The sequence below is a fragment of the Cnephaeus nilssonii genome (genome assembly GCF_951640355.1).
Source record: "Cnephaeus nilssonii genome assembly, chromosome: 10".
NCBI classification, from domain to species: domain Eukaryota; kingdom Metazoa; phylum Chordata; class Mammalia; order Chiroptera; family Vespertilionidae; genus Cnephaeus; species Cnephaeus nilssonii.
The window spans coordinates 8,991,646-9,214,376 of NC_137081.1; the positions used below are offsets into that span (position 1 = coordinate 8,991,646).

General features: G+C 44.1%; 5 protein-coding genes and 2 pseudogenes across 9 annotated transcripts; 3 read left to right on the top strand and 4 right to left on the bottom strand.

Annotated features, from left to right (window-relative positions):
* Window positions 1-4,303: 4,303 nt before the first annotated feature.
* KCTD18 (potassium channel tetramerization domain containing 18) lies at window positions 4,304-19,156 on the bottom strand. The gene is made up of 7 exons (XM_079783155.1): window positions 19,050-19,156; window positions 16,138-16,356; window positions 13,897-14,108; window positions 11,527-11,720; window positions 9,849-9,943; window positions 7,565-7,667; window positions 4,304-6,172 (listed from the first exon to the last, which is right to left on the bottom strand). The coding sequence occupies exons 2-7, from the start codon at window positions 16,292-16,294 to the stop codon at window positions 5,719-5,721; spliced, it is 1,215 nt and encodes a 404-aa protein (XP_079639281.1). The 5' UTR covers window positions 16,295-16,356; window positions 19,050-19,156; the 3' UTR covers window positions 4,304-5,718.
* Window positions 19,157-25,707: 6,551 nt separating this feature from the next.
* Window positions 25,708-44,710, top strand: SGO2 (shugoshin 2). Of its 2 annotated transcripts, XM_079782102.1 has the most exons (9): window positions 25,708-25,831; window positions 28,073-28,207; window positions 29,980-30,155; window positions 30,996-31,073; window positions 33,421-33,506; window positions 35,408-35,634; window positions 36,618-39,764; window positions 41,693-41,840; window positions 44,377-44,707. In XM_079782102.1, the coding sequence occupies exons 2-9, from the start codon at window positions 28,075-28,077 to the stop codon at window positions 44,390-44,392; spliced, it is 4,011 nt and encodes a 1,336-aa protein (XP_079638228.1). In that variant the 5' UTR covers window positions 25,708-25,831; window positions 28,073-28,074; the 3' UTR covers window positions 44,393-44,707. The 2 variants fall into 2 exon arrangements, with proteins under 2 accessions (XP_079638228.1, XP_079638229.1); XM_079782103.1 differs by lacking the exons at window positions 25,708-25,831; window positions 29,980-30,155 and having other exon boundaries at window positions 28,096-28,207; window positions 44,377-44,710.
* Window positions 44,711-50,052: 5,342 nt separating this feature from the next.
* Window positions 50,053-116,312, top strand: AOX1 (aldehyde oxidase 1). Of its 2 annotated transcripts, XM_079782164.1 has the most exons (35): window positions 50,053-50,355; window positions 56,266-56,323; window positions 58,411-58,507; window positions 60,402-60,510; window positions 62,531-62,657; window positions 62,987-63,048; window positions 64,000-64,089; window positions 64,930-65,010; window positions 65,616-65,760; window positions 66,395-66,487; window positions 67,669-67,820; window positions 68,009-68,102; window positions 69,451-69,560; window positions 71,217-71,401; window positions 72,383-72,545; window positions 74,468-74,560; window positions 77,143-77,312; window positions 77,650-77,776; window positions 81,949-82,071; window positions 85,538-85,634; window positions 91,820-91,944; window positions 94,391-94,524; window positions 95,398-95,485; window positions 96,321-96,407; window positions 97,222-97,413; window positions 99,639-99,866; window positions 104,514-104,609; window positions 106,683-106,811; window positions 107,471-107,545; window positions 109,430-109,482; window positions 111,046-111,160; window positions 112,852-112,917; window positions 113,940-114,128; window positions 114,622-114,789; window positions 115,800-116,312. In XM_079782164.1, the coding sequence occupies exons 1-35, from the start codon at window positions 50,311-50,313 to the stop codon at window positions 115,848-115,850; spliced, it is 4,017 nt and encodes a 1,338-aa protein (XP_079638290.1). In that variant the 5' UTR covers window positions 50,053-50,310; the 3' UTR covers window positions 115,851-116,312. The 2 variants fall into 2 exon arrangements, with proteins under 2 accessions (XP_079638290.1, XP_079638291.1); XM_079782165.1 differs by lacking the exons at window positions 112,852-112,917; window positions 113,940-114,128; window positions 114,622-114,789; window positions 115,800-116,312 and having other exon boundaries at window positions 110,955-111,047.
* Window positions 116,313-148,007: 31,695 nt separating this feature from the next.
* Window positions 148,008-148,481, bottom strand: LOC307106096 (protein tyrosine phosphatase type IVA 1-like; annotated as a pseudogene). Its single transcript has one exon. The product of its transcript is annotated as a protein tyrosine phosphatase type IVA 1-like (transcript).
* A 248-nt stretch (window positions 148,482-148,729) lies between these two features.
* Window positions 148,730-149,987, bottom strand: LOC307106524 (neurofilament light polypeptide-like; annotated as a pseudogene). The gene has a single exon. The product of its transcript is annotated as a neurofilament light polypeptide-like (transcript).
* A 437-nt stretch (window positions 149,988-150,424) lies between these two features.
* Window positions 150,425-150,808, bottom strand: LOC307106525 (uncharacterized protein; the record flags this gene model as incomplete). The annotated part of the gene is made up of 2 exons (XM_079783091.1): window positions 150,425-150,476; window positions 150,630-150,808. The coding sequence occupies 2 exons, from the start codon at window positions 150,806-150,808 to the stop codon at window positions 150,425-150,427; spliced, it is 231 nt and encodes a 76-aa protein (XP_079639217.1).
* A 1,828-nt stretch (window positions 150,809-152,636) lies between these two features.
* LOC307106091 (aldehyde oxidase 4-like) lies at window positions 152,637-219,560 on the top strand (the record flags this gene model as incomplete). Its single annotated transcript, XM_079782166.1, has 35 exons — window positions 152,637-152,690; window positions 156,304-156,361; window positions 159,902-159,998; window positions 160,611-160,719; window positions 168,012-168,138; window positions 169,790-169,851; window positions 171,536-171,619; window positions 172,190-172,270; window positions 173,575-173,719; window positions 173,944-174,036; window positions 176,647-176,798; window positions 178,262-178,355; window positions 179,270-179,379; window positions 181,112-181,296; window positions 182,650-182,812; window positions 184,975-185,067; window positions 186,475-186,644; window positions 186,953-187,067; window positions 187,571-187,693; window positions 189,869-189,965; window positions 194,513-194,637; window positions 197,359-197,492; window positions 199,054-199,141; window positions 199,456-199,542; window positions 199,727-199,918; window positions 201,140-201,367; window positions 204,536-204,631; window positions 206,353-206,481; window positions 211,241-211,315; window positions 212,184-212,236; window positions 212,655-212,769; window positions 212,952-213,017; window positions 215,150-215,335; window positions 217,600-217,767; window positions 219,507-219,560. The coding sequence occupies 35 exons, from the start codon at window positions 152,637-152,639 to the stop codon at window positions 219,558-219,560; spliced, it is 4,008 nt and encodes a 1,335-aa protein (XP_079638292.1).
* Between the last annotated feature and the right edge of the window lie 3,171 nt (window positions 219,561-222,731).

Sequence of the window (222,731 nt, forward strand, 5' to 3'; positions counted from 1 at the left end):
CTGAAACCAGCAATGTAAGTGGGAGCTAACAGGATAGACTGTTTGAGTGGCAGGCGGGAGGCAGCCTTCCTTTGGTGTCATCCTCCGTCAATTCCCGTGGCTCCGTTCCCGCTGGGATGGACAGCTCCGATGTGTTCGTCTTCATCCACCGCCCCAATTAGGAGAGGCAGTGATGTTGCTCAGATTAAATCACCCAGTAAAGCAATGGTTCTTGGCTGAGGGTAATAGATTTTGTGCCCACCCCTCACCCCCCGGTGACATTTGGAAAAGTCTGGAAACATTTTGATTGTCACAACTGGGGCGGGAGGTACTAGCCAGGGATGCTGCTCAACCTCCTCCAGTGCACAGCACAGCCGCCCGAAATAAGGAACTATCCAGGCCCAAATGTTAGTGGTGTCGCCGCTGAAAATCCTGACTGCAGGGAGCAAGGGGCGTGGAGAAAGAGAGCAGAGGGTGGATGAACAAGGACACGTGGCCTTTCCCCCCACGACGCTGGCTTCTTGGTGGGTTCAGCTCAGGTTACCAGATCCAGGCAGTCCAACCCCAGCACGGTCTAAACCAAGGTGGGGAACCTTCTTCCTGCCAGGGCCATTTGGATATGTACTGGTATCACACCATTTTCAGGCCGTACAGAATTATCAGCTTAGAAATCAGCCTCTGTGTTCGGTCAAACATTTCATTCACTCACCCGAAAGCCCTGGCAGGCCCAGACCCGTGACTTCTCGGGCCTCGGAGGGCCCGCGGGCAGGACGGTCCCCACGGCTGCTCTAAGGGACAGTCTCTCCTGTCCTTGGGCTCTTCGTACCATTCCCACAGAGGCCGAGTCCCCACACCTCCCCACCTGAGGAATTGGGGCCGAGTTCCTGAGAGGGCTGCTCTGGAAACAGAATGTCCAACGTTTGAAGAAACCTGGGCAGAAGGAAGCAATGTGTGCCTTTTTCCCACACTGGCAAACACACTACCTTTTCCTTCCCGTAATGTGCTCTCTGTTCAAAATGCGTTTCCCTTCTAAGCATCAGGCCCCCAAATCCATTCCCGTAACTGAGCACCATGTTTCTAAGGGAAGGAGGGCTTTGGGGTGAAAGAAGGAAAAGTGTGAGAAGCAACGTAAGATGAAAAGTTGTTCAGTAAACAAGCAGGGCAGAATGCTGCTCCACTCGCTTTGTCTCAGCCGCAGCCAGCAGGCAGGGTGCACGTGGCTTGGTAACCATTTCTCATGCGCTGCAAATGAAGTGCCACACTTGTGTTATTTCACTGTGGTGTTTTACTTCTTGGCTGTACCGAAGTTGTGCATTTAGTATGATCAGGTTCTTTTTAGTATCATTACTAGAGGCCTGTTGCACGAAGAGATTTGTGCAATAGGCCTTCCTTCCCTTGTCTTCCAGCACCGGTTTTCCTCCAGCACCTGGGACCCAGGCCTTCGCTCCGGCCAAGTCTGCCATCTTCGTCTTCGCTGCAGACTCCAGCTGGAGTCTGCAGTCTTGTCTTCGCAGCAGCACTCTACTCCTATAGATCCCTTCTCCCCTCACACCCCCTGCCCTCCCTCTCATAGCAGGGGTCCTGCCCCGCCTGGCCACTCTGCACCTGGAGCAGCGGGGCAGCCACCATCTTTGGCCTTCTAATTTGCATACTCACTCTGATTGGCTGTGGGCGTAGCGGAGGTACGGTCAATTTACATGTTTGTCTATTATTGGGTAAGATTATTTTTTAAAGAGTACGGCTACCTGGGGCCGCAACATGGGAACAAAGGGAAAGCGGTTTTTCTGTAACAAAGCGAACCACGTGTCTCCCTCATGACACTGACGAGACTCAGGTGAAACCGGCCCCGCCGAGCTGCCCTCCCAACCAGATGTCGTGAAGATGAAATTCCGAAAACAGCTGGACACCAGTTCCTTTCTGTTAGCTCTTGGTGACGCTTCCTTCTTTGGCTGCGCTACACGCTTCCGACCCTGCACACTCACTTGGCCCTCCACAGAGATCTGCTCAGCCGCCCTGCATTGACTAGTCAGCGACTTGTTGGCCGTTTTCAGGGCAAGTTCTGGCATCTGGAGAAATGACCTTCTTTTCCACAGTTAGAAAGCTCCTCGTTCACGTGGGAAAACACACATGTGAATCGTGTGAAAAAACTTTCCATTTGCCGTAGGAGAAGCTCTTTCCCTTCCCTTTGTTGGTTCCTACTTTCTATTTGGTATCTGACCAGCCTCCCACCAACGGCAGACTGAAGTTACTCAAAGGATTGCAGGCATTACCATCCTTTGCAAGGCAACCTTACAGTCATATGAATGCCAGCCATTCTTCCCTTTACGGGACAATCTGCACATTCACCACAGTACTCAAATAAAATGTTTTCTATGAACAACTTCTCCGGTAAGGCCAAATGGGACTGTATGTTCACAGTCAAGGTATCGTTGGGTAATAATTGTACTGTGTTGAACCAGAGACTGGAAAGTGATTCAACCATTTTTTTCAATGTTAGCGCTTGCTGAGAAAGCAATAGGTTTCAGTCTGTGAATGGAAAAAAAAAAATTGTTTTGCATCAGCAATCCCGGCAGGAGCCTATGGCGGGAAGAGGCCAGGCTGCTGCTTCCTTCTGGGAAGTCAGGGAGTATCCGCCAGCGACCTCTCTGGGATCTGGTGATCCACTCTCTGACTTCCTTTCAATAACTTCACAAGCCATGTAACGGCTGTAGCCACTGCTAATGGTGACTGTGGTCATGAGCCATGATCACAGTGCTAAGGAGGCCCACTTGGTTCTGAGTATAAACTCTGCCAGGTGGGAAGTCAGTTTCCATGCCCTGAAGACTGCTACCAGATACATTTGGGGGGGTGGGTAGCTGTTCAGAAGTTTTCTGAAGGCCTACTGTATACCAGGAACAGGGAGACAGAGTCCCTGTCGAGTTGGAGACAGACATGTCATCCAATACTTAATACTTTTTGCTCAAAAACTTTAAATATTAAACAAATTCACATTTTACCTCCACTTCTTCCCTTTAGCTTATCCTATTGTCAGTGATGCTGTGTCATCCTGCAGAAATCAGATTATGAGGCTAAAATGTGGGGAAGGGGGGCTCAGGTGGAGGGTGGAGGCTGTCGTTATTGTACAGCCTTAACTTTGCTAAAGCTCGTTGTCTTGATCTTTAAGGACTTGAAAGGAGAGCTGCAGTATGTTGTTGTCTGAAACTAAAAAGCATAATGAACACGAGGAAATGAAATATATTAAACTACTTTACAAACTGCAACATAAGGCAATACTGAAACAAAACCGCTTAAAAATATACACAAAACGAATCCTTCAGTAGGTCCCTATGGCCAGTAATAGGCTCTCCGTGATATAACTAACCAGTTTTAAGTGGGGCAAACCAGTGTTCAACAGAGATTACCTGGAAGAGCATCATCAATGATCTTTTTTTATATGAGCAATCCCTAATATCCTACTTACCATTAAGAATTTCTATTGTGTCCCCTGACTCAACTACTATATAAACTTACCCCCCCCCATAAAGTAATGATACTGAATCATTCTTTATAAAGCATGCTTTCCTATTATTAATCTTTATTTTTTCCAGGAAGAACAATGGGTTATGATGAGTTACCAACTCTTTCGTGTTTGTAGGGTCTGGTATTAGGAAAAATGTGTTTTCATGTGAAATTACCCTAAACCCCAGGGAACCATGTCCAAATAACGTATGGTTCATGTTTCTCCAACAGTCTGAATTTGACTTTGACTCCTGATGCACATGATGAAATAAAAAATATGAAAATACTTTATAAACTGCAACATAAGGCGATATCAAAACAAAAACACTTAAAAATCAGCTGCACCACAGCCCAGTAGTTATTCCAAAAGCTCTCTTCCTAGAGAGGCTAGATGTGCTAAATAGCCTATCCCTGGAACCACCTGATACCAAGAAATGAAGGCTGTTGACTGAATCACCCATGATTAATCTTCAAGATGTTTCCTTTCCAGATAAATGTTTATTAGGTATAAAGTAAGCATCACACATTTATTAGTAGTATCATATTTTCTTATATGAATCAGCAATTCAGAATGTCCCCTAGCTCAAGCAGTACTAATAATGCCCTCATTGGAAGTTCTCAAAAGTCACTGTGGTCTTTGATTTTCGGGATGCCTGGATTCTCTATAATAGTATTTTTCAAAAGGAACTGTGCATTTTATATATTCTACAAGGGAATGTCACCCATGACTCTTCAGTTAAATATTGTTTTTAGCCAAATAAAGCACCTGTTTTAAAAGGCTGCCTGTAATTGGCTTCATTATTTCATACATTACCTACACAGGAAAGCAATTTTGTAAGCAGAAATAGATAACCCACACAAACTGGCAAGCTTTCAAATACTAAAGGGCGCCAAGGCTTGAGAATAAGTACAGTAATAGAAAATGTCACTTTTTATGGAAAAGTTTTACTTTATTTTGTAAAAAGTAATGTTTTGAATAGTTACTTTACTCTCTCCAAACAATGCAACTACAAGGAGAAGCACTGAGGAGAAAGCACCCCGCTTTGTGAGCTTGTTAACACCCTGACGGCAGGCACACTGCTCACGGAAGCAGCCATCTGCGACGCAATTGCAAAACACAACATGGATGAGTAAACGCACACGACTGAACAGCTGTGAAAAAGAGGATTAATCCAAAGATTCTGCTTAAAAACATTAAATTCAAGTTATGTGGATCTTTTATGCATAAAGATCATATTGTATAATCAGAATGACTCTTCAATGGTCAGTTCTGGAAAACAAAACTTAACTTCAGTTAGAAAGTTAAACTGTTAACTTCTCTTTTTCAAAGCATTTTCCAAAAAATATGCTATACAGTTCTTATTCCAAGAAGCCTTCTTGTGATGTACAAATACATCTGCTAATGGAAAAAAGTGAAAAAAGCCAACCTAGATCCTGGCTGGGTGGCTAGATTGGTTAGAGCGTTGTCCTGATACACCAAGGTTGCGGGTTTGAACCATCAGGGCACATACAGGATAACCAATGAAAGCGTAAATAAGTGGAACAACAAATGGACGTGTGTGTGTGTGTGTGTGTGTGTGTGTGTGTGTGTGTGTGTGTGTCTAAATTTTAAAAAGTAAATAAATAAAAAGAAAAGCCAATCTGGAAAAGAAAACAGTTTAATTAAGTGAACGTCAAAGTGTGGTCTCTATCTTTTGCCCCTCCCCATCTTTCTTCTCCTGTTGCCTTTGAGACTGAGAGTAACTTGGGGCGAGTCCCCCTGATCTGCGTTCTCTCCGCCCCTCTGGGCTGTGCCACCACCAGGGGGCCCTGCAGCACCCTCTGGTCCAAGGCAGGAGATAGCCAGACTCACTCCTCCCCCTGGGCTGCTATGACACACATTACAAAGTGCCTACAGCCCACAGTTATTTCAGCAACAACGTAAACTTCTCTAGTGATGATGCTGCTGTACTGGTTTGTCGCCCTAATACCAACCAACCATTAAAAAAAAAATTAAAAACCGGAAATTCAAACTGTCTGTAGACAAGTAATCATTTAAAAGTTGGGAAAATGAGAAGTAACTGTAGTCCCAACCACCTAAAGTCTCCCCTCCTCCACTCTTACGTCACAGGTTCTTTTCCCCGAAATTATCCTGAACGCCAACATGACGCTGTCAGCTCTAGAGCATCGACAGTGTCACTGTGTCTCACCGGGTTGGCAGCCCTGGGAGGCCAACAGGGCGTCTGGAGCCCAGCGCTCCCTTCAATCGGTCTTGCCCTGCCTGTTCTCAGTCCGCACATCCAAGGTGGGTGCTTGGGGTGGTGGCGGGGACCCCGCGGGGCTGGCTGCTGGGCAGGTGGGCGGGGGAGGCCCCGTGGCACACAGTGGAGTCCGCTTCAGCTTTATCACCCGGGGTGGGGTGGCCTTCTTGTCGCACAGCAGAACCTTGGCTGGAGGGGGGGTTGTGGCCCCATTTTCAGGACCCCCGGGCCCATGGGATGGGGAGTGCCCAGGCACCTCAGTGCCCACCAGGGACAGGGCCTTAGACAGTGCAGAGTGCTGAGCTGGCATTCCGCCTGGAGACGGGGACACCCGGACTGAAGCCGAGTTCTTGACCTTGATTTGGGTGCTGGTGGAAGGGCCCGAAAACCTGACAGGTTTGGGACCAGCCTTACAGTTCACGCCTTCCTCCCCTTCATCCAACGCCATCAGCCTCCTGCGAACACAGAAGCATGCCCGTCAGCACGTACACGGTCAGGAGCTAATGAAACCAGCTCCAAAATTCGCCTCTAAGGTGAACACAAAGGTTTCCGTCAAGAATGTGAGCCAAGAGGTGGATGCGTATCAATCTGCCTCATTGCTCATGGTCAGTAAGTACATCGGCAAGTTTATAAGAGATTGTTTCAACTTGAATAGGAACCCCTTTAAATCACATATAATACGAACAAGTCACAATGTGGACATGAGATGTTATGTGAGAATTACACAACGTATCACTCTGTTCCCTAGAACCCTGGCTCGATCCAGGGGACAGCCAGACACATCCCGAGTGTTGTTCCCAGGCTTCCTGCGGAAGAAGAGCGTTTCCAGCCCACCAGACTCCAGACCGGTTTCTCAGTCCTGGCACCTTTGTCACTTCGGGTCGGCTAGTTCTTTGCTATGGGGGCTGCCCCGTGCATTCTCGAACATTTATGCCAATCCTGGCTTCTACCCATTCAATGACAGTAGCATTCCCCGCTCCACAATGTGACAACCCAAAATGTCTCCACACCTTGCTTAACACCCCGGGGGACAAAATCACCCCCAGCCGAGAACCGCTGCTCACACCGAAATGATGTTTGCTAACTATAGGTTCAATGGGCAAAATAAATAATGATAACAAAATGAGAGCTTTAGGAAAATAATCTATTTTAACAAGAGATAACTAATTACTAAACCCTGAATAAACGCAGCATTTCTGAGAAAGATCCAGAGGGCACAAGTAAGAGAGCATTCTAGAATTCCACAGAGGCTTTGAATCAAGTTCTAGAGCAGAAATCCAGAAATCAGAACACCTGCAAGCCATGAATAATTCCCAGAAGTAACAAAGATGATTTTTAAATGTATTTAAAGCACAGCGAACAGATGTGGAATGAGTTTAATGCTAATAATTTTAAAGAACACAAGAAAATAACATTAACTTAAAATGCTATTTGTGGCATTGAGAAGGAGAAAAAAGTTCAGAATAAGTCACAGGAAATTTCAAATATTAAATCTAATAAATAGTTTTTGACTATTACCAATAAAGCCTGGATTTCATTTCTATGCGGAAAACTACTTTACCGCAGCATTCCCACTGTCTCCACTGGTATTATTAAAATCACACTCTCCCCAAAAGAACATACTCGAACTCCGTTTTAGAGAATTATTTGTACCTTTTACATAGTTTGGGTAAATTTGCATTTGTCGAGATTTATATTTCGGTGGTAAGGCAGAATAGTCATCTATGTGATTAACAGGCTTTTAGTAAGGTCAAGAACTGCTATTCATTTCCCCCAATAAAGTCAGAAAAAATATAGGTCACAGGTTAAAAAGCAAACATCAAAACCATCCACAGAGCAGAGGTCACCTCTTCCGGATCGGGGCCATGTGGCGCAGGCTCCCCAGCAACGGCCGCTCCTCCAGGGTCCAGCACTCGATCAGCTCGTGCGGCACCCGCCAGTAGCTGACGCCTGGGAGAGAAGGGCATCGTTAGGAGAGCCTCTGTCCACTGCACACGGTGCAGGAACACTGTCTCCCAGAAGAAGAGCCAGGGAGAGCGTCCGAGCTTCATGCCTCATCTCTTTCCCTCCTAAGAAATCGATTATTGGCTTAAATTTCCTTTTAGTTTACTATAGTTTCATTTTTCATTCATAAATCTCCCTGGGCTAATTTTGATAAATGATGTGAGGTCAAAGATGTTTTTCACTCAAACAAACTTCTCAATTACATAGTAAATAGCCTATCATTTTTTTCACTGATATTTAGTCAATCAACTCTGTGCCTTTCTTATTACATCATGTTTTTATTCTTATAACTTTATTGGGGTTTACTCTTGCTCTCTGCATCTATTCTTATACCAGGAACACATGGTTTTTATTATTATCTACATCATGTTTTGTTTTTGTTTTTTTAAATATGTTTTTATTGATTTCTGAGAGAAGAAGGGAGAGGGAGAGATAGAAACATCAATGATGAGAGAGAATCATCGATTGGTTGCCTCCTGCACGCCCCCCCCCCCCCCCCCCGGGGATTGAGCCCACAACCCGGAATCAAACTGGGGACCTCTTGGTTCATGGGTCAACACTCAACCGCTGAGCCATGCCGGCCGGGCTACAGCTTGTTTTATTATCAAACAGTTAGACTCATCCCTCTAATAACCTCTACTTCCCAAAATGTTCTTGGTTATTTTTCGTTTATTCTTTCAAAGGAATTTTAGAATCATTTTAAGATTCCCAAAGAGTTCTATTGATATTTTTGGTAGGAATTGTTTTAAACTTACAATATAACCTCAGAAGAACTGACATCTTTATAATATTCATATTTTCCTTTCAGGACCATGGCATGTCTCACCATAGCCTTCATGTCTTCATTTCATATGGATGGATGGGTGGCTAAATACATTCTAGCAGTTTTCTTCATAAAACACTCAAGCATTTCTTGGTAGGGCAGTCCTAGTTATTTTTGTTTTATTTATGCTATCGTGAATGGGATTTCCCCTATACTTTCTAGTTAATTTATCATAAATAAGCTGCTCTTTGTTTACATATATTATATACAGCTAATTTAGTCTACTAAACGCATCACTTAAAATACCATTAGTAGATTCTTCTGAGTTTTCTAGAAATACATATTGTTCACAAATAATAATAAATGTCTTCTTCCTTCCAACTGGCCTTTCTCTTACTTCTGCTTCCTGACTTAGGGCTTTCCACAGACCTTCCTTTCATTCTACTTGATCCTGTCTGCTAGAGGGCTATGAAAAGAAAAGAAAAAGGAGGAAAAGTGAGGGAAGCAAAGATGAGGAAAGAAGAGGTTGGTACTGGCACCCCACCTAAAGGAGGAACAGCTGATGTAGTTGTTAAAAGCCTCTTCCACTCTTTTTATTCCATTTTATAATGACTTGCAATCTCTGTTTCTATCTGCTTTCACGATTATTTGAGGACTAAGATGTGTGCTATTTATCTTTGGGCCCATTTTTAGGATTTAGTATAATGGTTGTACTTCACACTCAATAAATGCTTACTAATTAGGGGGGAGGGACATCTTGGGCATAGAACAGTTAATCATCTGTGATCCTTAAGCAAGTGGCATGGCCTCTCTGAGACTCAGTTTCCTTCCCAATAAAATGGTAAAGAGCATAGGAAGTTGTTTTAGGATTAAATAGCATTATTATTAACAATTCTCATATCAGCAGCTTGGTAAAAATGGCCAAATTTCAAAGTGTGTATTTAAAGATTATTTTAATTGTTTTATAAGAGTTCTTTAGGCATTTACCAGTGTTATTTTCATTTCCTCTGGCTCTTTTTATTTTTTTATGCTTATACATTTTATGCTTAACTTAGAGATACACTTCCTAGGACAGTGCTAGGTACATAGTAGGTGCTAAGTAACCTCTTGTTTAATTGAACTAAATAAGCATAATTAATAGAAGCATATTTTCAGTTACTGAATTATAAACTATTAACCATATCTAGCAACTCACAAGGTTTAAAGATTTGGAAGTAAATTATCTCATTGTTACCAGGAAATGACAAATACCTAGGCCCACCCAAAAAAATACTTTCTCAAAAAAAGAAATGCATAACTAAGCTTACTTTGTCTTACTAAGGGTCCGTCTACTTCTGCTATGAAATAAAAGAACTGGACAGTACCTTTTCCTTCCCAGGCATCAAAGGCATCCATCATTTTCTTCAGTTCTGCCGCTGAATAATAGCTCCAAATGTACTGAACATTATTTCCCGCCTCTCTAGAAAGATTGCAAAAGGTAATGAAAATATACCACCTAGGTATGAATGGGTGTTTGTGTGTGTATGTGTGTGTGTGTGTGTGTATAGCTAACAGACAGTAAGTACTTGTTCATTAAGGAAAAAGTTTGTTCTGTGACCATTAAGCACATATGTAATTCTATATATTATATGAGTATTATATACTATATGAATATACTAACCCACCTTTGATCTCTTTTTCAGTAGTAAAATATTAGTTAATTTTACTATATATAGACCATGCAGACAAATCAACAAGTCTTTAAAATAACTTTTCTAAAAATCACCTAATTCCAATAACGTTAGAAAAGACTCAACTCTGACTAAAACTTCATTAAATAACAGTGAAGCTCCACTACATGCTTTCTAAAAAGTTAAAAGCAGTCGCACGCTTTGGACTTTCCTAGCACTTTGCCAGGCAGTTATATATCTCATATAGAAACATCTCTGCCTGTAAAGAATTCAGAAAATGGTGACATATTTAACCATCTAAAAACAAACTCATGTGGTCATGCATTTGTCACTAATATGTGCCCTAATTCAATATCCCAGAGAACTTTTTTTAAAAATTGCTAAGTGAGTTGACCAGTGTAAGTGAGATTACAGGGAAAATATTGAGAGAATAACCCTTAAGAATTGAACATGTTCAAGTCATGGAGTTTTAAGGCTGGGAGGGACCAGGAAGTCTCTCATCATTTCTCAGGGCGGGACACCAAGGCACAGGCCAGTCGGGGGTCACTCAGTGGGCCGCTGGCTCCTTGGCCAGGGCTCTGCCCCGAGGCTATGGTTGAGACACCCACGCATCTGGCTTTGCTTTTCCTTCTGCCTTTTCTTTTTTTATAAAGTCGCACAGGGAATTCTGCGTCCATGTCCAGCTGAGAACCACAGTACTAGACCACATAGACAGCCCACAGCTTATTTGTGAAATGGTCTTAATTACAACTTCTGTCTCGACAGCCCGACAGGCTCACTCTGTGTGTTGAGAGCTGCTGATGGTCTTTTCTGGTCAACCACATATTCCATTCTGTTGAGGGCCCCCTGGGAAGGCACACGGACATTCTTTAAACTGTTGTCAGCTGAGTCTGAGGTGACTGGCAGAGCCGTCTCGGATACACATTCCCCAAGAAGGTGGAAAGTGTTATTCAGTACTGGCTTTTACCTTTGTCCAGGTGTTGGGAGGGGGTCTAGATATGTAAATCCAGTCAAGCACCAGGAATGCTCAGGCCTACTCAAGAATGCAAATAAGCTCCTTTGATCCTAAGTTTTGGTGATACTTCCTGGTATTGGGGGTATAAAATAAATGCGCTGCGTGGGCTCAGGGTCCTGTCCCTCCATCAGAGTGGCAGCGTCCCACCCGGCTCCCAGCTTATTTCTATTTCTGCGTCTTGCTTTCTTTCTTTCTTTTATTTCTAAATCCCCAGCTCCTCCACTCAGGAACCAGACTCGTTCCTTTTCTGTGCTGGACTCGGAAAAGAGAGAAACACCTCTATACCATTCAGTAACACTTCTTAGAAAAGATCAAGACTTAATTTTGTTCCTTTTTTATTTTTAAATATGGACATACCTTTTAAAAATGCTTTTACTGTGAATTCTTCCTCCTAGCTGCTTATCAATAGCATCTGTTCCGTCCATTTTTGTGGCATATACTCCAATAATCCTACTCTCACAGCTTGCACCAGATGTGTTAAGATAGTGGAGAACCCAAACTGTTGGTTTGGTGCAAACTAAACCATACGAATCACAGAAGTCTGTTAAAGCCTGGAGCAAAAAATATATATATACATCAATTTGAATTTAATTCTGGAGAGTAATTTTTTAATTAAAAAAATAATTTGCTGTTACTTTCTAGTAAAGCTGCAATTTCAGTTGGTCATAACACCAAAAAAAAAGCAAAAAAAAAAAAAGATTATTCCTAGTCTTTATGCCTTTAAGAACCAAACATGCATGTGTTGAACTTGGGGTGAGGGGCAAATCACAAAAAAAGCATCACCTAAAAACCCAACAGCTTCTCATCTAGAGAACCCTTTTCCTGATGGAAATTCCATTTTATTCCTCCTTCTTTAACTTCACTACCAGCATCACTTTTCATTTTTAAATCTTCACATAATAACTAAAAGTAGACCTTTTTACTTCTCCCTTTAATTTCCCCCAAATTTCCCACTTGGCTCAATCTTCTTTTTATCTCCTACTGACCCTCCCATGATTGATGCTTAATTTTAAATCCAAATTCAATCATGGATTAATCGGATTTTAACTTGCTCTTTTGCACTGAAAGGTATGAATATATGAACTCAATACAGACTGTCTGAACTCACTCGGCACTTACCCACCTGTTCATTCATTCACTTGAATATTAAGTAGCTACTATGTGCTGAGCACTGTCTAAAGTCCTGAAGATATAATGTTAAGCAAGACAGGGTCCTGGCCCTCCTAGAGTTTACGGCTGATGCAGAAGACAGACATTAAATAATCCAGCAGCACACAATGTTGTAAGTGCCACCAGGTGAGCCTGCGAGGTGCTGAGGGGCACAGAGCAGGAAGGCTTTGCCCAGCAGGGCCCTCACGGGGAGAAATGGCACCATTATTGCTGTGAGCGCCTGAGGACAAGCACTTTTATCTGTTATAGCCCAAGTGCCTGGCAGACAGCCTGAAACACTGCCTGACACAAAGGAGATGCTTAATATGTACTAACTCAGTGAGTGAAAATAGGACCCTGCCATGTCTTGCATTGCCATTTAATACTGCTATCAACTCCTGTACTGGTTTTTAACTTTACTTGCACATCTGTGAGAATTCCCAACTATGTTATAAACTGTTCAAGGGCAAGAACCATGTTGTATTTCTTTCTGTCCCACACAATCTCTAGAACAGTGCTCCCTATGCCTAAAACATTTGAAATAAATGTGTTGGTGAGCAGAATGAATGTATGCATGCTATGTCCTTTTTGCATACAAACCAGGAACAAAAGACTACAGAGTTGGGACTTCAAAAGATGAATGTTAACCCACCCAACCTTCTAGTCAAGTTTTTTTAGGCTCATTCTGCAAATGTGGCAAAAAGCATCAAAAGACTAACTAACAACTCAGTTGATAAAGAACTTCAGTAGCAGAACCCATACAATCATGCAAAATCCTGAAGGGGATCTGGAACCAAGTGAACTTTCTCTGCGCTGCTCTCCCAACAGCCATGCATCAGATTGCTGTCCTACACACTGATATCCAAATCAAAGAATTCATAGTAATTCAGATCTGCTTTCACTGTTAACAATTATCTAGGTAAAAGACCTTCCTTAGATGTCCAAATGTGCTCATTAATAGAAACATAATATTTATCAATAAAGCAAAAAGCAGATAATTAAGTAATAAAGATCTTTAAAATGTGATTTAAAATAGAAGCATCTTTTAAAAAATTTACTGATCTCAAAGTGAATTAATCAAACTGATTTTCTAACTTATTAACAAACTTTATACTCACTAATTCGGGTAAGAAATTTTATACAATCTTTTATATACTATGACCACTCTTTAAAAACAACATTTCAGTAAACAAAGTAATACCACCATACCCTCACTACTACAGTATTGCTCTTAATTCAAAAAGACCTTCGAGAGAAGAAGAGTTCTATAAAATAGCCATTAAAAAGTGTTAAATCTTCAATGAAAAATAAAAGCTCCATAAACCTCCGAGTGATGTAATGCATTTTCCCAAAATAGAATTTTGGTCTTAAAAAGTGACTAGTAGTCATTAAAAAAATGTGTCTTCAAAATTATAAAAAAGTAAAACTGCCTCGTGTTGGGTTTATGTGACAGCACAGGCTATGCAAAATAACACACATTGCTTTGTACAGAATAAATAAATATATGTATATATATATATATATATATATATGTGTGTGTACATATATATTTTTTAAAACTTAAGAAAATGCCAAGACCTTTTTAAGTTCTATATTTGACCTTAAAGAATATGTCTCCATTTCATTGGCCAAGTGGTCAGACAGGCTGTACGGATAAGGGATGCCAAAGTAATCGGCCTCTTCCTGTAGAGCGACTCGGGTTTGCTCCTCTGTGGGAATGTGAACTTCTCCATGGAGATAATCCAAAAGGTATTTAAACAGGTGTCCATCACGGTCAATAACACAAGCCCCTAGAAAAGATTCGGTTCCAAAGTCATTGCCCAGATACATATGACCACTGACAACATTTCCGCCTGTCAAACTAAGGTCAGACGGAGGTAGGAATGTCTCTCACAAGAAAGTTCACATCTAGTTTCAGATAGGTTTAGCCAAATGTGGTGAGCCTCTGCACTCCCACCCTCCATGTAGGAAAATGCATGCTCTGAGCTCCATTTGGAATTTTGGGTGCAATGACCAGAACCCCACTAAAGCCCCTGCAGAAGCTGTGGAGACCTCAGACTGCTGGCAGAAATGGAGTTACCCCTAACTTCAGGCCAGCTGGGCCGGAAAGGCCTGTGCGTTTCTCTCCAAGGAGGGCTTGCAGGGGCCTGTTACTATGTCCAGTGTTTGTGTTGATCTGCAGCGCTGACATATAAACCCAGGGTTCCCAGCTCCAGCCTTCCATGTGTTTGGACTTATCAGATTGAAGCATCCATCTTATATAAAAACTGCTGTTTGAAATTTTAACACTGCTATTCCGGCTTCTGTAAACGCTTGCTTGCTTAAATAATAAGGAAAATAAGACTACTCCCATTCCAGAGAGGCCATGGACTATGCCCCAGACAGAGTTGTCAGTGCTGACACCAGGCCAGGCCTTGAGATAGGGTCTCATGGCCCCTTCCCAGCACGTAGGCCTTCTTTCTCAGAAGGCCCAGAAGTCCCATTCCAAATTTGGGAGACGAAAGAGCTAGAAAATATATAAATAGAAAAAGTTTCCTCCACGTGGGGGGCCCCAGAATTTGAAAGGCACATTTTTCTCTGGCCCTGCCCTTAATAAAATGTAACTCCCTTTCTCTAAGCATGGCTTGGTTTTTTTCTGGTCTTCTGTAACAAGATTAGTCGCTTTGTACTGTGAAAATCTGAACTTAAAAAAGCAAATGCGCCTGCTGGCGTGGCTCAGGAGTTGAAGGTCAACCTATGAACCAGGAGATCACAGATGGATTCCCCATCAGGGCACATGCCCAGGTTGCGGGCTCAATCCCCAGTAGGAGGCATGCAGGAGGCAGCCCATCAATGATTCTCTCTCATCATTGATGATTCTCTCTCTCTCTCTCTCTCTCTCTCTCTCTCTCTCTCTCTCATGATGCTCTCTCTCCCTCTCCCTTCCTCTCTCTGAAATCAATAAAATAAAATAAAAAAATTTTTAAATGCTCTGCTGGTATTACTTTATGATAAAAGGCTTTTCTTGGGCAATTTAGCAGAATTTTTAAAAAAACAACAGTTCTGTGTGAGTTACTCAGTAATTCTCCCTTGATTAGTTTAGAAAAGAAGGGATTAAGAAGGTAAAACTTGGGGGCAGAAAAAAACCTCAATCTCTGCTTATCATCTTCCACCAGCAACCTTTCTGTCCAGATGGACATTGAGCCCTGGGCACCAGCCATCGGTGACTCTCCCATGCTTTCCACTGCCATTCCGCTGGCAAAGCCATCTCTCCGACCCAGGGATGACTAACAGCCCCTCATGCCCAAGACCCCACAAGCCGTCTCTTCTAGCACAGAAGCAAGAATGGGTACCAGGAGCCCCGGGACCTCTCAGACACGCAAATTCCAGCTGCACCAGGTGACAAGTTTAACACTAACTCTACACTCACAATGACGGCCCTGTCAGCTATGAGGGCAACTGCTTTTTCCAGAAATACGTATTTTTTAACTTGAAAAACACAGAGAGAAGCTAATATTTTTAATCGGCCTCAATACCTTTACCCAGGGAGTTTCATGAACGCAACAACTTTCAAAATATAATCCCCGTAAATCAAGTCATGATGGGCCTTCACACACTCTCAGTGTTTTGTCAACTTTCAGCGAAAGCATCACAGGTTCTAGGAACTGGTGTTTAATTTCTCCGTGGATTTAATAAATCGCCATACAGTCCTAATGATCTCACTAATTAGTAAGCTAAGCTAATCTATTTCATTGTAATTAGGAAGATCAAAGGGAATTTAAACTAGACTCCTATGTTAGTGAATATGCATGATCATGCTTACAGATGGTAGGTATTTACCTGACTCATCTGTTTTTAGAGGAAAACGACCACTGAACATGGAAGCCAACATGGAGTCTTTAAACCGGCACAGGGACTCGCGCCTGGCCGTGTAAACACAGCCTCCCACGTTCAGTCGCAGAATATCTAACACCTCTTCCTCCTTGTGATCTTCCATTTTTCCCGCGGACACCTTGAAATGCTTTCAGAAACTGCAAACAATGGTGGTCCCGGTTCCCTCTGTAAAAACAAAAGACAATCACCACTGACATCTTCAACAATAGATAATAAAATAAATACATTTTACTGTGATTTCAAATAAATCCCTCAGCATTGGCAATACTGAATTGAAGGACTTTATACAATATGAAAGAAGTCTGAGATAAGCTGAGAATCTGGAAAACTCTGGCTCAGAGGACTTGTAAATAATAATAAACTATTACCAATGAAATCACAGCTGTGGAGGTGACTGTTTAAAGAATTAAACAACATAATGCATTGTCTGTCATATAAAAAGCAAGGGTGAGGTATGCTTCTGATTCTCAATATTCATGTATCTTTTTAAAATACAGTAAGTCTGGCCATAGCTGGTTTGGCTCAATGGATAGAGTGTCAGCCTGGGGACTGAAGGGTCCCAGGTTCGATTCCGGCCAAGGGCACATGCCCGGGGTTGCGGGCTCGATCCCCAGTAGGGGGCGTGCAGGAGGCAGCCAATCAATGATTCCCTCTCATCATTGATGTTTCTATCACTCCTTCTCCCTTCCTCTCTGAAATCAATAAAAATGTATTAAAAAATAATAAAATACAGTAAGTCTGAGGGGGCTGTCTAGACTGCAGAGGACACGGTGGGCATGGGATGAGGCTGCGAGGCTCTACCGCGCGCTAGCTCGGGGCCTCAGGCAATACTGGTCTCCCCTGCCTGTGTCCTCCTCTATAGAATGGAGGTAGGGACGGTGCCTACCTCCAAGGATTAGCAGAGGAATAAATGACAAGCATGTGAAAAGCATATAGAACAGTCTCTGGCTCAATGTTAGTACTTAATAAATGATAAATATTACCTATAATGACATACATTTTACCATAAGGTGTATACTAGGGACTTGATATTGGCTCTGCAGATTTAAGGAAACAAAAGGACAGAAATGATTAACAATAGTAATTGTAATTCTTAAATTGTGTAACTAAGGAAGAAATAATGTATCAACTGGGATCAGAATTCCATGTCTGCCAGTAGCTAGACTGGTCCAGAAGAACAAATAGCATCTCTAAATCATCTGACTTCTGCCTGGCCGGCATGGCTCAGCGGTTGAGCATCAACCTATGAACCAGGAGGTCACAGTTCGATCCCGGGTTGCAGGCTCCATCCCCAGTGCATGCAGGAGGCAACCGATCAATGAGTCTCTCTCATCCTTGATGTTTCTATCTCTCCCTCGTCCTTCCTCTCTGAAATCAATAAAAAATATATTTTAAAAAATAAAAAATAAATCACCTAACTTCTGCACTCTGAAATGGCTGAAGCTTTCTGCACATGCCATAGCAAGGGTAACATGGCTGCCAAGAGGCTTGACTCCATCCATGGCAATTCACTTTACCGAGTGACCAATTACGATCCTTTCGTAGATATTCCCATGTATCCACTCTCCAATGAAAGGGGGCAGGAGACAACCACGTGTGTCAAACGCCGTCAGTGGACAGAAACCATCACGGACCAATGGTCCAGCCTTCAAAAACCACCTATGGGTGTGACTTCCTGCACTGCCTGTAGGTCCTGGGAGCAGCCCCCGTGATGCAGGTGAGAGAGCCACCTGGGAGGCCTGGGATGGCGCTGGTTCACGCGGCCTGTTACCAGCTCCCTGGAAGCCCATCTGTTCTTCAAAGCCCCAGGCAAACCTCACAGCCTTCACAACCTTCCCAATCACCCCCGAGTTAGAACCGGGGCACCGTTCTCCAAATAACCTGTGCACCCCTGTCTACATTTTACCTCACTGGCTTGATCCCTAGTTTGGGGGACTACACGCCCCTAGAAGGCAGGGCCTGTGTCCCTCTTAATAATTCCCATTTACTGAGTGCTTGCTGGGTGCCAGCCACGGCGGGAGGCACCCACCGGCCTTCCCTAACTCACAGGAAAGCCCTGCGGATGGGGCTCACTGTGCCTACGGACGGACAGGGCCCTGGGGAAAGCGGTGGAGGGGTGTGTGCAGGGTCCACGCTAAGGCTGCCCTGGGTGTGGAAAGGGGTGGGGACGGCCCCCATCCCGGTCACAGGGCCAGCCCCCCAGTTCTGCCTGCTGCACCCACACGGCCTCCCCAGCACAGCTTCGCCCCAAGGCTGCGGGCCCGGGCCCTGCGCTCCGTGCACCCCGGGAGCACAGCAGCACCCTGAGTGCTGGGAGGAGACACCCCGGCCTCAGTCAGGCTCTCCCCAGGCAGAGGGCCCGGCACCCTGTCCAGTCCAGCCACGGGCCCGTCCTCAAATGCACCCGCGAGGCTGCCTGCTGCGGCGGAAGTGCCCTGCCCTCCGGAGAGTGTCCCCCGAGTGCGGTCCTGGGACCACCTGTATCAAACCATCGGCATCGCCGGCTGAGATGCGGGATCCCGGGCCGCGGCACAGAGTGCGGACCCGAAAGTCGGAGGAGCGGGTGGGAGTCGGCCCGCGGACCCACTTGGAGAAGCGCTGCTCGAGGGACCCGCACTCCTCCCACCGGGTGGGAAGGACGGACGGGGCCGGGGCCCCAGGAGGCCCGCCGGAGCCTCCCCGCGGCCCGGCGCTCACGGATTCAACTCCGAGCCTGAGCCCGCGGCCCAGGCCTCCCGTGTGATCGGCGCGGCCCGGGCCCTTTCTCGGGGCGCCCCGCCGCCTCCCGGGCCCGCGGCCCACCCGGGGCCCAGATCCTCCGCACGGGCGAGGCCGGGTAGGCGGCCGCCCCGACTGACCTGCGGCCCGCGCGGCCCTCGGCGCGGCCGCGGGACACTGCGGGGCCCCACTCGGAAGGGAGAGCCTCCTCCGATGCTCGGCAACTCCAGGAGCAGCGCGGCCCTAGTGGCGCCCCCGTGCGGCCCCGCCCGGCAGCGGCGCCCGGGACACCCCACCCCGCCCCGCCCCGCCCCCGGACTGGTCCCGCCCAGACAGCGCCCGCCCCCGGACTGGTCCCGCCCAGACAGCGCCCCGCCCCCGGATTGGTCCCGCCCAGACAGCGCCCCGCCCCCGGATTGGTCCCGCCCAGCAAGCGCCCCGCCCCCGAGCTGGTCCCGCCCAGCCAGCGCCCGCCCCCGGATTGGTCCCGCCCAGCCTGCGCCCCGCCCCCGAGCTGGTCCCGCCCAGCCAGCGCCCGCCCCCGGATTGGTCCCGCCGCTGGCTGTGGGCGAGGGGAAGGCGTGAGTCAGGGGTCTTCAGGCCCCAGCCCTCTGAGTGACGTCCTTCAGGGAAAGGAAAGGCCGGCGGAGACACGGGCTGGGCGTCGGGGGACGGTCTTGTCCGTCAGCGGCTGCTTTTAAATAGGAAGAAAACACCGAAAGTGTTACTAGTTACAATGCATTAGGTTTTCGCACCCCTGGGTGAGGGCGTGTCCTCCAAACTGGGCTGCTCAGTGCCGAGATGTATTAACATATTGCACTTAGATACGCCCATTCGGATAGTAGTTGGAGTTTGCAAAGCTTTTTCACACGGAGCATTCTTGTGTCATATGGGAGACAGCCCGATGTTTTTATTCCCGTTAGAGCAAGCAAAATTGAGGCAGGAGCAACATTTATTGAGCATTTCTGTACACCTGACATTCTTCCAAGCCTTTGTGTACTACATTTTCTCTTTCATTTTCCAGCTTCACCGTGCATTCTGCAAAAGACTGCTAGGTATTTCAAGAAGAAAAACACACAGTCCTGTTTTCAAGGTACTTTCCCCGAGTCCATAATAATTGGTTCCTAATTCCTCTGGATCTTAGAAGGGAATAAGACAATGAGAGGTAAACCCACCTACCCCTTCAGATATTAATAGTTGGGTGAGAGAAGGAAGGTTTATCCAACCTATAATTATTGACCACTAGCTATGGACTAAGCACTGGGAGTGAAGGACTGAATATGACAATGTCCCTGACCCATGACATAGTTTAATATTACAATTCACAATGATTATATAATAGTTATAAATTCTGTTCACCAAATAATTCAGCAAGACGTGTATAAAGCAAAAAAAAATCATAGGATATTTAAAGACACATTGATAGAAATACACTAGTAGTAGGAAAGTTTAATATGTCACTTTTAGTACAACAGAGTGGTTAATAAGATAGATCTTATGGATATACATACTTTATACCCAGAAAATAGAGAATACAATAGTAACAACGAAGATAAAATGTTGTTTCAGATTGAGAAAAACTTGAAAGTACAAAAATGGGCTTGAACAAATGGAAAAATATTCCATAACATAAATATATCCATTTTCTCTAAGGTAATTTATAAATTTAACAAATACCAATAAAAATACCAACAAGATTTTTATGGAGCTAGACAAGTTGACATTAAAATTCATATGGAAAAATAAAAATGCAAAAATAGCCAGGAAAACAGGAAAAAGAAAAGTTTATGAGGGGAAGCTAGTCCTACCCGTCATTAAAATACACTATAAATCGGGTTTGTTTATCTACTCATGGCAACTGGTGAGCGAATAGACCAATAGACCAGTGGAATAAAATAGAAAGTCTCAGAAATATGTCTAAACGCATATGAAAATATAATATGTGATAAACATAGTATCTCAAATTACTTGGGAAAAGATGGGCAATTTAATAAGTATTGGTAAGGCAACTGGCTTATATTTGGAGAAAGATAAAATTAGAACCAAGTTCCACACTATAATCAGGAATAAACTCCAAATGGGCCATGGATAAAAATGTCAAAGATGAAACCATGTAAGTACTAGAAGAAAGTATGTATGATTTTCTCTTTCGTCCGATATAGGAAAAGACTTTCTAACTATGACTCAAAATTCAGATCCAATAAGAAATAAAATTTGTTGAATTTGACCATGTCTTAAAAAAAAAAAACCACACTTTTGAACAACAAAAAATAAGCAAAGATCAATTACTAACCAGAAAATACTTTCCCCTTCACACACACACATTTCTCACACATTTCTCAAAAATATGAAAAGATGTTCAAATTCACTTACAAGTGAAATTCACACTAAATCTACTCTGATAGCGCACCTCCAAAAGTATGACAAAGTTAGACATTGTGTTGTGGGTGGAAGTGGAGTGCTTGGGGTGCTGTGGGGAAAACAATTTCCTGAGGTCCCCACGGGTGGACGTGTTTTTGTGGAAAGCTTTATTGATTATGTAAAATTAAGGGGGTTCCCCTTCAAGGTCCCATCTCTGTCCATCCCGCCAGGGAAAAAGTCCAATATTGTCTGCAGTGGGGCCAAAACAAAAACCAGTATCAATCCCTAGCCGGTGTGGCTCCGTGGATAGAGCCTTGGCCTGCGGACTGAAGGGTCCCAGGCTCCGTTCCCACCGAGGGCACAGGCCTGGGTTGTAGGCTTGATCCCCAGTAGGGGGCGTGCAGGAGGCAGCAAATAAATCATTTTTATCATTGAAGTTTCTATCTCTCTCTCCCTCTCCCTTCCTCTCTGAAATCAATAAAAATACATTTTAAAAAAATAAAAACCAGTATCCAGAGTTTCTGCTCCATTTTACAGTATCGTCCAGCCCAGCATCCTGCCTGTGGAGTCCACAGGGCCATGGCCCACGCAGTGCTTAAGGCCACAAGGCGGGCAAGTGCGGGTCATGGAGCAAGAGAGCTTAAGAGCAAGCAGGCAGGCAAGGGAGACCGAACTCTTTACTTGGAGATTTTAACTTTCCAAGATTTCATGCTCTTGCCAATGATCTTTTCCCCAGGCTAGACTGACAGCCAAGCACCATCCCTCCTTCCCCCAGCTTCGCTGCTCATGTGTCCATCTCCCCCTGGGTGCCGTCCCCTCCCCAGTGATCTGCAGGGAGTGGGCTGTAGTTACCTGGAGTGTGAGCTGTGGCTTCCTGGTGAAGCTGCCCCCATGGCCATGCTTATAACGTCTGGCCTCCCCTTTGCTCTCTTCCCATTGTTAATATTGATAAACTAGCTAATTGCCATGATAACGATTAGGGTCGCTGAAGGAGGAACACACGAGGCCAAAAGGGGTAAGTAAAGAATGATACATTTATTAGGTAATCTGGGAAACCAAATGGGCTGAGCCCCGAAATGGTGCCAGCACCCAGGAATGGGGAGGCAGAGGTTTTAAAGGACTCTGGGTGGGCTTTTTCTGGCCTGAGAATTCTCTGGGTGGGTCCGGATCCTGGGAAGGTCCAGAGGGGAAGGATAATGAATGGTCTTAGCAAGCGGAAAGTGGTCTAAGCAAAAGGGAATGTCGATTGTGAAGTGGTGTAAAGGACAGTTCCCAGGGGAGGGAGTATCGATGTAGTATTGTTTGCAAATGCAAAATATCAGAGGGGGAAAAAATACATTTCTATAAATAGGAGAGTATGTGAATAAACGGTGACACATACATACAACGGAGTACAATGAATCTGTAAAAAAGAATGAGGTCATTTTCTATGAATTAATGTAAAGTGATTCCTAGGATATTTTTTAAATGACCAGCAGGAAGTTTCTGTCACGGGTGCATCTGGGGATGGAGAGGTGGTGTCAGCTTCAAGCCAGGCAGCGCCAGGGGCGGCCTGAGTCGGATGGAGTGGAGGTCCTGTTGGACTCGGGGCATGACCCAGGCCAACAGCCACGCTCCAGGGTCGGACTGTCCGATCTCTGCGTTCTTAGGGCCCAAGACAGACGGCGGCCCCACTCATGTGGGTGCCCAGACTTGTGGTTTGGGGCATTCCGGGCCCCTCCCAAGGGCATTCCCATTACCCTCATCAGCTCGGCCTGGGGCATATTGCCACTTAGCATACTGGTGAATGTCATGGCTGACGGTGACTCCCTATCGGATTGTCACAAGGTGTTGGAAAAGTCTGCTCTCCTCTTGCTCTGTACACCGGCCGTACTGGAAGCATGACTGTGGCTCAGTCCTTCTCTGCTGCCAAGGCCCCCTCATTCTCGCTTGTTTTAGAGCCTATATTTCTATCCTCTCCAGCAATGCTTTAAACTAGCCATCGTCCTTTTCTGTGTCTATCGGCCTGGGTTACTCGGTGAAACTCAACTTGCCAGACCAATACAGATGATCAGATCAGATGGTTTCATGAAATGTAAGTCCACTATTTCTGTTTTGTTCTATTAGTTTATTGATTTGCAGTGTGTCTTCTATTTGGCTCCTATTCAGGGGAGACATTTCCTGGATGATTTTTGTTTTAGTAATGCTGAGATGTTAAAGGAGATTGTTGCTGTTGTGCTGTTTGGCCGTTAGCCTTCCTCTTTCCTTCCCTCTACTCCTTTATTAGTGTGGGGAGTGTGGGTCAGGATAATCAAATTTTAATACACCAGACGCTACCTTTAGATAGAGGAAACCAGGCAACTAATGAGTGTAAGAATAAAGGAAAATGAAGGGAGAAAAGCAAAATCAGTTCTTTGTGTCAGAGAGTATCACAACAGAACTGTCAGTTCATTTAATTTAATTGGTTTATTTTATAGGTAAGGAGTTTGCAACTAAGAACATATCGATAATGTGTATTCAAGATACAAATAACTGCATCTTCACCCCTAGTCCAGGGCTCTTGCCTCTATCCATTATACCAAGACCCAAATGAAAGCAAGCTGAGATTAGGTTAAATTAAATAGCCCAATTAATTATACTTTTGAAGTTTATGGTTGTATACGATAAGAATTTACATTTTCAAGAGTTTTTGTAATTTAAAAAGCCCTTGGTTCATGAAATTCTCTCAACTTCTTTGAGATAAGATAATCAGCACTTTTTTAAAAATAAGTTTTTATTGATTTCAGAGGGGAAGGGAGATGGAGAGAGAGAAACATCAATGATGGGAGAGAATCACCGATGGGCTGCCTGCCGCATGTCCCCCCTTGGGGATCGAGCCCACAACCCGGGCATGTGCCCTGACCAGGAATCAAACCGTGACCTCCTGGTTCACAAGTCGACGCTCAACCACTGAGCCACAGCGGCCAGGTGATAATCAGCACTTTTTAAAAAAGAGATGTTGGTATTCATGTCTTGATAAAAATTTTAACAACTCTCCTACCTCTGACTGCCCTGTCTCCCTTTTTCTATTTGTTTTGCTAATGGAGTTGTAGCCACAAAATGAGTCAGGAAGAAAGCAATATTAATATATTTGAACAAAAGGGTCTGTTGGCCAGGCTGCTGTGGCTTGGTGGTTGAACATCAACCTATGAACCAGGAGGTCAAGGTTCAATTCCCGTTCAGGGGTCCCCAGTAGGGGGCGTGCAGGAGGCAGCTGATCAATGACTCTTTCTCATCATTGATGTTTCTATCTCCCTCTCCCTTCCTCTCTGAAATCAATAAAAATATTTATTTTTTAAAAGGGTCTGTTGATTAGAACCATCATAATTGTATATTAGATGCTATTATTAACCTCCATTTTACAGATGAGGAAACCTCATCCTATCTAATAAAGAGGGAATATGCTAATTGACCCTCACACTGTTGCAAAGATGGCAGCACCCACAGCCAATAAGGAGGGAATATGCTAATTGACTGCCATGCCCTTAAAGATGGTGGCGCCCAGTCCCCTCAGCTGCCCAGGGCCGGCCCGAGGTGCAGGCAAGCCTTGGATGGAGGCTTTCCAGCCGCCCAGGGCTGCCCGAGGCTCAGGTAACCAGGGCCGGCTGAGGCTTGTGCTGCCAGCAGTGGCAGCAGCAGAGGTGTGATGGGGCATCGCCCTCCCCTGATCGTGGGGTCGCCTCCCGCCCCTGAGGGCTCCCGGACTGTGAGAGGGGGCAGGCTGGGCTGAGAGAACCAACCCCCTTACACTGAATTTTCATGCACCAGGCCTATATATGTTTTATATATAGTATATATATAAAAAACATACTATATATATAGTATATATATAAAACATATAACATATGCAATATATAACAGATAGAATATGTTATATTCATATATTATGCATATATAATATTTGTGACATATATTACAAATATATGTAGTTTGAGTATAATGGCAAATGCCATTCTTGAATATTTAGCTAAAACAGACCATTAGTACAAGAACTAAATATTGATGAGATCCAGGATTTACAACGAAATGTCACTGCCGCTTTTCCTCAGAAAGTTAAAGGGAAAATGGGGGAGCTTTTCAATGAAAAGGAACAGTGCGGGCATCACAGGGCAAAGCAGCACAAGCGATGCTAAGAGGTGGGCGGGCAGTCTCCCAGCAGCAGCGTCAGGGACAACAACACTTCCCGGCGGGCTGGAGGCGGCGGCCAAGCCTTTGGGACATCCGGCTGGTGGAGGTAATTTTGTCGAAGGATTACCTCCTTCTTCCCCCGCCGGACGCCCGCGCCAGGACCCGGATCCAGCCCGCGGGGCGTCCCTTCCCCGAGGCTGGGTCCGCAGGCGCGCCCGACCACGCCCCCTCCCGGCCCGCGCGAGGCCCCGCCCCTTCCGCCTCCCACTTCCGGGTCCGGCGCTCTTTCGCGTCGGCTTCTCGGGACCTGGTTGGCTGAGGTGGCAACCGCCAACGGCCGCGGGGTTTAAACCGGAGCCTCGGCCGCGGCGCGCAGCTCCGGGATCGGGGTGGTGCCCCTCACTCTGAGGCAGCGGTAAGTCGGCGGCCGATGGCTTTCGGCACGGCCGTCCCTGATGGCGGCGGGATCCGCGTCCTTCCCGGGCGGAACCTCCCGGCATCGTCCTCCGGCGTCTTCGGTCCGCCCAGCCCCGCGACCCGCGCTCATCTCGCCCACCCTCCGCCTTGGCTTTCAGAACCGCGGCCCCTGCACCCCTTCGTCCGGCTGGTGGTTAGGGGGGCACCTAGTTTGCATCTAAATCGCTGCCTTTGGTCCCCGGGATTTGAACGCCCGGCTGGGGCGGGGCGGGGGGGCGAGCCGCCAGGTGGAAGGTCCGCTCCCTGCAGGAGGGATCTGTTTCTCTCTTGGCGCCTGCTCTGCTCGGTGATGGTGGGAGTGTGTAGAGCGATGACCCCTCTGCTGAGGGAGCGCTAGAGGCTGCCCACCTGAGTTCTCTAAGGAGCCCGCTCCTTGGGGCCCGTGGAGAAGGGAGGCTAGCTGCAGGGGGAGGGATGGACCCTGGGAAGACCGAGAACTTGAACTGGGGCTTGAGGGACAGGTAGTGTTTCCGCAGGGAACTGGGACGATGACTTCTGTGGATAAGGGGTCCCATTCAGGAACACTGGGCGTGGAAAGGAGTGTTTGTGATGTAGAGATCAGCTGAGATCTGTACATCAGAGACAGGGGCCACAGAGGAATAATAACGAGGTAATGTTCAGGGAAGAGATTGAGGCTAACAGGGGTCCTCAAACTTTTTAAACGGGGCCAGTTCACTGTCCCCCAGACCGTTGGAGGGCCGGACTATAGTTTTAAAAAAACTATGAACAAATTCCTATGCACACTGCACATATCTTATTTTGAAGTAAAAAAACAAAACAGCACAAACACCCGCATGTGGCCCGCGGGCCGTAGTTTGAGGACGCCTGGAGGTTTCGATGGGCTGTGAGTTGCAGAGGACTCTGCAGGTTGGACAAGGGTGAGACAGGGAGACCGTTATTCATTCCCCGGGGCTGCTGTAACACGTGACCACCCGCTGGGAAGCTTAAGACAACAGGGATGTCTGTTCTCACCGTTCCGGAGGCCAGGAGGCCAAGCCGAGCGTCCTGGGGCTGGAATCCAGCTGTCTGCAGGGCTGCCCTCCTCGGGCGGCCCTAAGGGAGCGTTCATCCCTCACGGCTTTCGGGGTCTGGTGTATGCCTGCCAGCCTTGGCTTCTGGCCACAGCACTCCAGCCTCTGCCCCTCTCCTGGGAGGATGCTAATGATGGCATCCGGAGGGCTACCTGGATAATCCAGGGTCATCTCCCATCACAAGATCCTCAGTCACAACTGTAAAGACCCCTTTTCCACATCATGTTTAGAATGACACAGATTATCTTTGGGGGACCGTTTTTCACCCTCCTGCAGGACCAAATGAGGGATGTGCAGAACTGGAGGGGGACTGGGGTGAGGGTGATGAGAGTGGCCTGGGAGTGTGGGGATTCTTGTGGTGATTGGCCTACGGAGCATAGTGAGATTAGTCCTGTGGCCTCCATAGGTAGGTAGTGGTGGAGAGGCTGAGTATTGGGGGTTAGGAAGGTCGGGGTGGCAGGGTTTCTTCTAGATCCTGCAGGTGGAGACAAGGAGGCTTGGGGAAGGGGAGGGGGACTTGGGAGGTTGGTCTTGTCCAAGTAGATGGCTCGATATCAACTGTATTTTCTAAATAAAACCTTTTCAGGTCCTTTTCCCTTGGACCAGGCAGAGTTAATCACTTTCTGTGCCATTGTGTGTTATATCTATCATTCTTGACATGATGTGAATATCTTCTAGTTAATCAAATAGACCATAACTCTAATAGACAAATAGACAAGTTTAAATTCCCTGCCTACTCCTCCAACACCTCCTCCCCCAACACCCCCTCTCTTCTGTGCACATCTCTAAGGTTACACTTCGTATATTGTATCAAAAAGTGCCTATACCCACATGAGATTATGCATTCCATATTATACATTCTTATATAGCCATATCCTGTTTTCTGTCTCCAGCTTAGCCTAGCTACTGGCATGAAGATAAAATAATACAGATTTAAATGAAAAACAGTCACTTATCTTTTTTTTGGATTCTACTTTAAACCATTTTTAATTACATTCATACTCTCCGGTTTTATACAAGGGGTTTTATAGATATGTATGTACAGACAAATTATATCATTTGTCATGATTGTTACTTTTTAGAATGTATCACTCTTTTTCTTTTATTAATCAATACTATGATTTCCTTCCCTTTTTTTTTTTTTTCAGTGATGGATTATCAAGTAACGGAAATGGGATCACTTTTCCCCTCAGGAATTAAGAGGCATGTGAAAGACAGAAGAATGTCAAAGACCGCTAAGTTGAATGTTTCTCTTGCCTCCAAAATCAAAACAAAAATAATAAGTAAGTGCCATTGGTTTTACATATACTCACATTTTTACTTTTCCCTGGAGAATTGATACTTTTTTTTCCTTTCAGTCCTTTCTATTTCCTTTAACTCCTACTAGTTGAATGGTTATGATGATTTTCCCCCAGTGGTGACAGCTGAATTTTCAGCAGTAAGCTTGGTGCAGCCTAAGGCAGCTACCTCCTACATGGCAAGGAAAATACCAATGTGCCATTCCTGGAAAATATTTTAAAAAGTGGTAGATCGTTATGGTATGCTGTAGCAATTGGCTGATGGGTAATCTAGAGGGGTTGGCCCACATAGGCTGCTGTAGTGGGTGATCTTACATAGCCAAAGCTCATTAGGAGGGCACTGAGCCCTTTGGAGATGGGTCTCATGGATTCTGGAATTAGGATGTCAGAAGGGCAAAAAAGAAAAAGAAAGAAATGGGGAAAACTCCCCAAGATAAATTTTTAATGCTTTTGAAAATTGTCTCAGTGGGTCATACCCACCTTAGCAGGAGTGGGGAAGGCACCTGCCAAGGGTAACTGTGTGCCTGGGAAACAGCCAAACCTTCTGAGTATCTTTAAGTCATAATGTTGCTCCTGCCCAGGTGTCCTGGGCCGTGTGTTGTGTTAGACCACCTCCTGTAGAGGTTATTTCCTGTTCTCTGGCAGGACCTTTGCACACCCGCTGCTGAGAAGGAGTGTGCTGACTTTGAGGCCTGCAACAGGAAAAGGTATTCTCCTTTAGCTGTGGAGTCCTGCTGGTGCTAGTGTGTTTCCGTTTGCTATGTCAGAGGTGGCTGTTGGAAACTGCTTTCTCGGTGCCAAAGATAAAGTACTTTTTTGGACTCTGTTTTTTAGATTCCCAGACTTTCCCTGAGTATTTAAAAAATATTATTATTTATTAACAAACATTTTTACATATATACACTTTTATTCAGTGGCATGTAAATCAAAATTATGAAGATATGATTATCCTCCAAGTGTACACAGGGAACACACTATATTTAAGGTGAGATTTACCAAGGAATTCACAATTAAATTTCTTTCCTAACAACGGAAAGCATTTCTGACTTAAATTATGTTTACATAGTGCTTGTAAAGAGAGGGGTCCGGTTTAGATTGTAGTAGATGCCCGCATATACGAGGGAGGATACTTGGGATGGAGGTAGAGTATCCCAGGGTTTAGGTGATCTATCCAACGTGGTAGTAAGTATCCCACAGGGTGTAGCTGATTATCCAACATTGTAGTAAGTATGCTCCCTTTCACTCAAGGTTTTGAAAAATGGACTCTGGGAGCATTAACTAATGTGTTCCATTCTGGAGCCATAGAAACTGGCTTTAAATTTTTGGCAGACTGGCCACCCTAATTTCTATGGGACACCTCCAGTTCGAGCTGCAGGATCAGCTTCTCCATTCTACCTCCTCGTCAGAGGCAAAAAGGAAGGTAGGGCAGCAGGGATCACCATTTAGTGTTTGTGGCTGATCTAATTATCTAAAAGGCTGTGTCTGTAGAAGAGTCCTCTGATTCCTAACTCTGTATCCACAGACATTCTGACTTTCTCATTATGCCTTTTATTCATCACCTAGATGGCTTTTATTTCTTCAGTTCCAAACTCTAAGTACTTTTTTCAAAACTACATCTGCATTGTCATTCTCTTCTTTTCCAACCTTCAGTTAAAACTTATAAAGTGAAATGCCTTTTGTCTAAAAGAGTTTTACTAAGGAATAGGAAAACTTGTTAAGGTATATGTTCAATATTAATTATTAAAATTTTTTTACAGATAATTCTTCTATTTTCAAAATATCTTTAAAGCACAACAACAGGGCATTAGCTCAGGCTCTTAGTAGAGAAAAAGAGAATTCTCGAAGAATGGCAACTGAAAAGATGTTATTGCAAAAAGAAGTGGAAAAATTGAATTTTGAGAACACATTTCTTCGCCTAAAGCTAAATAATTTGGTATGAAAACTATTATGTTTGAATTCTAAATTATAACTAAAAATCTTAACTATATTACTATAGAAGCTCTAGATGTTTTTCAAACCTCCAATTATGAAAAATTATTGAAAGAGCATGCATTGCTCATGGGCAAACTGTAATAAAATAGGTGTCTTAAGTCTACATTCTAAATATTTACTTGTGGCTCTGCACACAAGCATAACACCTTGATTAACCTTTGATTGCTTATCATAAGCAAAGCTTTGTGCATTACTACATTCCTCCAGTGAGTGGAAAGGAGTTCCTAGAGTATTAGTATTCTCCTCTAGCCCCAGTGTTTCACTGACTTTAAGCCAAATAGAATGAATATTGTAGACTTTGCTTTTCCTTCCAATTTGCAACTCTGTCCATAGACAGGGTAGTAAGTTCTAATGATTAGCTAGGCTGAAACTATAGATCTAACTATAAAATAAGTAGCAATAAATTTAAAAATGGAAAAATGACCTACTACAATTGAAGGTTAAATTCCTGTGACTGACAAACTATGTTTACTTGCCATATAATGTATCATTATAAGAAGATAGAAAAATGTTTGTAGAAAAATTTATGACTGATAGTTCAAAAGCATTCAAAATGTGTGCCTATTTGAACTATACAGTATAGTAACCTTTCTACCTCAATATAATCTCAATTTTTAGTCCAATGTTATCTCTGTTATTTGTTTTAAGTCTTCTCAGCTTAAATTGTATTCATAAATGTATGATTTAATAAACTTACATTGTATTCATAAATGTATGATTTAATAAACTCCAAATCTTAATTGTTTAAAAGGGGTCTTTTTTTTTTTTTTTACTTATACAGAATAAGAAGCTTATAGAAATAAAAGCACAATTGAACAATAGTTTGATAACCACAATTGAAATGAGCAATTTTTCTGAGGTAAGTAGAATTGTGTGTAAGTAGTGCAGTTTTTTTAGCATTACTGAGAATTGTTGAGGTTAGTTAAGTAGCATCAAGATTAGAGATTCATATCTTAAACTTTGTGCAAAGGAATGATAATATTAATTTTAATGGGCTAATAGAATATCATTTAGTATAATTGGTTATTGTAATTTTTACGTAAAATTTAATTTTGATTAAAAGTAACACAGGATTAGACAGCTCAGTGGAACCTGATAGCCCTGATGGCATGGCTGATGACAGGTTGCAGGCTCCGAGGCGCCCAGGGCGAGCTCCCCTCGCCCATGCCAAGCTGCGGAGGCTGGGGGCGGGGGATGTGGGGGGGGTTGGGCTGCGTTGGGGGAACATCCCAGAGGTGGGGGCAGCTGGGCCCACAGAGGGTCACGGCCAGGTCAGGGCAGCCGTGGTGCGGAGCATGGATGCCAGACGCCTTCCCTGCGCGAACTGCACGTTGTCTCTGCTGCTGGAACAGCTGCCGGGACCTCAGCATGTTTCTGAGTGGCTGAGCCCACAGCCCAGGCACCCAATACCCACCCCACCCGCTCCCACTCCCCCAAGCCAACCTCCGGAGCCTCACGTCAGACTCTTGCAGCCAGTCCGGGCAAAGGCACGCCCTTAGCTGTCTCCCCCTAACCCCCGCGCCCCAACTCCCTGCATCCTCCTCGCACCCACAGTTCAGAGGCTCTGGGGAGTCCACTGCAGATCCCCCAGCCAGCGCCTCCCGGGCGCCCACCAGTGCCTGTAAGCGCACCCCTTTCTGCACCCACCAGTTCCAGCATCCCGTTTCCCCAAGCTCCCTACGGCCTCTGGCTCTCACTCGCGTCCCTGCCGGCTCCCGAGACCCCCCACTCTCCCCTGCACCCCCACTCTCTCCTGCACTTCATTCCTTTCTGCGCTGCTTTTGCCTCCTGCATTTAGCTCCCTCCTGCACCCCCATTCCCCTGTTTCCCCGTCTATGTCCAGTGCCCAGACTTCCAGCCGGGAGCCTGCGCTCCCTTTCGCAGAGAGGGAACCTCAGTGTTCTCTAAGCACCCGAGAGCTTTGGACAGCCTGTCCACCAGGGTTGGAGGAGTTTGGCTGAGAGATTGTTCCTCAGGTCGGGCAGCCTAGCAGAGTGAGTGTAAAACCCTTTCCCCTCTAGCGGGGACCCAGCCAGCCTGCGCCCTGCCAGCCCTGGGGATTGAAAGTGGGTGTTCGTGGTTAGAGGAACCTTTCCAGCCCAGTGCCTGGCTGAAGCACACCGCGCATCTGTCCGGAATGCTCTCTGGGCGCTGTTCTTGCCAGGAGCTTGCATTCCACTGCAGTAGATGCAGCAAGGAAGCAGTGGTTAGTGCAGCTGACAGCTAACACTGAGGACCAGTAGGAAAAACACACACTCCCCAGTCCCAGCTGGCGAATCTGAGTAGGATGCAACCATGTGTGCCTGTAAGACAGAGAGGCTTAAGGAAATGCAAACGTTTAAGCGTAGAGTAAATGACACTGCCACCAAGAAAGAGCACACTTAATTACTCTTTGGACTTGTCACAGTCAGTAAGGACACCTGTATTTTGTGCTTTATAATTCACATGATCTGATCATTTGAGCTGGGCCAATACAAACAAAAGGGCACTGTTGGTTTTGGTTGAGGTAATGAACTGAGATTTCAGATTTCTTGGTTGTTTTCTCCTTTGCCCAAGTTCCCAGATTCTCAAAACTCTAGGATTAGTTTTGGGAGGGATGAGAGAAGAAAATATGTAAATACTCAGGAGGATTAAAATAAGATAGCAGTTGAGATTATAGTCGTGGTTTTTGAGTTGGCAAATGAATCAGTTTGAAATTTGTGAGCCTTGCACACCTGCCCCCCTGTGCATGAATTTTGTGCACCCGGCCTCTAGTATATTATAAAATCCAATATGTAGACATAAGCATATTTCATATACAGGTGACCTCTGAACAATGTGGAGTTAAGGGTGCCAACCCCCACACAGTCAAAATCCACGTATCAGTTAAGTTGGCTCTTTATCCAACCATGAATCCAAAACACTGTATATGTAGAGATATCATATATGTGTGGCTATACACTGTGTATCTATTCGTATGCATAGAAGAAGGTTTGGAAAGTTATATGCCAAAATGTTAGTAGTGATTCTCTTTGGATTACATGATTAAAGATGAACTATGTTTAACCTAATCACATTATTCTCATTGAACTATTAAAGACTAATGCAAGAATTGTTCCATTACTATTGGTATTCTTATATAATTTGGTGCTTTAATAACAAACATGATTTAATGAGATTAGAAATTTTGTTCTTTTTTATTTTCTGTATTTTTTTCCCCAAAATAGTTCCATCAGAGTCCCTTTCCACTCCCAGCCAGCCTGAATAAACGGGTTAGTAAACAGTGCATGTCGATGCGTCTTCCATTTGCAAGGTAATTCCTTCAAAACTTGGTTAAATATTAGCCTGCACACCTCTAAGTGGACTTTGAAAGTTTTTATTTGGTTCACTTCCTTGAAACATAGAAAACAATTTAAAAATTAATAATGAAATACTTGTTAAAATTGTACCAGCAAAAGAAATTGAAGACATAATATAATAAAATTTAGTTTTATATTTTGAAATAATAATTCAGCTTTTCCATAGATTCTAGAGAAGAAAGAGGCACAGATGGACCTTTAGTTACATGAGTTTCAATTACATTGATTCAGAGTACTTAGATTTGTATATAACACAATAATTTTGTATGTGTTATATAATGTTTGGGTTTTATCAACCTATAGTTGCCTACTAAGGTAGGAAAGAGATGGTTTGTAGAGTCTTGCTCAGATTGTATCTTAAGGGCTCTGAAGAAACTTACCCTCATTCAATAACTAAGTTGTATTTATTAATCCCCCTTTCCCTATGGTTACTACTTTCCGTGTCCTTTTAAGAAACTCTTTACTAATTGGAAGGCCATGATGTGTTGTTTTTTAAGCTCTATTATTTTCCCTTTCACATTTAGATCTTCAGTCTACCTAGAATTTGGGGTATAATTAAGGAAGACTCATAATTTCTTTCTTTCATATGGAGATTATACTAACCTGCACCATTTATTTAGTAAAGACCATCTTTTTTCCACCTCATTGCAGTCTATCATCTGTTTCATAAGTCAGGTGACCTGATGTGTATGTATCTGTTTCTGAACTCACTGTTCTAAGCCTTGGTTATTTGAAGGTGTGAATCTCCATTGCATTTATATATGTTTTTGATCATGAATATTCTCTTGGCTGTTCTTGGCCCTCGGCATTTCCATGTGCATTTTAGAGTCAACTTGTCAATTTACATAAGGCATGTGTACACATAGATATTTGATTGGGATTAAAAAATTCATCACATTAATAGGAAAAAAAGAGAGAATAGTATCTTTTCAATAGTGACAGAAAAGGCATTTGATAAAATTCAACAGCCATTTACGAAAAACCTTTCAGCAAACTAGGAGTACAAGGGAACTTCTTATTAACTTCTTTAATCTGATAAGGAAAATCTACAAAACTCAAGAGCAAGCATGTTAAATAATGGGAACACAATAAGAATGTTGTAACTTTCTCCTAAAGCCACAAACTGTATGTAAACCCAGGGCTTCTACTAGGTACATACCCAATAGAAATGTGTGTATACATTTCAAAAGGCATATAAAGAGCAGCACTATTTATAATAGACCCAAACTAGGTAATATCACTTACTTGGGTTAATTTGCTGGCTCCCCCTCCCACTTCCTTTGATGTTACTCTTCGTTCGTTGAATTCAAAAAGGTCAGTTTAACAATATATTTCTGTGGATTTCTGTGTCCCTCCCACTCCCATAGATTTAAGTACTGTAGGAATATGGCTTCAGTTTACATGGATGTTTTTGGAAATAGCTAACTTCATCTCACACATAACTTTTTATACAATTGTACTTGTCTGAAACCAGAGGAAGAGTTTTGGGTATTCCATATAATTAATTTAAGGAAAACTATAAATATTATCTACAGGTGTTTAAAAGTATGTCTGGACTTTATTTATTTCATTATTATTACCCTAATAGCCCAACCAGTGATTATATCAGTTATCTCTTTTTGGTGCCACTAGGGTTAAGAAGATAAGCATTCTTGTTTACTTCAAGTTCTATACTATTAGATACTACCTACTTCCTACCTATACTTATCTTCATTGAACACAAAAAGGTGCCCAGAGGGATGGGGGAGGGGTTGTGGTTGGTTCTTAAATAAATAGATTATAGAAAGAACTGTCTATGTAATTTTTTAATTTTTGTAAAATGCAAAACTTTTCATTCATTCCCACTTGCTTTTAGGGTTCCAGTAACTTCAAATGATGATGATGATGATGAAGATAGAGAGAAAATACAATGTGAAAACAATTTTATATCAAAGACATCATCTGATGTTCCTACTTCGGTATCAACAAGACAATCTTTATCAGCTCAGTATAATTTGGAGTTACGTCTTAAAGAAAACAATCAAAATGTGTGCGGTTTACATGACTCAGAACAGATTTCTTCTATTTGTATACTTCCTAAAGGTGAGATTTTTTTAAAATTCATTTTGAGTATCAGTATTAAATAGTTATACTCATCACATTTTCTTCTTGATATTCATGGTATATAAACTGTTAAGTTAAATCTCTTATGTTACAGACTTGCTAACTTCTACTATTTTAAAATGCCGATGAAAATTTTCATTTAAAAGTCAGTATGCTGACAAATGTCAGCTCCACAGTGGCCTGATACTGTTACTCTGGAAGCAGTATTTAGAAATGAGCCAGCCTAAAGAGCTTTCCTTGGCATCTTAGCTTATGAATAGAAAGATACCATATTAGATTCACATATTGTTTTCATTTTCTCCTGTTCATAAATATGAAAATTGGGGGCCTAGATGGGTGTAGTGACTTTTACAAGATCATAACCAATTAATAGTAAAGCAAAAACTTGAGCGTGCATAATGGTTGAGGAAGAGAAAATGATGACATTTTATTTAGATGGTATTTCAAAATAATTGTGTGGTGTAATCTGGCTTATGTATTTGCCATAGATTTTCCAATTGATATATTGAATTTAGACCTTAGAATTATTTTTCCCTTCTAAAAATTTATATGTGTACATTCCATATATAATTTATAGGAACTAGCTGTCTGCTGATAGTCTTCTGATAGTAGTTCTCATCAGAGTTATCACTGTTATTTGGGGTCATTTGCTGGCCCCCTCCACTTTAGAAATATATATTAATGACTCTACTGTTGGCTATACTCCACTCAACTGTTGGAGTCAAGGCAGAGTGAATTCTCAGTATATATTCTCCATTGATACATATGTAAAATGTGACTTAGGACTATTCTCATCATTTCTACTTTATTTTTTTTATCAGCATAGATACTGTATAAGTAGTTGAACAGAACACATGGTTAGAAATCCTCTCTGTAAAACAGCTTGATTTCTAATCTAATTTGTTTAAAATTATAAACCTGTCATTACTTATTTCTGAATTTTGTTTCCCATTATTCTATAGAAAACTATTCCCACTATGAACAAAGTTCCAAGAGTTCTCTGATGAGTGAGATGGAAAATTCCCAGCCTATCAGTCACAAAAAGGAGATACCATCTTTTAATAATGTAACTAAAAGGAAAAAGCTTGCATCATTTCTGGAATCAAATAATCCTTGTCCAGACAATCCTTGTGTGACAGATGTAAATCAAGAAGGGATTTCAAGCCCAGAATTAAATGGGAATAATAACATAAATGATCAGACTAATGAAAAGAATATTAAAATGCAAAGAAACATACAGTGCCTTCCTGACTCATCTGAGTCTGCAAGTGAACCTACTGCAGAGTGCATGAATCAAGTTCAGGGTAATGATGACATTCAGGGGCAGAAAACTGTGTATGATACTGACATGGATTTAACTGCTACTGAAGTAGTAAGCCAAATTGTTACAGTTTCAAAAGGCACTAAAAATAAAAGAAATAATAAACCAAATGACTGTGGAATCAAAACTTTCAGGAAAGTGAAAGATTCAAGCTCTGAAAAAAAGAGAGAAAGATCAAAGAGACAAATTAAAAATAGTTCAGAAATGAATGTTGAGGAAAAGATTGAAAGTGAACCAGAAAAAAGAGCTGTTGGCCTGAATGACAGTGGGAATTCAGAAGATCCAAATTCTATCTTCAGTACTGAACAGCTGACTCAGTTGAACAAACGGAAGACCATAACTCTTCATAATGACTTTGATCAAGATGACAGACAAAGTACAGAGAATGGGAAGAAGAAGAAGAAAAGACTACATGTTACAAATGAGGAAGAAGAAACATACTCTTCCCAAAATTCAGATAAATTCCAGCAGGAGAGTAAACTTGACATATGTCTGACATCTCTAGCTTATGATAAAAATAAAGCTTCTAGGCAGACATTTGTGACTCATAAGTTAGAAAAAGGTCACTTACTCCTAAATCAAAAGGATCAAGAAACCATTTCTGAAAACCTAGAAATCACAAATGAATTTCAAACAGCTGACCTTGCCACCCAACATAATGGAAATTTATGTGATTATGAGACACAAAATATGTTGGATTTGAAAAAGCATGTGACTGATGCACAATCTGCTCAGGAACATGAATCAAAAATAATTAAGAAGCTTAGGCAGAAAGTAAATCGGAAGACAGAAATAATTTCTGAAATGAACCAAATATATGGGGATAATCAAGATGTGCATTGCCTAGAAAAGGGCAACTTTTCCATCCACACCCAAGCAGATAAAGAAATCATCTCTGGAAACCTAGAAGTTTCAAATGAGTTTCAAAAACCTGCTCTTCACACCAACAATGAACCCCAGAATGTGTTGGATTTACAAAAGCTGGTCACCGAAGCATTTCCTGTCCAGCAAAATAAATCAAAAGCTAATAATCTCAGGCAGAGAGTAAACCGGAAGACAGTAATGATATCAGAATTGAATCATTTATGTAAGGACAAAAATGTGTATTGCCCAGAAAATGGTAATCATTTTTGCCTAACCCAGAAGGATAAAGAAATCATCCCTGAAAACCTAGACGACCCAAGTGATTTTCAAACACCTGCCCTTTCTACCAAAGTTGATAGAAACCTGTCTAATTATGAGACTCAGAATATTTTGGAGGTGAAAAAGCATGCCAATGATATGCAAACTGCTTGTCAAAATGAATCAAAAATAGACAAGCTTAGGAAAAAGGTATGTCGGAAGACAGAAATAATTTCAGAAAACCTAGTACATGAGAATGATAACAAAGTTACGCATGACCCAGAAAAGGATAACCTATTTTCTCTACCCCAAAAATATAAAATCACTCCTTTAAACCTGGAGGACTCAAATGATTTTCAGATAGTTGATGCTTCTCCCAGAGGTTATCGGAACCTCTGTTATGAGACTGGAAACCTTTGCTGGGAGAAAAAGCAGGCTACTGAGATGCCACCTGCAAAGCCAAATGGATCCAAAATAAATAAGAGGCTTAAAGATAAAGGAAGTCGGAAGACAGAAATAATTTTAGAAGCGAACCAAATAAGTGAGTTTAATAACAAAGGTGTGCATGACTCAGAAAATGGTAACTTCTTTTCCCCAACCCGAAAGGATAAAGAAACTATTTCTGTAAGCCCAGAAGTCACAAATGAATTTCAAGCAGCTTATCTTTCTACCAAAGATAATGGAAATTTATATGATTATGACACTCTGAATATGTTGGATTTGCAAAGGTATGTGACTGATATACAACCTGCTCAACAAAATGTTTCAAAAATAAAAAGGCAGAAAGTGAATCGGAAGACAGAAATCATTTCTGAAGTGCACCAGTTATATATGGGTAATGATGAAGATGTGCATGGCCAAGAAAGCTGTACAAAAGATCTCAACTTTAAAGTAAATGAATCTAAACAGAGACTGGAATGCCAGGATATTATCAGTGGATATTGTATGGAAATCAATAGTAATGAAAAGGAAAATTGTGAGCAAACTTCAAATCCTTACAAACAAGTTAAAAAGCCCGGAAAAGAATCATCAGGCAAGACGAACATTTTGGCAAAAAGTAAAAACAAATCTATTTTTCAGTTAACAGATTCTTCACAGACAACTCTCTCCCTAGAATCAGATTTAAAACATGTTGCTAATGAAGCAGATTCTGATTCTGGTAACCAAATGGGACCACATAAGAATCCGAAGCAAAGCACAACTTTTAATAAAAAAAGTGATATCCCCTTTGCAGAAGTGATGAAAGGAGAGTGCCTGGTCAAGAGAAGAAGTAAAATGACATCCAAATCAAAGAAAAGGAAGACTTTAATAGATCCTTCTCCGGATAGCCATGAAGTAATGCACGTCATATCTGACACCAGTCAGAGACTGCCAGTTGGGTCTGAACAAGCTGATGAACAAAATTTGGAAAATGGGAAAACTAAGCCAGACTTTTATACAAAGATGTTTAATTCTTTATCTCAGATATATTCACCTAACGTACAAGATCCTTCCCATAACAGTGTTCATGAGGGTGCAAGACATTTGTGTATTTCTTCTAGTAAAAATTTGATTAAAAGAAATGTCCTGGAGAGCTCACCAGTCTGTGCAGTAAGTGATGATGTGCAGGAGGAGATGACAGGGACGACGGTTCAAGTCCCCCAGAGAACACAGAAATCAGGAGCAGGTAGGTCGGTGCCGGAAGTGACCAAGTTTTAACGTCTATTTTTTCCCACTTAACTGTTAAAGTATTTTTATGGAATTTAAAAACTAGATTGCTCCAAGAATTTAAAGAAAGCTTAGTACTTTGGAAAGATATTGGTGAGAATGTCTTGGACATTTATGACCTGAAAAACAGATTGGCCTTTCACACAGAGTTGTCTGGTAATACCATTAGGCAGATAATTTCCTGTTTCATACGTTTGAAGGAAATTGTGTGTTTTACATATATACTACAAGGAATTGTGCTGGATTGATTTTATCAATAACAATTGCAAGATTGTTTAGCATGGGATTTTGATAACATATTTAGTGTGATTAAAGCATTATTCTATGTGTTTTAGAGAAATAAAAATAGTACCAACTTTCCTCAGAATACATATATGTAAAAGTTACAAATGCAGTGGTAACTGCTTTACTAGAAGCACACATATTATGCTAAGGGATATAATGGGGAGTACTTTTGACTAAAGGAACTGGCAAAGGCATGAAATAGGTGGCATTTGAGGCCCTAAAGGATAGATAGGATTTTTACCTTAAGATTTACTTTTAATTTTCTCCCAGTTATTAAAGTAACAGTTACTGCAGAAAATTGAAAGTAGAGAATCAGAAAATAGTAGGAAAAACAATCACCCAGAACTACAGTCAACATTCTGGCATATGCATGCAGACTTGAATCTATGGGTTTTTTTTCTTAAAATCATACTCTATAAAACATTACTTACCTCACATTTCTCCCTTAACATTGAATTCTATGGATGTTCCTTTATTATTAGAATTTTGTAACATTAGACATTCCCATATCAATTAAAATTTTCTACTGGGAGCCTAACATTTTACTTCATGTGTGTGGAGCATAGGGATTTTTTTTCTAGTTTTATTAAGGAATAATTGACATATATCACTGTATAAGTTTAAAGTATACAGCATGATGGTTTGATTTATACATATTGTGAAATGATTACCACAGATGCAACTAACATCCATCTTCTCATAGAGATACATTGAAAAGAAAGGAGAGAAAAGGAATTTTTCTCCGTGTTATGAGAACTCTAAGGGTTTACTCACTTAACAACTGTCGTACATATCACACAGCAGTGTTAACTCTATCACATTGTACATTACATCCCTAGCACTTGCTTACCTGATAACTAGACGTTTGACCACCTGCTGCCTATTTCCCACCCTCCCTACCTCTCCGCTGGCTCCTAACCACCAGTCTGACCTCTTGCTATGAGTCTGGGTTTTGTTTTTAAGATTCCACATAAGTGAGATCATACAATATTTGTTTTTCTCTGTTTGACTTATTCCACTTAGCATTATGTCTTTAAGGCCCATCTGTGTGTCACCAATGGTAGGCTTTCCTATTTTTTTATCTGGCTGAATAATATTCCATTTTATTTATGGACCACAATTCTATCCATTCATCTATCCGTGGACACTGAGGTTGTTTCCATGGCTATTGTAAACAATGCTGTTAGGAGGGTGAGGACCCAGGCTTTGATGGGTGAGGCTATTCCAGGTAAAAGGAACACTGAAGCGAAGGTGCAGAGTTACAGACATGTCAGAGGCCGTGAGCCATCTTTCATCTCTCTTCTTCATGGTGCCTTGCACAGAGCGGCCAATGAAAGGCAAATGTGAATGAGTGTAGTAATTTGTGTGATTCTGTGAACAGAGCTGAACCATGAAGAATTTTTCTCAGCCTATAAGTGATTTCTGAATTAAAACTGATTTACGAATAATTGTGGTGCTACTATTATAATTAAAATTACAACTTGATTATTGTTAAGTTTAAAAATTTGCTATCAGTGATTCTTTGCAAACCACTAAATAGCCCATCTCTATTTTCATATTTCTAAGTGTTATAAATATTTGTGAAAATAATATTCTTTTCAGGTGGCAGAACACTACAGGACTTGACAAATACCAACTTTGTTTCAAATAACACTGCTACATCTGAAAACAAGTCAGAAGATCTTACTTTAGAGCTGCCAAAACGAAGAAGGTGCACTCCTCTCAATTTGAAAGAGCCAAGTCTCAGAGAGTAAGTATTTCAGTGAAGTTAACATGATTTTAGTGTGATACTATAAAATATATACTCTTTCAAAAATCCCTTCCTGAATTAGTATTTGAACACTTCTGAATATCAATAAAGTATATATTATTGACATTTAACAATCACAGTATAATCTGAGTAAGATTTGAAGAAATGTCTTCTTTTATTCTTTGAACAGTTTTTATAAAATGTTGCCTATAATTTACAAACCACTGTTTACATATTTGTTACTCCCCTTAATTTATTTTCTACCTTCTTCCCTAGAAGTGGTTTTCAAAGTGGTTTATGTGTCCTTTGGCCTCAAAGAATAATACTCTTTTTTTAAACTTCAAACATATCTCAGTGAAGAGAAATAGTTACTTCCCCATTTACCCATCCCTGAGGTTCACCAGTTATTAATACTTTACCATATTTACTTCATCTGTCTTTTTTTGTTACTGTATTTTTCAAGCAAATAAAGATATATACACTTCTGTGTATATCTCTAAAAAGTAAGAACTTCTTAAAATTTTTAACAAAACTAGACAAAAATGATCACATCTAACAAAATTATCAATAATTCCTGTTATCTCAGAGCCAATTTTTTGATTATCTCAAAAAGGTTCAAACGTCTTTAATATGTGTTTTATTCACAATTTCATTTTCAAAAAAGATTAATGAAGTAGCCTATTTTATAGAACCTGATGATATTTAGGATATATTCTTAAATTTTTCTTTACACTGTTTTATTTTTATGTATTCTTATTTATTTCGGAGAGGAAGGGAGAGGGAGAGAGTGATAGAAACATCAACAATGAGAGAGAATCATTGATCGGCTGCCTCCTGCATTCCCCACACTGGGGATTAAACTTACAACTTGGGCATGTGCCCTGACTGGGAATTGAGCCCTGACTGGGAATTGATCCCTGACCTCCTGGTTCATAGGTCGACACTCAACCACTGAGCCATTTGGGCCAGGCTCTTTACACTCTTAGTGCTTGCTTCTTTTATGAAATGAAACACATGATGGCTTTGACAGGTATTTTAAAACAGTAACCAGCACATGGTCAATAGAACATCCCCATGGCAGTTCTTTTGAAAGAATTAATTAGGTTCTATCTAATTACCCCAAATAAGGGTATCTTATTGGCTCTGAAGAGGGGTACAGAGGAGGGAAAGAAACCTTCTACCCCTTATACCTTCTAATTTGGGACCATGTGTTACATATTTCATCTAAAAATCATATAAATAAATAATATAACTCCACTTCTTGCAACATTATATACTAGGTTAATAGATCAACCCTCTAAAGTAGAATTACTGGACAAAATATTAAAACAAAACAGACAAACAAAATACTCCTTGAATGTATCTATTAGAGAAGTGAGAAAGCTCGGATTAGGGACGAAGCCAGAAATGTTAGTGGAGCCAGAAACTGGCTTTTGCCTGAAGGCGTTTTGCCTAAGCATTGGATTCACAGCTTTATGGGGCTGGGGACAGAAGGCAGATTCTAGGATTTAGCTAAAATGAAGAGTCTAATAGTGGATCTCCCTTAGTAAAGTTGAGCTACTTTCAAATAAAAGAACAAACTAAAAATAACCTTCCCACCAGCCTTTTTTAAGCTCCAGGAAATAATTCTGGTACTGAATTGAGGAGCAAAAAATGTTCTAAGAATTCATAACCAAAACCAGACCCTCATGTATAGCAGCTATAATTCACAATATCTGGAAGTCACACAAAGCATCAAGCTGAGGATTTAGTATTAGCCCCTGCCTTGTAGTGCCCCCTGTTGTCTATTAGAAGTAAATGCAAATATTTTTTAGAGGAGCCCTCCTTCATCTCAGTGCACAGGACATTTTCCACAGATAAAGCTGCAAGGGAAATGAAACAGCAGCTCACAGCAAAGAACACGGCACTCACAAGGGAACAAGAGACTAGCAAAAGCAACTGATAGCAGAATCAGATAGAGAATATCCAATAAGAATGTTTAATGCTTCAATAAAGGAGACGCTTGAAAATAAGTCAAGGTATTTAGTGATAAAGGTTATAGAAAAGCACCTACAGAATGACATAAAGATCACACATAGATTAAAGCCAAACAATATACATTTTAGGAGTGTAATATACAGCTGGTTAAAACTGTAAAGAAAAGCAAGGGAGTGATTAACACAATGTAGGAGAATGGTGACTTTGTGGGGGATTAGCGGGCTGTGATCAGAAATGGGCGCACTGGAGGAGTCTGGGTGTGGTAATATTTAACAGGTGGTACGTACATCAGCATGTGTTTAATTGTTTTAAAGTTATACATTTTCATATATGCTAAAGTTTGTAGTTAAAAGGAGCTTAGAGTAAAACATGTAATGTATAAAATCTGTTAATTAATATTTCTTACATTTTATTTATAATTCCCACTCTCGCAGAGAGTTTCAGGTATATGGCAAATCTTAACATGCCACCAGTATGATACAGCAATTTTCTCCATACTTCACAGCAAAAGCATTTGTTTTGTGTTGTTATTAATTTTCCCTTTTTTTCTACTTTGCAGCAAAATGAGAAGATAAGGTGAATTTATGAATTCTGGTTTTTCTGAATTCTGAAACCATAATGAGTCAAACCAGGGATATAATTAGAAGAGGAAATACATGAAGTTTTTTTCATTTTCTGCCTTTTCATGGAGTATTGATTTATCCATTTTTGTTTATATATGTGCATAATACAGCTATTTTGTAGTATTAAATTGTATTATAAAATTTAAAATCTTTTTTGTTATTCTATAACTTATATTCCTGCTCATTCACCTTTTTCAACGTAATAGATTTAACTAAACAATAGCTGTTAACCTTTTAACCAATAAAATCCTATCTAATAAAAGAGTAATATGCAAATTGACCATCACTCCAACACACAAGATGGCTGCCCCTATGTGGTCAAAGATCCTGCCCCCATGTGGACACAAGATGGACTCCACAAGATGGCCAGCAGGGGAGGGCAGTTGGGAGGGACCAGGCCTGCAGGGGAGGGCAGTTAGGGGTGACCAGGCTGGCAGAGGAGGGAAGTTGGGGGAACCAGGCCTGCAGGGAAGGGCAGTTGGGAGGGACCCAGGCCTGCAGGGGAGGGCAGTTGCGGGGGTGCCAGGCCTGCAGGGGAGGGCAGTTAGGGGCAAACAGGCTGGCCGGGGAGCAGTTAGGCATCAATCAGGCTGGCAGGGGAGTGGTTAGGGGGTGATCAGGCTGGCAGGCAGAAGTGGTTAGGGGGAATCAGGAAGGTAGGCAGGCGAGCAGTTGGGAGCCAGCAGTCCTGGATTGTGAGAGGGATGTCTAACTGCCCATTTAGGCCCGATCCTACTGGGATTGGGCCTAAATGGGCAGTCAGACATCCCTTGAGGGGTCCCAGATTGGAGAGGGTGCAGGCTGGGCTGAGGGACACACACCCCTGTGCACGAATTTCGTGCACTGGGCCTCTAGTGTATAATAAATACTTTTGCAGTGGTTATCTTGTTGTATATCAAGCTAACTTGTTTAGTTTTGTTTTCAAATCATTTAATATATGTGAACACCTTTAAGATTGTAGAAGTCTCCTGCGCTGGCCAGTTTTCTCACCCTTCATTCTTTCATACTTTCAGAATACTTGGTCCGTAATTACTTAGGTGTCAGGTTCTGTATTACTTCTGTTTTGTGTAATCAGATGACTTGGCTGAGGGGTTAGGTTAACCTTTCAGGCTCTCTTGAATTTGGTTTTTATAACTGTATTTTAAAGATCACTTAGTAGTGTAGTAAGAGTAATAATTCTTACTCATTTGAGACCAATGAACATAGCTTATTGTATATTCAAATCACTAGTCCAATTCTATTCTGCCTAGATGGGAAAGCAGAGTATCTGACAACTGACAGGGTAGGCCCAGAAGTCTGCATTTTTAACAAATGTTTTAGGTAATTCTGGGGCAGATGTCCTAGTACCAAACTTTGAGAAAAACTGCTATAGGAGTGCAGAGTCCCACAGAACTTACTCATTATGTCAACAATGTGGGTTGTATTGGGGGCCAGCGGCTTTTTTAAAGGAACCTTTGGCACAGTGGTTAAGAGCTGGTACTCTGGCAATCTTTGTTCCCTTTCCTGTACTCCTGTTACTTATTACTCAGTCTTTGGACCTCCCAGTCATTCTCTGGGATTATATTTTTGTGCCTATTCCTTTTTTTAATTCTTTATTGTTTAAGGTATTACATATGTCTCCTTTTTCCCCCATTGACCTCTCCCCAGCCGTTCCCACCCCACCAGCACATGGCCTCACCGCCCCCCCACCACTGTCTGTGTCCATTGGTTATGCTCATATGCATGCATACAAGTCCTTTGGTTGATCTCTTATCTCCTCACCCCCTCCCTTCCCTCATAGGTTGGACAGTCTGTTCGATGCTTCTATGTCTCTGGTTCTATTTTTGTTCATCAGTTTATGTTGTTGATTATATTCCACAAATGGGTGAGATCATGTGATACTTATCTTTCTCCGACTGGCTTATTTCGCTTAGCATAATGCTCTCCATGTCCATCCATGCTGTTGCAAATGGTAAGAGTTCTTTCTTTTTGATAGCAGCGTAGTATTCCATTGTGTAGATGTGCCACCATTTTCTAATCCACTCATCTGCTGATGGCCACTTAGGCTGTTTCCAAATCTTAGCTATGGTGCATTGTGCTGCTATGAACATAGGGGTGCATATATTCTTTCTGATTTCTTGGGATATATTCCTAGAAGTGGGATCACTGGGTCAAATGGGAGTTCCATTTTTAATTTTTTGAGGAAACTCCATACTGTTTTCCACAGTGGCTGCACCAGTCTGCATTCCCACCAGCAGGGCACGAGGGTTCCTTTTTCTCTACATCTTTGCCAGCACTTGTCCTTTGTTTATGATAGCCATTCTGACAGGTGTGAGATGGTACCTCATTGTCTTTTTTTATTTGCGCCTCTCGGATGATTAGTGACTTGGAGCATATTTTCATATATCTCTTGGCCTTCTGTCCTCTTTCGAAAAGTGTCTATTTAGGTCCTTTGCCCATTTTTTGATGGGATTGTTTATCTTCCTTTTGTTAACACATTGTGGACCAGTAGTTTTATTGCTAGCTTTACCCAGTGGCCAGATAAGTTTCTATTGAACGAGTACAAAAAAACGTTTTACATAAATGTTAAAGGCATGCTTTAAAATTAAATACCCATTGCATTTTGAAGTTATTTATTGCATGTTCTTACAAGCTAATATCTTTTTAAAGTATAAAGATACTTTATAAAACACTGTGTAATATGAAGCAAGAATTGTGAACCATCCGCAATGTGTTAAGATATATGAATTCCCTATAAATGTTGGAGATTAAACCCTTATCAGATATAACATTGGCAAATACGTTCTCCCATGCTGTGGGCTCTCTTGTTGTTTTGTTGAGGGTTTCTTTTGCTGGGCAGAAGCTTCTTATTTTGATGTAGTCCCATTTGTTTATTTTCTCCTTAGTTTCCATTGTCCTATGAGCTATATCAGTAAATTTATTACTACGACATATGTATATCTGATATTTTGCTGCCTATGGAGTCTTCTAAGATTTTTATGGTTTCCCGTCTTATGTTTAAGTCCTTTATCCATTTTGAGTTTATTTTTGTGTATGGTGTAAGTTGGTGGTCTAGTTTCATTTTTTTTTTCATGTATCTGTCCAGTTTTCCCGACACCATTTATTGAAGAGACTGTCTTGACTTCATTGTATGCTCTTGCCTCCTTTGTCAAATATTAATTGAGCATAATGGCTTGGGTTGATTTCTGGGTTCTCTGTTCTGTTCCATTGGTCTGTATATCTGTTCTTGTGCCAGTAGCAGGCAGTTTTGAGAACAGTGGCTTTGTAGTATAACTTGATATCTGGTATTGAGATCCCTCCTACTTTGTTCTTCTTTCTCAGGATTGTTGCACCTATTCAGGGTCTTTTTTTATTCCATATGAATTTTTGGAGAGTTTGTTCTAGGTCTGTGAAATATACCATTGGTATTTTAATGGGGATTGCATTGAATCTATAGATTGCTTTGAGTAGTATGGACATTTTAATGATGTTGATTCTACCAATCCTTGAACATGGTATATTCTTCCATTTGTTTATGTCTTCCTCTATCTCTTTCAACATCCTGTAGTTTTCTGAGTACGGGTCATTTACCTCCTTAGTTAAGTTTATTCCTAGGTATCTTAATTTTTTTGTTGCAGTGGTAAATGGAATTATTTTTTTAGTTTCTCTTTCTGTGAGTTCATTATTGGTGTATAAAAAGGCCATAGATTTCTGGGTGTAAATTTTGTATCCTGCTACATGGCCGAATTCATTTATTAAGTCTAGTAGTTTTGTTTTTTTTTATGGAGTCTTTAGGGTTTTCTATGTGCAATATCATCCTATTCCACATTTTTATTTTTCCTCTTTCTGTGAGTTTGTCTTCTTTTCTCTTCCTATGCAAATTATTTTCCATCTTATGTAGTCAGATTTATCAACCTTTATTTTGTTGCCGGTGGAATTTGGTCATAGTAAGGAACAATTTTCTTGTTCCCAGATTATAAACACATTTCCCTATGTTTCGTTTTGTTTTTACATTTACATTCATGATTCACATGTATTTTGTTGTATGGTATGAAGTATAATGGTATGGTCTGCATTATAAATGCAGTTTTTATCTTTTTCCAACTGACTTCCCATTAATTAAAAAGTCCATGTTCTCCACTACTGATTTGAAATGCCACCTTTTTAAATGTTGTATTCCCATGTGCACTTAAATTTATTTCTCAGTTTTCTGTCTAGTCTGTCTTTCTGTGCCCCACTACCATCTCTTTAAATTATAGAGACTTTAGGGGAATTTCAAAGTTCCCCTCATAGAGGTTTTATACATTTGAAGGTAGATTTATGCCTATGTATTTTACCTTTTTTCTTGCTAATATATATGGGATCTTCTCTTTGATTCTCTCTTCTAATTGATTATTGTTTTCATATATGAAAACTGTTGATTTCTGCACGTTAATTATTACGTATAGTCTGTAGTATTCTCCAGACATGTCTCCTGAAACCCAAGTTAGCTTTTCCTCTTCTTTTCCCTCAATTCTTATGCTGCTCTTTGCATTCTCTTGTCTGATTGGGTAGCTGTTTCCTTGAGTAAATATTAAATAGTAGGAATAGTGGTTTACATGTCCACTGTTGTTCCTGATTTTCATGGGAATGCCTCTGGTTTTACCCCATTGAATAAAATGCCGGGTTTTGAGCTGATGTATATTTACAATCACAGTGAAGTATTTATCATTGTTACCTTATTGAGTACTGTTTAAAAATCATGAATAATTGTTGAATTTTGTCAAGTGACTTTTGGCCTTGATGGAGATTGTATTAGTTGGGGTCCATCCAAGGGAAGAAACCACAATCCTTTTATAAATTGTTAACCAAATACTAGAGAACTGACAAGAGCTGAAGAGGCAAAAGGGACCGAAAGAATATCGAGGAGCAAGAGAAACGGGTGTGACGGAAACGGAAAGGCTTGGAGGCAGAGTTCGGGGACTCGGAAGGTGTGCCCCTGGCCGGTGCTGTCTCCCTGAAGGGCTATAGCCAGTCTGGGGGAGAATGGGAGAAGGCTGCGAACTGGAGCCCCCGGTTGCTACTGAGGCAGGAATAGGAAGCCATGGAGGTTGGAAATTTCTCCCTCCTCCAGCTTCCAGGGTGCAGTACGTAAAACTAGCCTGGAAAATACCGAGTTCTGCTTGATTTGAATTTTTAAGAGGTGCTATAACACAGATTTCAAAAATGTAGAGAGAGACCCACAAAGTTAAGCGGTAAATTCAAAGTTGTGGGCAGGCCTATGGGTGATTTTTATTTTTATGCTTTTCAGCACTTTCCACGTTTTTAAAAAGTTTTCCAAGATGTTTTGCACCTCTTGATATTTAGTAGATGAACTTTGTGGTTATTTAGTAACTAGATAAACCATGAATAGTGATAAAACTTTTAAAAAGTTTGTCTCCATATTAAGGTAGCTCAAGTTGCAAAACCATTCATTGGTTGTCCTTCAATAACTCCCGTAGGGCTGGAACAAATGGGATTGTTTATTAACTGGAGGGCGCAGGCTGCCGCGGCGGCGGGAGGGGAGTCCGGAGAAAACCTGCTGTTCCCGGCCGGGCGGGGGGTGGCAGCCGCCGAGACCGTCCTCGCCCGGGAGGACCTGCGGGAGGGAGGACCTGCGGGAGGGAGCAGGAGGGGCGCCGAGGCGGGACGGGCTCCGCCAATTCCAGGCCAGGGAGCCCGCTCGGTGAGTCCCGGCATCTCGGGGAGTCAATCTGGAAGGCGCTCGCAGAACTTCTGGATCCTGATCGGGGCTTTGTGCGTCCGTCTTGGCCGGACTGCCCGCTGCAGCTGCCCCGGCTCGCTGTCCCGGTCGGTGTCGCAGGGTCCCAGGTGCCAGCGACCCCGCTCGGAGCCTCAGACCGGCCTCCGCCATGGACGGGGCGGCCGCGCTGCTCTTCTACGTGAACGGCCGCCAGGTGAGCGCGCCCGGGCCCTGGGAACCGCAGGGAGGGCTCCTGCCGGGCGCCCCGGGCTCAGGGCACCCGCTCCTGCCCGCAGGGGAGCCCCGGCGTGCCCCAGCCTGGGGGTGGCCAGCGGATTTGCCCCAGCGCCCCCACTCAGCCCCGGGGGCAGGAAAAGCCCGAGTGGGGACACTCAGGCCATGACCACCTCACCTCACCCCGTAAACAAGGAGAGAAGTCGCTCTTCTTACTCATCAAGGTCAGCACCCCCAACTCTCCCTCCCCCAACCCCCTCGGAAAAATGTCTCTCAATAGACTGAAAACATCTATCAGGGCTGAGCCTAGCTGGGGAGTTGGGGGAGTTGAGGGGGGCGGGGAGGGAGAGAGAGGTGGATGAGCAGGAGCAATTCAGAGTTGGGACAGGGCCATGGGGGTGAACTAGCTCAGACCACTCCCTCGTTCCTCAGATAAGGAAATTCTAAGTCACAGACGTTCCTGGCAGAGCCGAGTCCCTGCTGGGCTCTGGGGCTTGGTCTTCAGGGGCTTCGCAGCTGGTGTGGCGTCTGTCCCCTGTGCCATTTGCCGGCCAGGGGCACACCTTCCGAGTCCCGAACTCTGCCTCCAAGCCTTTCCCTTCCAATCCCACCCGTTCCTCTCGTTCCTCGATATTCTCCCGGTCCCTTCTGCCTCTTCAGCTCTTGTCAGTTCTCTAGCATTGGGTTAACAATTTATAAAACGATGGCGGTTTCTTCCCTTGGATGGACCCCGACTGATACAATCTCCATCAAGGCCAAAAGTCACTTGACAGAATTCAACAGTCATTCAGGATTTTTTAAAAAAGTACTCAATGAGGTAACAACGATAAATACTTCAATGTGATTGTAAATATACATCAGCTCATCTGGCATCTGTGGCGGCATTCGAAACTAGCTGGTCATGGGTTTGAATCTGCAGAACCCCGGGGCGGTTCCAGGCCGGGTCGAGGCCCCAGGGCACCCTTCAAGACACTTTCCCCGCCCCCTCCAAGCTCCGGCACGCATGCCATGGCCTGTCACTCTGAATGTTATCCCAGCATGTTGGCATCATTTTGCAAGGGGGAAACTGAGGCAGGAAGGTAAGGGGCTTCCTGAAGAGCTGACCACCAAGCCGTGCTACTTGCATTCCCACGTGCCAGCGCCTTCGGAGCCACCTGCCACCCCTGCTCCTGGTCACAGAAGCCACAGCGCTTCCCCGGCTGGTGCGAGGGTCTCCCCAGGAAGCTGGGGGAGGTCAGCCACCAGGGCCCTGGGCCTCTGTGGTTCTGTGTTACTTTCCTTAAAGGGGACTGCTCCCCACGCGCAAACCGCACAGGTTGCAGCTCCCATAAAGCCGGCCTCCGCCCCTGCTGTCTGGCTTCCCACTGGGTAAGACGAGCTTGTTGTTCCCAATCTGCAGAGTAACACGTGGCAATGGGGGGAAGTATTATGTCGCTTTTTCTTCTTTGGCATAACTGAATGGCATATTAAACAAATAAGGGTTCGCCCTAGCTGGTTTGGCTCAGTGGATAGAGCATCGGCCTTCGGACGGAAGGGCCCCGGGTTTGATTCTGGTCAAGGGCACATGCCTGGGTTGCTGGCCTGATCCCCAGTAGGAGGCGTGCAGGAGGCAGCCGATGATTCTCTCATCATTGGTGTTTCTATCTCTCTCTCCCTCTCCCTTCCGCTCTGACATCAATAAAAAAATATTTTAAAAACAAAAACAAACTTGCCCTTGAAAGGAAGCTTAGAGGCCAATTAGGAGACTCTCAGTGATGTGATTGGCCTGTAGTCTGTGGTTTTTGAGAAATCCCCCCCAAGATTCCAAAAGGTGTGGCTGAGCAGGGTCTGAGACCATTGACCACTGGTCAGAGATTTAGTTGCAGAGAGATGTCTGAGGACCGCCTTGCTCTACCAGGGGCCCCCAGAACAGGCGTCCCAGTTAACATGGAGTTTAAGGGGCAAGAGCCCCTGAGTGGATCATACCCCAGATGCCAGTCTCTAATACAACTCTGGAACCAAAGCACGTCCCTCTACGTGGCAGTGAGGTGTAGTGATCACAGGTGTGGGCTTTGAAACTAGCTGGTCATGGGTTTGACTCCTGCCCTCTCTGCTCTGCCACTCAGCGGCTCTGGCGCCTCGAAAAACTGTTAAATATCTCCGAGTCTCAGTTTTTTTTCTCTGCAAAATGAACCTAATAGCAATACATTCTTGCTTGGAATTGGGATGAAAGATTAAATTCCATGGAGAGTGGTTAGCAAGGTACTTGGCACACAGTAAGGATTCCATAATGATTTCTAAGACCTGGACTGGAAAATCGTTTGTCTCATGCATAGAGCCGGAACCTGCCCAGAAGTACCAAGGGGGCCGAAAGGTAGTCGAGCATAATTTGCTCAACAAAATGTACGGGCTTGATGTCAAGATAAGAATCTGGACAGAGCTGTCCTGGGGTTTCGGTTTACAGGGCTGGGAGAGGACATTTTGGGGCTGCTGGGATGGCTGTGATAATTCAAAGGAAATTGGAGGGGCTGGAGGTGGCTAGGGCAGGAAGAACCACAAAGTAAAATGAACTTTAGAGCAACCTGAAGCTCAGGCAGAAGTGTCCTCCCTGGCTGTCCCCTCGAACCCCTGCCCTAATGCTGCTGTGAGTTATTGTTCTTCTCTGCAAACAGTGTCCCTCCATACACACCTCGTTCTCCCCCTTCTACCTGTCCGCCTGGTCCTTTCACACGTGGCCCTCTCCCTTCCGTATTCCATTCTTTCACCTCCTTTCTCTCTCCCCCTAATCTCCCTTCTCTTTCTTCTTTCTGCCTCTGCCTTGGACCTGGCAAGGCCCCTCAGCCCGGCCCAGAGGAACGTGGTTTCTCATCCTTGTGCAACGTGAACTTGAAATCTCCCAGAGGGCTGGTGGAGAAAAAGAGGGACACACTGTTCTTGCAACACCCAAGGCTGTCCTGAGACGGGAATATGTAATGACTCTGACCCCGTCAGTGAGGGAATGTGCCTCATTCCCTCCCCACCCCTAGCCACTATCTTGGTCCTGACCTCCCTGTTTCACGCCAAGACCCGCCAGGACAGGGTGTTCACTGGATCCTTTCTCCCACTCCCCTCCTCCAAATATGCCATCTACCAAATCAAGAAAAAGAAACCTGTTTAACCAGCAGACTTTGAGCCAAACTCTAATCTCTTGAGACATCCGGAACAAACACGGCCTGCTGCTTCCATTAACTCCTTCCAAAAACTACAATGTGTCTCCAGCCTTAAACACTATTCTTTGCTCTCTGGGCTTCCCACATCCTGTCTCTCCATTCAAATTGGGCTTCTGTGGATTTGCCATCATATGTATTAATTAGGATTCGTTTCAGCTACAAATGGCAACAAATTCCAAATTAACAGTGGTTCAAACAAGGTAAGTTATTTTTATTTTTTTATTTGTAAAGAAATGATCTCTGGGGATAGACACTGTGGAACTGGTCCAGAAGCTTTAGTGTTATCTGGGACCCAGGTTCCTTCTTTCTTTTTCCTCTGCTGCTCTTAATATGTTGCCTCATGGCCTTAAAGGGCTGCTGGAATTCTAGCCATTTCATCCCTATTCCAGGCAGCAGGAGGGAAGAGAGGGAGAATGCATGCTGTGTTCTCCTAGCAAATTGTATATATCGTGTTCAAGTGACTCATTTAAATTAATTAGCATTTATCATGTCCCTATGATATATCACCAGCACCTAGCTTGGTGTTTGGCACAAAGAAGAATAGCAGAAGGTGGTTCCTCTCAGGGATCAAGAAAGACTTATACATCACAAGTAATTGTGACGCAGGTAAAACATTCTGTGAGAGGTGTGTGGACATTGGGAGCACAAAAGAGGATGAGCAGAGTGGGAGGGGATCGTAGAGTATTTGAGCAGGGCTTTGAATGGCACACAGAATTCTGTCAAGTTAGAAGAATCGGAGGGCTTCCGGGACAGAAGGGATTCTATCAGCACATGTAGTGAAGGATAAAGGTTCGTGCACTACTGGGATTGGCCGGTTCTTCAAGATACTTCCAGATGGGTTGAGTGGCTGGAGATGATGGTCAGTGTATCACAGAGGCCTTGTGGGCTATTCCGAGAAGTTTGAATCTCTTCTTGTATTCCAGGTATTTTTTAAAAATACGTTTTTATTGACTTAAGAGAGGAAGGGAGAGGGAGAGAGAGAGAGAAACATCAGTGATGAGAGAGAATCATTGATCGGCTGCCTCCTGCATGGGCCACACTGGGGATCGAGCCTGAAACCCAGGCATGTGCCCTGATTGGGAATTGAACTGTGACCTCCTGGTTTATAGGTCGATGCTCAACCACTGAGCCACGCCAGCCAGGCATATCCAGGTACTCTTGAATGTAAATTCACTCAATACCCACTCAGTGTGCTCATTATAGATGCACATTTTCTGGTTCCCTCCCCCAGAAGTTCTGATTCCATAGGGTTTCATTTTAACAAGTACGCTGAGTGATTGGGAATTCACAGCATGGCAGTTTGGCAGCCGGGGGTGTGTGTTGAATTTAGGTGGATACAGGAGATGATCGGACTTGGATTTTAGGGAGATCACTCTGGCAGTGGTATAGAGGGTGGCATCGCGGGTGCCAAGAATGGAGACAGGAGGCCTGTTAGGGAGGTGTTATAATTGTTCAGGCGGGCGGTAATAAGGGCTGATTTCAGGGAATGGCTATAGAAATGAAGGGTGTTTAGAGAATCATTGTGGAAGTATACATGGCAGGACTTGGCAACCCTGATTATGGCAGATCGAAAGAAAGGAAAAGTTTAAAATAGCTAAGAATTCTAATCTTAGATGACCTAGCAGATGGTGAAGCCATAAATGAATTGGGGAAAATAGATAAAATAAAGTTTTCCATTTGAGGGTCATTTTAGTTTGGCTTGCCTAGGGAGCTCCTCTGTATTACAGTATGTGTACACACACAGACACACACACACACACACACACACACACACACACACACCACATCTTTCTTACTGTATTACAGACTCTCTAGGGCATATATCTGACCTTGGTAATTGGCACATATCTTTCTTTGCTGGGTGTATGGCCACTTAAAATTAAGGGTAAGGAGGCATCCATAGAGTAAGCGTTGTCCTTTCCTCATCTACTTCCCAGAAGGGAACATTAGTGAGACAAGATGAAAGGGGACTCTACTTCTGAACTTGTGAAGTAAGCCATGCTTTTATTTGTGAATCTAAGAGAAATCCAAATCTTTAATCAAAAGAGAGAGAACTTGATCACTTTGGAAAACATAACCAATTGTGACATTTCGATCAGGCCACATCTGTGTGCTCTGTCCTATGGCTGTGCTACACAGACTTGCTTCCCAGGGTGTCCTTGCTTCCCCTTCTTGGATCACTTGGCACTCACATTTTACCTTCTTCTGTGTTTTGGTTGTATTTTGGGACAATGGTTGGTTGTGATCTCCTTTTGGAAACTTGTTCTTTTAACATGATAAGCAAGTGAGTCTTAAAAAAAAAACTATCAATTTCTCAGTGGCTATTCTATTCTAGCAGCTTCTCTCTCTCTCTCTCTCTCTCTCTCTCTCTCTCTCTCTCTCTCTCTCTCCTGTCTATCTCTCCCTCTCTCTCCATTCTTTTATACTAATATGTTATCCTTTTTAGACTTTCTAGCAGAAGCTGGACAGAAGTCACTAGTGTTCCTACTAATAGAACCAACCACTGCCTTGGAGAACAGTGTACAGCGATGATTCAGGACCAAGGACAGTGGCAAAGTGGTGATGGGGCCCAAGATTCAGCCTTTACTTGTATACTTAAGAGAGTTAACATGCATTTCCATCAAATTAACATAAGCCTGCTATAAAATGACACAAGCTCTCTCAAATGTGTGCGCCTAACTCTTATTTTCCTTCCGGTGCAGGTGATAGAAAAAAATGTTGATCCTGAAACAATGCTGTTACCATATCTGAGAAAGAAGCGTATCCTTTCCTTTGCTTTGTGCTTGAGTGTGTTTAGAGGTGGGATAGGAGGGGGGAGAGGGGTGGTTCTGAAAGCCTCATCAGGTGATATTTTAAATATCTTTTATAAAAAATATTTTTATTGATTTCAGAGAGGAAGACAAAGGAAGATAGAAACATCAATGATGAGAGAGAATCATTGATTGGCCACCTCCTGCATGGCCCCCTCTGGGGACTGAGCCCACAACCTGGGCATGTGCCCTGACCCTCCTGGTTCATAGGTCGATGCTTAACCACTGAGCCATGCTGGCTGGGCTCAAATATCTTTGTAAAGTCATACTAAGTCATATATTCTCTACTATTGTGGTTTTATGTTCTTTGAGAAAGTCTTACATTGTAGTTTTGTAGGCAGTGCATAGTTGAGACTGTCAGAAGAACCAGCTTCTTTCCGATCTCTGTTTTGGCACTTAGTATACTGTATAGATGGAGAAGCTAGCGGTGGGGATGGAAACAATGGATGTTGAAAGTCTTAATTAAGCATCCTTTAGAATCAAGAGTCACAATATTGACATTCTGTCTTTGAGGACTAATCATCATGCCCATCAGAAAAAGAGAGCACAGAAATCTCCTGAAACTAAAGTAAAAGAACAATGGAGAAATTAAGCCTGAGAATGGTACCTTAGAAAAACTTTCTAAATAAATTATCTGAGGAATGGATTCTCAGCCTGGTAGGCATGAACTCCAGTGGGCTCCCAGAGTTCTGTAGACATCATTAAATTATATACAAAATTGTGTGACAATGGGAGTTGGTATATTTCTTTCTTTCCCCAAAGCGTACACAACTCAAAAAGCATCAATAACTATCTTCTGGAAGTCATTTAAGATCTTTGGGTGTAAAAACAATGAACACTGACTTCCTGGTTATCCATGGTACTAATGTGTAATATTTCATATTCAGTTCATTTGTGAGTGACAGAAAATCCCCAATAGCAATAAATAAGATAGAAAAATAGAGGTTTATTCCTTTCTCATTGTATTAGTTCAGGTCCTCTAGGAAGCAGAGACTTAAAAAAAATGGGACTAAATGTGCAAGAGTCTTATTAAATGAAATGCCAGAGTGAACGGAAATAGGGAGGGAGCCAGTGACAACTCAAGGGTTAGATTTCAGAGCGCAGCTGCTGGGTCTCTTGGTCAGTACCCTCCCTGTTGAAGTAGGGGTGTGAGGCACATTCTCATGGCTATCATACTCCCCCTAGAGGGATCCCAAATGTAGGTAGGTCAGGGCTAGTAAAGCAGTGTCACAACGTAGTCAGGGAACCAAGCTCCTTATATCTTGCTGCCCACCCCCCCTCCACCTCAGCATGCAGCTTTCTCCTCCTGGTCAGAGATGACTGTTGTGGTTCCAGCCATCATACTTGAATTCCAGCAAATAGGAAGAAGTAAGGGATGAAGAAACAGGCACCCTTCTCTTTTTGAGGACATTTCCCTTCTGGAAGTCATACACACTTACGCTTACATCCCATTGGCCACCATTGTTGATAACTCCATCTAGCTGTAGAGGAGGCTTGCAAAAATATATATATTTTTTTATCCTGGGAAACCATGTGTGTAGCTAAGAATTGAGGATTTTTATAACCGAGGAAGAAAGATATTGGGGGACAACCAGTAGTTTCTGCCACCAAGAAGCAGAGAAATATGGCCAACGTGGATAATGTGATAGAAATATTCCAAGAATTACTTACACGTTGACATTTTACTTTGTATGTCATCAAAGACACAGGTAAGGTGGAGAACAAATGTACAGCGTACTCATACTTTCAAATATTTCAGCCCTTATGTGTATAGACTCTTCCTTTTCTTAGTTTGGCCCAATTTTTGGCAACCTGAGGCCCAGTTGTTTTGAAAGGGAGGAGACTCGATATAACACACAAATGGAAATTAAGAATTCACATCATTCTAAATAATAGCATCCATGCATCCATCATTTGGTAATTATGTACTAATTTAACTATATATTTAAGTCTCTGGTAGTGTTGTCTCCTAAGACCAGTGCTATTCTGGAAAGAGAATTATGAAAAATACATTATCCTTAACCGTGCTTTTCCCAGTTCGACTCACGGGAACTAAGTATGGCTGTGGAGGGGGAGGCTGTGGTGCCTGCACGGTGATGATATCACGATATAACCCCGTTACCAAGAGGATCAGGTACCTGGCAGCCAAGTGCAGATATGGTTGATTTTTTTTGTAGTTTTGAACTTTGTTTTATTCCTTTAATTGGTAAATATGCATTGAGCACCTGCTATGTGACAGGAACTATGTCAGATAATGGAGACACAGTGACAAGACAAACATTACCCCAGAAATATGAATGCATTATTAAAAATGTGCCATCAGTGAGGATAACAAAGAATCCCCCATTGAAAGTTAAAAGGCTGTCTGACGCCCTGTGCTGTCTGGGAGGAAAGGAAGGGCTCAAATGGCAGGGGAGAATAATGCCATCATCACACTCTTATACCACCACTGAAGCCTCCTAACGATCCCCTTGCTCCCACCCTTGCCCCCATACGGTACCTTTTTTACACATCACTCAGATCTGTTTCAAGTATAAATCAGATTGCAACACTCTCATACTTCAAAATCACCAATGGCTTCCCATTACATTTAACATCTTCTCTCTCATGTTTGCCAAGTTTCTTGGATTTGTGGGTTGATGTCTTCTATCAGCTGTGGAAACTTCTCAAGTTATCTCTTCAAATGTTTATTTATTCTCGCTCCCCCGTTCCCCCATCTCCAATTATGCACATATTACACCATTTTACATCATTCCATACATCTCAGATGAAGGCAGAGGATCTGAGCACTGATCAGACTTCAGAGATCTGTCTGTGTTCCACAGCCACGCCATCCAGTCTGTATACATAGGTATTGTCTACCTTCCCTCCACTAAACTATACACTCTACAAGGGAAGGGGCTTTACCCAATAAATCCTAGCATCTGGAACTGCCTGACACATGGTAGGCACTCAATAAATATTTATATTTATTTATAAATGAATAATATCCTTCTGGTCTTTCATGAGTGCACATGCAGAAGCAGACTGCCTATACTGTTCAGAGAACTGTATATTTTGTTTAACTTCTCATGAATATCTTTTGAAAGTAATAAATATAATTTTAATGGTTGTGTATATTCCATTGCTTGAGTGCACCAAAATCAATCCCCAAATACTAATCACTTAGATTGCTTTCAGTTCCTCATTATTATAAGCAATGTGTCAGTGATATATACATATATCTGTGACAGTCCATAGAGATGGAATTTCAGAGTAAAAGGATGTGTCTGTATCTGAAAGGTTTTTATGCCATCCAGTGAAATGTCTCCAGAAGAGCTCTTATCAATTTACATTGTTATCCAACAGTACATGAGTTTCTTTTTTCCAAATTTTTGCTAATGATGCTTATTACACTCTTTAAAAATCTTTGTCACTTTCCTTGATTAAAAAAAATGGTGTTTCTCGTTGCTTAATTTGAATTTTTCTTGGTTATTTTGAACATATATTTCATGTGCTTATTGGCCATTTGTAGTTCTGTTTGGTGAATGAGAACATTTTAGTTGTCATTATTGAGTTGGACATTTTCAAGCAGTAGGTTTTATGGGATTGAGGAGTTCTGTATCCCACACCCTATTTCTTCTGAAGCACAATTTCAAATTCACTCTATTCCCCAATCCACCCCTGGCTCAGCACCTGCCCAGAAGACGGAATATGCTCTAGCTGATTAATCGCAGGTGACTACTGAGGAGAATGTCAGCCCCTCATCCACAAGAAAAACAACAAAAGTTAGTGGGACCTGTTCTGGAGTCAGAATTTGGAGGTCTAATTGAATCCTGTCTCTGGCACTCCAGCTGTGTCCCTAAGCAAGCCACTCTGACCCTCAGATTCTACTTTTGTAAAATGAACGTGAGCTAAGGATAAAATGTATATGCAAACAAAGCCTGGAACATTCTTCCAAACTTTCCACATTGGAGGTGCTCAGTGAATGTTCAGGCCCCTTTCCCACTGGCTACGATTAATCTGTGCTTTTCTTCTGCGTCCTGAAGACATTACCCAGCCAACGCCTGTCTGATGCCCATCTGTTCTGTGTACGGCGCTGCTGTCACCACAGTGGAAGGCATAGGCAGCACCAGGACCAGGATTCACCCAGTTCAGGTGAGGATGGGCCTCTTCAGGGGATTTCTGGGCTTTGGAAACCATTCATGTCATGATGAGCCCCTGAGATGAATGCAGTCGAGCAGCCTGGGTCCTGCTGCTTGGTCAGCCGACAGATGAAATCAAGCTGGGGACCAGGAGGGGAACCTGGGCCACATGGATGTTTTGTGACTGACTTCTTGGAAAGATGCTTTCCGAAGACTAGAGGACTTGGTTAAAAACAAACAAACAAACACTGACCTCACTGGTTTTTGGTTTTTTGTTCTTACGGTTTATTTATTTATTTATTTATTTATTTATTTTTAAATGTTTAAATTATCTTTATTGTTGAAAGTATTACAGATGTCCCCCTTTTTTCCCCCATTGACACCTTCTAGCCCACATCCCCCGCCCCCCCCCACCACCACCCAAGGCCTTCACTACCTTATTGTCTGTGTCAGTAGGTTATGCATACAAATTCTTTGGTTAATTGTTTCCCACCCACCCTCCCCCACCTTCCCTCGGAGACTCATCAGTCTGTTTTGTATGTTCTAATTAAATGGCACCTACCCACTGTCTGCTTTGCATCTTCCAACCTTACAAAGAAACGAGAGCTCTGTGCATTGAGGAATATAATTTTATTTATTTATTTTTTTTATAAAGTGGAAAACAACATGATTTTAAAGCTGAATGAAAATCTCAGCTACCAAAAGATTTGTTAAATTTGGGACTTGTTCAGAAGACAGGTAATAGGAATGGTCAATGAATTTTGAGGTTTTTTTCTCCTAAGGCAGCACCTTCTTAGAACTTTGCCTCAAGTGACAGGGCACCTCCGACCCCTGAGTCTTTTGGTTATTTATGCATTTGCCATAAAAATGCTGCTACTCCATGTTTTTCTCTAAGTTGATAAGCGTCACTTATGAGGAGAGGGCTGAAGAGGGGAACGACTGAGGTGACAAAGAAAATGGCCAAACTTCAAATTCTCTGGACTTGAAGGAATCGTGGGTTCTGTTTATGTTCTATGAAACCCCAATACCTAGAGGGAGTGACTTCTGCCTGGATACCCTGGGGAGACTTCCCTATTCACAGGCATGACAACACTTTCCTTTAGTCACTGCTGTTCCTCTCCTGATTGCAATGCAGCCGGAAGACAGCCTCCAAAAGGAGGTTGCAACTTTGAAGTTAGGTTCCAAGGAGAACATGCTGGGGGCGGGAAAGGGTTGGAAGGAAAATAAAGGCAATGCTTCCTTCTCGATTGCTTTCAGGATCAATAATGGTACTTTGTAAACAAACTTCTATGTGCCACAGAATTAGGGCAGTAGTGGGCAGGTACAGGAAATACTTGGAGGTTTGTTGGTTGTTGTTAGTTTTTCCCCCTCAACTTGAGTATAATTCAGTTCATTTCCCTGAAAGACTTCCAGGGAGTAACCTTGGGATCACTTTATCTCAGTGATTCCCGTTCGGGACTACAAATTGAAACCACCTGGGAATCTTTATTATTATTATTATTATTATTATTAAATATATTCTTATTGATTTCAGAGAGGAAAGGAGAGGAAGAGAGAGATAGAAACATTAATGATTAGAGAGAATCATTGATCGACTGCCTCCTGCATGACCCCTTACTGGGGATGGAGCCCACAACCTGGGCATGTGCCCTGAGTGGGAATCAAACCATGACCTCCCGGTTCGTAGGTTGATACTCAACCACTGAGCCATGCCAGCCGGGCAACCTGGGAATCTTTATATGTCTGTGTCACACCCCTGGGGATTCTCAGTCAATTGATCTTGGGTGCTGCTTTTGGACATTTTAAAACTCCCCTCATGATTCTGAAAGCTGAGAACTTTGAATGAAGCTCAAAAGCTGGTGAGGACCAGTATTCCTGGCTACTCAGCCCAAGAAAGGGAGACCCCTAGGATGAGAAGGATCTTCTGGGACCTCTTCTCCAACCTCAATGTGCACACAATTCACTTGGGTGTGATTCAGTAGGTCTGAGGAGGGGCCCCAGATTCTGCATGTCTATGCCTCCTGTGCCTCCAGGAGAGGATCGCCAGGTGCCACGGCACACAGTGTGGCTTCTGCACCCCTGGGATGGTGATGTCCATCTACGCGCTGCTGAGGAACCACCCGGATCCCACCCTGGACCAGTTAACTGATGCCCTTGGTGGTAAGTTATATGTGTGTGTGCTTTCGTTTTTGAATGATGATGATGATGATGATGATGATGATGATGATGAACACTCATGGTGGACGTCTGCCATGTGCCACACGCGGTGTTAAATGCTATGTTCAGATGATCTCCTTTGCTCTTTGCAGTAACTTTATATATCAACCAAATATCCCAAGTTGCTGATAAAGAAATCTGACTTTGTGGAGTAGATGCACTGAAATGTCAAATAGGACTTCCTTCCATGGGGGCCTTATGGCCATCATGATTGGCCGTCTGTGCCTCTCTCTAGGTTCCCTGATTGACAGAGCTGGGTTTTTCTCCTTCAGGTAACCTGTGCCGTTGCACTGGATACAGGCCCATCGTTGATGCATGCAAGACCTTCTGTAACGTGAGTAGAAAGGAACATGTTAGTAGGTGTATTTTTTCCCAATGGAACAGAACAGTAGGGGCTGTGAGGTGTGACTGGGGGAATTGCCATTTGTACTGGTTCAGGGCTACTTTTTACCTCAAAGCCTGTACCGGTGTTTGTTATCTGGTCTTGGGCACGGTGCTTACCCTCGTTCACTGGCCTGGCCCTGCTACTCACGTAATGGGCACTAAGCACTTTGATGTTGGCTGTGGGTCATTGTCCCTGACCTGTTTGCCTGAGTCGCATACCCCGCCGTGGTGCTCCTGCAGCCCCCTGTGCATGCCACTGTCACAGCGTTGGTCACATGATGGGGCAGTTGCCCATTTGCTCTTCGGTCTGTTCATCAGACTTTGGTCTGCCTGACAGTAGAGGCCATGTGTCTCCAGACTGGACACCATTCACCCAGTGAGTAACCACTCAATCAATGTTTGTTGAGTGGATAAGTGAACAAACGACCTTGAAATGAAGGACATAAGATTGCCCTTTGGAAGTTAAACTATGACATCAGTACGTCATAAATAAGGACAGAGTGATAATAATGCTCTGTATTTTATTAATAAAATATTAATATTAAAAACCATTGTTAATATTTATTGCTATGTGCCAGACTTTGTTATACGATCTTTAAGTTATGGTGACAATAGTTAATAATACTGTGTGTGTGTTTGAGAATTGCTAAGAGACTTGACCTTAAGTGTTCTCACCACACACACACAAACACACATACACACAATGGTAATTTTGTGCGATAATAAGTGTGTTAATGAACTGACTGTGATAATCATTTAACATAATATACATATATCAAATCATCACATTGTACACTTTAAATGTATACAATTTTATTTATTAATTATACATCAAGAAAGCTGAAAAAATTCTTATTAGAATCCACAATAAATTCTCCGTTATTTGTTTTTCACCCCCTAGACTTCTGGCTGCTGCCAAAGTAAGGAGAATGGGGTTTGCTGTTTGAATCAAGGGATAAACGGATTTCCAGAACTTGAGGAAGGAAATAAGGTCAGTGACATGTGCATTTTCCATAAGGGTTTCTCAGGAGATGGTCAGAGACCAGCTGACTTTTAGGAAGAATTAACAGCTGCCTGAGTTAAATTAATTGGAGGTCTGTCAGCATGTCCCCCTCTCCCATGCTCACTCCATCTCTATCACGTGCACACACAAATCCATCCTAACAACTGCATTCCTCATCCCAGATGTTACTCTCATTCAAAACACAGCGATCTGTAGGAGAGAAAGCACATTGATATCTCAGTGTTTCTTAGTCTTTTTTTTTTAAAAAAAAAAGATATTTTTATTGATTTCAGAGAGGAAGGGAGAAGGGGAGAGGGATAGAAACATCAATGATAAGGATCACTGATGGGCTGCCTCTTGCACGTTCCCCACTGGGGACTGAGCCCATAACCCGGGCATGTGCCGTGACTGGGAATCGAGCTGTGACCTCCATACCAGCCAGGCTCTTTCTTAGTCTTAAAAAAAGCCTCCTTCAAGTCTTTTTTCAAGAGTGAGAAGCACAGTAGAGATGTCGGGGTGATGAAAGAACAGGTGGCGATTCAGGGAGATGTTCTTGGACTCAGCTGCATCCTCTGCTTCCCCAGACTCCAGGTGAACATGCAGGGGTGCAGGGCCTGGGGGCTCCCCACCAACCACGCTGATTGCTAAGGACCAGGTCTGTGTCAGAGCCCTTGACTCATAGCCCAGGGACTGTGGCTGGCCAGCTGCTTTCTGGTGTGTGTATGTGCTGTGTGTCTGTCTTCTTCTGAGCTCATTCCACACAGGGTTTAAAGTACTGTAGTTCGAGTTGATGGATGACAGTTACTTATTGTACTTTCTCTTTTTAAGACAAGTTCAAAACTCTTCTCAGAAGAGGAGTTTCTGCCACTGGATCCAACTCAGGAACTGATTTTTCCTCCCGAGCTAATGGTAAGTGAAGGCAACACTGGGGTCGTCCTAGAGGAGTTCATGGTCAAATGGCAGGAAGGGTGTTTCCTAACGGATCCTCTCAAAGGCTGATCGGCAGCCAGGTAATATCCATCTGTTGTCCTCCGCTCAAGGTCTAAAGAGCGTGGGACCGATGCAGAGAGGTGGAGAGTGAAGGGGGGGGGGGGGAGGAGGTCACCTGGAGGAGACAGTGACTGTAAGAGGCAGCAGTTAGTGTCCATAAAAAATGCTACGAAATGACATCACATTTGTAGACTTAGACATGTTTTCTACTTCTAGCAGAAACCCGAGTTTATTCTTCCGTAGAATGTTGTGACAAAACTAAGCATGATGAAACCTCTGTAAACATTGAAATGAGTTCCTTTGAGATATAAAAGCACCAAAAGGAGACACTGGAACAGATTCCAGAAGGAGTGAAATATTGCCCATTTTCATTCTGGTTCCTAGTGAGGCTGTACCTTTAGGTCATTTTTACTTATTTATTTTTTAAATCTCCATATCCTTCCCCTGTTTATACAAAGATAGAGCAAACCCAGGTGGAAACATGCTCATAAAGTAATCTCAAATCCCTACTGGTTCTGCCACAGATCCTGGCTGAGAAACAGCCACCAACGACCAGGGTTTTTGCTGGCGAGAGAATGACGTGGATTTCCCCGGTGACCCTGAAGGAACTTCTAGAGGCTAAAGCCAAGTACCCCCAGGCCCCTGTCGTCATGGGGAACACCTCTACGGGTATGCAGAACCCCGGGGACTTCTTAAGGGGAAACCTGGGAAGAGTGCTTTGGGGAAAAGAACCTCAAATAGGCGCGTCTCAGGAGCATCAGCTGGATTGAGTCTTGGCTTCCTAGGCATTGCTCACAAGAATCGATGATTCTCTCCCATCATTGATGGTTCTCTCTCTCTTTCCCTCTCCCTTCCTCACTGAAATCAATAAAAATATATATCTTAAGAAAAGAAACATCAATGATGAGAGAGAATCATCGATCTGCCTCCTGCACACCCCATACTGGGGATCGAGCCCACATCCCGGTCATGTGCCCTGACCAGAAACAAACCACGACCTTCTGATCCATAGGTCAATGCTCAACCATTGAGCAACACTGGCCGGGCCCAAAGGGAATTTTGAGTTGCCACACGTCTTGGACCCATCAGCCAAGTTTTCAGGCTGACAATGCAAAGGGTCCCCTCGTGCAGTGAAGATTCAGCTGGCTGTTCTCTTTGCGTGTGTGACTTGGCCATGAACAGACCAGTAGGAGAATATGTACTTTTTATATATTTAAAGACATCAGTTTGAATCCCAATTTCAAAATTAACAAGGTGGTTAGCCCCCTTTATCTTAGTCTTCTTCTTTTTTTTAATCCTTTAGGGCCCGAAGTGAAATTTAAAGGTGTCTTTCACCCCGTTATCATTTCTCCCGATAGAATTGAAGAACTGAATGTTGTAAACTATGCAAATAATGGTAAGTTCTAAAGGTCCCTGCTTTCTTAGTTAAAATGAATGAATCAATTGATTTTCTTTGCCCAGAAGATAACGAGAAAAAGAATTACTCCAAATTATAACAGACAGAGAGATTCCCTTCTTATAAGAAGGATAACATTCTGGAGGAGGCTCAGGGAATTCTCTGTAATTTTATGAGGTACTAATAGTCTGAGTAGTCCACTTTTCACTGAGGAGTTTTCTGTGTGTGCCATATCGGAGAAACGTAACAACTCTTCCACAAAGGGCGCTGTGTAATGCTGGGCAGAAGACAGAGAAGAGTGAACACAGTCTTTGCCTCCAGAAGCACAGGAGTAAGCAGAGCAAGTTTATGCATTAAGCAGCTTACAGATTCTTTTCATTCTGATAAAGGAAGTGGATTTCATGGCAAGGACGAGAAGCGATATAAATGAGAGTTTGAAGTCTGGCTCTGGAGTCTAATTCCTGACTATCTATATCTATAATAATAAAAGCATAATATGCAAATCGACCAAATGGCTGTCCGGACGTCCTTCTGGAAGAAGCCGGGGCTGCAGCTGTGGGATCAAGGCAGCCGCTGCGGCTGCAAAGGCCTACTCTTGCACGAATTTCGTGCATCAGGCCTCTAGTGTCTAGATTAGCTGTAAAAAACTAGTCAAGTTCTTAACTCAGTCTCAGTTTCTTTTTTTAAAAAATATATATTTTATTGATTTTTTTACAGAGAGGAAGGGAGAGGGATAGAGAGTTAGAAACATCGATGAGAGAGAAACATCGATCAGCTGCCTCCTACACACCCCCTACTGGGGATGTGCCCACAACCAAGGTACATGCCCTTGACTGGAATCGAACCTGGGACCCTTCAGTCCGCAGGCCGACGCTCTATCCACTGAACCAAATGGGTTAGGGCGAGTCTCAGTTTCTTGATCTGTGAAATAGGGCTAATAACATCTCAAAGCCTTGTTAGGGTGCAAGGCGATTCTGTGGAGCATTCAGTAGAGTGCTTGACGCTGCGAGTGCTCCAAACGTTGAGCCGCCATCACAGCCATCATCACCAACACCACTTCTGTCACCATCACCACCAACGGGCAGGGCAGCAGGACGGTCCTGTATCTGTAACCTGAAACCGAATGGACATCTCCGCCGGCAGCGATCACACTGCATGACTCACACATGATCTCATTTCAGGGCTGACCTTAGGCGCCGGCCTCAGCCTGGCTCAGGTGAAGGACACGCTGGCTGCTGCGGTGCAGAAGCTCCCGGAGGAGCGGACACAGACACTCCGCGCTCTCCTGAAGCAGCTGGGGACTCTGGCCGGAGCCCAGATCCGGAACGTGGCTGTATGTATGCGGTGACAGTACACTGGCCTGTGCCCCTTGCATGGCTGTCCCCGGCAAATCAGAACATTTTCACTCTTATGGGACCGGCCGCAAGAATAGTTCTCCAAGGCCTTGCTTGATTCTTATTTGATCACTTGTGTTGCGATGATTGCACAACTGGCGTGAGACTAACTCATTGTTTTAAAAAGTCTTTAGGGGGCCACGTCGTGAGCAGGCATGTAGATTCTGACCTAAATCCCATCCTGGCTGTGGGCGGCTGCACCCTCAACTTGCTATCGAAAGGTAAGTGGCAGCTCCTTCGGAGGGTGATTGAATCGGTTCCTCCTACCCTTCGTTTCTCTGGGGGCACAGGAAGCCCAGTTTTGAAAGTGACCCTCCTTTATACTATTAATAACACTCTGCCTTTCTGGAAGCTGGAAAGGTGACCAGTCTGGTCCTAATTCTGTACACTTCCTGTGTCTCCCTCTCTTTCTTTTTGGGGTCTAGTGCTAGATATTTTCCCATCCTGGTCACCCAGCACTGGCCACACTTGGTGGTGTCCGGATGTGACCCCAGTGTGGAGAGACTACGGCTGCTGAGAACGACTGGGCCTCTGTCGAAGGCTTGCCCCAGGGGTTCAGGAGCGTGGTGGCTCCCACATCGTGCTGTGGGCTCATACTTAATTTGTCGTGAATGGAAGCCTCCTGACCTTTTTCTGTTGAACGATGGTTTGGCTTAGTTCTGTATTTATTTACTTGAGTTTTGTTTTTGAAACTAAGTTCGGGACTTTTAATTTATTTCTCTTATGCTAACATAGTCAACAGTTATTGGGAAATTCCAATTGGTCCTCTGTAAATCTCTTTGTAAAATTTAAAAATATGGACTAGCTTTCTATTATCTGCATTGTCAAAGAACTACTCTTCATATCACTGAAACCACAACATCATCCTGAGGAGGAAGATTTGCATTCAGAATGATCAATTTATGTAACATCCCTTTAAAAAAATCATATAGTGTGAAAGAGACTTGTGATGTGAATATAAAAATCAGAAGCTTCTTAGCTTTCATCCCAGCATCATATTTCATTATAGTTTTAAACAGCTTCTCCCTCAAATATATTGATTAAAGAACAGGAGTTCCTTTAGGTGCTGGAAAAAGATATAAACAAAAAAAGACATCAGATCACTAATATAAGAATTCATTGAAGGCAATTTACTTATTTACTACTGAACCTACTAGGGATCCCAATGATAAACAATAAATGTTTGTTGAATGACTTGATTGGAATATCAAAAGGGGCATTAATATCTATTCCCTATTTACAAAGCCCAAAATGAATTATGCTGTTCAAGAAGGGGACTAAGGTCCTATTCTTCCTGACCTGTGCCAGATATTTTTATTTATAAGCCAAGGAAGGAAGGAAGGAAGGAAGGAAGGAAGGAAGGAAGGAAGGAAGGAAGGGAGAAAAGGTGGAACCCAGATGCAAAGAAACGTTGCAAAATGCCATTATAGGGTGAAAGATTTGTTAATGGTAAGAAGATCACTTCTTTTCCCAGTTTCCTCAGATATTTGGTAGAATTGTTGCCCACATTTTGGGAGTTTGATCTTTTAATAGCACAGATTCCAGGGAAAGTGTCGTTTCTTTTCACAGAAGGGGCACGACAGATTCCTTTAAACGAGCAGTTTCTCAGGAAGTGCCCGAGTGCGGACCTCAAGCCTGAAGAAATCTTGGTCTCAGTGAGCATCCCCTACTCCAGGAAGGTGAGACTGCCCTTTCCGTTCCTCGGTTTCCCTGTGAGCCTGCCGCTGTGAGTTCCAGCACGCAGAGGGTTAGGGGACGGTGCGCAGTGTTTACAGGAGAGATTATGAGGACTTGGTGCACACATTAGTTCCCTCTTATCTACGGGTTCCCTTCCGCAGTTTTAGTTACCCATGGTCAACCGTGGTCCGAAAATATTAAATGGAAAATTCCAGAAATGAACAACCGCAGGTTGTAAATTGCATGTTGTTCTGAGTAACGTGATGAAATCTTGAGCCATTTCACTCTGTCCTGCCCAGGTGGTGAGTCAGCCCTTTGTCCAGCGTTTCCACATTGGCTATGCTCCCGCCTGTTAGTCACTTAGCGGCCATCTAGGACCGTGGTCGGCAAACTGCGGCTCACGAGCCACATGCGGCTCTTTGGCCCCTTGAGTGTGGCTCTTCCACAAAATACCACGGCCTGGGCGAGTCTGTTTTGAAGAAGTGGCGTTAGAAGAAGTTTAAGTTTAAAAAATTTGGCTCTCCAAAGAAATTTCAATCGTTGTACTGTTGATATTTGGCTCTGTGGACTAATGAGTTTGCCGACCACTGGTCTAGGTTATCTGATTGTCTGTTGTGGTATCACAGTGCTTGTGTTCAAGTCGCCCCTATTTTACTTTATAATGGCCCCAAAGCCCAAGAGTGGGGATGCTGGCACCGTGGATATGCCAAAGAAGCCATGCGGTGCTTCTTTTAAGTGAAAAGGTAGAAGTTCTTGACTGAAGGAAAGAAAAATAAAATCCTGTGCTGAGGTAGCTAAAATCGATGGCGACTACTGTAGTTGCTTTTTATCTGTTATGCAATCTTCTGTCACTCCTGGAACCAGGAAACCTTTGTCTCTGTCCCTCTCTCTAACTTTCCCGCTACCCCAAACTCTAAAGTTACTTTCTTACTAATTAAAAAATATATATTTGTGCCATGAGGGTTTTCCCTCAATAAAGCTTGAAAATATATCTCTACCTAAATCTGGAGGTTTGAAGGAGGCTTAAAAATTACACTTGCAATGGAACATAGGGGGAAAAGGTCTTGGGAGTTAGACTCAAGTCGAATCCTCTTTACGACCTGCTGTGACCCTGAACTGATTACTGACCCACTCCGAGCCTCAGACTCCCTATAAAAAGGGAATAATTGAGCCTGCCCCGGAGGGTGCGTTAGTCTGCTAGGGCTGCCGTCACCTAGCACCACAGGCGGGCTGCCTTAAACAGCAGCCATTTACTCTCGCATGGTGCTGGAGGCTAGAAGTCTGAGATCAAGGTATCAGCAGGGCTAGTTTCTTCTGAGGCCTCTCTCCTTGGCTTGTAGCTGGCCATCTTCTCCTGTGTCTTCACATGGTCTTTCCTTTGTCATGTATGCGTCCACATTTTCTTTTCTGATGAGGACACCACCCTGTTGGGTTAGTGTTCACCCTAATTGCCCCATTTTAACCAAGGTGCCTCTTTAGAGATCCTATCTCCAAATGTAGTCACGTTCCAGGTCCTGGGAGCTAGGACTTAATTGCCTCAACTCAGGGAGGACACAATTCAGTCTAACAGAGTGTGGCAAGGATATGTGAGGCCATGTACACAAACTGCCTGGAAACTTGGTGTGTTTCTACACGTACCACTTCACTTTGGCTTCCAGTGGGAATTTGTGTCAGCCTTCCGACAAGCCCAGCGGCAACAGAACGCGCTCGCGATAGTCAACTCTGGAATGAGAGTCTTTTTTGGAGAAGGGGATGGCATCATCAGGGAGTTATCCATCTCGTATGGAGGCGTCGGCCCAGCCACCATCTGCGCACAGAATTCCTGCCGGAAACTCATTGGAAGGTACGGCATCATGTCCCTAGACCCCAAGTAACAGAGCAGCTTTTTTTTTTTTTTATGACATGAAATTGTAAGAAGCAGCATGCTGACTACATTTTTATTTAATGGCATGGAATTCCAATATAATTTTATAATTATTTCCATAGCTCTTGATTTTAGTGAATTCTGAAGTGAGAATCATATAGTCTGTGTGTGTGTGTGTGTGTGTGTGTGTGTGTGAAAGTGAGAGAGAGAGAGAGAGAGAGAGAGAGAGAGAGAGAGAGAGAGAGACCATATCCCAATAGCACATAGATTCAGTAAGCAAAATGAGTGCATTATTCTTTATTGAGAGAATAATTTACTATGATGAAAAACAGATTATGGTAGTTTGTTTTATCATAAATTGCTAAATGCATTTGCTTACCTGACTTTTTAGGTGATACTAGTAGCCAATATTTCTTGAATACTTCCAGGTATCAGTTACTATTTCCTAATAGATAGTTAAAACATGAGCTTGATTGAGCCAAATTGCGTAGGTCCGAATCTCAGTTCACGCCCTATTAATTATGTGATCTCAGTCAGTTTGCTTAACATTACGATACCTCAATTTCCCTATGTCAAAAGGCAACAGTCACCCCCACCACGCAGGACAATTGAGGGGATTAAATGCATGACTACATAAAAGATGCTTAAAACCAAAACCTGTCTTTCAGTCAACATTCTAGTGATACAGGAGTGTGTTGATCCTGTTCTGAGGACTTAACACAGGTTGTCATTTCTTCCTCATGACCATTCCCCGAGGTGGATCCTACTATTATTTCCCTTTTACAGATGACAAAGAGGGGGCCTGGGCCAGACGATTTGAGAGTGGTGCACTGTGGTTTGAATGTGGGTTGCCTGACTTCGAAGCTTGCACTAGATTGTGGCTATTTGTCTCGCACACTGGCTGAGCCTGTGAGATAAGGAGTCCTGTCAGGCAAGGAGTCCTCTTTTTGACCCTCACAGGCCCTGGAATGAAGAGATGCTGGACGCAGCTTGCAGGCTGGTCCTGGACGAAGTCTCCCTCCCAGGCTCAGCTCCGGGCGGGAAGGTGGAGTTCAAGAGGACTCTCATCATCAGCTTCCTCTTCAAGTTCTACCTGGAAGTGTCACAGCTTTTAAGGAGGATGGTAAGTGAACTGACCATGTATTTCCCAGCTTTAGGGGCCAGGGGTATACCCAAAGTGGAGGCAACAACCCCCTGCCCAATGGCTGTAGAACAGAAAAGACAACCCAGATTAGGAACCCGTGGGCTTGCTGGGCCTACTTCAGGCTGTCTGTTGATGGCCTGTAGTTTGGGGGAGAGTTGCAAGTAGAGCATGCAGTTGTGCAGGATTGTGTTTAACACCACTTAGTTCTTTTGTTTCCGATCCCTTGTTTGTCTAGGTGGGGTGCAGAAAACTCGTTTATGATTTAAATATACTTTCCCTCAGGAAAGCACTTCTTCCACCATTTGGGGGTTACCTTCATGAGTTTGGCTTTCTTCTCTGGTTCACCTTCATTTCCCTCACCTGTAAGCTGATGATGGCAGCCACTCCACAAGGTCATTGTGAAATGGGCCATCATAGGAACAGGGCTGACTGTGGTCCCTATTCAGCCCAGGGCTTTAGAGGAACATGATGAAGACTGCCTAGTACTAGCCTCAATAAGAGCAGTATTCATCCAGGCATTCTTCTGCCTGGTCTCCCTTTTGACAGACTTTTAGTTAAAAGATTGTTGGCAAGGGAGGGCACTACTAAAAGAATTTCTCTGAATGAATTTGGGGGACCCAAAGGGAACTTGAGCCATATTGGCCTCATTAATCCCACGCTACAATCAACTGAGCAGAAGCCAAGCACATCCTTTCTGTGGTATAGAAATTAGTATGAGCATGTTAAGTGAGAGACACAACGTTCTCTCTTCTCATTGCTTCTGGGGGTATCTTCTCATCATATAGAGGAACAACTAAGAGTCAAAACAGTTGCATCAAATTTTTGAGAACAAAATCTTGAAATCATAGATAAGTGACATATTATCACCAGGTAATCACAAGAGAAAAAAATAAAGCCAATTGTAGACTCCTCCAATTAACAGCAAACTAATACAATTTCTTGGGTGAATTGAGTGATATAATTCAAAGCTTCTGCCTTATAGTCTCATACTTTCAATTCAACTTCCTCTATTCATCAGTATTCCTCTACTATCTACACTAATAAAAGAGTAATATGCAAATTAGCCATACCTTCGTGATGCCCACCAGAAAATCAGGAGTGAGTATGCAAATTAACCCAACAAATATGGCGGGTTAATTTGCATACACCGGTGCTGAGCAGTGGGGGCGGGGCGTTCCGCATTGCCCCAGCCGCTCCAGACCTCTTGGCAGCGTGGAAAGGCGGAAACGTGGCTCCGGGCTGGAGCGAAGGCGGTGCCGGAAGCCAGGGGAAGGAAGGCCCATTCTTGCACAAATCTTGGTGCATTGGGCCTCTAGTTAAAAATAATAACCTACTATTTAAAAAACTGATGTGAAAAATAACCATTAGGTGTATTGTTCAAAGCCTTGGATAATGACCCAAATGACCCATTTCCCTTGGTTTTAAGGAGCGTTCCTCCTGGGACCCTGGAAAGCTTCCTTGGCGGGGCTGCAGCTGGGTGGGCCTCTGTGTTGTCCTTTCTCTCAGAGAGTTGGCGAGTGGCTGGCAGTGCAGAGTTTTATGCATTGTTGTGGTGTGCTTTGACTCTTTCTCCTGGCTTAGGCATTCTGCCCCTTTCCATTGTATTTATTTAGCTTTTATCTTCCTGCGTTATTGGTGCCTGAGTCCCAAACCTGTGAGAGAGCCATAGGAGACAGAGCTGTTGGAAGGCAGTGGCATGCTAGGTCCACTCGGCTCTTCAGTGTGACCTTCCAGGGCGTGTGGCCCGGAGGCCCGAGCTGCTGTGTTTCCAGGGCTCTGATGGGGGAGGCCTCTGCAAACGTTAGACTTCAGAGTAGAGCCGCTGGTTAAGGACCACGCTAGCCTCCCTTCCGAGGCCAGTCGAGCACATTTTACATATCCACACTGGTTCTACTTTTCAGGACCCTGTTCACTATCCTAGCCTTGCAGACAAGCATGAGAGTGCTCTAGAAGACCTTCATTCTAGGCCTCGCCTGAGTGCACTGAAGTACCAGGTAAGTGGCTTTTTTTTTTAATTTTTTATTCTAAGGGCCTGGCTATAATTCCTTCACGCAGACCCACTCACCCTCAGTGATTCTCAAGCCCAGTAAGCCGAGCTCCCTCTGGTGAATTCACAGCCTTCTTTCCTGTTCAGTAAAGTTTCAAAATCAATGAAGAATTGTGACCAAAGACCAAGCTACCAATGGCCGTTTTTTAAAAAATGTGTGCTTTGATCTTGAAGGCGGTGTGCTTGGCTCTGTGGCCTTGTGCCGTCATGTGCGTGAGCTGCTGGCTTGCCACATGCTTCTGCCTTTGGCAGCGTGGAAGTCGGAGCCCCACAGTCTCATTCTGTGTCAGGGCCCTGGGGCCGCTTTGCTTTTATTTCCAGAAAGCACAGGCCCTGGTCGTTGATGACATGAAGTAATGTTTGTAAAAGAGCTGCTAATGTATTTTGTTTGGATGTCAATCTACTTTGCTCCCCATCCCCACTCACCCCGGGGCTTTTCTGTGAGTTATGTTTTAGAGTTGGATCAAACGTAAGTTCTAAGGGCTATTTCGAGCTCCCCTAATGAAAGCTGACTATCAGGGAGAACAGAGTCCCTCGGACATTTCAAATGGCATTTTCTGCCACAACATCATAAGAATATCACCTGCAGTCATCCCATTGATAAACTGGATAAGACTCCATGTGTTTTTCCTTGAAATTATTATTAAGAAACTTCACCTGGAGGGTGTTATTAAGTCAAGAGCATTGAATATGTTGTTGGATTTAGTTATAAAATCTTACAGTATGTTGCAATGAAGATTGAAGTTGGTGTATGCCCTTCAGGGTTTAAGTTTAATATGTTCAAAAATTCAGATACACCATACTCCATTTAAAGTGATTATTTTGACTGTTAAAAACAGCTGGAAAGAAAGAAAGAAAGAAAGAAAGAAAGAAAGAAAGAAAGAAAGAAAGAAAGAAAGAAAGAAAGAAAGAAAGAAAGAAAGAAAGAAAGAAAGAAAGAAAGAGGAAGGAAGGAAGGAAGGAAGGAAGGAAGGAAGGAAGGAAGGAAGGAAGGAAGGAAGGAAGGAAGGAAGGAAGGAAGACAGCTGCCAGCCCGGCTGGGTGGCCCAGTTGGTTGGAGCATCATCCCCTACACCAAAAGGTTTCGGGTTCAATTCCCAATCAGGGCACATACCTAGGTGACAGGTTTGATCCCTGGTGGGGGCAAGTACAGGAGGCAACTGATTGATGTTTCTCTCGCACATCAAATTTCTCTCTCTCCCTCTTTCTCTCTTGCTCTCAAATCACTAAAAACATATCCTTGGGTGAGGATTTAAAAAAAAAGAAAACAGCTGCCACCTTCCTTTGTAGTCGGCAAAATGAGACAGCTACAACTTTTAGCTTATAAATGCCTAACCTTGACAATGGAGTAAACTTTAGGAAGAAACCACAACAAATTAATGGGTATTCAAATCACTCAGAGAAAAGTGATCATCTCCATGGAGTTGACAACCTTAAAAGGGAGTTTGCTATCAAGGATTGCAGGCCAGGGTTTGGAAGCAGCGTGCCTCCCAGAGATGAGTGTTGTTCCTGCTTCTCCTGTGGTTTTTCTCGCACAGAGATACCCACATTGCTAGAGCAGCTTCCGCGCTCATGATGAGCATTGTCTCCCTGCTGGTTCTTTCGCTTTGAAAGCATTTGTCACGGCTTCCAGAGACCAGCAGTTTGCGGGACAGCATTCTTTCTTCCATCAGATCGTTAGGCACAGAACAAATAGAAGCAAGCATCAAACATAACCTCTTTCCCCAGGAGATTCATCACAGCTGACTACCAAACAGCAAGTGCCTTCAGCTAAAATAATCCAGTTCGTATTTGATTATAGAAGAGGACGAAGATAGCCTTTGGGACTTTTCTTCAATCTCTTGGCAGGCTTCTTTACTCAAAATAGACATGTCCTCCTCATTTCTTATAAACATAGTCACAATGTCATTGTGCTCTTCTGCAGAATATATGTGCTGTGCTTAGATACATACAGTAAAAATATTTTGATAGTAAAATTTAAAGAAATCCATGAGCATTAGCAAAAAGACATAATTTTACATCACCAAGAAGGGTTATATTCAGTTACTTATACAAATGTGATTTGTATTAGAGATGTTTGTGGTCTATATTAAAAAAAAAATGGGAAAAAAGATAAGAACAACATCAGGGCTAGGCATCCATCCCAGGTTCCTGATTGAACTATTGAAATAGGCTTATTGTCCTGGTATTATTATTAACCCTTTGCACTCGCTTGCTTTTTTCTCGATTCCTTTATTCTACTCGGGATTTAATTTTTTAAATACCCCAGATTTTACAAAGCGCGGCAGTAGAATAAAAAACTGGAGTTTCTTTTCATACAAACTTATTTATTTGGATTTTTTAATATTTCAAATTATTGATACATTCAAAGAGTAATTTTAATCTCGACATCCGAGTGCAAAAGGTTAATAGTGGTAGTTTTCGTTTTCAAAAGTGTTCTGGTTTAGATGTTAATTATATAGCTACCATCTTATGGGAGATGTGTATAATATGATTATAAAGCTGATATGCTGATTGTTGATTAAACAGGAGGTAGACCCAAAGCAGCCTCCTCAAGACCCAATCGGCCATCCCATCATGCACCTGTCTGGTATTAAGCATGCCACGGGCGAAGCCATCTACCTTGATGACATGCCTGCCATGGACGGGGAACTTTTCTTGGCTTTTGTAACAAGTTCAAGAGCTCATGCTAAGATTGTGTAAGTGATAAAGTTCTTACTCGGTAGACATGAACAATTCCCTTCTCATCTAAGTCACATGAGTGACAAGTAAGGGTGTGAGGAGGGCAAGCTACTTGTTGGTGATATTCAATGAAGATTAGAGGTGAGGTGGGATCCAAATGTAGGATTTACTAGTTTGTCCCTCCATTGAATAGCTTCCTTGTCCCAGGGATTTCCCTGGTCATCTGGCAGAGAACTACTGGAGTGGTTTTGGCTTATCTTGCCTCTCTCATATCTTGTTCCCCAATTGAGCCCGTCCCCTTCAGTCCCCGGGCTGCGGGCCTCTCTGAGGAGCCTGCTCTGTGTCCTCATCCAGGTCCATTGATCTGTCGGAAGCCCTCAGCCTGCCAGGGGTGGTGGACGTCCTCACCGAGGAGCACCTTCAAGGCGTGAACTCCTTCTGCTTTCTGGGCCAACCTGAGAAACTGCTGGACTCAGAGACGGTACTGAATTTTTTTGCTTTCTGTTTTGATAATAACTTCCTCCACCATGGCATGTCCATTTTCTCAAAGACAGCATTGCATTTGGCACATGGCAAAGGATTCCTATATATTTTAATGCTTATTATAAAACACTACGTTCTAATGCCGAATGACTTCACATATATTCATGTTCCACAGAAGAAAAGAAGCTGAGTCATTATGTAAAAGGTACGTGATGGTTTGACATTTTCTAGTTGGTGAGATAGTGTGCTGCTAACAAGTATAGAAGAACAAATGAGGAGAGAAGAGTGGTCATTTTCTTTTTTTTATTTTTTATATATATATATTTTATTGATTTTTTACAGAGAGGAAGAGAGAGGGATAGAGAGTTAGAAACATCGATGAGAGAGAAACATCGATCAGCTGCCTCTTGCACACCCCCCACCGGGGATATGCCGGCAACCAAGGCACATGCCCTTGACCGGAATCGAACCTGGGACCCTTGAGTCCGCAGGCCGACGCTCTATCCACTGAGCCAAGCCGGTTTTGGCGAGAGTGGTCATTTTCATTTGCTAATCTCTCTCCTGAGAATCTCTTGCCATGGCCCCAGTCAGTGTGTCCAACGTCCAAGTCCAAGTTCAAGTGGTGTCTCCCCCATGAAGCCTTTCATTGTCCTTTAACCCAGGAGTTCTGTCTCCCTGTCTGAACTCACCTTGACTCATCCACTCATACTGCCATGTATTGGGCAGGCTTTTGTTCCTTTGTACGTTGGATTGGTTATAAATGCCCTTGTGCGTGGAACTAACACTGGGAAAAATAAGTTAAACAAATATGCCCTCAGAAATGCACACATATGAAAAGAAACAGATATACACACTTTCTCAGAATCCACACGTTGGCAAAGCACAAACCAGCAACACGTTGATCAAATATTTACAAGACACGTAAGCATTACAGTTAACAATTTTCATGTTGGGGCTCGCTGACATCTAAGTGGGAACTTAGTAGTAGTTGAAAGTCAGTAGAGCCTTAATAATCAGTAACCCTTGTAAGCAAATGTATTGGTCGCTTTAATAGATTTATCATATATAAAATCTCTTGAGAAAACATTGAACTAAGTATATCTGTGTATAGTTATAACTAATAGTTATATTTTAAAAGAAGAGAGACACACCCTAGCCGGTTTGGCTCAGTGGATAGAGCATCAGCCTGTGGACTGAAGGGTCCCGGGTTTGATTCTGGCCAAGCGCATGTAACTCAGTTGCAGGCTCCTGCCTGGCCTGGGCCCTGGTCAGGGCACTTGCAGGAGGCAACCAGTCTATGTGTTTCTCTCACATCGATGTTTCTCTCTGTCTTTCCCTCTCTCTTCCACTCTCTCTAAAATCAATGGAAAAATATCCTTCGGTGAGGATTAAAAAATAAATAAAAATAAAATAAAATAAATAAGATAAAATAAAATAAAATAGACCCCAGAACAGTTGGTGCTCACATGCCTTGTAGTTACTGATTGTTGGTCTAACGTCAGGCGACATTCTGTCACCACCTTGGTGTGCCTGGTGCCCTTACTAGTAGGTGCAGAGAACTTTGCAATAACTGCCAGTCACTCCTTTTGTGTTCTTCCCTCACTCTCTGCATTCTGGGGTGGCCTTTAGTTATTCCCCACCGACCTTTACTAGGGTTCAGCTCTGTCTTGGCCCCCTAATTCTCATTTTGGGGAGCGGGGGTGGGAGAATAGATCCATTCTGTGGCACAAGCAATAAGATGCCACTCTGAAGTCACTGACTTTTCTCCCGGTTTGCTCCGGCAGACACAGGGAACTGAGCTGGTCTCCTGTTCCAGGGGCCTTCAAGCCCTTTTGTCCACAGAGGGCAATGCACCCACACAGCCTCAGGTCTGGAGAGCAGGAGGTTTGCATGGGACTTGAGTCCAGCTTTCCTTTGCTCGTTTACTTAGCTATTGATTCCTCCTTCAAGTTTAAGCTCAAGGTCAACAGGCATTGTTTAACTGAGCACCTACTGTGGCTGCTCACTGTCGCTGAACAAGACCTGTGTGGGTCCTTGCGCTCCTAGAGCTTAAAGTCTGGAGGAGAAGGCAAAGCGGACGTTTCACGAACCTTCTACCTTGGATTAAGCTTATTTATTTATTTCCATGCCTTAGATACAGGGTGTGGCCCCAAAATGTATACACACTTTACCAGCTGATAGCTCAGTTTTGAACGTGAGATGTACTTTAATAAACACTGCCTTGATAATTATTCAAAGTGTGTGTGTGTGTGTACATTTTGGGAGGGCACCCTATATTTTTCCCTGGCCTGGTGAAAGTCCTTGAATGGGGCTGTATGTCTGATTCATCTGTGTATTTTGCATACTGCTTTCCATGTAGCAGGGTCAATGAGTAGAGAACTAATGCTGTTGGAAAGTTTCAAATGATTAAAACTTTGCCTACCGTACCTCCAGTCATCAGAAAACGCAGTAAAGGCATTTCAACAGGCTTTATGCAGAACTCAGGCTTCTCAGTTCAGTGTTTACCCAAAAGAGCTTCATCCTTTGGGGCAGCCCCTGCCTCTGGCTCTTGCTAGCAGGTTCGGTTAATAAAGACAAAAGTTTGATGACTGAGAGTTTCAGGTCAAGGTTGGAACTCCCCCAAGAGTGTGGCTTTGGCAGAAGAAAATGAGAACTGTGGCCTTTGCATCGATGCTAACGAAACAAGCAAAGCCATTCCTGTCTGCACAAGAGTTCCTGCTCTCTGAGGTGTGGCTACGTTGATTGTGAACCTCTGGGGGCCAGGTCGGTGTGCCGGGTCACAGAGGCAAAACCAGGTGTTTATGGAGAGCAGGGAACAGAGCCATTGTCAAGGACTGCCTTTGTTAGTTCAATTCCTTTTCCAACATTTGTCTATAGCACGTTATGCCTTTTAAAATTCTTTCATTGCAGGCCCTAACCGGTTTGGCTCAGTGGATAGAGCATCGGCCTGCAGACTGAAAGGTCCCAGGTTCGATTCTGGTCAAGGGCATGTACCTTGGTTGCGGGCACATCCCCAGTAGGAGGTGTGCAGGGGGCAGCTGATCGATGTTTCTAACTCTCTATCCCTCTCCCTTCCTCTCCGTAAAAAATCAATAAAATATATTTAAAAATAATAATAAAAAATAAAATTCTTTCATTGCAGAAAATGTAAACATGCACAAAAATAGAGATTCAACATTTGTCAACGTTTTGCCATTCTTGTTTCATTTATTACCCCACTGCCCCCACCTACCCAAACCCAACAAACATGCCGTGTGTGTGTGAGAGTGTGTGTGTGTGTGTGTGTGTGTGTGTGTGTGTGTGTGTTCTGGATTTAACTGGCTTTGCTACCATTTTTTTCTTGATGATAATGCTACTATATGTTCCCTGTAGAAAAGACCTAATAGTCTAATGTAGATTTTAAAAATAAATGATTACGTTTTCATTGCGATCATGGTATAAGATGGGAGAGAGAACAAAAGGTCCTGGTGACTTTTTCAGTCCTGAGTATTTTAGCTTTCTGGAGCCTGGGTTTGGTTTTGTTTTCCATCAACTTTGTGCCTGGTCCCTGTGTCAACTCCCTAGGCCGCCTGCCCACCTGCGGGTGACAGGATCAGCGTTCTGTGCTTGCTCACACCGTGGCTAGTCCAGTCTCATGTCTGTTCATGAAAAGCCTCTGCTCCCCCACAGTTTGGGGCAGAGATTTGCTCACCAGCAGTATCACATCATCCCCCTCTCTCTCCTTCCTCTCTGGATGAGATAGGCTGTCACCTCCTGGTCCTCCCTGTCCGGGAAGCCAAAAGCTATGTCTCGGAACGGCCCTGCTCATGGGATGGCAACCACAGGCCATGCCCTGGGCCTGGCTCTCCTTGGCCAGCTGGCCCTGTGGGCTTGGCCTGGATGGAGCCCGAGTCTGCTGTACGGGAGGCAGCATCACTCTCAACCTCTTCGGCCACCACTGCCAATGATGCAGCAAAAAGACCCGAACTTCCCCAGTGCCCGGGGCAGCAGCCTCACTCTGACCAGTGCACTGTCCTCCCAAAGCCATTGTTCACATGGCACCGTGTTGGACTAGTGAAGGGCCCCTGACGGTGTGTCTAGCTCTGTGCCAGGAGGGAAGAGAAGAATGAACCAGAGGAGAGGGCCTGGTGCCTGCCCTTCTGGAACACAAAAGTCTTTTCTGTGTTGCAGGTGTTTTGCGTGGGTCAGCTTGTCTGTGCCGTGATTGCGGATTCTGAGATTCAGGCAAGGAGAGCTGCGAAGCGAGTGAAGATTGTCTACCAGGATTTGGAGCCAGTGATCCTAACCATTGAGGTAATGAGTTCAAGGGTGGGGCGGTTTTTAGTGGTGTATCAGTAAAAATGTTGGTTACAGTAACAGGAAACAACATTTGATAGAAAGTGGGGGCTTCATTGGCCCCAACTATATCAGGGCTAGTAAGAAGCCTGACCTTGCAAGTCTTCTCCCTGCTGCCCACAGTAGGAGCTTTATCCCCTGTGGTCACAGGATGGCAGCCAGGAGCTCCCAGAAGCAAGAGAGAACAGTGTTGTCCCAGCATTCCATGAATCCCGAAATCCAGCCTCATCAGGCCCCTTAGTCACATGTCCAGCTCTGGGTTAATGACTGACCAGGGGAATGGAGGATCTGTTCGTTACTGCTGGGAAGTCAGATTTCTTTGAAGGATAAGGGCGGGATGGGGGAGTGGTGGAGACCTGAACAGAAATCTGAGCATCGTTTGGAAGGGGACAGGTGAGAGGAATGCTGGATGGACAACCAACAATGTCCCCAAGAGAAGACACACCCCATAACTCCGTAGAGCAGGTCCCTGAATAACATTGGTTCGTTCAACGTTGTGTCGTGATGACGGTGATGAGATGCCTTAAAAACTTAACTCTTGTTTCCATCATCAGGTAGCCCGTGGTAAACTTGGTTTTGTTATATGTCATTTTGTCACAGTTACAAGAGCCTATGGATGTTGGGTGAGGACTTACTATATTCACCTTCAACCAGACTCACCCAGACACTCTCCACCCAGGCACAGTGAGAACCAACAAGATGCTCTAGGGAGCAAGCATTGGAGACACTATTTTTAGATCCTTTCATGTATATCTTAAATGAGTATGAGAAACATATCCTAAGATGCCTACAGGTATTTTGGCAACATAAATTGCATTTCCTATCCTATATTTTAGAAAGGAGTTTGAAATTTATAAAGGTTTTAAGACTCATCTCCATGTAATGATAAATGATAAATTCATTGGTTCTTAAAATTTATTGAGTAATCAAAATGTGAAAGTTGGAAAAGCAGCGTGAACAGATTAGATTCAGCACATACAGACTCCATATGCTCTGGGAATGCAATATTATCTTCCCAGCATAATGGACACCTTGCTCTCCGGGCACTCGCATGCCCTGAGGCAGGAAATGGGGACATGACTTGGCCAAGATTAGTGTCTCCAGGAAAAGTTGGCCTATCCAGCTGCTTTATGCCTAGGAGCTCAGAGTTCGTTTCTAGACAGTGTCCTCTGTGTTTTAAAATTAAAATAAAATCATGCAAAGAAAAGAAAAATATGGAAGTTTAATTGGAATCAAAGAGTGATTAGTTTTTCTAAATTTTCCTGGCCAATTTCAAGTTCAACATGTTGTTCCCTTCTCAGACCCTTTTCAATCATATCTTGCCTGCTCTGCTTCCTTATTTTACTCTATTTTCCCCCTAACATTCTATTTTAGAATTAGAATTACTTCTCCATAAGAAATTGTTTACATAATGCTTCATCAAAAGTTTTGTTTGTAATCCTTTGCCCAATACCAGTGGCTATCTTCTCTTCCTTCCCCCTACCTTCCAGCTAAATTCAATTCTAAATAAGCAAATAGATAAGACTCTCTTTCTGTCCTCCCCAACTCAAGTCAGCAGACCTCTGTTGCCTGCCAGAGAAGACCGGCATCAAATAAGAAACTTGTACATTGTGGAGTAGAGCCATCTTGTGTTTTTATCAGGGATTAAGCTCTCCAAGGTCAATCAAGTAGATTAGAGTAGATTTAATTAAAGTCATTTATAGCAGGGAAATATGCCCAGCTCCCTACATATTGAAGATATTTTTATCGCTTTCCTGACCAGAAATTTTTCAGGAAATTGGCTCAACGTTGCTCAAAGAGCAAGCAGCAAGTGAAGTGGAAAGAGATTAAATTTTTAAAAATAGGATTTATAGAACTTAACTTCCGTTTCCGACCTGAAATAGCTGAGTCTTAGATTAATAAGAAAATCACATGAATTGATTCCAGTAGAAAAGTGTGGTATCAGTCAAAATAGGATAAAAAAAAATATGTCGCTGTCACTAATCTCTAAGGTTTCACCTAGCTTGTGCTTTTTAGAGTTTTTAATAGTTTGAATGGGCAAACTCTTGGCTCAAAGGGTCAGGCCAATAACCCTGGTGAGAAAAAAATATGCTCTTGACCAGAATCTCCCATCAGTCATCATGATCAACAACACTAGCTAATTCCCACACAGCACTCACTATGCAGTTATATAGTGCTAAGCTGCTTTCCTGCATTTACTCACTACATTCTCACAACAATCCTATGAGATTAAAAACTGTTATTATCCCCATTCTGGTGAGGAAACTAAATGACTGGGTTGCCCCCCCAGGGCACACAGCTGGTCAGTCATAGTAACAGTCAATAAACACTCTGTCAAAGAATCTGTGCCCCACGGAAGTAAAAACAAATCAGTCCCTTTTCCAGTGTAGGAAATGGCGGGATCCCAATAGGACATCCCTGTAAGGTACTGATAGACACCTACTGGTGTGGCTAAAGGGGAACCAGCGTTAGGAGAATCCCAGCTGCCAGCAGGCGGGAATCCCATGGATGGGCAGTCATCGTGGGAGATGATGCTGGAGTGTGGCATTGCCCAGTTGGCACAGGGATTACAGTGAGATAAATCCCTAAGGATAGGTAAGAAAACCAACCTAGGTTATCATCGCTGCATCCCAGGTTATGTGTCCCCAATACTGTTCCCCTTCATTGGGCACCCAGGGGAAGCCAATAAGAACCAGTGTATAATCTGTGGTACCCATGCTGGGCTGGTAATGGAACCTTGCCTCCAGGACTGGAGGTCCCAGGTCCCCTACTGCCCTGTGCAAATCTGTGCTCATCTCCCCAAAGGAGGAGCGTGGGGCTGGCAGGCAGGGCTCCCGGATCCTTAGCATTAGCGCGTCTTCACGGCGTTGACTGAGCGCTCATTATGCCATGTGAGCTCTTTAGGTGCCTCATTGCGCTTACTCCTCTCTACCGCCCTCATGGAGCTGTGTGCACAGCTGCACCTCCCTTTTGACAGATGCGGCTCAGAGAGGTGAAGTAATAGACCCGCAGTCAAACAGCTAATAAATGGGAAAACCGCACACAACTCGACTGGGCCTAGAGCCCCCGCTCTGTGTGGCCTTGGCCGTGTGCAGTGGGTTGTGGAACGAAGAGCATAATCTGCCTGGGAATTATTAGTTCCATTCTGGGACCAAGTGGGTGCCAGGATTTTTCTAAGCATGCTGTCTTTCTTTTCACGAAATGAGGACATTTGTATTTGCTCTGTGGGGAGCTCTCTGGAGCCCGGTTCTCAGCTCAGCTCTGCAGGCGTGTGTTCTCAGCTCAGCTCTGCAGGCATGCTGAAGGCTCGTGGTGGCAGAGCAAGGGGAGAACGCTGCCCAAACTGGACAACGCCCTGCATGTGGCTCCTGAGTGGCGCTGGATAGCACATCCTGGCGGCCTAACTTTTCTGTTCTCTTTCTAGGAAGCTATACAACACAAGTCCTTCTTTGAGCCAGAAAGGAAACTGGAATGTGGAAACGTTGATGAAGCTTTTAAAGTGGTTGATCACATTGTTGAAGGTAAAACTATCTGGGGGGAAAATGATGAGAAGGGGAAGCTACCCCGAAAACTTTCCAAGCGCATCACATTTAACATTGCTCCTGGGGAATAGGCACCTCACTCATAAACGCGGTCCCCTCTGTGGTGTGTGTATGTGTGTGTGCACGCATGTGAATGCATGTGTGTGTGTGAATGTGTGTGTGTGTGTGTGTGTGTGTAGCACAGCAGGGAGGCACAGTGGGAGGCCTTGGCCATGCCAGTCCCATGCAGTGACCACTTACTCTGAAAGGAAATTGGAATATGGAAATATTGATGAAGCATTTAAAGTGGTAGATCGGCCCAGCTGGCATGGCTCAGTGGATGAGCAGTGACCTATGAACCAGGAGGTCACCAGGAGGTCCAGGAGGTCACGGTTCAATTCCAGGTCAGGGCACATGCCTGGGTTGCAGGCTCGATCCCCAGGGTGGGGCTTGCAGGAGGCAGTTGATTAATGATTCTCTCTCATCATTGATGTTTCTATCTCTCTATCCCTCTCCCTTCCTCTCTGAAATCAATAAAAATATATTTTAAAAATAAATAAGTAAAAAAATAAAGTGGTTGATCAAATTCCCGACGGTAAACCTACCTGGTAAAAAAATGATGAAGGGGGAGCCTTGTGGCCATGGTTGTTACATTTCTGTTCACAACCATCTTGCAGGCTGGGAATTGAAGCTCAGAGTGGTTAAGGGGCATGACCTCATACAATAGCTACTAAGTGATAAAGTTGGTCTGGAATTGTTAGCTCTTGTCTTCTCTTTTCTTTTCTTTTTTTTTTTTTTTTTGATTTCCCAAGCCCGGGTTCTTTCTCTGAGTTTGCATCCCTCCTTCCTATTCTCTCCCTCCCTTTCTCCTTCCTTCCCTTCCTCCCAGTGCATACACAGGCCTCAGGGATATTGTGAGGTTAGTTCCAGACCACTGCAATAAAGTGAGTTGTAATCTTTTGGCTGGTGGAAGGTCTCCCCTTCAATTTGAAAAAAAAAAAAAGTAGGAGAAGAAGCAACATCTGTTAAGTGCAATAAAGCAAAACACAATAAAATGAAATATGGATAAAATAATACTGATCTCAAAGATCCATTGTGAAGATTATAAAAGAGAATACATGTGTGCTTGGCACAGAGTCAGAGACGGTAACTGTGAGTGACAATTACTGTTATTTAAGATGTTTTTGTTCTTCTCTAGAAAAGGTTGTCTGTTGTTGAGCTCACACGCTGGCCTGGCCGGTGTGCATTTATCAAACCCATCGCTTCCCAGTTTTTCTCACTAGAAGACGCTCATGAAACCAGCCTGGAGATTCCTGTACCCCTTTCTTGGGATTCTAGAGTTGGAGGATCCAGGGGACCCCAGGAGTCTGTTTTCTGACCAGTCTTACCAGTGCTCCGGGTGACTCTTAGGGTGAATAAAGTGGCAAACACTCGGAGGCTGAGTTTGTTTTGGGGGAGAAGAGGGAGCATGTTTAGCATAGAGAGTCCATGGTGTGAACATCTTGGAAATACCAATATTTAGGGGTTTCTTCCACTTGTGCCACAATATGCTTTTATGTAAGGTCCTGGCATCTTGTTGAATTATTTATTTCAGTTAGGTAACGTGTTCATTCTGTCTCGTACTTGAATTTTAACTTGCTACCTGCACCACACCCTGTAAATAGGTATAAAGATGATACAGGAAGGTCAAAAAGGGGCTTTTAAGTTTTCATTCTCTTCACTCACTAGGTTTGTTTGTTTTTCTCACTGGGCAGTTGTCATTTGGGCGAAGATGTTTTGACTGCTTGTTTCAATGGGAGATAATTGGAGGTAATTGTCCTCACAGCCCTCCATCTGCCCCTTATGGAAATAGGTGCTCCAAGAACAAAGAGTACTTACAAGATAAAATGCAGGCAGCCTTATATCAAGTCTTACCCTGTGTTCTGGAAGGGGGTGATGTTATTGTTTGCCTTTGCCGGCTGTGAAGATAGATTTCAGCCCTCCTTCACCCCGGGGTCACCGGCATTAAAGAGCATGGCGCACAAATGAGCCAGCCGCGGCCGGAGAGGCGTGCAATCGAGCAGGCATCAAGCCTAAGTTCTCCAATTCCGAAGTTAGCACGTTCTCTCCTCTGCATTAAGCCGCTTCTCATTTATCTCTTTACATTATCCATGGCTGGGATGGGCTTTCCACCGGAGAGGGAGATGGCAATCTCTGTAGCAAGATTTGCGAGAGGCCTGAAGCCCCGGGACCGGGACAGAGATTACCTCCCTGCAGCCTGTCCTGCTGGGCACAGCACAGATAAACCTCCTATCTGGACGGCTTTGCCTTCTTTAAGGGCCGGTATTAAAATGTAAATATGCCTGGAGGAATCACTCCTAAACCCATACTGGGATGAAATTTTATCGCAGGGATTAGCTGAACAAATTGGTTTCCGGCCTAGAGCGTTGAGAGCAATGCCCAGGTTGGAGGAGGGTATGGGGGTGTGGGGCTAGAGGGGCGGGCAGCACCACATAGCAGCGCCCTAGAACTGGCTCTTGTCTAGTATTTATTTTAGCTCTGCATATTTTTAAGTGAAGTGCCTATTTAACAAGGTTAATTTTGAGTGGATAGGTGCAATCGTTAATATTGCAAACCACGAACTGGAGCCTGCTGCTAAGTGGGGTTTTCAATGCACAGGCCCTGATAAAAGCTTACATTGCAACCGAGATCTGAGTTCTTGACACTTCAGTTTTTGTGTTTTGTAAATGAAGCAGAACCTGTCCATCCTTTTTTTACTCTTTCTTTGCTCAGATGGTGGATGAGCTAGGAAGTCCAGACTCCAATAAAAAAGATTTCCTTGGGAATCTTCCTCACACGATTTACAAATCACTATTATTGGGTATATTTTTAATTTTTAAAAGTCCTGTCTGCCGTAGCTGGTTTGGCTCAGTGGTTGAAGCACTGGCCCTTGGACTAAAGGGTTGTGGGTTCATTTCCCACTAAGGGCTTGTTCCTCCGTTTCAGGCTCGATCCCTGGCCCTGATTGGGGTGCGTGCGGGAGGCAGCCAATCGATGTGTCTCTCTCACACCGATGTTTCTCTCTCTCTGTGTCTTTCCCCCTCCCTTCCACTCTCTCTAAAAATCAATGGGGGGAAAATATCCTTGAGTTGTTGCAGAAGCCCGGAAGAACCAAGCAACGCTTAGAGAGATTGGAGTTCCACTTTATTATACCCCGGTGGGCCCGGAGAAAATGTCTTTCAGATTCTGAGCAGAGCAACAAGCAGACGTTTTCTTTTTATTAAAGAGCCAGCCCTATGTGTGCTTAGTCGTTATCTCACTGGAAGCTTGCGGCCTTGAAAACAACACAGTTCTATTCAGTTAAAAAAATACATCTGGCAGAGCATGGGAGTAAACAGTCTCTGGCCTACAAGGTCAGACAGCTAAATTTATCTTATTATTCAAGCAGGCTAAAAAGCAAAGTTATTTTTTCAGAATAAGGGGCTGTCTAAAAATTGAAAATTTGATTTTACAGAATAAGGGACTATCTAAATAGCAGAGAATTTCAAACAGTAGTTTTACAAAATAGGGGTTAGCCTTCTCAGGGTGAGGATTAGAAAAAAAAAAAAGTCTGCCTCCCACCTAGCATGATGACTGTCATAGTTGTGCTCTGTTTGTTTGTTTTTTTTATGAGTTTTTTTTAACCTCTGTTTTTAATTTTTTCCATGCCATCCAATGAGTTTCTTAAACATCTTTTAGAATTCCATTTTGATTTATCACTAGTGTTGTTTTGTTTTATAACTTTATTGGACAATCAGTGATCAGTTCTCATCCATGTTAACTGTTTGTAGATTTTTGGAAGTGGTGACAAGTATACAGGTAACTAATGTATAGGATGAAGTGGTGAATCTTCATCTTCATTACATTTATTGGACAACCACACCTGGTCATGGTATGGGACATTCCTTATTCCTTTGGCCCAGATATGCTCTCCCTCATTTACAACATAATTGTAAAATGTTCTCTACATACATTGAGAATCACAAGAGGCAACGTGGTAATTCTGCGTCAAATACCATTTAGAAAATTCAAGAGGAAAGGAAAGTCTATTGTGTTTACCTGTACTTTTATTCTTTCCATTTCTCTCTTGCCTTCCTGATGTTCCAAGATCTTTTTTAATCACTTTCTGTATGTTTTAAGAACTTACCTTAGCCATTTGTTATTTTAGGATAGATCTATTGAAGACAAACTCTCTTAGTTTTCCTTCATCTGAGAATATCTTTATTTCCTTTTTATTCTTGAAGGCTATTTTCACTGGATATAGAATTCAAAACTGACAGATCTTTTAGCACTTGAAGAAAAAATGTGTTACCAGTTCCTCTGGCCTTCATGGTTACTGATCTGCTGTCTTTTGAAGTATCTTCCTCTAATAGATGAGGGAATGTTTTTCTCTCTCTGCTTTCAAGGTATTTCCTTTGTGTTTAGTTTTCAGAAGTTTGACTGATGTCTTGGCATGGATTTCTTTGGTTTATCCCTTTAGGATTTACTCTGCTGCTGGAATCTGTAGTTTTGTGTCTTTTACCAAGTTTGGGAAATTTTCAGCTATTACTTCTTCACATGCTTGACTTCAATGACACAAATTTTTTATCTTTTATTTCAGTCATTGAGCCTCTTATATTTTGGTTGTTGCAGTTCTAAAATTTCCCGTTGTATATTTTGTATCTTTTGTTCCTTTGTTGAAATTTTCTTTAAGTGTTCATGTCAATACTCATTGAAGCATTTATTTTATGATGGCTGCTTTAAAATCCTTGTCAGAACATTTCACGACCTGTGTCCTCTCAGTGGTAGCATCTGTTGATTGTCTCTTCTCATTCAAGTTGAATTCTTGTTATGATGAGTGATTTTTTATTGTACTCTGGTCATTTGGGGTATTATGTTGTAAGACTCTGGATCTTATTTAAACCTTTTGTTTTAGCAGAACTCCTCTGGCCCTGTATTGGTGTGAAAAGGGTGGTGATGCCTTTTTATTGCCAGGTAGAGGGTGGAAGTCTAGGTTCCTATATGGTCTCTATGACATCACCCAGCAGAGGGTCTTCAGTACCTCATTACAACCTGATAAGGGTAGAAGACTAGGCTCTCCATTCAACTTTTGCAGACAAAGAGAGGTCCACAGTTTTTTCTGTAGTGTTAGGCTGGGGTAGAGTGGCTTTTATATAAAAGCTTTCTGGTTTGCTAGGCTTCTCCTTTCTTGGTCCTTCATTTAGAGAAAGTAGGCTTTTCTTGGGCCTTTTTTCCCCGTCTTTGCCTGGTAGTGTTTTTGGATTTCTGACTCTCCTGGTACCAAGTATAGGCTATCAGAAGCAAACAACAGCAGCATAACCCACTGAACTCACCATTGTATCGTCCCTTGGGTCCCAAAGTCCCTAGCTGATGCCTTGCCCTCTCTATCTTTGAGAGTCTTCTTCTGTTTCTTTTATATATAACTAGAGGCCCGGTGCATGACATTCATGCACTGGAGGGGTGTCCCTCGGCCCGGGCTGCACCCTCTCGCAGTCTGGAACCCATAGGGGGGATGTCCAGCTGCCAGTGTAGGCCTGCTCCCTGCGGCAATTGGACATCCCCCGAGGGGTCCTTAGCGCTGCTGTAGAGGCGGGAGAGGCTCCCGCCACCTCCGCTGCAGTCTCCAGCCACGAGCCCGGCTTCTGGTTGAGAGGCGCTCCCCCTGTGGGAGTGCACTGACCACCAGGGGACAGCTCCTGCATTGAGCTTTTGCCCCCTGGTGGTCAGTGCGTGTCATAGCGACCGGTCATTCCGCTATTTGGTCGATTTGCATATTAGGGTTTTATTATATAGGATGTCCAGGCTGTTAGCAGAAGGAACAGGGAGATGTGTATCTACACCATCTTGTCTTAAAACTAGAAGTCTCCTTGTCATACTATTTCTACTCTAGACATTTCTACTCTAGATGCCATTTCCAGGCAATTTCACACCAAGATCATACCACTTTCCTTAGGACTACGTGATCTACTGTAGTGGCAGACACAACAGATTCCTCTACAGAATTGTACTTTAGATCTGCAGGTATAATGACAGCTAAAGATTATTGTCTGTGGCCCTGTCAGCAAAAGCACTGCCAGTAGACTGTCTCCATAATGAGAAAACAGCTGGGGGATGCTACCTGTCTAATCTGACAGCCTTCTTGATTCTGGTGTCTTTTCCTCTTACAGGTGAAATACATTTGGGAGGTCAAGAACATTTTTATATGGAAACCCAAAGCATGCTTGTTGTTCCCAAAGGAGAGGATCAAGAAATGGATATCTACGTGTCCACACAATATCCCAAAGGCATACAGGTAACATAGGGCCATGATGGAGAGGATGTAGTTAAATGGTTTCTACCAGCAAAGTATACCAAGAGCAATTACAAATAAAAATGTCATTTCAGAAACTGAATATCCATTTGGGTATTAATAACCATCTATTTTAAATCTTTTAAGATAGTATTATAAGAGTAGAGGCCTTCTGATTGGCCAGTGTGGCTCAGGGGTTGAGCCTCCACCTTTGAACCAGGAGGTCACAGTTAGATTCCCAGTCAGGGCACATGCCTGGGTTGCAGGCTCAGTCCCTAGTGTGGGGTATACAGGAGACAGCCGATCAGTGATTCTCTCTCATTATTGATGTCTCTGATGTTTCTATCTCTCTATCCCTCTCCATTCCTTTCTGAAATTAATTTTAAAATACATATATTTTTAAAAGAGTAGAGGCCTTCTGTTGTGGATCTGTAACTGTAAAATGATATGGAATCTGCAGGTCTCTTTTGCTATACTCTTTTTTTTTTTTTTTTAATCCTCACCCAAGGATTTTTTTCCATTGGTATTCAGAGTGGGAGAGGAAAAGACAGAGAAATATCGATGTGAGAGAAACATATTGATTGGTTGCCTCCTGCACACACCCCTACCAGGGCCCAGCTCCTGCAACTGGGGTAGGTACCCTTGACCCCGAGGAGGAGCCTGCACTGAAGTAGGCGCCCTTGACCCTTGACAGGAATCAAACAGAGACCTTTGGTCCGAAGGCTGATGCTCTATCCACTGAGCCAAACTGGCTAGGGCTCTTTTGCTATATTCTCGACACTGTTAAGAATATAAAAGAAGTGATGACTATCACTTAAACTGTTGAAAGATAATGTAAGAAAGTTGTTAAGAAAGTAAATCCCAAGAGTTATCCTCCTGAGCGGAATTTTTTTCTATTGTATCTATGAGATGATGAATGTTAACTAAACCTATTTGGTAATCATTTTACAGTATATGTAAATCAAGCCATCAGGCTTTCCGCCTTAAACTTACACAGTGATATATGTTAATTACTTCTCAATAAAACTAGAAAAAAGAAAAGTGGACGGTTTGCCCTCCAAAGTCACATGAAGCAGTTAGGAAAACGTGTTGAGGAGAAAGCAACCTGATGTGAATCTGCTAATTTACATACTAGTATATGGAAGAGCTAAGAGAACAGGGGCTGCTAAGAACTAGAATCATCCAGAAAGTCCCCTGGAGGTGAAGTCTTAAGTTTGGATTTATACTGAGAATGAGGTTTGTCTAGATCCGGATGGGGAACCTTTTTTTCTGCCAAGGGCCATTTGGATATTTATAACATCATTCTCAGGCCATACAAAATTACCAACTTAAAAATTAGCCTGCTGTATTTAGTCAAACATTTCATTAACTCACCCCTAATGCCTTGGCAGGACCAGACCAAATTATTTCTGGGGCCTCATAGGGCCTGCGGGCCGAACATTCCCCAATCTTGGTCTAGATGGTGAGAAGAGATGCCATTTCCAGGCAATTTCACACCATGATCAAATACCACTCATCCATCCATCCATCCATCCATCCATCCATCCATTCATTCATCCATTCACTCACCTGCCCCTTCTGCAAACACGTATTGCCTATATATCAGGCAGCATGCATATAAAACAGGAGGGATAATATAAGGACTGCCCAAGCTGGGATGGAGGATGCACCTTAGAAGTGGCTAGTTTAAGCATCATGGTGAAAGTAAGGGGGACAAAGCAGAGGGGTCCTGATTCAGGAGTGTTGTTACCAGAGCAGTGTTGTTACAGAGCAAGTGGGAATGTGGGAATGCGGAGAAGGAGGCCTGTAGAAGGTGGAACACTAAGAAGGGTCAAGCAAACTCCATTCCAGTCCTGTTCTGCTCCCCACATCCTGTGTGACATTGGGCCCCTCATTTATCCCTTTTGGGCTCCCTAACTATAAAAATGAGTTGTGAAGGTTACATGACCTCTAAACATTAGGATGTAAAAAAGAGCAAGACCTGCATCCAGGGAAGACCTACTGGCCAACTACGGCAGTAATCCAAACAGGAGGTGAGAAAAGAGCATTTCCCAGCGGAGAGGGGTAGAGTGCAGGGGAAGACCCGACCTGAACGAGGTTTGGAAGGCTGCAAAACCTCACTGCTTCTGGAAATGTATCCCCGGGGATCAGTGTGAAAGGATACTTGGGGGTATGGTTCATGGGAAAAATTATTAGCACAGAAATATCTCATTGCTACGGAACAGACTACTCAATATTAATGATAGTTTTGGCAATGTCACTGTAGCCAAATCCCACTAAGATGAGCATGGATGCACGCCTGGGTCATTGGAAAGTGTCCTGTTACTCAGTATAACCACACAGTTATACTAAGTGTATCATGTACATTATAGAATCAAAACGTGGAAGGGCTGTCCCACCTCCCTTGCTACTGATGGGTTAGGTTAATGAGAACTGTTATCATTCCCAGGACATCGTTGCTTCGGTCTTGAAGCTCCCGGCGAACAAGGTCATGTGTCATGTGAAGCGTGTTGGCGGAGCATTCGGGGGGAAGGCGTTTAAGACTGGGGTCTTGGCAGCCATCACCGCATTTGCAGCCAACAAGTAAGTGGAGAAAATCTGCTAAATAGACTAAATTAAATGAGGGTGTGCTGAATATTAGCAATATCAGAATTATAGAGAAAGAACCAGGGTGAAGATTATTTAAAATCACAGACTTTATACCAGTTATTACAACTTTTTTTATCTTATATTGTCAAACTACATACTAAAAGAACCAAAATGAGAATCAATTACTGAAAATAATAAAAACCACAGTGAAAATACTAAAGTGTTTACCTGGAGAGCAGACAGAAACAGGTCCTGAAAGGGTGGCGCTTACTTAGCCTGAGCACATGTGTGCGTGTGCGTGTGCATGTGTATGTGTATGTGTGTGTGTGTGTGTTCCCTTGACTTAAATGGAGGTTCTGCTTTTGTTGTGCTTACCTTTGTTTAAATTACCATTTTCCTTCAAGAAGCTCAACATATTTCCACAGGAATTGGCTTTGAGCAGGTTCTCCTAAAGGCCCCCTCTCTGTGCTGAGAGTATAGGTCATAGGTCAGGCCCTCTATCCCGTGACACAAAAGGCCTTGATTCCAGGCCTGTCCTCTCCGCGAGCCCTTGGCAATCAACACCACCTGCGTGCCTCCACTGGGAACCGGTCTTTGGACTCTGCCTCTGGCGGAGGTTGTTGGCTCAGGGGGAAGTACCCCCAGAGCAATACTGTGGACCCCCCCTGAGCCCCCCTCCCATAAGCAGTGAATGCCAGCCACAGCCCCCTGACCGACTGTGTGCACTTGAGATGGGCACAGCCTGGCCTTAGGGAGTAGCTCTGCTCTGTCATGCGTGTGCATGCCACTCAAGCCGTCACAAGGGGTTACACAAACCCCGGAGGATACCTACGCGGCATCTACCTCTCTCGCTCTTTTCTGTGTTAGACATGGCCGTGCAGTCCGCTGCATCCTGGAGCGGGGAGAAGACATGTTAATAACTGCGGGCCGCCACCCTTACCTTGGGAAGTACAAAGTGAGTAGAAGGAGGGAGGGAGGAGCGTGTTGTATGTTTACTCATGTTGTAACGTTCCCCAAGTGCAGACGGCAGCACACGGCTCCTCTGTAATGGGGAGTAACAGTGAGCAAACCGACGAACTGGGCTTCTGTTTAACTTCCTGTTTCTTGTGCTAATTGCTTGGTTACTGGCTGGTAGGATTGGAATGTTGCTGCTTAGCTTTTAGATGACAATTTGTGAAAAGTGCTGGCTGGTACTGGCCGATCCAGAGGGAATAACTGGAAAAAATATGAGTATATGAGTCCATGAAAGTAGATCTGATAAGCATACTATTCCCATCCATAAAAAGAGCTAAAAATAGAATGATTCCTGTAACAACAGTGTTATGTGAAATGATAATGATTTGCCAAACAGGTTCTTCATTTTTAGGCATATCAGGGTATTTTTGTAGAACTGTCCCAGAAATTTTTCCATAGCAGAAAATAATTTATAAGAAAAAAGTTTGCCCATTTTTTAATCAGGTTGTTTGTTGTTTTGCTCTTGTGTTGGATTAGTTCTTTATACATCCTGAATGTTAACCTTTAACTGATATACGGTTGACAAATACTTTACTCCACTCTCTGGGTTGTCTTTTCACCCTGTTGATTGTGTCCTTTGATGTATAGAATTTTTAAATTTCGATGTCGTCCAGTTTATCCATTTTTTCTTTTGCTGCCTCTGCTTTTGGCGTCATATCCAAGAAATCATTACCGAATCCAATGTCATGAAGCTTTTCACAAGTGACAGAGCACCCTTAGACTCGGCCCCCCACACGCCGAGGTTGGGGTGTCAGAGGCCAATTCTCTCTCCGCAGGCGGGGTTCATGAAGGATGGCAGGATCCTGGCCCTGGACATGGAGCACTATGGCAACGGAGGCGCCACCCTGGACGAGTCACTACTTGTAAGTGTTTTAAGGAGCAAGTTCACATTCTGGAAAGTGTTATATAAAAAGGTTTAATCTAGAAAATTTCCAACAGCCACCTATATTTCAATAGGAAAGCATAAAGACCCTCCTTGCAGGGATAGCCACATGATATTGGTGCCCCACTGTGAGCCCGAAGATATTGGCTAAGTCTGCACCTGTGTGCTCTCTCCATGTTTCCGAAACTCCCAACTCTTTCCCCAGATGTGAGCATTAGACCTCAGCCCTCCTGACACGTGGGACTGGGTAGTCCTTTGTGGTGGGGGCTGTCCTGTGCATTGTGGGATGTTTGGTGGTATTTTGGCCTCTACCCAGCAGATTTCCGTGGCACAGCTACCCTCCAGTCCTAAGCAACCAAAGATGTCTCCAGACACTGCCACGTGTCCCAGGGGAAAGAGGGCCAACTTGCAACTTGCCCCTCATTGAGAACCAATGCGTTCATCCAAATGCCCAAACATTTCTTTCCCTGTTTTCTAGGAAAGGATTCATATTCAGTACTTTCTAGGGGTTCAGTGGTTAGGGTCTATGCATGCTTCACAGACTTTTGGGAATGTTTGAAACCTGGAAAAAAATGCATCTGCTCTAAAATATGAAAATAAAAAACGATTTCAGAAGAAAAATTAGCCAAGTCCCTAAATATTATTTTACAGCAAAGATGCATTGAAGTTGAGCTCTGGATCTGTTTGAGCATGTTTGATGTGATGGAGAGGGGGCTGGACATTGCTGAGCTCTCAGGATGGTGCAACAGGGACAGAGGACGAAGTCTCATCACATCAACTCTGGGTTTCCCCAGGTGGTGGAAATGGGACTCCTGAAGTTGGATAATGCTTACAAGTTCCCCAACGTGCGTTGCCGAGGGTGGGCGTGCAGAACCAACCTGCCATCCAACACGGCTTTGCGTGGGTTCGGCTTCCCGCAGGCAGGGCTGATCACCGAAGCCTGCATCACGGATGTGGCAGCCCAGTGTGGCCTGTCCCCTGAAGAGGTAAGGCTAAATCAGTCCCACACACAAAAGACACCGACTTTTCAAGGTAGGAGGGCCACTGAGGGTCATTCATGCTGAGGAGGACGAGGCCTGTTGGTGCTTAGTGATTCGCCCTGGGTAACCCAACTCACCAGGGACCCCAAGTTCAGGGATCCTTGTTCCACTCAGGGTGCTTCTCAGAAATCCTGGGGACAGGACAAAGGGGGTAGAGAATGGGAGACATCCGTGATACTGTCAACCATAAATAAAAAATTTATAAAAAGATTTATTTAAAAATTTATAAAAATCCTCTACCCATTTTTCTTGGTTATAAAATGGGGAATTCAGAAGGTTAATCACTACTGTGTCTTCCAGGCATAAAGCCCAAAGTTCTATCAGGAGTTTTAATACAACAAGGAAATTTCCTTTAAAACATATCATATTTCTGATGTATTACTGCAACCATTTTCTAACCAAGAGCATAAAATAAATCGTGGGGCCTAGGAGATATTGAAAAGTGAGCATTGGATTCTAATTCATTTAGTGAGAAGACTCCGTTGGTTGGGGTGTAATTGCTACCAACAGGTTCTGTCACCCCTTCCTTCCTCGCTCCTTCAGCGACTCAGGCAAGTTCCAGTGCCTTCATTCACAATGGTCTCCTTTCAGTTCTTCCAGTCTCAGTCTCAACTCCGTCATTTCAGCTCTGTGCCCTTCCCTGCAACTCTTCCACCCAGGGTCCCGGAGTGGAGTTAAGTGGGGGACTTGGTGCTCTCTGCCCCTTCTCCCTGAGTCTTATGCTGCAATGTTGGGGCAGGAGGACGGGAGAACCAGGGAAGCAGGCAGCATCTGCCCGTGGGACTGCTCCCTGCGAGCTCTCTGTCCTCTCCTTGGTTAGATGCAGCCACTTCTCAGGTGTCTTGTATCTGGGCTCCATTTCTGCCAGTTCTCTTGAAAATCGACAGTCCTCTGTGAGGGGGAGTTCAGTCTCACCTGTCCTTTAACTGGCCCCTCATGTGGCATCCCCTGATGCCCATGCCCCTGTGCCCCATGCTGCAGCCATCCTTAGAAAGCCCATAACTTCTTTCCCCCGCAGCCTGAGAACCTGTGACCACAGGCAGGAGCCATCTTCATGTCTCTTGAACTTGTGGGGGACACTTCCTGGCCATCGGACGACAGCCCTTTCCCTGATGCTCTGTCACACTTGGTAGTGCTAGGGAAGAACATCAGATAATGACCGCCTTTCATCCCCTGGGGAAGCTGAAGGAAAGAATAGCCACCCTTAAAAACACTGCCTTAGCCCTAGCCGGTTTGGCTCCGTGGACAGAGAGTCAGCCTGCAGACTGGAGGGTCCTGGGTTTGATTCCGGTCAAGGGCATATACCTGGGTTTTGGGCTCAGTCCCCAGTAGGGGGCCCATAGGAGGCAGCCGATCAATGATTCTCTCTCATCATTGATGTTTCTATCTCTTTCTCCCTCTCCTTTCCTCTCTGAAATCAATAAAAATACATTTTTTTTTTTAAAAAAAATAACTGCCTTGCTCAAAATGGCACAGCTCACTAACTTCCAGTGATCTTTTTATAATGATCTGGGAATTTTTTAGGAGGATGGGGAGACTAGATGTGTGTAATGGCCCTTTTCAGCTTGAGGCCTCAGCTACTGAGTTTTCTCAACTGAGAACGTGAAGTACTTGACTTTTCATTCTCAGCTGTGGGTCTTAGTCTTCAATTCTGGGAATTCGGGAAGAATTCTACTCGGTGCTTCAGACATCCTGGGGTTGAACATTTTCACTGGTTTTTCACCCTAGTTATGGATTATATGTAAACAAACTTTCACATTTTCCTTTTGGAAGGAAGTGATCTTATCTTGCCACAGCATCTCTATCATCTGAATCATGTAGATCATGTAGCGTGGAAATTAAATTCGGGATTACCCTTCAGCAATTATTCATCCAGTATCAGGAGTCCACAGTGCACCTGCACTGGGTTAGTTCTTTGAGAAGCACAAGGAAATGATGCCTTCCCTTAACTTACATGAGCGCAGCATGGGCAGCATGGAAGTGCTACCATCTGACAGAGGCTCCGAGTAGAAGAGACTGTTACATGTTGGGAAAGGCTTCAACGAGGCACACATTGAACTCAGGTTGGGCCTTACAGGATGAGCGGATTTCGACTAAGAGGACAGTGGATGGAACAGTCTGTCTGCCACGTCCCCTCACCCTCATCTTTTTCATCTCCTTTCCTTTTCTAGGTCCGAACCATAAACATGTACAAGGAAATTGATCAAACACACTACAAACAAGAGATCAACGCCAAGGTCCTGATCCAGTGTTGGAAGGAATGTATGGCTACGTCTTCCTACTCCCTGAGGAAAGCGGCTGTGGAGAAGTTCAACTCGGAGAATTCCTGGAAGAAGAAGGGGCTGGCCATGGTCCCTGTGAAGTTTCCTGTGGGCCTTGGCTCCCGGGCTGCTGGTCAGGTCAGTTCTCCAGACAGACAGCTGAGAAGGTGTTCGGGAAACTTTCCGTGGAGGTGAATGAGCCCTGTGGCTGCAATATCTGCTCGCTAAACATCACCACAGTTGTGCTCAATCAAACTGGCTTTGCTCTAGAGGAGATCAGAGCCTCTTTGCCCACATCCCCGGGGTTGGTGACGAGCATCCCTCCTGGGAAATTGGGAGACCCAGTTTCTACTCCTGGCCCTAGTAGGAAGCAGCTGAGTCAACTCATTCGGCCCCAAAGGTGGGACCAGTGACTGCCAAGACTCTTCTTTCAACTCCTCTGTGATTCGGTGTCTCTGGGCTGTGACATAGAAGCAGGCAGCTGCAAGGTGCTTGTTTTGGTGGGTTGGGGTAAGCTAAATGATAAGTAGATCATGTAAAGAATTTTTAGAACACAGTTTTAGCAATTTATTCACTTCATAGCCATTGAAAGTATGAAGAGGAAGACTAAAATCTACTCTTATAGTTTAATTTCTTTCATTGATTAAATAAACTCCCTGCTTGGTTGCTAAATCCCACTTACTATTGCCATCTCTTCCTTCTTGAATGCAACTTACCCTGAAGAACTGAAGAAGGACTGGTCTCTCCTTGCTCATTCTATAGCTGTGATGTGGGACCCTATTACCTATATTCACATAGATAATATACTAGTATATATATGAATAAGGTGGCAGAGCCCTCAATACGATTGTCACTCCCCTTTGCAGTATTCACACCTTTGGCTGAGGCCTGATGAAGATGTGGCAGGTGTGCTGAGTGATGACAGAAGACCGATAAATGGGGGTGGGGCTGTGAGGGGCACTAGTGTGTAGGCTGGAAGTCGAGGGAGTAGAGGAGGCCAAGAGAAGTGGGTGGGAAGGCCCTTCCCTCATCCCCATAGCCATCCGTTCACCTGCCCATCCTGCTTCAGCTTCAGTGTCATCATTAGAACGTTTCATGCAGTTTTGATTGTAGCTGGATTCACCCAGAGGAGCAATGTGACACGACATGGGGTGATCTTATTGCAGCTGAACCATCTTTTGTCTGTTTGTGATGACAAAAACAACACAGAGTCGTTTACGCATCTGCACCCAATTTACCCAGATGAGGGGGACAGTCAAGAGGCTGAGGCTGAGGAATAAAGACAAAAACAAGGTTATTCGAAAGGGGGGAAGTGGCACTAGAAAAGGAGTAGCGAGCAGGGAGTCTTGGTACACAGTTTTGGGGAAACTGATTCGCCAGTAGCCGGCAGCCAGTCTGGACTGCTGTCCTGGTGCAGGCTGGCTGGGATCCCAGGACAACAGCCGCCTCGTTTGTGGGTTGTAGGAAGATCCGTGGGCTGTAGGCTGTGGTAGGCATGGCAGCTGTCTCTGCTTAATGGCTGCCATCACTTAACATCTGGCCTCTGGTGGACCAGGTCTGTCTCATTTCCCTCATCAGGCATTTCTCAAAAAATTAGATTTAAAAAATAATGAGGAAGGCTAAGCACCCTCTACGTTTATAAGTTCTTTTAGATTTTATCGCGTTCAACCCTCAGGTCAACCTGTAAGACTTGTAGCCTTATCTCGGTGATGAGAGACGGAGGCCCCGAGCTTAAATGACTTGCCTGAGTCCCACGGCGGCTGAGAGGAGGGCGCGGGGCCAGAAGCAGGGCTTTCTCAGCCTTTTCGTGGAAACTGAGGTGGGATTCAGCTCAGCTGGGAAGAAACCACACAGCAGCCACCAGTACAGCTTCATTCTCAGAGGCCACTGAGAAGCTGGCCCAGCCACCAGGCCCTCCCCCGCCCCCCGGAAACGAACCAGCGCCCATGTTTAAAACATGAGCTTAGGGCTGACTCACAGCATCGGGATCAGCCAAGCTCTTCCCGGTGCCAGATGCTGAAGGGCTACTCTGACGCCAGCCAAGCAGGAGGGCGCTAGAAGTGATGTTCGAGCCCCTTCTGTGTGTCAGGCCCGAGGCTGAATGATTTGTAATTTCCCACTTGACTGAGCCCCTGTCTGCTGGGTAGGTGTGATCGTATTTTAGAAACGGTGCCCACAGAGGTTCGCTCTCTGGCCCGAGGACATCCAGCCAGTGAGTGACAGAGCAGGGATCGGACTTCAGGATTGCGGGGGACGGGTGTGTGTGTGTGTGGGGGGGGGCACAGGGATGCCTTTATCATTCCCCCCAGCCTCCCTGAGCAGAAGTAGCCTGTGCTCCCCACAGCGGAGGGGTCAAGCATACCTCACCTGCATCATAATTCATTCCTAACCGTCAACACCGGAGGACACACGGTAGCTAAGTCACCTCTGTCTTCCCAGCGTCCTGGGATGGAGCCTGGCGCAGAGCAGGGACTCACATGTTGGAATGGCTCAGACATCTGGGGATCTGTGGGACCAAAGCAAGCGTCTCACCAGCACCGCAGTCACAGCTCGAAGATTTAAATGTCACCGACGCAGTCCCCAGTGCATCCCGCAGAGCCGTCTGCTCCAGCTCTCCAGGTGTGCCGCTTGCGTGGGTGAAGCTCCGTGGAATGACCTTTTGCGGGGCTCACAGTGAACCATCCGGTGGTGCCATTTCACGGAACCAAATTTGACATTTGAAACGGCTCCAGGAGCCTGCAGCAGCACGTGGAACCAGCAACCCGGCAGCCCTGATGGGAACGCTGCCCTGGGCCCGCGGGCAGAGCGCCGCTGCCAGCAGGCCACACGGTGTGAGAGGGGCACCGCCCGCTCCTCAGCCTCAGGCGCCAGCTGCCAACTTCACTCGCCACGCCTGACATGCCAGCGGAGCCAAGGACACCAAACACGGAGCCCACAAGCTCAAGAAACAGACAGAGTGGCCGTGCTGTCGCGAATTCACTTATCAAACCTTTATGGAGCGCTGGCTGGCGTGAGAGGCTGTGTTGCGTTCCAAGGGCTGCCCCGGGACCGCGGGTCTCCTTTCAGGGGCTCGCGTTCCAGCAGAGCACAGTGAGGTGCCATAGGATGGAGCCCCGAGCAGCCACTGCCGGGCACCAGCTGGCATCCGATGGGCAGCCCCAGGGCAGCCAGCTCCGGGCTCTCTGTAGAGCAAGCCACGCCTTGTCTTTATTATTTTGACAATAAATGGCCAGGAGCAGAAGACAGCGTTTCCAGGAACGATGTGTCAACAGACAGTAAAGCCCACTCTGCTGTAGCTTCCCAAGGCCCTGGGCTGGTTATTATGGCACCATGCCTTCCTTAAGGCTCCGGAATTCTCGCCTGGGCTGGAATGTATGTGTCCTTGTCCCCAGAGAAAGGGTAAGCCGTGTCCCTGTGTCCCCATGCTTCCCTAGTTTACACTGGGACCAGGTGCCGGCCCATTGCCACTGTCAGTGTCTTATTTGGAACAGTACAGGCTTCTGCTTGCCGTTCGCTGGGGTAACGCGGGCCTTGGGACACCAATAAAGAGGCAGTTCCCCAAGTGCGGCCCGTGGCTGGCGGGTGGCTACGGAGGCCCCCCCCCCCCCCCCCCCCCCCCCGGGACAGAGGATGGGCCCGGGAATGCAGTCCTTTCCTTGGGATGGATCTGGTGATTGACAGGCGAGTCCGTCGACTTTGGTGTAGGACCTGGGTTGTTTATACGTCATCTCGGCGAGTCGTAAAGCCTTCCTCAGGTTATAGCTTTAGTAGGTGGGAAATAGCTTGTTACAGAATTTCCTGAAGGCCCCGCCTTTACAAATCCTAGGTAGCTGTGCCCCTCTGACCGAAGCTTAGAGGCTAAGACACCCGGCTCTCCGTGACCCCGGCAGCTCCAGCCCGCGCCAGGGCAGCCGCTGCCGGGTGCCTCGCAGCCTTGCTGAGCTCATGGCCTTTCGGAAAACCACGCGCGTTCACATCGCTCTTACACTGGAGACGTGGCCCGAGAACGCTGCCTTGTTTCCGCCCTGTCTCCGTACTCCCTGGTTTAGCACGCGGGACGTGCAAGACGGCGTCTTCTTGTTCAATGTAAAACATGTTGAGCGTCGAGTTTGGATGTTTCCGACTGCAGCCGCCTTTCATTCTGTTAGCAGTTTGCTTCCTTCCGGATCGCTGTGGGGAGCTGTACCGCTAGATAAGTTCACCTCCAAGCTCCCTTTCAACCGAAGCTCCGAAATTCTGTGCCAAGACCAGTTAGAGTGGGCTTAGCTCGCTGTGCAGTGAAAAAAATCACCTGTTTCATCTTCCTTGGATTTCCATTTTTGCTTCTCTTCAGCAACCTACAACGGTGGGACTATGTGTTCACATAAATGATTCTTCTCCCTGTTCCTCTAACTCTCTACATTTAACCTTGCTTGTTAGAACTGACAACGCCCTCCCCAAACCTGTATAGTCGCTCCACCCATGTTGGGGGGTCCTTGAAAGGCACCAGCCCGTAACCTCAAATGTCCCACTGAGGACCTAGTCGCTCCAGGAGCAGGGTCCTGCCCCAGACTCAAAGCAACACTCTGGCCTCTCGGGGGTGACCACGAGGGGCCCCAGCGTTGCCCTGGCTTCGCGCAGTGCTCTCAGGGTGACGGAAAATTGTCCAGGAAAAGTGTCTGTGGGTATTTTGGCAGGTGATGGAAGGGAAGGGATCCTTTCCAGGGAGAATGTTTTCATTGACAAGTCATACGACAATTATCAGACAAAGGATCATGGAAGCTGTTTGTATCTTTTTTTGCTTAGGCCGCTGCCCTGGTCCACATTTACCTCGACGGGTCTGTGCTGGTGACTCATGGAGGAATTGAAATGGGGCAGGGGGTCCACACGAAAATGATCCAGGTAAGGACGCAGATCCCTGGGGGAAGTGGGGTGTGCCTGCGAGAGAAACCGCGGATGCACATTCTCGGTTCCAAAGTCAAAAGGAGAGGGGACGTTAGCTTTGTCCACGGTGAAGCTATGAGCAGGAACGGGCTTAACCATCCAGTTTGTAACGGACCCTCTTAAAAGGAGGTGGCAGAAGAGTCCTAAGTTGTCTCATTGTGAACAAAGCTGTGTGGTAATTGGCCGCTTTCCTTTGGACATAAGAGCAAGTGAGTTGTCTCTTTTAAACCTTTGCTGGAAAAATAGAAAGATGCGTAAATTCTGATGTGCCGCATGGTTTCTGGCTTTTTCACAGTAAGGACTCTTAAAAAATGGATACTATAAATCACATGTGATATTTCTAATCAAATTTACCAGTTTTCTCGTGGCTCATTTACTTTAGATTAATTTTTAGGTACTGTTTCTATTGTGCTAATCATACCAGTAATAACAGAGGTTGTAAAACATTTGTAAGAGGCAAATAATTCTTTTTAGAAGATCCTACACAATTCCATCATTTAGCAATAATTACTGTTTTGGGCCCTTTTCTATCTTGACTTTTTTTAAAAATTATATTTTTTATTGATTTCAGAGAGGAAGGGAGAGGGAGAGAGAGAAACATCAATGATGAGAGAAAATAATTGATCGGCTGCTTCCTGCACGCCCCCCACTGGGGCTTCGGCCCACAACCTGGGCATGTGCTCCGACCGGGAATTGAACTGTGACCTCCTGGTTCATAGGTTGACACGCAACCACTGAGCCACACTGTCCGGGCTTGACTTTTTTCTTTTTCCAAAAATTGCCAACATGCTGTGTATAGACTTTTGTGCCCTGGTTTTTCACCTGTCCTTCCACAGAGTGAGTCCTGCCTCCTGGCATTAGAATCCTTTGCCCTCACGACTTATAATGTCTGCATGGGGTTGTCTATATATTTTATTTAACCTTTCCTGATTGTTGTACATTTCAGTGAATATTTTTACATAAGCCTGTGATCAAATCAATGAATGTTTTCTTAGAATAGATTCTCAGAAAAGGAATTACTGGTCACAGAGTGTGCCTTAAATCATTTGACACATATTACTAACTTGTTTTCCAGAAAGTAGCCATCTCATTACACCACTAACCAACGTTATATGCTATGGGTTGTTTTAAAATTGTAGATAAATTGATAGGTGAATGATAGTATCTCATTATTGCTTTAACTTGCATTTTTCTGAGTAGAGAAATGTTGACTATACATTTCCTTTCATGTGATCAGTCACTTGAGAATTGTCTGGTCATATCTTCGCCCATTTGGGGGGTGTTTTGTTTTCTTCAATGGGCCACCAGACCTTTATGTCTGAGCTGATGCATTTCATGTAGACGATCTTCTGAAAGTCAGTGGTATAGCAGGCCTCCCTATGGCCATGGCCTTATCACAGCTGTGATCAAATTCTACTAAGCTATACTGCTTGCAGGAAAGAGGAGACTTTTGGATGAGCTGCAGTTAGTAGTATGATTTTGCCTCCCAGCTCTAGAAACAAAGGAAGAACACAGCAGCCAGCTAAGTCCTGTGCTGGCCAGCGACCCTGGCACCGTCTCCTTTGAGATCATGTTGGTGCTGCTGCTTTAACGAGGCCACTGTTCTTTCTCAGAAGTGCTCTTTCCTGCAGCTCCTCCGGCAACGTGGGGAGGGCATCTCCCCTCTGAGAAGGTCGGCTCTTGTACAGTTTTGCAGAGTGCGGCGTCGGAGAGGCCTCAGCGGTGTTGATTTCGCGACGACAAAGACATAAAGCACTTCTTCCTTCCGGGCATTGCTTCCCCTTCCTGATGCTGTTGCACAGGAGACAGTCAGAGACAAAGAGCATGAGCACAGGACTTGGGGTCCAGACGAGCCACGGGTTTTTAGACCGAGGAACTTGGTGCGGCTGGAAGAATCTGTGCTTCTGCCTGCCGGTCCCCAGTGGGTGAACCAGGGCTTCCCGCCGGTGCTACCCTGTGGGCACGTGCATGGGTGTGTGACTCACCAAAGTATTTTGGGGAAAAACAAAACAACTCTCTTCTAAACTCCAGGTGGCCAGTCGTGAGTTAAGGATGCCACTGTCCAATGTCCACCTGCGTGGGACAAGCACAGAAACCGTCCCCAACGCGAACGTCTCCGGGGGCTCCGTGGTGGCGGATCTCAACGGGCTGGCAGTAAAGGTGAGGGGCATTGCTGTGCCATCCAGATCGTCAGCTCCGCCAGGACCAGTACGCGGGTGGCACTGGGAAGATGCTGGGAATTAATCCAGCTCTGATCCCCTCCCCACACCCTCTTGGTGGAAAGTCCTTCCCCGTCTCAGTGGTGCAGCTCCAGGCGCTCTGAGCTGGAAACGCCACCTCTTCTCCTCGCTCACTCCTGACATCTCACTGGTGTTCAGGTCATTTCAATTCTACGCAAAAACGTCCCTGTGGAGACATCTCCACCGCCCCGATCTGCTAACACGGCTGCTGGGTTCAGACCACGGCCCCTGCCGCGGCCACTGCGGGCTCCTTCTGCACCCCAGTTACATGGCCTTCCACCTGGTTTCATGCTGCCACAGAGTAAACCTGGCCAGGCTGTGCTTAAAAACAGTGGCTGGTGGTTTGCCGGCAGTTTTCCTGTGAAGTCCTGACTTCTTCGCGTGGCCCCCAGCCCAGGCTGTCACACGTCAGTCCACCCCTGTGAGACCTGTCACATCACCTCTTACAGGATGGGTCTCTTCCTTCTCTGTGTTCCTTGGGCCTCTCAAATAGCCTGTGTAAGGGCACTGTCATGTGGTGTTGATATTGGTGTTGGCGTGAAATTATGATTATAATTTTAACGAAAAAATAATCCCTAGGACGCCTGCCAGACTCTCCTAAAGCGCCTGGAGCCCATCATCAGCAAGAATCCCCGAGGCACTTGGAAGGACTGGGTGAGACGCGCTTCGTGTTTTATGTGAGAATGAAAGAGGGGGGCGTGAAAGAGACATGTATGAACTGAATAGCAGTAGAAAGAGCGCTGTAACAGGGGCTGTGGTTACGTAGGGTAGGAAGAGGCCCTTGGGCTCCCGGCACGTGGGAATCGTATCACAGGATGATGGAAGAACCTACATCTCGGAAAATCCTCTATCAGAGAAAAAGATGGTTTTCTGTCTAGAGCTCTTTTTAAAATGCTTTAATATATTTATTCTTTTTATTTTAAATATCTTTACTGAGGAATGGTTGACCTACAGTAAACTGCACACATTTAAAGTGTACAATTTGTTAAGTTTTGACAGATGGGTACATATATGTAACCATCACCACCGTTAAGAGAGTGAACATACCCATCACCCCCAAAAGATGGGCAATGTTCCTTTGTGCTCCATTCTCACTTGTCCCTTCCTCCCATGCCTACCCCACCATCCCCAAACATATTGATCTGCTCTTTGTGACTAGAGATCAATTTGCTTTGTCTACAGTTTTATAAAAATGAAATCATATAGTCTAAACTTTTTTACAGCATAGTGATTTGACATTTCTATAACTTACAAAGTGATTATCCTGATAAATTTAGTATTCATCTGACACCATACATAGTGATTACAATATTACTGACTCTACTCCCTATCAGAACTCTTACTTTAAAGCAAGAATTAAGGTGTTTTCTAGATAATAGCTGTAAATCTGTTGGTTCTCCTTCTTTGGGTTCTGCTGTTCCTAAAATGGGAAGAAAACACTTCCCAGTTCTCTTCCTATAAAACTAAAAACTATGTGAACACTTACTTGGAAATAGGAAAGCAAGCCATTGGCTATATACTCAACCAATAGTTGAAATGGAATGGAAATATTTAACTGCTTCCTTTGATCTACGTGTGAGGTAGTTGGAAGAGAAAACACCCATTCTAAAGTCAACCAGCAAATTTTTCCGAGTAATAGGTTCTAAAGCACCAGGTGACATGGAATGGATATCAATAAAGCCCTGGAGCGTGTGCCGTGATGACGGCTCTAGCATGTCACATTAGAAGCATGGGTCTGGAGGAAATAACATTTGGGAAGTCTTACTTAGAAATGGCTTCTTCTATTCCATCGAGTTCGGACTCGCTCTATAAGTCATATTTATGGGAGCGCTCGGTCCCTTTGGGGAATATTTATTCTGCCCTCTTGCCTGTGCTGGCTGGGCGCGGAAGGCTGAGGAGCCTGGTTGGAGAAACGCCATCGCACTGTGGTGAGATGCAGGGCAAGAGGCTCAGCCCTCCACCATTGGGCAGTGCTGCCATTCAGCCCACTTTCTGCTGTCTGGTTGCACTTCTCCTATTTTCTTTCTCAGACTTGGGGACTTGGACCTAACCCCCATTTTTCTATCTATTAGTCATCTGTGTGCGCTGCAAAGTCAGGAGAACGTTTGCTTCAAATGGTACAATTTAGCACAATATCACCTCTCTCCTAGGACTGTTACGGATATATGATGTTAAAATGAAACATGCAACCACCCATTGTTCCCTGAAATGTTCCGTGTTAATAGGCTTAGTCTTTCCAGATGACTGAGCGAAAGTCTTTATGAGCAGAATATGTGCTGCCCAGCACAGTCCAGGCTATACGTGTAGCATGCCTGGCATCATTGATGACAGTGACATACATTGAACAGGTGTTAGGACCACAACCAGTGAACCACACATGTCGGTGGAGATGGAGGATGCCGAAAGGAATAAATTGATGTTGGTTCTTCCTAGCTATTACCAGTGAGAGCTTAATTTAACATACTCAAGTTAAAATGGAGGTTTCCAGTGATTCTGATTGAAACAACCTCATTGTGTCCCAACACCCCTCTTCCACAGGCGCAGGCGGCTTTCAACGAAAGCATCAGCCTCTCAGCCACCGGATACTTCAGGTAACCCGTCCTTTCTGGCTCGGCTCTGGAAAGCGGCAGGGACAGCTGGAGGAAGCGTTTCGCTTCTGTTTGCAGCTGTGGCCCCAACTGCACCTTCTAGTGACCCACTGTAATAAAGAACGTTTAGCCGCCACTTCATCCAAATGTCCAGAAAGGCTGTTGTTGGGGAAAATAGACTCACAAGTAAAATACAGCTGAATCAATGATTCGGATCCTACTGGGTAGTTCTAGAGCAGTGGTTCTCAACCTTCCTAATGCCGCGACCCTTTAATACAGTTCCTCATGTTGTGGTGACCCCAACCATAAAATTATTTTCATTGCTACTTCATAACTGTAATCTTGCTACTGTTAATGAATCGTAATGTAAATATCTGTGTTTTCCGATGGTCTTAGGTGACCCTGCTAGCGGTTCTCAACCTGTGGGGACCCACAGGTTGAGAATCGCTGCTGTAGAGCCTAAGACCATCAGAAAACAGATATTTACATTACGATTCATTAACAGTAGCAAAATTACAGTTATGAAGTAGCAACGAAAATAATTTTATGGTTGGGGGTCACCACAACATGAGGGACTGTATTAAAGGGTCGTGGCATTAGGAAGGTTGAGAACCACTGTTCTAGAGGGTTCTCTGGGGCTAGTGAAGGGCACTGACAGGAACCTATAGCAGTGGCTGACCTTTTGTTGAAAACTCAGTATATTCCTTAAGTTCAAAAACAAAGGTGAAAAAAATGCAAATCAAACCCATAATAAGATAAACAGCATTGACACTTTCCAGCTTGGCAAAAGACCAGATGTGATAATAACTAAAGTGGAACTCACATGCTTTGGAAAACAATTTATCTGATTATTCAAATGGAGAGTGGAAGCCATCAGAGAGCAGGCTGCCCTGATTTGGGCACCTTGCCAGTTGTCCTGGGAGTCCCAGGCACTGTCTGGCTATGGAGAATAAGGACTGGAAGCATTAGTAATGGCCACCTCCAGGTTGGGGAAGCAGGAGAAAAGGGTAGGAAGTCCTGGAAAGCTGTTGGCTCATCTTCTCTTTCACCAGACGTTCACTTGGTGTCCTAAAAGATGGGTTGAATGTGGACATGCATTTGGTGTCCTTAAAGGTGGGTTGATAGTGGGAGATTGGAGTAGTCTCAAAGCAAGAGAGAGATAGCCGAGGTGCCTTATCCTTCACACAGGAGGCTAAATCCTGGGGCCAGAAAGACAAATAAACAGATCAGTGTGAACCTTTGAAGTAGTGTGTTGTGTAAGAAGCAGGTGGAATTCCCCAATCTGATGACAGTAGGATTGTCTGAGCCAATATTAGCTCAAAGCAATGGGGTGGATAAACATACTTCAGCAGTTAACTTCCAGGCCTACGGAGTCATTGGTAGGGAACAATTGGATTTTTTATCAGGCAAAACAAATTTAATTAGGAGGAAGTAAATACTGATTTATTCAACATATTTATTGCATGTATGTGCAGGCACATCATTGCACCTGCTACTCATCTGGTTGGACATACAAATCAAGCTCAGCTCTAATACAACATTCCACAAGCATTCTCTTTCCTCCAGGGGTTACGAGTCAAACATGAACTGGGAGACAGGCGAAGGCCATCCCTTCGAATACTTCGTTTACGGAGCCGCCTGTTCCGAGGTTGAAATAGACTGCCTGACAGGTGCTTATAAGGTCAGTACCGATGGGGAGCGTCTCCGGGCTGCACGCTGGATGCACCTCAATCCCACATACCCCTCTACTGAGCACCGCGGAAGCACCAGGAATTTGGCCTGGAGACAATTCTCTGTATTATCAGAGGAAAATAGAAGCTCAGCAGTTCCCTTGGTGCTATGATTGCTCCCATGGTAAACAACCAGTGGCCTCTCTTCTTTGCTCCCCTGGCCCTTTTAATGGACTAAGGAAGGAAGCCACTTCAAGGGGCTTCCATGTAGACTGTGGGGACAACTGGCAATGGTGACCACTTTGGTGAAATGCCATCATATGACATTCTTGAAGGATTTCATAAGCACCCGTAATCTGCTAACAAGAGAGAAGCCACAGTCTTTTATAGCCAAATATTGGGGTGACATACGATTACTTCTGCCATATCCTATTGGTCACATAAACCCATCCTGGTAAAATGTCGGAAGGAACCACAGAAGGCTTCATCCTTATGATACCAAGGTGTGGGGGCCATTTAGGGCCATCTTGGAGGCTGGCAACCACAACCTAAAGCCACTCTCTCCAGCCCTGTAAGTCCACAGCTTTGAAAATAAAGCTTCATTCACACGGCAGACTTGAGAGCACCCCCCTCCCCTCCAATGGGGGCCACAGGTCTCATGGACGGCCAGCCTTACTGACTGATGTCAAAGAGAACTTGACACTTCATTGTGTCTTTAAATAAGAGAGATGAGGGCCTGATGTTTTATTATAGTGGGACATTCCAGATCACTCTGATTTTCATAAGAAAAAGGTCAGCTGAAAGTCCCTCTTCAAATAAGGACACTCTTGGGTTTCCTTCGTCCCATTAATAGTTATGAGTAGAATCTGTTTGCCATCGCCATTATGAAACCACTATGTCCCATCAGAGGGGGTGCAGGCTCGCCGGAGAGCCAAGGTGAGCCCGGCTCCTCATTGGTAGGTTACTGGAGAATTTTTAGTCACCAAGTTTCAATGTTAGATTTACTGTCTCTTCAGTGCTAAAAATGAAAAATCTAGAACAGCAGATAACAACTGAAAGACTTTTTTTGCTGATGCAACCTGAGCTCTGTGATCCGGGACACAGCAAGCAGCCAGCTGGGTGTTGGGTTGTACAGTCACCACAAAGTTTCGCAACGAGGGCCATAGAGGTTTTCTGTTTTCGGTGTCGTGTCTCATGTCATGCACTGGCTTGAACTTGGTATGTTACATCACTCAGCTGGAACCAAAGCCAAGTCAATATTTCCCTCTCCTGTTGTTTCCAATAAAAACAATCGGTGGTTAAGCGGGTTAAGAGTATTTGTGGAACTCTGAAATTCATACATAATACACGTGGTGACATACAATGTTGCTTCTTTCTCCTGAAGTATAATGTGGCCCAAAGAAAGGTTCTATAGCAGGCGTCCTCAAACTACGGCCCGCAGGCCACATGCAGGTGTTTTTGCCATTTTGGTTTTTTACTTCAAAATAAGATATGTGCAGTGTGCATAGGAATTTGTTCATAGTTTTTTTTTTAAACTATAGTCCGGCCCTCCAATGGTCTGAGGGACAGTGAACTGGCCCCCTGTTTAAAAAGTTTGAGGACCCCTGTATAGCCACGCCACCCTGGCAGGACTATCTCTCAGCATTCCCTCCCTGCTGTGTTCATCACAGTAAACATTCTAACTTTTTTTTTTAATTACTAGAACATCAGGACAGACATCGTCATGGATGTTGGCTGCAGTATAAATCCAGCCATTGACATAGGCCAGGTATGTGGAACTGACTTGCCTCGCTTCCTGTGTTTAAAAGCCAAGGCTGCTATGAGGTTCTTCAGGGGAAACATATTCATTCATCCTCCTAACTTATTCATCATCTCCCGTTTCTACCCCGGAGTCAGAATCTTTCTATTCAGACAGGCCACACAACTCACATCTCTTACTGTTTAAAAGGGGAAGGAAACAAAGGTGTTTTAGGTCGTGTTTGAATAAACATACAGCTTGGGACGAGGGAGGGCTAAGCTTAGAGGGGACAGAACGAGCCCCACAGGTGGTGGAGGTAAAGTAGGGTGCTCAGTGCTGAGCCTCGGCCTACAACGGGCTTGAGCTTCGAGGAGTTTGAAGCTGAGCCGGGATAACAAACGTCACATAACTGCAGCAGTAGTGATGGAGAGGCAGCCTATGTTGCCCCAGATGATTTTTATTTAAATTTGCAGTAACTGACAAGATTGAAAAATCACAAGCTGTTTTCCATCAATATTGAAATGTCTAGCAGCCCATCTAAGAGCTGGAGCGTCGCAAAGCTGTTTGGGAAGCTTGAAGAACACAGTTTAAACCTTTGATGGTACAAGTGGGGAAACTGAGTCCAGAGGTGTGAGGCCGGCCAGCTCATGAGCGAGGACGTTAGGAGGGGTGATTTGGTTCCAGAGGCCCGAGAGCCTTTCCTACTGGGCTGGGACCTGTGGACACGTCAGTCAGAGTTTCATCTGGAAGAAAACACGAGGGCATTGGAGCTCCAGGCTTCCTGAGGCCTCTTCCAGGGCCCTTGACATGCTGAGGTCAGGCTGAGATTTGAACTCAAGGCCTTTGACATTGAACTTAGCGCTCATACGGTGTTTAAAAGGCTTTTAGGCAAACTTTTATAAAACTTCATAGACATTTTCCAAGACATACTGAATACCCCATCTTGCACTGTATTTTAAAAATTCAGGTAAACAGCATGAAGTTGAAATGCTACTGTTGACTATATTTTCTCATACATGGAAATTCTAATTTTTTTTCTTTTTTGGCCTCAGATCGAAGGTGCATTTATTCAAGGCATGGGACTCTACACAATCGAGGAACTGAATTATTCTCCTCAGGGTGTCCTGTACACTCGTGGTCCAGACCAATACAAAATCCCCACCATCTGTGACATCCCCACAGAGTTTCATGTTTCTTTTTTGCCTCCATCTCAAGACTCAAATACCCTGTATTCATCTAAGGTCAGTTATGCTCCATGAATAAATGCATGTTGATGAGATACTCGTGCCGGGAGGGAAGGGCTGCATTCATCTTTTGGTTATTTGGAGTTCTTACCAAGATTGTAGAGAAAAGGCCTTATTAAACATTTTAATTATAAAATAATTTAACATTATAATATTTTTTAATACTCCAAATCTTGGAGCCTAATGCAAACTACTATTGCCATCAGGTTGCATCTGAATTTTCACCTTGCAATACTCATCTTCATGCCTCTATCTCCTTAATCCATTTGGGATCATTTCCTTAGACTGGAATCCTAAGAATGGGAATATTGGGATTAAATAGTAAATTGTTTTTTTTAAAGGGAAAAGTTACATATTTAATATTTTATATTTTATACATGCACATGTACCTGGAGAGAGAGGAGGGAGAGAGGGAGGGAGGGAGAGAGGGAGGGAGGGAGAGAGAGAGAAAGAGAGAGAAAAAGAATCTGGTATACTTGTCCCCTTGCAGGGCCTGGGAGAGTCTGGCATATTCCTGGGCTGCTCAGTGTTCTTCGCCATCCATGACGCAGTGAGTGCAGCACGACAGGAGAGAGGCCTGCGTGAACCGCTGAAGCTCAATAGCCCACTGACCCCAGAGAAGATTCGAATGGCCTGTGAAGATAAGTTCACAAAAATGGTATGCTCTAGTCCTCAAATTCTGAATTTTTGTCCCCTGTCCTGTGGTCAAGTGTTATTAGCCCACCATGGTGGTTTTCCATGGAAGAAAAAGTGACAAGAATCCCAAGGGCACTTGAACAGGAGAAGAGCAGCATGGCCTTGAAGTGCACTTTCCATCAGCCTGGCCCTGTTACCAGGAAGGGGACCCAGCCCTGAGCGGGACTGCCTGGGGCCAGCTGCTGGTGTGTGGGTTCTTGACTTCATGCAGGAAAGATTTCACAGCAGGAGTCCTGAGGCTCAGTTCTGCACTTCTTGAAAAAAGGAGGTTTCTGTTTTGTCATCAGTTATGTTCCTCCCTTGTTTTGTTTTTTTTCCCATAACACATTGGTCCAGGATAGAAGTTCAGGAGCTGTGCCCTGAGCCTCAGAACGCAGGCCAAGACTACGGGCCACTCCAGCAGCCAGGCACTGGGAGTGTGCAATTCCTGATCTGAGTTGCACACACTCAAAGGCCCTTTCCCAGCCCCCAGTAGCAGGAATCCTGCCTACATCCACACCCCTGCTGGGCAAACATCTGAGCTCTCCTTGGTCATTTTCAGTGATGGGATTTTTAATTGTGGGAGGAATTCCCAGTGACCTCTCAACTATAAACAAGTTATTCCTTGTTTATCCCTATATTGATGGGAGAGCCCCCATATGTCCTCACATGCTGGCTCTTTGTGGCACCCCTTACTGGTATAGCTCTTCCTAACCCCATGAGTCACCTCTTCTCTCTGGAGAAACACAGACCGATTCCACTTTTCATTTGTCCCTCTTCAAAATGGGATGAAAACTCCTGTAGCTGCTCTGTCCCACCCGACCCTGAGTCCTCCCCTGGATTCATCCGCATTTCTCACGCTGCCATTACCAGACCTCTCGTTGTCCTGGGTCGCCCTTGGGGTGGTCTTTATCCTATTTTATATTCTGCTGTAGTTCACTTGTCACAGATGTTTTCCAAATGCAAACGTACACATTTGTCCTTTTATTCTAGATTCCAAGAGACAAACCTGGATCCTATGTTCCTTGGAATATACCCATATGATCAAGTACCAAGTTCGGGAGAAAATCGGGTGACTCTTCCAATATAGCAATCTACCCAGTTTCTATGCTCTAGGATGCTCAGTCTGAAAGACAAATCTCCACAGTTCCGAAATCATTTCACAGAATATTGCTTTTATATGACGCTGACTTTAAATGTTCCATTTAGATTCTGATAGATATGCTTAAGCAATTTAGAAATCATATTTTAAATAGTGTAAACATTAGCTGGCTTCCTCTAGAAGAAATTCCCCATCACTCTTCCCCTTAAGCCTTCCGGCTGAATGGAATAGAAGGTGATGACTTGTATGTGATTCACATCTGGCTTGTATCCAACTGAAATTATACTGTCTAGTGAAAGGAAGTTTTCTAAATGATTTTATTAGCAGTATGCACTGTAAAGGATATTCACTTTTTACTTTATATGCTTTGTATGTTTTAGTTTTTAAAAACATGCATTTTGTCATTTAAAGCAAATTAATAAACAAACCCATTTAACACCTATAGAAATAGCGTCTGAAATTCATTACGTCTACATGGTTTAGTTCCATTTCATTGACTAAAGGTCTTTGTTGCTGACTGCAGGAAATTTTATTCCAGGGGGTCACCCTCAGGGCAGGGAGAAGTGTGCATTGTGTAAGAATGAGATTGAGTTGAAATTTCAAATTGGTTGAAGGGAGGAGGAAACTGGAGTGAGCAGAGGAAGGTGGGGACATGAGCGGGTCGAGCGCATAGAGGCAGGTTGTGACTGGAGGAACACACTCAGAGAACAAGCCAAAATCACCCCCCACCTGGGGGCTGCCTCAACCAGCTGTCCGTCCTCCCGGGAGATCTCGGCAAGTCTCTCAGGTGGACACAGCAACAGTGCTTCCTATAGGACAACTGTCAGCCAGCTGTTACAGCCTAACGTGTAGTCTTAAGGAGTCAAATGACGTTGTTTATTTCCACATGTATGTAGAGAAAGAAACCACAGTAGAAAGTAGGTGTTCAAGTGACCAGTGTGTGAGCTGGGGATTTGCTCTGATTGTGACAAACCCGTATCAATCTGTACTTGTAGTTCTCTGGGGGGAAAGAGAGAGAGAAGAAAGACCGAGAATGGGAGACCAAGAGAATGGATACAGGAGAGAGAATCTACTCGTGAAAGGTATTAGGATTCCTCATGGAAGCACTTGGTTATATTGAGCCTTCGGACTACATTTTGTAATTGTGTTTGTGTTCATCTAAGTGTTAGGCATCACCTTCTCTTTATTATGATTTTCTTCATCTCTCTCTTCCCCACTCCCTTCCTCCCCTCTGTCTCCTTGAACCACCACACACAAACACACATGAGTGTAAAACCTTCAGGTTATTTGCAAATAATTATAAAATTTTGACCAGCAAGAAAAGAAGGGAAATCATACCGGAAAGCTAGGAATACATTTCACAGTTAGTTTACATTATTATATGTTACTCCTTTAAGCAGAGATTCTTAAAGGAGTAACATATAATTACTTAACAGAATGGACAAAATAATTTTCTGGCCCTACTTTTGTTTTGAGTTCATGAATGCAATGTGCTCTTTGCTTTTCACTGTCCTTGAAGCTGCACCTGAAGGGCAACCCTGTATCAGTGTTTTCAGCACCACAAGCAAAGAGGAAGAGTTAGTCAAGGTTGTAACCAAGCCCACGCCCCCACCAGGCTGTGCAAAGAAATGGAGGCTGCACGTGTATAATGTACCCAAGATCACTCAGCTGACAGGCATTAGAAAGACCCTGCTTTTCATCTGTCTGCTCCCCAAGTTGCATTCTTTCCTCTGTGACATGTTTCCTCTCCTCAGGAGGTAGCGCGTCTTCTAGAATCCTTTCACTAACAGGAAGAGGGGTGGGTTGTGCCAGTGTGTTCCTGTGGGTGCTGAAATAATGCCATTTACCTATGGCTGCCAATGTCTTGTTTTCTTAACTCTGCAAATATGAGTAAAGAACAAAGAACATGTTTTGCATGTAGCAGTGAGAATTAAAACTCTTTTATTCAACTGTGTGAACTCAAGATTTTTTAAGTTTATAATTATTCAATATTTCATAACCTTTTATGATTTACCCAAAACCAGTGTTGTGTTAGAATATAAATGCTTGCTGATTTATCTTCTGAAACAAAGCCAAACATTTGTCCTGCTGAAATAAAACAAAGTACAATACAGTGTTACATCATTTTATAATTGCAAAGAGTAATGTTAGATCAACTCAGGCAAACATATCTTCAATGACTCTTAGCTATAGGACAACTGTCAGCCAGCTGTTACAGCCTAACGTGTAGTCTTAAGGAGTCAAATGACGTTGTTTATTTCCACATGTATGTAGAAATAGAGGCAGGTTGTGACTGGAGGACGGGCTACAGGAAGAACGGGCTACAGGAAAACTGCCTCGATTGATAGGATCATTTCCTCTGCACAAGTCACTGAGAGGAATTCAGGCCCTGCAATATATTTATTGTTCTACCCGCAGGAAAACCATATCCTTTTGTTTGTTTGGAAAAGCAAAGCAAATAAGAAGTTCTGGAAACTTTGCAATCTTTCTGGCATTTGCATAACTTTTTTCTTCTATCACACTTTATCGCAAAGATTTTGATTTAGCTCCTGTGCACAAAGACATGAAAAGGGGACGATTCACATTTATCTTGGTTCCTATAATAAAATGAGAAAAGCAATGCTGCATTGTCTATGTTTGGTCTGGCTGCTAATTCTAGCCAGAAAAAAAAACACACTTTTGTGATGTGGCTATTTTGGCATGTTAGGTTACAGTCTTTAATCAAGACTATCTATGTTGAGTATTCCCCATACTAAGTTATAAACACTTTTCGGGTAAGGATTGTGTCTTGTTCTAAAAATACCTCCACACCAAAAGAATTGGGGTGCCATAAAGGTTGCTGGCAGACCACTGGGCCAGAGGCCAGGGGGGGGTGGGGGGGGGGCAGGCAGTAATGCTGGAAGCTAATTCCAGCATGTCATAAATACAAGAGTTTCATCAAAATGTTGATGGAACTTGGGGACTCAGCAAGGGCTGAATCACATATGTTACTGCCTGTTGGAAATGGCTAAGGGCATTTCCCCAAACCTGAAAAGGATGCATAAATGATTGCTTGCTGCCAGGCAGCTGAAGGCATTTCAATCTACATGTTATTGCCTCCTGCTGGCCAAACACCTGAACAACCGTAGGCAGTTTCCCCCAACCTATCAATGCCTACTGTATACCAAACCTTACCCTTTGATGTGTATATATCTACCTTGCTTTAGGACAATTTGTGTTAATAAAAAGCAAGGGGTCCAGAGAGACAGAGAACTTGGTTTCTTTAGCTAAGTTTTCTCTGGTTGTCCCAAAATGCCTTCCAAAATTATGTTTTGTCTCTGGACTCTTTAATAATTTATACACAGTGCCTTCTCCAGATTTCTGAAACCCTTCTAGATGCTGAATTAAGACCCCCACCACAGTAACATCATAGGCCTATGTGTCCTTTTGCCCCATGAAGCCCCTCACACCATCAAATGCACGCAGCTAGGCATGTTAGACTTGGGACTGAGTTTGTATAGGGTTTTTTAACTCACATACTAAAGATGCACAAGTTAAAAACGCCCCAAAGTGAAACTACTGCTCCTCATTAGAACGGGAAAAGAGAAGTAGAAAAGCTAGAGCTTTCTTGGTGGACAGAAGACTTTTCAATAAATCCATACAATTCAAATCCTCTCTCCCTCCCCCCTCCTCGCCTCAAAAGTGGTAGAAGAATGAGGGAGAGGACAAAGTAAAAGCAGGAGATCTCATTGTGGTCTTGGTTGAATCCAAGCTGTGCCCTTCAAGTCAAGCCCCAGGTCGACTGTGAGAACTTCCTCTCCCAAATACCTCAATGTAATCTCTTCCCAGAAAGCTTCCCTTGGCATCGTCAATGGGAACCAATCACAGCACTTCCCATTGAGACCTGACAGGCCTGTGCTCCCTTTAGCTGCACCAATCAGAAGCCCCCATTCATTTATGAGAGCTTCCTACCACTCAGTTTTCAGGTGGGGTCCTCTGTGTTCTTTGCTTTTAGGAAAGGATTGCTGAAGGCCGAATCGCCCAGTGCAGGTCCTGCATCCCAGGTGTGGTGATGAGCATCTACACTCCCCGAGGAAACCAGAGAGCAGTTCATGGGAAGCTTGGGTGGTGAGTCATGAACCTCTTACACTGTGGAGTGAGGATCGTCTTTAACAAGAGCAGCGGAGATACTTGAGTATTTCCCTCTGAGGAATTAAGCCAAAGGGCTTGACAAACATTGATCTGTGGATCTTTCCGGTCCATGCCAGCAGTGTTGGCAAGTATTATCCAACCCTATTTAGTGGGAGGGGAAATTGAGGCAGCCATCCAGAATGTAAAGTGAATTTTCCATATGACTGTTCATTCTTGGCACCACGCAATTGTTTGTAATCATCGTAATGTAAATGTATGTTGGGGTAGCATATGCCTATGGAAACAATCATTGCATGGCTGTCTTGATGCAATTGCAATGCTATTGGAATGGCGTTTGGAAATATTAGGACTTTAAAAAATTCTTTTAATTATGTACTTAGCCAAAAGAAGCAATGGCCTTTTGGTTTGTTTGTATTTTTCGTGGTGGCTGTTGCTGCTACAGTTGTTAAGTACTATTAATGCTCATGAAATCATAGACTCTTAGAAATGGGGAACAAGCCACTTATGACTCATACATTTGCAATCATTTGAAACGCCTTGAGACTTTCAAAGTGTTGTTTTCCCTTTTTGTCCTTTTAGAAACTTTTAACTTCCTACTAAATTTTACAATGCGTTCTTTCCTTTCAAGATACTTTTAAACTTTTATTCTATTACTTGAAAATCTGATTAAGCATTGCCTTCTCTCTGTAGGTCATTGATTAAAATATTGAGTAGAATGAGCCAAGTGGAGAACTATGAGAAAATGAATCAATACTGTTAACCTCAAGCTGTTGTTCAGCCAAGCACCAGCTCTTCTGTGGTATCATACATTTACCTCCTCCATTCCCTTCACAGAGGGAGCAGACACTGCCAAGTGCCATGTGAAATCCTCACCTACTGTACCTATGACACTGATTAGTTTCTTCTTTTTTTTAATTCTTTATTGTTTAATGTATTACATAAGCCTCCTTTTTCCTGCATTGACCTCTCCCTGGCCGCCCCCAACCCCATCAGACACTGATTAGTTTCTCAGTCCAGAAATCTTTTCTCAAAAGAAATGGAGGTTGGTTTTCTTGAGTATCCAGACCCCTCTCAGGGACCAGAGCTCTAGGCCCTCTCATCAATAATTCACTCCAGAATAGAACCAGAAAGTTGCCTGAGAACAAAGTTGACCTCATCTAAGTCCATCTTTTTGAAAATCAGGATCAGTGGTTGCCTGTCTTCAGTATCCTAGCACGGCTCTGGTTTTCTGCGATGTCTCAAAAAGATTACTGACCATGGCTTCACAATCTCATCTACAAATCATTTCAAGGTCATGGGACATAATTCCCCATGATCTATCTGACCATGTGAACAAATCTGAAAAGGCTACATGCTCTCTTAAAAATCTCCCGGTATCTTGGCCTTCAGGTCTTTCTGGTGCTCTTGGTTTACCAAGCACACCTTTGGTGAAAAATATGGAAACAAAAATTAGGATAAGATGGTTCTGCCTTCTCTTTGGCCTCTGTTAGTATTACTCTATAGCCACTGAGCAGTATATTTGTTCTCTTTCTGATACATCTTATGGTTATAGTATTTTCCACAAAATACATCTCTCTCCGGTGCTTTAGCCAACTTGACACTGCTCCGTGCCACATGTCTGTCTTCAACAGTTTGTTGCATTGCTTCCATCATATGTTCATATCCTTTATATTTGCTGATCAGAGAGAGCAATCTACTTACAACCCCCCAACTCCTTATTTCTTCCGTATTTATATTTACATCCTCCAAATTTCATTTCTGTGTATCTTTTTACAGTTTCTGGTAAGTGGGAGAGGGTCAATTATTGCTCTGTGCTTTCTGAAATTGGCTGTTCATAAGACTAAAGCCCTAAATAAAAAAACACCCGGCATTTTCCTCCTTTTCTTGATATGAATCTAAAGTTGTTCTCCCCAAACATTCCATGACTTCCATATTGCAGACTCTGGTTTGCTTGACAGCCATTCCCCTCATTTATTCCTCTCACTTGTGAGCCATGCAAGAACTTTTCAGCCCCTGTTCTTTAGAATTTCTCAAGCCTAGGTAATCAAAGCATCCCTTCCCAGCTATGTTATTTCCTGTTCAGGTTTGTAATTAGCTTTAGGGAAGCCCAACCCATACCTGTTGTAGGACCAAGTGGCCTGTGTTGTTGAAACCCCCATGGACACTAAATGTTGGTTGAACTGGTAGGAAGTATGGAGGTATGAAGACACCCCATATTGGGGCTGTAGAGGATACTGTAAGTGGTGTTCAGAGGAACACTGGGTTCAAGAGCCAGAAATAGAAGTCTCAACATTTTGCCAAAAACTGAGAAGCTAAAGGCAGATATCAAAAGCCAAGTAAGGCCAAGGATCAAAGGTCAGGTAAAAAAAAAAAAAAAAAAAAGCACAGAGACACAGTAAGTGAATCTGGACAGTTACCTCCAGCAAGCACCGTGGCGCATGGTGTGATGTATGAGAGAGTCACGGGTAAACTTCTGTTTGTTTCTCTTTAAGCTCTCACTCAAATGGTCTCTACCCGCTTCTTTCCTGCGAAGTTCCTGGACCTTCCACCCAAGTTTATATTTTAGGATCATATGGTCTCTGCCACCTGTGCTAGTTTTCTCTTCAGCATTGTCAGATATGAGACCCCTTAGTGAGTCTCATCCCTTTGGGTTTTGGTGGTCTCTATTAGACAACAGTAGGCATCACTGCACCAAAACTGCACGTCCTCTTTATCACCCACAGTCTCCAAGGTCATGGGACATAATTCACCATGGTAGGTATTCTGTACCAATTACGCAGATGACGAAACTGAAGTACAGAGTGATTAGGTTACTGCTAAGATCACATCACTAGCAAGTGGAAGAGTCAGGATTTGAACCCAGATCATCTGGTTGCAGAACCCATGTTCTTAGCCATCTTGGCTGAATCTGTTTATTTTCTTGAGATCACATACATTGTTATTTTTCTTAGACAATTATCAGGACCTCTTTTATTATCACACACACACACACACACACACACACACACACACACACACACACATTCATTGCATATTTTGGAGTATTATCCATGTAAGTTTCAGTCTTGTAATTTACTTATTCATTTCTCAAGTTCATTCCCGAGCCCTGCTATAAGCGTTAGTTGAGTGTCAGTGTGTTATCAGCAGTATGACTATAGTTCTTACCCTTAGGGCGAATCAGTCCAAACCAGGGGTTCTAATTTAGGGCCAATTAATGCCTGTAAGGGGCCCACAAATATTTAAAAGTTTGTGTAAAATGTGCACATATTCACATGTGATTTTGAGTGTATACTCACAGAATTGTCAGTTCTCAAAGAGTTTATGACTCCTTCTTATAAAGCTGAGAATCACTGGTCTGAAGAGACACAGAAATAATTATAACAGAGTGACACTCAGAACAGATCAAGGAGCCATGCCCCCAAGCATCCTCTCTCACCCTTTTCGAGAGATAATCCCTCTGTGTCAGTCCTTCCAATGTTAGGAGATTTTTTAATACCATGTAATGATTTGTCAAGAACTGTAAAGAGTCTGAGGTTCACCCTACTTACAAGCAAACATGTTAGCCTGACACAATTTGATGGATGCTAACAGAAGACATAAGACCCTTGGGTCAGAGACAAAGGACATTATTGTTTACAGCAATAGCATAGCTATAGTGGTAGCATTTATGGCAGATTCTCGAGCCCCAGTTCCCACAAGGCTATGAGCAGAGGGCCAGTAGACACCTGGATGTGCAATGGGTTGTGCTGCAGAAGAGGCATCCTAAGACCAGGGAACTCGAATCTTTTATAATGGGTGGTAAGCCTCCCCTTTGACATTATCTTTATTGTATTTGACAGTAAGAATTCTTGATCATTCTTCCACAGGGTGACACTGTCTTCATCTTCCAAGGCTGATCTCTATACCAACATCCTTGACAAGATAGTCTGGAACTAGAGCAGTCAGTGGCTCTGCTCATCAGATGTGCTCCTCTCCGGCTCGTGGCTTGTTCCCCCTGTAGGGTTTCCTCTGTCCTTTGTCCTTTCTCTGCACTGACTTCTTGTTCTGCACCCTTCCCCAGAGTGCACCCCAGAAATGTTCTCTAAATGTCTTCTCAAGACACCGGTTCAATCTACAAAAGCAACTGGGATTTCGTCTATGATTCTTTTTTGAAGGAGAAAGGAGAGAGACATGCCAAGGGCAGAAGGGTCCTGTGGGTTGAGACATTGTGTATGTATGTCAACCCGGGTTCTGTACGCAGCCATGCTGAGTTCAGGCCCATTGTGGAGAGCAGGGGAAGTCTCAGTCCAGAGAATATGAAACCACTGACAGCTGCTGAGCCAGCAACTTTGGGATTAAACAGCAAAGCCTCACACCCATTATGTGCAATTGGTTTTCAAGGAAAGCCCAATATTGTGCATTACAGACTCAGAGGTTTACTGCTTTGCCCATCTCAATGAGGGTAAGCAGATATTTTTCTCAGAAATACAGACAGGTAGCACCTTAATGGCTTCTTTGAAGGTGAAGGTTACAGAACAGCATATTCCAAGTGAAAATGGATTGGGCCATCTTCCTAACATCAAGCTTTGTGGTAGGGAAATTCAGAGAAGAGACTGTTTCTCACACTGTCATTTCAGCAGCACATTTGCAGAGTCGCTGCCAAAGTGAAACATTTTGTGAAACAAATGCCTATGTCCTCTCTGAATGTGATTCCATCTTTGATCAGTACTAATGGTCTATGGGGAAGCGAGGGGAAGCCATTTCCATCTCTCATGTTGTGTGGAATCAATAGCTTCTAAGCAACCTGTAACATCCATAGAGCATTAATTTCAGACTCTCTTCTTCACACTGTCTGCAATAACCACCCCCCAAATAAAACCTATAGTGAGTAGGTAAGAAAGAATATATGGAGTCATTGATTCCAAAAAATACAATCTTTTTCCTGCAAAGATACTATTATGACTTATGAACTGCTGAAGTTATATACCCAGAGATGTTTGGATTCCTAAATTATTAAAAAGAATGTGGAAAAGTGAGAAAGAGTTTAGATGATTTCAAAAGGGGGCGTGCAAGGAAATATGTCTAAAAGAAAGATTAAAGAATGGAGACTAGAGAGCTTTGTAAATAAAATTGACATGAATAATCCATGTAAAACATTTGTTTTGGTACCTAGCAGTTATAAATATTAGTATTACTATTTACCTGAGCTGGAGAAATAAGACAAATTGCAATAAGATTTGCTTATTTATTTGTTCATTCACTTTTAAATTCATTCATTATTTATTCGAAAACATGTGTTATAGAATCTAGGTACTGTCCATTGTTACCTATAATTCATTTTCAGTTTCCTCGTGAGTTTAAAGGCTATGTAATCAGCTAGAACACCGAGACAAACGAGCACCAAGAAAAGGCCTGATTCCCAGACTGTGATGAACAGGGGCGGGGCAGCGGGCAGGAGGGTAAGGGGGAAGGTCACAGATTCAACAGGAGGGAGAATCCTTCCAGGGAGCCAATCCCTGGGTCTCAGGGGCAGCCGGGTGGGTATTGCTCTAACTCAGGAGGCTCCAGGGCCTCCAGGGCCCCCAGGCCTTCCAGTCCTCACTGGGCAGCCTGCTCTCCACTCCTCTCTCTGGAGGGTTGTTTGGGGGATTAAGTGCCTTAATGAATGGGAAGCACTGGGTTGTGGTGGACAATCAGAAAACTGTAGTTGTGGTTAATAATTAGAGGCCATGCAAAGCTGTGTTTTACAAGCACGACCTCCACTATCAGAGTGCATGGCTACAGATTCTGACTCTGCTATTCTTTAGCTATATAATTTGATAAATTACTTAACCTTTCTAAGCTTCCATTCCCTTATCTGTAAAAGAATATTATGATCATGAGGATTAAATTAGGCCCTGTTTATAAAGTAGAAAACATCAGACCGCGCATACACTGAGTGCTCAATCAAACCTCTACTGCAGTTAACACAGCCACTGCCCCTGGTGCTACCACTGCTGCCGTCATTATTAATATTATCATTATCCCTATTGTTACCTCTCATGGCATTTTACAACTCCAGAATGCCCTAATTTTGCCATCCTATACTCTCCCTTAGAGTCCATCTTGTTGCCATGAACAGGGCAGGGAAACGTTGCTTGGATCAAGAAGAAAACAAGCCTGACTTCCAAACTCGTGCAGGTCTTCCCTTTCTCTCCTCTCTTACCTGCAGCCTTCCATATTTGGTCTCCGTGCATCCTGTCGGTTGTCCTGATGGACCTGACCAGCAGAGTCCCAGTGACCTGAGGCCTAAGACGGAGTTGGGAGTGGACCCCTGCAAACCACCTTTGATGCTTCTGACAGCACCAGAAATATAACCAAGAATGAGCTCTAGGATGGCAGTTTGAATGCATAAAAAATAACGTTCCAGAAGATCTAATAAAGTGCTCCATCTAACCATTACCCGTTCTTCAGCCATAGTTTTCCCTGCATCTCCTCCCTGCAGAGTGCCGACTAATCAAGTTTAGTTCGTGTTAGAACTGGAAACTCAGTGGTGAATCTCCCTGGAACTATAACAGCCAATAGATAGAGTTGGATTCGGCAGTTCTTTGGGCTAGCTCTGTCTTAGCCATGTCTTATTTGATCTGAGATCTGCTTTCCTGTAATTCTCATATATATGGGCTGATACTGGGCAAGTCTATGCCTCATTGATGAGACAGCCCTTCTCACAGGTGCAGCCAGCTCTCAACCCCACTCACCCTCCTTTCTAAGTTATTCTCATGAGCGTTCTTCACTTCATGTCTTATTCATTCCCGAGATTCCAAGTAAGCTCTCCATCAATGATGCCCAAACCTTTTTTGCTTCTGCTCTCTCTCAACCCGTTCTTCCTTCACACACCTGATCCGGAGTCCACTGTAACCCCACTCTTACTCCGCTGAACCAATCTCTCTCCTGACTTCCATATGTATGGTATTGGTAGCACCACCTTTTGTTTTTCCTCCCCCATAACCAGGGCCTGAGGATTGTAACATGCACCAGCCCTCACGCTCATCAACTGCTTTTCCTCTGCACTCACACTGCGCTGGTCTAGTCCACCTTCTTTCACACTGAGATGTTGGCAACAAGGTCTTTTTCCTCTAACACCTCCCCATACAACCCAACCATGGCAGGGTTCCCCAATTTCCCAGAAGGCACCAACCAAAATGGTAGACCTAATGATGCCTCGAATCCGTCTTGCTCGCTGTACTAGGTTAAGGGTTTTGAGTGGTTGGGGTGCATGTATGTGGAAATGTTGGCAGAGTGAGTTTTAATTGGAGGACCTTGGAACTTGGGCATTTATGGTAAGGGGTGTCAACATTGGATCTTCCTGGACAATAGACCCTTCACTTCCGGTTATGTTCCAGTCCTTTAATTGGGGGTGGGGTGAAGAGGAGCAGATTTTATGTGTGTGTGTGTGTGTGTGTGTGTGTGTGACTTTGGTTCTGTTCCAGGAGCAACTGGAGGTCAAAGTTCTGTCCTCTGCATATGCTGGGGCTGTATGACATCCTGTTTCAGTCTGTTGTCTCCACAGAGTAACTCAGTCTCTTATTAAACAGGACAGGTCCATTGTGAGCTGGTTCTGTGGTTACACAATGTGAAACGATTTATTGGAAATTTCACCAAAAGTTCTGCCCTTTGGATGGCTCCCACAAAAAACAAAAATAGTGTTTCATAAAATATTTTACAAGGGCATCATAAAATTTATCAAACAAATTAAACAATTCGGTTTCCTTGAGAACTGGTTCCCTTATTTATTATTAACCAGCAGAAGTTGCTTAAACCATGCTTTCCCAGATGCACATAGCCATTTCGGGTTGAGAGGACTCTCGGCAGGGAGCCTGGTGCCCCCAGGTCCATGGTCTTGTTTACATTAACTATCTGTATCATCATGACCAGGTCACTTCCCCTCTTTGGGCCTTATTATATTCTTCTATAAAACAAGACCATGACCTGCACCAAGAGGTCACCGGTTTGATTCCAAGTCAGGACAACATGCCCGGGTTGCAGGCTAAATCCCCAGTGGGGAGCATGCAGAAGTCAGCCAATCAATGTTCCTCTTTCTCCTTCTCCCTTCCACTCTCTCTCTCTCTCTCTCTCTCTCTCTCTCTCTCAAATCAATAAAAACATATTAAAAACTAGACCAGTGGTTCTCAGATTTACTCATGTGAAGAAGCAATGAGAAGTCAATAGTCAGAAATACCATATTCTTTGGGGAACACTATAGAATAGTGGAAAATTTAGTTAGAATGGAAGAAATAGGAACAATGTGACTACATTATAAGTTCCCTGCACGAGGTTAAAAATGGGAGCACAGAAGTCCATGAAAAAGAAGAGAAAGGTCACCCAATTAAGCATAGTCAACTATTTGCAAATTACCCTCATAAATCTGTACTTACTACTTGTTCATTCCATCTTATGGTCGGCCATCCCTTGTGCCACTAGTTTTAGACTAATGGATGGGAGGAAAACTTTAATGAAATTCTGCCCATTAACTACTTCTGCTAGGGAGAAAAGTCCAATTTTCAACTGTGAAATCCCTCAACCTTGCTTGAGAAACAATGGTCTGTGAGAGGGAGGTCCCCATTGGCTTTTAAAGGTCTCACATTGCTGAAACCGGTTTGGCTCAGTGGATAGAGCGTCGGCCTGTGGACTGAAAGGTCCCAGGTTCGATTCCGGTCAGGGGCATGTACCTTGGTTGCGGGCAACCCAGTGGGGGGGGGGTGTGTGTGTGCAAGAGGCAGCTGATCGATGTTTCTCTATCATTGATGTTTCTAACTCTCTATCCCTCTCTCTTCCTCTCTGTAAAAAATAAATAAAATATATTTTAAAAAATAAATAAATAAAGGTCTCACATTCCATGCTTTTACCATATTTCTGTGGTTCAGTAAAACAGCCAGCCTCACCTCACAGAAATATGGCCTTAGAGCCAAAAGAGCTTCTGGTCAAACCCCTAATTTGCAGATAAAGTCAGGCCTAGAGAGGTTCTGAGTTTTCCTAAATTCACCTGGCTTCTCAGTGACCAGACTGGGCCTGGCACCTGGGCCTGGTATACTGACTCAGTGTTTTTCTGCTCTGTAACCGTGCCTGACAATAAATAGCACACACACCCCAATGCACATATACTTAATTCTCTGTCAGTGTTCTATCATCGTTTGTAACTTAGCCAACAATTATTTCTTCACTTGAGAAATTTCATCCTAAGATCTTGTTTGTTTATAAGTTAAGATTTAATTAAAAATCTGTTTTTAAGTTAGAAGAGAAGGGGAAATAACTGTGCCAAGCAGTGAATTTAATTGTGAATTGATGAGGCCACTGTTCTATCAGTATCTCTCTTTGTTTTGTTATCCATGGTGGGTTCCATTCAACACCACTCAGTTTGTGAGCTTTAATGAAGCCCACATGTTTTGTCACTGACTTCAGTTTTAAGTTTGCATTTATCTAGTGCAGAGAATGGTGGAAGATCCCCAAAACAAATTTCCGATTTTTCATAGAGAGAGAACTACCTGGGTCACCCTAAGAACCCTAAATGACCTCTGGGACTGAAAATGAAGGACCCCCAAAGCTCATCTTGCGGTGGGGAGCACTTGTGTTGGTGACAGCAAAAAGGTCACAGTTCCTACTTTCTACATTGTAAATGGAAATCAGTGAAAGAAGACATCATAGCACACACTCACAAATCAAAGTACATACCTGGTGATTCAAACTCACCCTTTGCCCAACTCACCGCCAGCTTGTTATATAATGAATACCTCTGGCTCCTAAAGACCCACGTAGCCTCTTATTCCAACTCTAGAATGAAGTTGACAACAAGCCTCACTTGTCATGGTTTTATTTCACGGTGCTTATTAGGCCTATAATGATCACTTCCAGGCATCGTGTTATTTGCAACACAAAATCTAGCTGCCTTTTTTCCCTATTGATGATCATTCTTGTAAATAATTCCAAAGTTTGAGGAAGTTTTCTATCCAATTACCTATCTCTCCTGCAAGGATTTCGGAATTATTTACAGTGACTAACACAAAAGAAGGCCTGTTCTCCTTTATCATGACCAGGTCCCTATGTTGCAGATGGTTCTGCTAAAGAAAATTAAGACTCTCTGACACTAAGCAAATCCCCGGATTGTGAGGATGGAGGAAATCTCTTTTGCAATGTAATGTGAACCCCATTCTGATCTTCTGGAAAGATATTTCATCAGTTCAGAAAATCCTGGTAAAGATTGTATATCCTTTCTTGAGACTCAATTTTTTTTATTTTTATTTTTTGCACGTAGCTGGGGCTCAACAAATGTTTGTTGATTCCTCCAGAAACTTATTCATCTATCTCTGAACACCATCATTCAAGGAGGACTTGGTCTGTTTCTTGCCTCCAGCATCCCATGAAAGCAGCTCCCACATTCTCAGTTAAATAGCTCGTGGGCAGTCACCAGGTATTTCTTCAGTTTTCTTTTCTCCAACCCAGCAGAACCAATTGCAGTGGCTGTCCCAAAGGCATCCAACAAGGAGAGGCATGACTTTCCCCTGTCTGCTCACCCCCCCAAATTTTTTCTATCAACATTACTCTGAAAAGTACAGGTGAAATAAAATCGTGTAAAACGCCCATTTGTTTATTAATTTGATAGTCATTAAGCCTTGATCATGTGTCAAGCACTGGGCTATATGCTGGTAAATCAAGCCTGCTGAAAAATACATGATTTCTTCCCTAGGAACTGCATTGTGGGAAACGTAGTTGTATACAAAGGTAATTACAGAGTGATATGGTATGTGCTATGTGACATTAATATTTTCTTTTATCAGTGGAATCTTCCTTCACAATCTAAGGTATGTTTTCAAAATTATACTGTTTTTGGATTATCCAAGTTACAGTGGTATTTGTTAGGTCGCCGAAGGAGGAACGAGGCCAGAGTGGTGAGGGATTACGAATTTATTCTATCATCAGCACACCAGGTGTCTGAGCCTGGAGGGCTCCAGCCCCCAGTGACAGGAGTCAGCGGCTTTTAAAGGACTTTTGGCAGGCTTTTTTCTGGGTGGAGACTTCTTTATGCATACCGGGAGGGGAGATAATGGGATGTGGTCACCCCAAGTGAAATGTGGTCTCAGCAAAGGGAATGTCCATAGTGAAATAACCTGAAAAGCCAGTTCCAGGGGGAGGGGTATTGATTCAATTGCTCGATAAAAGCTAACAACATTTACATTTTAATTAAGGAGGATTTGGGGATTTTTAAGGAAGGAAAAGACAAAACTACCCATTTAAGATGCTGCACATGTTAATTTTAAAGCTAGTTGTAAAGTTGTAAACACTGAGTAAAATAAATGTTATTTATGTTCTTCTTAACATTATTTCCCTGTGTTTTCTATATACAAATCTGTTTGACTTTAATGATTAGAAAATAATTATTTTGTAATGTTGTTTGATAAGAGCATGAGCAATGTCCGCCTCGCCTCTTCTGTCATTCCAGCAGCCCTTCAGGTAACTCAAAACTTGCAGTTCACAAAACCTCATCTGTTAGTGTTGCCGATTTCACCAAAGATTTCTTTCTTTTCTATTTATTTGTTTTTTAAAATCTTTATTGTTGAGAGTATTACAGCTGTCTCTCACCTTTTTTCCCCATTGCCCCCTCCACCAGTTCCCACCTCACCCCAGGCCTTCACCACTCTATTAGTATTGTCTGTGTCCATGGGGGCAATGTGTATATGCATGTACATTCTTTGATTAATCTCTCCCCCACCCCCAACTTCCCTCTGTTCCATGTTTCTATGCCTCTGGTTCTATTTTATTTGTCAGTTTATTTTGTTCATTGGATTCCACATGTAAGTGAGATCATGTGATTTTTGTCTTCCTCTGACTCGCTTATGATTTCAGTGCATCTCACTCAACTTCATGGTTCTGGTTCTTTATCTGAGAGATTAATTAATTCTTTCAATCTTTATTTACTTTGCCTTTGAACTTAGATTATGTCATAGTAAACATCCTTTGAAATCTTACATAAATATCTGTTTCATAAGCTCAAAGGGCAAAGACCTCTATACCCAAGTGTTCAATGTCAAATCATAGTTGTATGAAATCAAGTCAGATATGTTTATGTTCCAAGTTCGCAGTACAATGTAAAAAGCCACCGAAAGTGGATGTGTAGACAGTTACCTTCTTTATAAATAAATCCGTAGACTCCTGAGCTGGGATACCTGTTCTAAATTCGCCTATTTGGTAAGCAAAACAGAACCTTATTTGAAGAAAATTCTGCCCCAAATTGAATTCATCAGTCACATCTATTTAAGCAGGTTAAAATGAACCTAGTCAAATTGTTTTACTTCCAAGAAGTACTAAAAGGAAACCTTATTTAAAATGAGAATTGCATAGTTTATTTCAGATTCTTTTCACAAGAGCCTTAATTTCCTGTCCAACTTCTCAAAATTAAAGCATGAGCTCCCTCTGCTGAGTGAATTCATGTGTCGCGATGACACAGGATCCAAAACATTTGCACGTTGATTATTTGGCCATTGTGTTCTTAGAAATGTAAACAATTATGAACTACAAAAAGTATTCTTTTTTAACAACTCATGACTGTAATATGGGGTGGAATGGAAAGGTAGATAAAAAAATAATTTATAAGGTAAAGATTCTTATAAAAATAAGATTCATCTCACATATGATTTTTTTAAAGTTCATTTACTTACATGGTTCACAAAAGTCTTTCCAGTTGTTTCAGCCTCAGCCAGACCTACGGACCACACCCTCATGAAACCAAACAGAACAGCACCATGGCTGACCTCAGGACCTGGCACAATGAGCAACTGCTCCCTAGCCTGGCCCCAAACAATCAGGAGAGCCAGGACCCCAACTCCTGTAGCCACCATGATGAATAACCCCTCCCCCCATATAACCCACCCGCTGGGAGCCAAAGAGAGGGAGGTCTTTGAGCACTAGCTCACCAGGGACTCCAGGATTGACGCCATTTCCTCACCTTATAAACCCTTCCTTTCTTAGCTGCAAACAAACAACAAGACAAAAATGTAGAAATTCTTTAGTTGAGGTTTTTTCCGAAGCACTGACTCCTGGCTCAGCAATGCTTTGTAACCGCTATTGATGTAATTTCCAGGAAGTATTTTCAAGCCCCTGTTCTTATACCTACCCTACTGCCTGGCTTCAGTTCAGCATAGCACTTATACCTGAAATGACATTACTTATTTACTCCTTGATCTGGCTACGGCTGTCTTCTGCTACTGGAATGTGACTTTCTGATAGAGGAGGCCTTGCCTGTGCTCTCAGCCTCTGGAACGGTGCCTGGCACACAGTAGGGGCAAGGGAGGCGGGCGGGCAGGTCCGCATTTACTTACAGCGTCGCCTAGGATTATGGTTCCGTTAAAGAACGACCCAGTGCCAATCTTAGGGAACAGGATACCAATTCAGTAGGAAAGGAGAGAATGAATGCAAGCACGGTGGAAGAGGTGCAGCGTTCAAGCTCAGCCTTGAAGATGGGGAAGGTTTAGTCACGTTAGATGCCTCTCCCCAAATAGCACAAGCGTTGTGCTGGACACGGGGGATGCAATCTCTCTTTGTCCGCTTAAGAAAAGGCATGGACCCTGCCCCCATGGAGCCTACAGTCTGGTGGTGGAGACAGATCCCAAACAAATAATCACCCAAATAAACTGTAAAACTGCAACTGGGACAAGGGCTGCCAAGGAAAGGAACATGATGTTAGGGGAGCAGGTGGCAGGACGGACTCTGGTGGAGGTTAGAGCAGGCTTCTCCCAGCTGAGACCACAGGATCAGTGGGAGTAACCGGGTAACGACAGTGGGCGGTGGGCACGGTGCATGCCACGTGCAAAGACCGAAAACAGCGTGGAGGCTGGAGACTGAGGGGGAAGGCAGGTGGACCACACAGCACCTGGGGGGTGGGGGGAGCGCTGTCTTTGTCCCAGACGCAATAACATGTTCCGAATGGTTTCCATAGTTTCCCAAGGATTCTAAGTTATCTTTACTCTCTTTTTCCTACTTCTCTGCACTTACAAGATGGTCTCTAATAAGTGTGTTCCTTTAACCATCATTTAGGAAGGAGAAAGGTGCCATGATATGCCTGCGCTAGCCTTCTCTCCTTTCAATGATCATTTTCTTGCGGGAGCAACTAATGCAAACCTTAAGCCAGAACAAGTCCCAGTTTCTGTTTCCATTCCTGTCTCCAGAAAGGTACGAGATTAGGAAAGCATGATGTCCACTTTCACCCATTAGATTTTAATTGCTTTATTTTTATCTTGAGTTAAACTCAACGTCATAAAAATAGAATGTGCAGCAAATATTTTACACACGCCTGGGTGAAAACAGTAACAGCAAAGCAAATGCTGACCTGCCTTGTCAGAGAACTCCAGGACAGTGCATTATTTCCTTAGCCTTCTTCAAACACTCAAAAAACCCGGGATCCTTGGAATCATAAATCAGATCACTGAAAAAGACTAATACGGTTATTGTACAAGCAAGGAGAATGAGACCCAAGAAATGTAATTGTTTCAATATGGTTTCAACAGCGAATGGGTGGCAGAGCCAGGACCCAAACTCCACAGGACATAGAGAAAAAGCTGTGATGCTCGCCCAGCTGCGGTGGCACCATGGTTGAGCATCGCCCTATGAACCAGGAGGTCACAAGTTCGATTCCAGGTCAGGGCACATGCCGGGGTTGCAGGCTTGATCCCCTGTGTGGGGCGTGCAGGAGGCAGCAGATAACGATTCTCTCTCATCATTGGTGTTTCTCTCTCTCTCTCTCTCTCTCTCTCTCTCAAGTCAACACAATAAAGATATTAAAAGAAGAAAAGAGAAAAGTAAAAGGTGTGGTCCTCCCTGAAAACGAAATCTGCGACGCTGAATGAGCACAGGTTAAATTTGATAAAATCCATTCCCACCTTCAGCTGAGCTGACGTAGGACTGACTTCTTTAGTGGGAGCTGAGGACCAGTGCCTGAATGACACCCCCTTCACTGGTGGAAACTGGATAAAAAGCCTGAAAGCGAGTAACATTCTTGAGATTTCTAAATAAAATATTTAGGGTTGGCGGGAGCCCACCAGCAGGGGGCAGCAGAGGCCTTCTGTCCCGCCTCCATGTAGTTCATGCTCCAGTTTTTCGAAGGCGGCTTTTTCTCTGACCAGTTTCCAGGTCTCAGAGGGCAGCAGGAAGACAGATGTGGTCTCCGTGCTTGTCATCTCCTTGGTCACAGTGAGGCATGAGGGTTGGCTGGTGAGGTGGTGCCTCTGGGCCTTCTCTCCAGGCCAGACCACTCGCATCCCACATGGCGGGATTCTTATGTGCCACCCAAGAGATCCCAGTGGGAGGCAGACCTCCGTTCCCAGGTTGTTACTGAGTTGGGCAGACCGCTCCACAAGAAGCTGGCATTTAAAGCACTGGTACTCACATCTGGATTTTTTTTTCTTTCTTTCTTCTTTTAAAAAATATTTTTTATTGATTTCAGAGAGGAAGAGGAGATAGAAACATCAACAATGAAAGAGAATCGTTGATCAGCTGCCTCCTACACGTCCCCCATCGGGGATCAAGCCCGCAACCCGGGCATGTGCCCTGACCAGGAATCAAACCGTGACCTCCTGGTTCACAGGTCGACACTCAACCACTGAGCTACGCCGGCCGGACTGAAGGTGATTTCTAAAGTCCCTTTTCATCATGAGATTTTTTAACACACGGAGGCAATTTTGGTTGATGGTGAGACTTCTGTAGAACTTGGGTGCAACCTACGCATCTTCACTCTTGTCATGGAAATTAGTGAAGAGATAGACCATCCAGAACTTCAGACTCAGAGAGGAGGAGAGGGTTTTACAAAGGACCTTGATTCCTTGGCCAAAAAAATAAGTTCTAGTGCCATCGGCCAGTGACTTCCAACCGCTGTCCCTGGCCCACGGGTTGAAAATCACCGCCGTGGACTATGAGGACATTTGAGAGTCTGAATAGGAAGGTGAGATGAGCACAAGTTCCCTCGGGTGAACCTGGCGGTGCAGTTTGGATTGAAGTGGGAAGAGAGTGTCCCCTGGAAATGAGGTGGAAGGCCACGACAGTCTGCCAGGGCCACAGCTGAAGTGCGCGCTGCCAGGTGCTCTGCAAAGCCAGCCCTGGCCCCCGGCGGTTTCATCATAGAAACAGATTCGCTCTCAGGTAAGAACAGCTCATGCTTTGCTCTTATCTGACGGAGGTGCTGCTAAGTCAGTGATAACCAGTAGCCTGTTCTTGGGAGTGTGGCCAGGTAGGGAAATGGGACAGAGATGTATCTTACTTGCACACAATTAATGATCATGTGGGCAGCGGTATCCACCTGTGGAAAATGTGTCACGTTATCATGCTTCTGGAAACTCACTATCCCCATGATGTGGAAGAAAATGCTGCTGACACCTGGTAAAACGCGGTGCATTCTGTTTTGAATATATTTAAATTAAGTTCCTCTAAAAATAAGACCCTTGCCTGCTTGCTGTGCTTAACAGGGAAGTGCACTTGGGAGAACAGAAACATTAAGGGGGAACTCCAGGCAAAGGATTACAAAAATGGGCATATACTGTATGTGTCAAGCCGAGAGGCAGTGTTTACACAGGTGATTCCTTTCCAGTCCTGACTTTGGTACCTGTTGATGCATTTCTAAATGAGAAGGGTCTCTGTGTGTTTTTTTAATAGCTGTGGAACCCAGGTATGAGAGAGAATGTTTTGTCAAAGGTTGAACATCAAGATAGAGGCGCAGGTCAAGGGCATATACCTTGGTTATGGGCTTGATCCCCAGTAGGGGATGTTCAGGAGGCGGCTGATCAATGTTTTCTTCCTCATTGATGTTTCTAACTCTCTATCCCTCTCCCTTCCTGTCTGTAAAATCAATAACATATATATTTTTAAAAGACAGAGGCATAGCCGAGTCCCAGTTTTTACCAGTGTTCCCCAAAGGCCCTCCCCCTTCCTCTCAGATGATGACTGCCTCCTATTTCATATATAATAATATTAATATTAATAATAATTGAGGCCATCAGTTATTAATTGCTCCAAACACCATCTCTATCCCTCACCCCCACCACATGCACAATTTCAGAAGGTGAGGGCGCCCCTCCTTGCCAGGGCCAGTCTTTGCACCTGCTCCTTTGGTTCCACTCGCTCTCTGCAAGTGTCCCTGCTGTGCTCCGCACCTCTAACTTGCATCTCTTTACATCCTTGTTCTGATCAGTCCATAAATTCAAGTCTGTCCCACCCATAACAAGAGACCCTCCGTGGGTTCTGCTTCCCCCTCTAGCTGTTGCTTCTCCCCTTTCCTCCTCTGAGACAAGTTTTTATCATTGCCACCCTCTCTGCTTCCTTACTTCCCATGTATGCCTCAACTGACTGCTTCTGCCCAAGTGACCAGTGGCCTCTGGTTCTCCAATCTGAGAGACACTTTACTGCTCTTTCTGGACGACCCTGCTGCCGTCCACACCGCAGACCACTTGGCCCTTGCAGCTCAACCCCCCTGGCCTCTGACACTGCTCTCGTGTTACTCCTTATGCCTCCTTGCACCTTCTTCACTTCCTCTCTGGGTGCCTCCATCTCTGCCTGGTTCTATTATTCTTTTGGGAACCCAGACCCCTTTGAGAGTCAAAAGGTGTGGACCCTTCTTCCAGATAAAAAGGGCACACATCCTCTATAAACCATACTCCCAGCTGCCACAAACAACCCCAAAATCTTAGCAGATTAGCACAACCAGGGTCAATTTCTTTCTCTTTTTTTAAATATAATTTTACTGATTTCAGAGAGGAAGGGAGAGGAAGAGAGAGATGGAAACATCAATGATGAAAGAAAATCATTGGAGAGAAACCAAGATGGCGGCATAGGTAAACACCTAAACTGCTGCCTCACACAACAATTTCAAAACTACAACTAAAAGACAAAAGGAACATCATCCAGAACCACAGGAAAGCTGGCTGAGTGGAAATTCTACAACTAGAAGGAAAGAGAAAAGCTCACGGAGAATCAGAGGAGTTGCAAAAGGCTGAGGTACGGAGACACGCGCGCGGGCGGCTGAGTGCCTGGCTGGCTTTCTCTAGCGGGAAGGAGACAAAAGCTCCTGACTGCGCTGAACCCCAGTTCTGACTGCACTGAACCCCAGTTCTGGGCGAGACCCTGGGGACCCGGGCTTATACAGGGGGGAATGTAAACTGTCAGGTGGAAACTCAGGGGAGCCGCGAAAGGGAGAGGTCTGGAGGCGCGCGTGCAAGTGCGCACAGAGAGGACTGACTGCTGAGTGTGCCGCTGGCTTTCTCTAGCGGGAGGGAAACGGAAGCTCCCCACTGTGATGAACTCCAGTTCCGGCGAGAATCTGGGAATCCAGATTCATTGGGGGAGAAACTGGACTGTCTGGCAGCAGGCAAAACTCGAGGGCGGCTTAATCTTAGAGGTGAGATTACCGAGGGACACTGAGACCCAGGGGCCTCATAGGGCAGGGCTGACGGGAAGCCAAGACTGTCTGCTCAGCCCTGAGACTCCGCCCCATCCAAGCTGAGCACAGAGGCTTTTGCAATTTTGCATGTCTTGTCTCATAAGGCTGTCTCCAGCACAGAAGTTCTCCCGGCGTAGACACAGCTGATCCTCACAGCCAATTGGCCTGGAGGTCAATTCCTCCCAGTGATACTAACAACAATCAAGACTTAACTACAACAAGGCTGTACACAGAGTCCACAAAGGGGTGCACCAAGAGTGTCCTCCTCAGGTAACTGGGGAGGCTGAGCCACTGGGCCATATAGGACACCTAGCACACAAAGCTACCCTACCAACTCAGGGAAGCAGCGAAAATGTGGAGACAAAGAAAAGGTTACACAAACGAAAGAAATGAAGGAAAACAAATGACTAGATATAGAGTTCAAAACCACGGTTATAAGGTTTTTCAAGAATTTCCTAGAAAATGCCAATAAATTTAGTGAGACCCTCAAGGATATGAAAAAGGACCAACTAGAAATTAAACATACACTGACTGAAATAAAAAAAATATTATACAGAGACCCAACAGCAGACTAGAGGAATGCAAGAATCAAGTCAAAGATTTGAAATACAAAGAAGCAAAAAACACCCGACCGGAAAAGCAAAAAGAAAAAAGAATCCAAAAATTTGAAGATAGTGTAAGAAGCCTCTGGGACAACTTCAAGCGCACCAACATCAGAATAATGGGGGTGCCAGAAGAAGAGAGAGAGCAAGATACTGAAAACCTATTTGAAGAAATAATGACTGAAAACTTCCCCCACCTGGTGAAAGAAATAGACTTACAAGTCCAGGAAGCGCAGAGAACCCCAAACAAAAGGAATCCAAAGAGGACCACACCAAGACACATCATAATTAAAATGCTAAGAGCAAAAGACAAAGAGAGAATATTAAAAGCAGCAAGAGAAAAACAGTTAATTACCTACAAGGGAGCACCCATACGATTGTCAGCTGATTTCTCAACAGAAACTATGCAGGCCAGACAGGAGTGGAAAAAAATATTCAAAGTGATGAATAGCAAGAACCTACAACCAAGATTACTCTACCCAGCAAAGCTATCATTCAGAATTGAAAGTCAGATAAAGAGCTTCATAGATAAGAAAAAGCTAAAGGAGTTCATCACCACCAAACCAGTATTATATGAAATGCTGAAAGGTATTCTTTAAGAAGAGGAAGAAGAAGAAAAAGGTAAAGATAAAAATTATGAACAACAAATACATATCTATCAACAAGTGAATCTAAAAATCAAGTGAATTAAAAATCTGATGAACAGAATAAACTGGTGAATATAATAGAATCAGGGGCATAGAAAGGGAGTGGACTGAAAATTCTCAGGGGGAAAGGGGTGTGGGGGTGCGGGAAGAGACTGGACAAAAATCGTACACCTATGGATGAGAACAGTGGGTGGGAGGTAAGGGCAGAGGGTGGGGTGGGAACCGGGTGGAGGGGAGCTATGGGGGGAAAAAAGAGGAACAATTGTAATAATCTGAACAATAAAGATTTATTAAATTAAAAAAAAAAGAAAGAAAAGAAAATCATTGATGAGCTGCCTCCTGCATGTCCCCTACTGGGGATTGAGCCCACAACCCAGACATGTACCCTGTGCAGGAATTGAACTGTGACCTCCTAGTTCATAGGTTGACACTCAACCACTGAGCCAAACCAGCTAGGGCCAGGGTCAATTTTTTGATGGGGCAAAGTGCAGTGTGGCTGTTCTCCTAGGCCTCTCTCCTCTAGTGTTACTCAGGGATCCACCTTCTGCCCGACTGTGCTCAGACAACACCATACATACCTGTTTCCAGTGTTTATTACACACACAGCTCTGTGGACATCATGCCTGGCTCAGGACCCTTCTGCTCTGCCTAGATTCCTCTCACCTCTCATAGACACCGTCTATTTATCATCGTGTCTCCACAGAAGTTGCTCCCACCACCCCTCACTGCGAGGAACACCTCCAGCTCTCCCTGCCCCTGGTCCACACGGGACTCGGCTGCAGCATCCTGGCTGGCCGCCCCCAGCCTGCCCAGGGAAATGGCAGGAATAGTGTCCTGATTGATGTCTCAGTGAAACACCAACCCTGGGCTGAGCAGAAACAGACAACATAGAAAGAAAAGGCAACTCCTTGCTTTCCAGTTTCTCTCCTCTGGCCATCGGCCATCGCCACCTCTCACCTGCCGCCCTGGGCTGTTTCCAGCCTCCCTCCCCCACCAGCTCCCGCTCCTGCCCCCACCTTCCCAGGTCAACCTCGGACCCAGGCTTATCTTCATGGCACCTGGGCTGCTGTGCTCAGCCTTGCCCCTGACTCGGGATCTTGTTTATTGTTCCCCTTGGGCTGGCTTCATGAGCGATGGGAAACTCAGCGCAGCAGCCACTGTATGTCACACCCACGGAGGCCGCGCATCAGACGATTCTGAACTGGCATCTGACTACAAAAACAACTGCTTCTGATGCTTTGCGGTGATAGCTGCACGGTTGGTTTCTTCGAGTGCAGGTTCAGAAGGCCCATTGCGTGTAACAGCCCTCTCCCACTCTGCATGGGATGTCAGCCATGATCAGGGGTGACTCAGATGGCCTCCGGGTTGCCACCACCCTCGGCTGGTGAGGCAGGAGGACCAGCTGGGCCGCTCTGCTGCTCTGAGGGCCACCCAGCCCTCACTTGCCCTTTGCTACACTCTGTCACGGAGGGCCCCTTTGACAAATGCCTTGGGTTCCCCCCAAAAAGAACTTCTACATGTCCTAGCCGGTTTGGCTCAGTGGATAGAGTGTCAGCCTGCAGACTGAAGGGTCCTGGGTTCAATTCCGATCAGGGCACATGCCCGGGTTGTGGGCTTGATCCTGCAGTAGGGGGCGTGCAGGAGACAGCTGATCAATGATTCTTTCTCATAATTTCTCTCTCTCCCTCTCCCTTCCTCTCTGAAATCAATAAAAAAATATATTTTAAAAAAATAAAGAACATCTACAGACTTCAATCACTCTTTCTCTCTTCCCTTCCAACTCTCTCACCCTAGGCAAGGCCAGCAGGGATCCGAGCAGGACCCTCTTGGTGTCTGGGAGGAGGCGGAGGTTTGAGCCTGTCCCAAGCAAATCAATCTCTCCTCTGCTTCTGCTACCTGCCCACTTCCCAGCACCTCCTCTCCTGCCCGGAACCGGGACCCCGTCCTCGGCCCTTGTCCAGGCCCAGTGGCCTTGCAGCGTTTCATGTTCCAAAATCGCATTGAGTCACTCCCACATCCCCTTTCACTCGCCGTCTAATCTCCTGACAGTAGCTATGAGGACATCACTGGCCTGTTTGACTTTTCCCCACTCTCCCTGGCTCTGCCTATTCTAGAAGCTTCCGAACTCATCTTTTTTTCTGCCTGTTCATCTCATCAGAGGAAGCCCCACCTGTTATCTTTGCTTCCTAAGGAGCCCAGGATGGAACCCGCAGCCCACTCCTCTCACAGGTGGAATGTTCAGGACCCTCGCCCAGGCTTTTCTGACACACAGCTATTTCTTTTCATTCTCAAAACAGATGGATTCGGTTTTAAATAACAAATACGTGCGCTAGCGCCTTGGAAGAGGAGGTTCTGTGCTGACAGCCAGCAAACAGTCATTTGGGTGAGCTCCACAGGAGGTTGGGAATGCCCACACCCATCTCTTCTGCACCTGCGCCGGGCTTGCTGTTCTTGATAAATATTAAAATGTAGCACAGTATTTGGCAGCTGAGCTTGACTGATCAGTTCAACCCACTACCAGGAAGAAATCAACATGTAATTAACCAAATAGCATATAAAAGCAATGACTAAGCCTCCCCAAACAGAGCTTTGGGTGCGAATCCCATCTCTACTGGTTGCAAGGAAAGAAAACGGCTTCATGACAACCACATCTCATATTTGAAGAGAGCACGCCCCAGCAGCCATCCCCTTGAGTTCAGCAACATTCCCACCGTGGCCTCGAGCCTGGGAAAAGGAGGATTAAATTGCCCAAACGGGCCATGTGTCTGTTTCAGCAATTCCACTTTGCCACTCAGTGACTGGGAAACCTAATCCTAACTTTACACAGATAATTCCTTCCGAAGTTTAACTACCCACACCCGAAATTGTGGTTGAAAGTAACCATTAAGCTCTGGAAGACAAAGGCTACTTCCGGTGTTGGGTGTGTGTTTTCAAATTGATATCCAGGGCAGGAAAAAAGAAGGGTTACAATCGCGAGTATGTGAAACCCAGAGTTTATTCTTGTATTATTATTCACTATTGCATTATTTTCCACATGAGCAACTGTAAACCTACGTTTGCCCCACCCTGTATATGTGTATTTATTAACATGCCCAAAGTTGCCTAACTGATCTGCCCTTTAGTCACACCCATCTTCCTGAATGTTCTTCTCTACCCCTCACAAAATTTACCTGACTAGAATTCTACTTACTCAAGACATTCTTCCCCCCCACCCCCCGGGTCTTGAGAAAAGGTAAACTGAAATTATGTATTAATGAGTAGCGCCTACCTGGTAAAATAAACATTTTAATGAAGGATTCCTGAATATCCGTGTTTCCCTGTGACACCAGTCAGCGCCCCATAGGACACCTGCTTACATAAGGGGACCTCTTTATACCTGACCACATTCATAGACGGCTATTTAGTATACCTCCTTTCAAAGAAAAGTTAAAATATATAAGTAGCCAATATTTTGTCCCAATGAAAATAGCTTTATTGCTTTTTTGTGATTACATAAATGATATGTGCTAATCATTATTATTTAAAACACTTAATATATTAATATATTTTTCTATATTTCTCTCTGTATATGTACATGTCTCTATAACTTTACACCCTTGGGATCTCTTAGTACTTGCTTCATTTAGTTGTAGACACACTTTAGAAGGCTTTTCCTTTGTCATTTTGCTTTGTTTCGGTGGGGGAGGGAATATTGCCTTCCCCACCTGCAGGTAACCAATGTATGGTGTGCATCCTTCCATTTCTTTCCCCATGGCATTTATATGCATAAGTAAACATTCATATACATATACATGGAGTTTCAGTGTACGGTATCTTAATGTCTTTGTTTAAGAATGTTCCTCTCACCCTGGCCAGTTGGTTGAGTGCCGTCCCATGCACCGAGAGGTGGCTGGTTTGATTCCCAGTCTGAGCACATTCCCAGTCTGAGCACAGCTCGATCCCCAGTGGAGGGTGTGTGCAGGAGGCAGCCAACAGATCCATGTCTCTCTCTCTCATCAGTGTTTCTCTTTCTCCCTCTCCCTTCCCCTCTCTCTGGAATCAATGGAAACATATTTAAAAAAAAAAAAAAAGAATGTTCCTCTCATCTACCTCTTACTATCATTGTTCACCAAATTGAAGTCAACTTAGTATTAATCTGGGTGAAAAAGTAGTAGTTTCAAGGGAACTATAATGAGGTAGGGGGTTGGGAGTGGAATTGTAAAGCCTGTCTGTCTCCCCTGGACTCCATTTAACACATTCTCTCTCTAGACACCTCAGTCATCTCCTCTGAATCAAGAAAGATAAAACCCACGGCCAGTCAGGCTTTACCAGGCTTCTAGTGTGGAACTGACCAATGACGTCATCAAGCACTGGGACCACAAACAAGGGACTTGCTGTTGGAAGGTCTGAGTTTGCATACTGGTTCTGTACATTTAATGTCTATGTGACCCTGACAAGTGCCCAAGTCTCATCTCAGTTTTCTCATCTGCAAAACGGGAATCTATATATATAAAACCCTATGCAACCGTCGACTGGTCGATCAGTTGCTATGATGCGTACTGACTACCAGGGGGCAGACGCTTAACGCAGGAGTTGCCAAGCAAGAGCAACTTTGCAGAGTGCCCTCTTGCACTCTGGGACCCCTCAGGGGATGTTGGACTGCCGGTTTCGGCCCAATCCCCGCAGGCCAGCCCAAGGGACCCCACCTGCCAGAGGGACCCCGCTCACTCCGCAGACACCCTTTGAGCCCTGGTGCCGCCCCAGGTGTGGCCGGCTGGGGAGGGACTGCGGGAGGTTGGCTCCAGGGCGTGTCCAGCCCATCTCGCCCAGTAGCGCCCCAGTGGCCTCCTTTCAATGTGCACGAATCTGTGCACTGGGCCTCTAGTATTATAATAAATCTCACAGAATTGTCATGAGGACTAAACTAGATAATACATGTGAAAGCATTTTTAAGTTATAAAGTGTATTAGATAGACAGTGTGGGAAATACAAAGTACAAAGTAATTCTTACGTAAGGGACTAAATTTTATCCAAATTGGTAAGGTTAACACAGGGTGTTTCAGTCCTGGGGCAATCGGTGGTTAAAGGGTAGGGCCATATACTCTCATGACCAAGGCCAGTAATTCCTCTCTTTCCAAGGCCAGATAAGAGATGTGCGCCACACAGACTGTACCAGCTTCGTCCTATTGGTAGAGTAACACCCTCCCATCTCCTGATCCAAGAAAGACTCAAAGGGGAGGCCCTTAGCACCTGTAAACGTGTTACTACACATATACTCAGACCTATCACTTTCACTGCTAGGAATTTTTTAACAGCTTTACTGAGATATAATTTACAAATCATAAAATTCACCCATTTAAAGTGTACAATTTGATGGTTTGTAGTATACTCATAAACTTGTACAACCTCACTACAGTCTAATCTTAGAACATTTTTATCACCCCCCCCACCCAAAAAAAAAAACAAACACCTAAATCCACTATCACTTTTAGGAATTTAACCGATGGACATACAAAAAAATTCTTTTTGCCAAAATATATATGCAAAGATGTTTACTGTGAGAAGATATTTATATAAGAATGAAAAAAAAAAACAACACACAAGGTGTTCCTTATTTGAGACTTTTAATAAAGTGCGTTGCATCTATATGATGGACTACTATGCAGATATTAAAATGAATGAGGTATACTATATCTATAAATGGTGGCATGGGAAAATATTAGAAACTGCATAGTTCTACGTGAAATAGGTCACAGGAGCTCTAGACTAGATAAAACTTTATGGAATTCTAGCAACACGTGGCAAGGCAGGCCTGCCAGATATTCTGCAGGCCTGTGAAGATAACCTATGTTCTCCCTTTACCTCCTCCAAAAGTTTACAAGAAGAACGGCTCGGTATCTATTTCCGATCCTAGAAATAAGAGTACAAGTGGTAGAAGAATTTCCGTTCCAGTGATTCTGACCGTTTGAAATTCTGGGATTATCAGTTGGCAGAAACTTGGGAGCGTTTCCCCTTGTACAGTTTCAGAACCGCACAGGGAAAAGGCCATACTGATGCAACCCAATTCTCTTTCAGTGGTTTGCCTCTTTAAGGTATGCATTTTGCAATTAAGACTTACATAGGTTACAAGAACCTCTTGACCCAGCACAACATACACCATTCTCCCCCAGTTCCCTCCTCCCCCTCACCCAACACCACACCCAGTTAGGCCATAAAACAGAGTAGAGTGGAAGGAACCTCATTAGAAATATGGGATTATCGACTTGTCCTGTAGCCCCTGCCTTTTGCCCTGGGGGCATTGTATCTATTCTCTGAGAGTTCTCGACCTCTTGGGAGTCTTCATTCATATGTGCTATTAGACAGGGCTTCATTACCTGTTTCAGGTGTTGGGCTTCTCCCATAGTCCAGCATATAATGATACAAATAACTAAATTATATAGTTGCTACCTGCCAACCAGGAAAAAGGTGACATCCAGCTAATGGGTAAGATCTAGACTAGCGGAGGCTTTCCATAACAGCACAAAATGAGGTTTATAGAAAGACATTAAATAATAACTAAGACTTAAAAATCAAAACGTTGAGCAAACCTGATGTACAGTTGTATAAGTGTGAGAGATGTAAACACATATTGAGCAGGCAAATAACTACATAGGCCCTACTTTTTCTATGTTTGAAATGACTGCAGGGATAAACCACATAAGGTCCAGAGTGTTCATAGTTCCTGGGATTTTAGTTCTGTATGAAACTAAAAATACACAAGTATTGTGCTGGGTATTTTGGCACATAATCTTTCTAAATCTCTTATCTATATATATAAAAGGCTAAGTGACCATCCCACCATCCAACCTTCGACCGGCCAGTACATGTGATTCACACTGACCACCAGGGGGCAGATACTCAATGCAGGAGCTGCCAAGCTGCAATGACTTGGCAGCAGCGGTTTTTGGGTGACACACCCCGGAACCAGAGAGGAGGAAGCTCGATTCCTCACAGGGCCGCACGATTCCACCTTCAGCTGTGGGTTACGTTGCTGTTGGGGCACTGTCGGCCCCAAATCTGGTTACTGCACACTTGCGTTTGCATTCCACACCCTGTACGACAGCAACTTTGCAGAGTGCCCTCTCACACTCCAGGACCTCTATCTATCTATTTTATATAATAAAAGGATAATATGCAAATCCACCAAACAGCAGAACGACCAGTGGCTATGATGCGCACTGACCACCAGGGGCAGACACTCAATGCAGGAGCTGCCCCCTGGTGGTCAGTGAGCTCCCACAGCAGGAACACCGCTCAGTCACAAGCCGAACTGACGGCTGGCTAGCGCAGCGGTGGTGGCGGGAGCCTCTCCCGCCTCCGCAGCAGTGCTAAGGATGTCCGGACTGTGAAAGGGCACAGGCCAGGCTGAGGGACACCACCACCTCAGCCCCCCCACTCCCAGTGCACGAATGTTGTGCACCAGGCCTCTAGTATATTGATAAGATTCTGGCATGGGAATAGATTTAAAGACATAACTCAATACTGCATGATTTCAGGAAAAGTCACTTGGTACAAATGATAAGCACATTTTAAATGCTGAACAGTAAGAACCTTTTGCTAAAAAAAAAATAGGTTGATCATAATCAAACATAGAGGTTGCAATTCTGTCAAGCTTGTGACCTGGTAAAACTAATTTTCTATAAATATTTCTCTCTTTACCGTGACCAGTGTGGCTAGAGAGCGGACATGAGTTCTAAGTAGGGGCAATGGGGGATGGAGAAAATGAAAGAGACAGACACAGACACAGTAGGGGAAGCTGGGACCAGGTGGGACAGCTGTCCTCTGATGGAGAGACAGTGACCCAGAGCTGGTACAGCGCATTTATTATATACAGCATAATTCCAGGAAGTTTTACTAAAGTTTAAAACAAAGGAAATTAAGAGAAATCATGGTTAAAGATCAAGCTATAATTTTTCATTCTTGTGGCTTCTTTGTAATTATCACTCCTGGCTAAGCCTGGATAATTGCATCCATTTCTTGTGCCTGGCTGAACTTAGATAATGAAACCCAACCCCTGGCACCTGAACTAAGGGTCAGGCTGACAACATACCTGCCTCTGGCACGGTGCGTTTCTAGGATGTGGCTCTGCCAACGCCACTGGACTCAGCTGACAATAATGTAAGAAATGCTCAATGTGCCTTCGCAGGTGCTCTCTACACTTTTCAACACTCCTATGGAAGCCTCATCAGACTTATTCACCAACCCAACATATTGGCTAATGTGTATTACGAATTAGATCCTATCTCAAATTCCACTCCCAAAGCAATAGCATCACTGAATGCTACAGCTGTTTCTATGACCACTGGAGTCTTGGGAATGCAGCTGCCTTTTAGGGCGGCACTTCTCCAACTAGAGAAGTTGCTTGTTGTTCAAAGCTCCATGCTGCTTTTGTCTTACGAACTGTACTGCATCTTCATATTTCATTCCACCTTCGATTAACGCTGGGGCAACAAGCACCAGTGCTCTTGCAAGGCCTGCAACACAACGTGTGGCAATACAGCCACCAGGTTCTCCAGGAAACTTACTTTTTACCAGACTTAACCAGTCACCAACAATCTGGTTGCATAGTGCTGCACCATCATCAAAAGGCCAGTCAAAGACATGGATGCCTTCTTTCTCCACAAGAGTAGTGTCCTAAGTTGCTTCACGTACTCTTACGATTGTGCTAACTCCATTCTTCTTAAATTTCGCTATGAATTTGTTTGAGGTCACAGTGGTTGGATTGTGTGTACTAAGAAATCTCATGTCCTTTTTTTTTTTTTTTACGTATTCATGTGTTTTTATTGTAAACATCTGAATTATTCACATTGTCATAGATCCTGAACTCATAAGCATGGACCATGCACAGGCTGGCAGCAAGCCAGGAAGCCACTCTGCAAGCAAACAGATACTCTGCATAAGGAGAAAAGTCATAGCACAACATTTAATGTCCAACCTGAGTCACCTCAGAATGTTATATATATTGACTTCTTAATTCATATAGTATTGGGAACTCAACTGCTTGTTTGGTGATGGGGTTGACCTGGTTTCAGGAGGATTATTCCTGAAATAAGGAAAGGGGGGCTCAATCTTTTCTTGGTTGCTTGCTCCTCCCCAGCACCTTCATCTTTCTTCTCATCCTAGGCTTCTTGGGCATCTTCTCCTTCACCTTCACCTCCTTCTTCTTCCTCCTTTGCATCCTCAAATTCTTCCTTGGCACCTTCTTCCTCTTCCTCTCCTTCCTCTTTGTCAGCCACTTCCTTCTCCTCCTCATCTTCAGATTCTCCTTCAGAGGGGGGTTCATCCTTAGCTTCCTCGGCTTTTGCAGCCTCAATGGTCTCCTCCACCTCGATCTGCTCCTCCTGGATGTGGCTGGTGTATTAAGAAGGGAAGGAGTGAACGGACATCAAGTAGGAGCTAGTCTGTAATCACTGTAGGCAGATCAACCAAAGATCTGGGAACTCTGGGAGTAGCCGCTGGCTATGCTTCCCACGCTGGTGAAACTGAACTGGGTCTCCTCACCTTCCAAGAGTTTCCTGTAAGCTGCAGTGTCTATGTCCAAAGCCATCTTCACATTGAGGAGGTCCTGGTATTCTTTTAAATATCCTGCCATTTCACTCTTTGTAGTTCTCAACTCATTTTCTAATTTGTTGATTGTGTCCTGCATAGCACTAACATCAGAGTTCTGCTTATCCTCCAGCTCTCGCAGCTGCTTTCCCAGAGCTTCGTTCATGCCCTGGCATGCTTTGATCTCCAGGGTCTTGGCCTTTCAGACACCTCGTCCTTGGCAGCGCACACCCCGTAGGTGTTCTTGGCAGTGCTCTCGGTCAGCATGGTGAAGCAACTCTTGTACCATTCTTCTGCATTCTGCATGTTCTTGGCAGCCAGCTTCTCATACTGGGCGCAAATGTCCTTGAGCACGGCAGAGAGGTCGGACTTGGAGAACATGTCCATCTCCACGGAGATCTGAGCGTACTGGATCTGTGCCTGCAGCTCGGCCATCTCCTCTTCATGCACCTTCTTCAGAAAGGTGATTTAGTTCATCAGGCTATTGGTGTACTTTTCAAGCTCAGCGTCAGCGAGAGCCGCCTCATCTGCACCTTTGCGCGCCTCCATCAGCCAATCCTCTGCGTCATCATGGTTCAGCACCTCTTCCTGGTAACTCGCCTGAAGGTTGCTCCCAGTCCCTTCCAAGCCCTGGTGCCTGCTAACTGCCACTGACCTCTCCTCTCCAGGGACAGGACTCAGTGGGCCGGGGCACAGGCATCCCATTTTCATTAAAATGTTCAACCCTGGCCTGCTCCACTGGTGTCCACAGGCGGCCCTGGGGCAGATAGTGATCCCAGAGACACTGGCCATACCCCCCTGCCCGGATCCCCGATAGCGACCTGGAGCCCGCGGGTGGCGACAGGCACTGCCCGCCTGGCCCGCCTGGTCCCCCATGGTGGACTAGACCCCGCTGGTGGCGTCATGCGCAGCCCGCCGGGCCTGCCTGGTCCCCATCACGGTCTGGACCCCGTGGGCGGCTCAGGCGCTGCCCCCACCCCCTCCTGCCTGGTTACCGATCATGGCCTCGATCGAAATATGTTCTTGTATGTGACTTCCACATGAGCTGGGCAGTTCATGCGAGCCATGATCATTTAGTTAAGAAACACTCAATAGGGTGATGAAAGAATTTAAAAATTGAATACAGAAATGATGCAAAGAAACTAAGCCCACTTCAGTGTACCCCACTGGAAATTATCGGTGCTTTGAGTGAAGCTGGGAGTAATGGGAAATGAGATGAACCTCCTAACAAGCACCAGCAGTTCCTCGATCCAGTAATACTGAGGCCCTCCCCTCCTCCCCATCCAGGCCTGAACTCTCGTAAAATGCTCCGCAGATTCAAGCCAACACTTCTATGGCCATGGAAACCACTCCTCTGGGGGCTTCTTGGTGGAGTAGTAATGGATTGCTACAGTCCACCCATCTGCATAGAGGGCGTGCTGTGCCTGGCAATAATCTCCACTGCCCTTCAGAAACTCCATAACTGTGTGACCAAGAACACCACAGAAAGAACCATGTTCACTCACTGAAGGTTGTGGCCTAGTCATACGACCGGTCCTGACAGCGGTTGTGGAAGCAGCTGCAGGGCAGGGGGAGGCATTGGAGGGGGGGAAGCGGGGGAGAGCCAGTGGCGGCTTTGCAGAAGGCGGCAGGGGCACCAGACTCTGCCATTGAGAAACAGAGTATGGAAAGAGAAGTGGGGGAAATGAATGCAAAGGAGAGAAGAAGTAAAGATGAGATCCAGTAGGGGTCGGCAAACTTTTTCTGTAAGAGACCCAGAGAGTAAATATTTTAAGGCTTTGCAGACCAGAAGATCTCGACTGCGACCACTCAGCCTGCTATTGCAGCTGGAAACCAGCCAGAATCCATACCTAAATGAATGTTTGTGGCTGGGTTCCAATAAAACTTTAAGGACACTGGGAAAAGTTTCATGAGTTTCAATAGTATCCTATCTAATAAAGAGGGAATATGCTAATTGACCATCACTCCATCACAAAGATGGCTGCACCCACAGCAGAGGCCAAGTTCCCATCAGGAGCCTTAATGAACAATCAGCAGGGACCTGAGGCTCTGCCCTCCCCACCCCCGTGGGGCTTGACAGGGGACCTCAGGCCACATCCCCCACCCAGCAGGACTTAACAGGGGACCTCAGGCCATGCCTCCCGCCCTGGAGTCAGGCTGGGGGACCTCAGGCTGCTTCTCCTGCCCCAGCACCAGGCTGGGGGACCTCAGGCTGCGCCCCCACCAGGTGGGGCTTGACAGGGGACTTCAGGCCATGCCCCTTGCCCCAGCACCAGGCCAGGGGTCCTGAGGCTGGGCCCCCTTGCCTGGCTGGGCTTGACAGGGGACCTCAGGCCATGCCCCCCACCCAGCAAGGCTTGATGGAGGGCCTCAAGGCATGCCCCCCGCACCGGTCTTGGCTGGGGGACCTCAGGCCACACCCCCCTTCCTGGTGCCAGGCCAGGGGGCCTGAGGCTATGCCCCCTGCCCAGCAGGGCTTGACAAGGGTGGGACTGGCCAGGTCTGGATCTAGCCCAATGTGGGGGGGGGAGCGGTTGAGTCTGGGTCTCACACGATTTTGAGGTGCATGTGGGTGGGCGGGGACTTGACTCTGGGTCCCGTGGTGTGCCCCAGACTCTGACAGGAGGAAAGTTTTCATATACATTTTACCAATTTTCTTTCATCTCTGACACTTCTATTATAAAGGGCAAATAGCAATATTAAATTATTTCCTCTAATTAATTCCTTTTAATGTGCATGAATTTTGTGCACCGGGTCACTAGTAGTATTATATTGACTGATGGTTTGGTTAGTTTAAAAATAACAATAGCCTATTTAAAACTCAATTTTTAAAATATATATATTGATTTCAGAGAGGAAGGAAGAGGGAGAGCGAGATAGAAACATCAATGATCAGAATCATTGATGGGCTGCCTCCTGCACGCCCCACACTGGGGATTGAGCCCACAACCCCGGCATGTGCCCTGATCGGGAATTGAACCGTGACCTTCTGATTCATAGGTCGATGCTCAACCACTGAGCCACGCCAGCCGGGCAAAACTCAATTTTTATTTATTAGTCTTTCTACACATTTCCCTAGCGAGCCATTCTGGGCTTCAAAGGGGACAGGCAATGACTTGGCTCACTCCTGACAAAGGAGGAGACAGGTGCTGCCGAGAGCCCTTTGAAGTGCTTGTGGGCGGGGCGGGCAGGCAGCCCTGGTTGGTGCTCCTGTCTTCCGGCATGTGGCTATAAATCACCCGCTGACACTTGGGCTTTTCCAAGACTGGTAGGCATCTCGGTGTTTGCTCTCACCCACCTGCTCTATCGGAAGGAAAACCTCCTACTGGGGTGGAGGCATTGTTTTCTGGCACCATGCCTTCTCTCCCCAGTTCTGATGAGCTGATTTTCTTTGTGAATGGAAGAAAGGTAAGTTTACACAATAAATTAATATGAACTTTTGCACACCAGAGACAAAAGCCAAGCTAATTTCTTTTCACTCCTTTATTAACCTCTGCCTTTTGTCTTTCTCAAGTCATACTAGTGTGTACTGGTCTGAACTTGAGCATGGGTCATTCATTCAAGGTTTAGTGCAAAATTATGAAAGCATGGGGGCTTTTGCTTGCCTTAACTTTTCTTTTGTACAGTAAGGAGCTCCAATGGATTACAATGGGAGTGAATTCTGACCCAGGTTATGAAAAACTATATTAGCTCGACTCGAGTTTACCGATGTTATTTCAACAGAAGGCACATATGACAGTAAGGATGCTAATAGCAAAGAATGATTTTGTTTTGCCTTCATACATCCACTCAGGCTGGTCACTTAGCCCAGAAACTGAAGGAGCTCTGCTGAGCCATGGGACAGGGAGGCTGCTGTGTCCACTGGGGAAGAGGTGCAGCAACTCAAATGCTCAGTTGTCCTCAGGCCTGTACTTGAATGAGCAAAGTGAATAAGTAAAATGTTTGAGGTGCTTTGAGACAATTAGGTGGGGGGGGGGGACTTATAAAATATTAAAATAGAAAATTGTTTTGAAAAGTCATTTGGTGTTAATGATTTTGCTTCCCAAGCCTCAGATGTACTGTATTACTGATGTTCTTCCCTAAAAGAGGAGACACAACTTTAATCATGGCAAAAATTCTTGGGAGTGTTGCCTGTCAAATAGCAGGGAAACAACATTTTTAGGAAACCCATGAACTAAAGAGCAAAAAATGAAAGAGAAAGAAAAGAACGAAGAAAAAATCTGGGTTTAGTAATACTGCTTACCAATTGGTCAGGATCTTGCATGACCTGAAGCCAACTGGCATGCCAGAAGAATAATTGCTGAGTGGACAATTCACAGGAATTCAAAAGCTAAGAACTTTTCTGAGCACAGGGAAAACGGGGCTTTGTTGCTTTGCTGTTGCTGGTAAATAAAACCATTTATCCTTTAATAACACATTAGAATGATTTATTCCCTCTCCAGGTCTCCCAATCTTTCGAATTCATAACTGATATGTTGGTATTTTTCCCTTTCTCCGTTTTACAAATTTCTAAGACAAGTTGTAGATGGCAAATAAAAGGGGGGAAATATATGCAACTCTTTGAAGAAATCGGGTTTGCTGTTATTTTTGTGGTTGGTCTTCTTCCCTTTAGACCCAGGAGCGCAGAGTTGAGCGAAGCACATTCCTCCACCAATGGCACATCCTCATCACAGTCTGGACAAGGCTCTTCTTCTGCTTTATATTGTTTTCTTTTTTCTTTCTATTTCTTACTTTCTCCTCCCAGATGCATCCACTCGTGCATATACCATACATCCTTGTCATATACTTTCAATATAGTCATTTAGAAAGATAGGTGTATCCTTGAAATATATGCAGCTGACCCTTGAACAATACAGGTTTGAAATGTGCTGGTCCACTTATATGTGTGTGTGTTTTTCAATAAATACTTTCAATGTATTTTCCTTATGATTTTCTTAATCACATTTTCTCTAGCTTACTTTATTGCAAGAATACAATATAAATATATGTGTGTATATATAACATACAAACTATGTTTTAATTGACTGCTTATGTTATTGGTAAGGCTTCCAGTCAACAGTAGTCTATTAATAGTTAAGTTTTGGGGGAGTCAGAAGTTATACATGAATTTTCAACTGTGCAGGGGCATCAGCCCCCCCTAATACCACATTGTTCAAGGTTCAACTGTACAGTGTTTGGCTTTGCATGCGTGTGCTTATATTCTTAAGTTACCCAAGTGAAATTGTGATTTACTTTACAAAGACTTATACATCCCCTTCTATTTCTTTTGTGACTCACTGCTGTTTTTGAGATCTATCCATGTTGCTCTTTGAACCCCTGGCTCATTATTTCTGCATGTAGAGTTCTCCGGGCTGTGTACATCCTTCACTCTGCTTATGCAGTCCCCCAGTGTTAGACACATGGGATGCTTACAATTCCCCACCACATACAGTGAACACCCTACCATGTATTTCCTTACCAACACTGGCAAGAAAATCTCTCAGTGAGATTATGGCATGCCAGGTGGCTTTCCAGAATCCTGCACAAGTTACATTTTCCCACCGTTGATTGCATGACAAGTGCTGCTTTCTTACCAATATACGATTTGCAAATCTATGATGTACCAACACTTGATACAATCAGACTTGCTAAACTGTGCTAATCTGATGGGTGTAAAATGTTCTCTTATTGCGCTTCTCCCTGGCTTATCTCTGGATATTGGTAAAGTTGCTCCTTTCTTCATATACATAGTAAAAAGAAATCATTTCCTAAGTGTCTATAAAGTACCAGAGGAAACAGAAGGTACGAGTACAATTTTGTGAGTGCAACTTATGGTATGACCAGAATTTTTCATATGATTACTGTAATATTTATCTATTTTTAAAATATATTTTTATTGATTTCAGAGAGGAAGGGAGAGAGAGAGAGAGAGAGAGAGAGAGAGAGAGAGAGAGAGAGAGAGAGAAACATCAATGATGAGAGAAAATCATTGATTGGCTGCTTCCTACACTCCCCCTACTGGGGATTGAGCCTACAACCCAGGCATGTGCCCTGACCGGAATGGAACCATGACCTCCTGGTTCATAGGTCGATACTCAACCACTGAGCCACGATGGCAGGGCTGAAATGTTTATTTTAAATGGCTGGGAGTGCTATATACTTGAGATGTCAGAATTGCAGTTAGCATCCTTTCATTACGTTCCCAAAGTCTAATCTTGTTTTCTCCTTCATTTGGGCCTTGATCCTTCCATGTCATAATGGGTGCTGAGCTTATCTCTGGCTCTTCAGATCCTCCAAGGATGTGGAAGGAAGCTTGGAGATATGAGGCATTTATTTAAAAATAATGTGGTTTGTTGTCGTTTTTCTTGGGGTGATAAAAATACACACACTTTTAGAAGAATAATGTCCTGTTTTTTGTTGTTGCTCAGTGCTACACTTCCAGGCGACTTTCTCTTCAGTTCTCTCTAATCTTGCCTGACTGTACCCAGTCGGGGAGCTGCTTGGGCAGGGAGGGCAGACAGCTTTCATCGCATGTGTCAGCTGTGATCTATTGGCGGCAACAGCCTGGCATGCAACGTGAGAGACAGAACAGCGATTGATGCTCCCTTCTGCTCTTCCCTCACCTGCTGGCACCTGCATTTCACTGAGGAAGGATGGAGAAGACAGGGGTGTCTCCCTTAAACCCACTCCCTTCTGATCTTATGACTCCCTTAGAAAATCTTCTGCAGCTAACCTGTTTTGTGGCTTTCTGTAGCCACTAGTTCTCTTGATCAATTTTGGAACCTGTGTATCCATTTCCCTAGATGACTAAGGTAAAACAATCCAGAATTTACACTTGTCATATGTGTTACCAAATTCAGAGGCATTAAGATAATGCTCCATCATTTTTTCAAAATTCTGGTTCCAAGTATTGTGTTTCCTTTGCTGTTGTTTTGTCTTTGGACGCCATCACCTATCAAAAACATGCCCCTAAACAACAGGTAGAATTGCCATGCGTTCTGGTGTTCTCTTCCTGAAGCCCTCCTCTCGCTCCACAATGTAGGTCGTAGAGAAGAGCGCCGATCCTGAAATGAACCTGCTGTTCTACCTGCGGAAAGTCCGTATCCTTACATTTCGCTGTAATCCGTCTGGATTTGGGTGGTAAACAGTGAACACGCTAAGACTTCTGAAGAAAGCTGCCCTGTATTTGTTCTGGGTCAATAACCTGGTGGCCAATGTGTAGCGTCCAGTTGGAGTTCAGAGAATGCATCCAGAAGGGATAGATGTGTACTTTATTTGTTGTATTTTTCACCTGAGCACACAACCAAAAGACCCCTCCAGGGAACCACGAGGGTCCACGGGGAATAGCTTTGGGAAATAACTTCATGACTTTTGAGGCCCACGGTCACCCGGATGGCAGCTTCATGTTCAGGCGTGTGAAGGTGAAAACACCTGGCCAGTTGCTCAGGGCAGCATGTCCCCGACAATGGTTTCCCACCAGCACATTTCACTGACTTGGCACGTATGCCTTTTCATAAACTTTATTGAAGAAGACAAGGTTTTATAAACACTTCAAAATTCCAAAGTCTAGCGAATGCCCTCCCAGATCCCCACCTGGATCTAAAGCTTCCTTCACCTCTCACTCCTCCGAGACCTCCAGTAGAGCTTCGATAAAGATTCAAAAAGCATTTCTTGGTTTTGGGTGCAACTATAAAGGGGGTAGCACGAGGGCGTGATTCTGGCCCTATATCTGTCTTTTTCCCTCCCAACATACACACCCCAATGCATGACTTTATTTCTCCCTGTTCTTCCCTTGCCAAGTTTATCTAATAAATTATGTGTGCTGGATGCCATCTTGTCTATGGAAACCCTTGCAATATAGTTTCCTACCCTATCATTTTACTCCTCTCGTCAATATATCTACCCCTATTCCACTCACTATTCCAGGAACTGTACAGGTGACCGGACTATCACCGGGCAGCTGGGATGGACGGGGTGACTCCATGGGAGGCTGTGACCTTGGGAAGGAGTGAAATAGTGAAAGAAAGATGGGATGGCTCCCTTATATTTGGTTTCTTGTGTGACTGGGTCCCATTCTGGCAATGACGCCTGAGTCAGGCCCCATGTCAGCAGCAAATTGGGGTTTTGTGGGAGCCTGAAGTTTTTATAATATTGGAGACCTGCCTTCAGGGAAAAAATATAAAATTAGCAATGTAAATTAGGTACAGGGCCCTGGAAGGGGCCATGGGAGTCCTGTGAAAAGTGCTGGTGTATGCACATGAGGTGCTGGCTCTGGCAGAAAATCCAATATTTGTGAATCACCCACTTGAGGAACAAGTTAAAAATAAGCCTCTGGCCGAAACCGGTTTGGCTCAGTGGATAGAGCGTCGGCCTGCGGACTCAAGGGTCCCAGGTTCGATTCCGGTCAAGGGCATGTACCTTGGTTGCGGGCACATCCCCAGTAGGGGGTGTGCAAGAGGCAGCTGATCGATGTTTCTCTCTCATCGATGTTTCTAACTCTCTATCCCTCTCCCTTCCTCTCTGTAAAAAATCAATAAAATATAAAAAAATAAAATAAATAAGCCTCTGGCCCAGTGGGTGTGGCTCAGTGGTTGAGCATCTACCCAGGAGTCAAGAGGTCACCTGTAGATTCCCGGTCAGGGCACATGCCCATTTGGGGGCTCAATCCCCAGTAAGAGGGGGGGGGGGTACAGGAGGCAGCTGATCAATGGTTTTCATCACTGATGTTTCTTTTTCTCTCTCCCTCTCCCTTCCACTCTGTCTAAAAATCCATGAAAACATATTTTAAAAATAATAAGCCTCTGACTCCATCCCAGAACTGTTGACTCTGTAATCAGAGGTTGGGGCCTGGACGTCTCAGGTGAGCCACATTTACTTAGAACGACTTCTTTATGCCTTTAGGCACCAGGAAGAATGAACAGAGGAGGACACTGGGGAGATGGGAGGCTAGGGCAATTCTGCCTAGAGCGGCTTCCGGCCATGTTTCCTTGGGAGTCCATGCATGTTCAGCTTGCTCCGAATATCGATGAATTTCTTCATTTAGGAGTTCTAGAGAAAGCACAGAGACGTCTGTAGTGAACTTAGAAGTGATATAAAGGGAAGAGGTAGGGTGTGCTGACCAAAGGTGCGATTTTGACGCTGGGTAAATGGAAGGTGGCAAAGCCCGTGAGGGAGGATTTGGCCTGTTGTTTGCTTTTGTGTGTTTGTTTTCCAGCTACAAGCCCAGTTCCTGGAATAATGAGTGGAATAGGCGCAGATATATTGGCTAGAGGAAAATCATACAATAATTAATGAATAATGATACAAGAATAAACTCTGTGTTTCATGTACTCACCACTGTAGGCCTGCTTTTGCCCACCTTCTGTATTTTATCTGGCAACCTACTTAAATGACGAGCTTTAGGATGAACTGACAAAATATGGAAGGAACTGTTTGAGGAAGGCACCTCTGGTGGGAGTGGACGAAGGAAGCATCAAACTAGCTGTTTGGTGACCAAAGGACAAAGCAGCTAGTTGCACCAACTGTTTGCTTTTTCATTCAAGGAAATGTTAACACATGCATCATAAAGCTGTTTCACTTCGGGAGTGTACTGACCCAACCCAGTATTACATCTGTGCAGCCGTCTCTAAGATGAAGTTAGTCTCCACCTCTACCCAAGCCAAGTATGATCTCCACCCATGAAATCCTTTTAAACCTCAACCAGAAAAGCTCCCAAGCCAATTCCAGCAGATTCTTACTGAACAGAAAGCAGGGAGTTTACATAGGTTGTTTGTTCTCCCTCGGTGGAAATATGCAAATGCTTTACAGAGGAAAAGTACACAGTGGTTGTTGACATGACTAGCTCAGGAACCATAGTTATTAAATTAATAGTCCCTAACCCCATAAGAAGGTAAAAGCATTGCATTGCTGAGCCAGAGAAAGGCAAGTTTTCCAGGGGGATTTTTCTAAGTTTTGCACACACCACCACCTCCACAGCAATAACGTAACCTGAGTCCAGAGTCCATGGTCCACAACTCTGGATTTAACCGGCTTTTTCCTTCATTTGGATGCAACCCCTGATCTAACAGGCACGGGGCTCTCTGTAGTTTTCACGTACCCCACGTAGTGGGACTATCCAGATGGTGCGCTGCAGAAATGGTAACGTGTTGATTTGCAAAGTGTTGCCCTAGTCCCTTCAGGAGTGCCATCTTATTATCTCCCAAAATATGAAAAAATTTGCATTTAGAAATGCATCTGAAAAAAGAAAGAAAATTTATTCTCACCTTTACCAATGAGCTCCTTTACATGCAAAAGTGCAACTCTGAGCAAGGAACTCAAGAGAACATGTTACTTGTCAGCATCCGAGGAAAAGGAGTGTAAAAAGCAAAGGGGCCCAGCCTGTGTGGCTCAGTGGTTGAGTGTTGACCCATGAACCAGGAGGTTACTGTTCGATTCCCAGGCAGGGCACATGCCCGCGTTTCAGGCTCAATCCCCAGTAGAGGGCATGCAGGAGGATCAATGATTTTCTCTCATCGTTGATGCTTCTATCTCTCTCTCCCTCTCCCTTCCTCTCTCTGAAATCAATAAAAAATATATATATATTTAAAAAATAAAAGCAAAGGGGCCTGGGCCCCTCTTTTCCTTGACTCGCTTCTTTCCAGTCCACCTCACAGGCAGCAAGTACGGCTGTGGGAGTGGAGGCTGTGGCGCCTGCACTGTCATGGTGTCAAGATATGACCCCAAGACCAAGAAGATCCGGTATCCTTTGTGTTGGCCAGGGCCATGCTTGGGCACATCTGGGAAGGTTGTGGAGCCTCCCACTTTGCTGTCCATATTCACTCCTCTCCTCTCCCCAGGTGTCCATGGCACTCACACAGCTCTGGGCCTGCTCTCCTGCAGCTTCCTGAGTTCCAGATCTTTCCCATGGACTTTCTTCCCATCAGATTATATTTAATTGGGCTAGTGTGCAACCAGAGTATTTGCATTTTTAAAAGCTTTGCATGGCTGGGAATCACTGGGCTTAACTAACCCATGGTGGTTTATATAAGTCAATATATCATCTTATGATCAGTAAAACATTTCTTTCCCTAGAATGAGGGGGGGGGGGGAAATAGAGAATTGAGGGTCTCTGGGAGGCCCTACACAAAACGCTTTCTTATTCTATTTTTCCATTTCTTTTTAATATCCTACACCAGCCACATGTAAGTCCTTTCTTGAACACTCCCAGAAATTTATGGTTTTATATCTAGAGTGCTCTGTATTCTCACGGAAATACAGTCTCGTGATTTTCCTGGACCGACATTACTCCCTGAATTATGTTACCCACTCCCTATGATTCCCAGGTGTTCTCTTTACACAATTCTATCACAGTCATTATCCAGTCACCGCATGCCTGGTGCCCATCTGTTCTCTGTATGGGGCTGCTGTCACCACGATAGAAGGTATAGGAAGCATCAAAACCAGGATTCACCCCGTGCAGGTAAGAGGGTACTCTGATTGGGAACAGGTGTTGGTACAGGTATCCCACATAGTCCCACGTACTCTAAATAGGTCACCAACTGGGAAATCCTTTGTGTTTTTAAATTCGCATTTTGTTAGATTCCATGCTTCGTAGCTAGGGATCTTTTCAAAGATTGGTGTATAAACCAAGATCTCTTCATTAATTTGGATATATCTTCCTTAGCTTCTCAGCCCCATCTTTGCCCTAAACTAAAACAAGGACAGTTCAGTCTTATGAGAAAAGAAAATGAGATAGAAAAGCAGAAGTTTATAGAAGATAACTGGTCGTCTACCACATCCAAAACACTGAACTCTGAATGAGAGGCTAATTGTGTGTACAAGTACTCCCCACACTCACCAAATGTCTCAGGAGAAAGTGAGCACCCAGGACTTTTTGAAGAAATGACGATGCTATTTGTGTATTCTAGCATAGGAACTGCTGCAGAAGTTGTTCTAAACGCAGTGTATAGAAAGGAAATTATAAATAGCCATATTTCCCCTTGGCATTCTTTCCCTAAACCGGCTTTAAAACTGTGCTTGGAGCATAGAGGCCAAGAGCGTCCTCTGACAGTGTGTTACCATTGATGGGTATTTGGTTACGGTGCATGTCCTTCAACCATAACTTTAATGACTTTTTGATCTTATTAAGATCCTACCTCATACCTGACTCATCACCTTAACAGTTACAGAAGCACTTCATGCTGCAGCCTATCAGATTTCTTTCTCTCCAGTCACCTTTCAAAATCACACTTGACATTCAATATTACATTAGTTTCAGGTGTAAAACATAGTGGTTTGACATTAATGTAACTTACGAAGTGATCCCCCTGGTAAGGCTAGTACCAGCTGGCACCTACAGTTATTACAATATTATTGACTATATTCCCTATGATGTACTTTACATCCCATGACTATTTTGTATTTGCCAGTTTGTTCTTCTTGATTTCCTTCCCCCTTTTCACCCAGACCCCCAACCCCCGCCCTCCCATCTGGCAACTGTCAGTTTGTTCTCTGTATCCATGAGTCAGCTTCTGTTTTGTTTGTTTGTTTGTTTGTTTGTTTTGTTCTTTAGATTTCACATATAAGTGAGATCATATGTTATTTGTCTTTCTCTGTCTGACTTATTTCACTTACATAATACTCTCTACGTTCATCTGTTGTCCAAATGGTAAGATTTTATTCTTTTTTAAGGCCAAGTAATATTTCACTGTATATATGTACCATGGCTTTTTAAAAATTTTTTTTAAATCTTTATTGTTGAGATTATTGGTCCCTCTTTTTCCCCCCTTGTCCCCCTCCACCTGGTTCCCACCTGCCACAGGCCTTCACCATTCTATTGTCTGTGTCCATAGGTAATGCATATCCTACATAATAAAAGGGTAATATGTAAATTACCATCACTCCGCTACACCCACGGTTGGGCCAGCGGGAGGCACAGGGGGCGGGACTCGGCGTGGCCTGGGTGGCCGATTGGGCCGGCGGGCCGCTGAGCTCACGTCGCCAGCGGCGGCGTGAGCTCAGCATCTGCGCCATGGCTGTGCTGCGGCACAGAAGGGGCCTCTGGGGCAGTGAGCCCACGTCCTGCTGCGGACCATCAAAAGTGGGGAGCAAAAGCGGGGGAGCTGGCTGTCTGTCCACTCCGGCACCAGGCCTTTCGAAAGCCTCCACCACACCGGAAGCTTTTGAAAGGCCTGGTGCACCAGCGGACAGACAACCAGCTCCCCCGCGATCGAAAGCGGGGAGTTGTGTGTCCGCTCCAGCACCAGCAGACCCCCGGCCATCAAAAGCGGGGAGCAGGCTGCTAGCAGTGTCCGCAGAGCATGCTAGGCTTTGCGGGGCAGTGGATATGGCCTGGATGGCAGGTTAGGCCTAGGGGACCCTACACATGCATGATTTAATCATGCACTGGGCCTCTAGTATGCATATAAGATCTTTGTTTAATCACTTCCTGCCCCCCACTCCTCTTCCCTCTGAGAATCGTCAGTCTGTTCCATTTCCATGCCTCTGATTCTATTTTATTCACCAGTTTATTCTGTTCATTAGATTTTTTATTCATTTATTTTGATTTTTAGATTCAATTGTTGATAGGTAAGTATTTGTTGCCATTTTGTTGTTCATATTTTTTATCTTTTTCTTTTTCTTCTTCTTCCTCTTCTTAAAGAATACCCTTCAACATTTCATATAATACTAGTTTGATGGTGATGAACTCCTTTAGCTTTTTCTTGTCTGTGAAACTGTTTTTCTGACTTTCAATTTTAAATGTTAGCTTTGCTGGGTAGAGTAATCTTGGTTGTAGTTTCTTGCTATTCATCACTTTGAATATTTCTTGCCACTCCCTCTGGCCTGCCTAGTTTTTTTTGTGAAATCAGCTGACAGTCATATGGACATTCCCTTGTAGGTAACTAACTGCTTTTCTCTTGCTGTTTTTAAAATTCTCTCTTTTTCTTTAGCCCTTGGCATTTTAATTATGATGTGTCTTGGTGTGGTCCTCTTTGGGTTCCTCTTGTCTGGTATTCTCTGTGCTTCCTGGACTTATAAGTCTATTTCTTTCACCAGGTAGGGGAAGTTTTCTGTCATTATTTCTTCAAGTAGGTTTTCAATAACTTGCTCTCTCTCTTCTTCTGACACTCCCATAATGTGAATATTAGTACACTTGAAGTTGTCCCAGAGGCTCCTTACATTATCTTCATATTTTTGGATTCCTTTTTCTTCTTGTTCTTCTGGTTGGGTGTTTTTTTGTTTTGTTTTGTTTTTTTCTTCTTTATATTTCAAATCGTTGATTTGATTCTCAGACTCCTCTATGCTACTGTTGAATCCCTGTATATTATTCTTTATTTCAGTCAGTGTATGCTTAATTTCTGACTGGTCCTTTTCCTTTTTCTTTTTTCTTTTTTTTTTTTTTTTTTTTTTTTTTTGCATTCTCATTAAGATCCTTGAAAGTCTCACTAAGTCCCTTGGAGGTTTCTAGAAGATTCTTGAGTAACCTTATAACCATGGTTTTGAACTCTATATCCAGTAGTTTGTTTCTTCCATTTCTTTCATTTGTGACATCTTTCTTTGTCTCCACATTTTGGCTGTTTCCCTGTGTTTGTTTCTATGTATTGGGTAGAGCTGCTATGTCTCCTTAAGTTGGTAGAGTGGCCTTGTGTAGTAGGTGTTCTATAGTGCCCAGTGACTCAGCCTCCCCAGTCACCTGAGCTGGGAGATCTAGGTGCAGTTTTGTTGTGTTGAGACTTGATTGCTATTGGTGTCACTGGGAGGAATTGACCTCCAGGCTAATTGGCTGTGAGGACCAACTGCAACTGCAGTGGGAGAGCTGCTGTGCAGGAGACACCCCTATGGAGCAGGACTTGCTGCAGTGGGGTTTTGGTGCTCACTGAAACTGCCCCTTGAGTGTGTCGCTTATGGATGTGTAGAGTTGTAATCTGGTATGGTCTGACACTGACCACTGGGTACACTGGCTCTTGGGTCTCCAAGGAGGTGCAAAGTCAGCTACTACCTGGGCCACCCAGCAGGAGCTACAGAGAGATATGCAGATTTCTCCTCTTTGTACCGGATTTGGAAGTGCCCAGACAGGGCCCAGCTGTGAAGCAAGGCAGGCTAATGCTGGTGCCAGGTTTTGGCCTTTTAATGATAGGTTTGGGGCTTCCTGACCCAGATGCAGCTTGTTTGAGATTTTAATCAGAGCAAGGACAGGGCATTCATATGCAAAAGCTGCTGCTGGCAGCTTGAGTGGGGTTGTAAATTGGATGAGGCAGGGTCTTAGGGAATCACCAAGGTGGAGCAAACAAAAATGGCTGCCAGTCAGACCTGGCCCAGAGGTCCTAGCGTAGGAACAATGATCTGTGCAGCACCTCCATATGGGTGAAAGCCATCCTGAGTTCCTGTCTTGATACCAGACAATCCAGTTCCTCCTGGTATGTGTCTGTGTTCCCCAGAGCCTCGCCCTGATGCTGGAGCTCAGAGGAAGCAAGACCTTGTAAGTTCAGTTTGTGGTGCTGGCCTTTTAAGAGGATCAGCTGGGTCTCTAGCAGCCTCTGTGTCACTGAGCCCCAATCCGCACTGGTTTTTACAGCCTGTAGTTCTTACTGCCTATAGGGACTTCTTTTCCCCACTCTGGAATCCTGGGATGGGGGACTGGTGTGGGGCTGGGACCCTTGCTCCTCTGGGCAACCTCTGCAAAAATGATTAAAAAAGCGGCCCATGTGGGTGTCGGAGCAGCTCATTCTGTGCCTCCACACCTCCTACCAGTCTCAGTGTGCTTTCTTCTTTAGTTCTCTAGTTGTAGGACTTCTGTTTAGCCAGCTTTCCAGTAGTTCTGGATAATGGTTGTTCTGTATTTTAGTTGTAATTTTGATGTGTTTGTGGGAGGCAGTGAGTACAGGCATCTACCTACTTTGCATATATTGATTCTGTACCACAACTATTTATGCACTAGTCCATTGATGGACACTTATGTTGTTCCCATATCTTGGCTATTGTAAATATTGCTGCAATGAACATAGGGCTGCATATATTTTTTTCAAATTAGCCTGTCATGTTAACAAATGCAGTCTTCATTTCAGTAATTGTATTTTTAACTGATTCTTTTTTTTTATGTTTGATTGTCATTCTTATGTTTCTTATCTCTTTGTTGAAGTTCTCACTAAATTCATCCACTCTTCCCCTAAGTTCATAGAACATCCTTATAAGCAGTGTTTTAAACTCTGCATCTGGTAGAGCTTTCCATTTGTTGAGCTCTTTTTCTAAAGTGTTGTCCCATTCTTACATTTGGGACATTTTTCTTTGTTTCCCCAGCCATGTTGGCTGATTCTCTGTGTTTGTTTCTGTTTTAGGTGAATCTGTTACATCTTCTGGTCTTGGCAGAGTTGCCTTATATAATAGGTGTCCTGTAGGGCCCAGTGAGGCATTCTCCTTCATCACCTCAGTGGGTTGTCTGTGCCCTCCTATTATAGTTGAGCTTTCATTGCTGTGGCAATGTCAGTGGGACAAATTGACCCCAGGCTAACTGGCTGTGAGGAATGTCTGTGACTACCGCAGACAAGCTGTTTTTCAGGGGCTGATTCCATGGAGTGGTTTTGCTTTAGCAAGGTTCTGGTGCCTGCGCTGGCCATCCTTTGGGTCTGTTGTTTGTATGGCTAATTGGTTGGTGTTCTGGTGTGGTCTAAAACCAGGTATGATGGTTCTGGGACTTCTTGGGAGGATCTCTGGTGCAGACCAAGTCACTTGCTATGCCTGGCCCAAGGCCACCAGGTAGAAGCTACAAAGTGATCTGCAGATGGTTGCCACCTGTGCTGGACTTGGAGGTGCCTGGGAGAGGCGAGGCTGCAAAATGAGGCCAGCTGCCCCTTGTGCCAGAGGTATGAGGCATGCTGGGGCCAGATGCTACTTGTCTAGAGTTCGTGTGTCTCTAAGATAATTTAGGGAAGTCCACGGGGTAGGCCTAGACCTGTCACTTTAAAGAGGTTTCAGGCTTGTGCATAGTTGGGCAGGGCAGGTTCTTAGTGAATCACTAGGGTGGGGTGAACAGTGTTAAGTCAAACTAATTGGAGAATCAGATTTGGCACTACCTGCACCAGTAGGCTGGGCAGGAGAAGGACTCAACATAGGAACAATGGTGTCCACCAGATGGCTATGTGGGAGGAGAGCTCAACCAGGGAACAATGGTGTGCACTCCAGTATTTCTGTCCAAGAGAGAGCCACCCCTCCAGCCCTCAGCTGAAGCCAGATGATTCAGGTGCCCTTATGTCCCTGGCACTTTTCAAGCTGCTGCCCCTTTTCTGGAACTTGGGGCAAATGTTTGTGGGTAAGTAAATCTGTGCTCAGGCACTTTAAGAGGATGCCTGGGTCTCCAACACTTCTCAGTCTCACTCAGACAGAACCCCTGCTGATTTTCACAGCCAAGTATTGTAAAGACTCCTCTTCCTGGCAACTGGTACTCTGGATATGAGTCTGGGATCCCTTGGTCCCTCCACAGCCAAGGTACCCCACCCTGTTCTTAACCATCATAGGTGGGTGTGGGATCAGCCTGTTTTGTGTCTTTGCCTCTCCTACCAATCACTATGTGGCCTCTTCTTTAAATCCTTAGTTGTAGGAATTCCATTCAGCTAGTCTTCAGGTGGTTTTTAGTGATGGTTGGTTTATAATTTGATTGTAATTTTGATGTCGTTATGGGAGAAGCCAAGCACAGCATTTACCTACTCCACCGTCTTAACCAGAAGTCTCTCTCAAATATTGATAATACATATGCTAGATTTGTTCAGTAGTGCCCTGGAATAGGCTCATACTGGCTTGTGAGAGCTGATTGTTAAACTTTCGGGAATTTTGTGAGCCATTCTTTAAACACAGCCATTATTAACAATGAAACTATACAAAGTTAAAATTAAATGAAGTAATGATAAAAACAAAGGTAATAAATATCATCATTCATCATCTGTTAATTATTTCACTACATTTACTGTTGTTTATACCCTTAAGATTATTTGTCTATTTTATCTACTTGGTGGAAATGCCATAGAATGTTATGCCACTGTACATCTCTCCCCAGATCCACATTCAAGGACATCACATTGGAAGCCTGACACCAGCCCTATTGGAAATATTTGCACAACTGAAATTGGTAGAAACTACAAATCAGGGCTTTTTTCCCCCAGAGATCCAGTTGTTAAGATTGATTACCACATTTATAGCCAGTTTATATGCCACATCTGAAACCCCACAGCCGCATTTCCCTTTAGCATTAGAACAATGTCTGTCCTTTTTTTAAATGGTTACATATGCCATTGTTGCATTAACATAATTATTTTTTTTCGATTACACTTGATATTCAATAATATATTAGTTCCAGGTGTACAGCATAGTGGTTAGACATTTATTTAACTTCCAAGGTTCCCCCCAAGATGATGGAGTAAGTAAATATGCTTGACTTCTCCCCAATAAGTCTAGTATAAACCTGACACCATATATAGTTATTAAAATGTTATCGAATATCTGTCCTTTAAGTTTAGCCATAGTTGAACTATGTGGCTTTCATCTCAGGGGGCGTACTGTTTGAAAAATGTTGAGCCAGCTGGTTGAGCACGAGGCAAGAGACACATGGGACAGAGCCACACAGAGGAACCCAGAGTCATGTCTCCCATCTACATCTTCATGGCATAGATTCTTTGTATAGAATGGATGGAGTAAATTGTTATTTCTCACTCTCTTTTATTTCCTGTCCAGGATAAGGAACCCAAAGGCTTAATGCATAAATAATGTACCCTTTCCTCCCAGGAAAGACTTGCCAAGTGCCATGGCACACAGTGTGGCTTCTGCAGCCCAGGGATGGCGATGTCCATCTACACGCTGCTGAGGAACCACCCAGAGCCGACCCCTGAGCAAATAATGGAAGCTCTTGGAGGTGAGCCTTCTTGGCCTTCTGCAGGCAAGACCTAAGATAGGAATGGACCAAGTAACTTGAGAAGGAGGTCTCTGCCATGGAGAGAAGTTGTGGCACAGCTTTGGGCTTCCTCTTTACTACCTCTCTTCACCCAAGTCCTTTCCAGGAAGTGCTGCCTTCATTTTGTCAGTAGAGAGGCCAAGAACTGGGGCTATATTGGTTTTATCACAAAACTTTCTCCCTTAATAGAGCCCATTGTCCTTCTGCAAAGCCATTCAGATGGGCTGTTGATAACACTTTCAATAGAATCTTTCCTAAAAGTGGAAATCTGGGTAGTATGGAGGAACAAGATTTTGTTGTTTATTTTTAAATTTATCTGTTAGGATCATTCATGAATTCTACTTACTTATATTAACTTTACAAAGAGAATAGGCTTTCAGATACTTTACAGTTTTATGTTCTGGCTGGGTTTATTATAAGATCAAAGAGGTCATAGATAGCAATTACTTATCATAATAAGCTTGGTGATGAATTCAATTTTCTTTTTTTAAAAATATATTTTATTGATTTTTACAGAGAGGAAGGGAGAGGAATAGAGAGTCAGAAACATCGGTGAGAGAGAAACATTGATCAGCTGCCTCCTGCACACTCCCTACTGGGGATGTGCCCACAACCAAGGTACATGCCCTTGACTGGAATCAAACTGGGACCCTTCAGTCTGCAGGCCGACGCTCTATCCACTGAGCCAAACTGGTTAGGGCATGAATTCAATTTTCTATAACAAATAGCTGTCAAGTTTAAATGAACAAACACAATTTTCTACAAAAAAAAGAGAGCATGTCATGTTATCAAATGTAGTCTTCTGTAACAAACATACCTAGTTTCAAAGTAACTGGTCACTAGTTCTTAGGAGAAAGCTGTAGGAGCAAATCTCTGAATATTATAAGAAAGCTCTTGGTATCTTTCAATAAAAAGACCTAGACAGAAATTCAGTTTTATGATGAAAGATGTAGACTAAAACAAACCATAAAATTTATGTTGAATTTTTACTAACTGATATGGAAATATCCTCTAATAGTTTTCCTTGTCTCTCAACAACTTCTTTACTCAAAATTTTTCAGTTTCTCACTAAGTACTAAAACTTTGACCTATGGTTTCAATTATAATTTTAACCAAACTTGAATAGATTTGAACAATAGATCATCTTTGTTCAATGAAATAACCCACACTAATGAGGTATATAGAGTTTTGAAAAATCAGATATATTGTGATTTTTCTTGCTTTTTTTTTTTTTTTTTTTTTTTTTTTTAATATACACAGTCTTATAGCAATGGAGTATTTCCTCCCAGATTCTATGCCTGTAATTCACATAGCGACCACTATGAGACTATGTTGTAAAGTCTGGTACAAGATCTATTTTTGAAGAACATCTCTGTTCCAAAGAGCGATTTTGCTGGTTTGGGAAGAAGAAAGAAAGAAAGAAAGAAAGAAAGAAAGAAAGAAAGAAAGAAAGAAAGAAAGAAAGAAAGAAAGAAAGAAAGAAAGAAAGAAAGAAAGAAAGAAAGAAAGAAAAGAATTTAAATGCAATTATAACTTTCCACTGAAAACATGAAGCACAAATATGCAATATATTTCTATATCATTTGTTAAAAATTGATCTCTTCTTAATCAGGTAATTTGTGTCGCTGTACTGGATACCGACCAATTATAGAAAGTGGAAATACTTTCTGCGTGGTAAGTTAAAATAAAGAATATGTATAGAAATTTTTTTCAACTGATTTAATTGTTTTTTAATCTATATTTCATTTTCTTCAATAGAGTTTGCATCTATTGAAAAGCAAAATTATTAAAAGCTCAGTATATCCTCTATGCCATGTCTATAAGCTTTGAAGGAACATGTGTGAAAGAGAATTAGTGAGCAGGAAGGGAAGACACAGAGGAGGCTTAAGAAGAATAAGCCTGGAAAGACATGATGGGAATGAGTGCATGGAGTTGCAGTAACTGGACAGCGCAGTATCCTATGATCCTAAAGAGGAGACATACTTTCAACAGACAAGGTCTCAGTTAGGTGTTTTTCCAGCACCCATTTTTTTATGGCAAAAATTAATTATATATAATTTTGATTGACCAGAACAACTCAAGGTATACAAGTTAATTCCAAATTCTAATTTTTTTTTTTAAAAGAAACTACTGTTAGGCCAGTAATGAAGAATTCAAAAAGCTTTTACAAAGCTACAGGCTAGTTTATTTTAAATCCTGAGTAAAATACTATTTAAATTGAACCATATGAATTGCCAATATTCCACCATTTTTGACCCATGAAAACAACAACTTTATGTGATTCAACCCAATACTATGGAATTATTTTCCTGGAGGTGAAATCTGTATAATGATAGGTATTGCTGTCTCACTCACTCTGGGTCCCCACATTCAGACATTTACAGTTAGTTCCTTTATTGTGCATAGCGTGGTCACAAAATCCAAATCCCTTCTTAACTCTGCAGGAAATGACCTTACCCAAGTCCTCCCCCGAGACTTGAGTAAAAATATAAGCTACCACTTTCGCTCTTCCTAGTGTCAAAAACTGTGCGCACCTATTGCATATTTAATCTAACAAACCTCTTTGGAACCTGTTTCATTTTCCTAATTTAACAAACTCAACCCAGCTAGTATGTGCTAAAGCAGGAGCTAGAACCCAGGTCTCCTTGTCTCCATGTATGAAGTCACACTAGTGGCCTGTGAACGGCCACAGACGCAGGCTGTGTCTGTACATGACAAGGGCAGACAGGAATGAAATGATCCACCTGCGAGTTGCAGTCCCTGACCGGTGGACTCAGGCCCAAAACACTCCTTTGGTTCTGCACAAAAGGTCCTGAAAACTAAGGTCAAATGGTCTGGGACTTAAATTATCCAAATAACCAGAATAGCTACACTAACATGCAAATAAACTCGGGTTTTCCGTTTCTTTAGATATGTACGTAGCAGGTCTTCAAGGCAGTCTGCCTTCCCACGGCTTCATTAAAGGTCCACACTGTCTGACCCTTACAAGGAAAAAGAGCCTTTTTGTTTTGTTTTGTTTTGTTTTAAGTTAACACCTTACAACTACACTCCGTTTACCTCGCTTTTTGTGGGAAGCCTTAACTGCTGACCAAGCATTCCTCTAACTCTTCATTCTCCCCCGAGACTTGAGTGAGACCATTAACAAGATCCTATCATGAGCGTGGTGCGCATTCCTGCCATTTCTCTAGCTTTTCAGTGATTGAATACCTTGTTCCCCACCCCAGCCCATTACAGAGTCCTTGAGGGCAAGGACACACTCTATGACCTCCTCCTGTGGGGCCTGGGCGCTGCCTGGTACTCAGGTTAGAATTTAAAGAATCAACCAATGGTTTTGTTTTAAACTGCATTCCTTCCAAAGGCATCAACTGTCTGTCAGATGAAAGGATCGGGAAAATGTTGCATGGATCAAGAAGAAAGGTCTTCTGTGAAGGGACAGGAAAAGGTAAGTATTGGTGCATTTCCGCTGCATTTGGGTTTGACTGAAAAATACCCACGTAGATCCAAATGTATTCACGTTTTCTACTCTTTTCGGTAAATTCAGGGCATAAACAGCCTTCAAAAGTCCCCCAAATGGGCAGGCCCTTGACTTTCATGAGGCTAGTCACCACAGAAGGCTGTCCTCCATCAGAAGCATTACAACTTTCCGTGCTAATCTGGGTTTACCCACCCCCTCACCCCCAATCAGGCGACGTAAGCAGGGGTGCCTCTTTATGATCATGGCAAATACATATCTGCAGATAACACTTGAGACCCAGCACAGAAGCTTAACACCCAATTCCTGACAGCCAAAGAGCCAGCCTGAGCTCAGTAAAGCTGCCAGGGGCTCCGTCGTGGTCCTCCGAAGGTGGGGAGAATCCCACTGGGGACACCCTGTGCTCTGGCACCCACCCTTTGTGTCTGAGGTGTCAGAGGGTCAGGCCCTAACTCTGAAGTCCCACAGTTAGAGGCTCCTGTGCATCTCCCAGTAACTCTGAAGTTCCACTTGTATTTTATTTTGTTTTGTTTTGTCGAGATATGTACCAAACTGTATAATGAAGACGAATTCCAGCCCTTGGATCCATCCCAGGAACCTATATTCCCTCCTGAACTGATAGTAAGACACTTTACTTTTGTTGTTTCATAGCATAATGTGGTATAAGCCTTGTGTATTATCCTGTGGCATTACCGAGCTTTAGACATTAGAAGTTGGAATTGTGCCCACTATAATAACCCCTTTTCAGGAACGTGTTCAGCTCCACTGGAAATCATTTGAAGCAGATAGTTTAGAGGCGTAGGGCTGCCAGGACCTCAGAGATGCTTTGGTCCCACCCCCTCCGTTGAAGGGTCTGAGCTCAGAGCTTGTAGGTGACGTACCCAATGTCACACTCTGTGAGATACGTTTAAGGCATTTTGTAAAACTGGTGAAGTAAGATTCAAATGATACTTATTATGATGGGATTAAATTATTCTTACAATTAACCTCTGTGATTTCAACTCAGGTGGGAGAGAGAGAGAGAGAGATAATATAAACAGTGCGATAGGCCCATCATTCTATTCCATGACCATGCCCTGGAGAGAGCATGAGATGAGGGATATGATTCTACTGGCTTCTCAGAGTCTCAGTCCCTCCACACCCCTCAGAGTGTGAAAACTTGGACACGCCTAGTATTTTGCGATTATATGCATACATGTTGATGTAGATACACATGTGTATAAATACAGAGTTATAAAAACATCCACATATACTATACCTGTTGGATGATTTAAGGCAGTGGTCAGCAAACTCATTAGTCAACAGAGCCAAATATCAGCAGTACAACAATTGAAATTTCTTTTGAGAGCCAAATTTTTTAAACTTAAACTTCGTCTAACGCCATTTCTTCAAAATAGACTCGCCCAGGCCGTGGTATTTTGTGGAAGAGCCACACTCAAGGGGCCAAAGAGCCACATGTGGCTCACGAGCCGCAGTTTGCCGACCACGGATTTAAGGGATGTTTTTCAAGGGTAACTTGACCTATAAGCAATTTTTATCCTAAAAAAGACCAACACCTAATCCCAAAAATGAGGCCCCTCTGAGTCACTCTTGGGACAGAACTAGAGTGAGAAGCTGGGCTGTTTAGACACTCATCATACCATGCGGCCTCCTCTTCACACACTTACTTCAAAACAAGGTCTGCTCTACTCTACATGCAGGCATTGACGGGCAGACACCTATTATGATGTTTAATGCAATGGTGCCCACACAAAACTTACAAATCTAGTCTCAAACAAAGCCACCCTTTCCTGTTCCCTAGAAGTTAGGTCTATCAGAAAGCTAAAATGGCCAGTGGGCCATTTGGACACCCAGAGCAGTGTATATCCTCACGGCATGCAGCCCAGCAGCCTCACCTGAGAGTCTGTGGCTTTGCTTCTCTGCAGAGGATGGCGGAAGATCCAAGCAAGAGAAGGCTGACGTTTCAAGGGGAAAGGACCACCTGGATGACCCCTGTGACCCTCAACGACCTCCTGGAGCTGAAAGCCAACTACCCCAAGGCCCCCCTGGTCATGGGGAACACCACAGTGGGTGGGTGTTTTAAAGTATGTTCTCTAGGTAACCCAAACACCCGTGTCTCTTTAAACTCCTCCTAAATGCAATTCATCTTTACTAATGGACGCCTCTGCCGCTAGAATGCTTTGTTGCTTTCTTTTGCAAATGTCATTTTTGTCACCATTTTCCCTCCTGATTATCTGTAAGCAACATCTAGTAACACCCATTGACTTCCTTTCCTAATTGCTTTTCTCCTTAAGGACCCGGCATTAAATTCAAAGATGAATTCCATCCAGTTTTCATATCTCCATTTGGGCTTCCAGAACTGTATTTTGTGGACAGCACAGACAATGGTATGCACCTTCTTTTTTTAAATAAGATGTAATGATTGGCTGTTGGTGGACTGTTCATTATATTCAATGGGCTGATTTGAGCACTTCATAGATTATCTGCTGACCTCATTTATTCATTCAGAAATGCTTATTGAGCATCTACTCTGTGTTTCTGTGAGCTTTTTCAAACTAATGCACTCCCCTCGGCTGTGTCACTGAGGACTGCATTGTCATAGGAGCCGTAATGGCAGGAAGATGCCACGTAGTTCAGCCAGGTACAGGAAGACTGACTGAATAAGAAGACTTAAGACATTGGCTGGCCAGTAGGAAAGCATCTTGCTAGACATTCTTTTCTTTTTTTCCTTCACCCGAGGAAATGTTTTTATTTTATTTTTAAAATATTTTTATATGTTTTTATTGATTTCAGAGGGAGAAAGGGAGAGGGAGATATAGAAACATCAATGAGACCGGATCGTTAATTAACTGCCTCCTGCATGCCCCCTACTGGAGTTCGAGCCTGCAACCCCAGCATACGAATCAAACCGTGATCTCCTGATTGACACTAAACTTCTGAGCCACACTGCCAGGCTGTTTTTATTTATTAGAGAGCGAGAGCGAGAGCGAGAGCGAGAGCGAGAGCGAGAGCGAGAGCGAGAGCGAGAGCGAGAGAGAGAGAGAGAGAGAGAGAGAGAAACACACGCCCGGACAGGAGATCTAACCCAAAACTCAGCTATGTGCCCTGACCAGGATTTGAACCCACAGCCTGTTGTTGTACGGGACAATGCTCTAACCAACTGAGCCCGCTAGACATTACTTTGTGATTCACAAATTTGTTTAAGGCTCATCTACACGCACATATATTCACACACACACACACAACCTAGACTACAAAATTTGAAAGTTTAGCTATGAACAATAACCTTATTTATTTCACGTTCTTTTCACAATTTAGCAAGTGCTTTCATATCTCATTTCTCTTTATCCTCACAACCCTGGGAGGTATACATAGCAGGTAGCCTTGGTATCTCTGTTCTCCTAAAGGATTTGTAGCGTTAAAGGCTGAAATAACTTCCCAACTTTGCACAGTTATCACTTGGTTAAGTCAGGACTAGATCCCATGTCTTCTTACTCTCAGTCAAGTACTCCTTCTACATGGCACCAAATAAGGCTGCCTGAGAAACATATCCCACCGTCCACTACCAAAACTCAGCATCTGAATGGAGAACACGTTATAGGAGCTAAAAGTGCTATGTAAAATAGGCTTCTCCCCAGTGAGTAAACAGCAATCAAACGGAAAATTGACTGCTTCCCCTATGACCTGCTAATCTGAAGTCAGTCTGCCCATTCATTCTTTTCACCTTTTACACTCCCAGGAAGAGGTGGAGCAGGGAGGAACCTCCTCTGATAGAGGAGGCGGAGGGAAGGAAGGTTGTGAAAGTACTTGGTGAGGGGGGAGGGGCAAGGGTTGGGGAGGTAGAGCCTGCAGAATCGAAACCAATGTTTCTCAATCTCTTTATTGCTGCCTCTCAAAGGGGCAATAAAATTTTTTTCTCTAATCATCCCTCCATGAAATCTAAAACCACAGAGAGACAATGTATCTTTTTATGTACAGTACTAATGGCCTGGTGCATGAAATTCGTGCACAAGGGGGGTGTCCCTCAACTAGACCTATACCCTCTCCAATCTGGGACCCCTCGGGGGATGTCCAACTGCCAGTCTAGGCCCGATCCCACAGGGACATCCCTCTCACAATTCGGGACTGCTGGCTCCTAACTGCTCACCTGCTTGCCTGCCTGATCGCCCCTAACCATTCTGCCTGCCAGCCTGCTTGCCCCCAATTGCCCCCATGCCAGCCTTCTCGCCCCCAACTGCACCCCCCGCCAGCCTGATCACCCCCAACTGCCCTCCCCTCCTGGCCTGATCACTCCTAACTGCCTCTGCTTCAGCCCCGCCACCATGGCTTTGTCCAGAAGTATGTCCGGAAGGTCTCCCAGAAGGTCTCTCGGTCTAATTAGCATATTACCCTTTTATTAGTATAGATATAGATCAGCACTTTATACATAAAAAGAAAAAGTTTTTTTCACCCCCTTGGGGGCAGTATTGCCCCCTTAAGAATACCTAAACCAGATGACATCACTACTCAAAGCATCCCCTGTGAGTTCACCTGCATGAAACCGGCCCGAGGCACAGGTGGGTGTCTGTTCTCATTCTGATAAGGGAACAGTAGGAAGTGATGGCTGTGGAAGGAAAACAAGTGGGCAACGCGAATGTGCAGGTCAATTCCCACATGGGCTTCCTGAGCTTTTAAAAATCTTATAAAGTCTTGGCTGCAAATTTTATATTTGATCAATACATTCCGGAAAACACTAAATTGGAAATAAACTAATAAATTTCAAATATCTGTGATTGACATACATTAGCATATATGGCACATATGACTGTATACATGACTGAGAAAAAGAATTTGGTACCTACTATTTGGGAATAATGCGAATTGCCAGAAATGATCTTGATCTTTGGTTTATGTCATTCTAAGTTAATGTGAAAAGAGAAGATCTATTTGAAAGGTGGCTTCCAAGCAGCCCAGGTGTCTTTTTACTTAAAGGTTTCATTCCTGTGGTTTACTTTCAGGGGTGACAATCGGTGCGGGCTACAGCCTCGCCCAGCTGAATGATGCCTTACGTTTCATTGTTTCGGAGCAACCAAAGGAGAAGACTAAGACCTACCGTGCCCTCCTGACGCATCTGCGGACGCTTGCCGGAGTCCAGATCAGGAGTATGGCGGTAAGTTCTCCAGTGTCATAGGAAATGAGCCATAGGTACAGACAGCCATACAGTTCTGTTCAGTTGAGCAAACATTACTCTGAAGAGGAAATCCAACAAGTCACTGTTGAATAAATCTCTGCAACAGGAGTGTGAGTGTGTAACTTTGAAGTTACATGAAAATTAAGGTCAAATTTAATTTTGTGTGTGTGAATGAGAGAGAGAGCCCAGAGTGAGAGGGATCACATTGTATGCATGTGGATGCCCAGAGTGAGAAGCAGCATATTATATAACAAGATTATGCTCCTGGAATCTGAAGATGCCCAAATTCTAATCTCAGCCTGTCACCTGTGAGTGGCATGATCTTGGAGAAACCACTTTAAGCCACTGTTTCTCCATTGTAAAAATTAAGCCCTGCTGGCGTGGCTCGGTGGTTAAGCACCGACTTATGAACCAGGAGGTCACAGTTCGATTCCTGGTCAGAGCACATGCCCGGGTTTCAGGCTTGATCCCCAGTAGGGGGCGTGCAGAAGGCAGCTGATCAATGATTCTCTCTCATCATTGATGTTTCTATCCCTCTCTCCCTCTCCCTTCCTCTCTGAAATTAAAAGTAAAAATTAAGGTTCAACCCAAGGGCCTGTCTCTAAGATCCTGCCCGGTTCTAACAGTCTGTGAAAGGTGTCTTATCCAAGGGTTAGTAAACAAGAGCCTGCCTTTCTGAAATACTCTTTCATGGATTGTCCTCTTAGAGCTTTTCGATGAGGTCAGCTCCCAAACATGGGTATCCCAAATGTCAAGTCTTGGCCATCCCCCAGTTATCTAGCTTCAGAGGTTTCCTTATTATCTGAGATTTAAGAGAAAATTGGTTCAAACCACTACCCATTCCACACATAGTGAGTAGTTCAGTGGGGCTGGAAGGGGGGCACATGTTTCCTAGTTGTCTCTGGCTCCATTTCTGTTGATTCTCAAAATCCACCATATGTTCTCACCGTAGGCAACTTCTATCCCTTTTTCTGGACCATGACTTCCTCTCATCGTCTTGCCTTCCTAGCTCCCTTCAGAGGTCCTCATTATTGACGGTTTGGGCGAGAGGGAAGAATTGTATTGCACAGCAGCACCACAAACATGTAGAAAATGAGTTCCATTTCCCGGTTCTAGTTTCCTCAGGCTGCAGTCTCCGTCTTCCCCTGTGTTACAGAACGCTCACTCTAGGGTCAATTCCCAAAGAGAGCTGTCTCCTCGTAACACATGGGAAAGGATTATTTTCTCAGGCAATGAGATTGAATGGAGTCAGGGGTGGGAATCTTGCCCTGTTTGTTGCCCGAATCTACTTCACTGCCCCAAAGGTCTGCCAGATCTTTCTATGAAGCAAAGAAGAAAAATTAAAAGCTAACACAAGATCCCTGCGTGGATAATTGCTTACCTGTTAAATAGCTAAGTGTAACTAAAAAAAAAAAAAAAAAATGTCACCTTTATTTATTTAGACTTTAGGAGGACATGTGGTGAGCAGGCCGAATTTTTCTGACCTAAATCCAATTTTAGCAGCAGGAAATGCTACCATCAATCTGAAATCTAAAGGTAAGAGACCAATGTTTAAGTATTCTGTTTTATAATTATAACTGTCAGGTAGCTCCTTCCATGAACTATGATGTGGGAACCCAAGCATATCCAACTTTGACTTACCAAATACATATAGGTGATAGCTACATTCCCCTCAAACAGAAGAATGAAGCTGAGATCAATTATCCTGTTCTCTAGATATTGTATATCTCATAGATAAGTTATTGCACCAGATAATTTTTCTCAGCTGTTTGGTCACATTCATGCACAGTCCAAAAGCAGTTATCAAAAAATTTCTGAGGTACATCTCAAGTTTTATGACATATTCAATTTCAGAGTTTCCTAAAGGTGGAATTTTTCTTCTAGGACTTTTCATTTTAAACGAAATCGACTTTGTGGGGCACATGACTCATTACTTCTCTCTTTAGTCACAGCCAGTTTAATCCTTGCCAAGGGAAAAGATTGTAGTTAATGAAATAAAAGCAATGCATATTATTCATAGAACTATTGTTGCAACCCTCTCTTTGATTAAAATCACATTTAAAAAATATGGTGGATCAAATAAGAAAGTAGGGCAAACTGCTTAAAGAAAAGAAGCTATATCTGAGGCACCCCACCTTGCCACTAGTCCCGCCTCGAGCACTTTGAACAGGTCATCTAACCCCTCCAGACCTCCTCGGGACCTCAGGTTTCTACCCATTTCCCACTTGTGAAACTGGGTTGTTTCCGTATAGCCTTTTCAGCTTATCTGGCCCAACCCTTTCATTCCGATGATGAGGAGCCAGAAGCCCCAAAGGTTCTGTGACTTGCCTAAGGTGACACAGCGTGGAACCTGAAGCTAGAACCCAAATCATCTGGTCCCCAGCCTGCACTCTGGCTGGGTATTCTCCAATTGGACACGTGCATTCTAATCAAGGTGATTTCTCTGATAGAAGGAGAACGGCAGATTCCTTTAGACGGCCATTTCCTTGAGAGATTGCCTGAAGCGGACCTTAAGTCGGAAGAGATTGTGTTATCTGTTTACATTCCCCACTCTACACAGGTAAGAACTCCTGACCCGCTGCCCGCCCAGGGACACCCTGCTCACCCTGAACCCTGTGCAGGAGCCTCAGACAGACTCCAGGGGATGGTGCCATCATCTTTCCAACCAGCAGCTGCAGGGAGACGATTGGGCTGCGCTCAGGAAGGGCCAGATTTCTCGATGACCATTTCATTTGCTTTCCTATCAGGCCCATCTTGGGCTTTTGTGGACCTTAGGCATTTTTGCCTTCCTGGGTCTCTTTGTTCATAAAATATAAAATAAAATCAATGACCATCCTATATAACAAAAGCATAATATGCTAATTAGACCAGATGACCTTCCAGACAACCTTCAGGATGAAGCTGGGGCTGCAAGGGAAGCCGGTGCCGGCAGCTGGGGGAAGGAAGGCCTACTCTTGCACGAATTTTGTGCATCAGGCCTCTAATGTTATTACAAAGATGAATATAACCCAATGTTATATATTCATTGTTATTATATTCATTTTTTCTTTCGTTTTTTTAAAGAAATTAAAAGAAAAGCATTTCTGTGGGCCTTCTCTCTGCAAAAAGGAGAGCCTTTTATGGGAGCAGCTGAATTTTTTGGTTTCAGATAAATATGCATTTTAGCCAAGACTGAGGCAAACTATCACCATTATCACCTCCCGTAAGTTCCTGGTGAACTGAAAGTTCATTATCATAAAGTACTTCCAAGTCAACCAACATTTGTTAACCAAATACTTTAAATACAATTTAAAGCCAGGCATGGGCTACATCCAGGAGACACCATGTGAATGTATAAAACATAGTGTCCTGTCTTCCAAGGTCTCTAAATCTCAGAGGAAAGGCTTGAGATAGGAAACAGGAAATGAGTGGACAAAAAAGCTGGAGTGGTTCCTGTGATGGGGAGAGCCCTCCCCTGGTGTTGTTCAAAAGGGAAGGAAAGCATAGGTCAGTGGAGAGAAGGGGCTGGTCATTCCAGGTGGGAGAACAGCACGAGGATGGGGATTGGGGTCAATGGCAGCTGGAGGAGCCCCAGGACATGAGACTGCATGGGAGCTGGAGCCCCATATCTATTGCTTCATCAGGTAGTTTGTGCATGTTCTAGCAGACAACCACCTCAGAAGACTTTCAAGCAAGGTAAACTCTGAATGAAAGAGTTTAAAGGTAAACTCTTAATGAAAGAGTTTAAAGGTAAACTCTTAATGAAAGAGTTAAAACTCTTTCATTAAGAGTTTACCTTGCTCTGAGAGACACTCCACCTCTTGATCCTCCCCCTCATCCCTTGAGGCACCATCTGATCAAACCCAACCTTCTCATTTTAAAGAAAATTAAGACCCAGTTTAAGTCATTTGCCCGAAGCCAAGAGTGGTGATTTGGAGTTGAAAGTAGGTCAACATAGACTCTGAAGCCAGACGGCTTGGGTTTGAACCCCAGCTCTGCCACTTACTATGTGACCTTGTGTAAGTTACGGAACCTCTCAGTTTCCTCATCAGTAAATTGGAAATGAGTACAGTTACTGTGAGGATTAAATATTAACATATGTTTTAATATGGGGGCCCGTGCTCACATACCGTCAGCACTACAGTTAATAACAGTGAGAATTCCAGTCCATTCCCAGGGTCCTTTTTATGATTAATAATCACCTTAGTGCCCTGTTTGTCACACAGTAGAGACAAGCACGAACCTTTCTGAGTGTTTGTATTTATTTTTTCTTTATTGAGTAAGGTATTACATATGTGTCCTTATCCCTCCAGTGGCACTTTGTGTCGGGACTGCGGCTGGCCCAGCGCCAGGAGAATTCCTTCGCCATCGTCAATGCCGGGATGAGTGTGAAGTTTGAAGATGGCACAGACACCATCAAGGACCTTAAAATATTCTATGGGCGTGTTGGCCCCACTGTGGTCTCTGCAAACCAAACCTGCAAGCAGCTCATCGGGAGGTAGGTCACAGCACGTCCGGAACCCAGAACCCAGGCCTTCCTGCTTTAATATTTTAATGAAAATAGCACTTAGAGACTTTTTTCTGATTATAAAATATAGCTATATATTCATTTAAAAAATTTAATTGCTGCAAAAAAAAAAAGGATAAGGAAAATAAAAGTCACCCCAAACCAACATATTTCAAGGTACAGTAATTCTTTTATTGTGTTTCTGTAATAAGATTACTGCACAAATTAGTAAAAGTAGGTATAACCTTCAAATTTTCACTTTTATTTAACCTAGAAAGTAAGTAAACATTTCTAATACTGTGTCCTAAGATATCTAAAAATTTCTTTAAACCACATAAAGAAGATGAAATATTCCAAAAGGTTAAATGGCCTTTCTCTCATCACTCTCAATACAGAGAACAGATTGATGGTTGCACCTGGTGGGATGCGGGGGTGGGGGGCAGAGGGAAAGAAGGCACAAATGGAAGAAGGGGGTTAAAAAGCACAAACTTCCAGCTATAAAATGAATAATTCATGGGAATTTAGTGTATAGCATAGTGCCTATCCTATATATTAAAAGCCTAATATGCTAAGTGTCTGGTCGTCCAGTCGTCCATTCAACCAATCAAAGCGTAATATGCTAATGATATGCTAAGGCCACTCAACTACTCTCTATGACGTGCACTGACCACCAGGAGGCAGACGCTCTGACTGGTAGGCTAGCTTGCTGATGAAGTCTGGATGATTGGGACTGAGTGAGATGGGCCGGACATATCCTAGAGCCCTCTTGCAGTCCCTACCCCACTGGCCAACCTCCCAAGTCCCTCCCTGGCCCCTATCGTGCACCCATGGGGTCCCTCGGCCTGGCCTGCACCCTCTCGCAATCTGGGATTCCTCAGGGGAAATCAGAGAGCTGGTTTCAGCCTTATCCCACAGGCCAGGCCGAGGGACCCCACAAATTCATGCACTGGGCCTCTAGTAGTTAATAATACTGTATTATATATTTAAAAGTTGTTAAGAGAATAGATCTTAAAAATTCCTGTCACACTCTGGCTGGGTGGCTTGGTTGGTGGAAGCGTCATCCCATACACCAAAAGGTTGTGGCTCAATTCCCAGTCAGGGTACATACCTAGGTTATGGGTTTGATCCCCAGTCGGGGCACATTCAGGAGGCAATAGATCATGTTTCTCCCTCACATTGATGTTTCTCTCACTGCAGCAGATTCTAAATAAAGCAGATGAAACATTTAAGGACATTTTGTCTTGACTTCAAAGATGGATACAGATTGCTCTCCATCTTCCCTTGTTCTATCAGTTTAGTGCGTCTTTGCCTCTTCTGTGAAATATTTGCATTCTTTCCTACTAGACAATGGGATGACCAAATGCTGAGCGATGCGTGCCGGTTGGTCCTGGAAGAGATTTACATTCCGCCAGGAGCTGAGGGGGGCATGGTAGAATATAAGCGAACCCTCATCATCAGCTTACTCTTCAAATTCTACCTCAAAGTGAGGCGAGGACTGAATAAAATGGTAAACGACTTCTCTGAGTCTCTGGGTCCCTTGACATTCTGAGTGGGAGTCTGCACATGAAAGGGCTTTCCCTGCCTGGTTTTGATATCCACCAAGGGTACTGAGTATGGGGCCCTCCTCACCCTTCTTTATTCCTCTCCTTCTGTTCTCCTTCACTATTGGGCTGAGAAGGGGACAATCTTGGTATTCTATTTGCCCTATAATTTGTATAACTAATACTAATATGCTTGCAAGTTGACCTTCAGTCACACAAAAAACCTTCAGTAAGTAAATCATAACATCTTTTCCTTATTTTAAGAAAAAAAAATTTTAATAACCCAACTTTAATATTTAAAAAATGTGAATAAGCCAGAAAAGAGGAAAAAACCATTTGTAATCCTATCACCATAGCTAGCCACTATTAATATTTTGGTATGTATCCTTCTAAAACCTTCTTTATGGATGTGTATGTATATATGTCACATATATACACCAATAAGAACTGGTTGCTTATTTCACTTTGTAATATAAACATCTCTCAAAGTCATTAAATATTTTTCAGTGACATTATGACATAAGTTTGCATGTCATGTTTATGGAAAGATTATTTGGTCTATTCCTTATTTTTAGACATTTAGATTGTTTCTAATTTTTTATTAACTATTTTTTTCTTTTCTAACCTCATTTAAAATGACTTCCATAGCAGTTTCTCAAAATATGGCCCATAACTGAGTGTCCTCTTAATAACTCATGAACTGACTCAAAAATGGCAGGTAAATGACTATACCCACATTTCTTTTATGCCTGATAATTTTACTCTCTTAGTTGAGCTAGCCCTTTTTATTATCATTTTATTAACATTATCATTAGTATTATCATATTCTATTATGTTTTATTATATATCCTATTATCCTATATAATAAAAGGGTAATATGCAAATTGACCCTAAGGGCGGAAAGACCAGAAAGACCGCTCGACCAGTCACTATGAGGCGCACTGACCACCTCTCGGTCCCTTTCCCTGGCTGGCCGGCAGGCTCTGATCACCCGATGACGAACAGGGAACCGGGGGTGGGTGGTGGGGGACGCAGCTGATGCCAGGCCAAGGCCTCCGCCAGTCGCCCCAAACACAAAGGGCAACCTGCAGCATGGGTGGAGCCGGCAAGCAGGCAGGAACGGCCAACCTCTTGGAACCCCCCCCCACCCTCCTGGTTGGCAGGCCCCGATCAGCTGATGGAGAATGGGGAACTGGGGGTGTGTGGCAGCAGGGGGCGGGGCCAGCTGCCAGCAGCTGGTGAAGATTGCAGACCAGGCCTAGGGACCGTACCCACGCATGAATTTTGGGCGCCAGGCCTCTAGTGTGTTACATAATATCTTCAGTATATTAATATCTAATCAGTATATACCTAATACATTATTGTATATAACCTATTAAATATATATTTTATTTTATATCCATTACATATTATCATATATTCTCTAAAATATTACATGTTTTATTATGTTATATATTCTATCATTATAGAAGTTTTCAAAATGCAGAGAAGCAAAATTTTTTAAAAAATCAACTCTAATCCAGTAATCCTACAATTAACATATGAATACATACTTTTATGTTTTTAAATTTAAAAAAAAAATGGGATCATACTGTACACAATTTTTTTCACTTAATTGTGTTACATGAGCATTTTTCAATGGCAATAAGTGTACTTCTACAAAATTATTTTTAATGACTGTAGAATATTGTATCTTATGGATATACCATAATTTGTGTAGCCACTTCCTTGTTTTGGGGAGTTTAGTTTAATTCTAGTTTATTCTCTAGCACAAATAGTCTGTAATTGGACATCCTTGTAGATAACTCACAAGTGATCTTTGCCTACTCCCTCAGTTGTTTCAGGAGGTTGGCTTGGATTTGAAAGCACAGATCCATGTAGAAGTATATACATACTTCCACTCGTTCAAAAAGGAGACCTGGTCATGAAGGGAAATCTTCACTTCCTGGAAATAACATTCCCATAAGTAGATGTGGTTATTCTTCAAATAACTGCTGCCAGTCTAGGGAACTTGAAGCTCAAGGCTCTCCCCGCAGAACTGGCATCTAATATCTGAAATATTTCTACATGTTTTTCCAAGCTAGTCACTCAGATTGTAAAATTAAATGTCAAATAATCTTATTTTTAGGATCCCCAGAAGTTTCCTGATATCCCAGAAAATTTCATGAGTGCTGTAGACAATTTCCCCATAGGAACACCCCAAGGACTTCAGATGTTCCAGGTTGGTGGGTAGGGTTTCTGTTTTCTAATAGGTTTATTCATTCAGATGTATGCATTACACATGTATTTCCCCCTTTTCAACAGCCATATTTTGTTACATGTAAAGATAAAGTCTACTGAAACCAGCTGATGTGACCCATTGTCACCCACACACAACTTGCTTTTATTTGTTTTAGCTTTTATGTTTTTACTCAAGACTACACAAGGAATTTGATTTTGAATCTCTCTTCTTCACTATTTCCAGCTGTCTTACTTAAAATTTCCTCCTTTTCTTGGCCACTGTTGGTCCTTTTTTTAAAACATCAGTCAACATTTACAGCTTCTAGAAAGTCCTCCCTGCTTAATTAGAGCCACCTTGAATCTCCCAGGAAACTGTTTTCCTTACACCAAGCATATCAAACTCAAAGGCTAACACGGGCCAAATAAACAAGGTTTAAGTTTATGTGGGCCACAAAAAAACAAAAGCTTCAATTTTCATGGAAACGTAAGTTTATTTCGATAGAGACACACTGCATACAAAGGGCTGAAATAAATGAGTAATTGTTAACATAAAATAATAGAACATTTTAATAAAAATTAATATTTCTTCTTGAATATTAACTTACCAGGCACTGAATAACTGCAAATTAATAAGAGTAATGTGAATAAACCTATTTTTCTTGTTCTTCAAAGTGAAATATTTCCTGTTGTGCACACCAAACAAGTCAGTCCAAGACTAATGACATGGCAATCAGCTGCTAAAATATTCGCCGCTAGTATTAGTGGAGAGAAATGGTGCACCTGCATGTAAGGGAAATGAATGCAACACAATTATAGTAATCAGTCATTAGCAAACGTTGTAGTTCGTCATTAATAATTATGTATAACAGGATATTATAAAAATTAAGCTACAAAATTTTTATTAAAACATTTCTTACATACTATTATATTATCTGGGCCGCAAAAATATTCTTGTGGGTCACATGTGGCCCGCAGGTCGTGAGTTTGACATGCTTGCCTTACACCATATTAGCTGTGTAAATTATTCTTTATTATTCTATGAAATTGATCACATTATTTTAATGTATGTGTTCTGATTCCTCAGCAAGGTTGTAGAATCTTTGAGGGCATGAACAATGTCATCTTGTGGGGGGGGGGGGGAGAGGAGGGGGCGGGCGGCGCAGGCGAAGGTGTTTAGAGCCTGTAACCAAGAATATATTCCTTACCATAATACTCAATGGATATTTATTAACTCTGACTCATAGCTAGAGATACCCAGTTGCCCGTAGTTTTTCTTGACTGGGTATCTCTAACTATGAGTCAGAGTTAATAAATATCCATTCTTGTAAGTAATCGAAATATAACAGACCCAATTTGCAGTGCATGAGAATGTCTGGCAGTAAAATAACGGGCTTTTTTTCATAAACAGTGTGTGAATCCCTACCAACCTCCTCAAGATCCAGTCGGCCACCCCATGATGCATCAGTCAGCCATTAAACATGCCACTGGGGAAGCTGTGTATGTTGATGACATGCCCCCCGTCGCCCAAGAACTCTTTCTGGCGGTAGTTACCAGCACCAGAGCTCATGCAAAGATCATGTAAGGAAATAAAAGCTGTCCTTATAAAAGTTACTGAAATGCATTCATAATTTTATACTTAAACTGAGAGCGTACTGTATATGTAAGTCAATTAAAAGTATTTCCTCTTCTGGATGGGAATAATTCATTTTTAAAGCATAGTTATGAAAAAATGTATGGCCAAGAGTCAGAATACCAACGCAGAGAATTGCCCATGATGTAGTTATGAAGTCCATTGCACTTTTTCCCAGTGTTGGCGGAATCATGTATAGTGTACCCTGAACTTACCCTTGCAACTTTAACGTGTACGTTTACATGTTCTCTCCTAGAGCAATTGATGTGTCAGAAGCCCTGGCACTTCCCGGTGTTGTTGATGTGATAACAGCAGAGGATGTTCCGGGAGATGACAACTATAAGGGAGAGATTCTCTATGCACAGAACGAGGTGTGTGATTTGTATGTGGCTTAGGATTCAAATACTTTGTGGAAAATGCCATGTCACAAAGACTTTCAGAGAACCAAGGACTCCACCTCATTTTGAATTGGGGACTCTTTTGAGATGCTCATAAAAACCATAAGCACTCTCAAGGAAGATTTCTAAAAAAAAAATTCATAGAAGTCTCAGAAGCAATAAAAGCATCGGCCATTAAAAGAACCAACAGAACTTCAGGAATTTCAGGATGGCTGGATCCCCGTGAGTGATTTCGGAACAGTGAGGAATGTAGCTGAAGACAGTCCTAGGCCAGACATAATCAAGTTCTGCATCCAATTTTGAACCCCCTAAGTCCCACTCAAGCCACTGTTTTAAATGTATTCTCATAGCCAGGAAATAATCTTTCTTTTGTTCACAAGAACCCAGAGGGTAAATGTAAGAACTTGGGAACAGTAAATCCTTTTTAGTGATTCTATGTTTCAACTAATTACATCCAACATGTGACTTTTCTGCAGGTTATTTGCGTGGGTCAGATCGTCTGTACCGTGGCTGCTGATACCTATGCTCATGCGAAAGAGGCCGCTAAGAAAGTGAAGGTCGCTTATGAAGACATAGAACCTCGGATTATCACAATAGAGGTATTCGAGCTGCTTTGTATCTTCAAGAATGACTAGGGTGATGTACTTTTGGCAGAATCCAACCCTTCCAGTCACAAAATAGTATAACTTGGGCTTCATCTATGCTTTATTCAGTGTCATCTCCAACTTGAGACATGATACTGAGAATTCTCCTGCCTGGAGCCCCGTTCCTTCCTGTGTCCACGACTCCTCGAATGGCCTCTTGCCAATGCCTGCCCCGAGGATATAGATAAGCAACACCCGAGGAAGGTCCTTACAGCTTCACAGACAAGACGAGTCCGTGAGAAAGTGCAGAGCCCTGTGACCCTCAGAGCAGGTTGCCAATTGACCGAGTGACAGCTTGGGTCCTCTCGAACTCCGTGCCTACTTCCTGCTTTAAGCACAAGTTCTGGAGATAGAACACTCAGATTCATATTCTGACTCTGCCATTTAACAGGCTGTTAAATGGAAGCTTTGACAAGTTCCTTAAGTGCATCGTATCTCTGCTTCTTCATCTGTGAAATGGGAACTATGAACGTTCCTACATCAAAAGGTCATCATGAAGTTTAAATGAGAGACTCCAAATAAAGTGCTTTAAAAAAGCGCCTGGGACATGGGGTGCTTGGAACACATGGTAGCTGTGATTTTATTTTAGTTGTGGTTATTAATGAGGTCAAGAATATGTCCGTGATGCTTATTTCCCTGGTGCCCAGCCAAGCACTACACCCATATAGGTACACAATAAATGTGTGTGATGGAGGGATAGATGCATAAGCAATATGAAACCCGGCCAAGTAGGGTACAGTCTTCATCATCCTCTTGGATTCTCCCCTGTTTTCCCAAACAGATGCCAAGTTCAAGTATTTTCCAGTTATCTTTTAAATGCCTCTTAAATGTGCTCCTTTTTTCTATTTTCACTTACACCCTTTCCCACCCTCCAGCCCAGTCCTCACACCTTATTGTCAGATTTACTACAATAATCATCTTATCTCAAAATATCTACCTACCATGTTAATTTTCTAAGCCACAAAGTTCACCAGATGACTCTTCCTTACAAAAAAAAAAAAAAAAAAAAAAAACAACAAAACAACAACAACACACACACACACACACAAAAAAAAAAACCACCACCAAAAATACAATATCTCCTTAGATAAGGTTCTTAGTATAAAACTCAAGGTCTTTCATAGTCCCACCTCACTCCATCTTTCAAGCTCATCCAACTGCTTATTTATCTATCTATTTGTTTATTTTTAGAGAGAAAGAGGAAGGGAGAGAGAGAGAAAGCAAACAAAGGGACATTGATTTGTTGTTGCACTTATTTATGCATTCATTGGTTGATTCTTGTATGTGCCCTGTATGGGGATCGAACCCGAAACCAACGCTCTAACCAACTGAGCTCCCTGGCCATGACAGAACTGCTTCTTTTTTTTTAAGAAATATGTTTTTATTGGTTTTAGAGAGATAGAGATGAAGGGAGAGAGAGAAACATCGATTAGCTGCCTCCTGCGTGCTCCCTACTGGAGATTGAGCCTGCAACCTGGGCATGTGCTCTGACGGGGAATCGAACCGATAACCTATCAGTGCACTGGATGACACTCAACCAACTGAGCCACACTGACCAGGGCTCAACTGCTTCTTGATAGAAAACTCCCCAGCCAATCTAGCCTTGTTCTCATTTTGGCCCCTCAGCTGCGTTTTAACCTCTATTGCTTTATGAGGTGCTCTTGACTTCAAGTGATTTTCAGTCTCTTCTCTGTCTGCCCTAATCATATCCAATTGAGCACCTGAGGTCACCTACACAGGCCATCCCTGAGCGTCCCCAGCTCCACCAGGCTCCTCCTCTTGGCCTCTCTTTGATCTATTATCTGCACCTCATCACAAAGTTGGCCCCTAACACCAAACTGCCTACTGTCAGCAAACCAGAGGGTAGGATTGTGTTTTATATATCCTTGTTTCCCCCTCACTCCCCAGCTCTTCCTCCCAGCACTGAACAGAACCAAGTAGTCACCAATGCCTGCAATCCATTGCAACCCAATTTCTGTGACTCGCCAAATTGCTCAGCTTGTCTTGGTGTGTGAAGATCTGATAGAACAGGAGCATGGGATTTTGCTGAGGTTTGAATGGCTTATTAGAATGTAAAAAAATAAATAAAAACAAGAATCTTATTTTTTTTTGTTTCTTTTTCCCCTGCAGCAAGCCCTAGAGTACAATTCATTTCTTTCTGATGAGAAGAAAATTGAGCAAGGAAATGTAGAGCAAGCCTTTAAACATGTTGATCAAATCATTGAAGGTAAGTGGTCTTGGCCAGAAAAGTGAAGCTTCTGAAGATAAAGACTAAATCAGCCCATTGGTTTGAGAAATACTGAAATTCTAAGGCAGAGCTTCTCAACCCAATGGGATACTTAAACTGCAATTTAAAATGCACAAATAAGGCCCGGCCGGTGTTGCTCAGTGGTTGAGCGTCGACCTATGAACGAGGAGGTTATGGTTTGATTCCCAGTCAGAGCACATGCCCTGGTTGCAGGCTCAATCTCCAGTGTAGGGTGTGCAGGAGGCAGCCCTTCAGTGATTCTCTCATCATTGATGTTTCTATCCCTCTTTCCCTCTGCCTTCCTCTCTGAAATCAATAAAAATATCTTTAAAATAAGTAAAATGCACAAATAATTTTAGTCTGATGAAGTTGTACATATGCAGCAATCTGTGTAAATACTACCCACATGGAGATATAGAACATTTCCAGCACCCCAGAAAGCTTCCTGTCCCACCCCCCAGCCCCCCAGCCCCCCCACCCCCGCCCACCCCCCGCCCAGGTCAGCATCCTCCTGAAAGGTCTTATTCTAACTGTGGTCACTGTAGATGAGTTTACCTGTTTTGCACTTCATATAAACAGAAACTAGAGTGTGACTTTTTCTGTGTTTACTTCTTTTCATCAGCATTATGTGTGCGAGATTCACCCGTGTTGGTGCATAAATCAGTAGTTCTTTTTCATTGTTCAGGAGCGTTCTATTGTATAAAAATTCCACAATTTATGTTTCTGTTCTACTGTTCATGGACAGTTCTGTTGGTTTCAACTTGGGACTATTATGAATGATGTTTCTAAGCACACTATTGTGGTCCAAAAGGGGATGCCATAACCCACGTAACCAAAAGTAACCTCACAGGCTGATCTGATCATAAATTTCTAGCATGGTGAGTAGTTACCATGGCATATAACTTCCTTAGTAAAAAGTGTTATCTTTGCCTTAAACAGCCCTATCCTTTGTTTCTGTGCATCTAGATAAACACAAACTATGGCAACACCAGGCTAAGCATATTGCATGTATTATATTATTTAATAACTAGAGGACCAGTGCATGATTTAATCATGCACATGTAGGCTGTCTGTCCACTGGTCGGGACCCGGTGTGGCCAGCAGCTCCTAAGTCCCTGGGCCCCTAGGGCGAGGCGGGGCGGGGGCGTGATCCTCCTGCGGCCGGAGCCCAGGCAGGGGTCTTGCCTTCGCCTCCCGCCCAGGAAGGCTGGGGCCGCCGCCGCCTCCTCTGCCTTCGTGGAAACCCGCGTCCTCTGCGGACACCGGGACACCGCCACGTGCTCCTGCGGCCCAACTGCCGCCAGACTCCTCCCCCAGGAGCCGCGCTGCCCGCCCACCCGCGCAGCCTCCAAACCTCCAAACGCCCGGCTCGCTGCCCCAGAGGCCCATCTGTGCTGCAACGCGAGCTCAGCGTCCTGCCGGCCCAATCACCACCCCAGCCACCCCGAGTCCCGCCCCCTGTGTCTCCCGCTGGCCCAATCGTGGGCGTAGCAGAGTGATGGTAATTTACATACTACCTTTTTATTATGTAGGACTAGAGGCCCGGTGCACGAAATTCGTGCACGGAGGGGGGTTGTCCCTCAGCCCAGCCTGTACCCTCTCCAACCTGGGACCCCTCGAGGGATGTCCGACTGCCCGTTTAGGCCCGATCCCCCCGGTGGGATCGGGCCTAAACGGGCAGTCGGACATCCCTCTCACAATCCAGGACTGATGGCTCCCAACTGCTTGCCTGCCTGCCTTCCTGATTGCCCCTAACCGCTTCTGCCTGCCAGCCTGATCACCCCCTAACCACTCTGCTGCCAGCCTGTTTGCCCCCAACTTCCCTCCTCTGCCAGCCTGGTCACCCCTAACTGCCCTCTCCTACAGGGTTGATCACCTCCAACTGCCCTCCCTTGCAGGCCTGGTCCTTCTCAACTGCCCTCCCTTGCAGGCCGGGTGCCTCCCAACTGCCCTCTCCTGCTGGCCATCTTGTGTCCACATGGGGGCAGGATCTTTGACCACATGGGGGCAGCTATATTGTGTGTTGCAGTGATGATCAATCTGCATATTACTCTTTTATTAGATAGGATAGAGGCCTGGTACAGGGGTGGGGGCCAGCTGGTTTGCCCTGAAGGGCGTCCCGGATCAGGTGGGGGTTCCCTTGGGGTGTGGGGCGGCCTGAGCGAGGGGCCTGTGGTGGTTTGCAGGCAGGCCACGCCCCCTGGCAATGCAAGCAGAGGCCCTGGTATCTGGAATTTATTTTCCTTCTACAATTGAAACTTTGTAGCCTGGAGCGGAGCCAAGCCTGCTGCTCCCTCCGAGGCCCGTAGCCATTTGTGTTGGGGTTATAATTGAAACTTTGTTGCCTTAAGCGGGTGGGCCCGGCCAGGGTGTGTGGAAAGCTTTGCTTCCCCTGTTGCCGGCGGCAACCCTGGCCTGCTCTCTCAAGCTCCATTCTGCTGCCATTTATTTGAATTTGTTTACCTTCTATAATTGAAACTTTGTAGCTTGAGTGGAGGCTTAGGCCTGGCAAGGGCAGGTGGAAAACTTGGCTTCCTCTGTTACCTAGGAAACCTTGCTCTCTGTGGCTGTAGCCATCTTGGTTTGGGTTAATTTGCATACTCACTCTGATTGGATGGTGGGCGTGGCTTGTGGGCATGGCTTGCGGGTGTGTCGGGGGTATGGTCAATTTGCATATTTGTCTATTATTAGATAGGATGACAAAAACCCTGAGAAAAGAGTATTATGAAACCTATTTTAAGCTCCTAAGTATTTAGTGCTTACTATTTAATATTCAAGCAGAACAACTCTGAGAAGGAACATATATTGGTAGCTCCATTTTACAGATGAAGAAACTGAGGCTTAGAAAAGATAGGTAATTGACTGAGATCTCATATTCAGTTTATAATAGAGTCAGGACTGGAGCCCATGACTAGGTGACCCAGAGGCCCTTGCTCTTAATCACAGTAATATATTTTCTTTTCATTTTTATACTCACCCTAAGAGCACAAGGTGCTAGCTCTTTGTCACTTAGGATTTTAGCCATTGTGGGAGTTCAAAATTTTAGCACAAATGGAAAATTTGAAATACGAAGGGAATTTGAAATTTGGCAGAAATGACTAAGAATTACAGAGTATACCAACATAGAGAAATGGTGTAGTTCAAAGTGTGGATCCTAGAGTCAGATTGCCTGGGCTTGAATCCCAGCTCTGTTATTTACCGGCTGTGTAACCTTGGGCAGCTTACTTAACTTTTTCATATCTCAGTTTCCTAATAACCCCTGCCTCATAGGATTGGTATGATGATTAAATGAATTTATTATCTGTAATTTGTTATGCCTGAGAACAATACCTAGCATATTGTAAAAATGGTGTCGTTGTTTGAATTTAGATTAAATTCAGTATATGGTATGCTAAAAACAAGGATTTGGGGGAGAGCTTTTTGGGAGGGCTCACATTCTATTGTCCCAAGAAATAATTTCAAGAAATTCTTTGACTCCTGGAAAAGCAATTCACTTATTTTAACTACACAGGAATCTTTTGGCTAGTTTTAAAGTAAATTTTACACTAGAGCCAAATGCCTCTCTTGGCACAGCCTACAAAATGATAAGGATGTTTTAACCAAGCCAAAGATCTCAGATAAGCCATTAAGAACAGGCTGTAAATCTTGTGGGAACAAGTCTGCCATTTTATTTATTTATTTACTAGAGGCCCCATGCATGAAATTCATGCAAGGGGCTCCGAGGGCTGAGGCAGCAGCCCCGACTGCCACCCCGGCCCTCACAGCAGCAGCCCCAGCTTCATCCGGAAGGATGTCCAGTCTAATTACCATATTACACTTTTATTATTATAGATTTACTTACTTATTTATTTATTTTTAAATATATTTTTATTGATTTCAGAGAGAGGAAGGGAGAGGGAGAGATAGAAACATCAATGATAAGAGAGACTCATTGATCAGCTGCCTCCTGCATACCCCGCTACTGGGGATAAAGCCCTCAACCTGGGCATGTGCCCTTGATTAGAATCAAACCTGGGACCCTTCAGTCCACAGGCCGACGTTCTATCCACTAGCCAAACCAGCTAGAGCCAGTTCTACCACTTTAAACCTTTGTGTCCTTTGGCAAGCTACTTATCATCAGTGTGACTCAATTATTCTAACGTTACCTAATTGAGATGTATATTATTATTATTACCCAGATAAAGAACTGAGGCTTTAATAACATGGCCAAACTCACTGAGCAAAGAGATAACAGAGAATGGATATGTGGCCAGGTTCATCTGTGCACTCAAGTCCAACACATCATGGATCTCACCACCCACTAGACAGATGAGGAAACCAAGCCCAAGAGAAGGGGGCTGAATTACCCATGGTCACCCAGCTGGCTGGGCACAGTGAAGATTAATGAGGAAAAGTGGTTTAACCAAATGACATAAAGTCCAGTTCTCCATAAGCCGAAGCAACTTGCCCTTTATAAACCAAACCCCACTGAGAGCCTCCAGTGAGGGACTTTCAGGCAAACATTGTCCTGTGTTCATGCTTCACAGGTGAGATCCACGTGGAAGGACAGGAACATTTTTACATGGAAACGCAAACCATCCTGGCTATCCCAAAAGAAGAAGATAAAGAAATGGTGTTACACATTGGAACACAGTTTCCCACCCATGTGCAGGTAACAGGATATTTTTTGAAATTGAGACTCCAGATGACTGTGGTGTGAGGCCCATACCACCAGGCATTCCTCTTTGGAGGAGTTTTTATTGTTCCCACTCCCCGTCTCAAACTCCCTGCACACTTGACACTGGCTAACGTCTGTAATGGAGGAAGTGGGCAAATATTTCCCTAAATGGGCAGACCTTTTAAAGAGATCAGAAATGTTTTCTCCCTTCCAAAATATAGGGCAAACAACTGAATGGACGACTGAACAGGCTGAGTGGAGTGATAAAGCCGGCAGGGGGATCAGTGAGGGACAACCAAAAGACTGAGCAGCAGGCTGTGTGGGGTGACCAGGCTGGCAGAGGGGGGCATTGAGGAGCAACCAGGATGGCAGAAGGGGGCAGTGAGGGGCAACCAGGCTGGCAGAGGGCACAGTTGGCGGCAACCAGGCCGGCAGGAAGGGCAGTGACGGGTGACCAGGCCAGCAGAGGAGGGCAGTGAGGGGCGACCAGGCCAGAAGGGGGTCAGTTGGGGACAAGCAGGATGGCAGGGGGGGGCATGAGGGGTGACCAAGCCAGCAAGGGGGGCAGTTTGGAGAGACCAGGCCAGCAGAGGGGAGTAAGGGGCGACCATGCTGGTGGGTGGGGCAGTTAGGAGCTACCAGATGGCAGGGGGGCAGTTAGGGGCAATCAGGTCGGCAGGCAGAGGTGGTTAGGGGTGATCAGGCTGGCAGGGGGAGCAGTTAGGGGCGATCAGGCAGGAAGGCAAGTGAGCAGTTAGGAGCCAATAGTCCTGGATTGTGAGAGGGATGTCCCAGATTATAGAGGGTGCAGGCTGGGCTGAGGGGACACCTCCCCATGCATGAATTTAGTGCACCGGGCCTCTAGTACTTAAATAAGGACACTGGGAGGAATAATTACAAGCATCCCTGGAGGGAAAAGCTGGGAGGTTCCTGGTAGAGCACAGTGAGTTGGTATCTTGAGGTCTTAAAGGGGTGGGTAGGCTCAATGGGAGAAGGAAGCTGCCAAATGCCATTCGAGGCTAAATGAGGGCAGTTGGGGGTGAAATCAGGCTGGCAGGGCAATTGGACTGAGCTGGGGTGTGCTGCAGCATCCAGAGATGCACATGTGGGACTGGGCAGAGGAGTGTGGAGATATGTGCTTTGCCCCTAAGCAGCTACATGACCTCCTACAAGTCACTGGGCATCAATATCTTTTTTTCTGTAAATTGAGGAAGGTGACAAAGATGACCTCTGAGGTCTCTTTTCATAGACAGCATGTGTCTCTGGGCTCTGAATGGATAACATATATGTCCTAAGGTCACTATTAATATTATTATTTTTTACATTTTTTAAATTGATTTCAAAGAGGAAGGGAAAGGGAGAGAGATAGAAACATCAATGATGAGAATCATCGATTGGCTGCCTCCTGCACAGGCCCCATTAGGGATCGAGCCTGCAATCTGGGCATGTGCCCTTGACCGGAATCAAACCTGGGACCCTTCAGTCCACAGGCCAACGCTCTATCCACTGAGCCACACCAGCCAGGGCGGTCACCATTCATATCTACCTGGGATACAGTGAGTCGGCTCCATAACAGCAGGCATTTCCCAGGGCACTAGTACTCACAGCTCACCACCCAGAACCTGGGGCAGTATCAAAAGCAGGCTCAGCAAGGACTTGGACGGACATTTCTCTAAGAAAGTCTATGAATGACTAATAAGCATGTGAAAAGATGTGCAGCATCATTGGTAGGAAATTCAATTCAAAACCACAGCAATACCACGTCACACCCGCTAGAACAACTATACTCAAAAGGACAGACAGTAGCAAGTGTTATTGAGGAGGTAGGAAATTAGGACCTTCACCCATTGCTGGTGACCACGAGAAACGGCACTTTGGAGAACAGCTTGGCAGTCTCTCCGGATGTTAAAAATAGGGTGACCATATAACCCAGCAGTTCCACAACTAGGTATCTACCCAAGAGAAATGAAAACACATGTCCACGCAAAAACTTATACAGGGATGTTCATAGCAGCATTTTCTATGAACGGTAGGCAAACGTAGACACAATGCCATAGCTCGTCAACTAATAAATGGATAAAATACGTGCTATATCAATACAATAGAATATTCTTCAGCCATAAAGAAGAAGGGCGTGGCCCTGGCTGGGTCGCTCAGTTGGTTGGAGCATTGTTCTGTATACCAAAAAGGTTGCCGGTTCAACTCCGGTTTTGGTACATATGGGAGGCAACGGATGGATGTTTCTCTCTCTCATCAATGTTTCTCTCTTTCTCTCCCTTCCTCTTTCTCTAAAATCAATGAAAGCACATCCTTGGGTGAAAATTTAAAAAAAGAATGGGTAAACCTTGGAAACATAATGTTAAGTAAAAGAAGCCAGTCACAAAAGGCCGCCATTGTATTATTCCACGTATATGAAATGTTCTAAACAAGCAAATCTGTAGAGACAGAAAGCAGATTAGTAGTTGCCTCGTGGTGGGGCATTAGAGGGAGCTGAGGCTAGGGGGAGCTCAGAAGTGGCTGCTTAATAGATACAAGGTTTCTTTGGGGGATACTTACAATATTCTAAAATTGGATTGTGATGATGGTTTCACAGTTCTGTAAATACTGTATTTGTTGAAGTACTGATTGTCTTTTACTATGCAGAGGGGAAGTACATGGATGAGGAAATATCCTATTAAATTGCACTTTGTGACTTCAGGGGCTTATCTCTTGCAGGAATTTGTGGCTGCAGCACTTAACATCCCAGAGAATAGAGTCGCCTGCCACATGAAAAGAACCGGAGGAGCATTTGGGGGGAAAGTTAGCAAGTCCGCCCTGCTGGGAGCTGTCTGTGCTGTGGCCGCCAACAAGTAAGAGTCACGGTGCCAGCTGTTAATGTCAGAAGTCCTAGCGGGACAGGTGCCCCCCACGTCCTTCCAGCCCTGCACCCACCCCAGGGTTCATTCCATTGGTCACAGGCTGTCACGTCCAAGGGGCGTGGTTAGCATGAGGGTGAAGGGACACTGCTCTACCCACTCTCCAACCATCAGGGTCACCATAGGCAAGGCGCCTCAGTGTCCTCCCCGGTAAAGTGGAGAAAGTAATATCTACCTGGTTCACAAGGTAGTTGTGTGGAATAAACGCAATCACTATAGATGTTGACTGGTTGCCCAGACGTAACTATACATTACTTCTTCGTGAACTGCTTTAACTTTCAATCTTTAAAATGTTTGTTTTAAATTGTTAAAATAGCCCTAGCCGGTATGGTTCAGTGGGTAGAGCGTCGGCCTGCAGACTGAAGGGTCCTGGGTTTGATTCTGATCAAGGGCACGTATCTTGGTTGCAGGCTCTTCCCTGGCCCCAGGCCCTGGTCCTGGCATGTGCAGGAGGCAACTAATCGATTTGCTTCTCTCACATCGATATTTTTCTCTGTCTTTCCTTCTCTCTTCCACTCTCTCTAAAAAAAAAAAAAAAAAAAAAAAAAAAAAAAAAAAAAAAAAATCAATGGGAAAATATCCTTGGGTGAGGATTTAAAAATATAAATAAATAAATAAATAAATAAATTGTTAAAATAAATCAAGCTAGGGTGGCTGAATGGAGGGCGGGTCAAAGCCCCAACCTTACAAGGGACACATTTTGTGATGAAACACAGCAGGGTCTGCTGCTGCCTGGGAATGTTCACTTAACCTTGACATCATCCAGACAGAATAACCAGACACATTAAGAGCGAGAATAGCCATGACTTTTTGGGAACCTCTTATGTACCAGAGTTCAATAAGTATGTTCATGACAAAGGTAACTTATCCCAGGCTATCGCTGCAGAAAGAAACACTGTGAACATCACAGTTCACTGGCACTTTCCAACCATAGCAAAGCCTGTCCTGTGAGCAGAGGTGCGGGCACGGGGCACATCCCCTCCGAAGCCAGCAGGGTCCTCCACGGGCACTTTATGACAGGAGTCTGCATGCAAGGGGGACAGAACTCAACGGAGTATTGATTGGTTCTCAATCCTTACAGCCTCAGCATTCCCCTTTGGCACGTGTTTTAATGCCCCTTTTAATATCCAACGTGAACATCATCATCATATAACCTACTAATTCACACAATTGCAAAATCCTCATACTACAATGCCTTAATGTCATATAAAAAAGAAATAAAAGGAAAGTAACCTAAGTAAATAATGTATTATTTCAACATCAAAATTCTCAGACATGACTAAATCAGGATAACATCAACAGGGGTTTTTGTTTTTGTGTTTGTTTGTTTTGTTACGTATTAATATCCCCACAAACTTCCAAAATGTTGTTTAAGGTATGTTACTACCCCCACGGAAAACCACTAAGTTAGGTTATGCCCAGTCCCCTTTCACCAGCTCCATGTTTCTACACCTTTATGAAGCACCCAACGTATTAACAGAGTCACTTCCTATAGGACTGGCCGCCCAATCCGGTTTGTTCTAGAACGTGGTGATGACATGCTGATAACTGCTGGCCGCCACCCACTCCTCGGAAAATACAAAGTGAGTGAGAGCAAAAATTTTAGGGGATTGCTGAAAATATTGTCCAGGGACAACCAATCAATCCTAAAACAACTACTAAATTCCATACCGACTGCAAGGGGTATTTGGATGCTACCCAAAACCAATCAGAACTTTCTGTTGGGATCCCATGGTCGCCCTGGGCACCATCCTCAGTGTTCCTCTGCTGACTGTCACATCAAATCATGTTCATAAGCTGGGTATGGACTGACACGTGTGATCAGATATGTTTGTGTACAGTAGGATCTGGTTGTAAAGAACTGCTGAGAAAATGGTTTTGTCATGTGACTTTGCAGATTGGATTCATGAACAACGGTGTGATCAAAGCTGCCGACGTTGAATATTATATCAATGGTGGATGTACCCCTGATGAGTCTGAGTTGGTAAATAAGGACTATGCCCTCCCCATAGGTTACCCGTTGAGTTGTATGTGCTACACTTTATTTGCATGGATATTTGTTATACAAAGTAGACAAAATTCTGTGAAGGGTTTGTGTTAGAGATAGAATTTGGATAACTGATTTTGAAAGTTTGATAGATGTGAAGTTTGGTTTTGTTTTCATTCAGGTGATAGAGTTCGTCGTGCTGAAATCTGAAAATGCGTATCATGTTCCTAACTACCGGTGCCGGGGTAGGGCTTGCAAAACAAACTTGCCATCCAACACCTCCTTTCGAGGATTTGGCTTTCCCCAGGTTTCAGTGGTAGTTGAAGCTTACATAACTGCTGTGGCATCTCAATGTAACTTACTCCCTGAAGAGGTAGGTAATCAGTCAGAATCCCCTTACAAATCTCTGCCATCAATGGTTCAAATATATATTGAGCACCTACAGACAGCATTATATTAACTTTTAAGATTCAATGAAAGTAGATAGTCTATGTATCAATAAGCTTTTACTGTGCAACAAGTCAATCAAAATTTAGTGGATTAAGCCCTAGCTGCTTTGGCTCAGTGGATAGAGTGTCCACCTGCAGACTGAAGGGTCCCAGGTTCGATTCCAGCCAAGGGCACATGCCCGGGTTGCAGGTTCGATCCCCAGTTGGGGGCATGCAAGAAGAAGCTGATCAATGATTCTCTCTCATCATTGATGTTTCTATCTCTTGCTTCCTCTCTGAAATCAATAAAAATATATATATTTTTTAAAAAAAACTTAGTGGATTAAGACAACAAATAGTATTTCTTCTGATTCTGTGGGTCAGCTGCTCGGTAGCTCTTCTGGTCTGGCTCAGCTTAACTGGAGTTTTATGGTCCAAGACAGATTCACTTCCATATCTGGTGGTCATTGACTGATTAGTCTAAGTGATGTCGCAGCTGGGAAGGGTCGTCTCTGCTCCACAGGGTCTCTCATCCTCCAGGAGGTTAGCCCAGATTAGTTCTAATCATGGTTCGTAAATTTTCCAGGAGAAGTAAGAACATGACAAGCCCTAATGCAAGCACTTTTCAAGTCTCTGCCTGCATTAGATATGTGTTGTCCCACTGTCCAAAGCTAGTCAGATAGCCAACCCCAGAATCAGTGTGAAACCACCCAAGGGCATGGCTAGGGAGATTGGCATCATTCTAGCCATTTGTGCAAACATCCTACCATAGTTCAGATTTTGAGGAGCTAATCTGAGAACAGTTAAGAATAAAGAAACATTGTGTAGAAGTAAAAGAATTTTGAGGCAGGAGAAATTTGTCTCACCACTAATGACACTTGTCACAGGACTTATAATACACCTACTGTTTCTCAGGATTATTGCAAAGTTGTGGAGATTATACACTTAGTCTGCAGTCTGGAAGATATGATGTGTTCAACAGTAGTTTCTATTGTTATTATCATTATGTTTATATGTTTACATTTGTACTTACATATTTATATCCATTTAAATAGTTGTTTCTTTTTTTTTAGAAAGACTTTCTTCATGTCAGGTATATAACAAAAACACAGGTTTCACAAATGGAATAGAATGTATGCTTGAAATGCCTTTTTCTTGTCTTTCAGGTTAGAGAAATAAACATGTATAAGAGAATTAGCAAAACAGCCTATAAGCAGACATTTAACCCAGAGCCCTTGCGAAGATGCTGGAAAGAGTGTCTGGAGAAATCTTCATTTCATGCTAGGAAAAGGGATGCTGAGGAATTTAACAAAAATAATTATTGGAAGAAAAGGGGACTTGCTGTGGTCCCCATGAAATATACCATTGCCCTCCCTGAGGCCTACTACAATCAGGTGAGATTGGGAGAAATGAGTCTTGAGGTATGGGGTCAAATTTCAAGTCCATGTAAGAATTGAAGGGAACAAGAGGATCCCTTTCCCTCTTTCCTAACTTCTTGGTGACAGTAATAGGGTCATTTCAAAACACTGAAAACAGACAGAGCTGTTCCATTCTCACAGAAACCCAGAGTCACCATACTGGGCTCCATGACTACACAGGTTCATCATACTGGGCTCCGTGACTACACAGGGTCACCATACTGGGCTCCATGACTAAACAGGTTCATCATACTGCGCTCCGTGACTACACAGATTCATCATACTGGGCTCCGTGACTACACAGGGTCACCATACTGGGCTCCATGACTCACAGGGTCACCATACTGAGTTACATGGAGTCATCATACTGAGGCTCCATGACTCATAGAGTCACCATATTGGGCTCTATGACTACTGTGCCTTCTTTTTAGTTTTACCTTAAACAGTTTTTTGTGAGGTTCTATTTCTGTTTCTGTTATTTATTGATTTACTTATTTATTTTCTTATTTATTTATGTATTTTCTTTTTTACTTGTTTCTATCCCCATCAATCTCTGAAATATCCCCATAACCAAACCCACACAAAGAAAAGAATGCAGGTCTCTGCATGGTTTCAATGAAGGATGCCCCAATACCCTTCTGTCCACTCCCCTCCTCAGAGTCCACTCACAATGTAGGAAGCAAAATGAGAAGGAGGGATGGGAGCAGATGATCAATCCTTCTCCCCAGGGAATATATCTGAAGCCAGAATAACACAGAGACCATCTTTGAAGGGAAAAATTCAGTGGACTCTCAAGAGTTGCTTAAATTATCTATTTTAATGTTATTTAACTGTGTATGACAACAAAGAATAAGCTTCTTATAGTTTTGATGCCTGTATAAAACACAAGTGAATTTGGGAATTAAATGAAAGTAGTACTGTAAATGCCAGTAATATTCAAAATAGTTACATTAACTTAACATGGTGGGTGATGTTGCTTTTCCAAAACTAAATCCTCATGCAGTTCTGGCTGCTGCTGCATTTCAAGTCATTTTGAAGTCTTAATCCTAAATGTCTGTGTAGGGTGTGGTGACTCACAATCTCACCTCTTGTCTCTAATATGCCCCATCAATTACAGTCCTCCTGCTTGGTGCTTATACAAGCATCAACATAAAATCTAACACAGGCTCTGAAAGCATGTGGCAATACTGTTGAATATGGTCATCATTACTCCTGTTAGATGGTCATGAAGTGAAAATACAAAGTTTATAAGTTCCTGTAGAGACCTTGATAGTCCTGATACTACAGTCTCAAACCAGGAGAGTGGCATAGCTAAATTAGTTGAATATATACTATATACATATATATATTTTTTTCAACTTACCTGAGGATATGGATATGGATTTTTTTAATTGATTTTAGAGAAAGGAAGGGAAGAGAGAAAGAAACATCCATCAGTTGCTTCCTGTACTTGCCCTGACCAGGAATTGAACCAGCAATCTTTTTGGTGTACAAGATCATGCTTCAACCAACTGAGCCACTCAGCCAAGACTAAATTAGTTGATGTTTTGAATTTGTAGTGGAGGGTCACAGGCATCAATGTGGGGATAGAGGTCCCAAGGCGAGAGATGCAGGGATCTGGGCCATGTGCATGAGCATATGGTGGGAATTGCTAAAGAAAAAGTCTAATGACTTGCAGAACAACCCGACATAGCCCAGCCTCTTCCTTACCTCCCTTCTCAGTCTGCCACATGTCCAGCCCCACAGAAGGACAACAGCATTTAGCCTGAAGGAGGCAGCATAGCATGGGTGTGGAGGACGCTGGGCTCAAGTTAGAAGTTGTGGGTTCCATTCCTGACCTTACCACAAATTAGGCACCTGGTGTGGCCAGTCCTCTCCTTGTTTAGGTTTCTATTCCTCCACATGAAAAGTGGAAATTATGGACTAAACCTATAGATCCCAAACCTGACCAATCATCAAAATCACCTGGGAGCTTGAAAAAACAAGGGCGGCGGTGGGGGAGTTAATCTGGCTTCCACCTCCAGCCTTCAGCTGAATTGGAATTTCCTGAATGGGGCCACACCCCTCCCCCACCATCATTCCCAAGGTCAGCAACATCTGGAAGCTATTAAAACATCTCAAGGGTCTTCCAGCTCCCCTAGTAGCCAGTGGAAGCTTTACTGGGAAATTGATTTATACTGGTTCCATTTGCTTTAAAATCAATTTTTATGTTCAAGGGGAAAGAATAGTAAAATATTGTACAGGTGGTGCTTTGGAGAGGTCGCTGCCAAGGCAGCCACACAAGGCCTCCAATAGGCCCGCACATGGTGGGCATGGAGATGAGCTGCCACTCGTTGATCTTCAGCAAGCATGTCAAACTCAAAGGCTAACACAGGCCAAATAAACAAGGTTTAAGTGTATGTGGGCCGCAAAAAAACAAAAGCTTCAATTTTCATAGGTTTGTTTCGATAGAGACATGCTGAATGCAAAGGGCTGAAATAAATGAGTCATCATTAATATAAAATAATAGAAAATTTTAATAAAAATTAATATTTTCTTGAATATTAACTTAGCAGACACTGGATAACTGTACAGATTAATAAGCATAATGCAAATAAGCCTATTTTTCCTGTCCTCCAAAGGCAAAATATTTCTTATTGCGCACACCAAACAAATCAGCCCAAGACTAATGATGTGGCAATCGGCTGCTAAAATATTTTCTGCTAGTATTAGTGGAGAGAAATGGTGCGCCTGCACGTAAGGCACGTAAGGAAAATGAATACAACACGATTATAGTAATCAGTCATTAGCGAACGTAGTTCATTATTCATAATAATGTATAACAGGGTATTGTAAAAATTAAATCATGAAATTGTTATTAAAATTTTTCTTACATACCGTTATATTGGCTGGGCCACAAAAAATATTTATTGTGGGCCACATGTGGCCCGTGGGCCGCAAGTTTGACAGTGCTTGCTCTACAGGGGTGGTTTCTATGTTTGAAGGGTGTTAAAGGGGTTGTCTGTAGCCACCAATAATAGCTTTCTTCTCCAGTATAAACAATGAGAGATTGACTCAGTGAAGCAAACCATTCATCTGTCAACCTCAGCTAAACGCGGGCAACATTTGGTTTTTCCAACTGGTTTCATAATTATTCCCCAACAGGCCGCCGCTCTCGTCCACATTTACACCGATGGCTCTGTCTTGGTGATTCATGGTGGCTGTGAAATTGGACAAGGCCTCTACACCAAAATGATCCAGGTGAGATAAGCATCCATTTTTTCCACCGTGGAAGACTATCACACCGGACAGTCAGTTTCTTGTTGAGCAGGAGAAATACTATCACACTAAAAGCACAGGTCAATTATAGCATTCATTTTGATATCAGGAACACATGAATGCAGGAGACTGATGGAAGTGGGTATTAGAATTGAGAAAATATGTTATATTATTCTTCCTGCATACTTAGAACCAAGTCCCATCAGGTCTTCTGAAAAATGTGATTCCAGTTTTCAAAGATAAAATATTTTTTCGGCTTTATGGCAAATGCTCAAAGCTACATTGTGTTCATGCAAATCTTCATTAGAAATGAATGTGTTTAATAGAATGAGAAATTATGTTCTTATTATTCACAATCTACTTAGCAACACCAATGATGGGTCATTATGTGTGCTAATTCAAAGCAATCTTCCTAATACTGTTGTTGAAAGAGCAAGAGATTGTTTGCAATAGGAAATTTTCCTTTTTTAAAATATTAAATAAGAATTTGTTGAATATGAAATTTGAATAAACATTGTGAGTAGCCTGGTCAGTGTGACTAGGTGGTTGAGTGTCTACCCATGAACCAGGAGGTCTCAGTTCAATTCCCAGTTGGGGCACATGCCCAGGTTTCAGGCTAGATTCCCAGTAGGGGGAGAAGGGGAGCAGTCAATTGATGATTCTCTCTCATCATTGATGTTTCTATCTCTTTCTTCCTCTCCCTTCCTCTGTCTGAAATCAATTTTTTTAAAAAATATAAAAACAATGTGAGTGAGAGGGGGCAAAGCTTTTATCTTTTTAAATATATATATATTTTTTATTGATTTCAGAAAGGAAAGGAGAGGGAGAGATAGGAACATCAATGATGAGAATCATTGATAGACTACCCCCTACTGGGGATGGAGCCTGCAACCCAGGCATGAGCCCTGACTGAGAATTGAACCAGGAACCCTTTCGTCTGCAGGCTGATGCTCTATCCACTGAGCCAAACCGGCTAGGGCCAAAGCTTTTCTCTTAATGAGAAATAGAAGATATTTTCTTTAAGGAAATACTATTACTTAATAGTGTGCTTGGAATTAGAAAATCACAAAAATCCACAGAGCCTTCTTTGAACATACCTTGCTTCTTTAAAACAAAACCCTTATACCTACAAAATGTCTGTGGGACAAACACAATCGGCTAAATGTATGTAAAGCCACGAGGAGAAGATGAAGGTAAAACAATAAGACAGAGACCTCAGTCTGGCCTGTGTGAGTCCTACTGAACTGATGTCTTAGAATGACCATATGCCGCATGGCTTCTGTGAAACTGGTATAAAAGAAAGCACATGGTATGGATCTTATACAGTGTCATTGAAAACCTTCAAACTCAGAATCTACATGTCAGACCCAAGATGCTATCTTAAATGTTTGTCCCTAAAGAATTGCCAGAATTTATACTCAGTTCAAAAAAAAAAAAATTAGCCCAGCTGGCGTTGCTCAGTGGTTGAGCATCGACCTATGAACCAGGAGGTCACAGGCACATGCCTGGTGTTGCAGGCTCGATCCCCAGTGCAGGGCGTGCAGGAGGCAATCAATCAGTGATTCTCTCTCATCATTGATGTTTCCATCTCTCTCTCCCTTCCTCTCTGAAATCAATAAAAAAGAATTTAAAAGCTTTTAATTTGTGGGGAGGGAGGCTTAGAGTCAATGATATCAATGGTGGTTTTCATTTGCTTCTGGCAGGTGGCTAGCCGTGAACTGAACATCCCCGTCTCGTATATCCACACGTCAGAAACAAGCACAGTCACCGTGCCCAATGCCTCCATCACGGCAGGGTCCATGGGGACCGACATCAACGGGAGAGCGGTGCAGGTGACTTTTCTTTCTTTCTCACCCAGTGACAGTGCTGGAAATAACCTTGCCCCAACCCCTCTCTTATGGGAACTGAAATTGAGGCCTAGAAAGGTCAACCAGCTGGTTTTAGACGCTCCGCTAAGCGGTTGAGAGACTTCGAGTGGTTGAAGCTTCCTCTGAGGCCCTCTTCTTTCCTCCCCTTGAGGGAAACGTACCTACAATTTTTCTAACCAACCTAAGATCATTAAAAACTCATCAATTGCTTTTATTTGCATAAACCATCTCATTCAATAATTAAAATGTTCAGTCCAAAATTCCAAAATGTACTTCAAATTGCAGTGTCTCTACTGCAGCTTGGGCCTGCAGGTAGAAAGGGGGTGGGGCTGGCTTCTCTGATTTACCTCCCTGCACCCCCGCCCCCCATAAGCTTCCTAGCCTACAGTTCAGACCCTTGTGAAGTCCAAGAAAGAGAGGGCACAGAGGAAAGAGGCAGAACACTCTAGGCTGGCGTTGGTGTGACCTGGCCTTGTTATACCTGACTCCTTCCCTGGTGGATGCCATGGTGAGCTCCTTAGAGAGTCCCTTCTGAGCAACGATAACAAGGTCAGTGCCTCTCCTATGGCTTTAGCCACCTGTGACCTGCTCCAGCCCCACCCTAAGCCCCAGGCCTCCTCCAGCCTCTTTCGGCTGAGGCACCTCATCCCTTGCAGGAAGCCCTTACAGATGGGATCCTTTCAAAAAGTGGTGATTAGAGGGTGCCAGGAGTCAGGAGGAGGGGCAAGTGGGGAGTTATTGCTTTATGGTTATAAAGTTTCTGTTTGGAATGATGAAAAAATATTGGAAATAGTAGTGATAGTTGCACGCACACACACAAAAAAAACATCCTATATAATACATCCTATATAATAAAGAGGTGATATGCAAATTGACCATCACTCCAACACAAAAGATGGCCGCCCTGCATGGACACAAGATGGCCAACAGGGAGGACAGTTGTGGGCAATCAGGCCAGCAGGGGAAGGCAGTTGAGAGGGACCATGCCTGAAAGGGAGGGCAGTTGGGAGAGATCAGGCCTGAAGGGGAGGGCAGTTAGGGGTGACCGAGCCGGCAGAGGAGGACAGTTGAGGGGTACAAGGCCTATAGGGAAGGACAGTTAGGGGTGACCAGGCCTACAGGGGAGGGCAGTTGGGGGTGACCAGGTCTGTAGGGGAAGGCAGTTGAGGGTGACCAGGCCTGTAGGGGAAGGCAGTTGGGGGTGACCAGGCCTGCCATGGAGAGCAGTTAGGAGCAACCAGGCCATCAGGGGAGGGCAGTTAGGGGCCACCAGGTTGGCAGGGAAGGGCAGTTGGGGGAAACCGGGCTGTCAGGGGAGTGGTTAGAGGGTGATCAGGCTGACAGGCAGAAGCGGTTAGGGGCAATCAGGCAGGCAAGCAGGTAGGCAGGTGAGCAATTGGGAGCCAGCAGTCCTGGATTGTGAGAAGGATGTCCGACTGCCTGTTTAAACTGGCAGTCAGACATCCCCTGAGGAGTCCCAGATTGGAGAGGGGACAGGCTGGGCTGAGGGACACCCCCCTCAGTGCACAAATTTCATGCACTGGGCCTCTAGAGTATGTGTGTGTGTGTGTGTGTGTGTGTGTGTGTGTGTGAATAAGATTGTTTTAAAGTCCATGGGTAAAGTTCAGCTGACAACAGAAACCTTCTTCTAGGACTATGTAAATATTGCCAGGCACATCTGAGACAAAATAAAGTTCTTTATCTGAAGTCTAAAAACATAGGAAGTCTCAGAAGGGAGCCTTCCCACACACGGGCTTCCATCGGCTAGTTTGGGCAGAGCTGTGTCCAGCAAATGCGGAGAGCGCTCCTTAGAAGGAAAGGAGTGGCAACTTGTCACCTGGTCGCCCTTTAGACCACCTGCAGCTCTTCAACGGGCTCCCTGGTGGGTTGATTACCAAGAGTTTTGGAGGCTCACTAAGGCTTCTCGAGGCTCCAGGTTCTCTGTCAGCGATCACTTTAGACTTTCAGAGGGAACATATGGCAAAAGCTGAGGCCTCATTGGCTGCAAAGAAAACAGTGGCTCCAACCTTGATGTAAATAGACTGCCCGTCCGTGAGAAAGGTGAATCTGTTCATTTCAGAACACCAGAATCCTTTTTAAATCCCAAGTCATTTCTATGGGAAGAAAAGTGTAGGAAATGGCTAGAAAAGAAAAATGACTTGTAGGAAAAAATCTTGAATAATTCCAAGTTAAATGCAACACTTAATGGATTAAGTAAATCAATAAGCATTAGTACATTGATGTCTACCGAAATAGAGATAAGCAACCTATTAAATGCCACGAAGCAAAGAAAGCAGCAAGTAGGGAAAACTGATTCCATTTTGGTTTTGTCTTCATCATGTTTTCTTAAACTGGAATGGTTAAATATAGAGAGTTCAATAAAATAGAAAGAATTTACCCCAGGCAGCACCCACACCACAGGTTCCACCCTGACGCATGTCCCTTTGAAGGCCATGCAGGGAATCGGAGTACAGCATCTCCCCCCAGAGATGGCCTGGGACCTCCCGGGCTGCTGCGGGCTGCCTTTCACCCATAGTCTTGTGTGCAGCAGTAGACACGGATCTGTAGGCCCCCACCTCTAGAGGGCACACATCAAGCTCTCTGAGTGGCTATGGAGTCTCTCGCTGGGTTTGCGATGGAGAAAGCCCTTCCTGCCACTCCATTCTGAGAAGACGGAGATCCCAGCTCACCAACCTGTCGCAGTGCAATCCTGTCCCTCACTCCAACCTCCCAGCCTCTTCCGCTCCAACCCTTTGATACCACTGAGGCAGGTGAGGAACAATTTGCAGCCACTTTCTCTGCAAGACCTGCTTAGGAGGGAGAGCACCCCCATTTGGATTAAGGGGCTATTTGTCAGCTATTGTGCCAGTTTGTCCTTTTGAGTCCTTAGCCTAAAATTAGTCAGATAATGAATAATAAAGTATTAGGTAATAATAAATAAAGAATAAAAAGAAGGAAACATAATGGCAGGTGTCATGAATCGAAATAAAGGAAGTTATGGAAAGAGAAAGTGCAAGTGTCAGGGCGACCTTGGGCAGCCAGGAAACCAGGCTAGGCACTGACTGGTTGGTGACCTTGAACCTGGTCTGAAGGCAGCAGGGACAGGAGCCCTCTGTGTAGGGACTTGGAGCAGAGGGAGCTCACTTACTGTGCTTGAGGAGCTGCAAGGGTCAGGATGGTTGGAGCAGAGGGAGCCAGAGGGAGGGAGGTGGATGGAAATGTTAGGTCGCTGGGGTGAGGTTGGGGTATACATACTCATTGTTAAAACTGGGTAAGTGGTGTAAGAGGAAATATTGTACTAGTCTCTCCACTTTGTGTATTTTGAAATCTTCTCTAATGCAAAGAAAGCCAGAAAATTTGTATCTGGCACTTTGAGTTCCAATAGTGGGAAGTGACTCTACTAAGAAATATATGGTGAAAAAACTCTCCACACACAAAAAGGAATTCAGATGTCACAAAAGAATGACAAACGGTCTCTGCTATACCTCACTCTGTTCAAGGGAAAACTTACCTTCGCGGAGCATTAGACTGTTGGGCATAAAGTTATGCGCAAGGGTGCATGGTCAGGTCACAAGAGGAAGGCCATCTGATATTTGGACTGGCAGGAACTGTGCGACTTGGGTTTGCCTTTGGTGTGTTACTCTTTTGGAAGGCATGCATTTGTAATGAGGTCAGTGATTGAAGACTGACGAACCAGCAAAGATAGATTTATGAATGCAGGGATCTCCTGAATGCATAAGAAGCCAGAGACCATTTCCCAGAGAGGGGGTGATACAACAGAAGGAAGAGAAACCAATAGAGGGCCTGAGGGCTATTCTGAGTCTGAGAAGAATACGTTAAAGGCACACGTGTAAGCAGATTTGTATTCGAATTAAGAGAGGAAGCCAAAGCCCAGCCTGTGTGGCTCAGTGGTTGAGCATCGATCTTTGAACTAGAGCAAGCATGTCAAACTCGTGGCCGGCGAAGTACATGTGTTGTAGCAGTTGAGACTTTTTCCACCTTCCAAGCAGCAATTCATCTTCAGGAAAACATTGTCCATCAACTAAATTAATGTCATTTCAAATTTTATTGGTATATACTAGTAGATTAGTCTGCACACTTTGTCATTTGGGTTTTTGCTTTGTAGTCATAAAAGAGCTATAACCCTAAGGCGGCTCTACCTAGCTTTATGTTAGCATGTATTTAAACAACATTATAATAAAAATTAATTTTAACACTACAGGATCCACAAGAATATTTGTTTCTTTCAAAGGGGTTCCATACATTGTTCAAGTTTGAGAAACTCCACCTAGAGGACTAGGAAGCAGTTTACAAACTGGCATCTATGTTTGAATTGATTTAAATATTGAATATTTTGCTACTCCATGTGCCTTTCATTTCCCATGTCATTTCAAATATTTATTTTTTTAATTTCTTTATTGATTAAGGTATTACATATGTGTCCTTATTCCCCCATTGCCCCCCTACCCCCCACTCATGCTCTCACCCCGCTGTTTTCTGTGTCCATTGGTTAGGCCTATAGGCATGCATACAAGTCCTTTGGTTGATCTTTCCTCTTTACCCCCACCATCCCCTACCTTCCCTGAAGTTTGATGGTCTGATCGATGTTTCTCTGTCTCTGGATCTGTTTTTGTTCATCAGTTTATGTTGTTCATTATATTCCATAAATGAGTGAGGTCATGTGATATTTATCTTTCTCTGCCTGGCTTATACTTATTTTCAGAATGCTTGCCAAATTCTCATGGCCCGTCTCCAGCCAGTCATCAGGAAAAACCCGGAGGGAAGCTGGGAGGACTGGGTGAGTGGTCCGCCTTACCCTGCCCGAGAAGGCAAATGCATCCGGATGGGTAGGTAAAGCCCTCAGCGCGTGGCTGGTTGGCGGTGCCCACGCAAGAAGCCAAGCATTTACTAGCACTCGCTTCTGCTTTTCTGAGAGTGAGAGGGAGTCTGTGTCCATCCCGAGGCTTCACTGAAGAACCTCGTCTCTCACTGCGTGACAGCGGCCTAGCTCTGCCGTCGAACACACCTGGCGCGGCGCCCTGCCTGTCACTGCCCCTCTGGGCGCAGGCTCCTCCCAGCCTCAGGGCCTGGGCTTCCCACCAGAGCAATGGAGATCACGGCAGCAATCTCTGTTAGCAAAAGGTTACTCTGTTTTTAATAATAATTATTACAATTCTCATCATTATTATTATTTCCAGCTCTACCCAGTTTACTCCAGCAGGGAAGCTGATGTAATATACTGAGACAGCCAATCAAATGACATGGAAAAAATCAGGGTAAAAATACAAACATACTCATACATACACACATGCACACACATACACTTATGTACACGTGTGTTTGCATGTGTATATGTACATATACACCTACCTGTGTACACGCCTATTGCATATGAATATGGCCTAGTCTCTCCCTCTCTCTAATTTAAAAAGCCAAAAGGGGTGAAAACATAATAAACTTGACACTGTGCGGCTCTAGAGGGTCCCAGGGCGCAGCTCGAGCTGCCCGTAGGCCGCCCTTGGGAAGCGCGGCCTGTGCTTGTACGCAGCCTCAGTCTCGCTCGGGGTGCAGGCGCAGAGGGTGCCGCACACAGAGGAGCAAGCCCAGCCCCGAGTCTCACTGCTGTCCCCGCACTTACATGTCTTCGTGTCAATCATCTCTTTCAGATTGCACAAGCCTACAAAGAATCCATCAGCCTGTCCACTACGGGATATTTCAAGTAAAGGACGCTTTTGCGTTGGTTTAGATTACACTTGGGCAGGGATGGCGTGGGCTCCTCATGCACAGATACCTGCTAAGTGCTGGCGCTCAGCCATGCGGGGTGTCAGCCCTTCAGTCAGGGGCCGGGGGTGCGGGAGGAGAGCTGGGGGAGGCCAGGGACCCTTGTCGCCACAGCCGTTTCTCAGCCAGGAGGGACCCCCTGTGACCTAGCACAGTAGCTGGATGAGGGAAAGTAGGGCTCAGACCCAATGGGCCTTCTTCCCGTGTCTGGGCTGGGACCCCTGTGGGAGGGGGAAGGTCAGAGAGGCCTTGGGTGCTGGGGTGGGAGCTCTGTTCACCTCCAGGACCCAGAGCGCCACCCGGGGTCCGACCACGACAGGGAAGGAGCCTTTCTCTCCTCGGGTTTCTCTTCACAGAGGCTACCAGACCCACATGGACTGGGAGAAGGAGGAAGGGGAACCTTTCCCGTACTTTGTGTACGGAGCAGGCTGCTCCGAGGTGGAAGTCGACTGTCTGACTGGGGCTCACAAGGTAGAGGGGGGGGGGGGGGGGTTCCCCACCGTCACAGAGGGAGTGTTTCTCTGGACGCATGCTCTGTGTGTGGGTAGTAATCACCCTGCCCCTGCCCGTGGGGAACCGGGGGCCGGTAGACGGTTGCAGTGAAGATCTATTTTTAAATAACCTTTTCCATCCTGTGTGTTCTCCGGGCGCAGCTCCTCAGGACGGACATCTTCATGGACGCCGCGTTCAGCATAAACCCGGCCCTGGACATCGGGCAGGTGCGTGGCACCAGACCGCCCCGTGGGGACTTTGGGTCAATTCCATTCAGAACATTATTTCCCAGAGTTCTCCAAATGCTTATACCTGCTACAAGTACTCTGCAATGTATGTCATATATTGCACACACACACAAATAGATAAAAAAAATGGAAAGAAAATTCAAGAAAAAGTTAGCAGTGGTTGTCTTTATGTGGCAGAAATAGGTGTGATTTATCCTGCTTTATCATTCTCCATGCCTTCTAATTTTTCTTCAATAAACATTAATGTTTATAATTAGGGGATATTATATAAATGCATAATAATAAAGCCCCATTCATATTCATATGCGCATGGAATTTAAGTAGACTGAACAATTTAGAGAAATATAAGGGGAAAGAAATGCTTAAAAACAATTTCTCTCTGGCTGAATTTCTGATTTATATCTCACAAGTAAGTAAATCTACACACCCAAAATCTTTTTAAGCTTTAACCCTTTGCACTCGCTTGCTTTTTTCTCGATTCCTTTATTCTAATGCTAACCATGTCGAGTCACACTCGACATCCGAGTGCAAAAGGTTAAGTGAAAGCCTTTCCTGCTGTTGGTGTAGCTTTGCTTCCCCCCTGTAGCCTTGTTACTCAAAGTGGAGCCAGCCACATCAGCGCACCCCCGACCTGCCAGCCAGGCCCCAGCCTAGACCTGAGTAGCTGGACAGGTTGAGCACTTGGCTTCAAACCCAACAGACAGACATGTGGTTTCATCTGCCAACAGCTTCCTGAGTCCGAAGGAGCTGGCTGACTGAGATTGGCCAATGGGCTTTCTGAGGGGCAATTTAATTGGTCCCTCAGTGTTTCTCAAAGTGTGGTCCTCTGACTTGGCAACGAAAGCACCAACCGTGTTTCTTGGAAATGTGGGTCCCTGTGCCCACCCAGGCCCACTTCTCCATCAAAAGTTTGTTGGGTGGGGACGTGTAATCTGCCCATTTAACCTGCACCTGAAATTCATCCTAAGTCTGTAAAGTTTGACACCCACAGCTGGCCTCAGACCCCACCTCTCCTTCGCCTTCCTATCCGCTCCTACCAGCTTGTTCCTGCCTCTTTATTGCTTAAGCGAAGGCCAAAGGGGAAATGTTATGATCAGAAAAACCAGACATTTGTCCCATTGGAAAAGGAAAGAAAAAAACAGAAATGTGTTAGATTGGAACTCTTGGACTTTAATCTTTTCCTTTAGGGGCAAGCATTTGGAAATATCCAAATTTAGCATTTAAATTTGTTTACTTTATTCTGTAATTTTACAATTCAATAGAATGCAACATGTAACTCTCCTTCAATTTTTTAACCTTGAGGCAGATATCCCCTTTGAAGGGGACTGTAAACCCTTTTTTCTCAGAGCATAATAGTTTGTGAGTAGAACTCAAATGGCTTTTAAATAAAACATATTTAAGTTAATAAAAAGATATTTCTTTCAACCCACCTTGTTTAAGTTTGATCTACTCTCCATCACAAATTATAAAAGGAAGCAAAAAAAATCCAGATAGTATAATAAATACAGTGCCCCGGTTCCATTTACTTAGGCCACAGTCCTTTAACGTTGGCTTCTTTTTCATATAATTCAACAAACATTTATTGAGAATGTATGTACCAAGTACTATGCTGAGAACAGAACACAAGAAGGCCAGACCTCATAATGCTTATAAACCAGTGAGAGACAGAGTGAAACGAGAGAGAGAGAGAGAGAGAGAGAGAGAGAGAGAGAGAGAGAGAGAGAGAGAGAGAGAGAGAGAGAGAGAGAGAGAGAGAGAGAGAGAGAGAGAGAGAGGAGTTTGCCAAGTGGACAAGCTGAGGTAGGGAGCAGTAAAGAGAGAAACTGCCCTTACAAAGAATTGGAGGGTTGAACGAATCTGGTGGGCTTGGAGAATCCCCCAGAACTTGACGAGTGCTGAGTCCCTGGACTGTGAGGTACCTGGGCAAGAAGAGCTAAGTCTAGGGGGCCAGGCAGGATGGCAAGCACCAGATGCTGAAAGACCCTTTGTAAAGTTTGCTGCAATGCTTTCAAGAATGACTTACTATGGTTCAGAGCTCCATTTGCAATCACATTGGGATATATTTTCAACCAACATCATGTGCTTATGAACTGTGCCATTTTTGCCTGTAGATTGAAGGAGCATTTATCCAAGGCATGGGATTATATACCATAGAAGAACTGAAATACTCCCCGGAAGGTGTGCTTTATTCTCGGGGTCCTGAAGACTACGAAATCCCCACCGTCACAGAAATACCAGAAGAGTTCTATGTTACTTTGGTGCGGTCCCGAAATCCCATAGCCATCTACTCATCCAAGGTAAGAAGGCAACACCTCTATTGGTTTGCTAGTGCTGCCGTAACAAAATACCAGTGGGGGTGGCTTAAGCAACAGAGATATATTTACTCACAGTTCTGGAGGCTGGAAGTGTGAGATCAAGGCTTGATTTATTCGGAGACTTCTCTTTGGCTTGCAGATGGCCATTCTCATTGTGTCCTCACATGATCGTCTTTCTATATGGTACACATGTCGGGTCTCTCTCTCTCTCTCTCTCTCTCTCTCTCTCTCTCTCTCTCTCGTCCTAATTTCTTTATCTTATAAGCACATCCTAAAGACCTCATTTTAACAAAATTACCTCTCTAAAGACCTTATCTCCAATTACAGTCACATACTGAATACTAACGGTTAGGACTTCAACATGTAAATTGGAGGGGAGCACAGTTCAGCTCATAATAACCTGCTCCTTCAAGAAATACTGAAACAGTCCCCTGAATTTGCTTTCTTCTTGGAATTGCAGGTCCCAGAGGGAGATGGGGGAGGGGAGAGCAGACTCATGGCAGAGTGGTACTCACTGCCTTCAGAACCCCAAGTGGAGTCTTCACTCTTGCGAGAAATAATGAAATATACACTGAGTGGCCAGATTATGATGATCTCTGAACGCATAATAATCTGGCCACTCTGTGTGTGTGTGTGTGTGTGTGTGTGTGTGTGTGTGTGTAATATATATTAGAGGCCCGGTGCATGAATTTGTGCATGGGTGGAGTCCGGCCAGCCTGGCCAGGGGGAGGAGACATGGGCAGTTGGCCAGCCTGCCTGCTGGTCAAACTCCTGGTTGAAGGGACAATTTGCATATTAACCTTTTATTATATAGGATATACACGGAGTGGCCAGATTATTATGCGTTCAGAGATCATAATAATCTGGCCACTCAGTGTATTTAAATAAAACAAGAAGTCAAACATCTTGGTTCATGAGGCTAAGTGCCACCGGGAGGTAAAGCTGAAGTTGTAGGCCAATTTCCCCAGCCCAGAGCCTTCTTTTCTGCACCCTTCCCACATGTCCTCCAGACTCAGTCCTCTCTTGCTCACACTGCCTCTGCCCACCCTCTCCCCAAGTCAGAAAGGGCTTTCAAACAAGCTTCTCACTGAGGGTGATTTGCTCTGAGGTGTGAATAGCCACTGATATAAGAGGTGTTGACGCACACGCTCCATGGCCATGGGGTCTAACTGGCCCATGTAGACTTGCAGCAAAGATTCTCAAGCACATGTACAAAAGCACAACTTCTCCAACTGAAGTGCCATTCTGAGCCCACATCTGGCCAGACACATGGCAACTTTAACCTCGGGTTTTCAGGAAACTACCTCTGTTTCTCAGGAGTAGGTCAGAGTTGGGAGGAAGATGAGACTTTCTATATGAATAGGCCCTCTCTCCACGTCTGCACCAGACTTCGGCCAGGGATATCTCTAAAGACTGTCCTGACACAACCCTGCCTCTTGGGGTCTAGCCCCTCCCTGCCAGTTGTGCTCCAAATAGGGCACAGGACCTCTGGGCTCTCGCCCCCTCCTCCTCACCTCACAGAAAACCATTTCTTTTGCTAGCTCCACCTTTTCCTTCACATTTGCCTCAGAGTAAAAACCACAGCCTGGGGTAGTCTTTATCTGCTTTGAGCCCTTTGTCCCATCTCTCTACTAAGGCCCTGGACACAGACTGAGGACCAGACTCCTTTGAAGAAAGAAGGAAGGAAAACCAGTACAAGAAGCAAGGGAGGATTATTCAAAATATAATGCCCTCACACAGTTCATTCAAAAGCATGCACCACTTGCCAGAGAAGTGAGCACAAAGAGAATTTCAAAGTCCACTCTTCAGAGGCAACACCTCACTGTCTTTCAAGCTCAGCTACAAAGATTGTGGTTCTTTGGTGTGGGTTTGAACTAAACACAAATGGCCTGGAGCAGCGATTTTCAGCCATGACACACCGGGTGGAAATCACGGGTCTAGAGGCCAAATTGAAGTACTCCAGAGGGCACCAAGGGCTCTGGTCTTCTGGACCTGGGCAGGAGCACAGGTGTTTTTAGATGCCCTGCTACCCTGATGTCCTGGGGCATTTTCATTAACTACTCCCTCACACACCAATCGGCATGGGGGTGGGTTCTGGAAATTCAGATGCACCCCACTCTGAGGGTTATAAAGCCAGAGGAGGTGAATGTGCATGAGAGTGTGCGAGTGCTTGTGTGTGTGTCAACACAAATTAGAAGTCCTGAAGGAGCCATGCCTTCCTGACTGCCTTCTGCCCTCCTTCTCAGGGATTGGGTGAGGCTGGAATGTTCATGGGAAACTCCGTGATCTTCGCCTTACACGATGCAGTAGCTGCTGCCCGAAGAGAGAGGGGCCTGGCCAACACCTTCATCCTAAACAGCCCAGCGACGCCTGAGGAGATTCGGATGGCTTGTGCAGATCAGTTCACCGACATGGTAAGGGTGGCGAGGAGAGGCCCCTGCTGGGATCCCTTTTCCATGGCTTCCAGGTTCTCGGTATGAATTTGGTATCTATGACCGAATTCTAGGGCAGGTTCGTCTTTTCCAATGGAAATTCTCTTTTTTCCTCCACTTGCTACTTCCTAGATGCTCCAAAGCAGCTGCCTGCAAAGTGAGTGAACCTCTTAAAATGATGTTTCATAGTTTCCAGCCCCAAAGAAAAGCACACTCAACTGAGTCAGTGCTGGTAGCAAATGGTATATATTTTTGTATAATGGTATCTATATAAATAGGAGGTTTCTATTTCTTCCTTGATCTCAAAAAAAGTTGGGGGGGGGGGGACATCTGTAATACTTTCAACAATAAAGATAAATTTTTTAAAAATAGCAAATGGGCATGGTAGGTTATTTCTTTTTTTTTTTCAATTTTTTTATTAAGGTATTATATGTGTACATATCTTACCATTGCCCCCCCCACACACCCCACTCCCATATATGCCCCCACCCCCCAGAGTTTTGCATCCATTGGTTATGCTTATATGCATGCATACAAGTCCTTTGATTTGGTCAAAATGCAGTTGATGTGGTATTTGAATTACCTCAATAACCAAATTAGATTAAATAGATATCTGATCTGGTCAGTTATTCGGAAAGTATCTTTCAAGCAAACAAATAAAAAAATGTTAATGAAAATACCAAGTCACTGGGCACATGTTAAAAGAACACAGTTTTATTTTTCAGCTGCTGGAAATACATCTAGAACCATCAGAGACTATTTCTATATTCAACTGCTTACCTGCAGCCCTAAATGGGTCTGGTATAACATTAGACTGCAGTGTAGGCCTTTGACAATACAGGGCTTCTGGGTTTAAGATGCATTTTATCCCCAAACACTGCGAGAATGAGGAGATTTATGACTCAAGGTTGGAAAGAAATGTGAAAATTATAAGATTTTGGTCAGAATAAAATGGAGACTGACTTGTTCTTTTTAAAAAACAAATAATTTTTCTTCCGAATTACAACATTTTTCATGTAACAAACAGAAAAGAGATTTATTTTTCTGAAACAAAAGGAAGTTCTGGAGCCCAGGGCAGTCCAGTGATGCCATCAGGACCAGGCTGCTTCCCTGGTCCTGCTTCCCCCACCCCCTCCGGGTCCTGAGAGGGGCGCTGTCGGTCTCCTGGTCACCGATGCTGGCTGCTCCCCAGGAGTCGTGACTGTGCTCCAGGCATCGTAGGGGAACAGAGACAAAGGCTAGGTGGACACGCCAGCAGAATTCGGACCTCTTTTTTATTTTTGCGGCTCCGAATTTCAGCTTTTATTTACTGCAGTGATTTTCAGATTTTCTTCTTTGACCCATGTAATACGTTTTTTTGTTTTGTTTTTTTATATTTCAGTTACAGTCGACATTCAGTATTATATTAGTTCCAGGTGTACAGTACAGTGGCTAGACATTTATATAACTTATGAAGTGATCCCCCCAGACCTCTCATACCCAGCTGACGCCATACATCAGTTCTTACAATATTATTGACTGTACTGCCTATATTACACTTTACACCCCCATAACTATTTTGTAACTGCCAATTTATACTTCTTAATCCCTTCACCTTTTTCACCCAGCCCCCAAGCCTCCTTCCGCCTGACAGTCATCAGTTTGTTCTCTGTTTCTGTTTTGTTTGTTCAGTATAACAACACTGCATTAGTAACCATCTGCCTTTATTTTGTCTTTTTCAGATTCCCAGAGATGATCCTTCAACATTTACACCTTGGTCCATCCGTGTGTCTTAATCTTGTCTTTTCTTTAGAAAATGAAAGAGTTTATGATTGCCCTTAAAACTCTCAAACCAGAGCAATAGATAAGGCATTTCCCAAATGTCAATGATAATTTTAGCTTTTTTATTTTTTTAATCCTCACCCGAGGATAGGTTTTGTTGGTTTTTAGAGAGAGGGGGAAGGGATAGAGAGAGAGAAGCATCGATGTGATAAAGAAATATTGAACAGTTTCCTCCCATATGTGCCCCAACTGGGAACTGAACCCACAACCTTTTTGATGTATGGGACAACGCTTCAACCAGCTTAGCCACCCGGCCAGGGCAATTTTAGCATTTTTTAATTACTCTCTGCAGTTTTGATCCCTGCATGATCATGTTTTAGGATGCAAATTTTCACTAAACGGTATAATGGAGAATCAAAATTCTTTTCATTGCATTATCCTGAAGATCTACAGCACCCTGGGGGTTTTGTCTTAGTCCTTGTCTTATCTTAATAGAATACCATAGACTGAGTGATTTATTTCAAAACACACACACACACACACACACACACACACACACACGCACAAATATTTATTTCTCACGGTTCTAAAGACCAGGAAGTCCAAGATCAAGGTGCCAGCGGATTTGGTGTCTGGTGAGCCGCTGCTCCCTGGTTCACAGACTGAACCTATCTTCTCACTGTGTCCTGATTTGGAGGAAGGGACACGGAGCTCTCTGGGGTCTCCTTTATGAGGGTGCTAAACCCATAGAAGAGGGCTTTGTCCTCATTAGCTAGTCGCCTCCCAAAGGTCCCACCTCCTAATACCATCACCTTGGGGGTTAGGAGTTAACATGTGAATTTGGGGAGGACACAGACATTCAGTCTGCAGCATTCCATGCCTACGCTTCCCCCCCCCCCCCCGCCCTCTAGCCCCCAAATTCATGTTCTTGTATGCAGGCAAATTGCTCTCCAACTGTGAACCTGTGATATCAAACATGTTACGTGTTCCCAAAATGCATGGTGGGACAGGCATAAGCTACACAGTCCCATTCCCAAGGAGAAATGGGAGAGAGGAAAGGGATGGCAGGCCCCACGGATGTTCCACTTCTGAAGGCTTGAAAACACTCCCCTTTGGCCAGATGGTCTACCCTCCAGGCCTGGTCCTCAGACTCACCCAGAGTCAGGGCAGGAAGGAGTTAGGTGACTCATGTGGCACTCCTGCCCTATGCACACCAATGTCAAACTTGCTCCATCCCCGGTCACATTCCGAAGGAACAACCTCTGCTCCAGGCACTGGAGGGGACCCCCACACACACAGCCCGAGGCCTCACTGGTCCCCAGCCTCCCATAAGCCCAGCTGCCACCTGGCTCAGCAGAGACTGAACGGTTGGAGCTGGGAGGGGAGGGAAGAGGCCTCGTAGTCGATAAGGTTGAGAATGGAGGGTCTGGACCATGGGCATTTAATGACCCATCAAGGGTCCTAAAAAGTGCCCCTCTCACTCCTGGTCTGCTCACCTGTGCTCCATCTTCGGCTTTTGAAGAGCTCACAGCAGAGAGCAGCACACCAGGGGCACGGGAGCGTGGCCAGTACTTTTCCATTGGCATCAGCAAGCAGGATTTGTTACGGTGGTTTTTTTTCCAGAAATAGGTTTGTTTTGGTTGCGGGGGAGGGCAGTGTCATTTCCAATATTAATTCCGTCATTGGGTAAAAGGGTTCTTTGATGTAACTAATTCATGAGACCTTTCTTACAACAAATATACAAACCCCTGAGTCAGGAGGTGGGAGTTTCTCTCACCCACCAGAATAATCCATTTAAAGTGAAGACATTCAGTCTTGCCTTTTCATTAAAGAAAAAAAATCAGTGGTTGTTTTTTTCCATCGTCTGAAATAAGATCGGAGAGGAACCCTTGGCGGAGACAGCAGCCTGCGCTCAGCCCTTGGTTCGCTCTGCACTGAGCGATTTTTAGACCGAGTTCCCAGAGCCGTGGGGTGTCTGAAGGAGAGAAAAACCACAGGACTTCAGGCCTCACCCCCAGCCCACTCAACCAGCCTTTCTGCTGAATTTGTTCACACCGCATAAGGTTTCATGCAAACAAAAGTTTCCCTGGTTGAAACAAGTTTGAAAACACTCTTGATAAATCGTTCAAGGTCAGTTTTCATTTCCCAGAAATTAACATTATCTGGTTCCCTTAATCCGAAGCGCTTTCATACCTGATGACTCTAATACCATAATCTGACTTGAGAGCCCTGTTCTACTTTACCCACTTGCATTTTCTATTGGCGCTGGAGGATCTTTTCCTATAAATATTGGGACACACCATGATCTGTGGTTTTGTTAGCAGCATCCCTACTCCTGTATAAATGGAAGCCTGTGCTCTGTATGTTCACTGCTTCCCTCTTCTAAGGGGCAGAGTGAGGTGGTGAAGAGATTGTGGACCCTTAAAAACAATGCCTGGCCGAAACCGGTTTGGCTCAGTGGATAGAGCGTCGCCTGCAGACTGAAAGGTCCCAGGTTCGATTCCAGTCAAGGGCATGTACCTTGGTTGCAGGCACATCCCCAGTAGGGGTTGTGCAAGAGGCAGCTGATCGATGTTTCTCTATCATCGATGTTTCTAACTCTCTATCCCTCTCTCTTCCTCTCTGTAAAAAATCAATAAAATATATTAAAAAAAAAAACAAAGCCTGTATCACTTCTCCCGGAAGTGCAAGCAGCCATAAGAAGGGCGTTTGCCTCCACTCCCTCCTTCCCCAGCCTGCCCCGCCTCCATTCCCAGTTCTCACAGAATCAACTCCTACTCATCTTTCAAGCCTAGTGGTTCCTTTCTCAGGCCTCCCCTGATGCCTTTCCCCAAAACAAAGCTCCTCTCCCTGATCTGTGCTCTCACAATGGTAAATATTCTATCTCAGGTTAATTTTCTCTCTCGTATTAACCATCAACTCCTTGGAGGAAGAACACTTGTTGATCTTGTTTTTTCACTGTGCCTCTACCACTTAACATACTGCATGGTGCAAGCTGGATGCCCAGTATCTACTGGGTGAGTGAATGAATGATGCCTTCTTCATTTCAAGTATTTTTAAATAATCAGTCAAGCATTTACTAACCCCTGCAAAGAACAAGCTGTCATTCATGCTGGCCATTGTGGGGGATACAAGTAGCTCTGCTAATCTCCAGGAGCATATTACCCAATTGGGAAAATGAGACA

What these genes read in the sequence shown, in the direction of transcription:
- KCTD18 (XM_079783155.1), bottom strand. Translation starts at nt 16,294, where the DNA reads ATGGAAGATCACAAGGAGGAAGAGGTGTTAGATATTCTGCGACTGAAC. An exon ending in TCTAAAAACAGATGAGTCAG is followed by an intron (nt 14,109 to 16,137) that starts GTAAATACCTAC and finishes AATCTTTTCTAG; the next exon opens with GGGCTTGTGTTATTGACCGT. An exon ending in ATGGCCCCGATCCGGAAGAG is followed by an intron (nt 6,173 to 7,564) that starts GTGACCTCTGCT and finishes CTGTGTTCGCAG; the next exon opens with GAGGCTGATGGCGTTGGATG.
- SGO2 (XM_079782102.1), top strand. Translation starts at nt 28,075, where the DNA reads ATGGATTATCAAGTAACGGAAATGGGATCACTTTTCCCCTCAGGAATT. An exon ending in AAATGAGCAATTTTTCTGAG is followed by an intron (nt 31,074 to 33,420) that starts GTAAGTAGAATT and finishes TCCCCAAAATAG; the next exon opens with TTCCATCAGAGTCCCTTTCC. An exon ending in AACACAGAAATCAGGAGCAG is followed by an intron (nt 39,765 to 41,692) that starts GTAGGTCGGTGC and finishes TATTCTTTTCAG; the next exon opens with GTGGCAGAACACTACAGGAC.
- AOX1 (XM_079782164.1), top strand. Translation starts at nt 50,311, where the DNA reads ATGGACGGGGCGGCCGCGCTGCTCTTCTACGTGAACGGCCGCCAG. An exon ending in ACCGCATTTGCAGCCAACAA is followed by an intron (nt 94,525 to 95,397) that starts GTAAGTGGAGAA and finishes TTTCTGTGTTAG; the next exon opens with ACATGGCCGTGCAGTCCGCT. An exon ending in CAGCCATTGACATAGGCCAG is followed by an intron (nt 112,918 to 113,939) that starts GTATGTGGAACT and finishes TTTTGGCCTCAG; the next exon opens with ATCGAAGGTGCATTTATTCA.